Raw genomic sequence first — 288,358 nt, forward strand, 5'->3', positions numbered from 1 at the left:
TATAGGTTCCCAGCCACCTCTGGGATAGGTGTTATTGTCTACACTTACCTACTTACTTATAAGAATTGATTCTTCAATCAAAGCTATCATATAACTATCACTTATCTACCAGTTATCCATCCTACCTATCATTTATTTATCTATCATTTACCTAATCTGTCTATGTTCTAGGCATGGGAAATGTTTTTGTGAAAGCACAGAGGTGGGAAATGAGTCATTTGGGGAAATGGAAAGACATTTAGGTTGACTGGAATGTTGCATTTGTAGTGGAATGAGGGACCCCAAGAACACTTAGAGACCCTAACCACCTCATCCTTAAACTTTAGACATTTAAACCAAAGAATCCAGAAGTGAAAAACAGCTCTGTCTTGCACCTCAGAAATGCTGTGTAGCCAGCCCCTGATACATTCAGAGACAGTTCTGTCTATGGTATAAACACCATTAACCATGCCAAGGTCTGCAAGGAACAGAGATGATATGCAAGTTCCATATGTTTGAGATATGGATTCCTTGCAAGTTAGCAGGATGTGTGCTACATATCTTACTGATAGTCCATTACTCAATTTCCAGGCACCCTCTCCCCAGTAGTTTTACAATCCCCTCATTTGGCACATAGTCTTCTTTTTCTGTAAATATATATAAGATCAACTCTCTTTCCACTCAAAGAGGCAGTCTCCATCTTAACTCTGCCTTCTGGCCATGTATTCCTCTCTCCTAATAAATCTCTTTAGTTTACAAGGTTTTCTGTGAGCCTCCAATTCTTTAAGTGAGTTAGCCCTCCTGAACCAGGTTGGAGCTCCTCGCATAACGTTGTGCTCCTCCTACAACAGCACTCATACAGGGGAGCAGTATGAAATGAGGATATAGCAGAGGCCACACTGTAGATTTAAAGCTAGAAGGAAGTTTAGAGGACAGCCTTTCAATTTTCAGATGAGGAAACTAAGGAGGTTGTGACTTTCCCTGGCTTCCTTCAAGAGTCAACTTGAGGGGCAGCTAGGTGGCACAGTGGATAAAGCACCAGCCCTACATTCAGGAAGACCTGAGTTCAAATCCAGCCTCAGACACTTGACACTTACTAGCTGTGTGACCCTGGGCAAGTCACTTAACCCCCATTGCCCCACAAAAAAAACCAAAAGAAAGTTTCTGAGCAGAGGAATAGAATGACCAGATCTGAGCCTTAGAAGAATGCTGTGGTAGCTTTGTGGTGGGAGCTGGATTACAGAGAAGAAAGGCTAGAATCAGGAAGACTGACTAGACTATCTCTCTAAGCTTAGATTAGAATTAGTTTAATTTAATAAAATTATTTCTGGGGGCAGCTAGGTGGCACAGTGGATAGAACACCAGCCCTGGATTCAGGAGGACCTGAGTTCAAATACAGCCTCAGACATTTGACACTTACTAGCTGTGTGACCCTGGGCAAGTCACTTAACCCCAATTGCCTCAAAAAAATTATATATTTATATATTTCTGACAGGCTTGTATCCTCAGCGCAGAGTACAGTCTCCATTGTCTATAGTTTCTGTCTCCCTTGGCTGATCTGAGCTGGAAAAATGACTCACTATGATTTTTTTCTCCCTTGAATTTCCTGATTTGAACTCTGTATGGTACATTTTCTAGATCTTTGTGGAATAACTCTTCCTGCTGCTCCGCCATTTTGGCTGGTCTTCCCCATTAGTTACCTTGTTAAAAGGGTGAGAGCCAGGGGGCAGCTAGGTGGTGCAGTGGATAAAGCACCGGCCCTGGATTCAGGAGTACCTGAATTCAAATCCGAACTCAGACACTTGACACTTACTAGCTGTGTGACCCTGGGCAAGTCACTTAACCCCCATTGCCCCGCAAAAAAAAAAAAAAAAAGGGTGAGAGCCAATTCCTGATCAGGTCTCAGAGGCTGAGACAGCTGTCCAGTTTGGAGCTGCTTGTCTTCCAGGGGACAGGTTTCAGTGATTGAGGCTGCCTCCAAGATGACTTGTCTTTTTAAGCCTCTTGCCTAAGCAACTCTGGGCTGGCTTATAAAAGTGTGTGAGGTGAAAGACTGCCCTCACTCCTGTTTACCTTTTCCCTGTTCAGAGGCAGATCAGAAAGCAGACCTGGTTTGGGGGGCAGGGAGGAAGCCTGTCCATGAACCAGAAGGACATGGGAATCACATATGCTCACCTACAGGTTTCTCATCTACTTGGCCCAAGAGACAAATTCCTAATAGAGGAGGCTCCCAGCCCAAGAGGCATCAGTGACTGAGGCTTTAGCAGAGTATATTGCAAGGAACGTCATGTCCTTGCCTTTGAGGCCCAAGATGAGGGCTCATGAACAACATACCCTTAGTTGTAGAGGAAAGAAATGTCTTAGGCAGCATGGCACGTAACCCCAGAGCCTGGCACAGTGCTTGGGACACAGTTGGCACTTATTAAATGTCATTGCTTGGCTGAGCTCAAGGCCCATGACTCCAAGTTCAGAGTTTTTCCCACTGTATGGTCACATTAACTTGATGGTACCATTAAGAGAGGAGGAAATATGACAAGAGGAGATCAAGGGGGCAGCTAGGTGGTGCAGTGGATAAAGCACCGGCTCTGGATTCAGGAGGACCTGAGTTCAAATCCGGCCTCAGACTCTTGACTCTTACTAGCTGTGTGATCCTGGGCAAGTCACTTAACCCTCATTGTCCTGCAAAAAAAAAAAAAAAAGAGGAGATCAAGGAGGAAGGAGGGTTTGGTGACAAGTACATGAGGTTTCTGGGGATAGTAATGGAAAGGGAGGGCAGAGAGGTACTGATGAGAGAAGAGTATGAGAAGATGTACTAGGGGAAAGGGCCTTTGGCTTGGAGAAACAGGCACCCTAAATCACTGGAATTAGGGGAGAAGGAAGGAGGTATGTATCTGACAGCCATTGGTACCAGTTGGTTGGGCCCTTTATATTCCAAGGTCCTGTATTGACAGGATAGCATTGGTATAGTGTATCATCTCTGAATATCAGAGACCCAGGGAGGGGTTGATGGCAAGGACTCTGGGCCCCCAGGGACTGGACCAAATTAATACATAATTCTCACCAAGTAGTTATATTATGCTTAGTGCTTTACAATGATTTGATCCTCACAAGAATCCTGGGAAGTATTATTATCCTCATTTTTACAGATGAGGAAACAGGCAAAAAGAGATTAAATAACTTGCCCAGGATCATACAGCTAGTAAGTATTTGAGGCTGGATTTAAAATCAGATCTTTCTGACTCTAGGCCCTGGGCTTTATTCACTGTGCTGCCCAATGAGATATCTTTTCCTATATACTATACATGTCTAGCATCTTCACTATTCAGTTAGTTTGCATACTGAGTAGCCAAGCCATATCAAAGGACTTGTCTCAAAATGGTGATAATTAAGACAACCAGCCCATCTGTAGGTTCCTTCCCTGCCACCTCTGCCCATTGGACAAAAGCCTGGAAAATCTGGCCTTAAAAAAAAAAGGTGGAAGAAATCCCCTTGTCCCACAGAACCACTCAGGGGACTTTGGCATTTTAAATGACTATTTAGCATGGAAACACTCAATTATTATAAAAATGTTTGAATTGTGGCCCTGTTGCCTCCTATGTGGCTGTGGGCAAGTCATGCAATCTCTTGGAATGTCAGTTTCTTTTTTTGTAAAACAAGGAGATTGGGCCCCAAGGTCCTTTCCAACTCTAAATCTTAAACTATGATTATCCTCTGATTTTCCTGAGTTCATCAGCACCCTCCTTCCTACATATATTGGTGCATGTGGTCCAATCACCTGTCTCTCTTCTAGATCATACAACCCTGCTTATTCTTTCTGGAATGATCCAGAATGGCAAACATTGTGTAAAGTGGCCAACCAATAGGGATCCCAAGCTCTTCTTGTGACGCTTTTTAGGGATCCTTTCCTCCATGCTCTAAAAGGGAGGCATGGTGGTCTTGGGCATGGTGGGCACCTAATAAATGCTTAATGAACTGAATGAAGTTGAAGCCATCTTGGCTGGATGGGGCACTCTGGGATGCAGGTGACTGGTAGCGCCCAAAAGCAGAAGTGGGGCCGTAAAGAGTGACCTCTTCTCAGTCCTGTAGTTGCCTGGCGCTTGAACACAGCTAAATGCCAATATGTATGAGCCAGATGGAGAAAAGGACCTCAGAGATTCCTCATTTCAAGTTCCCACTGAAGGATGGAATCCCCAGTATAACCTCCTGATGGGAGGGGGCGGGGCATCATGTAGCTCTACCCTTCTGCCTAAACGCTTGCACTGTCTGGAAGCTCACAGCCTCCTCCTAAGGCAGCTCATTTCATCGAGAAAGTCCTGTTTATTACTGAGCTGGAATCTGCCTTCCCTGACCTCTGGGGTCACACAGACCTGTCCTCATGACAATTCTTTTTTTTTTTTTTGGTGGGGCTATGGGGGTTGAGTGACTTGCCCAGGGTCACACAGCTAGTAAGTGTCAAGTCTCTGAGGCCAGATTTTGAACTCAGGTACTCCTGAATCCAGGGCAGGTGCTTTATCCACTGTGCCACCTAGCTGCCCCATGACAGTTCTTTAGATGGAAATTCACTTTTCTATAATACATTCAGGTTGAAAGTATGAGCTTTATATCCATTTTACAAATGAGAAAACTGAGGTTCAGAGAGCTATGCTCACACAGGGCTAAGTAAGTGTCAGAGGCAGAATTGGAACCTATTACTCCCTGACTCCAAGTCCAGCATTCTAACCAGCAGGTTAGGTTCCTTTCCTACAGAGTTATAGGCTTCCTATACACCTGACCCTGAGCCAGGCCAGGGAGAATGAGGAGGAGGAGGAGGAAGGAGAGGAAGAGGAGGGAAAGGGGAAGAGGGAGGGGAAAGATGAGAGGGGGAAGTAGGGGGGAGGGAAAGGAAGAAGGGGAAGTATGGGGTAGAGGAAGAGGAAGAGGGAAAGAGGGGAGGGGAAGGGGGAAGGGGGAAGGGAGAAGGAGAAAGGAGAGAGAAGATGATATGGGAGGGGGAGGAGAAAGAAGGAGGGGGAGAGGGGGGAGGAGAGGGGAGGAGGGGGAGGGGAGAAGAAGGAGGAGAAAAGTACCAGTAAAGCTAATCTCCTTCATCTCGTGTTTCTTCCTCCATAAAATGAGTGGGTTGTTCTCACAGTCCTTGAGGTCCCTTCTGGCTGGAGGTCTCTGAGCTAATGATCTTATGACTTGGCCCAGATCTCAAGTTGAAAACTCTGGTCCAGGAGATAATGGCAGACTCATAGACATGCGCCCACACCCAGAACACATGGCACATGCCAGGCTCAGTGCTACCACAGAAGAGATAGCACATGATTCTTTCTTTTTTTTTTTCAAAGAATAAGTTTTACTGATGCTCTTTGTTTTTTACATCAGTCATTTCTGGAAATACCTTTCCCTCCCCCTTCCAATCTGAACCCTCCCCTTGTCTTTTTTTTTGGGGGGGGCAGACAATGAGGGTTAAGTGACTTGCCCAGGGTCACACAGCTAGTAAGTGTTAAGTGTCTGAGGCAGGATTTGAACTCAGGTCCTCTTGACTCCAGGGCCGGTGCTCTATCCACTACGCCACCTAGCTGCCCCTGAACCCTCCCCTTGTAACAGAGAAACTCCAATAAAAACACCAAGGTTGTGCCCTAGGAGTCATTGGCCCACGTCTCTGGCCGAGGTTCTAGCCCTCAGATAGCTGTTGAAGAAGAAGGGCACACAGGAAGTAAAGTCTGAGAGAGTTTAGAGAAGAGAGAGTTGGATCCCAAGAGAATCCTGGGCTGCTGGCCTGGCCCCAGGGGTGGAATGTGAGCTGGCCCTGATGGATCAATGAGTGCTCTCACTGTCACCCTGTGCCTGTTCTCCCAGGACCTGGTCCCCAGGGCATGTCAGATGTGGAAGCAGCCAGGGGTCAGAGACCAGGTTCAGCTCTCCCCTTTGATATTCACTACCTGTCTGAACTCAGGCAGGCTTGTTAACCCCCCTCCCTTCCCTCTCCATTTCCTCAGTTTCCATAAGATGATTGGGTTGGACTAAATGCCACCCCTCCTCCCCACCATCTCCCTTAGCTCTAGACCTGAGGTAGGTTTGTGCTATGTAAATGTCAGCTATGATTGTAATATATGCATGTCTTTATGTATTGTATACCTAACTTCGGAACAGACCTAGGAAAAATAATAGATAATATATCCTGCTTCACAAATTGTTTCATATGTTTTATCTCATTTGAGGACTGTTGCAGGCAAAAACCTTGTGAGATGAATAAGATAAGTTATCCTTAAGTTATAGTTATACTATAAGAGTATACTGATTTACTGATGAGTATATTATGATCCATGTATGGTAAATGACCACACAGATATAGAGAATAGGGATACACATACACATATACACATAGATATGCATGTATGCATATATACACACACACACATAGGTATGCTGTTCAGTCATGAAGTCCTGTCCAGCTCTTTGTGACCGCGATTTTCTTGGCAAAGATACTAGAGTGGTTTGCCATTTCCTTCTCCAGTGGATTAAGACAAACAGAAATTAAGTGACTTGTCCAAGCTCACACAGCTAGTGTCTGAGGCCAGATTTGAATTCAGTCCTTCCTGACTCCTGAGCGTTGGTCCTCAGATGACCTGAGCTCAAATGTGGTCTTAGGTATTCACAATCTGTGTGACCCTGGGCAAATCACTTAACCCTGTTTGCCTCAGTTACTCCTCTGTAAAATGAGCTAGAGAAGGATGTGGCAAACTACTCCAGTATCTTTGCCAACAAGATTGAAACAACTCAACAATAACTTCCTGACTCCAGACCTGGCACTGGATCCACTGAGCCTTCTAGTTGCCTGCACATGCATGTATACATATATGTACATGCACACACATATACTCTCAGAGGCAAAATTCAATCCCAGATCTCTCCTCACTCCCACTTCAGGGCTCTTTCCACCATACTTGAGTCCTAGCTCTTTTCTTCTTCCATAACATCCCCTTGTCTCTTCTATCATGCTCCCACTCAGGAAGAATCCCAGGTGCAGCTGGGACTACCCAGGAAGGGGAAGAATGCAGGGTGGGGATCTCTGTTCCACCCAGTGAACATCTGTCCAGAGCTGAGAACACAGCTGGAAACTCCTTCCCAAAGCTTTTCCTCTTCCCCAATTCTGGACTATCAAGGCCCGGCCTGGTCTGCGCACCTACCTACAATCCTTCTGACTGTTTTGAGTTGAGAAAGACTAACATGGCAACAGACATGACCTTGAGGTCCTGATGCTCAGGAATGAGGCCTGATTAGGAACACAGGATCTCAGTAAGTGCCTGCCTTGCTCTTGGCCTCAAGGTGTATCTGGTGTAAGCTGAGGTTGTATTTGTTTGTACAAGCAGGGGCTCCTTTACGAGGCTGTGGAGAGGCAGAGAAGGCTGAGCAGGATTTAAGAACCATTCCCTCCCACTCCCTTTCTCCATCCGCTTCCAGCTGCCTAAAATACCATTGCTTCTGACCTTCACCCTTCCTATGGAGCCAATGGGGAGACCCTGGTCAGGAGCGTTAGAGAAGAAGGAATGAGAAAGAATTAGGCAATGGGAGAGGCTTGTACAAACAAATACAAACACATACGTGGGCGAGCTCCGGCCATTACCAAGCTGCTGCACATGGGCATGACCAGCAGGGGACGCAGGCCACTGACTCTAGACCCACATCAGCACATCCTGCTCAGGGACTCCCTCCCCTCTTCTATCCTGGCTGGTTACTTCTGGCTGAGTTCAGTTTTGTCCTGTTCCCACACCCTGGGAGGTGGGGACATCCAGGATTTGCCCCTTCTGCCCAGTCTAGCCAGGTTTGGCTTCCCGGCAGCCTCCTCCAAGCGGCCAAAGGTCTGGCTATCTGTTACAAAATGCTTGCCCTTTCCTGAATTTCAGGGGGCCGCTGGGAGTCTCCTCCTCCTCTGGGAAGGTCACTGGGAGTGGGAGGGAGTGTGGGTGTAGGAGCTTTTGAAAAGCAGTCTTTGTGTGGCTGTGTGGGAGAAGAGTTCCAAGGTGAATGCCTCCCCTTAAAGTGGGGAATCCTCCTTTGCTCTGCCTCCCCCAAAGCTGGGATTGCATTCCCTGGATGCTCACCGAGGGAGAGAAACCAGTATCCTTTGGACCCAGTCAATCCAAGCCCTGATTGCCAGCTGCCTCCCCTTAGCACCTGTAAAAAGCCCTAAGACACCCACTGCCAAAAAGATCAATACATCAACAAGCATTTTTAGTTATCCACCATAGATATTTGGGATACAGAGACAGAAATTAAACAGTCCCTGCTCTAAAGGAGTTCATATGCTATTGGGGTAGACAACATGTACATATATATACATGTCTTTATGTATGTATGTACTCCACTACCCCTCCAATTGAAAAAAGAAAAAAATTCTTATAACAAGCATCGTGGAGCCAAACAAATTCCCCCATTGGCTGGGTCCAAAAACTCATGCTTCATTCTGCACCCCATTAAGGGGTTTTGAGATAAAGGGAGTTCACATTGAAAGGCTTAAATTTTCTCAGTAAATAAATAAATATTCATGAATGAATGGATGTCTATGCACAATAAATAAAATGTAGTAAAATACAAGGGGAAGGGGGGTGGGGGGAGAATCCGGTAAGGCTTCTTGCAGAAGCTGCTCTATGGAAATGAGTGGGATGGGAAGTACACCCACTGACCCCTGTAATAGAGATTCGAGGAGAAAGGAGGCTAAAGCACTGATTTTATTTCTTTCGAAAGAAAGGTGTACCACACTCACTGGGACAACGAGGAGGTGTGACACACCGAGATTAGGAAACCAAGCAGTTTTTATACTCTTTACAAACATCTAATTTGAACAAAATGCGGTAATTGGGTTAATACTATATGTTCAGCAATAAATCTTTCTCCTGGGATGTTCAGCAATAAGACTCTCTCTCCTGGGTTGTTCAGTGATAAGTCTCTCTCCTGGGTCAGAGTGCCCCATCCTCAGGGGTTCAGCCGTAGGTTATTTTGCAAAATTTCCTGTTTCAGCAACAACCTATCATATCTACATATCTCGGTGCAGACCCTATGAAGCAATTTTTAAGTTGATATGCCTATATTTAGAAAGGGGGATAGTAGCTTCCCGTTATTGCCTCTCTCTAGAGAAAAAAAAACAGAGAGAGAGAGAAATAGGGGGCTCTAAGGGGCTTTAAGACTTTGAGATCAGATCACTAGGCCAAAGGGGGGGCACTTTCCATTTCAGTGGAGGGTCATATCCCTATGTCCCTCTCAGAAGTAAGTGAAGGATTCCACAAAACACAGGTGAAGAACAATTGCCTTCCTGAGGCCAGGATTGCATTCCCAGGAGGCTCACTGAGGGGAAGAAGCCGGTATCCATTGGACCCAGAGAACCCAAGCCCTGATTGCTCCCTGCCTGTTCTGTACCTCACCTCCCACTAGCACCTGTAGAAGACCCTAAGGAATATGGGAATACAATCCCTGAAAAAGCACTGAGATGGAGATGGGAAATGGAATTTCACATACAAGGAATAGCAAGAAAGCTGATTTCGGGCTGGATCCTAGACTCTGTATGAAAGTAGGTAATGGGTGGAGAAGTTAGATAGTTAGGCTAGGATCAGTTTGTGAAGGGCAAACTAGAGGAAACTGGAATCTATTGAGTAGGGGAGTGACATGGTCAGATCTGGGTTTAAGGATAATCACTTTAGCAGCTGTGAGAGAGTGGATTGGAGTTGGGGAGAGGCTTGAGGCCGGGAAACAAATTAGAAGATGGAGACATTGCAGTAGATGAGGCAGAACAAACGAGGATTTGAATTAAGGTGTTAGCTGTGTGAATAGTGAGAAGACAGATTCAAGAGATGTGGAGAAACAGCAACATTTGGCAACTGATTCTAAATTTAGGGTAAGAGAGAATGAGGAGTAAAATAACACTGAGGTTACAAATTTGAGAGACAGGAAGAGTGGTGGTACCCTCGACAGAAACAATGATGTTTGGAAGGGGAGTGGGTTTGGGGGAAAGATATTGTGTTCTGTTTTAGACGTGTTGAGTTTTCGATGTCTATGAAACACAGTTTCAGATGTCCAGTAGGCAGTTTGTGATGCAAGACCACTGCTCAAGAGAGAGACTAGGGCTGGATCTATATAAAATCTGGGAATCATCTGCATGGAGATGATAAATGAACCAATGGGAACAAATGAGATCAGCAAGTGAGGATGTAGGAAGAGAAGAGAGCCCAGTGACATGGGGCCTAGGATAGATGGGAAGAAATTTCTCCACCAGATAACAGGACAGACATATTGAGGAATCAAGGGACTATTAAAGTTTAGATTGACCAACCAGAATTCTATTGCAGAAAAGTCAATTAGGTGTGGCTGTTGGAGGACTTGCAACCTGGATCTGGGGGGGGGGCAGGGCTAGCTCACTCAGAGAACTGGAGACTCATCATGAATCTTGTAAAATAAAGAGTTATTAGGAAAGAGGAATATATGGGTTGGGGGCGGGGTGGGGAAACATCACCCTGGTGACTGTTCCACTGGAGTGAGAGAAGACTTGGTCTTTTGTATCTTTACAAAACAAAGGGGAGGGAAGGGCAAGATAACTGTGAGGGGATCTTTGAATAATGGGGTATCAGTAGGATATGCAGCATCCATCCATATCCTGCCTAAACCCTTGTAGACCTTGGTATTGCTTATCACCTTAGCAGGGTCATGCTCACCTACACCTTATTCCTGAGATGCTTTTCTCTTGGGAAAGTTTTAAGGATTCCTTGGGGGTTGGGATCTTTAGGTTTCTTGGGGTCCCACTGCATTCCCACAACATTGGGTACTACCTGACTGGAGCTAGGAGACAGAGATAACCCTAAAGGTCAGAACCATAATTTCAAAAAGATCCAACTTGACTCTCAGGAATTTAACAAGCATCCGAGCTTTCCCCACCCCATCCCACCCCAAAGGGGTCTCCATCTATCCTCTGTAAGCTTTTGTTTTCCCCCTGTTTGGGAAGGAGAATGTTTCTAAGCCCTCCTCCCCAGGGAAGAAGTCTTTTGACTTCCTACTTGGTCACTTTCCTAGCACCAAATAAAAGGTCACTTTAATTCTATTTGGAGTGTGTTAGAGAGTGTAATTTTTTACTGAGAAATACTTAACTGGGGCAGGTAGGTGGCACAGTGGATAAAGCACCAGCCCTGGATTCAGGAGGACCTGGGTTCAAATCCGGCCTTAGACACTTGACACTTAATAGCTGTGTGACTCTGGACAAATCACTTAACCCTCATTGCCCCGCAGAGAGAGAGAGGAGAGAGAGAGAAATACCTAAGGACCACAACAAAACTCCCAGGATAGAACCTTGGGGGATACTCACAATTAGTGGGTTTGACATGGATGAAGATCCAACAAAGGAGGCAAAGAAGGATCAATAAGAGATAGGAAAAGGAGTGAGAGAGAGAGGAGAAGCAGAGACAGAGAGTTGAGACAGTATCCAGAAAAAGATGGTGAACAGTGTCAAATGTAGCTGAGAAATAAAGAAGGATGAGGACTGAGAAAAGACCATCAAATCTGACAATTAAAAGATTGGTGATAATTTTAGAGAGAGAAGTTTGGAGAGTTGAGTGACAAGGTCAGAAGTCATATTGCAAAGGGTGGAGGGGTGAGTGAAAAGGGAGGAAGGGAGGGCAGAGTAGATAGCTTGTTCTAGATGGTTGGTTGAGTAAAGAGGAGAGACAGGACAATAGCTTGGGATGATAGGCTCTAATGAAGGGTTTTTTTAAGGATGAGGGAGGAATGCTTTTTTTTTTTTTTTTTTTTGGTGAGGCAATTGGGGTTAAGTGACTTGCCCAGGGTCACACAGCTAGTAAGTGTTAAGTGTCTGAGACTGGATTTGAACTCAGGTACTCCTGACTCCAGGGCCTGTGCTGTACCCACTGCGCCACCTAGCTGCCCCTGAGGAATGCATTTTTGATGACTCCAAGGAAGGAATGGGTAGATTGGTAGATTGAAGATTGGAAGAACCAGAGATGATTAAGGGAGCAATTTGCAAGAGAGGAGAGGAAGGAATGGAGTCAAGGGCACAGGTAAAGAGATTGGCCTTGGCAGGAAGGAGGGCCATCCCATTTTTAGAGATTTTAAATAAAGGCACAGAAGTCGAGGGTTTGAAACATTTTTGTTGTTGTTGTTTTACTCTGAACCTTCTAAACACCAAATTAAACGAACATTTCCACATAAAAAGGAATATGGGGGGGGCAGCTAGGTGGCGCAGTGGATAGAGCACCGGCCCTGGATTCAGGAGTACCTGAGTTCAAATCCGGCCTCAGACACTTAACACTTACTAGCTCTGTGACCCTGGGCAAGTCACTTAACCCTCATTGCCCTAAAAAAAAAAAAAAAAAGGAATATAGGGGGAAAAAAGGATCCTACATGAATCTGTGATGTTAAGGGCTAAAATTCTAGCTAAACTGTTTAAAATATCTAATGAGTGGTCGCCAATAAATTATAAGCTTTAGCAAGAGTTAGACTTTTAAGCATTTATTAAGGAGAATAAGAATTTGGTAAAGAGAGAGAGAAAGGCCTAGATTCCTATCTATTAAAGGGAGAGCACATTTCTAGCTCCCTTCTCCGCCAGCGTCCTCAGGAAAGAGCCCCAGAGTCAGCGCCAGTCTCTTCCTTCCTCCTCCCACTAGTCCGCGTCACTTCCTCCCAAAGAAAAGACTCCTGGTCTTGCCCTCAAAGACCTTCGCTTCATGGGCAGAACTCTTCTACAGTAAGTATCCAGCAGGTGCCGTCATTCCAATCGTTACAGTCCCCCCTGTTGTTCCTCAAGAAACAAAATGTTTCCTTGATGGAACAGTAAAAACAATATAATAACTATTGCTAACTAATAATATGTGAACAACAATATAGAAAAGGAAGAGAGGAAAGTTTTGTCCAGAGGGGCGATTTTTTTTTTGTCCTCATGAACCGACGCTTTGACATTAGTCTTGCAAAGGGAGGGCCTCTGCAGAGAATACATGTTACAGATGGTGTATATTATAACAGAAAGAGAAAAAAACAACAAAAACAACAAATCAAAACTGTTCATTTAAAGTCTCTGAAAGTCTTTTCTCAGATGTCCTCTAGGTGTAGTCGTGGAATGGAAGTCTTTTCAGGGGTTGATGTGTGGATGCTGGTAATCAGCCAGGAAATTTCCTACAAAATTGAGCTTAACACAACTTTAAAATAGCTTTGTCAATAATCAAATCAAACAATGAAAGTTTTCAAAAACATGTCTAAGGGAATTCAGAATCTTAGTTGTTACACATGAAACATATAATAAAACAAAAATTGAACCATTCTTTAAAATTATAATATTACTATAGTCCCCCCCTTATGGAGGGTAATTGAGAAGACAATTGCTGCGATATTAATTATTAAAAATAATTTTTTAATCTTTGTTTCATCACTTTTTGCATCATCTGCCTAATTATCCTCATGCCATTATGAGAAATTAAAAAATCTAATATAATTGGTAACAGGTGTCAAGGCCAAATTCAACACTGTATTTATCATGACACCTGAGATAATTATGGGGGTTACCATAAAAGAACAGAGAAATGATGGGATATGAGCATTCCCACACTTGAGCAATATGTACTGCTCATACAGTATGCCAAGCTTAAAATAGGTGGATGGAATATATGTCCAAGCCACCGAACATATTGGAAGAAACTGAGTCAGACTTAATCAGATGCATGGGATTGAGATGTCCATGGCATCAGGCATATAGGAGGGAGCATAGAAGCCAGGTGTAGAAGTGAGATGGGTGGGATGAATACTTCCAGCCATCTGTACAATATTGTGGGGAAAAATAAAATAAAATATTAAACCAAGAGAATCCAACCTCAACATTTGTCAAAAGCCGTTCCCTCGGCCATACCTTAACTTCGTGCATGTCTCCCCTCATGTAACAGTTCAATGTCTGCTCTTTGCATGTATTCCTCTTGTGATTGGATGGCATCTTGGCCAACTGGCATCTGATAACTCAGAATAAAGGCAATTAATGTCTTAAATGATAAGTTCCCATAATCCAAGTCTCATATGGATTTAAAAATTGAGGATAATAAATGATTGCAAAAAATGTGAATACATCTTGACTCAGAACACAATATATAATTATGCAACAATTTCAAATAATATCCCTTTTTTGCACTTAGTATACAATTACTTTTGTGAAAAATCAGAACATATTTAAATACAAGTTAAAGCACAACAGAATATCAAAGAAAACTTTTTTCTGAAAAAAGAAAACTTTTACAAATGTTCCCCTCTTTTTTTTTTTTTTGGAATATGCTTATCAAAAATAATACTTCTAGAATCAATTTACACTTGCCATGGCAAACAATTTGCCAGGGAAATGCTTTAAAGAGTTTGATCAAATAATCAGTTGAGAAAAAATAACAAAAACAAACAACTCAGAATATGGGAGCACAATACTCCTAGAATTAACACTGTATTATGAAATCAAAACCATCTTGCAATTTTTTCAAAATTAGATAAATGAATAGAAGAAAATACACATGGAACAATAAAAGACAGTGAAATTCAAACTAAGGAAATCTAAATGAACATGAACTTAAAGAGTATTATAAAATATAAACTTGATCACATGACTAAAAAGCTTTTACAAATATTCTCCTTGTTTTAAAAACTAAGTATAAGACACAATCTCAAAAGCATGAAAATCTCTATGAAAATAAACCCATACCATTAATTTCAAAATGTATATATAATAGCATAGAAATCCTATGTAACCTCTGAACTGACATTATTACTCTGAGTGAATTCAGAACACTTTTGATTCCGATATCTAAAATCCCCAATACTCATATCAATACCTTGCTGCTTACTTCTACATTTCTGTAAAATATGTACCCTTCCATGGCAAAAGAAGCAGAGTCTTGAACTATGGTGATGATTGTCATTCTTATTCAGCTTAAGTTTTTCTTCTTTAACCCCTCTATATTGTCTGTCAGTCTTTTCACCATACAAATGCTTTATAAGATTACTAATTAAAGACAAAAGCAGGTTAGCAAAATTATGAACAAAACAAGCATATCTGGAATTTAAAGGGCTTTCTAAGGTTGTCTCAGAAGCACAGCCAGGCTGGGAAAGGGCTGAGCCTGAAGCTGCAAATGTAGTTAGAGAAAGTTGAGCATGCGCATCAGTTCTCTGGACTTCCCAGGCCGGGGAAGCAATGGGCTTGGCCATGGGAGGAGTAGAGGGTGGGGTCTGGGGAGGAGGGGAGGGACCAGCACAATTTGAATCCGACTTGATTTTGAACTCAGGCCTGGATTCCTCTTCCCCCACTTTGCCTCCAGGTGCTAGGGGATTAAAAGCTTCTAGAGGGTGGGTCATTGCCTCCAGGCATGCAAAATTAAAGCAACAATTACTGTTAGAACTGGGAAAAGCTGCAGGAATCTCTTCAGGTTTCTCTGAAAAAGCATGGTTGGGAGAGGGAGAGATATTTCCTTGTGTGAGTAAGTTGCTGGCTCTTTTAACAAAAATAAAAAGAATAGAAAATCCACAAAAACAAAGCATTAACATGATCTTATCTCCCATTTGTCTGGTTAAACAGACTAAAATCAAAAATAGGATAATTAGGGAGTTTAAAAGGTCCATTTGAAAAAATTTAAAGGAAAACACAGCCAGTACACCAGTACTTAGCAGTTAAAGGGAGAGGGAGGGGAAATTTCTTACCCAACCAGAAGATCAGAAGAAGACTGAGGTTTAGCTTTCCTCTTCGTGGTCAGCCATCTGTTAAGGGCTAAAATTCTAGCTAAACTGTCTAAAATATCTAATGAGTGGTCGCCAATAAATTATAAGCTTTAGCAAGAGTTAGACTTTTAAGCATTTATTAAGGAGAATAAGAATTTGGTAAAGAGAGAGAGAAAGGCCTAGATTCCTATCTATTAAAGGGAGAGCACATTTCTAGCTCCCTTCTCCGCCAGCGTCCTCAGGAAAGAGCCCCAGAGTCAGCGCCAGTCTCTTCCTTCCTCCTCCCACTAGTCTGCGTCACTTCCTGATGCCTGGTCTTGCCCTCAAAGACCTTCGCTTCATGGGCAGAACTCTTCTACAGTAAGTATCCAGCAGGTGCCGTCATTCCATTCGTTACAGTGAATATCTATTATGTACAACTTGCTTTCCCTCTTAAGGATTATACATTCAACACGTAATCTTCAAAGCTCTACTGCTTCTCTATGGATCCTTCTGGCCTTCCTTCTGTTTTCCTCTGAAAAGATGTTTCCATGATCCTCTTTTCTCATTTTTTTTGGCAACCCTCTCACAAGCATCCTCTCCTAACTGCCCCTCCCCTCCCCTCAGGGGGGAAAAAATAAAACAAGAACTAAATTCTTGTAACAAATATGAACAGTCAGGCAACAGATTCCCATGTTAGTTGAGCTGTACCTCAAAATATATGTCTTACTCTGTTAAGGAGTTTTGAGATGAAGAGAAAGGGAGAATAGTGAGCTCCCACCAAATGGCCTTGATTTTCTCAGTACAGTAAGAGGTGAGGTCTTCAGCTGAAAGGGTGGGAAAAGAGGGAAGTATGGGAAGTTGGAAGAAAGAAGAAAAAGTTTAGAACAATCTCTGTGGGGAATGAGATAGGAAATCAATTAGGAAGGACTGCCTTCCTGCGGGGATGGCCCAGTTGAGTTTATGTATTTATTTATTTATTTTTTGTGCACAGGGCAATGAAGGTTAAGTGACTTGCCCAAGGTTACACAGCTAGTAAGTGTCAAGTGTCTGAGACTGGATTTGAACTCAGTTCTTCCTGAATCCAGGGCCAGTGCTTTATCCACTGCACCACCTAGCTGCCCCTCCCCCCCAGTTGAGTTTAGATAATGTTTGTAGGGAATTCAGTCAGCTCAATTGTCTGATATTCTCTAGTCCTGTCCACCAATGCCTGAGTAGTAGGTGGCAGCAATGCAAGATTGAGGTTTTGGCAAGGCCAAGGGACAGGGGAATAAGGGATTTGAGAAACACTATGCAGTTCAACTAGTTAACTATAGGGTCCAGAGGGGGAAGGGAGGAAAATGAATTCAAAGTAGAAATAACAGCCTGAGAAAGTACTAACGAGTAGAAGGACTAGAGATTAAGATGAGGGTGAGGAATAAATAGGTTTTAGAAGGAGATCAGGCACTGTTCAATGACTCATTCTCCCCAGGCCTTTCTAGTCCATTCCTTTGTTACCATTCCTCTATCATTCCCTACTCCCCACCCCCAGCCTTTCTGCTTTGGCACCAACCAGGACTCTCCCACTTTCCTTAAGACTGTTGCCCTGTTGCCCCCTTCTTTTTTTTAATCTTTTAAAAAAACCAATATTTTATTTTTTCCAATTATATATAAAGACACTTCTTAGCATTCATTTTTACAAAATTTTGAGTTTCAATTTTTTTTCCTCCTTCCCCTTCTTCCTAAAATGGTAAGCAATTTGATATAGGTTATATATGCGCAATCATGTAAAACATATTTCCATATTAGTCACAGTTGTGAAAAAAGAAACAGACCAAAATGAAAAAAAAAATCACTAAAAAAAAAGTGAAAACTGTATGCTTCGATCTGCATTTAGACTCCATCAGTTCTTTCTCTGGATGTGGAGAGCATATACACCAACTTATTCAGCCATTTCCCAATTGATGAGCATCCCTCCATTTCCCATTTTTTTCCACCACAAAAGGAGCTGATATATTTTTGTACATGTAGGCCCTTTCCCCTTTTTTATGATCTCTTTGGGATACAGACATACTCCCTTACTTCTTGAACTCCATTTGCTTCCATCTACTACCACCTTGGAATTCTTCATCATCCCCTTTGAGATCTAAATCTGCCCTCTTTCAGGGTCCTTAACCTCTCCTTTTTTTATTCCATGATTCATTTTCCCTGATGCTCAACCTGAGCCCCTGGGTATAACTGGTACCATTTCTAGCATTTAAGATATTGAAGTCTTCTTATAGTCACTAGTCATCTTTTAATTGCTCTCTTGTTAATCTAAAGTTATGCTTTTTCTGAAACTGAATTCTGGGATTTATAGCCCAATAGTATCATAGGGAGAATATAGGTGTTCAAGATATGAGCCTAGTGCATTGCCCATCTCCAGTGTCTGTACGAGATACATGTACTGATCAAGTAACTTGATTGGTTTCCCATAGACTTACATGACATCATATAGGTAACAGGCATCCTTCATCTACTCTATTTCTCTTGTGTGGACAGCTAAGCCAATTTCTTTGAAAAGGATCTTACTCAAGAGGCCTTCTAGTGTTCTGGGGCTCAATCAGTGCAATGTTATCTGCAAACTGGAAACTTGTCGTCAATACAGAATCCCTCTTCTAATTGACTGTGCAGAATATCCACCATGACAGTGACGAACATATGGTAAGCATATGTCTTTCTGTTTTATGCTTCAATGGATGTTGATAATCAGCAGATTATTGAATAACGTTATCTTCCTGGCTACATCTGTCATGGAATCTTGTCTAGTCTTAAAATATGTATGGAAGATACCTTGTTTATGAGGTTTATTTATTTTCATTTTGTTTTATTTTGCTCCACCAAATCAGATAGCTTTTTGTAAGCAACAAACAAGAGACAGTGTGATCTTATATTCTTTATGCTTCTCAGTTTTGTGATTATGAAGAAGTGATTTTCTGTAGAAAATCATTTGTGAAAGGCAACTAGGTGGCACAATGGATAGAAGCCTGAAGTCAAGAAGGCTCATCTTCCCAAGTTCAAATCTGGCCTCAGATATCTATTTGGCTGTGTAACCCTCAGCAAGTCACTTAACCCTGTTTGCCTCAGTTTCCTCATCTGTAAAATGTGCTGGAGAAGGGAATGGCAAACCACTCAAGTATCTTTGCCAAGAAAACCCCAAATGGGGTCATGAGGACACAACTGAAATGACTGAACAACAACTTGTTCCCTTTTTTGTTTTCATCAACGATATACTCAATGGGAGCATAGACCATTCTCATAAAGATTTTATAGAGATGAGAAAGTAGGAAGATGGAGAGGTGTTTTTTTATATTTTCTTGGTGGTTGGTTAGTTTGTTTTTTTAAATAAAAGTTCTCTCTGATTTTTCTATTCTCTTGGAATCTTCTAGGTCTTGGCATATCTTGAAAATAATTCCTGACTATTTAAAAAATTGTGGCTTTTTCCACTATGTACTTGGTCAGGTCCAGCCAAATTTCCTGACTTCATTGCTATTTCCTCACATAGTCCACTAGGTACAAACGTGCAGGATCTAAATATGGTGGTTTTCCTGTGAGCAGTGATGAGAAAGAATCACTAGACAAATACCAGAAGAGCTGTCCCATTTCAGGTCTACTCAATTTCTTCCTTTCTTTTGGAATGCCTACTCCAATAAACTTGCTTCCATCTTAAATCTCATCCTTTCCCATTCCTTCCATCTTCAGGCTCTCACTGAGAGCTCGCTCCTTCCACATGATACACCTTCTCTGGCCTCCCTTTCAAATACTGGCTGTATGTTCACTCATTCCTCTGAATGGGGGAGTTGGAATATTCCTTGTTCTCCATTCCCACATCCATGTTCTCTCTCTCCCACTATCACTCAATAGGGTCTCCTCCTTTGAGGGTCACTTAATCCAGAGCTACCACCCAATCAAAATTCTAATAGCTGCTGTATACTGATCTCCGTGACACTGCCCTTCTCTCCTCAATGAGTTCAGTGCCTGGCTCAAAGTCTTTCTCTCTTCCTCAACTCCTGCCCTCATCGTAGGGGACTTCAACATGGATGCAGATACTCCCTCAAACACCCTAACATCACCGTTTATTCAAGTTACTCATTTCATATGACATACTGCTCCACCCTACCTCAGTCACACACAAAGATGGTCTCACCCACAAATGTACCACTTCCATGTTCATGAATTCTGAAATCCCCTTAGCTAATCACAGTCTACTGTTATTTCACCTGTCCCTCTGCCTTTCAACCTCAAACCCTGTTCTTCATCTACACTGTTGATGTAGGAAGCAAAAAAGGGGTTAATAGAAAAGCCTAAGATCCAAGCTCTAATTCAAATATTAGCTCTAAAAGGGATTCAGACCCCAGTGAATGCATAATTTCTTCATTAATATAAGTCAGGGCCTAGCTTCTCGAGTACCCACATTAATCAGTACCCATAACAAGATCACAACAAGAACATAAAGAGGTAGGTCAGAGGGGCAGCTAGGTGGTGCAGTGGATAGGGCAGGTAGGTGGTGCAGTGGATAGAGCACCGGCCCTGGAGTCAGGAGTACCTGAGTTCAAATCCGGCCTCAGACACTTGACACTTACTAGCTGTGTGACCTTGGGCAAGTCACTTAACCCTCATTGCCCTGCAAAAAAATTAATAAACAAATAAATTCAAACTAGAAATAAATGAAAAATGAAGATATTTTTAAACTAGTCATGGGAATCAGAAAGATACATGCACAGAAAAGGATGAATTTGTCCCCAGATTCACCTTATGACGTGTAAACCCCAAAAACATACCTCCATGGAAAAAGGTACCTGCCTCGGGGGTTGGCTTAGGACCCCAGAAACTCCAAATTAGGATAAGCCCTCCCCTGTAACTCCCTAAGGTGGAGATTATTATAATGAGACTGATAATCAATTTATCCATATTATAAATATAGCTGTCATTTTTTTCCCTATTCAAGAGATACCTTTCCACTTTTCTGCTTCTCTCTCTGTGTTCACTCACAGCATTGCAATAAAACTTGGGAAACTGAGTCACTGAGTCTTGTAATTCTTTTGGGATGACTCACAATCAATTCGACCCTAATTCCATCCCACATCACTGTGACCTCCAATCCTTCTATTCTGCAGTTCACTCCCAGGCCCTAGCCCCAGTCTCCTTCCCTTCCCCATTTTGATCCCATGGTGAGTCAGTTCAACTCTATTCCTTTCTTATTCTCTTGAGTATTTTAACCCCTTATTCTATCATTGATCTTGCCTTGCTCTCACTAATCTATGCCTTTGCTCCTACACATGTGCTGTTGAACAAAACTGAAGAAAATCATGAAACCATGTAGGCTGGGTGACTAAATTTATATTACAGAATCCCAATTGGGCTCTTACTCTTTTTGTTTGTTTGTTTGTTTTGTTTTGTTTTTGTAGGTCAGTGAGGATTAAAGTGACTTGCCCAGGGTCACACAGCTAGTGTCAAGTGTCTGAGGCTGGATTTGAACTCAGGTCCTCCTGAATCCAAGGCCAGTGCTTTATCCACTGCGCCACCTAGCTGCCCCATGGGCTCTTACTCTTGTAGGGCAATCCTTTTATCACTGTTGCAAGGCAATCCTTTTTACACTTCCCTTATTAATTCACCATCCCACTCTCTACTATGGCACTTCCAATCCTTTGCATCCTTCCTCCAACCTTTCATGTCTCTCCTTCCTCCATCCTCTCAGCTGAGAACCTTGCCTAATATTTTACTGAAAAAATTAAGGCCATTCATTGAGAGCTCTTTTTCTCTCTTCCTCATCTCATATCCTCTGGATGCTTTCTGCCATTAGCATCCTTTTTTACTCCCATCTCACATAAAGAAGTGGCTCTTCTGCTTGCCAAGGCAAATATCTCTACATGCACAAGTGAGCGCAGTCTATCCCATCTTGTCCAGCAAACTCCCTATTCTATAATCCCCACTTTCTCACTTATCTTCAATATCTGTCTTCTGGCTGACTCCTTACTTGCCTACACACATGCCCATGTCTCCAAGTCCTCAAAAAACTCTCACTTGATCCATACATCCTCACTAACTATCATCCTACCTCTCCTGCCTTTCATGGTTCAACTTGAGAAGGCCACTTATAACAGGTGTGCCTACCAACTTTCCTTTCACTTTTTTCTTAACTCTTTACATTCTGGCTTCCAACCTTATCATTCAACTAAAACTTCTTTCTCCAAAATATTATCTCTTACCTGCCAAATCTTACTTGCCTTTTCTTAATCTTCATCCTTCTTGACCTCTCCATAGTCCCCCTTCTCTTTTATACTCTCTTTCTCTAGGTTTTTGTCTATTGGTTCTTGTCTTATCTGACTGTTGTTGGGTCTTCTTTGCTTGTATCTTTATCCAGGCCATGTGCATGAATAGTGGAAGTCCTGGGGGGGGGGGGGTGTTCTTATGTCTTAAGCCCTCTTCTCTTTTCCCTCTATATTATTTCACTTGATGATCAGCTCCAATTGATTTCAGTTATTATTTCCATGTAGATGGCTCTACCTAACCTCTCTCCTGACTTCTAATCTTGAATTTCTAACTTCCTATTGGATGGACATCTTGAACTGGATATACCATAGACCTCTCAAATTCAACATGTCCAAAATTGAAATCTTTCCCTTCAAACCCTCCCCTCTTCCTAACTTCCCTATGTGTTATATATAAATTATTGGGTTATTAACTGTTTCTAGCTAAATTATTGGGGGCCAGACTGTGTTTTCTAAAATACTGCTACTTATAAATTAATGGCTATTGTACCAGTTTAGGCAGTAAGTATTTATTATTAAAGTATATTAAATATCAGAAGAGTATTGACCGTGTGGCAGTTAACACAAGCCTAAAAACCCCCCAGCGCCATATTTCTACATTTACCTATACTGACCTAAGAAGAGAGTGCTCACCACCAGGACAGCATTCCAAATTTAGAGTGTAAACCAAGAATGGTACTGGCCTCTTGGTCCAAGGCTTTTTCCTCTTTCGATAGAGGTGGCTCTTACACACTCATCAAAGCTAATTGGCTAGCATCATTCAATTCCATTGGTTGACATGACTTGAGGGTGGTCCATACTAAAATGAGTTGTATTACTAGCTGTGTGACCCTGGGGAAGTCACTTAACCCTCATTGTCCCAGAAAGAAAACCAAAACAACAAAAAACCAAATAAAATGTACCAGGATGACATCAGGGTCTAATGGGAGATCCCCTGAGGGACAAAGGCAAATTCAGATAGGTGTGGCTTAATCCCCTCAGTTCACTGGCCTTGGACTTGCCCTGAACAGAATTAGGCCCTGACTTTAGCTAAAGTCTCCTGGACTGAACCTTCCAAAGTGGAGGAGGATTGGGGGAAAGGCTAGAACTGGGTCTCTGGGTCCTCCCAAGAAATCCATTACTAATAATTATATTCTCTATCCAGGGAAATAATGAAAAAAAATTCACAGGAAGGTGGGTTAGTGGTACCAAACCTGGAGCTTTACTGTAAAGCGGCAGTCATCAAAACTATCTGGTACTGGCTAAAAAATAGAGTGGTAGATCAATGGAATAGGCTAGGCACAGGAAATGCAGTAGTAAATGACACTAGTAATATAGTGTTTGATAAACCCGAAGACTCCAGCTTCTGGGATAGGAACTCAGTATTTGACAAAAACTGCTGGGAAAACTGGAAGATAGTATGGCAGAAATTAGGCATAGACCAATATCTTACACCTTATACTAAAATAAGGTCAAAATGGATACACGATTTAGACATAAGAAGTGATACCATAGGTAAATTAGAAGAGAAAGGAATAGTCTACCTATTAGATCTTTGGAAAGGAAAACAGTTTATGGCCAAACAAGAGTTAGAGTATATTATAAAATGCAAAATGGATGATTTTGATTACATTAAATTAAAAAAATGTTGTACAAACAGAAGCAATGCATCCAAAATTAGAAGGGAGGCAGAAAGCTGGGAAACAATTTTTGTGGCCAGTACTTCTTTTTTTTTTCTTTTTTTTAGGCAATGGGGGTTAAGTGACTTGCCCAGGGTCACACAGCTAGTAAGTGTCAAGTGTCTGAAGTCACATTTGAACTCAGGTACTCCTGAATCCAGGGCCGGTGCTTTAACCACTGCGCCATCTAGCTGCCCCCCCCAGTACTTCTGATAAAGGCCTCATCTCTAAAATATATAGGGAACTAAATCAAATTTATAAGAATCCAAGTCATTCCCCAATTGAGAAATGGTCAAAGGATATGAAAAGGCAGTTTTCTGATGAAGAAACCAAAGTTATCTATTCCCATATGAAAAAATGCTCTAAATCACTATTGATTAGAGAAATGCAAATTAAAACAACTCTGAGGTACCACCTGACACCTATCAGATTGGCTAAAATGACAAAAAAGGAAAATAATAAATGTTGGAGAAGCTGTGGGAAAATTGGAACACTAATGCATTGTTGGTGGAGCTGTGAACTGATCCAACCATTCTGGAGAGCAATTTGGAATTATGCCGAAAGGGTGATAAAGCTGTCCATACCCTTTGACCCAGCAATACCACTTTTGGGTCTTTTCCCCAAAGAAATCATGGAAAGGGGAAAGGGACCCACATGTACAAAAATATTTATAGCTGCTCTTTATGTGGTGACAAGGAATTGGAAGTTGAGGGGATGCCCATCAATTGGGGAATGGCTGGACAAGTTGTGGTATATGAATACAATGGAATACTATTGTGCTGTAAGAAACGATGAGCAGGAGGAGTTCAGAGAAACCTGGAGGGTCTTGTGTGGGCTAATGATGAGTGAGATGAGCAGAACCAGAAGAACATTGTACACAGTATCATCAACATTGAGTGTTGATCTACTGGGATGGACTATATTCTTCTCACCAATACAATGGTACAGAAGAGTTCCAGGGAACTCATGATAGAAGAGGATCTCTAAATCGAAGGAAAAAAAAAAAAAAAGAACTGTGGAGTAGATGCTGAATGAACCATACTATTTCTTTTGTTTTTGGTGCTGTTGTTTTTCTATTCTGAGGTTTTTCATCATTGCTCTGATTCTTCTCTTATAACATGACTAATGCAGAAATAGGATTAATGTTATTATGTGTATATACATATATATACATATACATATATATATATACACATATATATAACCTATATCAGATTACCTGCTGTCTAGGGGAGGGGGGGAGGGAGGGGAGGGAGGGAGAAAAATCTGAAATTGGAAAGCCTGTATAAACAGAAGTTGAGAACTATCTTTACATGTAATGGGAAAAAATTAAATACTTTATTAATTAAAAAAATAATAATATCCTCACACCTATTACTGTTTTGTTTTGTTTTGTTTTGTTTATGGGGCAATGAGGGTTAAGTGACTTGCCCAGGTTACATAGCTAGTGTCAAATGTCTGAGATTGGATTTGAACTCAGGTCCTCCTGAATCCAGGGCTAGTGTTTTAGTCACTGCACCACCTAACTGCCCCTCACACCTATTACTGTTGAGGAGACTACCATCATTCCAGTTACTTGGTCTTATAACCTAGGTGTCATTCTGGCTACCTCATTATCTCTCACCTTCCTCTTCCTTGTTGTCTCCCCATTAAGTTGTGGGGAACTTAAGAGCAGGGACTGTCTTTTACATTTCTTTGAATCCCCAGGGCTTAGCAGAGTGCCTGGTAGACAGTAGGCACATAACAAATTCTTATTGATTTACTGGCTCCCCATTTCATTGACAGATATTCTCAGGATGATCCAGCTTAGCTGGGTATCCTCCCAGACTCCCTACAGACTCATCTTCCCCTCCATGGCTTCTCACTGGTTTGGGAATCGATTCTTCGATTCTTTACTCATCCCCCTCCATAATATTTTATAAATAAGCTTGTGTTCTTTTGTGTATTTTATGCATTTACAAATGAGTTGGTGCTCCCCTTGGCTTCCACAGTCCTCCGTTTGGTAAAATGTCCAAGCATTAAAAAATAAATAAGTAATGTCCAAGCATTTCATGGTTGAGATGGTTTCTGGGCTCTTTTGGCCTCCTTGTTGTGAATGTTTTATGCCAATTAAACTTGTCATCTTCATCTTTAATGTCACTACTTTTGTTTATGTCCCATTTTTGCCATCAATAGCTTGTTTGCACAGGTCCTGCTGGAGCAGCTGTAATTGCATGCAGAGTCATACTCTCATTTTTATCCCTTCTTCTAAATTGTTATTGATTTTGACCTTTGCTCCAAACATTCGATGATCTAACTGTACAGAGAGACAGCTGATTTAGAAATGACTCAATGTCAGTAAACAGTCATTTCCTGTCTCTTAAGATAGAGTCAATTTATTTTTTATGAAGCCATTTGATGGCTACCATTTCCATACATTCTCTTTTCTTTTTCTAATCCTTTTAAGAATCTTTTGTTTTTATATTACCCTAATTTCATTTTTAAAAAAAGGTTTTCATTACTAAACATTTAAAAAACTAATCTGACCCTCTTATTTCCTTCTCCTCATGTGGAGAACATTTAATAGCTCCCCCCCCCAAAATAAAGCCTTCAACACATAGTTGCATAATTAAGCCCAACAAATTCCCACATACACCATATTTGAAAATATAATCTCTCTCTGAATTGTAGGTTCACCACCTCTTTGTCGGGGGTGGGGGGTGGGGGAAAGGGGGGGTAAATGATGTAATCACTTCATTTCTGAATATATTCTTCTTTCCCTTCCCTCCCCAGCTAGTCATCCTTTATAACAAAGATTAAAAGAAGAAAAAAAAAAGAACTCTAGCCAACCCAACCAACCCATCTGCCATGTGTCACAATATATGAAATATCTACGCTCGTAGTCTCCCGTTGTAGCAAAGAAGGGAGGGAACTGACTATTATTTTTGAAGGAACATTTCCTGATATAAAAAGGAAGTGACTGAGTTGGATTCTTTTGTTTCTTGAGCCAGTATTTATTTTCCAATATATTTCTTTGTTATCCTCTCCTATGCCCAGCTCTGTAACCCTGGGTCACTTTGATGGTCTGATTTCTCAGCTAGGCAGTCCAGCTGGGCTGGGGAAAAAGTTACAAAACCCCACTAGCTGCTTAAGTCTACTACAAATCCATTCCCTCTAAACCCAGCTGAGCCCTGCACACAATTGCTCCAAATCCTTTTATTCATCTCTGGTGTCTCTCTCATTTCCCACAGTTCCTGTACCCAAATATCATGGCCAACCAGCCAGTATTTTACCTGCTCAGTGGGGTTTTTAACACAGGAAAAAACTGGTTGTTTCTTACTAAAGTCTCATGGTATGACCAGGATATTTGTGCTTTATCGTTATTTAATTTTTATTTTACTAACCCTAGTTACAAACCTTTTCCTCTCTCCTTTTAGTAATTTATTCATTCATTAATTCAACAAGGATTTATTAAGTACCTAATATATGCCAGGCACTAGAGACACACACACATACAAAAGGAACAGTCCCTGCCATCAAGCAGTTAGGTATAACATGAATAATGCCTGACTTGTAAACAGGAAGACCTGAGTTCAAATCCTGCCTCAGATACTAGTTGCATGATCCTGAAAAAATCACTTAAACTCTTGTGCCCCAGTTTCCTCATTTGTAGAATGGTAATGATAATAAATAGCTCCTATCTCACAGAGCTGGTATGAGGATCAAATGAGATAGTGTATATAAAGTGCTTTGCACACTTTAAAGTGCTATATATAATAAATGCTGGATGCTATTATTGTTACTATAATTACATGATATATAATAATAATTATTATATTATCGTATAATACTAATTATTTGATGATGGTGGTGATGGTGATGGTGGTGATGACGATGATCTTATGATCTACAAGTACCCAGTTGTTCCACCCAGTTCCACTAGGATCCATCAGATGACCTCACCTCTTCATTTTGACACTTTGAAAGAGTGATGACTTTATCTCCATGGAAATTCTCTCCTTCAGAACAGTCACATTTCCTCCATATCTTAGGAGATAGCTCCCCATGAGTTGCTATGGGAATAAAGGAAATCACCTGTTTGGTTACTTTCAGTTCTGGGCTGCAGCCTCTCCAAATTTATCTAAGCTGATCCTTGAATGACAGACACAGTCTGTGGCTGGCCCTTACTTAAAGCCTGTTCGGCCTGACAGGATCTCCTAGAGTCAGCTGCCACTGACCTTTTAGCCTTCCGGTCATCTTTAAGCTATTGGAGGCATCTGGGAAAGACTTAAGTGGATAGAACAAAAGTAGGCTTACATAAGAGGTCAAAAACCAAGATAAGTAAGGAGATGAGATCACTGACTTAGACCTTGGAGACCCCTTTATTTTACAGATGAGGAAACTGAGTGAGACTCAGGGAGAATAAATGATTTGCCCAAGGGCAGAGGCAGGAACTGAACCCAGTTCCTCTAAACCCAAAGCCATTATTCTTTCCCCTGTTCCACACTCTTTCCTCTACCAAAAGAACACTTGCCTTGGCTCCCTGGGGATGAGTTCAAGTCACTAGGCCTGGATGAATTAACTCCCATGGCATTGCCTGGAATCAGCTGTGACTACTGAGCCAACCTTAATGATGTTTGAAAGATTGTGGAAAATGGGACAGGCATCACAGGATTGGAGAAAGGCAAATGTTTACATTTTCTTTACTATTTAAAAAAAAATTTTGCAGATAAATTTTATTTTGGCAAATCCTACAATTTAATGTATTCAAAATTGAATATCCTATAATGCATAATGCTACCAAACACTAAGTAAACATCAAGTAAAAGTAAAAAAGAGAGATTGCAACTGAGAATACACGACCTTGTACTTTAGCTATTTGCTTGTCAAAAGATAGGACACTATGCTTTATAAGTTAATACCAATCTTGTCCACATTTTTATCTGAATTTTGTGGCCATTTGTTTTTTATATATAGTTGTAATAATCATATTTTTTTGGAGGATCCATTTTTTTTTTGAGGCAATCGGGGTTAAAGAACTTGCCCAGGGTCACACAGCTAGTAAGTGTTTCAGGCCAGACTTGAACTCAGATACTCCTGATTCTAGTTGTCCTGGAGGATCTAATTTTTTGCAAAAAAGGGAAGGAAGCAAGTAAGCAGAATCTGCAAACTACAGGACAGTGACACTGACTCTGATTCCTGTCCTAAATCTAGAATATTCTATAAATGGGATGGCTAGTGAGAAGGGAAGGCAGTGATCACTAAGTGCCAGCACGGTTTCATCAGGAACAGGTCATGCCAGACTAGTTTCATTTCCTTTTCCACAGGGTTAATAGACTGGCAAATCAGAGGATGGTTCTAAATAGCAGTTTGCCTAGATTTCAGCAGGTTGTTCTTGTTTTGTTTGTTTGTCCTTCCTTCTCAAAGAAGACCAATGACTTGCAGTGAACTGGAATTAAATGAGGCAGGGCTGTGCAGTCTGCAGCCTCACTCTCTCCTCCAGAGCCATCTGGGTCCAGTGGCAGGATATAGATCAGACTGGAGATGGCCCTGGATACAGTGGGAGACCTTGGCCTTTTTAAGGTAAGGTCTTTCCCAGGTTTTGGTTTGTCTGAGGCCACACCCATTCATTGATTAAAGTTAGTTAAGAAAGGCCTTTTACCTAGTGGAAAAAAAATCAATCTGGGAGGGGACAAGATATTTGGCAAAGTCTCTTATGTTGGCTTTGTGGACAACATGAAGCGATGCAGGCTAGCTGATAATATAGGTAGGTCATTTGGAAATGGCTGAATGACTAGACCCAAAGAGCAGCCATCAATGGTCTGATGCCAACATGGAGGGAGATCTCTAGTGGAATTCTCCAGAGTTCTGTTCTTGGGCCTATGTTGTTCAGCTTTTTTAGCAGTGACTTGGATGAAGGTATAGGTGAAATTTACCCATGACAAAAGAAACTGGGAAGTATAACTAATACTCCTCTAGAATAAGATATGACCTTCTCTGTTTAGCTTTTAAAATACTCCATTACCTAACCTCAGCATATCTTTCTACTTTAATTACTAGAAGGGGATATAGGGATATGACTCGCCCCATCTCCTAACCCTGCCCCACCCCAATCAAACTGGTCTCTCCCACATGTAACACTTCATTTCCTCTCTCCATGACTTTTCTTTCTTTCTTTTATTTTTTTTGGGGGGGTGGGGCAATAGGGGTTAAGTGACTTGCCCAGGGTCACACAGCTAGTAAGTGCCAAGTATCTGAGACTGGATTTGAACTCAGGTCCTCCTGAATCCAGGGCCAGTGCTTTATCCACTGCACCATCTAGCTGCCCCTCTCCATGACTTTTCATTGACCATCCTCCATTCCTGTTCACCTCAGCCTCATAGAATTCCTCTCTCCTTTAAAGACATAGCTGAAACACCATCCTCTGCATGAAGCCTTTCCAGATCCCTCCCACTGCCGGCACCCTCTCTCCCAAACTAATTGTATTGAACAACTTTGTATATAGTTGTATTTGTTTACTTTATATTTTTAAAATTTCTTTTAAAAAAACTTTTTGTTATAGAGGATGGCTCTCTGGGTGGTGAAGGAGAAGGGATATACTAGGAAATGAGGTGACAAAAACAAATGATAGCAATAATAAATATTAAAAACAATATATGGGGGCAGCTAGGTGGTGCAGTGGATAGAGCACCAGCCCTGGATTCAGGAAGACCTGAGTTCAAATCCAACCTCAAACACTTAACACTTACTAGCTGTGTGACTCTGGGCAAGTCACTTAAACCCAATTGCCTCACCAAAAAAAAGAAAGAAAGAAAGGAAGAAAGAAAGGAAGAAAGAAAGAAAGGAAGGAAGGAAGGAAGGAAGGAAGGAAGGAAGGAAGGAAGGAAGGAAGGAAGGAAGGAAGGAAGGAAGGAAGGAAGGAAGGAAGGAAGGAAGGAAGGAAGGAAGGAAGGAAGGAAGGAAGGAAGGAAGGAAGGAAGGAAGAAAGAAAAAACAATGTATGGCAAAGAATTGGAAACTGAGGGGATGCCCATCAATTGGGGAATGGCTAAACAAGTTGTGGTATACGAATGGAATGGAATACTATTGTATTATAAGAAATGATGAGCAGGCAGATTTCAAAAAACCTGGAAAGACTTCAGTGGACTGATGTTGAGTGAAGCGAGCAGAACTAGGAAAAGATTATAGGCAGTATTCTTTTTATTTTTTTTGGTAAGGCAATTGGGGTTAAGTGACTTGCCCAGGGTCACACAGCTAGTAAGTGTTAAGTGTCTGAGACTGGATTTGAACTCAGGTCCTCCTGAATCCAGGGCCAATGCTTTATCCACTGCACCACCTAGCTGCCCCTGATTATAGGTAGTATTAACAATATTGTGCGATGATCAACTATGATAGACTTAGCTCTTCTCAGCAATAAAATGATCCAAGACAATGCCAAAAGACCTTTAGAAAATGCTATCCCCATCCAGAGAAAGAACTATGGAGTTTGAATGCAGATTGAAGCACATTATTTTCACTTTTATTGTTATTTCTTCTTTCTTGTGTTTTTTTTCCCTTTTGTTCTGATTCTTCTCTTATAACATGACTAATGTGGAAATGTTTAACATGATTGTACTGTATAACCTATGTCAGATTGCTTGCTGTCTAGGGGAGGAGAGATGGAAGAGAGGGAGGGAGAAAAATTCAGAACTCAAAATCTTACAAAAATGAATGTTGAAAACTATCTTTACATGTAATTGGAAAAAAATAAAATACTATTGAAAACAATACATAAAAAAATTTTTAAAGGACAATCTAGGGTAAGAAAACTCTAATGGGCCAAATATGAGAAGATAAGAGATAATAGGGATAAAGGTAAATATTCTATACTTGTATTTTAAAAATCAGCTTTACAAGTACAAGATGGGGAAGGTGTAGACAGACATCATTTTGTTGTGACTAAATCTGGGGTCTTGGTAGACTATAAGTTTGATCTGCACTGAGAATGCTTAATAATGACCAAATGCCTCATTCATTAAGAAGGGCACTGTACAAACTATGAGAAGTGATGGGTCAGCCCACATCTGGTGGATTGTGTTCAGGTCTGGGGACCACATTTCAGGAAGTACAATGACAATCTGGAAAATGTGGATACTAGAGTGTTCCAGATGCCCGGAGACCATACCATAGAAGGAACAATGGAAAGGAATGGGGATATTTAGCATGGAAAAAATAATCTTTGGGGGTTTTGTTTGTTTTAATTATATTATTATTATTATTATTTGCTGAGGACACATTTCCATCATATGACTATTTGAAGTGCTGTCTTGTGATTTTGTTTTTGTTGGAGCCAGAGGGCAGAACTAGGAATCGTGGGTAAAAATTACAGAGAGGCAGATGGGAAAACTTCCTAACAATTACAGCTATTCAAAAGTATAGTGGGCTGCTTTGGAGGGCATGGGATTTTTCTTCACCAGAAGTATTCAAGGGACAGTTGAATAACCACTTGGTGGGCATGGCTTAAATGATTCCTGACCTCCCTTCCCACTTTACAGATAAGATAAATGCCATAGAGAGGGAGATCAATGCCCATCCTTAGAATCTTTCAAGAACAGTTGACCACTTGGGTATTTTACAGTAAGGATTCCTTTTGGGTGTAGATTGAATTAGACAGTTGCTGAGGTCCCTTCCAACTCAAAACATTCTGTGCTTCTGAGATGGCAGGACCTCAGGCAGAGTATTTCCCCTCTTTACTGATAAGAAAAAGCCATAAGATGTGAGTTCCTGCTGCTCCTTCTGACCTTAGGATTTCTCTAGGGTCTTTATTTGTAGTTTCCTTTCTTTCTTGAATCCTCAATCTCTTCTTTTTGCTAGCTCCATCCTCTATGTCTACAAACATGCTGAGGTTTCCCCTCGACTAAAAAAAATATCTTCCCTTGACTCTGCCACCCATTTAAACTATAAGAGTTACTAATGATATAGCATTTTGAGGGGCTTCAAAGAGCTTGATATTTCTACTCCCTTTCACTACTCAACTCCCACTTCCTCACTATCTGTGTACCCTCAACCCAGCTTTCCCTCCACCCAATCAGGCTTCCCTCCTCCTCTTGAATTGATACTAGACTTGTGCTGGCCACCTTTGCAACCACCGTCAAATCACTCACTGTTCCCTGGCCCCAGTTTCTCAAATGTAAAACAAGGTAACCTTTTGAATCAGAGATCCAACTACTAGGTTTATATCACTGAGAGAACAAAGATAAAAGGAAATGATGCCCATATATAATATATACCATATTGTTCATATAGATATATAAAATTGATAACAGCATTTTTTGTGGTAGCAAAGAACTTGAAAATAAGGGGATACTGATGAATGAGAGGAACAGCTGGACAAATTATGGCATATGAATGTAGTGGGATACTTTTATGCTATAAGAGATGACCAAAGGGGTGGATTCAGAGAAATATGGGGAGGCTTATATGAATTGATACAGAAAAAAATTTAACAGAACCAGGAGAACAGTTTATAAAGTGACTATAATAGTGTAAATAAAGAAAAACAACTTTGAAACATTTAGGAACACTGATCAATGCAATAACCAGTCAAGATTCCAGAGGACCAATGAGCAAGTAAATTACCAGCTTCTTGACTGAAATAGATAGATGTGAGTTGCAGAACGAAATAAATATTTCCGACCAATGTGTGGATTTGTTTGGCTTAAATATACAACGGGAGGGGTTTTTGTTCTTGTTTTTTTAAGGGGTAAAAAAGAAGAGGCTATCGGTATTGGTGCTTAGCAAGTAGAGAATAGTGAAAAATTAAAATTATTTTCAACAAATTAAATCATTCTTTTCCTGATTATAAATGTTTGAGAGTTTTTTCTCTCTGAGGCCAGTCGGTCAATCAGTCAACAACATTCATTAAGACCTTATTTTGTGCCAGGCACTATACTAAACACTGGGGAAAAAAGAAAGAAGTATCTGTCCTCAAGGAGCTTATATTCTAATGGGGGACTGACATGTAAATAATGTGGTACATTCAAAATATATGCAAAATAGAGGCAAGGTAATTGGAGGGGAAGGTGTTAGCTGTGGGAATATGTATAGGGGTAGGGAATTGGGAAAGGTCTCCTATAGAAAGTGGGATTTGAGCAAAATCTTGAAGGAATTCATAGGAATAAAGAAAGAGGTGGAGGTGAGAGAAGAACATTCCAGGTATGGGCACCAGACAGTGCAAAGGGAGGGAGTCAAGAGATGGAATTTCTTAATCAAGGAATAGCAAGTAGGCCTCTATAGCCAGATTGTACCATGTGTGGAGGGGAGTAAAGTATAAGAATGGAAAGGTAGGAAAGGCCCAGGTTAAGAAGAGTTTTCAATGTCAAACAGTAATTTATATTTGGTCCTGAAGGTGATAGGAACCACTGGAATTTATTGACTGTCTGTGTGAGAGAAAGAGACATCTTTAGAAAATTTTTTTAGAAATTGAGTATTTTGGGGGGGCAGCTAGGTGGCACAGTGGATAAAACACCAGCCCTGGATTCAGGAGGACCTGAGTTAAAATCTGGCCTCAGACACTTGACACTTACTAGCTGTGTGACCCTGGGCAAGTCACTCAAGTCACTTAACCCTCATTGCCCTGCCAAAAAAAAAAAAGAGTATTTAAAGAAGGTTTTTAACATTGACTTCTTTTTATTTTATTTATTTAATTTTTTGGGTGAGGCAATTGGGGTTGAGTGACTTGCCCAGGGTCACACAGCTAATAAGTGTCAAGGGTCTGAGGCCAGATTTGAACTCAGGTCCTCCTGAATCCAGGGCCGGTACTCTATCCACTGCGCCACCTAGCTGCCCCTACATTGACTTTATTTAGAATTTTATTTTTTTCCCAATTACATGTAAAAACAATTTTTAGCATCCATCTTTTTTTTGTTTTTTTGGTGGGGCAATGAGGGTTAAGTGACTTGCCCAGGGTCACACAGCTAGTAAGTGTCAAGTGTCTGAGGCTGGATTTGAACTCAGGACCTTCTGACTCCAGGGCCGGTGCTTTATCCACTGCACCACCTAGCTGCCCCCAGCATCTATTTTTTTAAGTGAGGCAATTGGGGTTAAGTAACTTGCCCAGGGTCACACAGCTAATAAGTGTTAAGTGTCTGAGGCCGGATTTGAACTCAGGTACTCCTGACTCCAGGGCCGGTGCTCTACTCACTGCGCCACCTAGTTGCCCCTCCCAGCATCTATTTTTAACATTTTAAAAACTGTGTTCCAAATTCTCTCCCTCCCTTCAGCCCTTCTAACACCCATTAAGGAGGCAAGCAATATGATACCAATTATCCACCTGAAATAATGCAAAACCTATTTCCATATTAACAATGTTGCAAAAAAAACCCAAGAAAAAGAAAATTAAAACACATATATTTCAGGGGCAGCTAGGTGATTCAGTGGGTAGAGCACTGGCCCTGGAGTCAAGAGGACCTGAGTTCAAATCCAGCTTCAGACACTTGACACTTACTAGCTGTGTGACCCTGGGCAAGTCACTTAACCCCAATTGCCTCACCACCCCAAATATATATATATATATATATATATATATATATATATATATACACACACACACACACACATACATACTTCAATCTACACTCAAAGGTCATTAGTTCTCTCTCTGGAGGTGGATAGTATTTTTCATCATCAGTCCATTGTGATCTTCGTGGGTAATTGTATTGCTCAGAGTAGCTAAGTTTTTCATAGTTGACTATTGTTACAACATTGCTGCTAACTGCCTTCTATGATCTCCTGGTTCTGCTCACTTCACTTTGCCCCAATTAATATATCACCCTTATAATTTATTATATGTGCTTTAGAAAATTCAACTTGGTGACTGAGTATGGGGTGGATTGGAGTGGGGAGAGACTAGAGGAAGGGAGACTAATTAGGACTCTACCGAAGTAGTCCCGGTGAGACAGGATGAGAAACTGAACTAATATTGTGGCTATGTCACTGGAGAGAAGGAAACATATAGGAGAGCTTGTTGTGAAGGTAGAAATGAGCTAGGATATATGAAGTGAATAAGAGTGAAGAGTCCAGGACGATATTGAGGTTGTGGGATGATAGTGGTGCCCTCAACTGTATCGAGAAAGTTAGGAAGTTATCAAGAAAGTTAGGTAGGGTTCTGGGGGGCAGGGAAAGATAATGAGTTCTATTTTGAACATGTTGAATTTGAGAGGCACATGGGATACACACTTCAAAATGTGCAAAAGGTATACCTCAGAAGCAAGACTTGAGATGGATAGATGGATCTGGGAATCCTCTGCATAAAGAACATGACTGGATTGATGGGAGGTGATGAGAGAGCATGGAGGGAAAAGAGAATTGGGCTCAGCATAGAGCCTGGGGTGATACCTAAAGTTAGTGGGCATGACATGGATGAAGAACCAGTGAAAGAGACCAAGATGTAGCCATTAGGCTAGAGGAGATAAGGACATAGAAGTGTCAAGAAAACCTAAATATAAACCTGGGTACAGGAATACTCCTTAATATTCAGGAGGAAATCAACAGCATCAGATGTTTCACAGGACGAGGACTAAGAAAAGGCCATTATGGCATTTGTCAAATACGAGAGGGCATTGGATGATCAGGTTGGAAGACAAATGTCAGGATGTTCAAAAGGGAGAGGAGAGGAAGTAGGGACATCAGGTCTTGACAATGGAGGTTTTCTCAAGGATCCTCAAGATTGATAGTGACTTTGGAATCGCTTAATCCAATTTGTTTTCTAAATAAATTCTGACCTGTGATTGCATTAATATAGAGAACAGCCTGCTAATGATAATATAGCACTAATAACTATTCTGACAATTACTCTGTAATTTAGGGTGTTAAAAGTGTTACCTGGGGCATTAAGGGGATAAGTGACTTGTCCAGGGTCATGTAGCCAACTTGAACCCAGGTTTTCCTGGCTCTTTTTCCACTCTATTACATGTTGCCTCTCTCCAATAGCTTTTTTTTCTCAGATGACCTCCCTTGGCCTTCCAATAGTATGTACCTTGACCCCCTTAACCTTCTTCCCTTTGTTTTCATTAAACCCTCCTGTCTTCATTCTCCTCCTAACTAGGATAAGATACAACCAGTCAGCTTCTTCTTCTTCTTCTTTTTTTTTTTTTTTGCTGGGCAATGAGGGTTAAGTGACTTGCCCAGGGTCACACAGCTAGCAAGTGTCAAGTGTCCGAGGCCGGATTTGAACTCAGGTACTCCTGAATCCAGGGCTAGTGCTTTATCCACTGTGCCACCTAGCTGCCCCCAGTCAGCTTCTTGATGAGGGTAAAAGAGGAGAGTGTCAAAGGTGGCTTTAAGCTTAGGCATTGAAAAATCCAAGATCTTGGCAACTGGTCCCATCACTTCCTGGCAAATGGAAGAGGGTGTCAGATTTTATATTCTTGGGTTCAAATATCCTTGCAGTCATTCAATTGTAGCCATGAATTCAAAGATGCTTGCTCCTTGGAAGGAAAGCTATGGCACATCTGGACAGCATACTAAAAAGCAGAGACATCGCCTTGCTGACAAAGGTCCATATAGTCAAAGCTATGTTTTTTCCAGTAGCAGTATATGAGTCTTGAACTTTAAGGAAAGCTGAGCACCTTCACAATCGATGCTTTTGAATTGTGGTGTTGGAGAAAATTTTTGAGAGTCCCTTGGACAGCAAGGAAAACAAATCAGTCAATACTTAAAGAAATTAATTCACACTATTCACTGGAAGGTCAAATACTGAAGCTGAAGCTTAAATACTTTGGCAACATAATAAGAAGATGGGACTTGCTGGAAAAGACTCTGATCTTGGAAAAGACTGAAGGCAAAAGGAAAAGGGGACAGCAAGGGATGAGATGGAAAGATGGTGTCATGGAAGCAATGGACATGAACCTGAACAGACTTAGAGAGATAGTGGAGAATATAAGATCCTGAAGTGCTACAATCCAAGGGGTTCTGAAGAGTCAGACTCGACTGAACAACAATGAGCACCTACTCTGTACTGTCTTCAAGAAACTCACAATTGATTAGATTGTGGGGGTCTAGAGCTAAAATGAGCCTTAGTTCATTATGTAGTCCAGTCCTCTCATTTTATAGATGAGGAGAATGAGGTCCAAGGAGGAATTTGTGTTCAGATTTACAGAGTTAGTAAGTGCAGAGCTAAAGCCAAAGTCCTTTCTACTAAACCACAACTTTCTGACTGTTCCTTGGCATACATTATTGGCTCCTGTCCCTTAAATATCAAGGGTTCCAAAGGTTCTGACCAAGGACTGACTCTTATCTGTAAACACTTTCTCTTTTGGTAATCTTATCTATTCTGGGGTGGCTAGGTGGCACAGTGGATAAAGCACCAGCCCTGGATTCAGGAGTACCTGAGTTCAAATCCGGCCTCAGACACTTGACACTTACTAGCTGTGTGACCCTGGGCAAGTCACTTGACCCCCATTGCCCTGCAAAACAAAAATCTTATCTATTCTGACATGACTTAATGGATAAATGAATGAAAAAGCATTGATACAGCAGGTATAGTAATATATTTTTGCCCTGAGGAAAAGTGGGAGGAGAAGGAGATGGGGGCGGGGAAGAGGGGGAAGGAAGGAAGGAAGGGAAGTTTGGGGGAGGGAGCTGTAAAAAAGCAAAACACTTTAGAGGAAGGTGAAGATGTTCAGCATAATACCACATGTATGACATATATTGAATTGCTTGATTTCATAGGGAGAGTTGAGGAGGGAGGGAGGAAGAAAAATTTAGAAAACAGAATTAGCTCAAAGGTCATAACCTCATCAGAGTGGGCTCAAGGAGGGAATAACACACACACACATCCAATAGGGAAGAATAATCTATTCAACCCTTTAGGAAAGTAGGAAGGGAAGAGGATAAGGAGGGAAGGGTGAATGAAGGGAGGGTAGAGCAGGGAGGGGGCAGTCAGTAGCAAAACACTTATGAGGAGGATTTGGGCAAAAAAAGGTAAACAATGGAATAAATATCATTGAAAGGGAATGGAATGGAGGGAAATAGTTACACTGACTACAATGTCAAAATGTATGGTACCTACTCTGCTGTGCTATTATGAAAAAAATTCTCTGTCAAGTTCAAGGTACTATATAGAAATTGTGATGAACAAGATGCTGTCAGAAAAACCTGGAAAGACACAGATGAACTGAAGTAGAGAGAAATGTACTGTATACAAAATAACAGCATGACGGTAAGATGATCTGCTGGGAAGCACGTGGTTATTTTCAGCAAGGCAATGATCCAATATAACTCCGAAGAACCTAGGAAGGTTGCGGTATATCTACAGAGAAAGAACTGATGGTATCTGAAAACAAACTGAAACACATTTTTTTTTGACAATTCCTTAATCTGAAGTTTTGTTTTTATCTGTTTCCACTCTCAACCTAGATAAGGTAGAAATGTTTGCCATGACTACTCATGTATAATTTATGTTGAATTGTTTAAGTTCTTGGGGCAGGGGTGAGAGGGGAGGGAGGAAGAGAAGTTGGAACACAAAGTTTTTTTTAAAAAATGATGTCAAAATTTGCTTTTACATGTAATTTGGAAAATAAAAGAAGAAACAAAATTTTTAAAAAGAAAAGAAAAAGCACTGATGCTCTATAGGCTTAGTATGTGCCAAGCACTGTGCTAAGCCCTATGGGTACAAATTGAAAAGTGAAGGCCGATACTGTCCTCAAGGGGGAGGCAACATACACAGGGCAATGGTGACTAGGGAGAGTACTTTGGTTTGGAAAGTAACGGGGAAGGTGAGTGTAAAGTAGATAGAAACACTTTCTCTGAGCAATGGCAGTATTGATTTGAGTATGGTTCCTGAACCGGAATGGGGGATGGGAGAGAGTGCAAGGGCAACTGGAACAAGGCTTAGGGCACACACCAATCTTTCCTCTCCATTTTCTTTCTTTCCTTCTTTCTTTCTTTCTTTCTTTCTTTCTTTCTTTCTTTCTTTCTTTCTTTCTTTCTTTCTTTCTTTCTTTCTTTCTTTCTTTCTTCACTCATTTATTCATCCATCCATCATCTATCTATCTATCTATAATTTTCCCCAAGTTACATGTATAAACAAATTTTCACATTGATTTTTTTTTTTTTGCAGGGCAATGGGGTTTAAGTGACTTGCCCAGGGTCACACAGCTAGTAAGTGTCTGAGGCTGGGTTTGAACTCAGGTCCTCCTGAATCCAAGGCTAGTGCCTTATCCATTGTGCCACCTAGCTGCCCCCCAAATTTATTTTTAAAACTTTGTGTTCCAAATTCTCTTCCTCCCTCCCTCCCCACCCCCACTTAAGAACTCAAGCAATTCAGTATAAGTTATACATGTGCTGTCATGCAAAACATTTCCACAATAGTCACATTGTAAACAAAAACAGATAAAAAACTTTAGAAAGAGGAACTAACAAAAAAATTATACTTCAATCTATTCAGATACTATCAGTTTTTTCTCTGTAGATGGATTGCATTTTTCATAAGTTCTTCTGATAGCATCCTGCTCATCATTTCTTTTTTATTTGTTTTTTAGTGAGGCAGTTGGGGTTAAGTGACTTGCCCAGGGTCACACAGCTACTAAGTGTTAAGTGTCTGAAGTCAGATTTGAACTCAGGTACTCCTGACTCCAGGGCCAGTGCTCTATCCACTGTGCCACCTAGCTGCCCCTTCATCATTTTTTTTTTTTTGCGGGGCAGTGGGGGTTAAGTGACTTGCCCAGGGTCACACAGCTAGTAAGTGTCAAGTGTCTGAGGCCAGATTTGAACTCAGGTACTCCTGAATCCAGGGCCAGTGCTTTATCCACTGCACCACCTAGCTGCCCCCCCTCATCATTTCTTACAGCACAATAGTTCCTCTCCATTTTCTTAGTCCAATGTGGACATACTTCTTCCCTGCCTTTCCTCCCAAATTCTCTATTTCTGTAGATGGTACAACCATCTTCCAAGTTACCTGGGCTTAAAACTTGATTTGTCTTTCATGCCATTTACTTAACCAGTTGCAAATTCTGTGCATTTTATATATCCACAGCTGATTTCAGCTATGCCCTCCTCCTTGCCATCCACACTGCCACCACCCCCATTCTTGCTCCAATCCCCTCTCATTTGGACAACTGGAACAGCTTCCTAGAGGATCTCCCTGTCTATTCCATCCTTTAGGTCACCCCAGTGCCTGTGTGGTCTTCCTAATGAAGACTAAGTGACATCAAAGATTTCCAGGGAAGGGCCTTGGAACTTGCAAGAGAAATCTGAGTTGAAATTCTGCCTCTGATATTTACTAGTTAGTGTGACCAGGGGCAAGTCTCTTCATCTCTTTGAGCCTCCATTTCCCCATCTATAAAATGAGGATAATAATAATGCTTGCTCTGATCTTTCTTGCTTGAGGCATGTATTATTATTATTATTATTCCCAAATGTGGCTTTGTGTGCTATAAAATGTCAGCTATTGTTATAAATGTTATTCTGGTTCCAATTTTTCCTACACTGAGAAATCTTCAGCAGCTTCCTGTTACCTCTGTTCATTGTGCCTTTGGCCAGGCTGTGGCATCCCCTGTCCTTGGAAGGACCCCTCAGAGGCAGCATTGTTGATGGAATAACCCTGGAACTGGAGTCAAATTTTGACTCCCATGCTTCTGACCTGAGAGCAGTGGGCAAATTCTTTCCCTTCTATGGGTTTCAGTTTCTCATCTGCAAAGAACAAGAAAAAGAAAAGAAGGAAGGAAGGAAAGAAAGGGAGAGAGAAAAGAAAGAATGAAGAAAGAAAAGAAAGAAAAAGAAAAAGGTTAGATTTAGATGACCTTTATGGTACTTCCTCTCTCTAAGTCCATGACTCTTTGATTCTAATGGAAATCTTATATGCCCTTCAAGGCCCAGTTCATGTAGCACTCACTACCTTCTTGAAGCCTCCCTGTTGAAAGCTACTATCTCCCATATTTGAGTACTTTTGGTATATCTCTTAATACACTTCTCATGTTCAGTTCTCTATTATATTTATCTTTGCCTATATCTTATTGTCCCCCACCTTCGAAGCCCATGAGCATTGTAGAGGCAAGGTCTAAATCTTGTCTCCCCCTCAGTGCCTAGCAGAGAGTAGGGGTTAATAATTTATTTTTCATTGCCCTGATTGAAAGCGTTGGCTTGGCCTTGATGTGTGGCTCCCTAGACCTAGCCCGTTCCCACTTCTTAGGTTCGGGATCTCCAGACTTTTCATCATCGAGGATACTGTAACAAGGAGAAGGGGAGGGGTTCTGTCAGTCTCCCAGGTAGATAGACACGTTCTAGATTCTCCAGAGCCCTTGCCCCTCGTTCCCTCTGCCCAGTTCTGAGGCTTGACAGACCCCACCTCCGGGGCGGGGAGCATGGTCCCTTTAAGTGCCTGCCATGCCCACCCCTGGGCCCACCGGCCCGGCCCCAGGTCCCAAGCTCCCGCGCTGGCGTTGGCTCGGCAGGGCCGGAGGCGGCCCCGGCCCCGCGCCCCACTCCCTGTCCCCCTCCCCCTTCCCTCCCTCCCTCCCCAGGCTCCGAGGGAGGCGCGCGCGCGGGCTCGAGCCAGCGGTGCTCCCCCGCCCTCCCCTCCAGCCCCCGCCCCAGCGGCGGCGCCCGGCCCGGGGCCAGCTGCAACCGCCACCCGCCCTCCGCCGCCGCCGCGCGCGCCCCGGGCCCCGGGCCCCGGCCCCGAGAACCGCCGCCTGCCTCGTCCTCCTCCTTCTCCGCTCCGGGCCCGGGACATGCGGCCTCGCCTCCCCCCGCCGCCGCCGCCACCGCCGCCGCCGAGGAGCCCGAGCCGGGGGAGATGAGGCTCCGCCATGGCACCTTCCTGACGCTGCTGCTCGGCTGCCTGTGCGCCTTCCTCTCGCTCTCTTGGTACGCGGCGCTAAGCGGCCAGAAAGGTAAGGGACGAGGCAGGCGCCCACCTGCCGCCCGACCGTGCCCGCCCGCCCGCTGGGCGGCCCTCCCTGCCCGGCACCGCTGCTCCGGCTCTGCCCGAGCACCCCGCCGTGGGGCGCACGGCGCGCGCCCCTGGGGTCCGCAGCCCCTGCCAGGGACAGGGGCTCGGGGGCGAAGCTACGCCGAAGGACCCTCTCCGCCCCTCTGCCCCCTCTTGCCCGCTGGCACCCGGGCGAAGGCAGAAGGGGTCGTGTCTTTCCCGGGGCATGCGAAGATTTGGCCGGGTAGGGGGCCTGGAGCGCCCTCGGGCATGGCCCATCCCCACACTCCGCAGGCCGTAGGGGAGGCGTTCCCTAAAAGGTGCTGCCCAGGTCGGGGGCTACCTGGCCGGGGTCAGGAAGGCCAGCCTTGCCCTCAGCGCCCCTCCGGCCAAAGCTAGCCTCCGCATCTCCGATCTTGGCACGGCCCCGGGTGGCCACAGACTCCCCGATCCTTTTCCTCTGCCCCGGCTCTCTCCTTAAGGCAAACCCTTGTTTCTTTAGGGTCCGTGTGGGGCCCTTGCCAGGGCTGAGGCCAGGGCTGTGGGAGGTGGCTGGGAACAGAGGCTTATCTAGAGCCAATCTGCCTGTAAATGCCCGTAGGCAAGCCTTTCCCGGTTTGTCTCTTCTGATTCCCCTTGGCTTCCTTGGAAGTACTACTCACCTGGATGGGGAAGAGGTGGGGTACCTTGTGATTGATTATACCACTTGTCTCCCCCCTCACCCCAAAGACTAGGATCTGGAAGGTGGGTCATCTGCCCTCAACATTTCCACCCCCCCCCCCCAAAAAAAACCCAAACCAAACCCTTAGGACTCCTCTCCTGTTCTTCCAGGTGATCCCTAGAGCTAGCCTGGCTTCTCCTCTACCTATACCCTGTGTTTCCAACCCTTTCTTCAAGGGTACTTGGAGGGCACCTCTGTCTCTCGGCCCTCCTTCGAGGCCAGCCCCGGAAGACCAGTTCTGGTATTAGACATGTAGAGGGCAAGCACCTGGAAAGTCAGATCTTTGGGACAAGATCACTCTGGACCAGCCCTGACTTAATAGAAAGGCTTCTACCTAGGTGTTCTGTCTGTATTCCTGTTATTCCAGGACAGCCCTGAGGGAGAGGACCTAACCTGAGGCCAGAGTTCCCCCAGCTCTCTGCTTCCACCCCAGCCAACCTCCCTTTGTCCATTCCCCTCTCTCTTTAGGCCAGGACTTTGTGAGGAAGAGTCTGTGGGACAGACAGATTACCCTATTCCCTCCTCCCTCCCCCATGTTTATGTCTTTTTGTCTCACTCCTCCTCTGAGGGGGTGTGGGAAATATCTGCTGGAGTAGGAGTGTGGGGGTCCTTTGGGAATCAACATGGCTGCAGATTCAAGGGTTAAGTTCTTCCATCTGGCCAATTCCTGCTAGGGGCTATTGGGCCATCTATCCTGGGAGGAGCTTCAAAGGGATCCCAGGACCCACTTTCCCTTTTTCTAAACACTGCCTTCCGAGCCTTTTCCTGAGGTTGTTACATCTGGAGGCAGGGACTTTCTGTCTTCCCTTGTCCCGTATCCAATATCCTCATCCTGAAACCTAGAGATATGCTTATTGAGCTGCCTCCTAATCTACCAGACAACCAAGGCATGGCACTCTACTAAGGTCATCACTAGACAAAGATTATCCCTTGGCCAGCCATCTTGGGCATCATTAAAAGGCCCATTATTGACCGCCTTAGCAAGAATCCCGTAGCATTGGGGGCAGCTAGGTGGTGCAGTGGATAAAGCACCAGCCCTGGATTCAGGAGGACCTGAGTTCAAATTTGACCTCAGACACTTGACATTCACTATCTGTGTGACCCTGGGCAAATCACTTAACCCTCATTGCCCCACCAAAAAAAAAAAAAAAAAAAGAATCCCATAGCATTATTGATCCTCTGGTCTTCTTACCTGCCCAGAGCTCTCTTCAGTGCCATCCTTCTCAACTGTCCCTCAACTATGATCATTTCTTTGGGCTATCTTCTGGCCCTGAACCAGATTCTTAGACCTGGAGAGATTGTGTGCTATAGTGGATTGGCCTCTCACCTTAGAATCAGGAAGACCTGGGTTCGCATCCCATCTTAATAGACACTAGCTGTGTGATCCTAGGCAAGTCACTTAACATCTCTGGGCCTCTGTTTTCTTATCTGTAAGATGAGGAGGTATGAACCTCCAAGGTCCCTAAGCCTCTTCCCATGACCTGGTACTCTGGCACTTTATTTGATGATATTTAGAATTGTAGAGAGTCTCTGTGGCATAGGAGACAGAGGGCTCAGCTTGGAGTCAGTCAGACCTGGGCTCAGGTGATGCCTCTGCCCCATGCTGTTGGTATGACCATATGCAAGTTGTTGAACTTCTCTGCATTTTCCTCCCCCACCTCTCTTAAGGTTTTAAAGTTAAAGAGAAGTGTCAGGTCTGCATTGCCAGAGGGAAGGTTCACATTATTTCCCACCATTGATGAAAGCCCATGTTCACACCAAACATTTATAGGAATGTACTTCCAAACCCTAGGGTAAGATGTAGGCCCAGAGATATGCCTCCATCCTCCCCATCCCCCAGTGTACTGAGTGAGTGATCCACATGCTTACCCTTTCCTCTTTGTAGACACGGGCAGCAATTGGAAGAGTGCCTGGCCTGTGGTCTGTAGCCAGGGTTTTTGGAGGGTGGGGGCAGTTAGCATGTGGCTGTTGGGGCTTTGGGGGGGGGTGCTCTTTTTCAGCTTATACGATCTCCCTGGCAGTAACCTGTAGGGCATATTTTCTCATTCCCCTTGAGCCAGGAGGAAGCTCAGAGGGTCATTCTGAGGCCCCAGGTTTTCCCCTCTTGCAGGTCTCCACTTGGTTTGTTGATTTCTACCAGGTCAGAGGAGAAGCCTTATGATGTAGCTTGTTTCCTGCATCTCTGTGCCAGCCCCAAAGAGGCCCTTGTGAGGGACCAAACTTGGGGGTTTCCTCCTTTAAGAGCCCTTCTTTCACTCCTGAGGCCTCCCTGACACCCTACCCGCCCCCCATTGAAATTTCTTTAATGTCTTAAGTGTCTACTGACACTTTGCCTGACCCTCTCCTTTGGGCTTAATATCATCTTTATGTTTACATGCCTCTGTTGTACACTTGACAGCAGGCTCTATCTTAAAACCAGCTTTGTCTCTTGGTGCCTAGCACAGTGCCCATTAAATAATAATAGTCATGGGCTCCTAGGATTTAGGACTAGACTAGAACCTTAGAGAACATCCTCTCCTTCCATTCCAGTTCTGCCCCTGCCCCCTACCCCCATTTTATGGATAAAGAAACTGAAGCCTAGAGAAGGAAAGTGACTTGCCCACAGTCAAAGCAATATTACCTAACTGACTGCAGGTGTGGACCAAAGCTCTCCAGACTCTAAATCTAGTGTTCTTATCATTCCTAGATTTTCCAATCAGTCTAATCTGTTTCCTTGAATTGGGAGGGTCCTGTGTGGCCATGGGGGTCGGGAAGAGATCACTCTGTGACTGAGCCATATCAGGCTCCCCTCCCCTTCCCTACTCCCCAGCTCCGACTATGGAGATTATCTGGTTTTGCCCCTTGGAGGTAGGGGAGAGGTAGCAGTGATTGTCCCAGAGTGTGGAGAATTGCATTTTACCAGCTCAGAGCTCAGTTGCTGTTTGCCCAATGAATGAATTTAGATTTAGAGTTTCCCCTTTATTTCTCTGACCCCGCCCAGAGCTCAGCCTGGCCTGGCCTCACCCCAACTGGGCTCTGCCTGTGTTATGTAAAACAACACTTGATCCCTAATCAGATCTTCCACATACCCCCCCCCCCCCACACCATTCTGCCTTTCAGGGGCTGTCCCAGGAGAGCAAAGGGGGTGGGGTGGGGAGGGGATGGGAAGAGAGACAAACCCAGCTTCTGGGGCAATAGAGGGCAGTTTTCTGCTCCTGGCTCTGGCTGTTCATGGGCTCAAGTGTGCCAGTCATACATGGGCCAGCCAGGGTGTCCAAGAGAAAGGGGCCCCTGCCAGGGAGAGGGGGGAGTTTGGGGCCTTGGGGGTTGGCTCTGGTTTTCAGCCGGGGCCTGAGATTGGGGGGGGGCTGGGAAGGAAAGGCAAGCCAGGGGAAGAGTTTCCTCATCCATCACACTGGTTAGGGGTGAGGCCCCGTGGAATCTGGGGATGAGGGAGAGGCCTGGCACTTAGAAGAGGTAGGTAGGCAAGAGGATCTCCCACACCCTGCCCACCCAACCTTCCATGAGGCTGAAGGGCCTTCCTTTGCTTTCACTTCTGTCACTAACTAGGGAGGGAGGACAGCTGGTGTCGGGGGAAGAGAACTCAGGATTTGGGAGTCAGAAGAACTGGTTTTAGTCCCTGATCTGTCATTGACAAGCCGTGTGACTTAACAAGCATGCTTCCAGAGCACTTAGCGAGCTCACTGTTCTGTGGGAGAACTGGAGTTGGATAACACTTAGTTACTACCCTCTCTTTGACTCAGGAACAACACATTTGCCTGAAATCCCCATTCTACCCTGGGTTACAGGAAATGAAGATGAGGGGATTACTTTGGAAAAGGCAACTCAGTTTCCCAGTGCAGGTTGGCACCTGCTTTTCCATATCTGGTCTTAGAGTGCTGGGAGGAGAGGTATTTTGCCCAGGGGCACATAGCCTGGATTGTTTAAGGCTAGACTTGAACCCAGGGCTTCTAGAATTTGGTGTCAGCTCTCTATCTAGTACTGCCACTATTGTTGTTGTTGTTCATCCTTCATTCTGGAAGAGGACCAATGACACCAGGAGGAGGATGTGGTGACTTGCAAGTAGCACCAGCCTTGGATTCAGGAGGACCTGAATTCAAATCCAGCCTCAGCCACTTGATACTAGCTGTCTGACCCTGGGCAAGTCACTTATCCTCATTGCCCTGTCAACCCCCCAAAACAAAACAAAAACCTAAGCAAGTAAATTGCCAGAATATCTCTCTATTGAAGGACATGCCAAATGTAAATAAATACTTCAGGAACCCAAGATTTCATCAGTGGAGGCATTCCTTCCATTTGAGTAGGTATGTTGACCCCTGCTTATTCCTTGTAAAATAATGTGGCCGGAGGAGTCACTTTTAGTCCACAAATCATTTATTCTTTGACCTCTGATCTCTGGATTAGGACTGTACTGTATCTGGAAGGTTGGGTTTTTTTTTTCTCCAGGGCAATGGGGGTTAAGTGACTTGACCAGGGTCACACAGCTAGTAAAATATCAAGTGTCTGAGGTCAGATTTGAACTCAGGTCCTCCTGAATCCAGGGCCAGTGCTCTATCCATTTCACCACCTAGCTGCCCCCTATTTTGGAGTTCTTTTAGGAGGATTCCCTTAACTTGGATTTTCTTGACACTTTGCCCTAACAAGTATTTATTAAGCACTTACTGTTTACTAGGCATTTTGCTAAGCACTGGGGATACAAAGAAAGGCAAAAGGCAGTCTCTGCCTTCAAGGGGTTCACAGTCTAATGGGGGAGACAAAACACCAGCAACTATGTACACACAGGATATTTGCAGGATAAATTGGAAATCCTCATAGAAGGAAGGCATTAGCGTTAAAGAGGTTTGGGAAAACCTCAGAGAAGCTGGGATTTGAGCTGTCATCGCCTTTCAGCCACCCCTGATGAACATTTCCAAACTTAACAAAGCTAACAGAATAGAAAGCCCTGGAATGAAGGGGTTGTTTCATTTTTGTCTTAGTCTCTCCAGTGGCAAGCCCCGGTACACCATAGGAACTTAATGAGTGCTTGTGAAATGAATGAAAGGGCTTTCAGTCCATTCCAGGGCTCAACTCAAAGCTTTTACCGCTTTGTCCTGGCCCTTCCGGAGCTCGCTTTGTTATGCCATAGCCTGTAGGTCATCTGTATTACAGGAAACCATCAGCCACTGGGGACCCCAGATGAGGAAGGAGCAAACAAGAGTCACAACCCTTCTTTGGGCCTTAGCTTCCTCATGGGTAAAATGAGAGCCCACCCCAGATCTGAGGTCCCTCCACTGACTTATTCAGTGCTCTGCATATACACAGTCTTCCTTAGACCGACACTTTATTAGCTGCAGTCAGAGGTCTCCCTCAGCTTGCCATGGTTGGACATTGCTTTGGAGAACTTCAGCCTGGGGTTGATTCCAGGGTGGGTGAGGAAACCACAAGCCCTGTGTATCCCCCAGACTTGGACTAGGGCCCCTTTCCAACCTCCCTCCCTTCCTTCCTGCAGGAAGTGACATTTTACTGTCTCAGCCAGGGAAGCAAAAATTCAATCTCTTTAGATTCAAAGGGAGAATAAGCTCAGAAAAGCAAATCCTTTCTCCCCCCTTTAGTCACTTGCCCCTACATAATGATCTGGCAAGGAATGAATTTTGAAGTTTTCAGATTCCATTTCCCCCTAAAGCTACTTTATCTTCTTACCTTTAGGCACCCCATAGATTGATTTAGGTAGGCCCTATCCAGAGATGGAACAAGACCAGATAATTTCTCTCCAGCCCCTAAAGCCTAGTAGGTCTCTGAATCCTAGAGTGAAAAACATTGAGTGAAAGCCAGAGGTACTTGGAGCTCTGGAGGATTCTTCAGAGTCAGTCTCCTGCAGTGGTTCCAACCAGTTACAGAGCCCAGGGGGCTGGGAGGTGCCTTATTATCTGTCATTTGCTGGTTGGTTTGGGGCAGGAAAGCATCTGGTTAGAAAACCACACGGAAAGTTTCCCAGACCACTTGCTCAGGCAGGAGAATTTCTCTATTCTAGAACTGCCAGGATTGGGATCTCCAAGCTGGTAGGTGGGAGAATTTATTTTGTTTTTAGCTCCTCCTCATGATTCTCTGTGTCCCAAGGAAAGGGTTTTTTTGGTTTGGTTTGGTTTGGTTTGTTTGTTTTTCAGGGAGGAACCTAGTTGGAGCAGATTATGGAAAGCTGAGCTTTCCTCCTGCCTGATCCACTCAAGGAGGATACCATATGGGATATTCTTTGTCCACCCAGAGATACTCATTTACAGGGGCTATCCTTGACATGGCCCCAAGGCCCTCTGCCATTTGACCGCCCTGTAGCAGGATTCCAGGAGGGAGCTGGAAGGGGCAGTGAGAAGAGTGGACAAAATTTGGGTTCCTTAAGGTAGGGCAAAGACCTGTCCTACCTCAACCCTGCCCAGTGATATAGATATGAAAGCAAGGATGAAACTGATTCAATTCAACCAACATTTATTAAGCTCATGCAGTGTATAAAGGTTGGGCCTAGGTGTTGGCCAAAGGGAAGAAGGATTTCCTGTATCTGTAGTGTTGAGACTTGTCCAGTTTTGATAAACAGTATAATACTTAGCAAATAAGGTTGAAAAGACAGGTCAGATTGCGGGGGTCTTGAATACCAGTCAGAGGAGTTTGAATTTTAGTTGGTGGTCAGTAGGAAGCTATTGAAGATTGTTGAGCAAAGAAGTGACATTTAGTTCTCTCAATAAGCTTGAATAAATCCATGCATGTGGAAGATTGGTGTGATGGTGATGTGAACAATGTAGGACAGAGGGAAAAGAGCAGAGGTAGAAAGCTGCCTTTTTAAGAATCTATTGAAATAATCCATGTAGGTGATAATGAAGGCTAGGAAATATTTTTTTGAAAAAAACAAGATTACAGACCCCACTGTACACAACAAGTTATTGCAATGGGGATATAGAAGACAGTGTGACTGATACTGGAGATGGGGAGAGAGAAAGCTGTCTGTAATGATGGGACCTAGGGGACAGTGGTTTGAGGGTGCTTCATATAGTGGTGTGGATTGGGGTAAGAGTAATGGTCCCTGCAGGGAGAAAGTGTGCCCTCCCTATGACAGCTTCCTGAGACCAAGCTCCAGTTCCTCCAGGCTAGTTAGGGTCAGAAATAGGAAAATCAAGAGGAAGAACGAGTTTGGGGGAAAGATGCTGAGCTCTGCCTTGCTGGGTGGAGTTTGAGGCACCAGTGGGGCATTCAGGCAGTGGGTGGGACTTAGATCTGGGTGAAGCTCCAAAGATAGATTGAGGCTAAAAGAGCAAAGTTTGGGAGATAGCTCCATAGAGGTAGGTGCCTGTAGAAGTTGTGGGAGTGAGTAGAGATTGACCAAGGAGAGAGACTGGCAGGGCTTGGGAAGGTGAGACAGAGGGGACTGTGTAGGAGATAGGAAGAGAACCAAGGGAGGGTGGATCTGAAGACCAGGGAGAAGACAAGCGCCTGGAGGAGGAGGAGGAGGTGGGCAATGTCAGAGATTCAGAAAGGTAAGGAGAGTGAGGGTCTGGCCGTTGGGCAACAATGACCTTAGGGGAAGCCATTTCAGTGAAGTGTGAGAGACAGAAGCCAGACTGTGAAGAGTTCAGTAGCAAGTAAGGATCTAGAATGCCCAAAGGGTGTGGGTAGCTTTTTAAAAAACGTTTTATTGATATATTTTCCTTTTAAAAAATACTGGTATCAATTCCTGAGGTCCCTTCCCTACAACAAAATACAATTAAGCAAAACAACAGTTCCAGCTCTCAAGGGGCTCACAGTCCCCTGGGAGAGACAATATGCAAACAACTTTGTACAGACAAGACATATGCAGGATAAAGTGGGGGTGACCTGAGGGGAAGGTCTTGCCAATAAGGAGGACTTACCAAAGCTTCTTGCAGAAGAGGACACTTTAGCTGGGGACTTGAAGGAAAGCAGGGAAGCTAAGCAGAGGAGGAGATGAGAAGGGAGAGAATTCCAGGCATGGGGGACAGCCGGGGAAAACGATGAGAGTCTGGAGATGGGAGTGACCTGAGTGAGGCCCAGCAAGGAGTCTGGTGTCTGGGTCACAGAGTGTGTGGAGAGAAGTAAGGTTTAAGAAGACTGGAAAGGGGGCAGCTAGGTGGCGCAGTGGATAGAGCACCGGCCCTGGAGTCAGGAGTACCTGAGTTCAAATCCGGCCTCAGACACTTAACACTTACTAGCTGTGTGACCCTGGGCAAGTCACTTAACCCCAATTGTCTCACTAAAAAAAAAAAAAGAAGACTGGAAAGGTAGAGAGGGCAGGTCATAGAGGCCTTTGAAAGCCAAACAGTATTTTGTATTTGTCCCATCGGTGATAGGGAGCCACTGGAATTTATTGAATGGGGGTATGTGATATGATCAGACTTGTTTTGTTTTGTCTTTTTTGAGGCAATGAGGGTTAAGTGACTTGTCCAGGGTCACACAGCTAGTAAGTGTTGAGTGTCTGAGGTCACATTTGAACTCAGGTCCTCCTGAATCCAGGTGCTTTATCCACTGAGTCACCTAGCTGCCCCATAGACTTATTTTTTTTAGTGAGATTGATTTGACAGCTGAGTAGGGAAAGACCTGAGACAGGAAGACTAGCAGCAGGATACTGTAATAGTCCAGGTGTGAGGTGGTGAGGGCCTGCACTGAGGTGGTAGCAGTGTCAGAGGAGAAGAGGGAGCATATGTGAAAGATGTGAAGGTAGAAATTATGGGACTTTGCAACTGATTGGATATAAGGTTCAAGACAGCAAAGAGTTGAGAATGATACCAAGTATTGTCATGTCCTGGTGACTGGGAGGATGCTGGTACCTTCCACAGTATTAGAAAACTTAGGAAGAGCAGAGAATTTAGTGGGAAAAATAATGCGGTCAGTTTTGGACATGTTGTGTTTAAGGTGTCTATGGAACATCGAGTTCAAGATAGTCAATAAGCAGTTGGAGATGCAAGACTAGAGGTGGAAGAGAGGTTAGGCCTGGCCAAGCTGATCTGAGAGCCTTCTGTATAAAGATGATCATTGAACCCAAGGGAGCTGATGAGATCACCAAGTGAAATAATAGAGAGGGAGAAAAGAAGAAGGCCCCGGGCAGAGCCCTGTGGGACACCCAGGGTTATCTGATTGACCTGGATAAAGACCCAGCAAAGAAGACTTGAGAAAGAAGGGGTCAGATGGATGAGAGAAGGACAAGAAGAGAACTATATCACAAAAACTTGGAGGAAATCAAAGATCAAAGAGAAAAGGGTGATTGATAGTGCCAGAGGCTACCAGGAGGTCAAGAAAGATGAGGATGGAGGAAAAGCCATTAGACTGAGATCGATAGCAACTTTGGAGAGAGCAGTTTTAGTTGAATAATGAGGTCAGAGGGCAGACTGCAAGAGTTAAGAAAAAGAGTGAGAGGAAAAGGGAGGCACCCGTTAAAGATGGTGGTCCCAAAGCTTAGCCACAAAAGGCAGGAGGGATGGGGTCCAGTAGCTAGCAGGATAGATAGATCAAATGAGGGTTTTTTGAGGATGTTTGTAGGCAGTAGGGAAGCAGCCAGTAGACTGGAACCAATGAAGATCAATTCTAGAATAGGGATGTTAGAGGGGGGAATGGGCTGGAGAAGATGGGTACCTAATCAGGGCTGCTAGGAATATTATGGGACCTTTCCCTATATCTTTGACCTACTTGGAGTTTATGCCAAGAGTGATATGTGTAGGTCAGTGAATTTGAATAATTTATTCACTTTTCTAGCCTGGTTCCAAATTGTTTTCCAGAACAATTAGAGTATTTTGCAGCCCTACCAATGGAATTTGAGTGTGCTGGTCTTCCCACAGGCTCTCCAACATGAACTACTTTTGTCTTACCAATTAGCTGAAGAAGAAAAACCTTAAGAATTGTCTTAACTTGCACTTCTCTTATTATTGGTGATTTGGAATGTTTTCTCATGGGGTTTTTATTAGTTTACATTTGTTTGTTTTGGGGGGGCAATTGGGGTTAAGTGACTTGCTCAGGGTCACACAGCTAGTAAGTGTTAAGTATCTGAGTCCAGATTTGAACTCAGGTACTCCTGAATCCAGGGCCAGTGTTCTATCCACTGCGCCACCTAGCTGCCCCAGTTTACATTTCTTTTTGAAAACAGTTTGTTCATCATGATAATAGCAACATATATATATAGTTTTCAGGTTTGCAAAGAACTTTTACTTATCTGTATCACCTGAGCCTCACAATAACCCTTTGGAGTAGGTACTACAGGTATTATTATCCCCATTTTACTGATGAGGAAATGGAGGCCCATATAGGATAAGTGATTTGCTCACGGTCACTAAGAGAGAGGTTCGATTTGAACTCTAGTCTTCCTACTATAGGTCTAGCATGGAATCGACTGTTTTATGATGCCTCTAAGGGAAGGGAAGGTAATAATCATTTATGAGGTGCCTACTATGTGTCATGTACAATGCTAAGTACTTTAATTTCATTTGATCCTCACAACACCCCTGTGAAGTAGTTGCTATCATTTATCCCCATTTTATAGTTAAGAAAATTGAGGCAGACAGGTTAAATGATTTGCATTAAATCTAAAAGCATATAAAGGATTATAAATTTAAAACTAGATCATGGAGGTCAGAACAGCTAGGTGATAGCAGTGGATAGGAAGGGCTGAGTTCAAATGTGGCCTTAGATACTTACTAGCTGTGTAACAATGGGCAAGTCACTTAGCCCCACCTGCCTTGGATTCCCTGTCTGTAAGATGAACTGGAGAAGGAAATGGCAAATCACTTCAATATCTTTACCAAGAAAACTCCAAATGGGGTCATGGAGAGTTGGACAGGACTGAAAAATGACCAAACAACAATAACAGCATGGAGTCCAAGTTCCTCATTTCACAGATAAGGAAACTGAGTTCCCAAAGACATTAAGTGCTGGTTCTGGGTCTAACAGGGAGTAGGTAGAAAAGTCTGGTCTTCTGGCTCCGAATCCAGCATGTATTTCCCAGTTCACCATCATCAGACCACTAAACGAGGATGTTTTTGTTGTAGGCACTTTTCCCCAGAATATTGGAGATGAAAGTGAATAGAGAGATAGGGTGGTAGCTAGTTGGGGTAGAAGGGCAAAGTGAAGGCTTTTGGAGACTCAGGTGTGTTTGTAAGCAGGTGAGAATAAGATAGGAGGAAGAAATTGAAGAGAGATGATTGTTGGGACTAGGCACCGAAGAAAGCAGAAGGGAATAGGATCCTCACCAAGGAAGGGTCCTTGGCAAGGAGTAGGATATCCCTTTCCTCTGAATAGAAAGGAAGGAGGAGAGAGTGGGTGAGGTCTATGAGAATATTTGAGGAATGAAGAAGGGAGGATGACAGAGCTCATGTGGGATGGGTTCAAGTATCCTCGACAGCTATGCTTAAATCATCTGCTTCAAGCATGGGGGTGGGAGTGTGGCTAGGGGCCAGGGGGCTAGGGGAGAAGGGGGAAGGTTTACTTAATAAGTGTTGAGCAGCACTGAGGGACCAAACGTCCATAAATAATATACTAAAGGTACTAAAACTTGTGGCAGCCTCAGCAACTCCGGGGTTCCAGGTTCCTCTTCAATTCCCTTGCTGGGGGAGGGTGTTGAAGAGCCAAAGCTGGATGTCAGGAGACATTGCTCAGGAGAAGGAAATACCTCCTTGTTTTCAGAGGAAACTTGGGATCTCATTTCCCTAAGATGTGAAAGAGGCAGAAAATGTAACTAGAATCTCAAGGCACTTTGGGATAGTTGTTCCAGCCATGTAACAGACATTATCTCTAGCATCCGGAGAGATGTTAAGTGGAAGCAGGATTAGATTTGTCATCCTTGCCCCGCAGATGGCATTGTATGGTTGGAATTGGGCAGCACTGTAATCTCTGAAGAATCTAATTTGCTATGTTATATTTGTGGTCATGGCCTTTACAAAAGAAATTGTGTAAAGGACAGGAAATGTCTAATTAGAAAAAGAGGTATTCTCACTACTTCTTTGCAGAGGTAGGCATCTAAAGGGTGTGGGGAACTCTCTCTTTTTGTGCCCTGGACTCCTACAGCCTGATGAAGCCTATGGACCCCTTCTGAATAACATTTTAAAATGCATACAATAAAAATACACAGGATTACAAAGGAAACAGTAAACCATGGTGTTATGTATGTATGTATGTATGTCCATATGTGTCCCTATGTGTGTGTGTGTCTGTTAATATGTATGTATAAAACAAGTTTACAGACACCCCTCAAGAACCTCTAATTTTTATATCAGACTTTTTCTATTTGTTGATGAGTTTTGTTGAATTGTTTCCCTCCTTTTTATTCTTTGTTATAAGGGATAACCCTCTAGGTGGTGAAAGGCTACATTAGGAAAAGTAGGTGATATAAAAAGAAAAGATATCAGCAACATTTTATTTTTTAAAAAAGAAAAGGAGGTAGGCCAGGCAGTCATGTGGCAGGAGTTAAGGAATACAGCCTAGGGCTGCACTGGTATTCTGCAAATGGCCGGAAGAAGAAATCCTTTATCATGTTGGATACCTTCTCTGGGAGAAGATCTATAGGGGAACACGGACAATCCTTAGCCAGGTTCCTTGGGAGGCAGTTGTAGTGCTGTGGAAAGATCATGAGTTTTGAGTTCAAGTGCTACCTCTGATACTCTCTGTGTGGTCTTAACTTCCCTGCACCTCTCTGTCCTCATCTATAAATCGAGAGCGTGGGCCTCCACCAGGGGCTCTTAAACTTTTTTGTGTCCTGCCACTTTGGGCAGCCTAGGGTGTTTTAAATATACCAGATTAAATTATATTGAAATAAGTTATTAAAATATTTTAAAATAATTTTTCCTCAGTAAATAAATACTCCTTTATTTAAAGTTTTGAGCTCCAAATTCTATCCCCCTTTCCTCCCTGAGGCAACAAGCAATCAGATATAGGTTATACATGTGCAATTATAAAATAGTTTTTAAAAAAGTTCATAGCCTCCAGGTTAAAAATCCCTGCCCTATCTCTATGGTCCCTTTCAATTCTAGTTCCATGATCTTAAGATACTCATGAGCAATGATGGCCCCAAAGATGAGAAGCGAAAATGCACCGGAGCATCCTTTTTTTTTTTCCCCAGATTGGGGGGGGGGGACTATTAGTGTGAAAAGTATGCACTGTCAGACTGAGCTGCTAGATTAGTTTTGCTGAACTGCTTTTTTCCCCTTTTAAAAATTCTTTGTTCCTCTTTAATCTTAGTGCCTTCTCTATGAAACTTACTCTCATTTTTTCTGCCTCTTTCTTGTTTGTACATAGCCTGTTTGAATGTTGTGTCTCCCATCAGACTGTGATCTCTTTGAGGGGCTGGGATTTTTTGTCTTTCTTTGTTTTCCCAGTGCCTAGCACAGTGCCTGGAAAGTATATAGTAGGCACTTAATAAATGCTAGTTGGCTGATTGATGGTTATCTGGGAGTGGGAGGGAGAGTGATACTAGTTAGCATGAGGAAGATGATGTAAAAACAAAAGATATTAATGAACTTTTTTTTTTTTAAAGAACCACCCGCTTAGAAGGTGGTGGTGGATGTGATCTGTACTAGGGAAGGAAATGCCTACAACCATCGTCTCACAAAAGTTGAAGTATTTGAAGGGCTGTTTCAAGGAAGAAGGTCTCATCCTGAGGGCAGCCAAGAGCAGGGGGTTGAAGTAGGAAAGAAGCAAATTTAAGCCCATTGTAAGCAAAAACTCAGTAATCTGTAGAGCTAGAGCAGTTGGGGGGGGGGAGTTCTGGAGGAGAGGAACATTCTAGATTAACCTCTTGTTGACGATGTGGTAGAGGGACTCTTGGTCAGGGTCAGGTAGGCCTGAGTGGCCTTTGAGATGCCTTCCACCCTGGAGATTCTGTGAGATTAATCCAGTGTCAAATATCTCCAACACAGGCCCTTGCATGCAATAGGCACTCAGTAAGCTTTGGGTGAATGAATGAATCGCTATGATAAATGGCAGCTCTTAATATTCATGAAGCTTATTAGTGACCGGCCTGTCAGGCCCCCACATCTCCTCCTTCATTTTCCTGTACTTGATGCCCAGAGAATGAATGAAATCAGAGGAAGTCTGTTCTGTAGCCTGAGGTGGTGGTGATTCCTTGGATTGACTATATGCCCTGTGTTTGTGAGGCTCTTTGGGGCATCACTCCTGTAGTCCTAATGGCCTCGAGTTAGCCTTAGAAGTTGGTAAGAGGGAGTCTGGGATGGTCAGGTAGGACTTCATAGAGGAAGTGGGATTGCTGTTTAGTCTTTTCAGTTGTCTCAGACGCACTGTGACCCCATTTGGGGTTTTCTTGGTAAAGATACTGGAGTGGTTTGCCATTTCCTTCTTCCTGTTCTTTTTTTTTTTTTTTTGCGGGGCAATGGGGGTTAAGTGACTCGCCCAGGGTCACACAGCTAGTAAGTGTCAAGTGTCTGAGGCCAGATTTGAACTCAGGTACTCCTGACTCCAGGGCCGGTGCTCTATCCACTGCGCCACCTAGCCGCCCCCTCTTCCTGTTCATTTTTACAGATGAGGAAACAGTGTTAAGTGACTTGCCAGAGCTACTAAATGTCAGAGGCAGGATTTGAACTCATGAAGATGTCTTCCTGACTCCAGGCCCTGTGCTCTATCCACTTTGCTACCTAGCTGCCCTATTGAAGTGTGAGTAGGATTTGGATAGTCAGAGATCTATCGAAGTATTAGAAAGGAAAGAGTCAGTGGGCCTGGCTAAAGCCTGCTTCTGATACTTACCCGTGTGACCTTCATTGAGGCACTTAAGAAAAGGGCTTTGGACTAGGTGGTCTCTCCAGGTCCCTTCCAGCTCCAGGTCTGTGATCCTAAGATCTTTGTTGTGTGAGCAAGAGTGAAAGAAAGATTAGTACAGGCCCAAGTGTGGCACCTGGGGGAAGCCGAGATGTTCAGGGATTACAGGTGAGGGGTGGGATAAGGCTAAAAAGGTAGGACACAGGCTATTCCTCCCTTACCTCACATCCTGGGCTAAGCAGGTTCTGTTATCCTGTGAGTATGTGGAGAGCCCCACCAGGAGCTTTGTTAGTGCTCCTTCCTGCTGATGTCAGGGCGGTGGAAGAAGAGGAGGGAAGGGGCCGGCGGCCCCATACTCCAGTGGCCCAGGAAAAACAGCTGCAGACTGGCCTAGACTGAGATTCTAATGGCTCCCATCTCTTACTTACAGCCACCCGACTAATTTGATTTTTCCCCTGCAGAGTCAAGCTCATTTGCATCCTTATAAAGAACAAGATCACCACCACCAGAATTGCAACTTTGTTTGGAACTAATTGCAAAGTGATTGTTTTGAAAGCAAGTGGGGAGCTGGAGAGGTGATTTTTAATGAGCATGCTGGTGAGCCACTGTGGTCCAGGGAAGGGTTTGGGGGGGTATGCTGTTGTATGGATGCTGAGGTTCCTGGAACATAATCTGTTTCCTTGACTAGCTCTCCTGTCTAGTAGGAGAAAGAATTCTTGTTTTTGAGATTATGGTTATTTTATTTTTTAAATTGTGGGACAGCTAGGTGGCACAGTGGATAGAGCACTGGGTTTGGAATCAGGAACACTGATCTTCATGAGTTCAAATCATGCCTCAGACAATTCCTAGCTGTGTGATCCTGGGCAAGTCACTTAACCCTGTTTGCCTCAGTGTCCTTATCTCTAAAATGGGCTGGAGAAGGAAATGGCAAACCACTTCAGTATCTTTGCCAAAAAATAACCCCAAATGGGGTCATAGAGAATCTGACACAACTGAAACAACAACACACTTTTTGAAGTTGTGTTGATGCCCTTTGTATTTTATGCCACACTCATTTTCCAGTATACACCCTCCCTTCTAATAAGAGTTCCACTAAACCACCTGATGTTGCATGTCCTGTTCCGCTTCTGTGGCACACCCCCCCCCCCTCTTCTGAGAGAAGCCATATATATTTCATGATCTGTTCCCTGGGATCAACTTTAGTTATTTCAGTTGACTAAGTTCAGCTGTGCCTGAATGTTGTTTTCATTTCATTGAAGTCATTTTGTCTCTTGTTCTGCCGGTTCTGCTCACTTCACCATGGCTTTCCATGTCACACAAGGCTTTCCACATTTCTCTGAATTTGGGAGTGAATCCCCCGACTTTCTCTGTGGCCCAACCCAGGCAACCCCAGAAGCTCTAGTTAGAGGTCCCCTCGGAGAGCTAAGCCTAGACAGACAGGTGCTGAGAGCAGACATGGGGGTGTTCCAAGAGATGGATGCTTCAGTCTGCAAACATTCCTCCTCTGAGATGAGTCAGGAAGAGCAGAAAGCCAGGCCCCACCTCCTAGCTCTGACAGAACACATTTGTTTCTAGTTCTTCTCTCTTTCCCTTTGCTCTGTCCGGAGTCAGAGGCTACAGTGCTCAGGCAGACTGTGAAGACAAGCCACGAAGATCTCCCTGCTTCTCAGGTCCAAGGCTCAGAGAGTCTGTCAGTCTGAGACTCTGAACTTGTGTTTTTTTCACAAACAATCTGGGACTAGTCCCAATGGGAGAGCTTGGCCTGTAATCTCTGTGGTTTTGTTTTTTGTTTTTAATTTTTGCAGGGTAGTGAGGGTTAAATGACTTGCCCAGGGTCACACAGCTAGTTAAATGTCAAGTGTCTGAGGCTGCATTTGAACTCAGGTCCTCCTGAATCCAAGGCCAGTGCTTTATCCACTGCGCCCCCTAGCTGCCCCCGGCCTGCAGTCTCTGTAGGCAAGAGACCACATGGGTGAGGCCTTTCTTACAAGATCTGGGGAGAAGTGAGGGTAAGCAGTGATCTTGGCATGGGGAAGCCCTGAGATCTTCTTGGGTTTTCTTGACCTCTTCGGTCTGATGGAGACTAAAAGAAAGGATCAGAATGGATGGATGACTTCTGCAGTTGCTTTCTAATTCTATCTATCATCTATTATCATCAGGTTGCAGAACAGCCTATGATCTAGGATCTCAGGGGATTCCAGACAGGTTCTTCCAGGATCTTCTCTTGGACAAGTCATCTGCATGGCCAACATGCTACCTGCTCTACCCCCCACCCCCATCATTTCCCAGAGTTGAGTGGATGAATACTACCACAGTACACCCCCAGCCTGAGCTGGGTCTGGTTTCATAGCTGTAAAGGATACCACTGGTCACAGGTGGTGTCTGGTATCCCAGAGAAGGGGTGTCCAGTGTCCACTGGGATGCCAGGGAGGTAGGGAGGCCGTGCGGTCTACCGCAAAGCTGAGAACAGGGCCACCCTAGCCTGGTTAGTAGAAGTATTTGCTTCTGCAGACTTGGACATGGAACTATTTGTTTGTCCTTGTGTGACTGTGCATTGTGCCCTCATTCACAAGTCATCATTGGACCCTGAGGCAAAACCTTGCCCAGTTCCCTGCTACACTGTGTGTGGGAGGTGAAGAAAGGGTCCAGGCCAAGAATCCTATGACTAATGCCTAGGGCTTTTTTGATGCTGTAGGAGGCTTATTGAATTGTGAGGACAGGCATTTTGTGCTGAGGACCAACCCTCTCCTCCCTCCCTTCCTCCCTTCCTCCCTCTCTCCTCCCTCCCTCCCTCTGTCCTCCCCTCTCCAAATAAAAAGCACTCTAGCATTCCTTCTTTATTGCTGCCTCAGGCCATATCCAGGGACAGTGACTGACCAGTGTTCACCTTATGAGTGTAGCCCCAAGTCGAGGGCCAGCCCACCACATCCTCCAGATGCTGGCCCAGGCTCATCTCCATTTCCTCCATATTCAATTATGGGAACAGAGTTCATGGCCCAAGATGTGTGATAATTAATCATAGTTCATATTTACATACCAAATTAAGGTTTGAAAAGCTTTTTGAATATGTCCTTTCATTTGATTGTCACAAAAACCTTGTGAGATAGTATTCCCATTCTATAGAGGAGGCAACTAAGGTTTTTCTGTGTTTAAGTGACTTACCTGGGGTTGCACAGGTTGTTTCTGAGGCAGGCTTCCTACCCAAGTCTTCTTTACTCCAAATTTAGCACTCTGCTCACGCTAATTCAGTCGACCCACAAGCATTTATTAAGGCTCTACTATTTCCCCTTTTTAATTAAGGATAGCTAGAAGCTAGCATTTTTTAAAAGTACTTTTCAGTTTTTACAAAATATTTCACAAACTAAATTTTATCCTCACCACAACTGTAGGAGGTAGGTGCTATGATCAACTCCATTTCACAGATGGGGAAACTAAGCCAGCATTATTATTTTTTCTTATTTAGAGTTTTATTTTTTTCCAAATTACATGTAAAAACCAAATTTCCACATCAGTTTTTTTTTGTTTGTTTGTTTGTTTGTTTTTAGGCAATGGGGGTTAAGTGACTTGCCCATGGTCACACAGCTAGTAAGTGTCAAGTGTCTGAGGCCGGATTTGAACTCAGGTCCTCCTGAATCCAGGGCCGGTGCTTTAACCACTGCGCCATCTAGCTGCCCCTCCACATCAGTTTTTAAAACTTTGTGTTCCAAATTCTCTTTCTCTCTCCCTTGTCACCCCCCCTTAAGAACTCAAGCAATTCAATATAAGTTATATATGTGTAGTCATGTAAAACATTTCCACATTAGTCATGTTGTGAAAGAAAACAGACAAAAAAACTTTAGAAAGAGGAACAAAAAAGTTATTCTTCAATCTGTATTCAGACACCATCAGTTCTTTCTCTGTAGATGAACTGCATTTTTCATAAGTCGAGATAGAGCATTATTAAGTGACTTGCCCAGGTTCACACAACTAGTAAGAATCTGAATCTGAATTTGAACTCGGGTCTTTCTAACTTCCAGGTGGAGCTCTGTATCCACTGAACCATTTAGTTCCCTCAACACTATTCAGGGAATTGGAGATACAAAGACATAAAAGAAACAGCCCCTGCCTTCAAGGAATTTATATTCTTTGTTTGTTTTGTTTTTGCAAGGCTGTGAGGGTTAAGTGACTTGCCAGGGTTGCACTGCTAGTAAGTGTCAAGTTTCTGAGGCCGGATTTGAACTCAGGTCCTCCTGAATCTAAGGCTGGTGCTCTATCCACTGCACCACCTAGCTGCCCCCAAGGAGTTTATATTCTTTTTTTTTTTTTTGTCTGGGCATTGAGGGTTAAGTGACTTGCCCAGGGTCACACAGCTAGTAAGTGTCAAGTGTCTGAGGCCAGATTTGAACTCAGGTCCTCCGGAATCCAAGGCTGGTGCTCTATCCACTGCACCACCTAGCTGTCCTGAGTTTATATTCTTTAGGAAGAAACTTCCTGCTAAGTGAGGGCTGGTCTGGGGGAGTGGTATGGAGGTTGGGGTTGGGGAGTTTTCTGTGTAGCCAAAGGAATCATATGGCTTCTACAGGTGCTTTCCTTAATATAGAATGGGGCTTTTTGCTCCTTCCTCACTGTTGGTCCGCTAGGAGCACAGAGTTGTGTTGCGACCTTTTCTGGTAGCTACAGCAGTTTGGGTTCAGACTGTGGCTGCTGTTTCAGTCGTGCTCACCCAGGGTTTAAGGAGGAGACATACATATAGGTAGCTTGGGATGCTACCCCCGTGACAGATCAGGCCGATGGCTGGCCTCCAAAAAAGCCTCTGTTTTCCCATCTTCTTTCCAGGAGCCAGAGGATAAAGATAATTCTGATTGAGATCAAGAGACAGCGAGCAGACAATGCCTGAGCAATCAGCTTAGGGTATCTGGGCCATGAGTGAAACCCACTAATGGGATGGAAAAGGCTCCAGATAATGATCTCAGCAGCTCAGCTGGCCCAAGCCACACACAGGTCTAGCCTAGACATAGCCTTCCTGTGTGGGAAATATTAAAGCTGTCTGACTGTCCCTGGTGAGTTCTTTCTTCTCTGCGCTTTCTTGGCTCTGTCCATCAGGGCTTGTCTGGGGCCCACTTCTCAATGATCTGTCCTGGGGGGTAGGAGGAAGGAGATATATAGGAGAAGAACGATTTTCTGCATCTGTCAAAAGGGAGCATCCACACACAGAAAGAAGCAGCAGAAAAACAAGCTGAGGGTGGGAGCACCTTGGGATCCCGGGCTGGGAAGGGCCTTTTCTGGAGGGCTTGTGTTTCATCTTCCCCAGGCTAGGCTTCTTTATGCCTAATTAGTGGATATTCACCCAAGGAGTGAGGCAAAGTGTGAGTTCAGGGGTGGGGAGAGGAGTATTTCTCTAGCCCAGACTTCTAGCTCTTTTCACACTGGAGCTTCTGTCCTGCCTAGCCCTCCCAGAGTGCAGAACCTCTGGCTAAAGGAACAGACCCTTTGCTAACACCAATCCTCTTACTCACAAAGGAGACTGGCAGCCTCAGATAACAAGTCATAGAATCTCAGAGTTCAAAGAAAGTTGTCCAGAGATTCTGGGGTTCTGGTACCCCACCCAGGACTGGAATCCCGGGTATAGCCTCCCTGAGGGGGGAGAAGCATCTAGCCTCTCAAATCCAGAAGACCTGAGTTTAAATCTGGCCATAGTGAGCACATTCTCTTTGTCAAAATCCTGTGAGGGTGGGCAGTAAGAGGATTATACCCATTTTACCAATAAGAAAGCTCAGGCAGGCAGCTAGGTGGCACAGTGGATAAAGCACTGGCTCTGGATTCAGGAGGACCTGAGTTCAAATCCAGATTCAGACACTTGATACTAGCTGTGTGACCCTGGGCAAGTCACTTAACCCTCCCACAGGGAAAAGAAAGGAAAAAAAAGAAAGTCCAGGCTCTGAGAGGTTAGGTGATTTAGCCGTTAGATCTGAGCCCACTTCTCTAAACTCCAAAAGGATTCTCTTCTTACTTCTCTTTGCTTGTGGCATGGTTGCCACCATCCTCTAACCCTCTAGTTTCTCCTCCCCTATTCCTTTTTTTTTTTTTTTTAGTGAGGCAATTGGGGTTAAGTGACTTGCCCAAGGTCACACAGCTAGTAAGTGTTAAGTGTCTGAGGCTGGATTTGAACTCAGGTACTCCTGACTCCAAGGCCAGTGCTTTATCCACTTCGCCATCTAGCTGCCCCCTCCCCTCTTCTTTAAATGAGCTCTGACCCTCCTGTACTCATGGATTGTTTCTGAATCTGGCACTATCCTGATTTCCCCTCCTTTGTGGTCCAGATCGTCAGGGCTCTTCCTAAAATGGGCTGTCCAGAAACAGATGGTAGCTAACTCTGGAGCTGGAAGGACCTCAGAAGCCATCCAGCCCAATGCTTTCATTTTATGGATGAGGAAATTAAGGTGACCAGTAAGAAGTGACTTGACTTAAGATCACACATGTAGAATTGTCCAAGGTGGTATTTGAACCCCAGCCTCTGGACCATATTTCCATTGTTCTTCTTCTTTTTTTTTTTTTATCAGGGCAGTGAGGGTTAAATGGCTTGCCCAGGGTCACACAGCTAGTAAGTGTTAAGTGTCTGAGGTCAGATTTGAACTCAGGTCCTCCTGACTCCAGGGCCGGTGCTTTATCCACTGCGCCACCTAGCTGCCCCTCTGGTGTCTTTTTTCATGTGATGATAAGATCATAGATTTAGAGCTGGAAGAGACCTCAGAGGCTTAGTCCTGTCTTCTTACTTTACTTGGGGGAAGGTAGGTGACTCAGTGGACAGAGGGCCAGGCCTGGAGTCAGGAAGACTCATCTTCCTGAGTTCAAATATGATCTCAGACAGTAGAGTCAAAGATGACTAAACAACTTATTTTACAGATGAGGAAACTAAGGCTCAGAAAGGTTAATTAGCTTGCCTGAGGGCTCACAGACCAGTCTAGGTAAATGTATCCAGACAGATTTTGAACCCAGACCCTTTGCATTATAGTGCTTTGTTCACTGCCTAATGGAACAGTCCCCTCCATCCCTGAGATCTGAGGCAGCATCACCCTCAGGAAATTGGCTTATGGGACTGACTGGGTCCCCAAGGAAAGCAGCATGACTGTGCAAAGTGGGGAAGCTCATTAACTAGGTCTTAGCCCTAAGCATAGCTTGAGGATCTCTGAGGAGAAAGTCTCTGGAGAGAAGCCCAGGCCAGAAGGGATGGGCAGGGAAAGACTGAAGACCTGCCTCTTAACAGTGGGGGAAAGAAATTTCTCTGAGGATGGATTTCTCCCCCTGCTCTTGCTCATTTCCCTAGCTAGCTTGTGCTCTGAGATGGCCTTAGGCTCTCAGGATGGGGTGGGCTCGCTGACTCCCGTGTTTGTGTGTGTGTGTTGTGTGTGTGTGCACGTGTGTGTGTCCCCATACACATACACACACACGTGAGGCCTGGGAGGGGCCGGATGTTAGGCTGGGGAATGCCCTGGGGCAGGCTTTGCAGCTGCTGTTCAACAGAAACCTCGTGATAAGCAGAGGGCTCCTTGGCCTCTGGCACAGGCTCCTGGCTGGCTTTCTCAGCTGATTTATCACCTCTCTTAAACTACTGACCTCCATCCTCCCTCCCCATCCATGCCTTTGTACTGTCTGTCCCCCTGCCTGGAATGGGCCCCTCCCCCCTTTCTCGGAATCCCTTATTTCCTGAAAAATGATCCTGATGACACCTGAGGATTACTGATCCCCCACCTGCTAATGCTCTCTCCATGATCAAAAAATCCCTGGTGTTTATTCCGGATGTATTTGTATAGCTCAGCATAGCTATTGTTATCATTTTTGCATACTTGTTTTAGGTTTGTGTTGTCTCCCTTGTTAGAATGTAAGCTTTTGGGGCAGCTAGGTGGTGCAGTGGATAGAGCACTGGCCCTGGAGTCAGGAGTACCTGAGTTCAAATCTGGCCTCAGACACTTAATACTTACTAGCTGTGTGACCCTGGACAAGTCACTTAACCCCAATTGCCTCACTAAAAAATAAATAAATAAATAAAAGAATGTAAGCTTTTTCAGGGCAGGGACTGATTAATTTCAATTTTTTTTTTTTTTTGGTGAGGCAGTTGGGGTTAAGTGACTTGCCTAGGGTCACAGAGCTAGTAACTGTTAAGTGTCTGAGGTCAAATTTGAACTGAGGTCCTCCTGAATCCAGGGCTGGTGCTCTATCCACTGTGCCACCTAGCTGCCCCCAACTGATTTATTTTAGACTTTGCACTCCCAGCACCTAGCACAGCACAGTGCTTGACACACGGTAGATACTTAATAACTCCTTAAGGATTGATTGATTGACACTCAGATTGGATCCTGTCCTCTCAGTCTGGGACGGCTTCTCTCTGAGGACAACTGGGCCCTGGGCCTGACCAGTGAGCTCTTCACATGCCTTTCCTTTTCCCTCACCTGTGATCCTAGGTGTTGCTCCTCCCCAAATCCCTCTTTCTAGGGCTAGGAAGGCTAGGAAAGCACTTGTCACAGCCTGGTAGAGTGCAAAGGACACCGGTCTTTTAAGCCCTGGCCTATGTGACTTTTGACATTTCATCTCTCTGAGCCTCAGTTTCCTTGTTTGTAAAGCAAGGATACTACTTGGATACCTTTTCTCACCAGGACTATTGAGGCAAAGAGCTTTCATAAACTGTCCAGCATTCTGGGTGAGAAGGAATATTATTATTAATTGTTATTTCTGACCCCTTTTGTCTTCCTTCTCCTTCCCCAAGTCAAAGAGTCATCACATGCCATAAAAAAGAAAGGGGAGTAGAGGCAGTTCAGCAAAATGAACCCACACAGCAGCCAAGTCTGCCAGTATCGCCACACCCATAGCTCTGCAAAGAAGGGCTGGAGGTGCCTTTGTGATTGACCCATTGTTAATGTAGCTCTTGGGCTAGACAGCATTGAGGGGCTGGGGGTGTGGGGGGGGCGGTGAGAAAGGGAGAGAGAGAGATTGAAGGCTGTGTAGCATCATAATCTAGTTTTTCTCTTGGGGGACAGAAAGGACATCAGAGCCAGTGCCTGGCTTACTCAGTCCTGCATTTACCTTTATGTCTCCTATGTTCAGGGTGGTTCCACAGAATCTAGCAGTGAAGACGCCATCTTTTGTGGGTCATAGGAACCAAGGCCTACCCCTCTAGGGAATCCTCTTCCTCTGTGTGCATTCTCTGGCTCAAAACTTTGGTTCCTCTGTCCTCTTGTTATGTGGCCCACCCACTCACAGATCTTTAACTTCCTAGTGGCCACTACCTAATAGCTGTCATCCTGGCCCAGTATCCATGTTCAATTTAACCCAGATTCTATCTGATTACTTTCTTTGTAGTGTGGAGTGATGGATTTGGAGTCAGGAAAACATGAGGTGCTTAATAACTATGGGATCATGGGCAACTGACTTCACAAGTCAAATCAGCATTTATTAAGTGCCTACTATATGAGTGTCAGGAGTCAGGAAAACCTGAGTTCAAATCAGGTCTCAGACATCTGCTGGTTGTGTGACCCTGGTAAGTAACTTAACCCTGTTTGCCTCAGTTGTTTCATCTGTCAAATGAGCTGGAGAAGGAAATGGCCTTTGCCAAAAAAACCTCCCAAAACCCCAACACCTCCAATCCAAATGGGGTCACCAAGAGTTGGACACGACTGAAACTGCTCAACAACAAAAATGTGCTAAGTACTGGGGCTACAAGGAAAGGCAGACCCAGACCTCAGCCCTGTGGAGCTCTAATGAATCAAGAGAACAGGCAGGCAAGTGTCAGCACAGGGTCTAGAGGGAGGCACAGTTTGGAGGTCATCTCCCAGGGAAGGCAGGATTTCAGCTGAGGCTTGGCAGAAGCCGGTGGCAGAGCCGAGGAGGGAGAACATCCCGGGCCTGGAGGACGGCCAGTGGAAATGCCCAGAGTGGGGAGTGCCCCATGAGATGAATGCTGACCGCCACGCTGACCGGTGGAACACAGCAGAGCAGGGAGCACAGCAGAGCAGGGAGCACAGCAGAGCAGGGAGCGGGGGTGGTAAAAGGTTGTGGAGGCGGTAAACCTGCTGCTGCAGCCTGGTTCCCTCCCTGTAAAAGGAGGTGGGCGGGGCCAGCTGCCGTCAGGCCGCTTCTACCCACGAATCTAGTTTCCTTCTCTTTAAAGCCTTAATAACAGGACTCGCCCCGCTGACCTCCCTGAGTAAGTGCCTGTGGATCGACTAGTTACCTCTTCGTTGGGTTATTGGGAGGGGGAAACGTAGCTACATTTGTAAAAGCCTTTGTGGTTTACAATTCACTTGGCACACTCCGGAGGCAGCTCTGGGGAGGCTTGTGGCCCAGGCTCTGTTTACAGGAGAGGGAAAGGGGCCGGAAAGGAGTAGAAGAAAAACAAGCACTAATTGGAGCAAAGTACTGATTCATCCCTCCTAGAGTGCCTGCCTCCCCTCCCTGCCCCCAAGAGTGAAGCACAGTCCTGGGGCTTGGAGGGATCCAAAATGCCTCGGGAGGATTCTGTGCTTTACTCAGGGTCTGTAACAGCAGCAGCAGCAGCAACAAAGTCTATGAGACACGTTAAGTACTTTATCTCACTTAATCCTCACCACAGTCCTGTGAGATCGGCGCCATAGGTGTTTCAGCCCAATTTTACCGAGGAGGAAACTGAGGCTTATAGAGGTTAAGTGACTTTCCCACTGTCCTTTGGCTAGTGATTATCAGAGGCCGGATTCAAATCCAGATATTCCTCACTCCCAAGTCCAGCACTATCTGCTCCAACAGTCCATGCCATGTTCCCCTTCCCTCAGAAGCAAGCTCACCACCTTATGTCCTTGCCTAGCCCAGTAAGTAGCACGGAATGCCGCCGTCTCTTGGATCCCAGATTTAGAGCTGGGAGGGACCAGGACCTTAGAGGTCATTGAGCACAACTCCCCCTCCCCATTTTACAGCTGAGGAAACTGAAGCCCAGAGAAATGAAGTGATTTATCCAGGGTCACACAGCTAGTGTTTCAGCCCAGGTTCTTTGACTCCTCTAGGGGTCAGTTCCAACAAGCAGTTGGGGTTCCCTGATGAGAGAAGAGACTAAAGATGAAGCCCTGCCTTTGCAGGGGTCTCCTGGTCTCCCTCACCTCAGTCCCAGAAGCTTTGCTGCCATGCTCTGAGCTGGGTCTCAGGCAGTGGACATGGCTGGGTTGAGCTTTATGCACTGTCAGCCCAACCTGTTGACCCATACTATGTGATCATGAAGTAGTGGATAGAAGCCAGGGTCTGCCTGTGGTTGTGTCCCCTTCAGGATGAATCTGTGAAATCACCAAGTACCATCTTGAAGATCCTGTCTTTGATGTATCCCATGTCTGGAGCGGTACAGTACTTGATCTTGGACCCATACACACACACTGGGGAAATACAAATATTATTTAATCAACAAACATATAAGTGCCTACATGGGCAAAGCAATCTGCAAGGCACTGGGGAAGATACAGAGTTTAGATAAAACAAAATCTCTGTCCTCATGGATCTTTCAGTCTACTAGAGGGACAAGGAACATCCATATAGGTAGCAACCTCCTACATGGCATAGTGGGAAAAGCCCTGGATAGAAGACCTAGATCAAATCTTGCCTCTGTTTCTTGTTATTTGTGTGCCATTAGTCAAATCTGTTAGCGTCTCTGAGCCTCAGTTTCCTCCTCTGTAAAATGAAAGACTAGATAATCACTCAGGCCTCCTTCAATCCTGACTGTGTCTGGTATCATAATTACACAGCATAAAGAGGTGCAACAAAGTCGCTGAATTCCTATGATCTCCCATTCCCAGGGAGGGATGCCTGCATTTTCTCATTACCCAAGATTTTCACTAAGGATTCAGCATTTACTGAGAGGCTGTTGTGCTCTAGGCACTGGGGATACAGACGAAGACAAAAGTGAAACCACACCTGTCCTCAAGGAGCTTACATTTCTCTTGACAGGAAACAACATGTAAAGAAATAAGTGCAGACATACAATAAAGTTATTTGGTGTGGACAGAGGAACATTTGCATTGCCCCTGAGCTGGGCCTTAAAAGGGGAGGGGAGAAGAGAGAGCATAAGAGTGAGTCTGGGATGGCTTATTTACATAAGGGCAGAGGTAGAAGATGATAGGCTGGGGTGGCTGGAACAGAATGTGTAGAGGAGGGAGGGAGAGAGACAGAGACACAGAGACAGAGACAGAGACACACAGAGAAAGAATTGCATTATGTGCTCTAGGAATTAGGATAGGGAGTCTTGAGTGATATAATCAGATGTGTACTTTAAGAAGATCATTTTGGCCCTTGTTTGTGGGATGGATGAGAGAGGGGAGAATCTAAAGGCAGGGAAACCAATTAAGGAGACTGTTGTGATAGCCTTGGCAAGAGAAGTGATGAGGGTTTGAACTAGGTTGGTGGCTGAATAAAGGAAGAGAAGGGGACAGATGTGAGAGACACAAAAGTTAATCCAGAAGTTTTCGCAGCTGATTGTGGATAAGGATGGTGAAGGGGAGAGTAAAGAATGAAGAATGAGTCTGAGGCTGTGAATCAGGCTGATAGAAGGATGGTGGGGCCTTTGACCGGTAAGAAACCAAGAGCAATGTGCTTTTGGGGGGACGACAGGGAATTATGTTGTGGACATGTTGAATTTGAGACATCTGTCTGGAGGTGACCAGCTCAGGAGAGAGTGGAGGGCTGGACGCTTAGATCTGGGAGTTGCTTTCATAGAAAGTTAATAGTTGCTTTCATAATAGTTAAATCATTGGGTACTGTTAAAATCAAAGAAACTGAGTATTAAAAGTAGATTGGTACCAACACAGAGCACATGGTGAGGTGGAACACAGATGAGGATCCTACAAAGGTGACTGAGAAGAGAGGAAGAGAGCTGAGAGATAACCATGTCACCAGAAACCTCAGGGAAGAGGAAGGATTGAAAAAGTCAAGAAGGCCATTGGAGAGAGGAAATGACAAAGAGAGACCCCTCAGCAGTCACTGGTTTACCTTAGCCCAGTGTGTGGGGTTTGTGGGGCTATGGTTAGGTTCTCCCCTACATCCTTTGTTAACAGGTCAGAAACTCAGGCCTCATTCTATGATTGGAGAACAGAGGAAATTGACTCTCTGACTTTGGCCTTGTTGGCTTGGATGTTTGAGCCATCCCCTGGTAGCTGCCTCTACAGTAGTTAGAGGGATGGACCCAGGAAACTTGTTCAGAGTTGGGCAGGTCAAGGAGGTTCCGGAGTCACATCCACTGTGAATGGCCAAGATGTGCCACCGACTCTGGTCCTTCTTTCCCTGGGGATACTCACTGGTCTAGGGGAGGCATGAAGCCCCTGCAAATCCATACCCTCACATAAAGGTTTAATCCAAGGGAAAAGGAAGATTGAAGCTCAACCTGGAGTAGGGGGCTCCTCTTGCTGTGTGGCCTTCAGACTCATCCAGTCACTGGACTAATCTTTTCTTGGGTAAGCCTTAGATCTGCTTTCTTTGGGGGTCAGGAACTTCCTGGGGAAAGGGCAGTCATACTTGTAGAAAAAAGTTGTTGAGTCATTTCAGTCATGTCCAACTCTACATGACCCCATTTGAAGTTTTCTTGGCCAAGATACTGGAGTGGTTTGTCATTTACAGATGGGGAAACTGAGGCAAACAAGGTTAAGTGTCTTGTCCAGGGTCATACAGCAAGTACATGTTTGAGGCCAGATTTGAACTGAGGAGGAGGAGTTTTGCTGATTCTAGGTTCGGCACTCTATCCACTGTGCCATATCTAGAAAAAAGATAGGTGGCTAGGTGGTACTGAATTTGGACTAAGGAGGACCTGAATTTGCATGCTACTTTGGGTACTTAGTAGTAGGGAAGGTTATTTAACTTCACTCAGCTTTAATTTTCTCATTTGTACAGTGGGGATTCACAGGAATGGTGTAAAGATCAAATGAATATATCTTTTTCTTTCTTTCTTTCTTTCTTTCTTTCTTTCTTTCTTTCTTTCTTTCTTTCTTTCTTTCTTTCTTTCTTTCTTTCTTTCTTTCTTTCTTTCTTTCTTTCTTTCTTTCTTTCTTTCTTTCTTCCTTCCTTCCTTCCTTCCTTCCTTCCTTCCTTCCTTCCTTCCTTTCTTTCTTTCTTTTTTTTTTTTGTGAGGCAATTGGGGTTAAGTGAATTGCCCAGGGTCACACAGCTAGTAAGTGTCAAGTGTCTGAGGCTAGATTTAAACTCAGGTCCCCCTGACTCCAGGGCTGGTGCTCTATCCACTGCACCACCTAGCTGCCCCTTGAATATATCTTTTTAAGGCTTAAAGTGCTGTATTCATTTTAGTTATTGTTTAAAACTTCCTCCCATCTGCCTGTCCAAGCTCAAGCTAAAAAAAAGGAATTTTTATTGCTTAGTCCCCTAAAACAAGAAATAAAAACATTCAACAGATGCAGCAAAACAGGATGTTCAGAGAGGTTGGCTGGGATCAGCAAATCCTCCCTGAAGACCCTCTGTTAATGTTTCCTGTGACAGTTTGTTTCCTAATTCCCCCCCACTAAAATCTAGGGATCTGCAGCAACTTCTTTCTACCCTCTCTTCTACCTTTTACCACACAGCACATTTTCATATATACACATACATACATACATACATATGTACATACATGTTTTACAGCTATAATTATTTCTGGCCCTATTCTTCCTTCCTGTGCAGCTTCCTTTTTCATAAAGAAAACCAAGTAAAACCAACCGGTACATCATAGGATCATAAATTTAGAGGAGGAAAGGACTCTGATAATCCATCCGGTTCTGTCCCTTAACTTAACGTATGAGAAAACTGAGACCCAAGGTCACACAAGTAAGAAATAAGAGGTAGAGCCAGGATTTGAATCCAGGTTCTTGGACTCAAAATCCAGTGGTCTTTCCATTGCACCTCAACAAAAGAGGGGAGGTGCATTTCACACTAGTTGAAGTCTAAAATATCCTACTTCTCTAGACCTATGCACTTAATTAGAGCAGGCTTTGGGTTCCAGGTACTAAGGATCTCTTAAGGAAGAGGGAAGCAGCGAACTGCCCTTTGGAAAGCTCAATCTTCTGTTTAGCTTCAGTAGCCAGGGTGATAGTTATGGTGATAAAGGGCTAGGGGGTGCAGTGGATAGAACGCTGGGTCTGAAGTCAGGAAGATTTACCTTCCTGAATATAGACACGTACTAGCTGTGTGACCGAGGGCAAGTCACTTAACCCTGTCTGCCTCGGTTTCCCCATCTGTAAAATGAGTTGGAGAAGGAAACGGCAAACCACTCCAGCATCTTTGCCAAGAAAAACCCAGAGTCACAAAGTCAGATATGACTAAAACAACTCAACAATAGAACTTTACACATGTTATTTCATTTGTCCCTTAGAACACCTGTGAAGTTCATAATACTCCACCTGAATGTCTTTCTTCAGCTCCCTTCCCCACCAGCATTTTATAACTTAAAAATGAATTTCTTGATCTGGAATACCCTTGCTCCCCTGCTCCTCATCCTATCTTCCATTATCTAATAACAACAATGGCACATATAAATGCTTTAAAATGTCCCAAAGTGCTTTCCCAGCATTGTTTCATTTGAGCCCCACAATATCAGTGTGAGATGGATACTACAGGTATTGCTTTTTTTTGGTTTTGTTTTGTTTTTAGTGAGGCAGTTGGAGTTAAGTGACTTGCCCAGGGTCACACAGCTAGTAAGTGTTAAGTGTCTGAGGCTGGATTTGAACTCAGGTCCTCCTGACTCCAGGGTCCGTGCTTTATCCACTGCGCCACCTAGCTACCCCAAGTATTGTTTTCTCTAATTTACAGATGAGAAAAGTGAATCTTGGGTTAAGTGACTTACCTGCAGTTACACTGATAATAATTTTAGAGGTGGGATTTGAACCCAGGTCTTTCTTATTTCAAGTCCAGCACTGTTTTCTTTCCCTTTTCTCCATTCTTTAGGACTACGTTTTCTGTGATGCAATGCTTTTTCTCAGTAGATACTCTGATTCCCATTTTATTGGTGAGAAAATTGAGCCTAGGAAAGCTTTGTCATTTGGTTACATGAAGAAATATCACACCCACTGTCACCCTCAGTCACGCTTTTCCTTGCATTTGCCCACTCCCCCCCCTTCTCCTTCTGCCCCCTCCCACTGGCCCCTGCTACTCCTCCTCTTAGGTGGTGGCAACACTGCCTAGTGATTCATCTTGCACTACAGAACACAGTGGAGCTAATAATAATGATGATGATCATTGATTCAACAAGCATTTATTAAGTGTCAAGGGTAAGATGGATGCTGTGCTAGGCACTGAGGATACAGAGACAGAAATGAAAAAGCTTATGTACTACTACTGTGTTGGGGGAGTCCACGGGTGGTTCTTCAGGGCTTACTATTCTGATTACAAAGAAAGGCACAAATATAGCCTGCCTGCAGTGAGCTCACAGTCTGATGGAGAAACACCTTATCCACAGGAAATTAAATACAAAATGTACGCAGAATAGCCTTAGGGGGAATGAGGCCACCTCATGGGGGGGAGGTGGATAAGGCCGGGCTTCTTCCACAATGGAGCACTTGACCCCAACTTTGAAGAAAACTCCAGATTGAGGTGGGAGTGTGTTTCATGCCCTGGGAATCCCTGCCTTAAGTCTCTCCCCACTCTAGCCCATTCTCCACTCAGCTGATTTTCCTAAAGTTCGAGTTCAGCCATATCAGTGCAAACACTGGCCATATCTAGTCAATCAACTCCAGTGGTTCCCATCACCTACAGAATCAAATATAAGATCCTCTGGCCTCCTTGCGCTTCCTTGAACAAGACCCTTATCTCCTGACTCTGGGGAGTTTCTTTGGCTGTACCCCACCCCTCATCTCCAGCTGCTGGCTTCCCTGGCTTCCCTCAAGTCCCAGCTAAAATCCCATCTCCCACTGGAAGCCTTTCCAGATCCCCCTTAATGCCCAGTCATTTAACTCGGTTGATTATTTCCAGTTAATCCTATATAGTGTATAACTTGTTTGTCCATAGCTGTTTGCACATTGTCTCCCCAATTTAGAATGTGCTTCTTGCCTTTCATCGGATCCCCAGTGATCAGCACGATGCCTGGCACATAGTAGGCCTTTCATAAATGTTTATTGAGTCATTGACTGGGGACTGCCTGTGTAAAGTCATGGATTTGGGAGATGGGGAAGAGCTAGCGGGCCAATTTGGCTGCATCCTAGAGTGTATGAAGAGGAATGATGTGAAGTCAGTCTGGAAAGATGGGCTGGAGCCAGGTTGTGAAAGGCTTTAAAAGCCAAATAGGAATAATAAGAAAATTAACATGTTACTGTAAAGTTCATAAAACACTTGAACTACATTATCCTGTTTGGACCTCCCAACAACTCTATGAGATTAGTACTGAAGGTATTAATCCCCCCCACTTTACTGATGAGGAAATTGAGGTTTATAGAGATTGAGGAAATTCGCTTCTACAGCAAGCCAGCTCCCTGGGGCTCTCTCAGCTGGTGTTAGAGGGATGTGTCAGACATCTGATAAATATCAGGGTAGGATTTGAATCCTGGTCCAAGGCTAGCATCTGCCCTGCCTCTTTAGTAGTGCTAAGGAGAAAACTAACAACTGTCATTTCTAATTCAAACGCTGCCTGGTCACAACGTGCCACACACACATTGCCTGTCCTGGGCAGAGGGGAGCCTCAAGCTGGGCAGAACCCAGATCTTTATGCCCCTAGGCCAAGCTACAGCACACTGGAGACCCCAGCAATGGTTTGTAGACTAGAGGAATGCCTTTGGGAAATGTTAGTAAAGCCAGTGATTTCTTTGCAAAATAAAGGAGGAAAATTTTTTTTCCTTTTAGTAGAAATTGCAAAAGGAAAGGACTCTAGAATCACAGATTTTAAAGCTTGGAGGAACTTTGGAGGCCACTGAGTCCAACCCCCTCATTTTATAGATGAGGAAACTGAGGCACAGAGATCCTGAGTAACTTTCTAAGGATGCCACAACTAGTAAGCATCTGAGTCAGGATTTGAACCCAGTTCTTCCTGAATCCAAGTTCAGTGTACTATTCAGCATACCATATTACTTCTCAAAAAAAATTCTACTCAGTGACTCCAGTATCCCAAAGTCCCCAAGCCTATGCTCTGTGGTCTTACAGGGTGCATATATTCAGGTTAATAATACTCTTGTCAGGTGAAACTTTTATTAAATTAGATTACTAGGACATTTCATGGCATGCTTTGGATTTGGTGTTGCTGGTTTTTTTAATGATTACCCATATGAGCCTGGAACTGTTATATAAAATATTTGATTTTATCAAATGGCTTTTAAAATTAATTGGAGGGGGGGCAGCTAGGTGGCACCGTGGATAGAGCACTGGCCCTGAAGTCAGGAGGACCTGAGTTCAAATGCAGCCTCAGACACTTAACACTTACTAGCTGTGTGACCCTGGGCAAGTCACTTAACCCCAATTGCCTACCCAAAAAAAAATTAATTGGAGGGGCAGCTAGGTGGTGCAGTGGATAGAGCACCAGCCCTGGATTCAGGAGGATATGAGTTCAAATCTAGCCCCAGACACTTAACAATTACTAGCTGTGTGACCCTGGGCAAGTAAGTCACTTAACCCCAATTTCCTCACCAAAAAAAAAATTGGAGTAGGGAGGGAGAGAATTTGGAGCTCAAAAAAAATTTTTTTAAACGAATGCTCAAAATAAATAATTAAAAGAAAAAACCCCAAATAGATCAGAGCATGTGGTGCAATGGAAAGGTAAATGGATGTGGAATTGGGGACCTGGCTCTGCCTGAACTTAATGTGTGATCTTTGGGAAGTCAGTTTTCTCTGGCCTCAGCTTCCTCATTTGTAAAATTGTGGTGTTGGACTAGATAACATCCAAGTCTCCATCTGGTTCTATCAATCTGTGTTCTCAGGTCTCTTCCAACCTTGAAATTCTATATTCTTTTTTTTCTTCTTTTTTTTTTTTTTTTGCGGGGCAATGAGGGTTAAGTGACTTGCCCAGGGTCACACAACTAGTAAGTGTCAAGTGTCTGAGACTGGATTTGAACTCAGGTCCTCCTGAATCCAGGGCCGGTGCTCTATCCACTGAACCACCTAGCTGTCCCCAACATTCTCTATTCTAAGGGCCCTTCTTGCTCATACATTCCATGTTCTCCCATACATTCTGTAGCTCTGTCATTCTGTGTCCTAATTTCCCTTCCTTAATATTCTTTGTTCTAAGGCCCTTCCCAGCTTCAAATCAGATGGTCTACATAATAAGCTAATAAACGCTTAGTATATTGAATTAAATCGTTAGTGACTTCTTGATCTTCTCACACATCCTTGGAAAATCAACCAATAGATACTTAGGGAAGATCTATTAACATGTCCAAAGCAGAACTCAGATCAGCTCCTCTTCCAGCCTTCAGCATTTCCACTGAGGGAACCAGTTACCTCACCTAATAACCTTGGAGTCATCCTTGTTTCTCCTTCACTCTCCCATAGCCAGTGGCTTGCCAAGTTATTTTTAGTTCTAACTCCATGCATCTTTCGTCTATAGCCCCTTCTCTTGGCTCATGTGGTCATGTTCCAGTTTGAGCCCTCATCACCTCTCTACTAGACTGTCGCAACAACCTCCCAGCTGCTCTCCTTGCCTTAACTCAGTCCTCGCCATCCGCTCAGGAGCTGAAATAATCTTAAACTTCAGTTCGGCCTTTCATTCCTTTACTCACAAACCTTTGGTGGCTCTGGGAGGAAACCCAGACCTCCTCAGCCTCCCATCAAAGCCGCTTCTCAGTCTGCCTCTATCCTCACCTAACACTGCTCCCTTTTAAACATTCTCCTTTCCAGCCAGATGTGCCTGCAACCGGCTCCCTTCATAAATTTAACCTTCCACCTCTCTGATTTTTGTACAAGCCTAGAATAAGCTCCATCCTTATTTCCCTTGATCTGAATTCTTGTTTTCCAAAAGTCTCTGGCTAAGTACCACTGCTTCCCCAAAGCCTTCCCTGAAGCTCCCCATTGTTCATTCTCTCCCTCCCATCTCAGCTTTCCCTCTCCTGTGCTTATTTGGGTAAAGAGTAGATCCTGCCAGTAGACTGTCAAGCACTTAAGAGTTTTATTCTTATCTTGGTCTGCTCAGCCCATAGAACAGGGTAGTAGGTGCGTCAGATAGTCAATCAGTAAACATTCGTTAAGTACCTACTCTGTGTGGCACAGTGTTCAACATTGGAATCCAAAGAAAAGTAAAGACTTACATCTGGAGCTGGAAGGGCCTCAGAAGCTTCCTAGTCCTTCCCCCTCATTTTACACATGAGAAATTGAGACCCGGTGAGACTGACTTGCTCTAGCATTGTGTAGGTGATAAATGTCAGAGGTGGGATTTGAACCCAGGTTCTCTGACTGCCAAGTAGATGGTGGAAACACTTCTCTGTTTAATACATAAAAGACCATTTTATTCTAATTGGACTTTGTGCAAGACTATAATTCTTTACAGAGGAATACCTAACCCCACCACCTATTTCCACTGTGACAATGGGAATAATGAAAGCACCTGCCTCTGGGTAGGTGGAGGATAACATGAGATAAGATTTGTAAAGTGCTTTGCAAAATGCTCCATATAAATGTAATTACTATGCTGTTACTGTTACTATTACTGTGAAGTGTTGAAGAGGTTGAGAGAAGCCTGAGATCTGTAAGGTTTGCAATGGTCAGGGCTCCTGAAGTAGGTCTGTGCGGACTAGAGGCCTTGAAGGATGGGATAGGACAACTTGGATAAGTGAGAGGAAAGGGCTCTGCCCATATTCCTGGCACAGTAAAGCCAGAGACAGGCCATGCATATGCAGCAGAAGACAAGGAGCCCACTTCTCCTGAAGCTAGATTCCTGAATCCTGAATCCAGATACTAACACCTGCAGCCTGCATCTCTAAAGAGACCATGCACATAACTTACTTTTTTTTTTTTAAGTGAGGCAATTGGGGTTAAGTGACTTGCCCAGGGTCACACAGCCAGTAAGTGTGTATTAAGTGTCTGAGGCCGGATTTGAACTCGGGTACTCCTGACTCCAGGGCCGGTGCTCTATCCACTGCGCCACCTAGCTGCCCCAATAACTTACTTTCTAAATGTTACCTATGGGAGTGGGAAGACTGTGGGACAGATATGTTGGGGCCAGACTCTGGTAGGACTGGAATGCCAGGATAAGGGGCTGTAGGCAGAGAGGAAGCCCCTGCAGGTTCAGAGCAGCCATAGTAAGATTGGGGGGAGGATGGATTGAAAGAGGAGGGTCTTGTGGTTGAGGCACCAAGCAGGGGTGGGAGCAGTGAGGGCCTGGAGCAGGAATGAAGGAGGCAGGAGAAGATGTGAGGAACTTGGTGAAGGAGAGAGGAAAAGGTTTTTTTTCCCCCGAGAAGGTGTGAGACCCGAGGACAAAGACAGATGGGCTACTGTGGGGTTGAGTTGGGGAAGGGAGGTTGATCAGTCAATCAGCAAGCATTTATTAAACACCCTACTCTGGGCTAGGGTAAAAAACAACAGGACCCAGCTTCTGTCTTTTAAGGAGCTTACCCTGGAATTTGATGGGGAGAGGGGAAGGGAAGCAACATGTTGATATATAAGTAATTAGATAGATAAGCATTTATTAAATGTTTGCTGTTGCCAGGCACTGTTAAACACTGGTGAGACAGATACAAACAAATAAGACAGTCCCTGCCCCCAAACAGCTTACATTCCTATGGGGAGGGGGGCAATACATAAAGGGAAGCTGGAAAAGGGTGGGGGGAAGGCAAGGTAGTGTTACTAGATGTGGTCTGGAAATGGCCAAGGGAATGTGGTGGAAGCCCAGATCAGGGGACGGTTCCAGGTATGGGGGTCCAGTTTTCCAGTTGGGAGGGAGTGGAGACATGTAGCATGATGACCCAGTGGGTCTACCTGTCACTGCTTGATGCCCGTTGGCTCCTCTACCCTGCAGGTGACTCGGCAGAGGTGTATCAGCGGGAGTTCTTGGCCCTCCGTGACCGCCTGCACGCTGCAGAACAAGAGAGCCTGAAGCGCTCCAAGGAGTTGAACCTGGTGCTGGATGAGATCAAGCGGGCTGTGTCGGAGAAGCAGGCCCTGCGGGACGTGGACGGCAACCGGACCTGGGGCCACCTGTCTGGTGAGTTGTCGGGGACCAGGGGTTTGGCTCCTGGGAAGAGGTCGAAGGGCCCAGGTGGGACTGGGGACCCTGTATCTGAGCCACCTTCCTTTCCTCCCTCCATCCCAGAGGACACCAGGCTGAAGCTGTGGAATGTCACCCACAAGCATGTGATGCACCTGCCCACCGTCTTCCACCACCTGCCTCACCTGCTGTCCAAGGAAAGCAGCCTCCAGCCAGCCCTACACGTGGGCCAGGGCCGAACTGGAGGTAGCTGGGCAGGGAGGGGCCATCTGAGGGAGACTGGGTAGGGAAGGAGAAAAGGCCTTTTAGGGTTGCTGGTCCAGGGACTGGGTAGGGCCAGGGCGGGAAGGGAAAAGCTCTGGTGGGGGGGTCAGGGGCAAGGGAAGCCCCTAAGCCCTGGTCCCTGGGCTACTGCAGTGTCCATTGTGATGGGCATCCCGAGTGTTCGGCGGGAGGTGCACTCGTACCTGACGGACACACTGCACTCACTCATCTCGGAGCTTAGCGCCCAGGAGAAGGAGGACACGGTCATTGTGGTGCTCATTGCTGAGGTGAGGGGGGCGAGAGACAGCCAAGCCCTTGGGAGAGGGCAGGTTTCTGAGAGTGTGTGGGTCTGTGATCCTGCGTGAGTGTGCATGCATTACCCAGGGTACATAGGCGTGTAACCCTGAGGCCCCAGGACCTGCTGAGCAATAGGCAGAGCCTAGGAGGGTTCATGGCCTTGGCCCTGGTTCCTTTCCAGGAGCTCCTGCTCTGGGAGCCTCAGCCACCCTTCCTAGTCCAGGACAGGTAGACAGGACTTCTCTTCCTGCAGGCCCCAGCACCCAGCTCTGATGACTTCTTTTAGACCAGGGTTAGTAGACACAATCAGTAAACATTCAATAAGGGCCTAATGGATGTTTCAGTGACTCGACAGGGTCACATGGCTAGTCGGTGTGAGAGGCAGCATTTGAACTCACACGTCTCCAGCTCCCAGTGCAGCATTCTGTTTGGGGCATAGGGTGTTGATGGAGGACCAGCACCTCTGGTGTGAGGGCTTGCTCTTCAGGGCTGCTCATCCACTTCGAGTGTCCACTTTTCACCCAACTCTCACCTGTGCCTCCAAGAAGCTATAGCACGCATGGTGGCCACACCCTGGTAAAACCGGCCCAGCAGACGGGCTGAACCAGGTTGAGGGTAACTGACAGGCTTCAGACCCATTGGTAAGTTAGGGGGCAGCCTACCCAAGCATGTGAAGACTCGCCCCAGTGGAGTGGCAGGATTTCTTCCAGGGGCCATGAAGGCAGTTGAAACAAGTGCTGTGTGATGCTTAGAGCTTGGTCAGACAAACAACAACAAGGGCCTACTGTGTTCCAGGTAAGGGTAGTTAGGTGGCACAGTGGATAGTGTGCTGGACCTGGAGTCAGGAAGACTCATGTTTATGAGTTCAAAGCCGGCTTCAGACACTTACTAGCTGTGTGACCCTGGGCAAGTCACTTCACCCTGATTGCCTCTGTAAAAATGAACTGGAGAAGGAAATGACAAATCATCCAGTATCTCTGTCAAGAAAACCCCAAGTGGGGGCATGAAGAGTTGGACACACCTGAAATAACATGTTTATGGCACTGGGGATACAAAGAAAGTCCAAACAAACAAAAAGACTCAAACAAAAAAACTCAAAGACCTCATAACCTAATGAGGGAGACAGCATGCAAGTTCTATACAGGACAGATTGGCAACAACCAGCAGAGGGAGAACAGTAGAATTAAGAAGGATCAAGAAAGGCCGCCCCCACCCCACATAAAAGGTAGGGATTTTTAGCTGGGATTGATAGAAGCCAGGAGGTAGAAATGGACTTCTGTGCATGGGGGGCAGACAGCAAAGATGCTCAGCCGGGAGATGGCAAGTCTTGTTCCAGGCACAGAAAGGAGGCCACTGTCCCTGACCAGGAGGGGCGGGAGGGGAAATGAGGAGGGTGTGAGAAGACTGGAAAGGTAGGAGAGCTCTGAATGCCAAAGAGAGGATTTTCTGTTTAATCTTAGAGGTGACAGGAAGCCACTGGGGATTATTGAAGACCTGACCAGGCTTTTGGGAGGTCACTGGATCACAGAGCAGTGAGGGGTGGGGCTGGGAGAGGGATGTTATGAGTAAGAAGAATGGAAAGGTAGGAAGGGACTGGAGGCATTCTACTTATGGATGGCTCCACACTCATTTATCTTTGGTTTCTTGGACGAATAAGGGACAGCCCTTTTCTAAGTGAAACATTCACGATTAGCTTCAGCCAATCTTTACAGGTCATGGTTTCAAACCCCCTCCCCATCCTCATTTCTCTCTTCTGGACACCCTCCCATTTTGTGATGTCCCTCTTGAAATGCTGTGCCCCAAACTGAACCACAGCACTCAAGCTGTGACCTGATCAGGGCAGAGTCCGGTGAGACTAGCCACCTCTCTTCTTCTCATTACTAGTTTGCTGCTATTAATGAAGGATAAAATTTAATTTGCTTTTTTTTTCTTTTTTTGGTGGGGGCAGGGGGAAGGCTGGTAAATCACAGAGGTTTTTTTGTTTGTTTTTTTGTGGGGCAATGAGGGTTAAGTGACTTGTCTAGCATCACACAACAGCTAGTAAGTGTCAAGTGTCTGAGGCCAGATTTGAACTCAGGTCCTCCTGAATCCAGGGCCTGTGTGCTTTATCCACTGCACCACCTAGCTGCCTCTCCCCCGCCTCCAATCACACTGTTAACTCATATTGAGCTTATAGTTGATAAAATCCCTAGTTCTTTAAATTTTTTTTCATTATTTAAAAAAATATTTTTTGATTATTTTTTTAGGTAATAAATATCTATTTTTTCTCCCTCACACAATACCCACCATTGGAAAAAAAAAGAAAACCAAATATATGTGTGGTCAAGCAAAATAAATCCCCATATTGGCCCTATTTCATTCTGCACCCTGAGTCCTTCTCTATGGGGGGGGGCAGGGAGCATGCTTCATCTTTAGTCCTATGGAATCCTGGTTGGTCACTGTGTTGATTATTGTTCTGGCCTTTCAAAGTTGTCCCCAGGTTCACTGCATATGAACTACCATCTGGCCATGTCCTCCCCATCTTGAACCAGCCAGTTCAGTTAGATTTTTTTTTTAGCCTAAGTGCCCAACTTTTCATTATTCTCTGTGGTTTCCTTTTCTTGGTTTCAAACCATTGTTGTTACCCAGATCTTTTTGCACCCTAGTTCTGTTACAGGCATATTAGTTGTATTTCTTGCCTTCATGTCATCTATACATTTGAAGAGTCTCCAAATTGTCATTAGAAATGTTGAGCCAGGCAGGGTGGAAGCTGCCAGTAGAGACCTCCCCTCAGGATGACCCATTAGTCCAGACCCAAGAACCCAAGGAGGGAGTCAGCTCACATCCTCTTTGGGCCATTTGGTTACCCAGATGCCCGTGGTGTCCTCCAGCCCATCACATCTTCCCATTTTGTCCAGAGGTGTGGCATAAGAGACTTTTGTCACCTGTCTTGCTGAAGTTCTTTACATTGTCTCTGGCATTTCCTTGATCTTCCTGCCTAGTCACTCTACGAAAAGATTAGGAAATGAGGTTGGTCCACCAGGTTTTGTTCGTGACGGTGGCATTTTGGTCGGCAGCTCCTTTCCCATTGCCTTTCCCTTTCTGAGCACTCATGAGTCATCACCTTAGTTATCCATTCTGCCATTTTGCTGGGCCCATAACGTGAAGCTTACAAGGTTGGAATTTCTGGAGTTCACCATCATCTTCCTTTTGAAAATAAGAACAGGAGTTACCCATCTCCAGTTTTGTTCGCCATCATTCCTCAATGAAGTCATCCCAGGGGCTCAGTGATCTCATCCTGGAGTTCTTTCTGGATCCTGGAGTGTCTGTCTGAACTCTGAATCCTGAACTCCCGGAGAGTGGCTAGGGCAGCTAGTTGGTCAGCCAGCAGGGTGGGAGGGAGGGGAAAGGAATAAGCATTTATACAGCCCCGACTCTGTGCCAGGTCCTGTGCTAAGTGCTTTTTATAGTTATTATCTCGTTTGATTCCTCACAACGACACTTTGAGGTAAGTGCTATTATTATCCCCATTTTGTAGCTAAGGGAACTGAGGCAAACAGATTCACCCAGGGTCCCATAAGTAATAAGTTTCTGAGGTATTTATAAGGCACCTGCCATGGACCAGGCATGAGGATACAAAGGTGGCCCTCATCCTCAGTTCCTGCAGGCCACGGTTTCCTCTTTATGGGCTTTGTCCCATCCTTTCGTGTTTGAAGAGCCTTCCTGTTGGCTGAGGAGACCGGAGCAAATCTTCAGCTGAGCAGTGTTTGCTCTCTGGCATCTGTCCACAAGCTTGCAGGTGCTAGACTTTTCCCTTCCTGATCCTCCCTCTTGCTCATGATTCTAGAAGACCTCTCCACCAACTTCCCCCACCCCACACATACCCCAGGTAGACTGGTGTCATGGTCCAATGGGGGGGTGAAGGACTTGGAGTCAGAAAACCCGGGTTCAAATCCTGGCCATGCCACGTATAACTTTGGTGACCTTGGGCAAGTCAGTTAAATTGGGCCTTAGTTTTTATAAAAATGAGGGGTTTGATCCTCTCGGGTCCCTTCCAGCTCTAAATATGTGACCCCATGACACAGCAGTATTGACTGTTCCTGGCTTCTCAGTTCTTTCCCAAATGACATTCAAGAGTTTAAATGTCTTGCAAATGTACTTACGTGTTGGTAGGATGGGGAGTGTGGTGGTGGGGTGTTGAAGGAAGGAGGCCTGTAGTCCTGGGTGGGCTGGTTCCACAGCCTCGGGGAGAAATGTGCGAGACTCAGACTGCTTGGTTTTCATCCACAGACAGATACCCAGTACACGATGGGGGTGACTGAGAACATCAAGGCCTTGTAAGTAGTGACTGCCTCTTGATACTGATGTGGGGGGGGTGGCTACAGGTGCTATGCAGAGATAGTACTGGGACCCTCAGGGTCCCTTTCTCCTTCCCAGGGCTCTGAGAGCTCGGTCCCCACCAGCTACAGCTACAGGACTGCATATAGACCAGGGGCTGGGCTGGAGCCAGGCTTGGGGTCAGAGTCCACAGTGGGGCAGGCATTAAGGACCAAGACAAAGACTAGGTCACAAGAGTTCATAAGAACAGAAGTCTGGCCACTGAAAAACGGAAATTTTCAAAAATACCTTGAAAAAATATCATTAGGGTCAGAGAAGACTTAGCCACATACTGACTGGGAGAAGGCCCCAAATAGAGCTCTCCCTGCCATAGTGGAGGCTGGGCCTGGGCCTCAGGGGAGGCCATTTGGTCACCTTCAGAGCCCTAGGAGAGAGGACCAGAGCCAGCTCAGCTTAGCCTCCCTTTGTCCTTCTCCCCTTCATCTTCATTTCATTTTTTTCAAAGTAGATGTTTATTGATCTCTTCTGTTTTTATATTACCTAAATTTTCCCTGCATTTCTTCCCCTTCCACAGATCCGTTCTATATAACAAATAATAATTTTTTTAAAAAAGAAAGAGTAAGGAAAAAACAATCAACAAAATAACTACATTTTTTTAAAAATCTGACAATTCGTGCAGTGTTCCATACTTGTATATGTGGGTGCACACACACACACACACACACACACACACACACACACACACACACACACGCCCCTCCCCTGACCATTGTGTGTTGTTCAAGATGTGATTACAGCACAGCCTCCTTTCCTTTCCAAAATGCTTTTCACATCAGCTTTCTTGCCTGACCCCAGCAGCCTCTAAAAGATAAACAAGGCTGGGTCCCAGGTTTAAGGTGTTCACAGGGAACCAAGGTCAGGCTCCTTTATGATTCCCTTTTCATGGGAAATATGGTAGAAGTGGGAGCAGGGCCCAGTCTGTCTGCAGGGCTCTCCCTTAGCATCAGGGCCTCCTGTTGCCAGGCCAGAGCCTCGGGGCCTGGTGTGGTGGTGCCCAGTTAGAGGAAACCGTCTAGCCTCACCCAGCAGGCGGCCCACCCCAGGGCCCTGTCGTTTGTTCGCTGCTCAGCTCCTCACGGGACTCTTGGCATCTTCCTGTACCAAGGGCTGGCTGTTGTTTCTGGCTGCCTCTGTCCAAAACAGGCAGCTCACTTCTGCAGTTAGGGATGTTGGAGGAAGGATCCTTCCTCCCTGGTGCCTTAGCTGACACCACCAGGGGGTATCTGCCCACTATCTCCTCCCCTTGGGGTTGGGAACCCCAGGACTTGAGGCTTATGGAGTTTTTCTGAGTGGGAGAGGAGGTGATGGGGTATCTGCCCGGCTCCCCAGCTTCCCGGCTCTCGGGTCGTGCTGCCTTGCTAAAGCTGACTAGTGTCCTTCCAGAAGGTTCCATCTCCTGGATCCTGCTTCTTCTTCCCTTCAGGACCCCCACCTCTGTGGGGCCAGGCTCATAATTAAGATCTGGGGGCAGGGGGAGTACAGAGCAAGAATCCTTCCTGACTGCTGTATCTGCATCCTGCTTTACTCAGCCTCTTTCTCGGTAGAGTACAGTAACTCTGTTAGAGGAACTGGATTCGAATTCTGACATCTCCACTTACTGCCTATGTGACTGAGCAAATCAGCTAACCTCCTTGAGGCTGTTTCCTTATGTGTAAAATGAAGGGGTTGGACGAGCTGGCCTCTGAGGTTCTTTTCAGTTCTTGATCAGTGATCAGCTCCTTCCCTCATTCCCTCCCCAGGTTCCCCACCGAAATCCATTCTGGTCTCCTAGAAGTCATCTCCCCCTCGCCTCACTTTTATCCTGACTTTTCTCGACTCCGAGAGTCCTTTGGAGACCCCAAGGAAAGAGTCAGGTAACCCATGCAAGCCCCCGGCCCCTGCCACCACTCCTCTGTGTGTGCCTTGGCTTTCCCCATCCATAGCATGGGGATGAAGTCCATCCTGGGGATGCTGGCAGGGACCTGAGCTGACCCTGAGCCCAGATCAGACATCCCTCTCCTTCCCAGGACACAGATCCCCCATCATGGGATTACCCAGAACAGGTTTGGCCCCTGCTGGGAGTGAGGGTCCAGGCCCCTGACCTTCTGGCCACGTCCCTCTCCCCCAGGTGGAGAACCAAGCAGAACCTGGACTACTGTTTCTTGATGATGTACGCACAGGCCAAGGGCATGTACTATGTCCAGGTCAGCGCCTGGGAGAGCTGGGTGGAGGGCAGGGGAGGGGATATCCACTTGGGGTTGAGTGTGGTGGGGAGGGGATTTCCAGGAACGGCAGTGTTAGAAAGGGTAGTAAGGGAGCCCAGTATGGTCCCTGGGCAGGGTTGGGGCAGAGCCAGGGGCAGGAAATGAGACACCTGACCCCCCCCTCAACACACATACATACACCCTTATTCTCTCTTGTGAAGGGGATGAGGTGGGGGGAAGTCAGCCTCTGAGTCTCTCTCCCCTCCCCTCTGGCAGTTGGAGGATGACATTGTGGCCAAACCCAACTACCTGAGCACCATGAAGAATTTTGCTCTCCAGCAACCCTCCGAGGAGTGGATGATCCTGGAATTCTCCCAGCTTGGTTTCATTGGTAGTGAGCGAGTGTCCCCCTTCCCCGTTCTACCCCATTCTCCCCTGCCTTATCTTGCCCCAGTGCCATCTACAGCTTCTCTCATTTCCCCATGCCAAGCCTGTTGAGCAGTCAGCACCGAGAGGCCTCCTCTTCCCTCTCCTCATTTCCTTTTTCCCTCCATCTTTCCTCTTCCTCCTCTACATTGCCATAACATGATGAAAAGAGGACTAGATTTGGAGTATGAGGTCCTGAATTCAAATCCTGTTAGCTCTGTCATTTATACTTGTATGACCTTGGACAAGTTATTAAGCTTCCTGGGGCCGCAGTCTCTCTCTCTTTCTCTTTTTTTTTTTTTTTTTTTTTTGGTGAGGCAGTTGGGGTTAAGTGACTTGCCCAGGGTCACATAGCTGGTAAATGTCAATTGTCTGAGGTCTGATTCGAACTCAGGTCCTTCCGAATCCAGGGCCGGTGCTCCATCCACTGTGCCACCTAGCTGCCCCCTGCAGTCTCCTTTTCTATTAAAAGAAGAGGTTGGTTTAACCCCTAGCTACTTAAACTGTATGTTACAATCCCATATGGGGTCATGTAACTGAATGGGATCATGAAAAATGTGGCCACAGTCAAAGGTTATGTATACCTTTTTTATATACCAGATACCCAGGATCAAGTAGAAATTTCTCAGGTGAAAAGGGGTCTCAAGTGGAAAAAGTTTAAGAAGCCCTGAGCTGAATGACTTTTGAGACCTTCCAGCACTAGCTCTATAATCCTTTGCTCTTGGTTTTCTACTGAGCCCCACTACATGTTCCCCATGAAGTCCCTGGACCTGCCCAGAAAGACACTTAAAAGCCATCTCCTCACAGACAGTCCCATGGGCCCACACACAAATCCTTTCTTTGGATACAATACATTCAACACATGTTTATGTGGTATACCTTTGTCCTGGGCCAGCCAGGATCAATAAGCTCATGTCTAGGAGCTCATAGCTTAGTAAGACAATAAAGTGCACAGGGACTGAAGATTGACCCCTAGGTTTTATACTGCTCCCCACAATCAATCAATCTATCATTGTGCATTAAGTAACTGGAGCAGCTAGGTGGCTCAGTGCATAGAGCACCAGACTTGGAGTCAGGAAGACCTAAGTTCAAATCTAGCTTCAGACACTAATTTTGTGGCCCTGGGCAAGTCATTTCACCCTGTTTGCCTCGGTTTCCTCATCAGTAAAATGAGCTGAAGAAGGAAATGGCAAATCAGGCTAAGAACACCCCAAAAGGGGTCACAAAGAGTCAGACATAATTGAAAACGACTCAACAACTAACTTCCTACTATGCACCAGACACTGTACTTACCACCTGCTGGAGCTACAAAGACAAAAAAGAAACCATTCATGTCCTCAGAAAGCTCACATTCTACTAAGAGAGACAACATGTATATGCAATAACGCCAAGGCAGCTGATGGTGTAATGGGCCTTAGACATTTACCAGATGTATGACGCTGGGCAGGTCACTTAACCTCTTTCTGCTGCAGCTTCCTCAACTGTGAGAATAATAAGAGATAAGGAATTATATAATAAAATTAATATAAATTATCCACTGGAGGAAAAAAGGGCAAACCTCTCCAATATCTTTGCCAAGAAAATCTCCTGGACAGCGTTGGTATGCTATGGTCCACAGGGTCACCAAGAGTTGGACACGACTAAACAGCAATATAATGTAAGGGATCATAAGAGCACCTACCTCAAAGGGCTGTGGTGAGGATCAGATGAGATAATATTTGGGATGTGCTCCCCTAAGGCCAGCCCCCTCCACAGAATCATTTCAGGAATGACACTGCCCTTCTTTGCCTGGTCCGGTACCACCCTTGCCCCTTCAGATCACAGAATTACAGGATTGGGAGGAGTTTCAGAGGCCACCCCTCCCGTCCTAAGAATCTCCCAAGCTGTGGTCATCCAACCTTTTCCTAAAGAGGAGGACCCCTTGGCCCCCTGAGGCAGCCTGTTTTGGGAAGTTTTTCCTTCTACAAAGCTTGCTTTGGCCTCTCTGTAAGTCCACCTGTCACCCCTTGCCCTGGTCTGTGGGGTGAGGCAGAGGCACCTTGGCCTCCTTTCTGTGCCCCACCCCACTCGGGCTGTTGGTGGTCTCTTCAGGGAAGATGTTCAAGTCTCTGGACCTGAGCCTCATTGTGGAGTTCATCCTCATGTTCTACCGGGACAAGCCGATCGACTGGCTTCTGGACCACATCCTGTGGGTGAAGGTCTGCAACCCAGAGAAGGATGCGGTAAGAGGGGCTAGAGACTGAGCGCCCTGCCTGTCCCCTCTGCCGGGACGGATCAGGCCTGCTTGGCACCATCCCTCATCCTCTTGTCTGTGGGCATGAGTTCCTAATGACTAGGATTTATAGTGCTTTAAAGTTTACAAATATTATCTCATTTGATTTTCAAAACAGTCCCTGGGAGATGAGTGCTATGATCATCCCCAATTTACAGATAACTTCATGTAGCCCAGGCCCTCCTGCTTATAACAAGGAGCTCAGATCAACTGGTGGAACACAAGGCCTGGGCTAGTTGATCTCTGTAATACAGAGTCCCTGCTGATGCGTGACACATGGACCCTGAGCTGAGCCCTGTTAGCAAAGGGCTTGAGCCATCAGCATCCTCTGGAATTCTTATCTAATCATGGACCAGGGAGCCTCAGCACCCAGACCAATGCCCCACCTTTAGTCACGGGTCACTTTAGTAGGTGAAGAAGGACAGGCTGGGGCAATCACAGGCCTCTTGGCCATCTCAGGAGCAGGGCGTGGGTCAGGTTTTCCCCAAAGCACTGACCTGTGGGAAACACTGAGCCCACTTCTACCTATGGGGACGGCATGTACCAAGGCATCAGGGAGGGGGAAGGGAAGGGAGAGGGGGAGGGGAAGCTAGAGGGTTGCTTTGGCTCTGCTCTAGCTGGCTGTAACCTTGGGTTTCTGTCCACCCACTCCATTGATCTGTTTGCCTGGAGCGTCTGTGTAACTTGCCTTTCTGTTAATCTGTCTCTTCTGTCTGTTGGCCCCATGTGTGTGCCCACCTACTCTGTGTCTGTCTCCTCCCCAGCCCCCTCTTCTTTCCAACTGTCCGTCTCTACCTAATCTGCCCGTCCACTTGTCCATTCATCTGATGTCTAGCTGCTCTGTCTGTCCACGTCCTGTTGTCCTTATCACCCATCTCTTTAACTGCATACTCAACCTACTGCCCACACTTTTCAAGAGGCTGTATGGCTTAATGGCTAGAACTGTGAACTGAGAGTCAGGAAGATGAGGGGCTTTCAAATCCTGCTTCTGATGTTGACAAGCTGTATGAGGCTAAGCAGAGACTTAGTTTCCTCATCTTAAAAATGGGAACAGTAATACCTGTTATACTTACTTCAGAGAGCTGTTGTGAGGGCCAAATGAGATGATATATGTAAGGTGTTTTATAAGCTTTAAATCTTTATAGAAATGTCAGTTACTACTACCACCGCCACTAACATTGGTACCACTGTCACCACCACCGCCACCACCACCACCACCACTACTGTTCATGTCTGTTTTTGTCCAGCCCCCTCCTTCCCTCTCTATCCACCGCTCAGCCTATCTCTGTGTCTGCACCAACCCTCTGACTCCCTCTCCTGGCTGGGATAAACTTTCTCTCTCTGTCTGTCCAGAAGCACTGTGATCGACAGAAGGCCAACCTTCGGATACGCTTCAAACCCTCGCTTTTCCAACATGTGGGCACCCACTCCTCCCTGGCTGGGAAGATCCAGAAACTCAAGGTACATTCATTTTTCTTCTTTGGTGCCTCTTGCTTTCTACCACTTCATTCCATCCATTTGGTCTAGAGGTAGAAAAACCCAATGTAGGCAGGGGCAGAAAGTAGTTCAATTTGACCAGAACATAGAATACTATAATGCTGAAAAGATAGGGTGGTGCTACACTGAATGCCAGGTAAAGGGGAGCCTGAACTTGACTTGGGAAGCAGTGAAGGACCACTGAAGAGGCTTGAATAGCAATGTCACAGCCAGATTTATGTGTTTGAAAGATTCTTCTGGCAGTGGTGTGAGAAGTAAACTAGAGGGAGGGAGGGAGTGGAGGCTATTGCAGGAGCCTGGGCAGGTGGTAACGAAGGCCCAGTTAAGGCTGGTGGCAGGAGAAATGAAAGGCTGGCTGCGTGAACCTTCCAAATTCATAAATTTGAGCGGCACATTTTTCCACAAGACTTTAGGGTCTCCCTGCAGTCATGATCTGAAGGCCAAAGGGCACTTCATTGATTCATTCCTTCAACAGGCCCTTAGCCTGTGTCTTACCTCCTGATGTGGTCTCTTGCCCACTCTGAATGCAGGCTCCAAAGAGGTGGAAGTGGTAGGGAGAGCTGAGTGACCTGGAGACGCAGCCTGGAATCCTGGATAGCTGTGTGACCTTGGGCAATTACTTTCCCTCTCTGGGTTTCAGCACGAGAGGGTTAGACTAGTTGGTCCCTGAGATCTTTCTCGGGATCCAAGAGAGGGTGACAAATAGTGCTGGGTCCTGGGCTAGGGCAGGGCTGAAGTCCGGACCCTTTCCCCTCCATCCTCTGCAGAGTCCCTCTCACATCCCTGCTTTTGGATCCATCACACATAGGACACCCCTTGGCGGGGGCTGTGAGCACCTCCTTCTTGTCTTTACCTTTCCCGATCATCTTCTGGCAAAAGTACTGGGGCCAGGGCCTGGCCTCACCCAAGGTGGTAGGAGAGGAAAGGAATGTGCACACTGAGTACCCAAGAGCACCCAGCTGAGCTGCTAACAAGGTATCATATTCAGGGCAAGGAGCTAAAAAGGAAAAACAGGCTAACGAAGATGGGAAACGTCATTGTGGGAAAGGCTGTGGGGACAGGCAGGCCTGTTCTCTGTTGCTGGAGCTGTAAATGGGCTTTCCTGTTCTTGAAAGCAATTGGGACTTATGCAAGAAAAGTCATACCCTTTAACCTAGAGAGTCCCCTTCCAGGATTGTCCATACACCAAGGGAATTATTATTGACAGCAAGAAAAGGCCCATGTGCATAAGTGTGATCCTGGCTGCACTCTGTGAGAACAAAAAGCCCAAAACAAAATGCATGCTCGGTGATTAGGGAGTGTGGATGAATAAATTCAATAGAAAATTTGTCGTGCCATGAAGAAGGATGAATATGAAGAATTCAGAGAAACTGAAGAAGATTCATGAAGTCGTTGCACACACATGAAGAAAGTAGAACTAAAGGATATGCTTGGTGACAATGCGAATAACATGGACGTGGAGAGGCAGCAAACCCCAGGTCAGCTACTGTGGTTGGCATCAGGACATCTCACTCCTTTGTGTTAATAATTAATTGATAAACTGACTTTTCTGGGCAATGGTCAGGTGTCTGTCGGGAAGTACATGTTGTGTCAACAAATTGTATCAATAATTTTTTTTAAGTAAAGAAAAAGACTGAGGCCTGCTTGCCTAAGTGACAGCCACCCAGACCCTCTGGCTGGGAATTTTTTTAAGAGAAGGTTCATCAATCCCATCCACACCCCTTCCCCCAATTTTTCTCAAGAAGGAAAATAATAGAAACTGAGCATATTTCTGGCATTATGTTGGCTTGCAATGAGGATAGCTACAGCAAGTTTACTGACATATGGGATGGAGGCTCTTAAGAACAGTGGGATTAGGGTTAGCGAGGTGGTGCAGTGGATAGAGCACCGGCCCTGGAGTCAGGAGTACCTGAGTTCAAATTCAGCCTCAGACACTTGACAGTTGCTAGCTGTGTGACCCTGGGCAAGTCACTTAACCCCAATTGCCTCACTAAAAAAAAACAAACAAAAAAAACCCAATGGGATTAAGTGTAGTGGTCTTGGGGTGGAGGGAGTGAAGGGGTTGCATCAAAATCTGGGGGCCCATTCCTCTCACTTCCTGGTTTAATTGCTCACGTGGGTTCCACAATTGGCATGATTGTTTGCCCGTCATCCTTGAAGGTCGTGCAGTCCCAGGGGTGTCAAACTCAAATAGAAATGGTTCCCTGCTGGCCACATGGTGACTTAGAAAACCACAAATTAACATTATTTATATTGTATTATATTTTCATGTCTTTTGTTAAACATTTCCCAATTACAAAAAAAGGAGGCTGGGGCAGCTAGGTGGCGCAGTGGATAAAGCACAGGCCCTGGATTCAGGAGGACCTGAGTTCAAATTTGACCTGAGACACTTGACACTTACTAGCTGTGTGACCCTGGGCAAGTCACTTAACCCTCGTTGCCCCACCCAAAACATTTCGCAATTGCATTTTAATCTGGTTATGGCAGCACTTTGAGGGCTGTAAATCTGATACTTTGAATTCTAATTGAACTCATCCTGATCGAAGACTCCCACTACAACTTCCTGCTAAGTGGCCATCCAGCTTCTATTTGGAGACCACTATTGATGGGGAACTCATTACCTCCTGTGGGAATGGATTCCACTTTGGGACAATACTAGTCACTGGGTCTTTTTTATTCATTCTTGAGCTGGAAACTGCCTTTGCAGCTTCTGCCCAGTGCCACAGGCACAAAAGTGCCTTTTGCAATGAGACAGAGCAAGTCTATGGCAGCCCTTCAGATACTTGAAAACAGCTCTCCTCTCTTCCTGCTAAAGCCTTCTTTTCTCCAGGCTAAAGAGCCTCATTTTCTTTAACTGAGCCTTGTATGGCATGGTCTCTAGTCCACTCAGCATCCTAGTCATCCTCTCTGGATGTCTAAGTCCTGAAGATGTGGCCTCTAGAATTGAACACAATAGGGGCAGCTAGGTGGCGAAGTGTATAGAGCACCAGCCCTGGCGTCAGGAGTACCTGAGTTCAAATCCGGCCTCAGACACTTAACACTTACTAGCCGTGTGGCCCTGGGCAAGTCACTTAACCCCAATTGCCTCACTTAAAAAAAAAAAAAGAATTGAACACAATAAAAGGTCTGACCACAGTCGAGAACAGGACTATTCCCTTCCCTCATCCTGGACATTCAGAGTGTACCTGGGACCATCAGAAGCTCTCGGCAATTGTTGGTAGCTTTTGTAAATCATGTGGTGGTGTCACCACTGAGCTGAACTCAAGGTAAGGCATAAGGGACAGGATGCAGACACCCAGGGGCCTGGCCAGGTCTCACCGTGCATCTCGGGGCCATACAGAGCCTGTTGTGGTTGGGTGATAGCATAGCCAGTAGGAGAGTATGGGCACTGTGTTCTGGCTTTTCAGCTCTGGGGACTGGGGTCTGGTGTCAATGAAAGTCAAATAAAACCAAGAAAAGAGCCCCAGATTTGTTCCCTATCTAGGTTTTTTGCACTTTGCAATGGGTTCTGTTTCTGGTCACTCAAAAGATGGCCCTTTAGCTGGTAGTTCCAGGCTTCAAGGCCACTTGGATGGGAAGCAGCTCTGTTCCCCAGGAGAGGTGGAGGACTCAGCAATTGGCTTACATTCTCAGCTGAGACCTGAGGCCCTTTGTTGACCTCTCTTTTTTTGGGGGGGGGAGCAGGGCAATGAGGGTTAAGTGACTTGCCCAGGGTCACACAGCTAGTTAAGTGTCAAGTGTCTGAGGCTGGATTTGAACTCAGGTCCTCCTGAATCCAAGGCCAGTGCTTTATCCACTGTGCCACCTAGCTGCCCCCTGTTGACCTTCTCTTACCAAGGCTACGCATCTATAGCACTTGGTCATTTGGGCTCCAGGCAGCCCTGGGTTTTGGCAGTCACAGATCAGACGCTGCCAGAGGTCTGTTGGACTTGCAGTATTCAGTGGGAAGAGCCACTCTCCAGAGCCAGAAATGGACATGGGAGATAGAGGTGTCATGACCGAGGAGCTACATTAGGCCTGCATTGCTAGATCACAGAATGCCAGGAGAGGGGATAGGAGACTATACTTAGTGGGGATGGTCATTCTAATTGAGGGTGTTTATAGATGGAAGAGCCAAGGACATGTTTGCAGGGAGCATAGAAAGAACCAATAGACAGGGAGAGGTTGAAGATGAGAGAGAGAGCAGGGTTGCTCAAATAAGCAGACCAACTACTGGGAGTCAGGAGGCAGTGGGATTGAGGGTGTGTGTGGAGAGCTTGGGCCTTGGTAAAGAAGACAGGAGGCATCTCTTTATCTGAGACCAGAGTGAAGAAGGAGATCGTGGGAGAAGATATCCCAGTGGCATCAGATGCAGCTCTGACCCTTGTGGCTCCATCCATCTGGTGCCCATGGGAGGAAGGGACACTACCCAACAACTACACTCCTGGGAAAGCTAAGGTCCATTGTTCCACTTGAGATGGAACTGGTGCTCATGATCGGTCCTGAGTGTACAAGCTAGCTCTGCAGTCTCTGGGGGTGTGTCATTGAGGCCATAGGGTCCCAGGCTCATAGAGATTGAGAGCTGGAAAGTCAGCTAGTCTCACCTCCTCAGAAAACTGAGTCCCTAAGAAGTGAATGAATTGTCTGTGGTCCCATTGTAGGTGAGGGACAGAGGAAGGATGCCGGCATTAACACTTTCCACAGTGCCATGCTGGGAACGGTCAGAATGGTTACAAAAGGGCCCCTCCTCTCCTTTGACCCCTAGATGAGTACTGGGCTGTAAGCCCTTCAGAAATCTGGTGTTTTCTTTCTTTTTTTTTCTTTCCTTCCTTTCTTCCTTTCTTCCCTCCCTCTCTCCCTCTCTCTTTTTTTTCTTTTGTGGGGATTTTTTTTTTTTTGGTCAGGGCAATGAGGGTTAAGTGATTTGCCCAGGGTCATATAGCTAGTGAATGTCACGTGTCTAAGGCCAGATTTGAACTCGGGCTCCTGAATGCAGGGCTGGTGCTTTATCCACTGCACCACCTAGCTGCTCCCTCTCTTTCTTTCTAAAGGGCAATCAGGGTTATGTGGCTTGCCCAGGGTCACACAGCTAGTAAGTGCCAAGTGTCTGAGGTCATATTTGAACTCAGGTCCTCCTGAATTCAGGACCGGTGCTTTATCCACTGTGCAACCTAGTTCCCCTAGCCCTTCAGAAATCTAACACCTGAATGTGCAATGGGCGAATCTGGATTCAAATCTTGACTCAGCCACTTACTACATTGGGTAAGTCATTCATTCTTCTGTACCTTTGTTTCCCCAACAGTAAAATGAGAGGGTTGGACTAGATAACTTTTTTTTTTTGGACTAGATAACTTCTAAGATTCCTTCTACTACTTCTTTTTTTTTTTTAAGTGGGGCAATTGGGGTTAAGTGACTTGCCCAGGGTCACACAGCTAGTAAGTGTTAAGTGTCTGAGGCCGGATTTGAACTCAGGTACTCCTGACTCCAGGGCCAGTGCTCTATCCACTGCGCCACCTAGCTGCCCCTACTTCTTAACTATGACCCTGTCATATAATAATAACAATCGCACTTATATAGACCTTTAAACACTTTACCAGAACCTCATTTCATCCTCACAACCACCTTGGGAGGGAGGTGCTGTTATCCCCATTTTACAAATGAGGAAACTGACACAAACAAGCAAAATGACTTGTCCAGAGTCACTCATCTGATAAGTATCTGAGGCAGGATTTGAATTCATGTTGTCCGGATTCCATGTCCAGTACTCTATCCAGTACACCCCAGAGTCACTCATCTGATAAGTATCTGAGGCAGGATTTGAATTCATGTTGTCCGGATTCCATGTCCAGTACTCTATCCAGTATACCATCTAGCTGCATGTAGATCAGTGATACATTCTATGTTTTTGAGAACATCAGTACTCAGTTATGGGTGTAAAGCAGTGGTCCACAGTCCAGGGCCAAGAGAGATGACTAAAGCCTGATTTTGGGGGTCTTTTGCATGAATTCTTGGGCTCTTCATACTTGGATGTTGATCCTCGGCCCAGCAGCAGCCTGGGACTGAGCATACTGTTGACTGATCAGAATGGCAGCGTGGTATCTGTTTTTTGTTTGTTTGTTTTAGTGAGGCAATTGGGGTTAAGTGACTTGCCCAGGGTCACACAGCTAGTAAGTGTTAAGTGTCTGAGGCCAGATTTGAACTCAGGTATTCCTGACTCCAGGGCCGGTGCTCTATCCACTGCGCCACCTAGCTGCCCCTGTGTGGTATCTGTTAATCTGCAGTGAATTGCAAGTCCTAGTATTTCCCTAGTAGGAGCAGGACCTGTGCTCTACTAGCCAGGCTAGGTAGATGGGATGATCTCCATCTCAGACCCGCTACTACTAGTCCAGGAATGCGTACATAGTTTCAAATGAGAACAGTCACCTGGATAGGGCCGGATCACAGCCAGGAAAGCTGTGGTGTGAGGCAGTGCCTGAGGGGAAGTGCCCATGCTCCTGAGATCGGCTCTTGCCAGAAGGATATGGCCCCGACTTCTCTCCATCGATTCTCTCCTTCAATCCGCCCTCCCCATGGTTGCCTAAAGCCCAAATCTGAGCCTGTCACTTCTTGTTCAGGAAGTGTCTTCCTCTTCATTACTGCTAGAATACTTTTTTTTTTCATCATTAAAGTATTTTATCATTTTCTAGTTACATGGAAAGATTTCTTTCTTTCTTTCTTTCTTTTTTAGTGAGGCAGTTGGGGTTAAGTGACTTGCCCAGGGTCACACAGCTAGTAAGTGTTAAGTGTCTGAGGCCAGATTTGAACTCAAGTCCTCCTGAATCCAGGGCCGGTGCTCTATCCATTGTGCCACCTAGCTGCCCCATTTTTTTTTTTTTTTTGTGGGGCAATAAGGGTTAAGTGACTTGCCCAGGGTCCCATAGCTAGTAAGTGTCAAGTGTCTGAGACTGGATTTGAACTCAGGTTCTCCTGAATCCAGGGCTGGTGCTCTATCCACTGTGCCACCTAGCTATCCCCAGAAAGATAGTTTTCAACTTTTGTTTTTATAAGATTTTGAGTTCCAATTTTTTCTCCCTCCCCCCAAGACAGAAAGCAATCTGATATAGGTTTTTTATATATATGTTGTTTTCTCATCTGTAAATGTGACGGTAAGCTCCTCGAGGGCAAGAGGAATGCCTTACTTTTGTCTCTGTCTCCCCAGAACCTAGTGTAGTGCCTAGCACAGAGTAGATGATGAACCAATGCTTGTTGACTGTTTAAGCTAAAGGGACTCTTTGAGGTCATCCCTGAGCCTTTAGGACCTGCCTCTGAGGTAGGAGGGAGAAGGGGGCAGCAGTTCCAGAGGGATGTCCATCAAGGGAGTCCCTGACCTCTCCCGACAGTTCAGGGCCCCTCTTAGGCCAGAATGGTGGAGATGGCCAGAGGTGGCTGGAAAGATAAGCCCTAACCCCCTTCCACCCCTGCCCCAGGAAGGTCCTTCTGTGCTGAGCCTTCTTGGTAGTTGTGAGTCTAGCATAACTCACCTTCCCCCTCATGCTTGTGCTTGTGTCCAGGACAAGGATTTTGGTAAACACGCCCTGAGAAAGGAGCACATGAACCCCCCTGCTGAGGTCAGCACTAGCCTCAAGACATACCAGCATTTCACCCTGGAGAAGGCCTATCTGCGGGAAGACTTCTTCTGGGCCTTCACCCCCATAGCTGGAGACTTCATCCGCTTCAGATTCTTCCAGCCCCTGCGCCTCGAGCGGTCAGTGCCCCTCCCCCCCATGGACTCCCCCAGGACTCCTCCATCACCATCCCTGGTAACATTTACTGAGCCTCTGTCCCCACCATGGCCCTACCCTGGACTTTGTCATATGCAGTTGGCCTGGGAGCTGGGAGACTGAGGCTCTCTCCTCTGTCTCTGCCTCTCTGTCTCCCTTTCTCTGTCTCTCTGTGTGTGCTTCTGGCTTTACAAACAACATGAGTCTCTGTCAAACAGGTTTTTCTTCCGAAGTGGAAACATTGAGCACCCAGAGGACAAGCTGTTCAACACTACGGTGGAGGTGCTGCCCTTTGACGTGAGTGGTGTGGCCTGCGGGCAGACGGGCGGGAGGGACCTTGGTGGGCAGCTCCATAGGAGAGGCCCGGGGCCTGCTACGGAGATTGCCCTGGGACCCAAAGTGGATTCACATCCTTTTGCTCTCCAGAACCCACAGTCGGACAAGGAGGCCCTGCAGGAGGGCCGAGGGGCCGCGCTCAGGTATCCCAGGACCCCAGATGGCTACCTCCAGATCGGTGAGTAGGCCAGAGCCGGGAAGATAGCATGGGGGGGCAAATCTCAAGGATAGGGAGTTTCACTTAGACAACAGCGGATGGAATACTGGACTTGCAATAAGGAAGACCTAAATTCAAATCCAGCTTCAGATATTTACTAGCTGTGTGACCCTGGGCAAGTCACTTCATTGCTGTCTGCCTCAGTTTCGTCATCTGCAAAACAGGGATAATTATACAACCCCCACCCCACCCCCACCCAATGAGATACTTGTAAAGTGCTTTGCAGACCTTATAGTGCTATCTGCATGCTTGCTATTATGATCCATTTGATTGTGGGGAAGGACTAGATGGGGCTGGCTTCTTTTTTTGCTCATTGCCCTCGGCTGGGCCCTTTTTGAGGTGGCCGGGTAGGGTTAGGGGGTCTCTGTGAGGTATCTCTCCACTCCTCCAGGTTCCTTCTCCAAGGGTGTGGCTGAGGGTGAGGTGGACCCAGCCTTCGGGCCCCTGGAAGCTGTCCGGTTGTCAATCCAGACCGACTCCCCCGTGTGGGTCATTCTGAGTGAGGTAAGAAGCCCACAAAGGTGCTCCCTCCCTCTCATTCTGTCCCAAAGGGCTGTGGGAGGGGCCGGTCCCGTTTTGTCCCTGCCAGCACTGAGCCTGAAGAACCTGTTAGCCTGCAGGACCATCCCTGACCCTGACCTGCTCTCTTTCAGATTTTCCTGAAAAAGGCTGACTAAGCATTGGATGGAGGAGGGAGCGGAGCTTTCAGGCTGCAAAGCCCCAACCCGCCTCAGTGTCTCCCCCGTCACCCTGTGGGGAGCCTGTGCCCTTGCTCCAGAGCCTAGCAGGGTACAAGATCTGGAGGTGACAGGACCAAAGACAGCCCTTGGGGCAAAGGGGAGCGCTGGGGAGGTCTCCAGGGGGCCTCCCTTCTACAGTAAAATGGAACTAAGGGCCCCGAAGCACATACAGGGCTGGTGAGAGTAAAGGGTCCTGGAGGGGGGACGAGCCCCACGGCCCTGAGGCCATCCTTGGCCTTCACTCTGCTCCACCTTCCCCACTGCCCACCAGCCTGATGTGGGCAGGCCCCACGGGGGTCTCCAGGCCTAGGGAGCTGGTGCTATCTCCTCGGGCTGGGCTGGGCCTGGCTGGGCCGGATGGACGGGTGGGGTCCTGGGATAGTTCATCCCTTCCTCATGATGGGGCCAAGGAGCTGGGGGTCAGGGTGCCTGGGTCCCCTGGCCGGATGTGATAAAGGGCAGGGACCCCGGGGGACAGGCCTTGCCTAAGGGGCTGCCCAGCCCTGGCCCTGGCTGTGCGCCGGCAAGATCGGGGGCCTCTCCGGGCTTAGGCGGCCGTACACTGGAATGCATCATACTACTCTAATGTGCTGTGTTTTTTATTATTGGATACATTTGATTTTTTTCACGTATGTCGATATATAATTATATAAAACGTGAATTGTAATAAAAGTTTAATTCCGTTTCAAACGTTGGGGGGGGAGTCTGCATCACACCCCCCTCCCAAGGGATCATGGGGCCACTGTCACCAGAAGCCCCCGATCCCTGGTGGGATAGGCATATCCCAAGCCAGCATTCTTCATCCATGCCCTCTGTCCTCTCATGGGCCCCACCCCACTTCCTACCCCATCACAGCCAGCCACTGCAGACTCCTCAGGACAGGGGTCTTCAGGGAGGCTGGAAGAAAGTGGAAGGCCAGGCCAAGTACAGACAGAGCCACCAGCAGCCAGAGGACACGAGCGCTGAAGTACAGGGGGCCCAGTCTGTGGAGGTTGAGTGGGGGAGATCAACAAGAGGATATAGCCCTCCAGCCCTGCCTTCTCCCCAAACCCCCAAGTCCTTGCTCACCTCCCCTGGGCTGACACAGCGTAGCCATGGAAGTATCTGTACCGGGCACCTAGGTAGAGGAGGCCACAGACAGCTGCTAGACCTTTTCCAGAGAGAGAGTAACAGCTTTTGAGGCCCCTGGAAGAGACCCTGTTCATGAGCCCTCGGGCGTAAAGCAGGGGGGTAGCTGTGGCAGCATCCTCATGGGAGTGCATGGACAAGGAAGAGCACTGGGGGGGCAGGGGGCAGAATATGGGGCTTGGCTCTCCATCTACACCCGGTGCACCAGGGGGGGTCTGCACGATAGCCCTGATACCTTGATGGAAGAAGATTCCAGCGACCCAGACGACTGCCAAGAAGAGGGGAAAGTACTCTGTGCAGTTGGCCCTATAGTGGGAGAAGGGAAGAATGGGGAAGAGACGCAGAGCTGAGCTCCTTTCACCTCCCACCCAAGACCCCCTCTCTCCACCCTAGGTCTCTACTGGGGAAGTAAAGGGGGGAAGCTGGGAAGACAGGCACCGGGATGAGAGCCATGGGGGCTTCTGCCACTTTAGACCCTCGGTGGTCGTCTTCCTCTTGGAGGTGTGGAAAGGGTCAATTCTAAGGCTTCTTCCCACATCCTCAGCAGTGACAAGTGTGTCAGGGTAGGGTGGGGTCCTAAACGTCTAGACATCGAGAGGGTGCGGCTGGGAATAGTGGCATAGCTCTTTGACATCCCTTCCCTCCGACCCTGGAGACCAGGCGCACAGAAATCCCAGGGCAGGCCAGACCTGCTCTGACAGGCCTTGAGCCTAACACCTTTGAGCCCAGTGAAAGACATCCTCCCCACTCCTGTCACAGGCCCTGGGCACACATCGTGGGACCTTACTGAGCTCGGAAGACTCTCTCAAACTCGGGGGGGCCTGTGGTGGCGGGAGGTGACACCCTGAATCTCCTCCTTGCTGTGATCACCTGCCAGGAGAAGTAGGCTGAGGAGGAGAGGAAGAGAATGGATCCATTATCCAACTGTCTGCCCAGACCTGCCAGGCCTCTTGGCAGTGGGGAGGGGATCTAGCAGTCTGGTCAGTCTGGTCCTTCTACCAGAGCTGTCATTTAACTTCTCTCATTTGTAAAATAGTACTTCTTCCTCAAGAAAAGCTTACACAGTGATCCAGAAACGGGAGCTATTCTTACTGAATTCAATCAAGCTCACTTGGACTAAAGTCACCTCTCCCATTCTCCCGCCTCCCAGCTGTCAGGGAATGGCCTATGATGGAGAATGAACCGTGAGCACTCTCCTGATAACACATAGATGTGCAAGCACACACCCACACCCACCCATACACATGCACACACACACACATACACAAACATCCTACAGGTGAGTCTTTGGACTTTGTCCTTCATTTGGTTTGCAAAATTTAGTCAAATCATGGAGAACTTGCTGAGGCAGGGGCACCTGGAACATGCTACTTCTGGACACGTATCTACAATCTGGATTTCCATCCAGGGCTGTAGAGGGGATTCCTGATTCTCTACAGTGTAAAGTAGTCCCACTAGAGGCCATCTGAGGTCACTTCCTGCTCTGGAGTTCCATGGAAAACAGATTCCTCTTCTTTGGGTGCATTTAAGAACATCCTCTTTCCTAGGGTAATTTTGGCTTCTACATTTGTCCATGTGACATCACATAGCAAAGGGGATAGAAGTCTGGACTGAGTCAGGAAGACCTGGGTTCAAATCCTGTCTGTGACACTGGGAAGCCACCTAGGGTCCGAAAAGAACTGCAGAAGAGTGGCCCATCTGAGTTGGTGGTTTCCTTACCAGGAATTCTCTACCAATGAAATCATAAGTCTGGGGACCAGCCACCAAAGAAAACAAGCAATAAAGCCAGCCCAAACCCCCAGGGAGGGAAGGAGGGGTGTGGTCCTGCCCCGTGTTATTCTGGGATTCTCCCCCTCCCATGCCCCACTAAGGCAGCAGATCTTGAAGGCTCCAAATGGGCTTCATGGCTAAAAGGGGAACTGAGTCAGACCGGGGTCCGTGTGTCTTTGTTCAGACAGCTCCCTAACACCACCCCAGGTCACCTGGCAGTAGTGTTATCCCCTACCCTTCCCCAAGATTTGCAGCCTCCTCTCCTGCTGGGCTTCCAGGGGCTCCCCTCCCCACTATGGCCATGAATTCTGGGGGTGTCAGCTTGCTCCTGCAGAATCCTCCCAGGGAGGTGAGCTAGACCTAAAAGTAGGGCCTGGGACTGAGCCTTACCTTGTAGCAGGACTCCTAAGAGGGTGACTGTGGCTAGCAGGGCCACCTCCTCACGTGCCCCATGCATGATGCCTGTAGACAGGAGGGGTGGGGGGTCCAGTGCTCTGCTGTCCCCTCGGCAGCTGGCTCTTAAGGGCCAGCAGGGCTCCACCCAGCCCGCCTCTGCTCTCCACCCCCAGCATTCATTTCATCATGGAACTAACCGCTCTGGTCCCTCCCCCTCCCCTCTCCCTCAGAGGAACCCCCAGCTTCCCTGCTAGGAAGCCCATCCTGGTGGAGAAATCTGAGGGAGAACAGATGTTGGGACCCAGTCCCAGCTCTGCTCCCTCCCACTCACGGCCAGGCTCTTGATCAGAGCAGAGAGCTCTTACAGAGTAAATAAACCCTTTGCAGGCGGTTTATTGGATTGAGCCCCCTGTCTCATGAGGCTGATTCCCTCAAGCTCACCCCTGGGGTTATTCCTCTCCCCCGACCCCACCCCATCCCCCAGCCTCCTGACCCTCCACCTTTTACCTCTGCCAGGGCACTGCTTCCAGGCAAAAGACTCCAAAGACAGACAAGGACCTTCAGGTCCAACACATTTGAAGAAGCAGCCTGAAAGCAAGCAAACAACATCCAAGTCCCCACCAGAGAGATGGGGAATCCTTCACTACAGATAAGGACAGCCGCTAAACCAGAGAGGACAGTACCAGGCATCAGCCTTTTCCCTCATCCCACACTCAGCTCTGGAAGACGTGTCTCCTAGAGTCAAAGTCCTGGGGGGTGGGGTGGGGTGGAGAGCTGTCAATTAATCTAGCAACAAACAATTATTTGAACTTAATAAGTGCCAGGCACTGCTACACACTAGAGCTAGGTACACAGTGAACAAATACCAAATGTGCTCAATTATTACTTATCTTTTTTTTTTTTGGTGAGGTAATTGGGGTTAAGTGACTTGCCCAGAGTCACATAGACTAATAAGCATCTAAGGTCAGATTTGAACTCAGGTCCTCCCGATTCCAGGGCTAGTGCTTTATCCACTGTACCACCTAGCTGCCCCCAATTATTCCTTATCTGTTAAAAAATGATGAAATTAATTTTATTTTTTGCACTTAATAGTATTTTATTTTTTTCCAATAACACGTAAAGATAGTTTTCAATATTTGTTTATGTTAGATTTTTGAGTTCCAAACTTCTCTCCCTCCCTAATACAGCAAGCAATCTGATATTGGTTATACATATACAATCCTGTTAAATATATTTCCACATTAGTCATGTTGTTTGACATCAATTTTTCAAAAAAAACTGTGTTCCAACTTCTTCCCCCACACACACAAGAATTAAAGCAATTCAATATAAGTTATACATGAGTAATCATGCAAAACATCTCCATATTAGCCAGGTTGTGAAAGAAAACAGATTAAAAACAAAATTTAAGATTAAGGAACTAACAAAAAAAATATGCTTCAATCTGTTTTCAGATACCATCAGTTCTTTCTCTATAGATGGATTGCAATTTTCATAAGTCCTTCAGAGTTATCTTGGATCATTGCATTGCTGAAAATAACCAAGTCATTCACAGCAGATCATCTTACAATATTGCTGTTATTTTGTATACAGTACACTTCACTCTGCATCAGGTCTTTCCAGGTTTTTCTGATAGTATCCCACATTAGTCATATTGTGAGAGAAGAATCTTGACAAAAGGGAAGAGCCATGAGAAAAAAAAAAGTGAAAATAGTATGCTCCGATCTGCATTCAGAACCTATAGTTCTTTCTCTGGATATGGATAGTATTTTCCATCCTGAGTCTTTTGGAATTGGATGAACTTAATTTTAAACACCCCGCCCAGCAAGGACACCCCTTCCATTATTATTTTATCTGCTACCCATGATTAGGTTTATGGCTAACAAGTTCCCACCACCTAGTTCTCTTCTTCCCTCTGTATTTTGTTTTTGTTTTTGTTTTTGTTTTTTAGTGAGGCAATTGGGGTTAAGTGACTTTCCCAGGGTCACACAGCTAGTAAGTGTTAAGTGTCTGAGGCCAGATTTGAACTCAGGTACTCCTGACTCCAGGGCCGGTGCTCTATCCACTGTGCCATCTAGCTGCCCCCTTCCCTCTGTATTAATCACTAGTCGCTGTGCCCTCTGTGTGTGTATAAACTTCCCTTCATTCCTTTGTCCTGGGCCTCTGTCTCACCTCCCCCTCCCACCCTTCCCCCCCCAACACTCCTCTCTCCCACAATACTTCCTCTACTAACAGTGACATCTGGCTTCCCCAGATAACTGGTACACCTGGCCATCTCCTCCAGCACTGGCCGTACCTTCTCTTCTTCTCCCTGTACCTTTCATGGTCCTGGATAGGGAGTCAGAACACACTTTGCTCTCCATGGTCACTTTCATTTACTTATTTATTTTTCGGGGCAATGAAGGTTACGTGACTTGCCCAGGGTCACACAGCTAGTAAGTGTCAAGTGTCTGAGGTCATATTTGAACTCAGGTCCTCCTGAATTCAGGGCTGGTGCTTTATCCACTGCGCCACCTAGCTGCCCCCTCCATGGCCACTTTCAGATTGGCCCTTTACTACCATTATTCAGTGGTCTGTCCTCCTTTGAAGTACAAAAAGTTAATGTTTTCCACTCAATCCATATCATGGTGGCTGTTACACACTGGCCCCCTTCTCCCCTTTTCCCCAAGGGGTTCAGTACCTGGCTTACAGTCTCCCTCTTCTACCCAATTTCTTTTTTTTTTGGTGAGGCAATTGGGGTTAAGTGACTTGCCCAGGGTCACACAGCTAGTAAGTGTTAAGTGTCTGAGGCCGGATTTGAACTCAGGTACTCCTGACTCCAGGGCTGGTGCTCTATCCACTGTGCCACCTAGCTGCCCCCTCTTCTACCCAATTTCAACCCATATACTAGGAGACTTCAGCATTACATTGATGCTATTTCAAGCTCCCCAACCTTCCAATTCCTAGGCTTCCTTAGATCCCCTGACCTCCCCCTTCACTTGACCACAGTCACACGTGGGTGCACACTAGCCTTCAGCATTACCCACACATGTTCCATTTCTGTTCACAAATTCTGACATTCCTCTACTTGACCCTAACCTTCCATCAGTCCACTTCTCCCTGTGCCAAAACCTTTTCCCTCAGTACTTTCTCAGGCCATCACCCTTGTTCTGACTATACTTTCCTCCTTGCCAATTCAGTCTCAAATCCCTGACTTGTCTAATCATTGCTCATCCCTTGTCAAACCTTAGCCTTAAATCACTCCCACTATCTGACTCCTCTGCTTCTGACTCATGCGCTGCTGAACCATGCTGGAAGAAGTCACATGACTGGGTCAATTGAGAACACTATAAATTTGTTACCCAACTTCAACTGGGCTCTCCTTGAAGCAAGCAACCCTTTTATTTCTCGCTCATTGGTTCCCTAATTCATCCCCTTCAGAAGCTATTTCAGACATTCTCTACCCTCCTTAAGCCTCTCCCAAACCACCCCCTTTGGTCTTTCTCTCCTCCTCTCTTCTCCTTTCTCTTTCTCTCTCTTTCCTGTTTCCCTCTCTCCTCTTTTTCTTTCTCTCCTGTGTCTGTCTCTCTCCTCTCCTCTCCTCTCCTCTCCTCTCCTCTCCTCTCTTCTCCTCTCCTCTCCTCTCCTCTCCTCTCCTCTCCTCTCCTCTCCTCTCCTCTCCTCTCCTCTCCTCTCCTCTCCTCTCCCTTCCCTTCCTCTCCTCTCCTCTCTCTTCTGTTCTGTTCTGTTCTCTTCTCCCTCCCTCTCCTCTCTCTTTCTCTATCTCTCCCTGTGTCTGTTTGTCTCTGTCTCTGTCTCCTCCTCCCCCTCTCCCTTCCCCTCCCCCTCCTCCTCCTCTTCTCCAGTCTCTGACAATGAAGAGGCCCTTCTCTTTTCCTTGGCCAACCTCTGAGCATGTGCTCTTCCTGCTAATCCCTTCCACTTCTCTTTTTAAAAACATTTATTTTTATTCTGAACTTAACAACCAATAAATAAAATGGGTATCTCCATATACATAGTAGAACAGAAAAAAAGAGGATCCCCTATGGAGCTGCAGATTTCTGCACAGCTTGCTTGTCTTTTTATTTTCTGTAGGGCAAGGAGGGTTGAGTGACTTGCCCAGGGTCACACAGCTAGTAAGTGTCAAGTGTTTGAGGTCAGTTTTGAACTCAGGTCCTCCTGAATCCAGGACTGGTGCTTTATCCACTGCACCACCTAGCTGCCCCCTCCTTTCCTTTTTTTAAATGGTTACTCTATCCTATCCCTCCTTTCCCTCCCCCCAGTCCCCCCACCCCACATACATTGGAAAAAGAAAAAAGAGTCCTTGAAGCAAACATGCATGGTCAAACAAAACAAATTCCCAACGTTGTTTCCCCAAAATGTCTTCTGCATCTTGAGTCCATTATCTCTGTCAAGAGGTGGGTAGCATGTTTCATCACGAGTCCTTTAGGATCATAGCTGACCATAGCATTGATTAGACTTCTTAATTATTTCCAAGTTGTTTTTCTTTATGTATCCAGAGGTTCGAGTCTATTTGCATTAGGCTCTCCTCATTGGTGGAGATTGATTACTTGATGTTCTGGGCAGGGTTAGTGAGAACTCAGGAGAGAAGAAACCTTAGACTTCTGGCTTCCAACTTTGAGGGAAAAGATAACTTGGTTCCAGATTCTTTTCAAGGAGAAGTTCATAAAGGGAGAGAAAGAATGGGAAGAAGCCCAGTCAGGAGCTGCTTTTCTAAGCTCAATTTACCACACTAAAGACTTTGGGGGAATTTCTCCTTGGCTGAGATCTGGGACTTTCCCTCTTAGCTCAACTATCTTCTTCCCAGTGGGACAGCTCATCCCCACTATGTGTTTTCTGGTATATTCTCATCTATGTAACTTCTCTGACTTCTATTTGTTATTGGCTTGGATAAATGGGTTTGTTTGCTATTTCATATATGAGGAAGGGAGACAAACCTTATAGTTTGGGGCATTCCTCCATTAAGGGATAGTGAACAAGAGTGAAGTTTGAACCTAAAAATGGTTTCCCTACGTTAACAATATTTAGGGAGGTGAAGAAAGGTAATTTAGCCTGGTACCTTTTCTCCGAAGATAGCAGAATGGCCAGCCTCAGGCTCCTGACTCCCTCCATGGCAGGAATCAAAATTTACCTTGGAGATGGGTGGCCAGAGAAGACTCTTGTCTATTCATGTCCCCCTGCAGTTCACATCTAGGTAGACCCATATGGACACATAGAATCTACATGAACAACTTGTTGTTTGTCCTTCGTTCCTGAAGAGGACCATGGCATCAGGGTGATGTCATGACTTGCACTGAATTGGATTTAAGTGAGGGAAGGCTATGCAAGGTCACCAACCTAACTCTCTCCTCCAGAACCATCTGGGTGCAGTGGTAAGATATACATCAGGACAACTGGAGATGGCCCTGGATACTTGAAGGAAATTAGGGTTAAGTGACTTTCCCAGGGTCACACAGCTAGTAAATATCTGAAGTGAGATTTGAATTCAGATCTTCCCAACTTCAGGGCCAGTGCGCTATCTACTGTGCCACCTAGCTGCCTCCATATGAACAACATCCCTCCCACCCCACCCCCGAAACTACACTTATAATACTATTGTTTCTGTATAAATAATTCATTAGTTCTGCTCAGTTCATTCTGCATCAGTCACACAGATCTTCTCAGTTTCTCTGAAACTATCCATTTAATAATTTTTTATGATGTAATAATATTCCTTTACATTCATATAACAATTTGTTTAGCCATTGTCTAGTAGCTGGGCACCACTTAATTTCCAGGTCTTTGCCACTACAAAAAGAGTTACTATAAATCTTTTTGTACATATAAATCTTTTTCCTCTTTCTTTAATCTTTTTGGGGTATAGGCCTAGTAGCAACTGCATCAAAAGTGACTTTCTGGGAGACTTCTGGGGCAGAGCCAAGATGGCGGAGGAAAGGCAGTGAGCTCCGGAACTCATGACACCGACAGCTCCAAAAAACATCCAAATAACGCCATAGGAAAATGCCCGGAGCAGCAAAAGTGACTTTCTGGGCCTCATTCCAAATTGCTTTCCAGAATGTCTGGACCAATTTACAGCTAGCTCTACCAATAGTGGATTAATGTATGTGAAACCCTTCCAACAATTGTCATTTTTATCTTTTTGTCAATCTGGTGGCTGTGAAGAGAAAGCTCAGTGTTTTTTAATTTGAACTTCCCTAATTATTAGTGATTTCAAGTACTTTTAAATATTTCTATGGATAGCTTGGATTTTTTTCCTTTGAAAAATGCCTGTTCATAACCTTCAATTATTTATCTATTGGGAAACAACTTTCATTAATATACATTTGAAACAGCTCTTTATATGTCTTGGATATGAGATTTGATTGAGAGAAATTTTCTACAATTTTCCCCTATTTTCCTTCTCATTTTAAATCCATTTTGCTTGTTTAATGCAAAAACTTTAAGAATTTTATATAATCAATATTATCCTCTCTATCCCTTGTTTGGTCATGAACTTTTCCTCTATCTGAAAGGTAATTTCTTCCTTGCTCCACTAATTTGTTTAGTGATAATTTTTGTATTCATTTGAAGCTTATTTTAATACATTACATGAGATATTGGTCTATAACCAAACTTCTACCAAACTGCTTTCGTTTTCCCATAAGTCTTTGTTGTCACTTAACCCCCATTGCCCTGCCCCCCCAAAATTAAAAAAGTAAAAAAATTAAAAAACCCATTTTAGGGAAAAGTCCATTTATTCCTATGCTTTCTAGGTTTTTTTTTTTTTTAGTTTTTTTTTTTTTGGTTGGGCAGTGAGGGTTAAGTGACTTGCCCAGGGTCACACAGCTAGTAAGTGTCAAGTGTCTGAGGCCAGATTTGAACTCAGATTCTCCTGAATCCAGGGCCAGTGCTTTATCCACTGCACTACCTAGCTGCCCCCTGTTTTCTAGTGTTTTAACAGAAAAGGGTGTTGGATTTTACCAAATTTTTCAAGCATCAATTGACATAATATTGTTACATTTATATTCTTTATTCTATTGAACCAACTTTACATCCTTGGTATAAATCCAACTTGTCCATAGTTGACAAACTTTTAAATATTCTGTTGACACCTATTTGCTAATATTTTGTTTGATATTTTTGCATTGATGTTCATTGGGGATATTGGTCTACAGTATCCTTTCTCTGCTTTCTTTCTCCCTAGTTGAAGTATCAAAATCTTATTTTTACCACAGAGATGGAAAGGATTCTTTCTTTTACACATGTTGTTAACAGTATATACATACATATATAATATACACACATGTATATATATAAATAAAATGCTAGAATTAATTATTCCTTGAATAGTTTATAGAATTCACTTATAAATCCTTCTGGTTCTGGAGGGTTTTTTTTTTCTTGTGGGAGTTTATTTATTCCTTGCTCATTTTTTTCCCCAGATTTTGTGTTCTTTAAATAATGTATTTCTTCTTCTGTTAATCTGGGTATTTTATAGTTTTGTAATTACTCGTCTATTTATAGATGTTATTCAATTTTTTGCCATATAATTGGCATAATAATTTCCAGTAGTTTCTTTTATTTCCTCTTCAAATATTATAAAGTCTTTTTGATTTTTGATAGGAACCCTTTGGTTTTTTTTGTTTGTTTGTTTTTGTGAGGCAATTGGGGTTAAGTGACTTGCCCAGGGTCACACAGCTAGTAAGTGTCAAGTGTCTGAGACTGGATCTGAACTCAGGTACTCCTGACTCCAGGGCTGGTGCTCTATCCACTGCACCACCTAGCTGCCCCTGGTTTTGTTTTTAAAAATTTGATTAGCTAACTTTATTTTTTATTTTAAATAAGTGCTAGTTTTATTTATCAATAGGGTTTTTTGCTTTCTATTTTTTGTTTATTTTCAGAATTTCTACTTTAGAGTTTAATTTATGAATTTTGATTTGTTGCTTTTCTAGGTTTTGTTTTTTTTTTTTTTTTTTTTTTTTGCGGGGCAGTGGGGGTTAAGTGACTTGCCCAGGGTCACACAGCTAGTAAGTGTTAAGTGTCTGAGGCTGGATTTGAACTCAGGTACTCCTGACTCCAGGGCCAGTGCTCTATCCACTGCGCCACCTAGCCGCCTCCTTTTCTAGGTATTTTTAAAGTTACATACCCAGATCATTGATTTGTTCTTTTTCTCTCCCCCCCCCCCCGGGCAATGAGGGTTAAAGTGACTTGCCCAGGGTCACACAGCTAGTAAGTGTCAAGTGTCTGACACTGGATCTGAACTCAGGTCCTCCTGAATCCTGGGCCAGTGCTCTATCTACTGCGCCACCTACCTGTTCCCTTGTCTCTTTTGTCAATGAAAGCACATATAGATATACCTTTTCCCCTTTTCCCCTAAGAATTGCTTTAGTCATATCTTATAAGTTTTGGCATGTTGTCTCATTTGACGAAATTACCTGTGATTTGTTCCTTGATGTACCAATTCTTTAGGATTTCCTTTAGGAGTTTTGGCTATGATGTTGTGGAGAGTTTTCATATGGGACTTTCAGGAGAGTTTTTTCTATTTTCACTTTGTCCTCTGATTCTGAGATATCTGGTCAGTTTTCATTTATGATTATACCCAAGCATTTTTTGGTTATGGTTTTCAAGGAGTACAATAACTCTTAATTTCAACTTTTTTTCAAGTCAGTTGTTTTTAATACTGTAGACATTACATTTTCCTCTGTTTGGGGAGGAGTGGTGGTGGTGCAGATCTTTTTGTTGTCATATTTCTTTTTCTTTTCTTTTCTTTTTGAGGGGCAATAAGGGTTAAGTGACTTGTCCAGGGTCACACAGCTAGTAAGTGTCAAGTGTTTGAGGCCAGATTTGAACTCAGGTCCTCCTGAATCCAGGGCCGGTGCTTTATCCACTGTACCACCTAGCTGCCCCCTGTTTTCATATTTCTTGTCTCGTGGAATTGTTTTCTGTTTGGCTCATTCTAAATTTCTGAGAGTTCAGTTTTTGGGTAAAGTTTACTAAGTTTGAGTACCATTCTATATGATATTCTGTTGTCCTTGCCATTTTCTCCTCCCTAACTATTCTGTTTTATGTACCTTTTTTCATTTCTTCTAGATAGTCTTATAGCTTTTGTAGCCAGGATATCCTTTTCTGAGAGGCTCTTACATGGACTTATGGAGTTAATATTTTCTTCTGGGTTTACCCCTTGGGCTTCTCTCAGTCCAAGGTATTTCTTTGTTGTGTTTGGTGTTAACTTGGTTTACTCCTATCACCAGCCTCAGTTTCCAGTTTGAGGGCTTATGCTTGGGTCAAATTCCACTTCAGTACTCTAGAATGGTATGTGTAAGCCTTGCTTGATCCTGTGTTTAATAATAGGCCCAGCCTTTTTTTCTTTTTCTTTCTTTTTTTTTTTGGTGGGGCAATGAGGGTTAAGTGACTTGCCCAGGGTCACACAGCTATTAAGTGTCAAGTGTCTGAGGTCGGATTTGAACTCAGGTCCTCTTGGATCCAGGCTGGTGCTTTATCCACTGTGCCACCTAGGTGCCCCACATAGGCCCAGCCTTTTGAGAATTATGTGGCTTTGTCTCCTCCTGTGGTGTAAGCCTGAACTACTTGAATACTATGTTTTGTTAGGGCTGCTTGGATTTTGGATTGGGCAGCTGCTGCCTGAAAGCTCATCTGGCCTTGTTTCCTGCAGTGTATTGGACCCTTGAGATACTCCAAACCAGGCTCTGCTCTGGTCTTGTCTCCTGCCATGGATGAGGCTCCTGTTGGGCAGATGAAGCTTTTCCACTTTGTGTGCCATCGCTTGTTTCCACTCTACACATCCTGAGTTGGAATCCTAGCTGATTCTCTTTGGTTTTCTTTCTCATTGTACCTTCTGGTGCATTTTTAGAACTTCCCTGTTTTTTTGTTTTGTTTTGTTTGGAAAGGAGGAAAGTATCTGGGCTTCTCTAAATCCTACCATGCCACCATCTTCTCTAGCAGATGGTCACCTCAATCATTCCCCCTCCCTCAAATTTTCAACCTCTTCTTATTAACTTTCCTACAGCTTTCAAGCATGCCTGATTCTCCCCTAGCTTGAAAAAAAAAAACAACTCCACAACCCTTTACTGGACGCTGTAATCTGCTCAAAATATTGCCCTACATTTCCCTTCATTTTCTCAGTCTAAATCCTTGAAAAAGCTGGCTACACTTATCGTCCCCTTTTCCTCTCCTCCCACTCATTTATCAATCCTTTGCAATCTGGCTTCTGATCTCACCCCTCAACTGAAACTGCTTTCTCCAAAGTTATCAGTGATTCCTTAATTAACAAACTTGATGATCTTTTCTCAGCCCCCATCCTTCTTGACCTATCTGTTCTATTTGACACTGTTGACCACCTCTCCTCCTGGATTCCCTCTTCTCTGGATTTTCATGACTCCTTCTCTCCTCCTGCCTGCCCTACTGCTCCTTGTCTATCTTCTTTTCTGGCTCATTGTTTATATTACATTCCCTAATAGTGTTTCCCAAGACTATGTCCTGGGATCCCTTCTTTCTTTCTCTCTGTCTCTGTCATCTTCTCTCTCCTTATTCTCCTCCTCCTCTTCTTTCTTCTCTCTCCATTTCTTCTCTCTTACACACACACACACACACACACACACACACTTTAATTCTCATGGGTTTGTTTATCATCTCTATGCAGATAACTCAGAGAATTTACATATCCAACCCCAATCTCTCCTCCAAGCTTCAGTCCCATATCTAACTACCTATTATTTCAGAGCCATCTCAAATTTCACATGTCCAAAACAAAACTCATTCTCTTTCTCCCCCAATCCACATACTCCTCTTTCAAACTTCCCTGTTTTTGTTGAAGGTACCATTGCTGTCTCCCAGGTTTGTAAACTCAGCAGTATCATTAACTCTTTCCTGTGTTTCACATCTCCATTCAGTTGCCAAATCTTGCCATTTATACTTTCACAACATCTCTTACATTTAGCCCTTTCTCTTCACCATCTTAGTTCAAGTCCTCCTCACCTCTAGTTTAGATCATTGCCTCAGCCTCCTAATTGAAGAAAGTGTTAATATGAATGTATGGATCACCTGGATTTGATGATTGCGACTTATTGCCCAAAAGCATTTTTTATTAAATCCTAGGTTAATAGGATTTAACCAAACTCCAAACTTTAGGAACCAGGTAGCTAACTGATAAAAGTCCCTACCTGGTGATTTCTTTCCTCAGGATAGTAAGTCCCTATCTTATGGGGACATCTGGGAATCCTCATCCTTGCCAAACCCTCTTATCATGATGCTTCTGTATTTCCTTCATAGTTGTTATAACTGAAATTGTTAAACTGCTTTTGCTTCTGAGTTGATTTTGTATCACACTATTGAAACTGATAACACTCTGTAAAACCCCTTATATACCCTCAGAAAGAGGGGGTCTCTGAGCTCCCTTCTTAGGAGGGGGTCTCCAGCATGATCATATTATATTTCTTCTTTTTTTTGGTGAGGCAATTGGGGTTAAGTGACTTGCCCAGGGTCACACAGCTAGTAAGTGTCAAGTGTCTGAGACTGGATTTGAACTCAGGTCCTCCCGAATCCAGGGCTGATGCTCTATCCACTGTGCCACCTCGCTGCCCCTATATTTCTTCTTGGGACAAAATAAATTGGTATTATGTTTTTTTCTGTCTGTCTCTGATCTGGTTTATTCTGTAGGAGACATTATGTTCTCTGATCTGATTTTGTTCTGTGGAAGATAATGTGTCTGTTTATTATTATTATTATTATTAATTTTTGTAGGAGATAGTATAAAATTAACTTCTCTAATCTGTTCCCTATTTTTATAGGAGACAGGCAGGTAAAAACTGTATTTAATTTTCTTTTTCTTTTTTTTTTTTTTAGTGAGGCAATTTGGGTTAAGTGACTTGCCCAGGGTCACACAGCTAAGTGTCTGAGGCCAGATTTGAACTCAGGTACTTCTGAATCCAGGGCCGGTGCTCTATCCACTGCGCCACCTAGCCGCCCCATGTATTTAATTTTCAACAAAAGTCTCCTTCATTCAAGTCCCTTCCCACCCCACCCCAGTCTGTCCTCAGCACTTTGTCAAACTGATTTTCCTTACACACTTTTTTGATCGAGTCACAACTTAATAAATTCCAGTGGGTCCTTATTGTCTCTGGAATAAAATGTAAACTCTTCTGTTTAGCTTCTAAAGCTCTTCACAACCTGACCCTGGCCTACCTTTTCAGGCTCATTGGGCATTACTCTTCCCCTTACCCAATATGCCTCTTTCCAGCAAAGCTGGGCTTCTCTGCTCCCCTCCCATACAATGCCCCATCACTTGTCTCCATGCTATCCTCTGTCTTCACCTCAGCCTCATAGATCCTTCTCTTCTGAGAAGCAGCTCAAGAATCATCTTGCAGGAAGCCTTCTCTAATAATGCCTGCCCTCCCTAAATTCTCTTGTCTTTGACTATACCTTATAACCAAGGATAAATGTAAGAGTGGCATAAAAATGCAAGAACACCACGAATAATGTTAAAGGCCAGATTTAACTGACATCCACAAAAAATGTTAAGAACAATAAAAACGACTCTTGGTTATGCGATGAGGAAGAATAAGGAAGGGAGAGGCCAGATCTTGGTGTAATTTTAAACAAGTGACAGAGGAAGCAGAACTACTTAAGTCTTTTTTTTTTCTTTCTAATCTTTGTCAAGATTTTGATAGCCGTTATCTACCAATTCTTTTTCCTTCCTCAACGAATTCTGTCTGCCCAGTTTTTTTCCCCTCTCCAATGATTCCCCTCATACCAAGGTCCCTTAATATACATCTTGATACTCCATCAAACACCCTAACTTTTCAGTTCTTTGACATTCATTTCCTATGACCTCCTTTTCCTCTCCACCCCAGCTATATTTAGCTACGGTCATAACTTTGATCCTTTGCCTTCTTCGCCCATGTATTCAATGACCACGTTCAGGAACATTCCTCAATCTGAGCATGATTCTATTTTTCCCTCTGCCTTATTACCCTCAATTATTGTCACCATGACTTCCAATTCCTTTATCCCTGCACTGGCTATGCTTTCCATCCTTCCCTACCTTGACCCCTTGGTGAACCAGTTCAACTCTACACCAGCCTATCTCCTCTCTTTTCTCCATTTCCCTCTTATCCTATCATTGATCTTGCCCTAACAAGCCTCAGCCTTGGATTACTCAACTCCCACTATCTCTTACTTTCCCTCCTATTCATGTGTTGTTGAACAAAACTGGAAAAAAATAATTTATGCTCTGTAATCTCAATTGGGCCTTTATTGCAGCAAAGCAATCCATTTACGCTTCCCTAATTAATTCACTATCCCATTCTTCACAGTGGCTCTTCCAAACCTTTTCATCCCCCCATAAACTTCTCATGGCGCTCCCTCCAGCCATGCTCTTAGCTGAGAACCACGGCTCATAATGAGCAAATGGAAAAATCGAGGCCATTCACTGAGCTTCCTCTTCTCCCCAGCCTTCCCTCTCCTCCTATCACTTAGATGCCTTCCCCCACTAGATCCTGCTTTACTCGTCTCCCATGAAGAGGTGGCCCTTCTCCTTGCCATGGCAAATCCGTCTACATTAATGCATACACGATCCCTTTCCATCCCATCTCCTCCAGCAGATCACCCCTCTATTATTCCCACTGTCTCATTAATCTTGTCTCTCCCTGTCTCCCTCCGAGCTTCCTTCCTACTGCCTAGTAATACACCTGTGTCTCCCTTATGCTCAAAAAAACCCCCCTCACTTGATCCAACCATTCTTTTTCTTTTTTTTTTTCCTTTTTTTCTTTTTTGGTGAGGCAATTAGGGTTAAGTGACTTGCCCAGGGTCACACAGCTAGTAAGTGTTAAGTGTCTGAGGCTGGATTTGAACTCAGGTCCTCCTGAATCCAGGGCTGGTGCTCTATCCACTGCACCACCTAGCTGCCCCCAACCATTATTTTTCAAATAGTATTTTCTTTTTTTCCCAATTACATGTAAAGATATCTCCTCTTCAACATTCATTTTTGTAAGATTTTGAGTTCCAGATTTTTCTCCCTCCCTCCCTTCCCAAGACAGCAAGTAATCTGATATAGGTTATATATGTACAATCATGTTAAACATATTTCCACATTAGTTATGTTGTAAAAAAAAATCAGAAAAGGGAAAAACCACAAGAAAGAAAAAAACAAAAAAACAAACAAACCCCCCCAAAGTGAAAATAGTCTGCTTTGATCTGCATTCAGACTCCACAGTTCTTTTTCTGGATGTGGAGACTATTTTCCATCATGAGTCTTTTGGCTTTGTCTTGATCCACCCATTCTTTCTTTTTTTTCCTTTTTAGTGAGGCAATTGGGGTTAAGTGAGTTGCCCAGGGTCATACGGCTAGTGTTAAGTGTCTGAGGCTGGATTTGAACTCAGGTCCTCCTGAATCCAGGGCTGGTGCTCTATCCACTACGCCACCTAGCTGCTCGATCCACCCATTCTTAATTTTTTTTTTTTTAGTGAGGCAATTGGGGTTAAGTGACTTGCCCAAGGTCACACAGCTAGTAAGTGTCAAGTGTTTGAGGCCGGATTTGAACTCAGGTACTCCTGACTCCAGGGCCGGTGCTCTATCCACTCCACCATCTAGCTGCCCCCTCCACCCATTCTTGATAGCGACTGTCCTGTGTCTCATCTCCTTTTTGTAGCTAAACTCTCTGAGGAGGCTATTTAAAACCATTTGACCTTGTTTTCTGCTCAATTCTCCAGTCTGGCTTCTGACTCCATGATTCAACTGGAAATGTTCTCTCCAGTTACCATTGTTCTCTTCCTTGCTTTTCTTTTCTTTCTTTTTTTTTTTTTAGGGCAATGAGGGTTAAGTGACTTGCCCAGGGTCACACAGCTAGTTAAGTGTCAAGTATTTGAGGCTGGATTTGAACTCAGGTCCTCCTGAATCCAAGGCCAGTGCTTTATGCACTGCGCCACCTAGCTGCCCCCCTCTTCCTTGCTTTTCAATCTTAATCCTCTGAAGCTGTTGACACTGTTGATCATCCTCTCCCTGATGCTGTCTTCTCTCTAGATTTTCATGATCACTGCTCTGAGCTGCTGTTTCTCCTCCCTGTACGTCTGCTTCTTCATCACCTTTTTTGGATCTTCATCCAGGTCACATACACTAGAAGTGGCTCTGCCCTGGCCCCTCTTTTCCTCCCCCTCTATACAACCTGGTGATCATTAGCTCCCATATCCAATGATCATCTCTAAGCAGATGATTCTCAGATCTATTTATCCAGCTCTAACTCCTTTCCTGATATTCAGTCTTGCCTCTTGCCTATTGCACATTTCAAACTGGACATCCCATAGACATCTTTTTTTGTTTTGTTTTGGTTTTTTTTGGTTTTGTTTTGCGGGGCAATGGGGGTTAAGTGACTTGCCCAGGGTCACACAGCTAGTAAGTGTCAAGTGTCTGAAGCTGGATTTGAACTCAGGTCCTCCTGAATCCAGGGCTGGTGCTCTATCTACTGTGCTATCTAGCCGCCCCCATCCCATAGACATCTTAAACCCAGCATGTCTAAACCTGAACTCATTGTCATCCATCCTGTTCCTAGCTTCCCTATTATTGTTGGGGTACCACCGTATTCAAGTTATGAAGGCTTGCAACCTAGATATCATCTAACTCCTGTTGTGCCTCCCCACCCCCATGCAACCTGTTGCCAAATCCTCTTGATTCTACCTTTATACCATCTCTTGAATATGCCTTCTTCCCTCCTGACACTGCCACCATCCTGGTATAGATCCTCTTTATCTCACACCTTGCAATATTGCAATAGCTTGCTGTTAGATCTCTCTGCTTCAAGACTCTCCATTTTAATTCATCCTCCAATAAGCTCATTTGTTTGGATTTTAAAGCCCTTCTTAACCTGTCCCATTCCTTATCTTTCTAGTCTTTTTAGTTTTTTTTTTTTGGGGGGGGGGGAGTGAGGCAATTGGGGTTAAGTGACTTGCCCAGGATCACACAGCTAGTGTTAAGTGTCTGAGGCTGGATTTGAACTCAGGTACTCCTGACTCCAGGGCCAGTGCTTTATCCACTGTACCATCTAGCTGCCCCCTTTCTAGTCTTTTTAAACATTTATTTCCATGGACTTGGATCCAGGGACACTGGCTTCCATGGTGTTCCATAAACAGGACACCGTTCTCTGAATTCCATGCATTTTCTTTCTTTTCTTTTTTTTTGGCGGGGCAGTTGGGGTTAAGTGACTTGCCCAGGGTCACACAGCCAGTAAGTGTTAAGTGTCTGAGTCCAGATTTGAACTCAGGTCCTCCTGAGTGCAGGGCCGATGCTCTATCCACTGTGCCACCTAGCTGCCCCCTCCATGCATTTTCATTAGCTATCCCCTCTGGAATTCTTTCCTGGTTTCCTCCTAGTCTCAACTAAAATTCTACCTTCTATAAGAAGCCTTTCCTGGTTCCCCTTAACCTTAGTGACTCTTTTAAATGAATTCACATCTTGTACATATATAACCTATATCAGATTACTTGCTCTCTTGGGGAGGGGGAGAGGGAGAAAAATTTGAAACAAGAAATCTTATGAAAGATGTCGAAAACTATCTCTACATGTAACAGGAAAATCATAAAATATTTATATGGAAAAAATAATAAATGAATTCACATCTCTAGAGCCAGAATAATTTCATCCCAGGGTCCAAAAAAACCTTAGAAGTGATTGAATAGTTAACATGATCTTTGAGGAATCACGGACAGGAGTGACGACAAAAGACTGAATATGGAAATATTTGTTCCCATTTCCAAAAAAGAGGAGAGTGGAAGGGGTTTGAAAATAATACAAAATTCAGAACTCTAAACAAGTTCCTGACCTCAGCAGTATCTTATGATATCTTTATGGCTATGATGGAAGAAATGTGGGCTGGATAACAGTACAATTGTGTGGATCCAGAGTGGCTTGAAACACATGACAGAGAATGATTAATGGTGCTTTATCCACTGTGCCACCCAGCTGCCCCCTAAATGGGCAAGTCAATTTAACCCTGTTTTCCTCATCTGTAAAATGAGCTGGAGAAGGAAATGGTAAACCACTCCAGTATCCATGCTAAGGAAACCCCAAATGGGGTCATGAATAGTCGGACACAACTGAACAACAAATGGCTAGTAAGCAACGGAGGCAGGACTAGAAGTCCAGGTCTGGTCTGTGTTCCTTTCATTTTACCACATTGCCTAAATTCCTATATTTGGGTGTCCCCCCCCCCAAAATCAGTTGTAAAAATATATGATGGGGTAGGTGACGTAGCTTTATATCAGTTCACATAAAAGATATCTGTGAGACCATATTGAATTGCAAGCGTAACATGTCAATAGCATGTGATTGCCCAAGAAACTAAAGTGATCTTGGGTGCATAAGGAAGGCATAGTGTCTAGGACAAAGGAGCAGACGATCCCACTGTTCTCTGCTCTGGGGAGACCACACCGGAGGACAATGTGCAGTTCTGAGTACATTTTAGGAGGGAAATTATGGTGGAGGTTGGTGGTGGTGGAGGTGGAGGAGGACTGCCTCACTGTGCCCTTTCCTTGAGGATTAGGGTGAAAGAACTTGGAAAAGACATAGGGACCACAGCAGTCCTCAAATTTTTGCAAGGCTGGCATGGAAGAATTAAACAACTTTTGCTTAGCTCAGAGAACCAAACAAGAAGCGACTGTAGCAGTTGTACAGGGAGAGATTTCATATCCATAGAAAGAAAAATTAAAAGGCCTATAAGAATTTTCCTTCACTATAGATACCAAACCAGAAGTGGCTGCAGAGATTTGTGTACTAGCGGATGATTGGAGCACTGCCTTCTAAAGACTCCTAGAATTCCAGAGTCAGAAGGGAGAAACCACAGCATCAGACCTGAAGGGAATCTTTACTTTAGCATACCTAAGTGGCCCTTCAGCCTCTGCTGGAAGATCTTCATCACGGAGGAGCTTGCGATGCCCTGAGGCAGTGCATCTCATTTTGCAATGGCTTTCTAGGGCAGTTGTTCCTGGCATCGAGCCTGGGCGTCTGCCTTCCCCCATGGCATCTGCTTTTGCCCTCTGGGACCCAATAGACCAAGTTTAATCCCTCTTCTACCCGACTGCCCTTCAAGCGCTCGAAGTCCATTATCTTGTCTCTCTCAACCTGCCAAGAGTCTTCCAACTTGGATTCTGTAAAAAATGACTCCCTATCCAGAGACAAATAAAGCTTGAATTCTTTTCTATAACATCGACTTCAATTGTGAACTTAGCATGAGGGGAGTAAACGAAATGGTTAGCAGACACTCTGAGAATAGGAAATGCTTTGTAGACCCTAACTTTGATCTGAAACCTTCCAGTAGAGACAGACTCTGAAGCATAACGGAAAACCCCGACTTGGTGTAGACTTAGTCACAGTAGGACAGACACTGGGAGCCAGGCCACTGCTGACATCAGGAGTGAGGGTGCACGTTCAGGCAAACAGCAGCACAGCCAGTTTTCATACTAGTAAAATACTTTTATTATTTCATATAATGATAAAACAGGAAAGTGAAGGTTCTCTTTTTGGTGTGTGCCAGAGTTAAGTGAAGTGGAAGAATCAGGGGGTTAACAGGCTCTTTATACAAAAACAGGGCATCAAAGGTTAGCATTTGATTCTGACTGTTCTCCATTTACAGGCATAAAACTTACCATACTCCCCCACCTCCCTCCCCCCACATATATAAAGAATTATACAGTTTTAAAATCTATAAAAAGTAAAAAATATACAGTCAAAAGATCTAACTCTTATTCCATCTTCAATATAAAACTGTAAACATTTATTTACACAAAGGAAATGTGTATAACAAAAGTCTAAGCACCGTTTGATTTGAGTCTTGGTTTCTGGCAGGTAAGGATGTTACCTCTTCCTACCTGCTCCTGACAAGAGTTCATAAATAAAGCCATGGGCAGTTCCCTGGGAGTCCCAGGAGTTGCATCTTATTGCTATGAAGCTGCAGCAAACGGGAAGCCCGACTGCATATTTAGACAGCCACATGTCTAAGAACTGAGGGCAAAGAGCTGTCCGGACAGCAGCGGAAGGAGAGAGGCCACAGGCTGTTCAGCTTTGCTCAATGGCAGCTACAGTCACAGACACGGACTGATCTATTTTTGGTAATAAGGGGACCAGCCACTTGGCTGTTCTGGCTGATTTGGCATTTTGAGAAGCCAAAATATACTTTCTGAAGAATTCGGGGGGGGGGGGGGAGGGGCACGACGACTGAAAAGCAGGAAGGATCTGGACCTTTCAACTCCTTCCCCACTTAGGGCATTTCAAAGGGAAAATGGTGAATATTACCCTACGAAGGGTCATGGCTATTGCTGAATTTCTGAGGTCCCAAGCATCCCTAATGACAAAGGCACTGCTGGTATGAAACCATTTCCGCCACATTTACATGCTACAATCTTTTCTTCTAAACCCTGGCCCGGAAAGTGACAGATTTTTTTTTACATGAAAGTTTTCCTTTGAATGTGACCTTCAACCACAATCTGTTGGAGTTAACAAAAAAAGGAATAATAATAATGTGAAGAGAGCCCAGAGAAACAAGATCAGGCATCAATCTAGGATGACCTTTATGGATGCCACCTTCCCTGGCTTCTTATTTTATAACCACCACTCCACTGCTGTTCTCTAAGCCAACGAATGGGGGGCACATGAGTTTGTAAGGTCTGCTGTTAACACCTGGATGTGGTGGGAGGTGAACATTCACCTTCATTTTGCAAGTATAGCCCCATCAGGCAACAGTCAAAAATCTGTCCAATGGGACCGGACACCACAGAAATCTACCCAATGCATGTTTGTGGGACTTAAAAAAAATTCATATGCATATATAGAAAGGGTTAAAGAAAATCTTAGTGTTAAAAAGCAGGTTTGTTTTTTTTAAAGTGCAAGTTGTCTGATAAAAGGAACTGTAGATACAGCAATAAAATACAATTGTATTATCACGTCTGTGCCATTCCTTCCCCATACACAGCTCCCAAACCAGCCTTTCTTTGTATTCTCCTCTGGCCCCACATCTTTGGGGGGTATCCTTCCTCTACTTAAGAGTTGTGTAGTTGGGCCAGGACATTTCCAGGAGGTTTTTATTCCAATTTGAATACTTTCTCCAAAAGAGCTTTCGCTTTTAGGGGGTGAAAGTTTGTCTTGGGAAATCTAAAATGATCATAGGCTTAATTAAAATCATTTTCAAGGGGATTAAAAGAGGGAGGTTGTGATGGCGCATGAGAACTCAGGCATCCCAAACACCCAACACTATCACTGTTTCTTTGACCCTGAATGAACCCAACCCTCACGGATCACTTTGGTGATTCCTGCTATGCTCACGCTGTTATGCAGGCAGCATTTGTTGCAAAGGAATTTCGATTTTCTTGGGGACAGGTAGGTACTCAGTCACTCCAGCCAAGAAGTGTTTAAAGGGAGACTTTGAAAGACAGGAGAAGAACAAATGACAAACCAAAAATCTATTTCCGTAGCACAAGCTGCTGTTATTTGGACTTTGCTTTCGTCACACTAGGTCAAGAGTTTTCTGCCTCCCTCTTCTTGGGCCCAAAGTTTCCTTTCTGGGCTTGGACACACAGTCAGTCAAAGGAACCTGACCTAACCACAGCCCAAGAGCTCCCTATCAGGAGGGTGGAGCAATGGACTGGGGCAGGGCAAGCCTTAAGAAACAAGAACACTTACGAAAAACCAAACCAAAACAAAAAACCTTTTTTCTCTCTTAAAAGAAAGTCTCTCTTTAAACAAGTGAGAGAAGGGCTCAATGTCCTTCAAAAGAGTGGTTACTGGCAACAACATCTAACTACTGAAGTTGGCAGCCACAAGGAAGTCCAACAGCAGCCCATGCCCGGGTTGATGTTAACTCTTCCTTTTCATCTCAGCAATGAGCAGAAACTTCCTACCATCAGATACTCCAAGGCACCGCTCTTAGCCAGAAATGAGGTGGATTTGGGGATGTTGGTGGACTAAGGTAAAATACCGGTTTTCTCTTACATGCATCTCATCCCACTCCCTTCTAAAAATGAAAATAAAGGTCTGCCATTAACGACAGGATGGCAAGTCTCCAGATTTGCTAATATCACAACCGACTTAACCTAGAATTTGACAAAATGTGTTTTATCACCTTTATGAAACAAATTGCATAAAATCTGGCTACAAAACCATTAAAAAAACCCAAAGCATCTAAAAATATGGAAAATGGAGGAGGGGGGGGAACTGGGTTTAGTCAATAAAATGGCACTGATTTTTTTCCCTCCAGTCCGACACTACATTTTTGGTCTTTTCAATATAAATGTACATTTAAAAGCCTTCTGTTGTTCTCCCCACCATGGCATATTCCTGACAGAAAGCGCCCACTGCAATGGGCCCCACCCATCTAAATGTGCAACCCTGCCCCACATGCAGAGCGTCCCCAGGAGATGTGGGCGGCAGGTGCGATCAGAACAGGACATTTGAGCTCAGTGGGAAGTGACAGGGGTCCATCTCCTGGCCATTTCCAATATATTTTCAAGGCTCCTCAATGCCACAGGTTTTTGGTCCAATAGTTCTCGATGATAAGAACCAAAATGTAGGTTGTAGCAGAACCAGGATACCCTGAACTCCATGTTAATGTGTTCCTAACAACTCATCCAAGTCATTTATCCACTCTTCTGAAGTCCTATTTTTCAGCAGGGAGTCTATCAGATCTGTGTCACCGGTTATATTTTGGAGCCCACTGTTGCCTGGTGGGGCGCTATAGGTAAAAGGGAGCTCCTGGTTTGCTGTCCTCACCTGGTAGCTCTGACCACAGTGCAGAGCGGCTCGATTTGCCAGCTGCTGGCCTGGATTTTGGCTGAATGCAGTCAGGTCTGGGACAGCCGGGCTCATGCCAGGCAGGACTTGCTGAGAGGGCACCTGCTGTGGGGCGGATGCAGCCGTCCTCTGCTGTGTGTTCATGGATGACATCATCTGTCCTGACACGGCAGAGCTGATGGATGTCATTGGCCGGCTGGTGCCGAGGTTCACCTGAGGCCCTCCCTGAGGGAACTGCTGGCTGGTCATCTTAAGGTGGGGCTGCTGCATGTGGAAAGTGGAAGTGGCAGGAAAAGGGCTCCCACTGCTGCTCCCCTGTGGCTGACTGTTCATGCTTGGCACGCCTTGGTGCTGCCATGATGGATTTGGGGCTCCCACGGCTGCGGGCACTCTGGGCAAGGAGGGCTTAGACAAAGTGGGGTTCAGGGCCCCCTTACTGTGCTGTGGAGGAAGCCCAGCGCTTCCCAGGGCATTCTGACCATAGCTAGCTGGAACAGCACTGCTTTGGCCAACGCCAGGTTGCCGTGGCATGTGGGCATGACCATTGGAGGCCTGAGGTGTGTGCTGGGGGACCATCTGAGTCATGCCAGATGCCATGCTGTACAGGTTTCCTCTCTGAAGGCTCTGTGTACCAGTATACTGAGCCACACTTCGATCCTGTTGGCCTGGATTGGAAGGAATGGAGGAAACGGAGCCATGTCCAGGTCCAATTTGAATCTGAGGAAACATGCGGGGACTACCAGAGTTGGATGGACCCAAGCTATTCACTCCAGCCATTGCAGCTGATGACCCTGAAAGACAAAATTGATAATTTTCTTCATAACTTGATTGAAAAATCAGGTAACCAATCATTTACTGAGTGTCTAATATATGGTCTCTGCGCTTCAAGAGCTTACCCTTCATTTAGTTGGCGAAAGAAGATAAAACACCACAAGGCAGCCTGTAAGGGTCAAACAACCTGTGCAAAGGGCAGGAAGAGAATGGTCCCAGGAGGGGGCAATCGGGAGGGCTTCCTTCCTAGAGCAAAGCTGCTTAAACTCTGGGTTGAGACCCCATGTGGGGGGCAGGGCAACGGGATCTGGGGCCTCTCTCTAAGGAGAAGGCTCAACACAATCTTTTCCCCACTCTCCAGTGGCCACATTGTATTTGGACTTTTCTGAACTTCTCTACCACATGAAGCTTTGAGCTTCTTTTTGTGTGTTGTCTTTCCCATCAGACTGTTTTTGGGTTTTTTTTGGGCGGGGCAATGGGGGTTAAGTGACTTGCCGAGAGTCACACAGCTAGTAAATGTCAAGTGTCTGAGGCCGGATTTGAACTCAGGTCCTCCTGAATCCAGGGCCGGTGCTTTATCCACTGCGCCACCTAGCTGAGCCCCCCCCCCCAATTAGATTGTAAGTTCCTATTGGGCAATGAATAAATAGCTAGCCAGACAAAATAAACAAACAAGTGTGTGAGTGAGAGAGAGAAAGAAATTTCCTGAGGGAAGGGACTGTATGTATTTGGATTTGTATTCTCAGAGCTTAGCATAACATCTGGCACATAGTAGGCACTTAATAAACCTTTGACTGATTGCCAGAGAGAAGATAAAACTAAACTGACTGTTATTTAGCATCTATGAGAAAAGTTTTAATAAAATTTTACCATTGGTATCAATTAATAAGAATTGACCACACAAATTCCCTCAAAAGAGCTTTGTAATAAGTAAACAGAGAAGGCCAATTTCTCGGGGACATTTTTTTTTTCCGGGTAATGAGAGTTAAGTAAATGTTGGCAGTTGCTCATGGTCACACAGCTAGTAAGTGTCAAGTGTCTGAGGCCATATTTGAACTCAGGTCCTCCTGAATCCATAGCCAGTGCTTTATCCACTAGACCACCTAGCTGCCCCTCCCCCTGGGACATTTTATAATGATGGCTACCCAATGAAAAAAACAGACAGGTTAGTGGATCAAAGTTATGAAAAAGCACCCACAGGGACATGGGGAAAAACACTACGAATATCAATATAAACTGCAATCCTTACTTACTGTAAAGTTGAACAAGTACAGTATTGGAAATTTAAGTCACACCTTGGTTGAGATGAGAAGCTATCATTCAACAAATATTTACCAGCTCTACCAGGTACCAGACATTGTTAGGTACTGGGTCTACATCCTTGCCTTCAAGGAGCCGACACTCCACGGGGGGAGACATCATATTCTACACATATACAAAGAGCACATCCAAATTACATTTAAGGTAATTTTCAGGGAGTGGCATTAGTAGCTGGAAGAGATCAGGAAAGGCTCTGTACTGGAGATGGAGTGTGAGTTGAACTTTAAAGGAAACTCTTTTTGTTTTGTTTTGTTTTTTGGGGGTGAGGCAACTGGGGTTAAGTGACTTGCCCAGGGTCACACAGCTAGTAAGTGTTAAGTGACTGAGGCCGGATTTGAACTCAGGTCCTCCTGATTCCAGGGCTGGTACTCTATCCACTGTGCCACCTAGATGCCCCTAAAGGAAACTTTTATTCTAAGGGGCCAAAGTAAGAAGGAAGGACAAAACCAGCATGGGAACGGCCTGTGTCAAGCCTGCCTTTTCAATATTGGCTAAATAGAGAAAAAGGATGTGAAGCAAAATTGACTGGGGAACATACTTTCCTAAGTCTTGTCTTATCTCGGCAACAGAAACAGAACCAGCTATTCGCTGTAGCTGTAGAAGCAAAGTAATTTCTTTAGGCCCAGGAAACTATAATTCTGGTTACCAGGAAGGCATGATACTCTAGCAAGAAATTATTTTGCTTCAAACGTATGGATTTTTAACAGGAGATTAAGGGCTCATAGAGAGGCCCCAGGTATTTATTTATGTTGATTTTTGTTTTTGCGGGGCAATGGGGGTTAATTGACTTGTCCAGGGTCACACAGCTAGTGTCAAGTGTCTGAGGCTGGATTTGAACTCAGGTCCTCCTGAATCCAGGGCCGGTGCTTTATCCACTGTGCCACCTAGCTGTCCCCCCCCAGCTGTTTTTTTTGAGGCCCCAGGTATTTAAAAAAAAGTCTATGTGTATATATCTACATCTATCTAAATATGTATATATCACCCCACCCCACTCCTTATTATAATAGCCTCCTCAAAATACTAGTTACATTGAAAGCAAAACTTCTGAAATTACAAACTTTATATGGGCAATATTGGTTAGGGATCAGGAATTCAATAATAATCTGTTTGTTTTTTGCAGGGCAATGAGGGTTAAGTGATTTGCCCAGGGTCACACAGCTAAGTGTCAAGCGTCTGAGGCCGGCTTTGAACAAAGGTCCTCCTGAATCCAGGGCTGGTGCTTTATCCACTGCACCACCTAGCTGCCCCCAAATTCAATAATAATGAACATTTATTAAGTAACTACTAGGTGGGGCAGCTAGGTGGTGCAGTGGATAAAGCACCAGCCCTGGATTCAGGAGGACCTGAGTTCAAAGCCGGCCTCAGACACTTGACACTTACTAGCTGTGTGACCCTGGGCAAGTCACTTAACCCCAACTGCCTCACCAAAAAAACCCCAAAAAACAAAAAGTAACTACTAGGTACAAGGTAGTAGAGGTAGAAAGATACAACAGAGGCTCTTCCCTCAAGGCGATTATAATTTAATAAAGACAAACACTGCAATGACTCAGATAGGGAAAATGAGAGGGCAAGAAAAGCAGAATGAAGAATATGAGATGGGGCCATGAGGTTCATTGGGTGTATTAATCAGGGAAGGCTTTACAGAGACGGGATATGGACAGAGCCTTCGAAGGGAGGGGAAGGGACTTTAGAAGATGGAAAGTGAGGGTGTGGGAAGGATGGAGACAATCTCTTTCCAGGCGTATGAAAGGCAGGAGAATGGAGAATGTTGGCAAGGCTATGCTGTTTGTACTCCTGAGTAAGTGCGAAGGAATAGCATAAAACAAGCTTGGGAAGAAAGATGGGCCAACGCCTCATTGTGGATATCCCTGAATGCCAAGTCTGTACTGTATCCAGGCAGCACAGGGGAGCCACTGAAAGTTTTTATGTAAAGAAGAGAAATGGTCACAGTGGTGTCCTAGGAGATCCACAAAAGGTCTCAACAGAAGGAAAAGCACGGGCTCTGGGGTCAGAGAACCCTAAGATTATGGGTCTAGAGCCAGAAAGGACCTCAGGTCATCCAGTTCAACTGTCTCATTTTACAGATGAGGAAACTGAGGCACACAGCTTAAGGGTCACATGAGTAGTAAGTATCCAGGGTGAGATTGGGACCTAGGAGCTCTGACTCCAGAGTCAGTGCCCTTTCCACTGTACCATGACACTATCAGGAGTTTGGGTTCAAACTCCACATCTGATGCTTACTATCCACATGATTTTGGGCAAGTCACTTAACATCCATGGGCCTCAATTCCCTCATTTGTAAATAGTTTAAATATATAGCCTCTTGAGGTTTCTGCCAACTCTAGATTTATGATCTTATGAAGAAATGAACATATCCAACACACAACTTGTTTTTATTAACAATATGAAGTCTCTTTTTACCTGTATATTGTCCAACCTGCTGGTAAGTGGTCTGGTTTTGCTCTTGGTATTGAGGTGGTGGTCGGGTCAGGTGTCTTTGAAACTGTTGTTCCTGACGTTGCTTCTCCTAGGAAAGAAGAAAAACGACAACAAACAGAATCAGGCAGGGGAAAAACAAGAAAAAACTGAACATTCCCTGGGTTCTTTCAGACTAGAAGCTCTGGGCTACTTTGGTCATAGAACAAAGATCTACTCCCTTCACTTTTATGTCAGCTGTAGGCAGCAGCTTCCTTTTCTTTTTTTTTTTGTCTTTTGCGGGGCAATGAGGGTTAAGTGACTTGCCCAGGGTCACACAGCTAGTAAGTGTCAAGTGTCTGAGTGAGGCTGAATTTGAACTCAGGTCCTCCTGAATCCAGGGCCAGTGCTCTAATTCACTGCACCACCTAGCTGCCCCCAGCAGCTTCCTTTTAAAAGTAGAAAGGAAGGTGTATTTGGGGAGCAGCAAGTCAAAGACCAGGCAGACAGAACTTTAAAAAGAAAAGTCAACGGTAGTAGTGTGAGTACCACTTAACACCTTGGAAAACCCAAGTCTGGAATTGCTGCAGCAAGTGAAGGCTGCTAAAGCCTGGCTATTTAATCACAACCATAGACTCCCCATCGCTCCTAGATTAAAACACAAACTCCTTTGCTTAGCTTTCCCAGTTCTCTACAACCTGATCCGACCTAACTTTCTTGTCTCATTAGATATTATTATCAACCACTTAGGAGTCTTTGATTCGGCCCAACTGGCATTCTCTCTGTTCCTTACACTCCGCCCCCCATCTCTTGTCCCCAAGCCTTTGCAATGGCTCTCCCTCATACTTGGGATCCACTCTTTCTGCTTCCTCCTCATAAGATCCCCTTCTTCCTTTAAGACACAGTTTAAATGCCATCTTCTTTCTACCTAACACCTTTCCTGATCCTACCCAACTTCTGGTGTCTTCCCTTTCAAACTACCTAGCATTTGACTACTCTGCATATATTTGCATTTATTCACTTTATATTTGTGCTATGTACCTGTGGCTCCCCACCTTAGCATTGTTTCATTCTTTGTACTTTCCCCTTCTAACACAGTCCTAATGATAAACGCTTTTTGATTGAATGACTGAATAATCAGAAAAGTTGAATTCTTCTTAAAAAAAAGGACATTTAGTTCCACTTAAATGTCTTAAGTGTTATATTCAAGATCCTTGGGAAAAAAAAAAAGCCCACTTACACAGCCCAAGTATAGTGGATGACCATAGGGACTATCAAGATGTGTGTGTGTGTGGGGGGGGGGCAGGTGGGTGGCACAGAGGATAAAGCATCGGGCCTGGAGTCAGGAGAACCCAAGTTTAAATCTGGCCTCAGACACTTGACACTTACTAGCTGTGTGACCCTGGGTAAGTCACTTAACCCCAATTGCCTCATTTGGCTGGGGGGGTGGGGGGAAGAGATGTGGGAGTGGGAGAATGGGAGGACACCAACTGTCTGGTTCAGGCGGCCTAGTTTTACTCCATTCAGAGTGTCTGGGACTTACAAAAGGCCTACAGGAAAACAAGGACAAGGTGGTTGATTATATATAGTATGACACAAGCTACCACTTCCATAGAGTCCATGTGTTGGCTTAGAGAGTAAGAGCAGGAAATTCAGTTAAGGAAATGACAGATTTGACCATGGCAGCTTTAAATCCAAGACACAATGATCTCTGACGTACAAAGCTGCCCAAGACCACCACCAAACACACTTGGAACGGTCACTATTTGGCCCTGACTTTGAAGGTAAATCTGGGGGGCCTAAGTCAGAGAGTTCTAGTATTGTCCCTCTTATTTATTTACCTGCTCAGCCAGAAGCTGCTGCTGTCTCTGCCCTATCAGGAAATGCTGCTGCTGCTGTTGCTGCAACTGCTTCTGTTGCTGTTCCCTCTGCTTCTGCTGGTCTAGCAACAGCTGGTGCTGCTTCATTGCTGCTGCTTGCTGCTGGGTGTTGAGATAGGCAGCAGTGCCATGGGTACTTGCCATGGATACAGCTGGTGGCTGGGTGCCAACGCTCGATGCTGGCACAGATACTGGGACACGAGGAACATTAGAAGGGGTCTGGTCCTGCCAAACAGATGTAGCTTACAAGTTAGTCAGGGATACTGCAGAATCTAGAAATTCTGTTCAAAACAGATGACCTTCAATCAAATACAAGCACCCTTGGTATTGGGAAGGAAGAAGACTTGGTTCCCAAGTTACTGAATGAGTGATTGTAAAGGCTGCTTTTTAAAAACCAAGTGGTTAAAAGCATTTGCATTATTGGACGCTTCTATTATCAGGTACTACAGAGCAAGTTTTCAATAGCTGACCATAAATATGTCAATAAAAGTGTCATGTTGGTAGTGGATTTGCACTGAGTATTCTTTAATGGGAATTTTCTGTAACATCTTGGACTGCAAACAAAATGAATGTTGAAGGTGAGCAGGAAAATGGGAGTTTTTAAGCTACTGCTTAAAATAAGTTTTGTAGGGCAGCTAGATGGTGCAGTGGATAAAGCACCGGCCTTGGATTCAGGAGGACCTGAGTTCAAATCCGGCCTCAGACACTTGACCCTTACTAGCTGTGTGACCCCGGGCAAGTCACTTAACCCTCATTGCCCTTTGGCCCCCCCCTCCCCAATCCTAGTCTATTTGCTTTTTAAGGTCTTTCAACCATCTCAGGAGATGGGGAAAGGACAAACATTTATATAGTGCCTGTTATGTGTTAGGCACTGTACTAAATGCTTTTTACAAATATTATCTCATTTGATCCTCAGTTCTCACAATGCTGCTATTATACTCATGTTATAGTTAGGGAAAATGAATCAAAGAGAGCTTAAGTGACTTGTCCAGAGTAGTATCTCAGGCTAGATTTTTAAAAAATTATTTTATAGATATCTATCCATCTATCTATATCTTCCTTTCTTTCTTGCAGGGCAATGAGGGTTAAGTGACTTGACCAGGGTCACACAGCTAGTAAGTGTCAAGTATCTGAGGCCGGATTTGAACTCAGGTTCTCCTGACTCCAGGGCCAGTGCTCTCTCCATTGTGCCTCAATTGTCCAATTGAGTCTTGACTTAATTTTATCAATATATTAATTTTATTTTCATACAAAATGCTCTATGAAGAGTGTGTCTATATGTTGGGTAATATTACATTCTCTGTTTCTTAGAATCTAACACTTAGGCTAGGGCAAACCAGAAAAAGAGAATTTAAAAATTTAAAACTAGCAAATAATTAAGTAAATAATACATGTCAAGTTAAAAATGAACGTGATGATTCCATGACACTTGTTTCTCTCTTTCCTAGGTCCTGCTAAATCAGGACAGGCAGGGATGGTACAAAATAAACCCATTTCACATGTGCCACAGGAAAAGCTCTTCAGGTAGGGAAAACCTGAAAATGTTTGTGTTTACTAAAAAATCAGGGATGGTGTGCCCAGAGATGCAGAAACGCTAGGATAAAATGAAGCAATTAAGAAGGCAAGTTAGCATTGACCAATTTCACTAAAGAGCCACAAGGACTGAAGTCAAAACCACAGAACATGTGAAACACCAATGAGGTGACACAACAGTTACGTTTTTGAAATGGGTACGGCCAACTTGTGCAAGCTGAATCCTATTTTAAATATACTAGGAAGCTTGCTCCTGAAAGGAGCTGTATTTCTAAAAGCTAAGGCATCACTCTCTAATTGATCTGTTTTTTGGAAAGTTGGGATTTTCATATTTTGGATTTTCTTTAACTCAGACATGTTTTCAGGATGTAATAAATAGCACTTGCCCCTTCCTTTTATTCTGACAGCTTCCTTAGAAGCCCCCACTTTCCCACTATTTCCTTTAATAGTTTATCCTACTACACAGGAACAGAAATCCAAATGTGTTTACCTGGCTCTGAGGAACCAGTGGTCTGTAGGGAATATTTCCAGGCTTCGCTTTCAACATAAACAATGCATTTTGTTCTTCGTTCATATGAGGCAGCTGCTGTGGCAGATAGGCCAACATGGGTGCCTTATTTTGGCCAGAAACTTGTCCACAATCGGCTTTGTAATGGGAAAGAGGTTTGGTGTTGCCATAGTCAAGCATAGCCCCTTGGCCAGCCACAGAGTTCTGGTTCAAGGTGCTGGGCTGGTGAGACAGCAGGCCCACGTGGCTCGGAGGGAGGTAATTAGCTCCAGTTCTAGGAGAACTCTTATTGGCCATGCTGGACATCATGAGTTTCTGGTTACTGAAATCTTGCTGGTAAACTGAAGGGCTAGTTGGGTTCTCCACAGAGTAGGGGACAGCTAGTGGACTATGAGAAGGAGCAGACTGTGGCCAGTTGGTCATTTGCCCAGGCTGGTGAACCTGCTGAGTTTGCTGTTGGTTTTGAAGCATCTGATCTCTCTTCTGCTTGGCAGCTATCTGCTGAAGCTGGTGGGCAGAGGACATTTCTTTGCTCCCTCCAGAGCTCTGACCGGATAACAAGACATTGGCTAGAGGCCTCTGTACATTCTGAGGCTGGTTTGATGCCTGCATCATGGTTGGGTTGGGAGTTTCAGCCCCAGGCTGACTAGAAGCCTGGAACCCAGTCTGAGAGCCGCCTACAACTGGAGAGGCTGTACTCACAGCCACAGAGGATGACCCGATAAAGGTCTGCCCTGAAGATGTGGATCTTACTTGTGGAGATCCTAACTGTTCCTGCTCAAAGGTTGCTGGCGAAAATTCAGTCTTAATATTGATGTCTTGTGGCAATGGGGTTTGTGTAGCTGAACTTGAGGTGTCTGTGTCCTTTTTCTCCTCAAAATCTTCATTAAATAGATCCTTCATGTCTTCATCAGGCACTGATCTATTGAGTTCATCAATGAGCTCCTTCCACTCCTGCTCATTAAGGTTCAGGTCAGGCATTAAGTTGTTCTGAGACATAGAACCACCTGCTCCAGAGATCATACAAGGAAGATCATCTACAGGCTCTTGTTTCAGTTCTTTATTCAAACTCATTTGAAACGAATCAGTTGCATTACTGCTGCCATTTGAATGTAGGTTAGAATCTGGGAGACATTTTTTGTTGATGGCATCTAGTCCCAGTGAATGTTTTCCATTGGGCTGTAAGGCATCTCCTCCAGATGACTTGTCAAGCTGATGCAGTGGGGACAACGGAGGCATTCCATTTGAAGACACATTAACCCCCAGAGTATCGTCATGGCGGGGTTTCTTGTGTACGGAAAACATTTCTCCATACCCATTCTGTTGATCTCCATTCTGAGGGGAGCCAGCACTATCCCTATTCCTCTTCACCGATTCATGGAGTTGCTGAAAGAGATTTTAAATAAGTGAGTTACATATTTATTAACACCTTGTGCTGTTAAAAAAACCTCCTGTTTTTGCTAATAATTCAGCAAAGCAGCTACATTTTTTCTCCCATTAATGAACATCAGTATTAATATGAATGATTATATTGCTAGGTGCTGATCCTAAGTGTCAAACTAACAAAATTTACATTTCTGAACTATCCTAATCCCATTTCTTCCCTTCCAGTTGGGCCCTTTGTACTCCATCTAGGCTAGTCTGCTCACTATTCCTCTTCCCCCAAGCCACATTTACCCCTCTTCTTCAAAACCTATCCCCATCTTTCATGGCCTAGTTCAAGTCTTATATCTCCTCCTTTAAATCATACCCCAGGGGCAGCTAGGTGGTGCAGTGGATAGAGCACCGGCCCTGGATTCAGGAGGACCCGAGTTCAAATATGACCTCAGACACTTAATACTTACTAGCTGTGTGACCCTAGGCAAGTCACTCAACCCCAATTGCCTCACCAAAACTAAAAAGCAAAACAAAACAACATAAATCACGCCCCCACCAGACCCTAGTCCATTAGGATCTTTCTTTCCTTTGAAACACCATGTCTGGGGGGCAGCTAGGTGGTGCAGTGGATAAAGCACTGGCCCTGGATTCAGGAGGACCTGAGTTGAAATCCAGTCTCAGACACTTGACACTTACTAGCTGTGTGACCCTGGGCAAGTCACTTAACCCTGGGGAGGGGGGGGGAGAAGCAAAAAACCCAAACCAAATAAAAACATGTCTGCCCCAAGAATTTAACATTTAGTCACATTGCCTTGTAGTGTTACTCAACTGCTTCCTGAGCAGATGGGCTGTTTCCCCAATTAGTTGTTCTCTAACATTCACAATAATTATTTATGAAGCTCCTTTTGTCTAGGTGGAGGGAGAGCTATCCCACCCAAGTTGGGGCAATTCCCACTTGAAGGAAGAGTGGAGTAGAGAGGTCTGAATAAGGGTTCAAGTGAACACAGACCAGTAGACACCCCAGGGTGAAGTCCAATGTCCCCTGGGTCTAAGATTTATAAGGAAGCAGGAAGCCAGATGTAGAAACAAATTCAAGGGTGAAGTCACTATCGGATCAAGAGGCAAGATACAGTGAGTATAGTTTAAATATTTGTCTGACTCAAACAACCTCCTTGAAGCTTCAGCCTTTTATGGAAGTAGGACATATTTCTTCCTCTGTGATGAAGTACCTACATGGTTATGGGCCAGATCTGCTGGTAACACCTCCTGACTCAGCTAGGCCACAGGAAGCTTTGGGCTTCATTTAACAAGTTTAGCTTAAATGCCACATGAGTGAGTACTAGTATAAGCTAAGTACTAACTGGGATGGAGTCTTGAAGAGTGACAGATCCATGTAGGTTGGGGTGACTGGGGAAGGGCTCATGAAGAAGGTAGGATATAAGCTCAACCTTGAAGGTGGATTTCTATAGGGAGAGATAGCTGGGAAAGGCATTCTAGTCAGATGTAGGGGCTGCTAGGTAGCACAATGGATAGAACACTGGCCCTGAAGTTGGAAGGACCTATGTTCAAATCATACTTCAGACACTTACTACCTATGTGACCCTGGGCAAGTCACTTAACATCGACTGCCTTAAGCATGCAGGGTCATCTTCGGCTATCTTGATGTCTATCTTGCCACTGGACCCAGATGACTCTGGAGAAGAGAGTGAGGTTGGTGACCTTGCACAGCCCTCCCTTAGTTAAATCCAATTCAGTGCAAGTCATGACATTACCTTGATGTCACAGTCCTCTTCAAAAACAAAAGACAAACAACAACAACAATATAGTTAGAGGTGCTGACCGTAACAACATGTGTTCAGGAACCCAGAAAAAGGAATGAGAGAAAAAACTGGTAAAGATATATATATGAACAAAATGGAACCTTGTCTTAATAATCAACCTGTCTTTACAAGATTGCTATGAAGATAATGAACAGATATAAAGGACCTTGAAAAAGTGCTATAGGATATGAATGTACAACTCTAATGAAAATCCCTGTTAAAATGTGAGACAGAATTGCAAATATAGAGAAAACTAGAAAAAAATGACTACTTTGGGGGCAGCTAGGTGGCGCAGTGGATGAAGAGCCTGCTCTGGACTCAGGAGGTCCTAAATTCTAATCCGGCCTCAGACACTTGACACTTACTGGCTGTGTGACCCTGTGCAAGTCAGTTAACCCTCACTGCCCTGCCCCGCCCCAAAACAAAACAAAAACAAATGACTACTTCAATATTCCCCCATAACCTTGACTCAACTTCTGGTTTGGGAAAATAAGGAGTGTACCATGAGTAAAGAGAACAAATAAGGTTCAAGCTGCCATTTCAAATAATGCCAGAGGCATAAAATTAAGGCATCTCATGATAAAAACTGCAATCTTTCACAAAAGACCCAGAAGATAGAAGTTAAATTTCCACACTAGGCATTCCTGAAATTCAACTGATCTTCCACAGTTTATGTTGATCCACACACAAATTCTTGCCCATCACACTGCTAGCACTTTCAGGATTGATGCCTGGAATTAAAAGTCAAGGCTGTTTGGGGGATGCAGTGAAACCCAGTAGTTTATACATGGATTTGCTCGATAATCTAACTATTTAAGCTAACTGGCCCAGCCTAGAGGCAGTTAGGTGGCGCAGCAGATAGAGCACCGGCTCTGGATTCAGGAGTACCTGAGTTCAAATCCGGATTCAGACACTTAACACTTACTAGCTGTGTGACCCTAGGCAAGTCACTGAACCCTAATTGCACCAAAAAAAAAAAAAAAAAAGATATTCTAAACAATGGGGGCAAAGCCAAGATGGAAGGAGAAAGGCAGGGACTTGCTGAAACTCTCCCTTCAAATAACTTTAAAATAATGCCTCAAAAACAAATTTTGGAGCAGCAGAAGCCACAAAATGTAATAAACAATTTTCCAACCCCAAACAACCTAGGTCATCAGGAAAGGTGTGTAGCATTAGGGTGAGAGTGGAGTGTAGTCCAGTGCAGGCTGTAGCAGCAAGCAAACAACAGGCCTCAGAGGTGACTGAATGGGTGGTGGTAGCTTTTGGAGCTCTCAGTCCACAGATGGTAAGGAGGGGACCCTTTGTTGGCACTGGGTACAAAACTCTGTTGCACTGCTCATATGTGGATCTGGGTTACAGTCCAAGGGCAAGGAAGAACACTAGCACATGAGAGCTTGGGGCTGCAGGGAAGGGGTGGGGGGTGGGGAAGGTGCTGGTCATAGTTCCAGGGAGGAAAAGAGTGCTTGTGGTTACTCATAGAAAACAATGAAAAAAGCCAACAGCTTGATAAAGAAGGCACAAAAATTAATGAAGAAAACAGCACCTTAAAAACCAGAATAGGCCAAATGGTAAAAGAGGCACAAAAATTCACTGAAGAAAAGAACTCCTAGAATTGGCTAAATGGAAAATGAGATACAAAAGCTCACAGAAGAAAATAATTCCTTAAAAACCACAATTGGATAAGTAAAAGCTAATGACTCCACAAGGCAATCAAACAAAATCAAAAGAAGAAAAAGTGAACTATCTCATTGGAAAAACAAATGACCTGGAAAACATAGAGAGAGATACTTTAAGAATTATCGAACTAGGGGGCAGCTAGGTGGCGAATTGGATAAAGCACTGGCCCTGGATTCAGGAGGACGTGAGTTCAAATCCGGCCTCAGACACTTGACATGTACTAGCTGTGTGACCCTGGGCAAGTCACTTAACCCTCATTGCCTTGCAAAAGAGTAGGATAAACAAACACGAAGAAAAATAGGATGGAGGGAAATCACAATAATCATAACTGTGAAAATGCTTTACAGCAAGTGTCTCTGATAAAGGCCTCATTTCTCAAACATATAGAAGACTGTCAAGTTTATAAGAATGCAAACCATTCCCCAACTGAGAAATGGTCAAAGGATATGGACAAGTAGTTTTTAGACAAAGATATTAAAGTTATCTATAGTCATATTAAAAATGCTTCACTACCAGAGAAATACAAATTAAGATAACTGAGGTACCGCCTCACACCTATCAAATTGACTAATGTGACAGAAAAGGAAAATGGAAAATGTTGCAGGGGATATGTAAAAACAGAGACACTAATACACTGTTGGTAGAGTTGTGAACTAATCCAATCATTCTGGGAAAGCAATTTGGAACTATGCCCAAAGGGCTATCAAACTATATGTACCCTCTAACCTAGCAATACCACTACTGGGTCTGTATCCCAAAGAGATCAAAGGAAAAGGAAAATGACATATGTACACAAATATTTATAGCAGCTCTTTTCTGGTGGCAAAGAATTGGAAATTGAGGGGATGGCCATCAATAGGGGAATGACTGAATAAGTTGTGGGATATGATTATGATAGAATAATATTATACTATAAGAAATGAGGAGCAGTATTCCTCTTTCCGCTGAACCACGGTGTTCACGTTCGCTGCCTTCTGCTACATGCTGGCACTGCTGCTCACCGCCGCGCTCATCTTCTTTGCCATCTGGCACATTACAGCATTTGATGAACTGAAGACAGATTATAAGAATCCTATAAACCAATGTAATACACTCAATCCTCTTGTATTTTGAGAATATCTCATCCCCGCTTTCTTCTATGCCATGTTTCTCTGTGCAGCAAAGTGGCTTACACAGGGTCTCAATATGCCACTCTTGGCATATCATATTTGGAGGTATATGAGTAGATGAGTGGACCAGGACTCTATGATCCTACAACCATCATGAATGTAGATATTTTAGCATACTGTCAGAAAGAAGGGTGGTGCAAATTAGCTTTTTACCCGCTGTCATTTTTTTTTACTATCTGTATGGCATGATTTATGTTTTGGTGAGCTCTTAAGATGATATACAACAGACTCAGTCCAGTTAAGTGCATGCAAAAGCCACAAAGTGAAAGGATTCTATCCAGCAAGAACCTGTTTCCAAGATTAGCTTATGGAATATGATCAGTTACTTAAAAAAAAAAAAAAGACTCCTTATTTAAAAAATGTTTCCGTGTTTTTGATTTGTGGAAAGACTGTCTTTATATATTATGTTTAGACAAAGAAATTAAATGAATTACGTATAAATGAATCTAAAAAGATGACCTCTGGTATTGACAGGTTTGAACTTGTACTCCCTAGGAACAGCCATAATTTTCTGAATAATTGTATTAATTACTGACTCTGCTAAGTCTGTTGGAAAGTTTTTGTTTACAAGACTTTGTAGAAGCTTATTTTGGTTTTATTGAAATACTGAGTGATTTTAAATTTGCTATAGAGATCAAGTGCTTTTGAAGGACTGAAAATTTTGTATATGTGACCTTGTGGGAAGCCTCACAGGTTTCTTCCTATATCATGTAGAAGATTACATGGATGGATTTGCAGAAGTAAGGATGGTGGGATTTTTTTCTTAACATTTGGATATTAGCCCTATATATTGTATGACCTAGGAATTTCCCATAATAGTTCCATAAAATTAATATAAGCATAAGGGAACCTATTAAGAATATATTCTAAATTATCTTGGAATGCATTTAAAGTTATTTTAAATGTTTTAATTTGTAGCACTTAGTAAGAAATTCAATATTCTAATTATTGTTACAATCTAGTGATAAAAGATATTCATAAGGACTTGCAAGTTATACCTTAGATGCTCAGAACAGAAACTGAGAGAGAACATTGTGTAACTACCCTGCTGTTCCTTAGTGCAATACAATAAAAGTCTAAAGTGGGGGGCGGCTAGGTGGCGCAGTGGATAAAGCACCGGCCCTGGATTCAGGAGTACCTGAGTTCAAATCCGGCCTCAGACACTTAACACTTACTAGCTGTGTGACCCTGGGCAAGTCACTTAACCCCAATTGCCTCACTAAAAAAAAAAAAAAAAGTCTAAAGTGAAAAAAAAAATGAGCAGAATGCTTTCAGAAAACCTGAAAAGACTTACACGAACTGATTCAAAGTGAAATGAGCAGAACCAGAAGAACACTGTATATAGTAACATCAACACTGCATGATTATCAACTGTGATTGACTTTGCTCTTCTCAGCAATACCACAATCCAAGACAATTCCAAAGGATTTATGATGGAAAATGCTATCCCTTTCCAGAGAGAGAACTGATAGGAGTGTGAATGCAGATCAATGCATACTATTTTTCACTGTGTGTGTGTGTGTGTGTGTGTGTGTGTGTGTGTGTGTGTGTGTGTGTGTGTGTGTAGTTTGGTCTGTGGTTTTTTTCATAACATGACTAATATGGAAATGTGTTTTGCATGATTGCACATTTATAACATATCAAATTATTTGCCTTCTCAAGGAGGGAATAGGAAAGGCAGGGAGGAAGAGAATTTTTTTTATTTTACATGTAATTGGGAAAAAATAAAATATCTTTTAAAAGATATTATAAACAAGTAAAAAATGATAGCAGGTTCTCCAACTTTCAAAAGTCAATTTTTGTTTCAGTTTCTTTACTTCAATCTCTCCAAGACTCTATGTTACAAAATAGCAACCAATCTGTACCAGTAGAGGGATTTTTTTGCCCTTATGAAATCACATATCTGGACTAAGAAATAAAATACCAAGTAAAGTTCAAACTTGTTTGTCTGGTATAATCTAGCACCTTATCTCATATTCTCCTCTGCAGAGGCTACTGTCAAACTGGATTTCTCAAAATTCTGGTAACTATTGTCTACAGACTTCCAGGACACTCCCCATTCTCTGCTCAATGAATTCAATGCTTGGCTTACTCAGTCTTTCTTCCACAACTCCTGTCCTCATACTAGGGGACTTCAACATACATACTGATACTCCTGCAAACACTGTAATGTCACAGTTCCTCAACTTACTCATTTCCTATCGCCTACTCCTCCACTCCACCTCAGCCACAAAGACATCATACCCTTGAATGTATTATCACATACAAAGACACTTCATTTCCATGTTTATGAACTCTGAAATTCTGATCACAACCTCTTGTCATTCTACTTTTCCCTCTGCCTTGCAACTCCAAACTCTGTTCTTTGTCCATACCATGCATATCACCCCTGAACTGGCTACGCTCTTTTCCCTTTCTCTCTCATAGGGTTGTTATGAGGATCAAATGAGGTAATATTTTTTAAGTGCTTAGAACAGTACCTCCTATAGTAGTGTTTGTTTTTGTTTTCAGGGGGCAACGGGGGTTAAATGACTTGCCCTGGGTCACACAGCTAGTAAGTGTCAAGTGTCTGAGGCTGCATTTGAACTCAGGTCCTCTCAAATCCAGGGTTGGTGTTTTATCCACTGCACCACCTAGTTGCCCCCAAGTAGGTGTTTAATAAAGGCTGATTCCTCCTCATTCTTTTCCCCATTTTGTCTCTTGCCCTCTCTCTTATAATGCACTTGCCTTGAAAAAAGGCCTCAGTCTTGAATCACTCCCACAGAAGTGGTCTACTACAAATTTATGTTTTAGTCATCTCAAGTGGGCCCTCAGTGCTAATTAGCTCACCATCCCACTCACTGCAGCAGCTCTTCTAAATCTTTTCTTCTCTCCTTAAACTTCCCACGGCTTTCCTTGCCCCCAACTTTAGCTGAGAACTTTCTCTGCCTTACATTTTATTGAAAAACCTGAGGCCATTCACTGAGAACTCCCTCTTTTTGTCTCCTCATTTCACATCATCTAGGTTTTCTCCTTCACCCCATCTCACATAATGAAGTGGCCCTTCTCTTTGCCAAGGCAAATACCTCTTGATTCTATTCTAACCTGTCTTCTTCAGTAGACTGCCCCACTCTCTCTGTTCCTCCTCTACTCAATAAATTCTAGTGGCTCCCTGTCATCTCCAGGGTCAAACTATTTGGTGGCCAAAGCCCTTCCCGCTCCTGGCACAAGACACTTCCCCTTTTGGTATTTCCACTGGCTACTGTTCACACCAGGGTCTCTTTCCCTATGATCTCCACCTCCTGGTTTCCTTTAAGTCTTAGCTAAAATTCCACCTTCTGGAGGAAGGCTTTCTTTCTTTCTTTTTTTTTTTTTGGGGGGGGTGTGTGTGAGGCAATTCGGGGTTAAGTGACTTGCCCAGGGTCACACAGCTAGTAAGTGTTAAGTGTCTGAGGTCTGATTTGAACTCAGGTCCTCCTGACTCCAGGGCCAGTGCTTTATCCAACTGTGCCACCCAGCTGCCCTCAGGCTTTCTTAATCTACCTTAGTTTTAGTGTCCTCATTGTTGATTATTTCAAATATGTCACTTAGGTTAAAACCCAAAACCAAAAACAAAAAACCTAAGACAAGGGAAGCATGGCTAGAGAGTAATTCAGCTCAAAAAGATATATCAATTTTAGCTGGATTCACATTTAGCCAAAAGCTCAACATGAATCAACAGTGTGACGTGGCTGCCAAAAATACCTAAATCTCAGGCCGAATAGAGAGATAGGATGTATGGCTGCTTAAATCACAGAGTGAAAGTCTCCTAATACTCTGGGGTCAAATCACATTTAGGATTACTGCGTTCAATTCTGGGTGCCACAGTTTTATAATAATGTTGATATATTTATGAATATCCTGAGGAAGGCAACTGTTCATTTATTCATTCAATAAACATTTATTAAGTATCTACTGTGTGCAAGGGGCAACTAGGTGGCTCAGTGGATAGAGTGCTAGGCCTGGATTCAGGAAGACCTGAGTTCAAATATATCCTCAGACACTTACCTGCTGTATGACCCTGCTCAAGTCACTTAATGTTACTGTTTGCCTTAATCCACTGTAGATGAACAGGGCAAACCATTCCAGTTGCTCCCTGCCAAGAAAACCCCATGGATAGTACTGGTGTGCTAGGATCCATGGAGTCATGAAGAGTTGGACATGAATGAACAACAACAATGTGCCAGGCATATTTTTTTGGGGGCGGGGCAATGAGCGTTAAGTGACTTGCCTAATAAGGCCACACAGCTAGTAAGTGCCAAGTGTCTGAGGTCATATTTGAACTCAGGTCCTCCTGAATCCGGGGCTGATACTTCATCCACTGCCCCCTGGGGGAGACAATAGACAAACAAATATATACAAAGCAAACTATCTACAGGATAAATAGGAAATGATTAAAGAGGGAAAGCACTGGAATTAAGAGGGATTGGGGAAAGCTTCCTGTAGAAGGTGGGATTTTAGTTGGGACTTTAAGGGACAGCCAGAGAATGCCCAGAACTGAGAGATGGGAGTTTTTAAGGAACTAGGATGGTAAGCTGCCCTAAGATCATGTCAGGAGGATCTATTGGCTGAAGGAAGTAGAGATGTATAACCTATTGAACACTTAGAAGAACTGCCTCCTGGAAGAGGGATAAGATTTGCTCTGCTACATGCCTCCTACCCAATGGTTAGAAGTTGCAAAGAGGCAAATTTAATTTTAGGTTTGAAGTAAGTAAAAACCTCCTAGGCATTAGAGCTATTTGTGGTTCAGTTGTTTTTCAGTTGTTCCTGACTCTTTGTGAAGCCATTTGGGGTTTTCTTGGCAAAGATTCTTGGATGGTTTGGCATTTCCTTTTCTGACCCATTTTACAGATGAGTAAACTGAGGCAAACAGTGTTAGTTACTTGCCTAGGGTCACATAATTAGAGCTATCCAAAAATGTAAATATTTTCTGTTAGCAAAGGCCAGGTGAGCATTGATTTTTGTTCAGGTATAGGTTGGACCTATTTGTCTGTGATTTTGAAATCCAATTCCAGAAGACTTAAGGTATATTCTACTCCTGAACACGGAGAGAAAGTTGCCTAATTTCAATTTTTGGTTCTCCTGTTTGCTACTGCCACCTAGTGGGGAGGAGACAGAAGGGCTAGACTTTTGAATACAGCCTCCTTTCCAAGGTCTCCAAAACCAGGAGCTTCTTTTTTCAACTCATTGTCTAAGAATTCTAGGGGCAGGCAAAACTCCACCAAACTGATTGCTTACAGAGAAATACAAGAACATATCTTTCTACGTCTAGACCTTTCTTATTTTGCAAATTCTTTCTCTTGCCCTTCTTTTTAAAGTAAAAAATTTGCTGAAGAAAACCTGGCTTAATAAACCTTGCTGATTGTCAGCAAGTCTGTAGCTGTGTATTCCATTTTCCAAGAGATGACTGAAACCTAAGGAACTTGCCTGAAGTAACATAATGAGTCAGCCGCTAGGCCAGGATTAGAAACAGAATCCTCCTTTGCCCTTACCATTATAAGACACCACTCCCTCAACAACCACATGCAAACAGAGTTAGATAGGCTTTGGAAGGTTCCAGAGCAACAACTACTTCCTAATAGGAATGCTCATCCACTCCGTTCACCCATACCACAGAAATCTCTAGAATAGAAATGTAAATGGGGATTTATAGAACCTTAAGTACCGTCTTTCAAACAACAAATATTTATGGAGTGTCTATTGTAGACAAGGTAGTTTGGGGCAGTACAAACTTCATCCAAATTGGGGGTGATGGTGGAGAGGATGAAGGGTGGTGAGCCATAAGGGCCAAGACCCCCATGTCACAATACCAGAAAGACTATAGTTAAGACAATAGGAGACTAACTGCTGTGCACAAATAAGGAAGGTATTGGGCAGTCCGGTTATATATGCTATTTGTTGCCAAAAGCAAAGCTTCTTAAACTGAGAGTCACGAATAGCAATGTTGGGGGCTAGACTGTTACTTTGAGGGCCTCTGAAGTCCTTCCAACTGGGAGGGAGACTCCAAGGGAATTCCAGGGTTTGAAGCCTGGGTGATGTGGTAGTACATAGTGAAAACACTGCCAAAGACAGGGAAGCTAAAAGAACTGTTTGGCATAACTTGTATTTGAGGCAACAACCAAAAGGAAATGTCCAGCTGGTAGCTGGCAATAGGAAAAGGGCAGCTAGGTGGTACAGTGGATAGAGCACTGGCCCTGAAGATGGGAGGACCCATCTTCAGGGTTCAAATCTCACCTCAGACACTTACTAGCTATGTGACCCTGGGCAAATCACTTAATCCCAACTGCCTTAAACATCTGGGGCCATCTCCAGTCATCCTGATATTTCCAGATGGCTCTGGAGGAGAGAGTGAGGTTGGTGACTTTGCACAGCCTCACTTAAATCCAATTCACTGCAAGTCATGACATCACCCCACTGTCACAGTCTTCCTTGAGAATGAAGGACAAATAACAAGATCAAGTGTTACTGGAAAAACAAGATTAAAAAACAACAACAAAGCCCCAGACCATAAAATAGTCTTCAAAGAGCCATTAACGCTGTATGTGGTTTAAAAAATTTTGTTCCAAAGGTAGACATCTAGCCTATTCTGATCTAACATCATTTCCTGAATAGCTGTAAAACTTAAGAAGGGAAAAGCTATTTTTTTGACCTGTTAGAAAAAAAAAGGGGGGGATTTTTGGCTTTACTAAACTCAAAAGGGCTCATTATAATTACCAATAACATAAAAATCGTCACACAATGGACAAATGGATAATTTAGATTTTTAGTGTGCTGAAATGTGAGGTCTTAAAAGTAATCACAGTGGGGCAGCTAAGTGGCGTAATGGATAGAGCACCGGCCCTGCAGTCAGGAGGACCTGAGTTCAAATTCGGCCTCAGACACTTAACACTTACTAGCTATGTGATCCTGAGTAAGTCACTTAACTTTCATTCCCCCCCCCCCCCACGACCCCCAAGAGTCTGGTGAAACAGGTTGGCTTCTGGATTGGGCCAAGATAAGAGAAGTGCACTTAGGTCACCCACAAGTAGGAAAGAGCACCCCCTCCCCAGCTGCCCTGTAAGGGAGTGTTCTCAAGAGGTCATGCAGTTCAGTCTTTGGTCTTTCATATTCCAAAATTAACTTGTTCTTCTCAAGTATGAAGCTAAAAGAAAAGCTCATTCATGAAATCTGTGTAGCTGAAAGTCATGAGTCAGAGCTTCAAATTCTGAGAAGAGGTAGACCCTCAGCCAAGCACAGACACCCCACCAAAGTGGCAGCACATGATGGATCTCAGAACGTGTTCACATTGGGCAGAGACAATTATTAAAAGATCTAAATAACCCATACCTTAAAGTGTTTTCTTTCTCTTTCCCTCCCTCCCTCCCCCACTACTAACATCTCTAATCTTTAGATATTTCCTAAAATAGACACTAAAAAAAAAAACCCTAGACACGCTGAGTGGACAATTACACTTACTGGAAAACCTTCTGGAGCTTGAGTTAAGCACTATTTGTTATAATATCTTGTTTATTCATGTACCTGGGATTTGAGGAAGGAAAGAAGGGCCTGAAAGAAATTATTTTTCCAAATAACTGAAACTTACTCAAGTGCCAAAAACTTGTTTTACTTTAACCAGTATGGACATAAATTTTTTTATAAAACATTACACACTACACTGCCACTTAAAGAGAGGACAATGGACATAATTTAACCTCTGTCATGTTTGTTTCCTATCATGAGTTAGTTATTAGTTCTCATTGTTGCTGAGTGTCTACCTCCCAGGTGGGTGTTCCTAATTGGCTATGGGATGAGAAGTCTAATAACCATTGTATTAGTGAGGTCCTTGGGACACTCATCTATGAGTAAAGTGCATGAGGTTTAGTACGTGGACTATGTGCTACCAAACTTCCTAGCTCCCAGCAAGGCTTCAGATGGGGGGAGAAGAGTGGTCAGATAAGTGAGGTCTTAACCATACATTAATTTCTTTAGTACTGTAAGAATAAAGAAAACAAGTTGCTCTATCTAACAGAGGGGTTCTTAACCTTTTTGTTGTCACAGAGCCCTTTGGTAAGTCTAGTGAAACTTATTAATCTCTTCTCAGAGTAATGTTTTTAAATGAATAAAATAATGCATAGGATTACAAATGAAACTAATTTCATTGAAATAGTTATCAAATCTTCTCACTGTGTTCTAGAAATTGAGAATAATCTGAACAACTTTTTGTGTACCTTGATCAGTTTCCTTCAGAGAGACAGGTAGGCAGCACAGTGAAGCTGGGAAGACCTGAATTCAAATGCAGTCTAACTTATTAGCCATATTACACTGGGCAAGTCATTAACCCCTACTTATCTCAGTTTCCTCAACCGTAAAATGGAGATCATGAATTGCACTTTTCTTAGAGGGTTATTGTAAGAATCAAATGGAATGTTGGAGAAGCTGGGGAAAAATTGGAACACTAATGCATTGTTGGTGGAGTTGTGAACAGATCCAACCATTCTGGAGAGCAATTTGGAACTATGCCCAAAGAGCTATAAAGCTGTGCATACCCGTTGACCCAGCAATACCACTATTAGGTCTTTTTCCCAAAGAGTTCATAAAAAAGGGAAAAGGACCCACATGTACAAAAATATTTATTGCTGCTCATTCTGCGGTGGCAAAGAATTGGAAATTGAGGGGATGCCCATCAATTGGAGAATGGCTGAACAAGTTGTGGTATATGAATGTAATGGAATACTATTGTGCTGTAAGAAACGATGAGCAGGCAGATTTCAGAGAAACCTAGAAGGATTTACATGAACTGATGCTGAATGAGATGAGCAGAACCAGGAGAACATTGTACACAGTATCAATAACATTGTGTGTTGAGCAACTGTGATAGACTTGACTCTTCTCAGCAATACAATGGTCCAAGATAGTTCCAAAAGGACTCATGATGGAAAATCCTCTCCAAATCCAGAAAAAAAGAACTATGGAATCTAGATGCAGATGGAAACATACTATTTCTATTTTTTTTGAGGTTTTCCCTTTTTGCTCTGATTCTTCTTTCATGGCATGACTAATGCAGAAATATGTTTAATGTGATTGTCCATATATGACCTATATCAGATTGCTTGCTGTCTTGGGGAGGGGGGAGGGAGAAAAATTTGAAACTAAAAATCTTATAAAAACAAATGTTGAACACTATCTCTACATTTAACTGGAAAATAATAAATACTTCTTTTTTATTTTATTATTTTTTTGCAGGGCAATGGGAGTTAAATGACTTGCCCGGGGTCACACAGCTAGTAAGTGTCAAGTGTCTGAGGCTGGATTTGAACTCAGGTCCTCCTGAATCCAGGGCCGGTGCTTTATCCACTGTGTCACCTAGCTGCCCCAATACTTTTATTTTTTAAAAAAGAATCAAATGTAATATTTGCAAATCACTTAGCAAAATGCCTGGCACATAGTAGGCATTTAATAAATATTTGTTTCCTTCCTTAAAAAAAACCTTAACCCGGGGCAGCTAGGTGGCGCAGTGGATAGTGCAACGGCCCTGGAATCAGGAGTACCTGAGTTCAAATCCGGCCTCAGACACTTAATACTTACTAGCTGTGTGACCCCGGGCAAGTCACTTAACCCCAATTGCCTCACTAAAAAAAACCAAATGAACAACTTAACCCCCCTTCACTTGACCCTGCCATTCCTTAAAATGAGCAGTCCCCTCTGTCTTCTCTTTACTTTCACTGCTAAGATCTCAGGGTGATTTTTCACTTCTTTAGTGCTCATTTCTTACAACTTACAACTACTATTGACAGGCTTGTCTCTAAGGTTAGCCATGGTTTTAATTGTTAGATCGAATTTCCTTCTTCAGTTTTCATACTCCTTGACTTTCCAGTAAATGAGATAATTAACATATAGTAGGTATTTAATAAATGAAGCTTTTGCTACTATTGACCATTCATTTCATCCTCCTGGATATGCTGTCATGGGCCTCCTACCTTTGAGACTCTTTTCTTGGTACCCAATCTATTTTTTGCTCCCTAGTGTGTGGTTCTTTCCTTAAGGTGCTATCCTGGGGCCTCTTCTGGCTTTACATTCTTTGGCTTCGTGACCCCACCAGCAGTAGGAGCATCTGGATTAAATGATCATCTCTACACAGATGACTCCCAAATCTATATTTCCTTTCTCTCTTCCGAATTAATCCCAACAGTGCCAACTGCTTCCATACATTTCCACCTGCTGCTTCCACTGGCATCTCAAACTCATTATGTCCAAAACTGGGTTTCATGTTGCTACCTACACCTGCCCTTCCTCTAAACATCACTATTTTTGTTCTAGGTACTTTCCTTATGCCAGACACCCCAGGTACACAACCTCTTCAGTTACCCATGACTCAACCTTTCTCTCACTCATCACATTTAGCTGCCATGTCTTGTTAACTCAATAACAGCTTTCACCTATGTTCCTTTTTCTGCACCCACACAGCCAGAACTCTGTTTCAGGGCTTCATCACTTCTCCCTGGACTATTAAAAAAAACCCCAAACGTAAAAAAAAAAATTTAAATTTTATTTTATTATTTTTTGTGGGGGGGGGGGGGGCGATAAGGGTTAAGTGACTTGCCCAGGGTCACACAGCTAGTAAGTGTCAAGTGTCTGAGGCCGGATTTGAACTCAGGTCCTTCTGAATCCAGGGCTAGTGCTTTATCCACTGCGCCACCTAGCTGCCCCCCCAACCATCTCTTTCAATGCTCAGTTCAGGTGTCACTTCCTCCATGAAGCCTTTCCTGGTCTACACTCTAGTCCCTCTCAGGTTACCTTTTATTTTTCATTTGAGTACATCCTCCCGTCTCCCACTCCCCCAGCCACAATGCAAGTACTGTTTTGGTTTTGGCCTAGCAGAGCACCTCTTACATTTGAGGAACTTAATACAATGTTTGAACTGACAACAATGAATAAATTTGAATTCCTGTGGAATGGGATGGTGAGTAGCCTTTGAGAGGCACTGGCAACACCTAAGCTGTAAACTATCATGTCATTACATTCTTCTGGTTTTATTGGATATCTAAAATAAAAGTTAAAGAGTAAAACAAGGTTGTTAAAAGTAAAAATCAAAGGCAAAATCATCATCGCCACCACCATACACAACTATAAAATGAAATTGATTTTCTTGTGTAAGCAGAACTAAGGAAGAGTAATCAAAGTAGAAACACGTTTGAACTTGTGGCAACAGTATTTTCAGGGTTAGCGAGACAGTCTTATGCTAGCTGCTGTTGTGAACAGAAGAGTCTATTTCATTATGTTATTTAGAGCAAAAGATATCAAATTTTGTGTGATATTACCTCTATGAGATACTCAACATAGAAAAAGAAATTTATGGAGATGAAATAAGAAGACCAAGTGTTTGTGAATGGCACAAAAGTTTAAAAATGGTAGGAAAATTGTCTACAAAACAGTGGGCCAATAAAACATCAACCGGATCCTAGAGTCACAAGTGAAGATATTGATTTATTTCTGACATCAATGGTATGATCGATGGCCATTCAGATTCATTATTTAGATATTTTGAAGCATCTAAGATTCTGTGGGATGAACACGAATGTTCAATAAGTGACTTATTCACAATAGAAATGCTCTGGTTTACACAGCCAAAGGATGTTCCAAATAAAATGATTAGTTTGATAACTATAGTGACATAAGACCAACTAACCTACCTTTAAGAATAGATTTATCAACAGCAATACATTTTAACTTTAGTATATGTGCTCTTCTGCTGTAAAGCCACACCTTCCATTTCCTTTAATTTGTTAAATGGAAATACAAACCACTTAGATTTATATAGCACTTTCTTCCTAATAGTCCTATTAGGTGGGTAATGAAAATATTACCATCTTCTTCCTCCTGGTTACTTTCTCTTTTCTGAGTATTCCTGAAACTGCTTTCTCTTGAGTCACTTCTACCTATCTGGGAGGTCCTTAATTTACCTTGCTTGATCATCTCCTGTGGGTGTACTCCAACATACTGCCTGAATTCTCTCTCTCTCTCTCTCTCTCTGTCTTCTCTTTCAGTGATCTCGTCAACTGCCATGTGTTCAATTATCATCTCTTCCCAGAGATCTATATATTCAGCCCTGACTCACTTTACCAATGCCTCTACTCGACATCTCCCACTGGGTTTTCAGTCAATATACAGAAAAAAGCATTTATAAAGAACTTACTATGTAGTAAGAACCGTGCACCTCAAACATGTCTAAAACAGAATTCATAATCTTTCCTGTCAAAACCCACTCCTTTTCTTAACTAATCAATTTCTATTGGGGCTGTCGCCATCCCCTCAGTCACCTTGGTCTACAACCCACCAGATATCCTTAACTTTTCACTCTCCCTCAAACAACCTGTGGAGGATCCATTATACAATCAATGGCTGGGTCCTGAAGTTTCTAATTTCACAACACCTCCTTTATTCTTCCTTTTCTATTTAGAGGGTCACCATTCTAGGTCAGGTCATCTATCATTTTTTACCTGAGCTACTACACAGCTTCCTAATTGGTCTTCCTCCTTTCTGTTTCCTCCCTCTCCAATGCATCTTCTACAGCTGCCAAAGTGATATTCCTAAAACATAGGTTTAATTATGTCACTTCCCTGATCAAAAAACTCCAGTTGCTCCCTATTGCTTCTAGAGTCAAACTTTTTTTGGGTATTCAAACTCCTTCATGATTTGGCTATCCCTATCCCTAAAGAGTTTATAGTCTAGTAGAGGAACTGAAACAGATCAATAAGCATTTAAGTGTCTAAGTGCCAAGCACTCTGAAAAATCCTGGGGATGGCAAAGCCAAAAATCAAACAGTCTCCGTCCTCAGGGAACTTATTAGTGGAGACAACAAGTACATAAATAAGCATATAGGGAATATATACAAATTAACCACAAGGTAATTTTGGGATGTATAGAACTAGAAGTGGGAGAGGGAGGGAGAGAGGATCACGGAAGACTTCATGTAGGTGGTGCGTAAGCTAAATCTTGAAGGAGACTACCAATTCCAAAAGGTAGAGTTGAATTGGAAGTATATTTTACAGACATGGGGAATAGCCAGTGCAACACTGTATATGAAAAAGAGCAAGACCACCATTTGGACAACATTATGGCATGTGGGAAGGGAAATAATGTATATAAAGATTGGAAAGATGGGCTGAGATCAGGTTGTGATGGCTCTGAATGTCAGACTGAGTTTATATTTTAGTGTAGATGCCAAAAGAAGTTATTAAGAGTCTATTGAGGGGCAGCTAGGTGGCGCAGTGGATAGAGCACCAGCCCTGGAGTCAGGAGTACCTGAGTTCAAATCCGGCCTCAGACACTTAACACTTACTAGCTGTGTGACCCTGGGTAAGTCACTTAACCCCAATTGCCTCACTAAAAAAAAAATTTTTTTTTAAATTTCTAAAAAAAAAAAAAAAAAAAGAGTCTATTGAGGGGGCAGCTAGATGGCACAGTGGATAAAGCACCAGCCCTGGATTCAGGAGGACCAGAGTTCAAATCTGACCTCATTGCCCCGCGTGCCCCCCAAAAAAGGGTCTATTGAACAGGGGAGTAAAAATGGTCAGATATGTGTTTTAGGAAAATCACTTTGGAAATTGCATTTCTCTAGAGAATAGAATGGAGAGGTGAGAGACTTGAGGCAGACATCAATTATTCCAATAGACCAGGTGAGAGGTGATCAGAGCCTAAACTAGGGAGGTGGCTGCATGAGTAGAGAAAAAGGGTTGGGTATAAGAGATATTGTAGATGTATAAATAATAAATATGTAGCAAATGAATGGACAAATGGAGTGAGGGAGTCCTGGATAACTCCAGGCTGTGAACCTGGAAGCCTGAAAGAACACTGGTTGGTATCAACTGAAATACAGAAGTTCAGAAGAGGGGTAGTCATGAGATTCTGTTTGGGTTTGAGATTCTATGACAGAACACATTTAAAAAAATTTTTTTAAATTAAGTTTTTTAAAATTTTTTGTTTCTTACACCATCATAGTATCTATGTATCTCTTCCCCACACAGAGAGCTATCCCATATGACAAATACTATTTTTTGTAGAAGAAAAAGAAAGTCATCGCAACTGACCAATATATTGAAAAACTCCAAAAATGTGTAATGTGCTACACTTGTGGACCTCCCACCTCCACCAAGGTTTAAGTTGGAGGTGTCTTTTCATACCTCTTCATTTGAGTGCTACTTGATCTTTATAATTTTATTACATTTACTATTGATTTTTTGGTATGTTATTCTTTCCATTTACAATGTTATATATTGCTTTCTTGGCTCTGTTTACTCCACTCTTCATTTATTTATTTATTTAGAATTTTCCCCAAGTTACATTTAAAAAACACATTTTTTCACATTGATTTTTTAAAACTTTGTGTTCTAAATTTTCTTCCTCCGTCCCCACACTCTTTTTTTTATCTTGAAAGTATTTTATTAGGGCAGCTATATGGCACAGTGGATAAAGCACTGGCCTTGGATTCGGGAGGACCTGAGTTCAAATCTAGCCTAAGACATGTGACACTTAACTAGCTGTGTGACCCTGGGCAAGTCACTTAACCCTCATTGCCCGGGGGGGGGGGGGGGGGGTGGGAGGGAGAAAAGTATTTTATGATTTTTCAGTTAAATGTAAAGACAGTTTAACATCTGTGGGTTTGTTTGGGGTTTTTTTTGGTGATGCAATTGGGGTTAAGTGACTTGCCCAGGGTTACACAGCTAGTTAAGTGTCAAGTGTCAAATGTCTGAGGCTAGATTTGAACTCAGGTCGTCCTGACTCCAGGGCCGGTGCTCTATCTACTGCGCCACCTAGCTGCCCCATAACATTTGTTTTTATAAGATTTTGAATTCCAAATTTTTCTCCTTCCCCCTCCCTAAGACAGAAAACAATCTAATATAGGTTATATATGTATACATTAAAAATATTTCTGCATTAGTCATATTGTAAAAGTAGAATAAGCACAAAAGGGAAAAACCTCAAAATAGAAAAAAAAAAAACAAAAGTAGAAACTATGGTTCAATCTGCATTCAGATTCCACAGTTCATTTTTCTGGATGTGGAGAGCATTTTCCATCATTAGTCCTTTGAAACTGTCTTGGATCATTGTATTGCTAAGATGCTTAGTTCACTCTGCATCAGTTCATATAGATCTTTCCATGCTTCTCTGTATTTCATCATAAACATAATTTCTTACAGCACCGTAGTATTCCACCATATTTGTGTACCACAATTTGTTTAGCCATTCCCTAACTGATGGGCATCTACTTGTTTCCAATTATTAGCTATTACAAAAAGAGCTTCTGTATTTTGGAGTACCAGGGGACTTATTTCTTATCTCTGCTCCAGGCATTTTCCTATGGCATTATTTGGATGTGGACTTATTTCTTATCAATAGTTTATTTATATAAGTTCACTAATGGAGTCTCTGGTTCAAATGGTATGGTCATTTTAGTCACTTTATTTTCATAATCCCAAATAGCACCATTTCACAGTTCTACCAGTAACATATTAGTGTGCCTATCTTTCTACAGCCCTATCAAAATTGTTGCCATTTTGCAGGATGTGAGGTGATACCTGAGAATTGTTTTGATTTGCATTTCTCTCTCTCTCTTTTTTTTTGCGGGGAAATGGGGGTTAAGTGACTTGCCCAGGGTCACACAGCCAGTAAGTGTCAAGTGTCTGAGGCCGGATTTGAACTCAGAACTCCTGAATCCAGGGCTGGTGCTTTATCCACTGTGCCACCTAGATGTCCCTTGCATTTCTCTTATTATTGCTGTTTTGGGGCATTTTCCCCCAAGTGGCTGTGAATAATTTGCAGTTCTTTTTGAGAAAGAACTGTTTGTTTGCATCCTCTATTAGGGGAATGGCTATTAGTTTCATATGTATTTATTAACTGTTTATATATCTTTGATACCAAACCCTTATTAGAGAAATCTGATACAAAGATTTTTCCCTCATTCAACTACTTCCCTTCTTATCCTAGAGACATTAATGCCATCTGTGCATTAATGTGTCAGTTTCAAGTTCTGTCTTCTGGGGTAAACATAGTATTATATTCCTTCAGTTAATTTAATCTTTTTTTTTTTAAAGGTGGCCCTTTTCCCTTACTCCTGATCCCTTCTCATTGGATAGTCCCATTTCCTTTTCTCCCCTTCAGCTAGTCCTCTTCTTAGTTTTTAAAATTTCATGTTGTGTTCCCCTTTCCAAGAAGAATTTCTCCCACTCTCTTTCATTATCCATCTTTCCTTTCTGTTTACTCTAGACCCTCATTCTCTGATTCATGACCCCTATAATTATCTGGCCTCTCTCTTTTCTCTCATGCAATCAAAGCTTCTAAGACATTCATTCTAGGCCCTTTTTGCCACTGCTGTGTAAGGCTTGCCCCTTGGATTCCCCTCACTTGCAGAACCATGTCAATTATTACAACTGTCAGAGCGGCACCCATGGTAGGGCCTCTCCCCCACCACGTTTCTGATTATGCAGCTCACCACTGAGATCTATACCATCTCCTGTTGCCTCCCCCCCATTTGCCTGGAAATCTCATTACCATGCTCTCCCACTCCTCCAGGTGCCAGTTGCCTACAAGGGTCTCAACTTCCCTTCCCCTCTATTCTCTCCCAGCTCTGAAAAGTAGATTTTCTAAGTACCAAACCCCCCAGGCCTTACCCAGTGTAAGGTCCTCAACTCCCTCCATAGACTTTCTCTTTACCCATAGGAGCATTGCCTTCCCACCTCCATTAAGTCCTCCTTCCTTTCCTCTCCTTTTTCAATCATTCCGCCATCCTCCTGACCCACCTCCATATAGGCTCTTATCTTTTTTTCTTTAAATTAAAAACATTTTTTTTTTTTTTTGCAGGGCAATGCGTGTTAAGTGACTTGCTCAGGGTCATATCATACAGCTAGTAAGAGTCAAGTGTCTGAGGCCACATTTGAACTCAGGTCCTCCTGAATCCAGGGCTGGTGCTTTATTACTGCGCCACCTAGCTGCCCCCCTCTTATCTTTCTGAGAACACAGAGGGCACCTTCCTCTCATTGCTAGCCCTTGATTTTACTTTAGCACATAACTCACTCCTCTCCCCTCCTTGACTTTATGTACACTCCCTTGTTGTGATATAGTCCCACAAAAAAACATTGATTCTCCTCAATTGAGAAATGGTCAAAGGATATGAAGAGGTAGTTTTCAGATGATGGAATTAAAACTATCTACAGCCATATGAAAAAATGTTCTCTATCACTACTGATTAGAGAAATGCAAATTAAACTCTGAAGTACCACCTCATACCTATCCAATTGACTAATATGACAAAAAAGAATGATAAATGTCAGAGAAGATGTGGGAAAACTGGAACACTAATGCACTGTGGAGCTGTGAACTGATCTAACCATTCTGGAGAGCAATTTGGAACCATGCCCAAAAGGCTTTAATTCTGTGTGTACCCTTTGACCCAGCAATACCACTACTAGGTCTATATCCCAAAGAGATCATGGAAATGGGAAAAGGACTCACGTATAAAACTATTTATAGCTGCTCTTTTTGTGGTAGCAAGGAATTGGAAATTGAGGGGATGCCCATCAATTGGGGAATGGCTGAACAACTTGTGGTATATGAATGTAATGGAAAACTATTGCGTTGTAAGAAATGATAAGCAGATGAATTTCAGAAAAACCTGCAAAGACTTACATGAATTGATGCTGAGTGAAATGAGAAGAACCAAGAGAAAGAACACTGTACACAGTATCAACAACATTTTGTGATGATCAACTGTGATGGACTTGACTCTTCTCAGCAATGCAACGATCCAAGACAATGCCAAAAGACTTATGGTGGAAAATGCTCTCCACATTCAGAAAAAGAACTATGGAGTCTGAATGCAGACAGAAAGCATACTACTTTCACTTTTGTTGTTGCTTTTTTGTTATTGTTCTTGTTTATTTTTTCTTTTGTTCTGATTAATGTGGAAATGTGTTTAACATAATTGTAATATATAACCCATATCAAATTGCTTACTGGCTTTGGGAGGGGGGAGAAAAGGGAGGGTGAGAGAAAAATTTGGAACTCAAAAAAATCTTTACACATAATTGAAAAAAGTAAAAATAAATAAAATTTTTTAAAAGCCATGGGGGGGGGGGGAGAAAGCCATCGGGGGCAGCTAGGTGGCACAGTGGATAAAGCACCAGCTCTGGAGTCAGGAGTACCTGAGTTCAAATCCAGCCTCAGTCACTTGACATTTTCTTTCTTTCTTTTTCTGGAGGTGATCCTTGAATTCTTTCAATTGGAATTTCATTTTATATGTTTGGAAGTTCTGGGCAGTTCTCTTCTATTATGTCCTTCATTATGGTATTGAGGTTTTTATCCTGTTGCATTCTTCTGGGAGAACCAGCATCCCTAGGTTGTCTCTGCATCCTGTCTTCAAGTTTAGTATGTTTTACTTGCATAGTAAGCAAACTTTCTTTTAAGATTACTGGGTTTTCTGGAAGGACTTGCAAGAACTAATGATGAGTGAGATGAGCAGAACCAGAAGGACACTGTACACAGTATCATCAACATTGTGTGTTGATCAACTGTGATGGACTAGATTCTTCTCACCAATGCAATGGTACAGGAGAGTTCCAGGGGACTCATGATGGAAGGGGATCTCAAATCCAGAAAAAAAAGAAAGAACTGTGGAGTATGGATGCTGATTGAACCATAATATTTCTTTTGTTTATGGTGCTGTTGTTTTTCTTTTTTGAGATTTTTCCTTTTTGCTGATTCTTCTCTTATATGACTAATGCAGAAATATGTTTGATGTTTTATATATATATATATAAAACCTATATCAGATTACCTGCTCTCTAGTGGAAGGAGAAAAATTTGAAATTGGAAATCTTATAAAAACAAATGTTGAAAACTATCTCTACATGTAACTAGAAAATAATAAAATACTTTTATTAAAAAAAAAGATTACTGGGTTTTTAAATTCTCTTCTTCTGGAGTGTCTTATACTTTTGTGTATGTGTATTCCCAATCTATTGTTCTCTTTTGTTTCTTTGGTGAAGCATTATTTTGTTGTACAGGACATAAATTCTGCTCTTGTAATTTTCATTTCTCTTTTAAACCACTTGGGATTAATGTGCTGTGGTTCCATGTAATCAAATTCCACAAGGTTTTCTGTCTCATCAAGTGTTAGATCATTTTCCTTTATTTTACAGTATTTATTCATGGATGCCTTAACTTGTTTACTAGCTCTGGAGGTGATGTTTCCTTCTATTGTTGCTGTCTTTCCTGTTGATTTATCTGTGTTCAAAGTATTTGAGTTTTCTTTTTCCTGAAATCTTTGGTACTTTCAGTCCCCCCCTCCCACCCTCTTAGTTTCATATCACTCACTTCCTGACTCTTTCCCCTCTAACTGTGGTTTCCTTTGGGGCTGGATCTCAAGGAGTCTCAGTCTTCTCTCACATTGGGCAATTCACAGTTCACTAGCTTAGGTCTCTGTGTCAACTGACTTTTGGGTGGTCAGAACTGTTCTCAGCTGGATGCCAAACTATTCCCCTCAGTCGTTTTTTTGTTTTGTTTTGTTTGTTTTTTGGTGAGGCAATTGGGGTTAAGTGACTTGCCCAGGGTCACACAGCTAGTAAGTGTTAAGTGTCTGAGGCCGGATTTGAACTCAGGTCCTCCTGACTCCAGGGCCGGTGCTCTATCCATCCCCTCAGTCTTAGTGGAGTGCTACACAGTCTCCTACATTCAGTGTCCTATCCTGGTGACCTGTCCAACTTCTTCTGTTCCTCAGTTCTCTGGCTCCGCATCAGCAGTTCACCCAAGCAAACTTCTGCAGCCTGGACTCCAGGGGTCCAATGCCCTAAAATGAGGGAGGGAGGACCAGGGTACATCCTGATGTAAGCCTGTGTCAAACCTTTGGGGTCTGTTAGTAAAGCCTCATTGCTGGTAGTATGGGAGGTGGGAGAAGGGTGCTGAGTGAGCTCAGGGTCAGTGACTGTTATGATGTTCCTGCTGGGTTTGGGTTTTTTAACCTTTTTTTGAATTTTGGTATCCCAGACCATGGAGATAGCTAAAGTTGTTTTATCTTTGGCATGTAATTTCTGTTAGCTCTATCTCAAGATGAAAGCAAAAAGAACCGAAGGAAATGGCTTCTGATGAAAGTACAAATGAAAAATTTATTAGCTTAACATCTAAATCTCTAGCCAGATCAATTTGGATGACACTAAAGGTTTAAAATTAAGAAGGGATAGATGAATCCTTTCTCCTCACCTTTTACTTAGGGCCGTCACACTTATGTTTTTTGTTTTTCTGTATCTGTAACAAACTACTTTTCCAAAAATCTATGTTGGGAGCCAGAAGAGCAAAGAAAAACTGGGACCATTATTTGGATGAATGACTAAAAGATTACAGAACGACAACTTCCATTTTGCTTGTTTTCTCACCAAGGAGACTGATTTTCAGGCTGGGAACTACAGAAGAGTTATGATTAACAGACATCTGAAACCCAAGATAAGTGAAGGCAGGGGGACAACCCATCTACCTGTCCTCAGTGAACCCAAAGTCCCCAAACAACTACATCTCAGGGTACTGAAAGAACTGGCATATATGATTGTTTGGCCTTTGGTCTTTGGAAAATCATGGAGGGGAAAAGTGTTACAGAATTGGAAGTGGGCAAATACCATACTAATTTTCCAAAGAGGAGAAAAAAGGTAAGAGTCTTCAAACTAGGGTGGTGAACTCAACTTCAAAACTTTTTGCCAACACAACAAAGAACAGGCAAAGAAAGGACAAAAAGCAAACGTCTAAAGCTAAAAGTGAGCATTACTCTTCTTACTCCTCTGCCACATACGCACATGGTTTCATCTCTTGGCTTCAGGCATTTTCTCTGGCTGTTCCCATGCATAAAATGCTCTCCCTTGTCTCCAGATCCTGGCTTCCTTTAAGTCTCAACCAACATTCCATCTTCTACAAGAAGCCTCTTCCAATCCTTCTTAATTCTAGTGCCTACTCTTTCTTAACTGTTTCCTATTTATCCGGTATATAGTCTGTTCATCTATGTTTGTTATCTCCCCTTTAGACTGTGCACTCCTTGAGGGCAGGTACAGTGGACAAGAATGTGGGGTTTGGAGACATGAGACTTGAGTTAAAATCCTGCCTCAGATACATAACTAGCTGTGTGAGCTTGAGCAAGTCCCTCAATCTCACTGTCTTGGTGTCTCCATCAATAAAATAGGGATAATGGCAAGTATTCTCCCAGGGTTATTGTGAAGATCAAATGAGTTAACATATGTAAAATTCTTTGCAAAACAAAGAGCTATATAAATGCTTGTTATTATATTAGTAACAGAATCATAGCTCTAGAAACTAACTAGTCCTCAAAAGGCCATTCTGTTCAGCTCTCTTATTTCTGACAGTGAAGCCTTGGGAGGTCAAGGCTTGAGTGAAATGAAATGCCTGAAGTCACAATAGGTAGTGAGCTAACAGAGAAAGGATTTGTGAGGATGTTGACGGCTGGGCTGTATCAAGGAGTTTCTGTTCAGGTCTGGGTGCTGTATTTTTAGGAAGGAGATTAAAAGGCTGCAGTGGGGCCAGAGAAGGGCAATCAGGATAGTAATGGACCCCAGCATTATGTCATACATGGCTTCAATGAAGAAACTGCATATTTAGCTTGGAAAACAGAAATCTGAGTGGAGACATGAAAACTGTCTTTGAATATCTGAGGACCTGTCTTATAGAAAAAGCCTCAGACTTGTTTTGTTTGGCTGAAGAAGCTGAACTCAGCCCTGGGTAGAAGTGTGAGAGGCAGATTTCAGATAAGCATAAGAAAAAACTTCCAAACAATCAAACTGTCCAGTGGAGTGGGCCATGATGACAGGTAGGCACGGATGTTCGCTCCTTAATTGCTTCCTGTCATGTCATGAGAGGTTTCAGGCTGAGGCTGGACAGCTGCCTTCCAGTGATGGTGGAAAGAAAGTCTGGGAATAGTTTGGACTAGATGGACTGTCAACTCTCCTCTAGCTCTAAGTCTGTGCTATTACTTTGTTATTAACTAAAATCATCTTTTGATCACTGGAAGTGATTGAAATATTTTAAACATGCCATTTTCCACACTGTCCTCAAATGGTAATAGACTTTCCTGTACTCATCCGTTTACCTAACATCCCTTTAATTCTGGGGTTCTTAACCCTTTTGTGGTATAAAGAAATGTTATTTGAGGTTTTTATGACCCCATCTTTTGGCTAGAATTAAAAAAAAAACACCTTGGCGTGCACTGGCCTGGGGCTCCACAAACCGCACGGTGCTCCACCCACTGGTTGTAGCCATTGCCATGCAACTGGCACATCACATTATCACCACTTGCCAATGCCTACATGAGCCTGGCAAAATTATGGTAATTGGAAGCCTAGTAAGGGCAGTCATGTGACTGTCAGAGTGGCCAGCCAATTGGCTGGGGGCTGTGTGGGGTGTGCTAGGAAGAAGGGAGCTTTTCCAGCATTCTAGGTGGAAGCTGGAAGGTGACAGGAGTGCTGCTGTGTATTCTCAGCTGATTCCTGGGTGGTGGTGTATTTCAGGTTGTATAATTTCCCTTTCCCCTGATCCTACTGATCCTGTTTGTTTGTTTTTGTTGTTGTTGTTTTTTTAGTGAGGCAATTGGGGTTAAGTGACTTGCCCAGGGTCACACAGCTAGTAAGTGTTAAATGTCTGAGGCCGGATTTGAACTCAGGTATTCCTGACTCCAGGGCTGGTGCTCTATCCACTGCGTCACCTAGCCCCGCCCCGTTTGTTTTTTTTGGTTTTTGCAGGCAATGGGGGTTAAGTGACTTGCCCAGGGTCACACAGCTAATAAGTGTCAAGTGTCTGAGGCCGGATTTGAACTCAGGTACTCCTGAATCCAGGGCCGCTGCTTTAACCACTGCGCCATCTAGTTGCCCCCTGTTTTTTTTTAAAGTTCGTTCTTGTTAAAATAAATCCTGCTCTGTTTTGAGGAAGGCTGCCAGTCTCCTTCCTTGCCCCAATATTGCGGGGAGCCACTTAGCTAACACTACCCAATTAAAAGTTGGTCCCCACAGTGGGTCATGAATTCCTTTGGCAGCATAGTGAACCCCAAGGAGTCCTTTTTGGATCCATGCCTATAAGTACATAAATACACAGGATTACAAAGGAAACCAATCATACACAGAAATAAATATGTAATTTTTTTCCCCCATCCAAGTTGGGTAGATTGAGAGGGGGCTGCTACAGGGGCTGTGTATGGAAAAAGAAGGAAGTTCAGAAGCCTGCAGCAATTGCGGTGGGCCTCAGGACCTACACTTGAAGCACAGTCTCACTTCCAACATCTAGACCAGTCTTTTTTTTGGGGGGGGGGCAATGAAGGTTAAGTGACTTGCCCAGGGTCACACAGCTAGTCAAGTGTCAATTGAATGAAGCAGGATTTGAACTCAGGTCCTCCTGAATCCAGGGCTGTCACTTTATCCACTGAGCTACCTAGCTGCCCCTAGACCAGTCTTTGGAGGAATAACCAGGGCAGGAATTCCAGACCAAAGAGAAGCCTACAATTTTGTCACTGAATCAACAGAACTTTTCAGCTAGTTAACAGGGACAAAGTCCCAGAATCAAACAGCAGTTTACCTTTTGCAAAGACTTAAACCCAAATCAGAAATTTACAGAGCTCAGACTGGGATTCAGCAAACAGACTTTGCCCCGGTTCAGACCACTTTGGCAGCACTGAAAGCTTTCAGGTCTCCAGTTTGTCTCTAAAATTCTGAAATAACACAGTACACTACTCAATACCCCAAGAAAGCAAAAACCAACCTTCTGACCAGAAATGTGGCAGAGCCCTGCTCTAACATCAAGTCTAAAGTCAGAAAGTAGCCTGGAAGAATGAGCAAATAAAAAAAAGAATCCCACCATGGCGACCTATAATGGTGGCAAGGAGGCTCAGGAAACATAAGTATTGGAAGAGAATAACTCCAAAACATCTACAAGGAATGCTTCAGAGAAAAACATAGGTGGGACACAAACTCAACTTGAATTCTTGGAAGACATGAAGCAAGAGTTAAAAAAAGAATTAAAAGACATTTTTTAAATAAATAAAACGACAGCATCTGAGGAAAAATAATTGGACAAGAAATCCAAGTTTTGGAAGAAAGAAATGGAAAGAGAATGAACAGCTTGGCACAAGGGTTACAATACCTTTTGCCCAAACCACAAATTCCCTGAAAATTTGAATGGATCAATTAGAAATCAATGATTTCACGAGGCAATAAGAAATACTAAAACAAAGTCAAAAGGCTAAAAAGAAAGAAAGTACAAGGTATTTCAACACAAACAACTAATCTGGAAAACAGATCAATGAGGAAAAAAATAGATCATTGAACTATCTGAATGTCATGACAAAAAAAAAGCCTAGACATCCTATTTCTTTTTTATTATTATTATTATTATTTTGGGGGGGGTGAGGCAATTGGGGTTAAGTGACTTGCCTAGGGTCACACAGTGTTAAGTGTCTGTGGTCGGATTTGAACTCAGGTCCTCCTGACTCCAGGGCCGATGCTCTATCCACTGCACCACCTAGCTGCCCCAAAGACATCCTATTTTAAAAAATCTTAAAAGAAAACTGCCCAGCTTTCTTAGAACCTGAAGGCAAAGAAGAAACAGAAAGAATCCACCTTCTGAAAGAAACTCCAAAATGAAAACTTCCAGGAACACCACAGCCCAAATCTAGAGCTTCTAGATAAAAGGGGGAAAAAAATACTGCAAGCAACCAGAAAGAAAGAATTCAGGCTGTTAGGGGCCATAGTCAGGATCACCCACAATTTAGCAGCCAATGCTATATAGAAGGAGAGAACCTGGAATATGATATTCCAGAAGGCAAAGTATATGGGCTATGGACTTACAGAGAAAAATAGCTTTACCCAGCAAAACTGAGTACAATGACTACAGGGGGAAAATGAACCTCTAATGAAATAAAGGACTTCCAAGCATTCCTGACAAAAAGACCAGAGCTGTGGAGAAACTGTGAGACGACACAGGTGTTCCTCTGAATCCTGTATCATCAAGAGTTCATAATGGGAGTCCAAGTAGACAAGGTCTTGGAGTTCTTATGTTAAGTCTTGATCTAAAAAAAAAAAATGGGGGGGGGGAATACACTAGGGGCAGGGAGAAGGAAGAGGAAGGTTAGGGAAAATAATCTCATATAATCAGGTTGCCAAGTAGATGTCTATATACAAACAAGGAAGGGGAGCAGCTAACACTCCAACCTCACTCTCATCTGAACTGGTCAAAAGAAGGAATACACACACACACACACACACACACACACACACACACACACACACACACACACACACACACAGAGTACAGAAACACATTTCACTCAAACAGGAAAATAAGAGGAGGAGAGCAAAACAAACTCTAAAATATTTACAACTCTTATTGAGGTAGCAATGAATCTGAGGATGTGCCCATGAATTGGGGAATGGATGAACAAATTATGGTCTATAAATGTGATGAAATACCATTGTGCTGAACTCTTATCAGCAAATAACCAATCAGGATTTCAGGGGACTAAGAAGGAAACGTGTTACCCACCTCCTGATAGAGATGAAGGAATGAGAATGTATAATGAGACAAATTTGGGGGTGGGGGAGAACATGGCCAATGTGGAAATTTGTTTTCATCAACTAATGTTTATAATAGGTTTTGTTTTTCTTGTGTTCTCAATTCAGAGGGTGGTGGTGGGAGGGTGAGAAGGCGGATCTTGTCTGATAATGACAAATTTAAAATTAAAAAAAAAAAAAGAAAAAAGAAATGGGGCTCTGCCCTATTTTAGTGATATATACCAGCAAGCACTACAGGACTTCCACAATCAACAAATCACTATACTTTCTCAAAAATAAAGGACTGATCTGTATTTAATCAAGTGAGTTCTCAGACTAGCATGATGTGTTTATCAGTCATCAGTTCTTTCTAAAAGTATTCCACATATATTCTCTCATTTTTATCTTCAACAACACTGAGAGTTGAGAGGTGTCCCATTCAAAAGACAGGTTAACCATTTAATGCAAAGGTTCCAAATGAACCCATGACTAAATTCCACTAAATCACAGACAGGATCAGACCTGCAACACTGGCCATATGATAACAGTGCATAATTGATGTGAGCTGACTAGCTGATTTTTCTTTTCTTTTTCTTTGGGGGGGAGGCGGTGGCAATGAGGGTTAAGTGACTTGCCCAGGGTCACACAGCTAGTAAGTGTCAAGTGTCTGAGGCCAGATTTGAACTCAGGTCCTCCTGAATCCAGAGCTGGTGCTTTATCCACTGCGCCACCTAGCTGCCCCCGACTAGCTGATTTCTAAATGCTGGATTGTATAATCTCTCCAGGAAGGAAACACTTTGTCTAACCCAATCAATGCAGATGTCATCCCAAAATGTCCAGAATAGGTACTAGCTAAATCCATAGAAACTGGATATGGAAAATAATTTGCTTCTTAAATGAATATATTACTTCTCCCAATAAAGTAAATGGTTAAACAGTGAATAAAGCATAGAATCCTCCATTGTGATGCCTTGTTCTCAAAGTTTATGCCAGAGTACAAGCTGTGGTAGGTCTGTCATCTGAATACTAGCCTTAAATATTCATATACTTGTTCCCACAGTTGGCCACAAAGTGATGCTTTTAAAAAAATTTTGTTATAGTAACTTGTGAAGATCCATCAGTGGTCCTGATCTACACTGGTGCAGGAAGTATCCAATGAAACCATAGATCTTTGGAATAAGATATGGAATAGATGCCTTTTGTTGGTTCTAATTATTACTAAAACACCATGCAAACAAGCTATCAGTATGGAACAAAGCAGCTGGACAAAGTCAGATGTAGCAATAGGTAACCTAGCAAATAACTGCCTAGTAATTCAAATGGCTGTAAAAATTCTCATAGAAAAAAATTCAAAAAACTGGGCTTAAAAATCTATAGGTTTCAGGGGCAGCTAGGTGACACAGTGGATAAAGCACTGGCCCTGGATTCAGGAGGACCTGAGTTCAAATGTGGCCTCAGACACTTGACACTTACTTAGCTGTGTGACCCTGGGCAAGTCACTTAACCCTCATTGCCCTGCAAAGAATTAAAAAAAAAAATCTATAGGTTTGCTCTCAGTCAAAGACCAGTACTGACGAGGAAAAAATGAAGGATTAGGATAAAGTATATTGAGTATGAGTTAAGAGAAGAGAGCCATAGGTTCCATAGTAAGTTGGAAGGGACCTCAAGTATGTAAATGAGGGAACTGAGGCCCAGGGAAGTTAAAAGTCATGCCCAGGGTCCCATGGACAGCAAAGAGCAGAGCTGGGATTTGGATTGGGGTTCTTAGAGTCCAATTCATGTGCTCTTTCCACTTCAATAAGATGTATCCATCATCATTAAAAGAGAAAAGGCTGAGAACTCATAATGATTCCAGTAGTAAAAATAACAACAACAAAAAAAACCCAGCTTATGGTAGAAAAGAGAAATGGAATATAAATCACTGATTGGTCTTTACTGCTGGATATCAGATTCAAAAGAGAATTAACAGGGAGTCTAAAAATCTTTATCTAATATAAAATTTTAAATTAGTGTTTTATACTGCCATGTATTAGGGTTTTTTTTGGGGGGGGGCAATGAGGGTTAAGTGACTTGCCCAGGGTCACACAATGTCAAGTGTCTGAGGCCAAATTTTAACTCAGGTCCTCCTGAATCCAGGGCTGGTGCTTTATCCACTGCACCACCTAGCTGCCCCCACCACATATATTTATCTCCTCTAAGCTCCTAGAGGCCAGGAAGCAGACCATGTGCATCTTCATATCCAGCTCAACAGCTGGTGAGTGCCTTACACACAATAGGTACTTGATAAACATGTATATATTTGATGACTAATTCCTACCACTTACATCCTTCACCTGAAATACTGTAAAGCATCTATTTACTTCTCACAATGTCTTGAATAGCACAGATCCGCTGGTATTCTTCATTTGAATTTAACTAGTAAGCAATCTTTCAGTCTTTTGAATCTACTGGATTTCTGCTCTTTCTAGGAACAGTTCTCCAGTCTGTCTAGGAATATACTTTTATAATTAGCTTCCTTCTTTATATCAAATACAGGTCATCCTGTGATACCTTCAAAAGGAAAATTAAGTATAAACTAAATTATTCATTTTTACTCAGGTTTTATAGACGACAGATTTTGGGGGGGAAGTCCAGTTTTTATTTAGACCAATATAGCATCCAGGATTTTTGGTTACATATTTTTCTCTGAAGGTAGCTGGAAATGAATTCTAACTAATGGTGATTTGGCTATTTTGGAGTTCCTTAGACCTTTCCATTTTCACTTAATTCCTGGGCTATCACATCTTCAAGATTATGCAAAAGTATCAGGAATATTATACAAAGCAGTTCATTTCAGGGTGTTATATAGTTGAAAAAACCTTGGGCTTAAGAGTCAGAAGACTTGGGGGCAGCTAGGTGGTGTAGTGGATAAAGCACTCCACCGGGATTCAGGAGAACCAGAGTTCAAATCCAGACTCCTTGAAATTTACTAGCTGTTTGACCCTGGGCAAGTCACTTAACTCTCACTGCTTCACAAAAACAAAGAGTCAGAAGACTTTCACTCTAATTCTGGTTGTCACTCAGTGTGAGGCACGGATCAAATGACCATAAGCTTCAATTTGTAAAACGATCACCAGGTACTTAATTTTGGAACACTCCAAGCTCTAAGTTCTATGACCTGTCCCAAGTTTTAACAGGAAACGAGTTAGAAACACTTCCATCTACCCTACCCTAGTTCATTCATAAAGAGGAGCTAAATACTGAGCATTCATATTCATTGTGTCTCATCAAGATGATCATGGATTTTTCATTTAAATTCCTTCTGTTTAACTTTAGGATTTCTTTTTTCCAGCTAACAGTTTCATCTTTGAAAAAGTAATCTTTCCCCTACCTCCTGCCCTATCTTCCTTTTCCTTTTGATGTTTTCACCAGAAGGGATGCATGTGGTTATCCAAGTTGATTTATATGTTTTTTTTAAAGATCAAAGTCAAATCAATGAAAGTATGTTGTCACTGTGCAAAGGTAAATATTCTGTGGCTTCGGAAGGCCTGAACTATTAATACTATTCCTTTTAAAGAAGGAGGTCATAACACAACCTAAACCATGTAACTTTATGGAAAAGAAAACCGAATACTGTTTCTGTCTTGTATTTTTTTTAAATACAGAACAATGAAAGTCAGTTTTCTCTTGACATAAAACTCTTTTCAAAATATATTTCAAAGCTATTATAGTAAAAAAAAAAAAAGATTTTCCTCAACCACCACCCCCAGCACCACCAAATCAAGGACAACATTATCCACTGTGGCCCTTCTTGTTAAACTCCAGTTTCAAGAAAGAAATAACGAAAGACCTTGACATTCAACTCAACAGTTCATGATACATTCCATACTTCCTTAGTAGATGGTTTCATTAATTGCTGTCAACTAGCGGTCAAAATTTGTGATGGGTCCCCCAACACTTTTCTTTAAATGACTGCGATCCTACAAGCCCCTTCTTTTACTATTTTACATACAGAAGACTGAGTAGATGTCAGTTTAGAAAGTTCTCTCCATTGGAGAAACCTGGGGAGTTTATTTGCATATTGTTTATTTAAAATGTTTCTTCCTATAATGGATTTGAGGTGGAAAGAGCCACGTATATTTTTGTATGTGGCTGATGCTGGAATTCATTTTCCTTTACTATGCATATTTATTAGAAGGGGTTTGTTTCTTTTCTTTTTTTTTAATGGGGAAGAGGAGGTAGAATGGAGGGAGAAAATGAAATTTTTGTTGGTTGAAAAAATTAAATTAAAATAATAAAATATTTCCTCTCCAGAGAATCAGTATCAAAGTTTTGTGAACTGAAAACTAAGAAATGACAACTCTATCTTCCTATGGAAATTTATGTTCAGTCTCTGCCCATCCAGTAAATTCCACAGATCCAGAATTGCAATAAGAGTTGTTCAAGAGACCATTTCAAGACTTTTGTAACACTTTACTAAAAGGAAGTGCTTAAGATATTTTGAATTATTATTTTTTGTTTACAGAGTGAAGGTTGGTGAACATTCCAGGGCAAAATTCCACAATCTACTAGACCCACTATAAACAACTCAACCGTAATTCTCAGTGAGTTACTTCTGGCTTTAAAAAAAAGGGAACAGGCTTTTAAAAAATGGAATACAACCCAAACACTTCAAAAGAAAAAAACAAACAAAACACTGAAATCTGTTACTGACTCAGGACTAGCTAGTAAATTAAGCAAACAGTAGTCTCTACCTCATTTTAGTGGTAGAAGGAAGTAAAGAATCTACAGGAAAGAGTTTTACATAAATTAAGCCCCCTTTCGGTTGTGAAAACAGTTTGCTTGTTAGGGCTAGTACTGACGTAATAGGTTAAAAAAAAAAAACCAACACAGTGAGGTCTCATTAAAATGCAAAGTAATGTCAAATTCACACATGAAATTGTTTAAAAAAAAATACATGACAGCAATAAAAAGATACCTTCAGGGGGCAGCTAGGTGGCACAGTGGATAAAGTACTGGCCCTGAATTTAGGAGGACCTGAATTCAAATTCGACCTTAGACACTTGACACTAGTTGTGTGACCCTGGGCAAGTCACTAAACCCTCATTGCCTCGCCAAAAAAAAAAAATACCTTCAGTTTTCAGTATCAGGGAGAGAAATAGGTTCTAAGCTATAACTACACTTAAAGGAATGCCTGAAAATCAGAAAACATCTCTGTGAAACAATGAAGCACTATATGACTCACAACAGCTCACAATAAAGAACTTTGGTTTTGTTTATAACACTCCACTGAGGTGTGTAGAAATATTAGTATTTCCATTTTTGTATAAGGAAAAGGAAGATTAAAGGAAGTTAAGTGACTTCCCAATTCCAGTGTTCTTTAATGAGATCCTATAATCCTATTCTGGATTTGAAAAGCAAGGAATTTTAGGACTTCAGAACCTAAAACCTAATTCATCTTTTTATTACTGATATATTTAGGGGCTCATCAGAAATATTCTTACCCATGATCCATGGCTCTGGATCCACGGGAATGAAACAGTCAGAATAACATAGCATAGACTTTCATAGGGGATGACATCTAAATTCAAAACTAAATGACAAGATATACTTAATAAAGTCCTACACATCCATAATTCAACTGAATTCAATCCAACACTTCCCCCAAAAAGCCATATCCAACCACAGATCATCTATTGCATTTAACGATCATCTCTGTGCAGATAACTCAGACCCACACATCTCACCTGGTACCTCCCTGAATTTTAGCCGCCAGTTGCCTACTGGACATTTCAAAGTGGACATCCTGATATCTCAAACTAAACATGTCTAAAATGGAGGTCATTATCTTTCCTTTCAAATTTTCCTTTTTGTGGAAGGCACTGCTTTAGTATTAATCTTACCTGCTCATTCTTTTCTCAGCCCATCTATCCAATTAGTTGAAAGACCTTGCTGTTTCTACCTATCAGACCTCTTCTCTCTTTTCACACAGCCAATATCTTAGTTTAGGCCCTCATCACCTTTCACCTAGATTATTGCAACCACCTCCTAAGAGATCTCCCAGTCTCTTGAGTCCTTCCCCATTCCAGTCCACCCTACACCCTTCAGCCAAAATAATCTTTCGTAAGCACAGAACAGATCATAACCTCCTCCACTCAATAAACCCCAGTGTCTCCCTATTACCTCTAGAATAAAAATATAAATTATTTTGTTTAGGGTTTTTTTTTTTTTGCGGGGCAATGGGGGTTAAGTGACTTGCCCAGGGTCACACAGCTAGTAAGTGTCAAGTGTCTGAGGCCGGATTTGAACTCAGGTCCTCCTGAATCCAGGGCCAGCACTTTATCCACTGCGCCACCTAGCCGCCCTTGTTTAGTTTTTAAAGCCCTTTGCCACCTGGCACCTACCTATCTTTCCTGTCTACCTGAACATTATTCTTTGGATCCAGTCAAACACAGACCTTCTCCATGTTCTTCACTCATGACACTCTATGTCTCTTTTCTTAGTGCCTTTTACTGCATGAAATAAACTTAACTCCAACTCCTCCTCTAAGATGCAGTCTTCAACCTGAAACCTTTCCTGACTCCAACAGCCAGTGCCCTCCCTCACACATTATTTTGTATTTAACTACTTTGTATATATTTTTATTTATTCATTTTATATTACACACACACTTCTTGTGCCTGTCACAACAGTTAGAGCTTAATAAATTTTTGTCTTAAAAAAATCTCATCAATTTCTGAGGCAACTTCAGACTAAAAATTTTGTAGTCTATGAATTCAGACAATAACTTTAACAAAGAATGCTTTGTTAAAGAATCTACTAAATGTGACTGCTTATAAATAAATTGCCTAAAAGGTGTTAAAGGCCATAACCATCTGCTTATAATTAACTAAAGATAAATGTTAATTGGTTTTTAATAATAGCAATTTAGGTTTGCAAAAGGTCCTTCCTAATAACATTGTGAGGTGGAAGGTATTGGTATTATCTCTATTTTGAGGTTAAATAACTTACCCAAAGTCACATTGCTAGTACTTACTTATATGTCAGAATTTCTATGCAAGTTTCCTGCCCAGCTTCTCTATGCCCTGGTTTTTGTTTGTTTGTTTGCTGGGCAATTGGGGTTAGGTGACTTGCCCGGGGTCACACAGCTAGTAAGTATTAAGTGTCTGAGGTCTAATTTGAATTCGGGTCCTCCTGAATCCAGGGCCTGAACTGGAGGACCTGAGTTCAAATTAGACCTCAGACATTTAACACTTACTAGCTGTGTGACGCCGGGCAAGTCACTTAACCTTCATCCCTCACCCCACAAAGTTTTTGTGTACAGAGTATACCATTATAAAGGAACACACAACATAATAAATATTATGATCTGTTCTTAAAGCAAGTGCTACTTATTGAGAAAAATCATTTTCAGAAGGTGGTAGAGAGCATTTATTCACTGAGTACAGTTCTTGGATAAAAGTCCTTAACAGCAATAGTTATGAGATGGTGGCTCAATACAAGGTTTACAAAGGGGTACAAATGGCTTCTGCTCTCAAAATGCTTACAATCCACCTAGGAAGCCAAAGACGTAAACTGTTAAGACAACGCAGTTATAGGGGCAGCTAGGTGGTACAGTGGATAAAGCACTGGCCCTGGATTCAGGAGGACCTGAGTTCAAATCCGGCCACAGACACTTGCCACTTACTAGCTGTGTGACCCTGGGCAAGTCACTTAACCCTCATTGCCCAGCCAAAAAAAAAAAAAAAAAAGAACGCAGTTACAAGATTGGCATCAATGATTAGAATGGGCCAGATGACAGCTACAGAAATAGAAAGGAGGGAGGGAAAGATCAGTGTGGGTTGGATAAGTGAGGGAAAGCTTCAGAGGGGGTAGGAAGCAAGCTGCGCTTTGTAGGAGAGTAGGGTTGAGAGAGGAGGAAATGAGGAAAGGGAATATAGGCAAAGATTGATGTGGGGAATAGGAAAGACATAATGGGGAGGAGCAGAGTATTTCAGGATAGCTGGAGGTGGACTGATAGAGACAAGTGGTGGAAACCAAGATGGGAAAGATAAGATTGTGGCCAGATTAAATTTAAGTATCGCAGGCTAAAAGTTTTGAACATTATCATGTCAGCAAATTTTCTGATGAAATAGGTGCTTTAAGATTATTCTGGCTTCAGTGTACAACTGGAATGTAAGGGAGAAATACCAGGTAAAAGAGTGATTGAGCAATTCATCAATCAACTTACTAAGTGCCTCCTCATATGTGCCAGGCACTGTGCTATATTTTGGTCCTGGTTGTATGGTGATAAGAACTTGAATGAGGGTGAACAAATGCTAAATTTGGTCAATAATTCCTCATTTTATAAATTCTGAACTTAATTTTAAGCATTAACAAAACAAATTAAACTTATATGACAACTGACACAACTCGACATTATCAAATTCTACACAAAGTTTAAAATTGATATCCATTCTAAAAAGAGCAATTATGCTATTAGGAACTTTCCTTGACAACTGCTACAGAACAAAGTCATACATTAATATGTTCGAACGGTAGAAAATCTACTCAAGGAAAAGATCATAGTGGTGTTTACCTATGTTGTACATTGTCATCCTAAATCTCTACAACCATATGGAGAATGTCCTAACGGCCTTCATTAGGACTGCCCTTTAACTTCTCAGCAGTCTCAAAACTGTGACAAACGTGTCAAATCCCACCAAGATTCAAAAGCCAAGCTTCCTAGTGAGTTTTCTGTGGTGCTGCAATAAGATTACACTTACCTAACTTACTTTAAAAATATTTCATACCGTCCGTCCTATTCCTGACAATCCTTTTAGCCTCAGCATCAAGTCTACTAGCATTGTTAAGTTCTGAAATTGTTCTACAATTCATAGGATACAGAAATCACTTTATGCTGTGGGCAATCTCTAAGTACACTGAAGTATTTAAAAGAAAACTGGTCACAGAACCGCTCAATGACACTAAGCCGGCTTCCATGTCTGTTTGTCGGAAAACATTCTCAAATATAGATTTCGTTTGGAGGCAAAAACAGTTCTCGGTCAAAACACTTATCCCCACTTCCAAGTTGTCTGACCTTGGGCAAGAACATCATTTCTGGTCCTTAGTTTCTTCATCTGTAAAACGGGGATAACATTTGCAGCATCCCCATGGGAATTGTTGTAAAGAAAGCAGTTTTACAGCCCTTTAAGGAGTTTATATCAACGTGAGCCATTACCTCATTAAAAAAAAAAAGGCAAGGAATAAACACATTAACCAATACCGTTTCCCTGTCCTGGGGAATGAAAAAGCTAAGACCACCTTCCACGAAATATGAGGTTGGTTACAAAATAGCGATCTAAGCTGTGGGAACTGCCAGGAGAGTCACACTCTCGTACAGTGCATTTAGGGGAACGCTTGCAAACGCGTCGGACCCAAGCCACGGCGCCTCTCTCCCCCTCGGGGGTCCGCCTTCCTCCAGCCCCGAAAGATTTCACACCCTTAGACTTAAGCAGGGGCAGCCTCCCACTTCTCAAATCAGCATCGGTTTCGTCACTTTCCCTGAGCCCCGGCGGCTCACCCCGGTCCCCAGGACGCACAAAGCGGCAGCGCCTTTCGCGAATCAGGAGCAAAAGGAGGGAAGGGTTGGCCGAAAAGTGCCCAGGGAGGTGCTGCGGCCGCGGCAGCCAGCTGCGCCCCCGAGTGAAGCCGGGTCTTACCTCCCCCCGCGCCCCATGGGCTCGCCCACTCACCGCGATAAGGGCGCTGCTGGTGCGGCTCTGCTCCGCGGCGCTGCTGTCCGAACCCTCTACGGCTGCGGCGGGGGCCGGGGCCGGGGCGGGCGGCGGGGCGGCCGGGGCCGGGGCAGGCGGCGCGGGCTGCCGGTGCTTGCCGGCGCGTTTGGCCTTGGCCTGCAGGCAGCGCTGGTGCAGGGCGAACGTGTGCTGCCGCTCCAACTCCAGGCGCTCGGGCGACACGGCCTCGTAGCGGGCCTCGCAGGTGCTGTGGTGCCGCCGGCACAGCTCGATACGGCGGCGGAGGCGCTCCATGACCGCGCTGTGCCGCGGTATCGCGAACTCCGCCATGGGGCAGGGGGGCGGCAGCAGCACCATGGGCCGCCGCGGGCGCCGGGCCGCGCCGCCTCCTCCGGTGTTGCTCCCGAGTGGCCCGAGCCGGGCCCGGGCCCCTGTGGTTGCTTCCTTCCCCTTCCCTTTCCCGGCGGCGGCGGCGGCGGCGGCTTTCCCTATAGTAGAGCCATAATCCCGAGGCCGGCGCCGCGCACTAAGGACCAAGCGGCGGCCCAGCAGGCCAGGGCACCGAGCGTCTTCCCGGCGGAGGCCGCGATCCCCCGCCTCAGGGCCTGGCCGACCCCCGCGGCCCTATTTCCATTGTTTTCCGCGCCGCCTCCGCCACCGCCATCTTGAAATTGTTCGGGACGCTTTCGGGAGGGGGCGGGCCCTCCGCCGGCGGCGATGGGTTCTACGTTCGACGTCCTGATTTGATAGACAGGTCTTTGACCAACCCGAGAGGAGCAGGACAACTACGCACCTGCAACTGCGTATAGAGGGCGGGACTTCGGCTCGGAAAAATAGCGTTTAAAAGGAACTGGAAGGAAAGAAAAAGAAGGCAACCAATGAGAAGACGAAAGTTTGGGACGGAAATAGCGTTTAAAAGGAACTGAAAAGAAGGGAAAGGAAGGCAACCAATGAGAAGATGAAGGATTGGGACGGAAATAGTGTTTAAAAGGAACTGAAAAGAGAAGGAAAAGCAAGGCAACCAATGAGAAGACGAGGGTCTGGGACAGGGTAAGGGTTGAGACGGAATGGGGCTGGGTGAATTAGAGAATGATTGACATAGCTAGCAGCCATCCAGGGCAATCTCTTTTCTTAGCTGAAAGTGTGCAAAGGAGTCCCTGAGTTTGCCTCCTCTCGGGCCCTTCTTTACTTACAGTCGGTTTGGCTAGCCTTTTGTGGCCTCCTACCGTAGCGTAAGGTTATGCCAATTTGCCAGGATTCTCTAGGCCTAGGTTAGCTGTTTGAACCCGGTGTACGGCCCACCTCCAGGCAGGACGTTTTCTTCTTTCCGCACTTTTCCTGGGACTGGAGAACACTAGAGCTAACACCCAAGAAAGGATGACTATATCAAAAGTATGTCTAGTATTGCTGAGGGCAAAATCTTGGCGGGGGGCGGAGGGGGGGGGTGTCGGGGGAGAAAGCCCGTTTGACGCCTCTGGAAATCTTTTATTACTTTTTATCAAGTGACAATATACTATGCCTATAGTAATTGTTACAGATGCTAAGTTTGCATTATTCCTTACTAGATGAATAGGCATTGGAGACTTTTCTGCCTTTCAAAACCCCAAACCAGGTACTGAAAGGGGTGATTGTGAAGAGGCATCGACCCTTCACCTATAGGAGCAGACAAGAGATACAGAATTTTGCTGCTTCTGTACAGAAACAAAAGGAATGCCAAATTATTGTAGCTTAGGGGTATTAACTTTCTCAAAACGTAACGTGAGGTAATTAATTTTATTCCAATAAAACTAAAAACTTGTTTTTCTGCCTCCAAGGACGGTGCCTCTTTTGGGTCATTAGGCACACCCCCCATTGCTCAGGTCTGGTGCCGATTCGCAATAAAAAGGGAAAAGCTGAATAGATTTTAATTTTCTTTATTAGAGTAAACTGTTACATTATAACTTATCCAATATATTTATATATGCATATTGCATCTATAATTATCCTTCCACAACAGACACAGGAGTGGTTGCTGAGAGAACAGTTCCTGTTTAGCAATACAAGGAAACTGCTCAAGGACTTATGGAGGCAATACTGGCTTGAGAAACTGTATGGGCCCAAATTAAATTAAAAAAAAAAAGTCACTGGCTAAGAGCACCCTATTTACTGCCCTAAGTGGAGGCATAATAAAGAACATATGTTGCATAACCATCTTTATCCAGAACACCATCCCTCTTCATCAACCTTTCTTCCTAATGTAAAAGGTCACCATACATCTCAGGGCAGATTTCCTATTTATTGGAAATGTTCTCCATTTCCTTCATTTAAAGATACAACCAAACAAGAGCCAGTAATGAGAATCAATTTTGCTGCATTTATATGCACCCCCTTTAGTACAGCAACATAAAAAAACCAAAAAACACCCCCTCCATTTATAGAAAAGCTTTCTTTTGGCATAGTTTTCAAAGTCCTCCTAGTATTAGAAACTACAACTGGAGTCTAATATCTGGTTTGGAGTAACAGTGGTTACTTTTTGAAAAAATAAATCACTGTGGCAACCCCCCCATCCTTACCACCTAGAAACAAATTAACAACTGAAAATACTTTGAATTCTATGATCTATCTAACCAACAAGACTAAACAAGCATGTTTTCTGTTTTGCTGTTCAGGCTCCCAGCTTCCTTTCCTGAACACAAATTCCAATTTTATATATAGTTCCTAATATTTTGTTGAGTCAAGATCTGTATTAATTTTCCCACAATGTGTTGGAAACTAAGGGGAAGATTGATTTTTGAGGGGAAAAGGTTGTTTAAAATCAAAGTAGTGCACACCAAAGGAGGAAACATGCACAAATGAAGGTAAAGAAGCTTAGTCAAAAGCAGAAGAGATTAACACGTAGCTTTAATGCAACACCGTTTTAGTAGCTTGACAAATGGAAAAGAATAGCACTTTTTCTGTGAATGGGAGAAACTGAGGAGCACATCTGTTGGAGGACAGGAATTTGCACATTAATGAACCAGACAACTGGAGTGTAAAATAACTAAACATTGTTGCCTCTTGTTGAGGTGCTGTGCAAAGTGTGGCTGGTCATCCATGACAAAGCTGTCAGATACTGAAGTAGGAGGCCTCACCTTACACTGGCAAAGTAGAGAGAGAACCAGGAAGAGCCACTTGTAAAACTATTTTGTGTTAAATAATATGGAATCTATGGGACAAGTTCTGAAAAGTTCCTGGTCTTGTAGGGTGCACAAAGATGCCTATTTTAAGGAATCAAAATAATGCAAGGTCAGCTTAAGTTTCCATTGCCCAGGTGGGAAGAAAATCATCAAAACGAGAGGCACATAATAGTTCTGAAGGTACAGTTGGAAGTGCAATGGTCCCATACTTTTGCTTCAAGTAGATACCTGTAAACATGCTTTCAGGCCCTTACTAAATAAAGGTTTATTTGCATTGGACTTCATTGCTACATTTATGGCCACTTTGACCTAGCAAGATAACATGAAAGAAGATAGCATTGAACAGGCAGAAAAAATATCCTCTAGTCTTCCACCTGTTGCCTCTCAACTTTTAAAGAGAGGTGCCAGTCATGGAGTAGAATAGTCCACAAAATAAACTGACAATTCTTTTTGAGAATTCTCTCTAATATCACCTCCTGCTGTTCCCAATAAGAACACTGTGGAGTGTTTATATATTCAGTGCAAGGACAGTGAATCAGTACATTTCAAGCTATTCTAAACAAACAGCGAAAATAGCAACATCCAGCTCCCAATGTATTTCAGTAGAGTGTGATGTCATTACAAAGCACTAATAACTCTTTGGAGTAAATGCTCAGATAACCCTCATCTGCATTTGAATCCCCCCTCCCCCCAATTAAAGACCTAAGACCAGCAATACACTAAGCCACCTAGCAAACTGTTTGAATTGGAACCCCCTACTTTCAGTGTACTTTAAGATGCAATTGTTACATGGAGACTTAAAAAAAATTCAACAGTTATGTATACCAGGTAGCTCATGCTACAAAACCCAGACAACCCCATTGTCCAACCAAATACTTTGTGAACAATTGCATTGTTTGAAATCAAATCTGAATCAGTTTGTCTGATCTGACCACTATAATCTCTAAACACATAAATGGGAAAAATGAGGGATTGACTATGTTCTAGTCTGTATCTGGACACTGAAGACATTTGAGTCTTTTAAATTATTTTTTAAAAACCGTGTGTGTGTGTGTGTGTGTGTGTAACCACTCAAGTTTAACACTGTGCTGAGCATATAATCATTTCCAGCAATGGAGGGCAAGCTGCACTCTGAAGAAACTGCATAGCAGCAGGGAAAAAGCCTGGGATGGGGGAAACAATAACAGAGTGGAAGGAGAAACTGTAACAACCCCCCCCCCCCACCACACACACACACACACACACACAGTCGCACACCCCCTGACAGCCCCAATGAGTAGTGCTCAAAGTCTAGAGAAACCACATAAGGTTAGAGCCCAGACAACCAGCCTGGGAAGCCTGAATGCCTAAGTACCAATGGTAAGTCTACCCACCTATTTATTCTTGGTGCCAACTATGGAATACTGGAACTTTAGCAGTAACCAAAGGCAACACATATTGTGGCCTAATCATGCTCCTTCCAACACAGAGTGGAAAAAGAAGGGCCTTTTTTGTAGCTCTATTTTTAATAAAGCTTAATCAAACAGTATCTATTATGGTTTGGAATTCTCCCCCAATCTCAAATCTCCTGAAGAGGTAGAATGAAAGAGTGGGAGAGAGTAATCAATGTTATCCACACAAATGACTTCACTTTAAACATGATTATCAATTTTAAGGGACATAGACACTTCAATGTTTTGGAATATCGAAGTTTATAAAAAAAAAAACTACGTTATAAAAACTGCAATTCATCACCTAGCATTTTCTAAACTTTGCTGTTATTTTTCCATGGATAGATTAATACATTAAATTAAGCCAAAGTTCTTGAAGATTGGCAATATTCTAACATTCTATTTTTTAAAAGTGTTTTAAAACCAAAAAACAAAACAGCCCCCCCCCCCCCCAAACCAAACCCTAACAGGTTAGTTGCTTCATGTTACATCCAGAATTCATTGCCCATACATTAAATGCTTTCTTTCTACAGGAATGGTGTTCTTTTTATCACAATTGCAATTAATTACTGCTAGATGCTCAAAATTTCATTGGATAGTGTTTGACTGGAATCTGTTGATAGTGAAGTCTTGAGGTTTTTCTGGGTTTCAACATATAAGGTTTATCCCAGGTCCTCTCCTAGGATCACATCCAGGGTAGGGGGAAAAGGGAATCACAGATCAAGTTCTTAAATTCTTTCAATCTCTTCGTGGCTTTCTGTTTCTGGGTGATCTGTTCAAAACTTCATCTTCCTGTTGGTTGAAAAGAATTTAGTAAGAAATCCATCATTACCATCAACAAATACTTACTGAGTTGCTTGCTGGTGCTTATGTGGCTAAGACATAGTTCCTACCCATAAGGGTCATACAATCTAGTGAAGGAGACAGGTCAAGATGATGTATTAATCTGAACGCAAGACATGCTTTCCTCCAAAGTCTGACTTTAACAAAACCTGACAGGTGAATAATTGTCTCTGTTTATGGCAAATTCTTATGATGAATACTTGTATTTCTGGGTGGGTTACTCTGGGACTAATACCAGAAGGAGTCCATTGGGTCCATACTCGAACAAAACCTTTCCAGATTGCTAGGTCCTGTGCCAGATTGCACTCTCCATCATGTAGGACATTAGTGAACATCTGGGACCAGTGAAGCATAAAAAGAAATAATACAAGGGCTTCACATGCCAAATGTCACATGCATAAGACACAAATAAGACACAACAAAAAACCAGAAGTTTAGAGGGAAAAAAATCACTGTTGACTAGGTGATCAATAGGGATTTCATGGAAAAGATAAGAGGGTTTAGCTGGGCTTTCACATTAAAGGTAAGATTTAGACAAGTTCATGGAGAAGTATTAATATAAACAAAGGTGTAAGGCTAGAGTGCTTATGAGACACTTGGGACGATGAAGGATTTGTAGGACTGGATTTATCTGTGAGACAGTAGTAAAAGTAGTGAAAGGATGTAGTGATAATGACAATGGCTAGAATTTCAGACTAAGGAGTTTAGATAGAAAGGAATATAGTGGAAGGAACTAATAAACTTTTAATTTAGATTAAGGCTGGGGCAGCTAGGTGGTGCAGTGGATAAAGAAGCACTGGCCTTAGATTCAGGAGGACCTGAGTTCAAATCCAGCCTCAGACACCTGACACTAGCTGTGTTACCCTGGGCAAGTCACTTAACCCCAATTGCCTCTCACCCCCCCCCCAATTAGATTAAGGCCAATTTTTAAACCTTGGGAAAACAAGATTTTATCTTTCATATCATTTATTGTGAAAATTGATTTTTGGCACTGTACAATCTCAAATCAAGTAAAACTTGTTCCCTTCCATGATTAGTCTAGTATACCTATCACTGGGCTGGCTCTAAGTGCAACTTACAATACAACTGTAATTCTTTTCATATGAATTTAAAGAAATGAAAACTGCAGTTGCCTCTAAACTCCTTTCCTTACCTCTGCTTTAGGTTTTCTCTCTTCATCCTCTTGACTAATAGTACCTGCATCCTCTTCAGCATCACTTTTCTGCTTCTCTTCTATGAGTGAGAAGTTAAAGAAATTAAGAAAACTTTCTAAATAAAACCAATTCAGTAAACATTAAGCCAATGCTCTTCTATGACTGCACTGTGCCAGGTGCTTGGAAAGATATAAGCAATTAAAATCAGACACAGCACCCATCTTCATGGAGCTTACAGTTCAGTAGAAGGACGAGATAAAAAATATACAATGACATTATATGGCAAAGAACAGAAGTCAGGGAGGGATGGTGGCAGTTGAGTCTTACAAGAAGGATGAAGCATGGAAGTGAACAATGAGACGAGGACAAAAAGAGAGAGATATACCAGATTGTGCAAGACCAAAAAACTCTTTGGTTGACAACAGGCAACTATGGAAGACTTTTGAGCAGGAGGGAGATTCATGCAAAAATATAATCTAGCAGCAGTTTTGAGAACAGAAAGAAAGCCTAAGGAGTTTACTGCAATAGTTCAGGAAGGTGATAATGAATGCCTGTAGCTACATTTGTAATAGAGGGTAGAGCTGAGAGATATTTTGGATGAGGTTAAGAGATAAAAGTCAAAAGGTCTGATGTCAAGGATGAGCAGGATGTTTCCAAAAAAAACGTGGGAAACCTTGTATGGAACAGATACAAAATGAAATGAGCAGAACCAAGAGAACATTGTACACAGTATCAGCAATACTGTACAATGATAAACTGAATGACAACACTTGTGATCAATACAACAATCCATGACAATTTCAAAGGACTTGATAAAATGATGATGAACTTGAGTGAAGACCGAAGCAAACTTTTTTTTGGGGGGGTGAGGCAATTGAGGTTAAGTGACTTGCCCAGGGTCACACAGCTAGTAAGTCTTAAGTGTCTGAGGCAGGATTTGAACTCAGGTCCTCCTGAGTCCAGGGCCGGTGCTCTATCCACTGCGCCACCTAGCTGCCCTTGAAGCATACTTTTAAAAACTTTTTTCTTGTGGAGGTTTGTGTGTTTTCTTTTGCATCATGGCTAATAGGGAAATGTTTTGCATAACTTCACATGTATAACCAATATATTGCTTACCTTTTCAAAGGGAGGGAAGAGAAGAGAATCTGGGACTCAAATTTTGTTAAAACGAATATTATGGGGCAGCTAGGTGGCACAGTGGATAAAACACTGGCCCTGGATTCAGGAGGACCTGAGTTCAAATCTGGCCTCAGACACTTGACACTTACTAGCTGTGTGACCCTGGGCAAGTCACAACCCCCATTGCCCCGCAAAAACAAAAAACAAAAAATGAATATTAAGATACAGAAAAATGTATCTCAAAAAATTTTAAAGGCTTGATTAATGCCACAGACTAGTAGTAAAAGCAAGAACAGGTTAAGAGGTAAGTTTGATTTTAGACATGCTGAAGGGAAATCCACATGGAGTTATGACCAAAATCTTCTGGCAAAAATTGACTAATTTGGTATTTATTAGCCTTTATACTATTCAGTGCAACAGATTGGAAATACTTAATGTGTCCTCACCAATTTTCTCTTCAGTTTCTTCTTCTTCATCTCTCTTCTCCTTTTCCTCCTCTTTTTCCTCCTCCTCTTCCTTCACATCTGGTTGAGGAGCATCAGTCTTCTTATACTCTGCAGCATTGGGCTGTTTCTGAAACAATAAAATCCTCACAAAATTGATTGAAGGTGTACACATTTCCAGTGCACTACTAGGACTAAATCATTTAAATTAGGAAGGTACTTGTGAATTGGTGAGCCAGACTAAGAAAGACACTATAGAGCCCTTTTAGCTTTGTTATTTCTCCTAAGTTGTCCAGGAGAACCCTGCTTTTATCTTTAGATAAGTCACCAAATTTAATGTCTTCCCAAATAATTTCCTCCAAAGAAATCCATACCTTTCCAGAACAGCAGAAGAGTATCACAAGGAACAATGGCAAGGCCACAGTGAGGATATAGACCACCCAAAGCCATGGACGTTCCTCAGCTGCTTCAAGCATTTGCCCCATGACACCAGGCTGAAATATAAGCAGAAGGCGTTTGATTTAAATTTTGGCTATACCCACACCCTACAATCTAGCTAATGGGGTTTTCATTAGCTTTCCCCCCCTTCTTGAATTAAACTGTCCTCATCTCTATCTCATAGCACTCACTGGGTCCTTCAAGACTCAGCCTTTTCAGATTTCCAACTGCATGTGCCATCTACCCGTCCCTGTTTGCCTTTTATATATTCTGGTGTGTGTTTTTTAAAGTGCTTGTTTCTCAACAGAATTTCCTTGAGGGCAGGGCCCTGTATCCTAGGCACTAAGCATAGTGCACTAACAAATACTTATTGATTGAGAAATTCACTCAATTTTGCTGCTCTAATCCTACAATGTCTATGCTCTTAAAGGACAATCAAAAAGCAAACTTATAAATTTAGGTAATGGAAATTCTACAATTGAGGCTTAAGTTCTAGAATACTGAGTTCAATTTGCTTTCATTTCCCCTCTTCTCTTCAGGAACCTGCTTTTCTGCATGGGACAGTGAGGCTCAAATTTTCTAGTCTCTGAAAATTTTGGTGAGTGAACCAACATTTCTGTGAAGTCTGTATCTTCTCAACAGCATAACCAACCTCTGCAGCCCCATCCGCCGCTTTCTTCAGACCCCACCCATCACTGGCCCAATCATCTGCAACAACTCGGTCTGCACAAATAATAAAGTTGTCAAAAAAGATGTCTGAGGTCATGGACCACAGTTCCAGACCCACAGCACTGAAAGGAGTCATTTTGAAAGGCTCTAGATCTTCAAAGAAATCTGGATTTGGAATCTTCCTGGGTTTCCAGATTCCCTATAAAGAAAATAACAAGGGAATTAAAACATAAGCAAGATCCTTTCTTTACACTGCTTGTAAAAGTAATCAAGGAAGATACACACATCTCTGCAAACCATCTCTCATCGTGAAAACAAAGTTTTTAACATTTCTAAAAAAGGAACAAGCAGGCATCTAAAAAGATGATTTCTGAAGGGAAATTACATTTAAGATCACTAGATTAGGAGGTAGTGGATTTAATGTACTCAATTTGATTCAAATCACTTGGAATATACTATAGAAAAAGTTAAAGAACATACAAACGCTTGATATACAACATCTATATAATCACCCATCTCTCAAAGGAAAATACCTTTATTATGTGGTTTGCAAGATCAAAAATTATATTATATAAGTCTATGCCCTAAAGTAGAAGTAAATGCTATCCATTAAACCAAATGTCCCTTCAAAGTGTTGAGATTGTTATTTTCCTTACTCAAAGATTCCTGTCTTCTCAAACATTCCTCTCATCCCTCCAAAATTATTGTCTTTCTCTTCATATATTCCAATGAAACTTTTATTCAAGACAATCTCTTCTGCATAAGGAACATGCGTGTTTTTAGGATTCTGAAAAATTCTTTTAGGACAATTGACCAAAGGTTTTTTAAGTTAACAAAACATTACTATATAAGAATAAACTGGAATAGATTTGATTTGCCTAAAAGCTGCTCAAAATGTATGTATCTCTTCAATATATTATTGATAATGTTGTTTAATTTTTGTAAAAGAAGTAATTTTAAAATAATTTAAAGCTCTTTCATTTGATATGGGGTTGACTGGGGTAGATATCTTCCTGATTTTTTAAGTAGAAAAGGGAAACAAAGGCTAGGAGAAGTCACATGACTTGCCCACAAAAGACCAGAGCCCAACTCCTAGTCCAGAGCTTAGTCACAGGACTGAGGCACCACCGCCACCTGGTGGTAGCATTCCTAAATCAGATGTTCTAGTTTCAAAGGGAGAAGGGGACAAATCTGTAAACTGTAAATTGTTAAAGTGACATCTTACAGTCTCCATATCTAAGTTGAAAACATTTAAAACCACTCAACTATCTCTGCATTAACATGAAATTCTGTTTCCATTTGAACTTTGAATACTCAATCAATGAAAGACATCAAGCAGTTACTTTCTCAACAAAACAACCATCCTCAAAGTTCGCAAAGAGTTGAGATCAAACCAACATCAGACACCGACCTGGTAGTTAGGATTGTCAATCATAGGTGCCTTCCATTTGCCCTTGTAATTGGGATTGTCGATGGTAGGTCTTTGCCAGACACCACAACCAGGGGCTGACTCACATTTTGGGTTTGCAATTTGGGGAGCTTCCCACTCTCCATCCATATCTTCATCCCTAGAGATAAAAACTTAGGATTTTAAATACAGTCTGCTACATGTGAAATATTCATTGCTTTTACCTAAGATACTGTTTAAAAACAACAGATTTATAGTGCTTAATTGTTTCAATAGTTTTATCTGGTGACAGATCCTTAATCTCATTTAAATCTAAGAATTCCTTTAAAAAAGGGAAGGAGTTGGGGATGGGGTGAGAAGTTTAGACATACCAATCCTCTGGCTTCTCTGCATCTGGGTCAGATACATATTCCGGCTCATCATCCAACCAGCCTTCAGGTTTTGTAGCATCCTCATCTGGAATCTTAGCAGGAGCAGACTCATCCCTTAAGGGCCAGGGGAAACATATAATGTTACTTGATAAAGAATTATTAGTGCCATGCTCCACCAATCCTACTAATACTATTTATATGAGATTTGCAAAGCAAACCCCGATAAAAAAGGTAGTACAAGTAGTATTATTCTTTTTCGAAAGATGAGGAAACTGACTAAGGCACTGAGAAGTTAAATGACTGACCCACAATTATATTATCAAAGGCAGGATTTGAACTCACCTTTCCTGATTCCAAATTGAATGTTCCCTCTAGGACACCAAATAGCTTTTTAGCTCTACTCAAGCTCATGGAAGAAGTATGTAAGCTATTCTGCCCTGACCCCTCCCAGATCACTCAGAGCGTTCCTTCCTGATTGACCCACACACAATACATTTGTTTTTAGGCTTTTATCTCATACTGTCTGGTCTATTTCAATAGCTTCCTTATTGGTCTCCATGACTCAAGTCTCTTTTTAATGCAGTCTTTCACATAGCTTCCCATGTGTCTTTCCTAAAGCATGCATATGACCACGTCACTAATGCAACAATTCCACTAATTTCCTATTGCTTTTGTTTGGCCTTTTAAAGCCCTTCACAATCTAGCCCCAATTTATATCTTTTCAGCCTCACTATATATGTTACGACTCAATGCAACACACTTTTAGGTCTAACCAAACTGCCTTTCTATCTGTTCTTCATACACTACTGATCATCCCCCTCACAGAATACCTAACTTCCTTCAAAATTTAACCCAAACATTTACCTCCTATGTAGAACCTTTCCTAATTCTGCCAAATTCAAGTGCCTTCCATATTCCTTAACAGCCTGGTCTTTATGTGGGCTATACTTAATATGTGTACACATGTTGGCACATAGAAATCACTTAATATAAATGTTTATAATTCAATTATCATATTGCCCTTCTCCTAAATTTATACTCTTTTAGAGAAGTAATAACTTCTTTTTTATATCTTTGTATCCCCAGGAATCTAGAAGAGTACCCTGAACATCACAAATATTTGTTTTAAGTGTGTACACACATACATACACATTCATTATAAAGTTAATCAGAACAGATAAAAAAGCTTTATTGCTGTACTCTAGCTTTGCTTAGTTTCTCCAAAATACAGTTCCTAAATGATTGTGGCCACTTGCCAAGAGCTACAAACTTAGGGAAAAAAAGAGTAATTAAATAAACATTAAAAGCAGTAGGTGGTTTACAATTATTCCTATACTGCTTTATACTTGAATTATTTAATATAAACATCAATCAATCCTGGTACATCAGAAACAACATTAGATTAAGAGACCTGAGGCCTGGGATCTATTTCTACTTTGCTACTAAACTAGCAAAGTAACTTTTGTTAACTCACTTCATCTTTCCCAATGTGCAAAAATGGAGGTGTTGAAAGAGTTCTTGAAAATAAATTCCAACCATAGAATTATTTTTTCAAAAACCTGAATTTATGTAACAACAGCTCCCATTGTATATTCAAGCATTTACTATATTCAAGACTGACTACCCCAGGAGTAAAAAAAGCTCTTCAAGTCACTCAGCCCTTACTCACCAGTCATCTGGTTTGACAGCATCAGGATCTGGTATCTTGGGTCTCTCATCCCAGTCTTCAGGTTTTTGGTCATTTGGGTCCTCAATTTCCCGGGGAGGATTCACAGGAGGAGTCATATCATTCAGCAGGTTCCCACTATTCACAACTGTCTGATCAACTAATATCTCAAAACTATTATCTGGATTCAAGACTACGAAGAAAAAATTACAGGGAAATACTATGGAGTAAGAGAAATTTTTCCTTTTCTAATAACACTGTTCCTTCCACTCACTGACCAAAATATAATAATCCTTCTTGCTACTGGTTCCTTTATAAAACAAAAGGGCCTTATCACCCAAGCATTTATTAAACATATATATTTGGTGCAAGATCTTATCAATAGAACACTCATTCAAAAGTGTCTACCCAACATAAGATCCAAAGGGAGAATGGAGGAAGGCTCATATTCTACCTCATACCACTGACATGGCACAAACTGTTGCTCCCCATGAAAAGACAAGAGAACTTTTTTTTTTGGCAAGGCAGTGAGGGTTAAGTGACTTGCCCAGGGTCACACAGTAAGTGTCAAGTGTCTGAGGCTAGATTTGAACTCAGGTTCTCCTGAATCCAAGGTTGATGCTTAATCCACCTCACCATCTAGCTGCCCCTGACATGGGAACTTTTAAATCAATTTATCTCTAGAGGGAAAAGGTATCTAAGTTTCAACTGTATCACTCATTTTCTTAATTTTAAACTAAGTAATTAAAAAAAACCCTATTTCAAAATAGTGGGAAAATTATATAGTCTACTCTTGCATACTTCTATTACTTTCATAAATGAACTACGGGAGCTCTGCATTCTGTCTTTTTAGAGTCAAACGAAGACTAGAATCACTGATTTAAGGCAATTAGATGATCTCAGATGCTTCATTAAATTACTAACAAATGAATTTAGAAGTCAAGAGTTACTGCAAATAATGTTCTGTTAAAAACCCATCACAAGAAACATCGTATATACAGGTAAACATATTAAATTTGCCAAAACTTTTGAGCAACAAAGAAAACAAAACCTAAGAGAAATTAAGATGAGTCTGAGGAATTAAGCGAAATTAAGAATTAATCAATTGATTTTGATGTAATCAACTGATTAAGAATTAAGATGCAAAAAAAGCAAACAAAAAGAATTAAGATGAGGAAGCAACTAGGTGGTGCAGTGGATAAAGCACAGGTCCTGGATTCAGGAGGACCTGAGTTCAAATCCAACCTGACACGTGACACTAGTTGTGTGACCCTGAGCAAGTCACTCATTGTCCTGCCTCCCCCCTCCCCCCGCAAGGAAAAGAATTAAGATGGTAGGGAAGCTAGGTGACAAAGTAGATAGAGTGCCAGGCCTATAGTCAGGAAGATTCTCAACTCTGGCCTCAGACACTTACTGTGAAACCCTGTGCAAGTCACTTAATCCTGTTTCCCTCAGTTTCCTCATCTGTAAAATGAGCTGGAGAAGGAAATGGCAAACCACTTCAGTATCTTTGCCAATAAAACCCCAAATGGGGTTAGAAAAGAGTTGGATACAATTGAGGGGAAAAAAAAGGAAACAGGTCAATGAGTTCTGTCTTTGCTAGAAACATTCCTCTACAAAATATTTATTTTGGGACAAGAAGTATGCTCTTAAAAATTCAAGCTTCAATCTCGTCTGAACTTGCTATTTTGAACTTTCAGTGCTAAAAAAACGACAACTACCGTTCTCTCTCTAAAAAAAACAAAAAACCAAAAAACGTGTCAATATAGATTTCTTTTACTAAACTTAAATTCCCTTTGTTTGGCAGCTCCCATCCAAATAAGAGAATTCCTGATATTCCCACCCAACTCAGCCTCACGGTTGTTACCTAATGTATATAGATGTGTTTTCTTATCAGTAAAGTAGGTCTTCAGATCTGTGTCTGGTCTTTTAGCATGCTTCTCCTCATAGATGCCTGTCTTTGGGTTTTTATGCCGGAAGATGAAATGCAGTTTATAGTCCTCTCCACATTTATCTGGACCAAACATAATCGTGTAAGGGGTCTTGTCGTGGAACTGATCCTTTAGAGACAAAAGCAAATTAATTAAAAAGGACTACATTAGGATTCAGGTGCCCATTCTATCTTTCTCCTTCCACAATTTCCCCTAAATTATTTAATTATTTAAATCTCAATTTCTATTGAGTCAAAGATGTAAAGTAAACTGAGCACAAGCCCAAAGGGCCATGGGGTTTACACACATTTTCAAAGTCGCCTTCGACCTAAAGATGCAAAGTAATAAGCAATCAGTAATTATGCAAGGAACTATGTGTGCAGCAAAATGTTATCTAGCTGGGGGCAGCTAGGTGGTGCAGTGGATAGAGCACGGGCCCTGGAGTCAGGAGGACCCGAGTTCAAATTCGGCCTCAGACACTTGACACTTACTAGCTGTGTGACCCTGGCTGGGCAAGTCACTTAACCCCAACTGCCTCAAAAAAAAAAAAAAAAAAAGAAAAGAAAAGAAAAGAAAAGGTTATAAAGCTAGCAGAGGGCTACCATTTCTTTACTTCTTGTTTGTTTTTGTTTTTTCAGGGCAATGGGGGTTAAGTGACTTGCCCAGGGTCACACAGCTAGCAAGTGTCAAAGTGTCTGAGGCTGGATTTGAACTCAGATATTCCTGAATCCAGGGCCAGTGCTCTATCCACTGTGCCACCTAGCTGCCCCATTTCTTTACTTCTAATTCTTAGAACACTAGTTTCACTCAAAGAGGGCAGTCCTCTAAAAAATTTTTTTTGAAATATTTGTGAAGGAAGTATTCTCATATGACAAAATATTTCCTATCCCTAGAGATTTTGGAAGGGAAAAAGCCAAGAAAAAACATCTTTTCATCTGGTTACAGGAAATGAAAAATACCTACCAGATTCAATTCTGGGGTTCTTGAAAGCAATTTCACATAGGCACCACCACATTCTATTCCATTTTGGAAATTCACCTCGTACCTGATTTTAAACAGAAAGCCGGGAAGCTATATTAGCATTCACTTTTTTTGGATAGGGATAGGGGGAAAGAGATAACTTTTAAAATGTACTGTTTTCTGACTAATGTTAACCTTCTAAAAAAACTGTCACTCCTCTTGCTGGCAGAAAGGGAATCAAAAATCAATCATCTCACAAATATATGCTGCTGCTGGTTACAGGGTATGTGTTTAATAGCACAATCCCAGCCCCACACTTGGAGGGGAAAGTCTCAAAGTTCACGAGTTCAGCTGTCCCACAGGGAAAAGTTTTAAACAGACAGAACCCCAAATCAGAAAAGCCACTCTAAAATTAGTACTAATAAAAGTTTTGGAGAGGCATTGTGGCACAGAGGCTAGAGGGTTGGCTGTGGTCTAATCAAGTCCAGCCTCTGATCTCTCTAGTTGCTTACCCGCTCAATGTCCCACCCAGGAAGCTAAAATTAAGTCAGAGACTTAATGCAGTAAACTAAAAGTACCTCATCAACAGTAAAAAGCAATCCTTTACTACTCCATGTAGTAATCTTATTTTTATACCCCTCAAGCACTTACTTTAGTGTTTTATATCAGACAATGAAATGACCAAAAAAGCTCACATATTCACTCATTATTTAGGGATAGACCCATTTATATTTTATAGGAAAGGCCAAGAGTTGAAACATGAAAATTCAGAAGAATAAAATGAGCATTTCTAGAAATGGTCTTTTAGTTCAAAACTTTTAAAGTACCTCCCTCCCCATCCTGCACCTGCAACTTCAATCAAGCTAGTTTTCACTTACTGAACGATGAGGGGCTTAGTGTCAAATATAAACGGCTTGTTCAACCGTGCAGAGATGGCATGATGTTTGGCTCGTGACAGCAACACAAGCCCTTTATCTCCTGGAAGTTTAGACTCCTTCATTTCTTCCACTTCCCATTTACCTGCACAACAACACATGTACTTCCTTGAATTTCAAAGCTCCCTAGTCATGTTATTTGTTCTGAATAACAGGATCTAAAGTGCAAGGAAATTTTAGAGATCACAGCCCAATCTAGTTTAGGAGACAGGCATGATGCAGTGTGCAAAGAGGACTGGCTTTTGTTTTTTAGGGGAACGGGGGAAGAGTTGGGTTCTGGGTTCAAATGTCTCCAGCTACTTGTATGCCATAAGCAAGCCACATAACCTGGGCCTCAGTTTACTCATCTGTAAAATAGAGGACTGGACTAGATATCTTCTAAGATGCCTTTCCAACTTTAAATCCTTTGAACCTTTTCAAATGATCAGGAATCTGAGTCATAGAAAATTAAATGACTTGTCTAAGGTCATACAGGTAATAAGTAGCACAGGCCAGAATCCAAATCTTCTGGATGCCCAATCCAGTACTTTTCCCACAATATCTTACTGCTGCTCAAATCAAAGTTCTGGTATGAAACTAACTAATCCATCAATATAAAACTAAAGTCAATTATCCAGATCAAATTTATCCAAATTGGTTTACCATTGCTGACTCTGTCACATGTTCACTAGTTCTCTATTGGGAGATCACAGATGTCCAATAAATCCTCTATGCTGACACTACATGTTACAAACAAGCTTTGAGTTTTATGCTCTTAAACTAGCAAAAAGGCTCATACAACTGCAGCATATGGAAGACAGGAATACAGTAAGGATTAAACTACTGCCTAAGAGATCAACTTCTTTGCCCACACAACTTGCCCTGCTAACAATAGTAAATTGAAGTTAGAAATTTCCAATCTGCTAAATTAGATGGAAGTCTTACCATCATATTTGGCAATCTCGTCATCAGTATCATCTTTCTTGGCTTTGGATAAAACCCATCTGCAGTAAAAACAAACCCAACTGAATATTAAGACATTGAAGAGAATTTTTATTACATATGCCAACAATGCTACTGGTAAAGCAAAGTGAAAATTCACATTTTTGCTATTCCCATTCTTAGAAATATTTTATGACTCAGTAATCTCACTACTAGGAATGTATTAAAAGGAATTTAAAGGTCCCTCATTAACCAAAATAATTTAAAGCAGCAATTTTTCATGGTAGCAAAGATGTAGAACAAACAATACAATGGAAAGACTGAACCACCTAATCCTAGCTTCAAAGATTCCAGTAAAGGCATTGCCCTTCCTTTACTGAAGAGGTGAGGGGCTAAGTGTGTGGAATATTGCATATATTACTGTCAAATTCAGTTGAAAGAAATCTATCATATACATCCACTTACACACTATATAAATAAATACCTATATTTTCTCAATCACACAATCTTAATAAAAAAGGCATAAAATAATCCTCCCATATCCTTATTAGCAGAGTTCACTACTATCTGTGTACTAAAGACGTAGGATAAACAGTCAGTTTAAAATCAAAACAAGGGAATCTTAGTTTCAGGTTATTTTGCAAAATTCTAGATATGGTCCAAACTTCATATCACACCATCCTAACTTCAATATATAGAAAATTTGTTCTTCAAAACATTCCCCCCCAATTATGCTTACCCAACCAGCATTCCCTTGTCGAAGGCATCAACAAAGTAAACCTCCCCTGTTGGAACTGGGGCTTTGTAGGTAACCTGGGTTTAACAATAACAAAATAAAAATCAATACCAAATTCTCAGTGATCTATTTGGGTGGCCAGTAGCATTTTCTTTGCCTGTTTCCAACCAACTCAAAATACTTAAAAAAAAAAAAATACAAGTCTCTAGTAGACTTTCTTAAAACTGACCAGATTGGGGTAGCTAGGTGGTGCAGTGGATAAAGCACCGACCCTGGATTCAGGAGTGCCTGAGTTCAAATCCAGCCTCAGACACTTGACACTAGCTGTGTGACCCTGGGCAAGTCACTTAACCTCCATTGCCCCACAAAAAATAAACAAACCAAAAAAACCTGACCAGATTTTCCTTTTGAAAGGACAAAGAGTTTGGTTTTTTTTAAATCTAAGCTTTCTTTCTTGAAGAATTGTTTATAAATACTCAATACATCTTGACTTTGAAATACAAAGATTCTAGTCTTATTTTTTTAAATTATTTTAATTTGGGGCAGCTAGGTGGCGCAGTGGATAGAGCACCGGCCCTGGATTCAGGAGGACCAGAGTTCAAATCCGGCCTCAGACACTTGACACTTACTAGCTGTGTGACCCTAGGCAAGTCACTTAACCCCAATTGCCTCACCAAAAAAAAAAAAAAAATTTATACCACCTAGCTGCCCCTTTCTAGTCTATTTTTAATGCAGTAATTACAACAAAAGAAAAGTGTGTAAATTTAAAGATGTTCTAACCTTTGGTGATGGAGGTGGAAGAGTGGCACCATCTCCAGGCTTTGAGTCTTCTATTTCCTCAATGCCATCTTCCAGGTCTTCTTCTACATCAATCACATCATCATCATCATCATCTTCATCATCATCATGTCCATCATGTGCCTGAACCACTGTTCCAAGGAGCAGCACAACCATAAACAACCACCACTTTGGTTCCATGGTCTGTAGAGGCAAATGAGAAAGTTCAGTTCATAACTTTAAATTTCTCTTCCAATTTATTTTCATGCAGAACCTTAGGGATCATCTAGATCAACCCCCCTTTTGATACAGGAGAAAGCAGAGGCTCAAGAAAAAATGATTTGCCTAAAGTCACAGTCACACAATGCAATAATCAAACACACAGAACAATTTTGCATACACACCACACAAATACATATGATCAAAATAAAGGAGCCTATTTCTGAAAGAGTAGCCTTTTACAAGATCTCCATCATAATGTGTAAATCAGATTTAACCCATAATTAGTCATTTTCTAAGAGAGCCAACTGCCACAGTATATCACTTGGTTTTCCTAACCAGCAAACTTAGTCACACCAGATTTTTGCTAAGTCTGCAGTTCACTAAAATCTCCTGGTCTTTTGGAAACAAGTTTTGGCTAGCTTATTCTCTGCTTTAGTGCAGAAAAATTTTAAGAGGCTTCTGGCTTTTAAAAAACCTAAATAAATGATTTTATATTTATTTTTATTAAACTGTATCTTGAATCTAGCATAATGATGTATTAAATAACATTATTTTCCTAACTTCCTGTTACTTAAAATATGATAATCCTAATCCTATCCCTTCTTTTAATAGCATTTTGAAATTTTATTTTTTTGTTACATTTGAGTTCTAAGCTGTTTCCCTTCCTTTCCAACTTCATACTAGAGAAGGGCCAACACTTAGCACAGGGTGTGTGTGTGTGTGTGTGTGTGTGTGTGTGTGTGTGTGTGTTAAAGAGAGAGAGAGAGAGAGAAAGTATACAAAGTCCCATATATAATTTCTTTCTCTGGAGATGGATAGTATCTTTCTTCAAAGGTCCTTTGTAGTTTTGAAAAGTCACATAACTGAGGAAAGCTTAGTCATTCACATTTACTCTTCAAACAATATTAGTTACCAGTTTACAATATTCTCTTGGGGGCAGCTAGGCGGCGCAGTGGATAAAGTACTGGCTGTGGATTCAGGAGGACCTGAGTTCAAAGCCGAGCTCAGACACTTGTGTGACCCTGGGCAAGTCACTTAACCCCCATTGCCTCTCAAAAAAAAGAAAAAAGCCAAAAAAAAATTCTCTTGGTTCTGCTCATTTCCCTGCTTCATTATTTCATGCATATTTTCCTATGTTTTCCTAAAACCAACCTGCTCATCATTTCTTATAGCACAGTAGCATTCCATCACAATCATATACCACAACTAGTTCAGCCATTCCCCAATTGATGGACATCCCCTCAATTTTAGCTCCCTGCCACCCCACAAAAAGAGCTGCTATAAGTATTTTAAAATATATAGGTTCTTTTCCTTTTTCAAGTTGGGAAACAGACCTAATAGTAGTATTGCTAGGTCAAAAGGTATATAAAGTTTTAGAACTCTTTGGACTTAATTCCAGATTGATCGGTTCATAGTTGTAACCAGAGTATTAGTGTCCCAATTTTTCCATATCTCCAACATGTCATTTTCCCTTTCTATCATTTCTGCAACCTGATGGATGTGAGATGGTATCTCAAAATTATCAATAATGATTTAGTTCATTTTTTCATATATAACTACATGTAGCTTTGACTTCTTCCTCCTAAAGTTGCCTGTTCATATCCTTCAACCACTTATCAACTGGGAAATAACTGGTATTCTTATAAATTTGACAAAGGTCTCAGTATACTTAAGACCTGTGGCCTTTATCTGAGAATCTATAAAATCCCCCCAACCCCCCCAATTTTCTGCTTTCTAACCTTGAATGCACTGGTTCTATGTGTACTACCTTTTAATTTAATGCAATCAAAACTATTCATTTTATGCCTCACAATGCTATCTTTTGTTTATTAAAAAATTCTCCTATCCATAAATCTGACAGGCAATATACTCCATGTTCTTCTAATTTACTTTATGATCTCTCCCTTTATGTATAGGTCATGTATCTATTTTGACCTTATCTTTTGTTTTTGTTTTTTTGCAGGGCAATTTGGGTTAAGTGACTTGCCCAGGGTCACACAGCTAGTAAGTGTTAAGTGTCAGGCTGGATTTGAACTCAGGTACTCCTGAATCCAAGGCTGGTGCTCTATCCACTGAGCCATCTAGCTGCCCTTGACCTTATCTTGGTAAATGGTGTAGATATTAGTCTATACCTAGTTTCTGCCAGATGGCTTTCTAGTTTTCCCTTTTTTTTGTGAGGCAATTGGGGTCAAGTGACTTGCCTAGGGTCACACAGCTAGTAAGTGTTAAGTGTCTGAGGCCAGATTTGTATTCCTGACTCCAGGGCTGGTGCTCTATCCACTGCACCACCTAGCTGCCCCTCATCATTTTGTTTTAACCAAACAGTGAATTCTTATCCTAAAAGCTTAAATCTTTGCACTGATCAAACACAATTATAATCATTTATTACTCCTTAGCCAGTACCAGACAGATTTAATAATTACTGCCTTATAATACAGTTTAAGATTTCACCCTGCTAAATAGCCTTCCTTTACTTTTTTTTTCATTACCTGTGTTCACTCCCTCTTACCAACCTCCCATATTTTGTACTGGCATCACTGCCCCCTTAACTCATAAACTTCTAGTAGGATAGAAAGTGTTTGCTTCAGAACTCTATGTGTGCTTTCCCTTTAGTGTAGGTACTCAAATGTTTGTTGAAAGAACAAGTAATAAACAATAAGCCTTTTTCTTAAAACTGAAGGCTTCAAGGTTTAAAACCTAAACAAATAGCAAGGAGGCCTTATGTAGGCCAAACTGGTTAGCAACAAAGGGCTTGATTCCATTTTACTCCACATTACCCCAAGGCTAAATAAAAAGGGAAAGGCTGCTTAAGAGCAAGCTAAAGAGCCAAATATAAATTCTTCAAAGTGCTGAGAGGGTCCCACCCAGAACTAGTTGGTTCCCTTATCAGGTAAGAATTAAGAGCTGCGCGCGCACACACACATTATTGCTGTTTTTCTTTAAGTCATCCAAGAAATTAATGTCTAATTTCCAGTGGACAGGTAATTAAAAAAAAAATTTGTGTGGGGGGAGGACTGGAATAAAGTTTCAGTACAGCAAAGCATTTCTGTCAGTTGGAGTTACTTTTATATTACAAATCTCCTAGGGTATACCAATATAGTTCCCATTACAAACACACGAATTGTTTTAAAAGACAATCTGAGTGAAAATGCAGATTTCCTAGCTCTGTAAGGTATAGTTGAAATCACTAGCCTCATGTCCAATGTCTTGTTAAAAGTGCCTTTACCCAAAACCCATTTCTATATTAGCTTCCAAAGAATTTATAAAAAAGTTTATATTGATGCAGTCATAAATAATGGTCAAACTTTTTAATCTCAAGAGAACAGAAGAGTTGTTGTTTTTTCAGGATATGTTTCATCTTTTTTTAGTAAAAATAGACCAACTTGTCTATAACAGTGGAAACATGCATTTTATCAGGCACAATGCCCTAGTGACTTTATAATTTGAGTGTGGTCTTGACCAATCAATCTGAAAGCATGAGAGCCCTTGTTGCTTTCTAGTCCCACTGACCAGAAGCCAGATTCAAAAATAAGGCTTAGATTGAAGTCCACAAAGGCAGTAGCTAGCTGGCCATCATTTCTCATGTTCATCTAGATTTAAAGACTAATCCACTGGTGCTGTGGAACAATTTCTGAACTTTGGCTTAAAATGCCTCTTTCAATAGCTACAATATTAAAAAGCACTCAAGTCAATTAACCTCGGTCAAAATATGCCATTTAATTTTGGTTTCCATGGCTAAACACATTTTTCTAAAACCAGTTTTCCAGATAGTCCTCAATTCTAACTGCTAATGGTATAAATGCAAGGAAAGGGGGGCAGCTAGGTGGCACAGTGGATAGAGCACTGACCCTGGAGTCAGGAGTACCTGAGTTCAAATCCGGCCTCAGACACTTAACACTTACTAGCTGTGTGACCCTGGGCAGGTCACTTAACCCCAATTGCCTCACTAAAAAAATAAAATAAAATAAATGCAAGGAAAGGGAATATAAAAATGTGAAAAAATATTGAACTAGCACAGAACAGTCTCCAGTTTATAAACCTAAGTTTTAGCATGACTTAAGGTTTGCCTCTACTACTTTAGCTACTTTAAATTTAGCCATTACTACTTTATCACTCTAAGGTGACCCTGGATTCTTGTAGGGTCGGCCAAAATAGAATTAAATTATGACAGGTACTATAACAAGTTGGCAGAGTTAACCTCATTACCAGGTTGGCTGAAATATAATAAATTTTTTGGCATGGCAAATCTTAAAAGACCACCTAAACACATTCTCAAGGAGGGTACGATCACAGGTAGAAGAAATACTTCTACAGATCTTTATCTAGAACAAAGCTTCTTAAAACTGTGGGTAACAATGTGGGGGCTGTGAAAAATTTGGTAGTAAATGTTTGGTTTGTATAACTATTTTATTTGTATTCCTTGGGTCGTGTAAAAAAATTTCAGGCTAAAAGGGGTCGTGAGTGGAAAAAGTTTAAGAAGCCCTGATCTAGAAGAGAACTAAAGGTTATTATTCTTTCACGAAGACAAGGTCCTGATTCACCCACAGTGTACAAAATGCACAAACTCCCTGTTTTACACAACAAATGGGTTAAGAAGTTTGTGCAAATTTTGGATAATTCAAAATACCTATGATTTAAAAGGGTTTGGGCACTCTCTCTCCAACTACTCATACTACTGCTTCCCTATAACCAAATAGAAAGGTTCCATGTGTTACTATGGCTTAACCCTCTGGTGATAAGCCTTTGTACTTAGTTAGGCTAGTCCCTGGATAGCATACTGTCTGTCCACTGTTAGGCCCATATTTGACTTGCTGAATCTTGTGGTCACTCTACTGACACAGCCCTCCAACATTCCTTTGTTACTCACACAGCACAAGGAAGCACTGGGACTATAGTCAAGGTTGTATAAATCAAATCATTCCATACATATATTACAGAAAGTTGCTGAATCCAAAAGATTTCCCCAAACAATGAGGAATTTTCTATAAAGTGAATAAGTAAGCTTCCCAAGAGTTTGCTTCCTAACTAAACATTTACAGAAAGCTGGTTTAAAGTTGGATGCACTTTTACTCGGTTACCTTGGTTCCCTAGGCCTTATCATCATGGATAAGCTAGGAGTAATTGATTTTAAGTTATCTTCTAACCATGCCTCCAAATCTAAAGTTGTACCCCTCAATTATAAACCCATTATGTTAACAGTTCATATCTCTATGTATAAAAAAAATTTCTTATACAAATCATACCCCTTTTTCAAAAGACAGCCTAAAAGTAAGTATAAAAACAGTCAACCACTTAATCCTCACAACAGTTCTATCCTATAGTATTATACCCCATTTTACAGTTAAGGAAAACACCACTGAGAGGAGAAGCTCTGTAGTCCACAATCACACTGTATCAGAGGTAGAATTTGAACTTAGGTCTCATCTGATTCCAAACCCAACATTCCTTCTTTAACACTTTACGGGGCAGCTAGGTGGTGCAATGGATAGAGCACTGGCCCTGGATTCAGGAGGACCTGAGTTCAAATCTAGCCTCAGACACTTGACACTTACTAGCTGTGTGACCTTGGGCAAGTCACTTAACCCCAATTGCCTCACCAAAAAAAAAAAAAAATTCCAAAAACAAAAAAACAAAAAAACAAAAAACACTTTACACTATGTTTACATACACGTTTCAGACTACAATGAACTATTAATTATTGAAGTCTACATTTATTCACCAGGAATATTCTGCCATTGTCTACATGGTCAAAAGAATCATCGTCTTGTCAGATCTGCTTTGTGTAGGCATTTGAAGTCAGTTCAATTATATCCGTTCAAAACAAAACAAACTAAAAAACAGGGGCAGCTAGGTGTTGGTAGCACAGTGGATAGAGCACTGGCCCTGGATTCAGGAGGACCCGAGTTCAAATCTGTCCTCAGACGCTTAACACTTACTAGCTGTGTGACCCTGGGCAAGTCACTTAACCCCAATTGCCTCTCAAAACAAAACAAAACAAAAACAACCCCAAGCCCCCCCCCCCCCCCCCCCCCGCAACAAACAAACAAACAAACAAAACTCTGAGTTGTTTTTGTAACCCAGTATATATTTTCAAAAAAGAAAATATATTGGATGATTAAGTTTCTCAAGTCAGTGCACAAAAACCTATTTAGCTCATAATGAAAATTAAAGAAAATAATAATGCTATATCAGCACTTAAGCAAAACAGAAAAAAACAGTAAAAGTAATTTAGTTAAAATGAATACTGATTTGTCAATGACTTCAAAACATTCTTAAACTCATCCTGAAGTACCCAGCCCAAGGAAGTAATTCTAATCGATAATCTAAGACAACAAATTTCTAAGTATCTAGAAAACCTTCGATAAAGGGCTGCCTGTTATTATTTTTTTTTGTGGGGCAATGAGGGTTAAGTGACTTGCCCAGGGTCACACAGATAATAAGTGTCAAGCATCCGAGGCCACATTTGAACTCAGATCCTCTTGAATCCATGGCTGCTGCTTTATCCATTGTGACACCTAGCAGCCCTGCCCATTAATTTTACAGCAGCATTTTTTTCTTTTTCTTTTTTTTTGTGAGGCAAAGAGGGTTAAGTGACTTGCCCAGGGTCACACAGCTAGTAAAGTGTCAAGTATCTGAGGCTGGATTTGAACTCAGGTCCTCCGGAATCCAAGGCCAGTGCTTTATCCACTGCGGCACCTAGCTGCCCCCGCCCGTTATTTTTGACTGAACTTCTCATCAACCATTTTTGATTAAACAAAATTTTTTTGCTAAACACACACATAAGGTAAGAGAGAAAAGGGATCCGAAAAGGCAGGAGACAAAAAAGATAAAACATTACTACCCTGTTCTCAAGGCATTAAGAAGAGAAACAAGACATTTTTGCTCTTAGTGGGATAATTCAGGAAAAAATTTAAGCAATACTGAAGGCTTGTAGACTACAGAAGCTTCAGGCTTCTATATGATATCATCTTCAAGAAGATAATTGGTAGGCACTGGACATAGTGAGCACCAAATAATACCACAAAGAACAAAATAGATTATATATTAACGGATAGGAAAAAGACTTGATAATTATGTGGGAGTTATCCCTGAGGCAACTATGTAGTTAGTCCACTGGCTCAGTCAGAGCTAAAATCAGAATCAAAAACAAACAAGACAAAAAGGGAGGGCATGCAAATAAGTCAACTTAACCTTGAACTATTTTAAAAGTAAATGAAAATCTAAAGTTAAAAAAGGACAACAAAAATGACATTGAAGCTGACTGTAATGCTTTTATCGAGAGATTTAACTGCCACAAGGACACCAAAATAGCCCAGAAAGTGTGTTAGTCAGCAAACATCTGATGATGTGCCAAACAGAAAGATGGCTGATAAAGTTAGGAAAAATAAAAAGTGCATTATGTATGTGTATGGAGGACAATTAGTGCAAAGAAATAGAGTTGTTTGAGGGAGTGCCTTGGAAACAGCAAAGCAGCCAGTGCAGCTAGACTACACGGGCATGGAGTGAAGAGGTTCTATAACACTGTAAAGGTGGGTTTAAGGCCACATTTTGAAGGACTTTCAATACCTAATAGGATTTTATGTTTGGTCCTTGAGATTAAAGAAGAGGCACTAAACTTTACTTAATAGGGAGATACTTACTTTGTAAAATTTTATAATGATAGAATATTATGAGTGGGGGTTGTCTTCATAAAGCTGAGAAGCAGTTGAGGGTTTGTTTTTGTTTTTTTTTTTGGTGAGGCAATTGGGGTTAAGTAACTTGCCCAGGGTCACACAGCTAGTAAGTGTTAAGTGTCTGAGGCCAGATTTGAACTCCGGTATTCCTGACTCCAGGGCCAGTGCTCTCTCTATCCACTGCACCACCTAGCTGCCCCTAGTTGAGGGTTTTAAAGAAAGTTTGGCAAGATACTCCAATTAACATCCCCAAAACATCTAGGGATGAAAACAGAAGAAAAATTGCAAAAAACCCCACAAATTGTTTCATTTACCAAGGACAGAGGAACCACCACACATTACCCCTAACATAACTATTCTAGGCTAGAGGAGATGGAAATGGTACTTTAAAATAGTAGTATAAAAGTATAAAAATAACAAAACTGGGAAAAAGCAGTCAGACTAAACCAAGTGTACATAAAATGGTTCTGTGTTGGAGACACCTAAACTAAGAAACCAATATATTAGGTATCCGAATGAGGGGAAAATATCAAAATCTGGAAAAAAACAACCATGGCTTATATATCAAGGCCATCTCAAACCACCACATAAAAATTTTAGACAGAGCTATGGTAAGGAGAATATGGCAATGTGGATGTAGGAGGGAGGGACATGGGCTAGAAATTACTTTATCTTATACAAGCCTTCTTCCTTCCACTTCTTATTCAGGAAATCGTCAAACTAGATTAGATGAGCAATTTGCTTGATGTGATATCCTTGCAAGGAAACGTTGAAACCTAGAAAATAATGCCAAAAGCATTTCGAATAGCACTGATGACACACCAATCTCTTCTCCCTAGAGAAAAAAAAAGTCTTGGTCTCACAGACACGAATGTTAATTAATGCTACTAAAGAGTACCCCCCTCCAATATTCCAAAAAGTTACTTTGGAAGCTCAGAAATGACTTACTGACCTAGTGAAGGTGACTTTTAAAAACTGGTAAGCTACTGACAAACTGATTTTTAAAAATCTTGGTCCTCAAACTTTCCCCCCTAGTAACTCCCTTTTCACTGAGAAATTTTTACACAACCCCGGGGTATATAGGTATATAAAATAGGTATACAAATAAAATGCCAAATTTTTCACAACCCACACATTCAGTTACATGACCCCATATGGGGTCTCAACCACAGTTTAAGAAGCTTTGCTCTATGGGGCAGCTAGGTGGTGCAGTGGATAGAGCACCGGCCCTGGAGTAAGGAGGACCTGACTTCAAATCCGACCTTAGACACTTAACAATTACTAGCTGTGTGACCCTAGGCAAGTCACTTAACCCCAATTGCCTCACTAAAAAAAAAAAAAAAATTTGCCATAAATGAAAGTGAGTGATGAAGAATAAAATAACTTCATCTATAAGAAGCTTTGCTCTAAACCAGGTGTCAAACACCAGGCCCTCAACATTTCAGAGTGCACTTGGAACCATATCAAAAAGCAATTGGGGGAGGGGGCCGCTAGGTGGCTCAGTGGATAGAGCCCTGGCCCTGGAGTCAGGAGGACCTGAGTTCAAATCCAATCTCAGACACTTACTAGCTGTGTGACCCTGGGCAAGTCACTTAACCCCAATTGCCTCACCAAAAAGAAAAAAAAGAAGAGAGAGAAAAAAAAAGTAATTGGGGGGCAGTTAGGTGGCTCAGTGGATAGAGTACCAGCCCTGGATTCAGGAGGACCTGAGTTCAAATCTGGCCTCAGACACTTAACACTTACTAGCTGTGTGACCCTGGGCAAGTCATTTAACCCCAATTGCCTTACCCCCCCCCCAAAAGGAATTGGGAAATAGTTAACAAAATTAAGTAAAACCACAACAGAACATAGAAAATGTAAATGTGTTTTTTCTAAGTCAATCTGTGGCCCACAGAAATCTTTACAAATGGTTTAGGGGCCTGCTTCTATTAGAGCTTGACACCACTGCTTTAAACAGTGAGAAATCTGAGCTAAATTAGATACAACAAAGTCTTTTCTCCACCAGAAGCATGATTTTTTCCCACCACTGACTAATCAGACATAATTAAGTACTCAATCAGAAGAGGATCACTGTCCTCTGGAAGCTTAAAGTATAAAATAATAGAGATATAGAAATTTATTTGCAGGAATGATAACTATAGTTCACTATATATTGCTTGTTTACTGCTTGCAGGAGAGTTCAGTACCTGCCTCTTAAGAAACATCACTGTTTAGTAAATAGAAGGCAGTTCTGTTACTAGCCTTGTGATCATGGGCAAGTTCACTTAATGTGGAACCTCAATTTCCTCATCTATAAAATGAGGATAATATTACTATTACCTATCTCATAGAATTTTTGTGAGGGTCAAATAACATATAAGCACTTTGCAAATTATGAAACATTGCACAAATGCCAGTAATTATTATTAAATGTCAGTTTCCCTATTTTATAAGGATTTGATTTTCACCAAAAGGAAAATGTATTCTTGAGCAGTTTTTACATTTAATTCTGGTCCTCAAATAATTCAAGAGAATACAGAATTAAAAAACTTTTTTAAAAAAGACAATACAGAATTAAATCTTATAACTAGAAGTCTTACCCACTCATTTTAAAAATGAAGAAATTGAAGCACACAAAACAGCAATGACCTGTTCTCAAGGTTACAGTCAAAGTAACTAGCTAGCTCTAGAAACTCCGGTTTTTTGTCTCCAAGTCTGGTTGTCTTTCCACTGCACCAGAACTTCCTCATAGGACCAAAATTTTTCTAAGGTTCTTAGTCTATATCATCTTTTGATCACCATTGAAAGAATAAATAGGTTAATGGTAAACATAACTTTCTGTGTAATTATAAGTAAGTTAAGAATTGGGGGCAGCTAAGTGTTGAAGTGGATAAAGCACCAGCCCTGGATTCAGGAGGACCCGAGTTCAAATCCGGCCTCAAAACACTTGACACTAGCAGTATGACCCTAGGCAAGTCACTTAACCCTCATTGCCCAAAGCAGGGGTGGGGGGAAAGAGAAGAACTGGGCCTAAAGTGAAAATATTTCTGAAAAGCTTAATATAATCTTTCTTCAGGGCTCCAATAGAAAGCAAACATTTAATGAAGGAAAAAAACAAAAGGTTAAGAAGTATTCCATATACACTGTTATAGCAGCATTTTTTGTGATGGCACAAAAAGTTGCTAACAAAGTAGATGACCATCAACCGGGGAATGGCTAAATTGAAATACAGGAATGTAATGGAATATTACTGTCCTGTGAGAAATGATGACTATAATGATGCAGAAACAAGAACAGCCAAGAAAACAGTGACAAAAAATAAATGAAAACCCCCCTTCCCCCAAAACAACCCAAAAGTGAATGTTGCAAAATTATAAAGAACAAGTTCCTAAGTAAAGATATTTTTAAAAAGGTAAAAAATGATTGAGATTTAGAGTCAGAAGATACAGGCTTGAATCTCTGCTCTGCCACTTAGCAGAACACCTTGAGCAAGTCACTCCCCTTCTCTGGGCCCGTTCCCTCTGGAAAACAAGAGGGTTGAAGGCTGTGTTCACTTGGGTTCTTTCTACTTCTCAAATTCTGTGACACCTTCCCAGTCTTTCCTAACACACATCAGTTACAACAATAATTTTCACTACTGCTTTCCCTTTCATTGGCCTTTGTTAATAACAAGACATGGTTGTTCATTCTTTACTAGGGTATTTGTGAAATAGTAATGCTAAATATCCAACTCCTTGATTTCTTTAAAAAACAAGCAACTATTCACAAATATAAAACTTAACCTTACTTTAAGAATTATCTGAATTGTCATTCAAGACATTATTTCAATTCAGTATTAACATTCAGTTTTCAATACAGTATACTGGATCATATACATGTTCATGCATTTTTATTCTTTTCTAGGGATACTGCCATATTTTACAGTGATTTTAGTTTATATTTGAGTAGCATTTAATGCTTTTCAAACTATTTTTGGAGCTGTCATCTGGTTTGAATTCTGCATTATCTCTCCACAAACTGCAGAAGAAACTGAGGCCTGGATAAATTGCAATAGGGGAGAATAGTAAGTTAGTGACATAAAACCTGAAATTTGAAACCTTGCACATATAAGCACCATTCACTACTCACTCAGCCCTTGTGTTATTGTTTACTAACTAAAACTGCCTCATTTTTAGGGGCAAATGCACTACCTAAAGTTATTTTTTTTGTTTTTGTTTTTTGCAGGGCAATGGGGGTTAAGTGAATTGCCCAGGGTCACACAGCTAGTGTCAAGCGTCTGAGGTTGGATTTGAACTCAGGTCCTCCTGAATCCAGGGCCAATGCTTTACCCACTGCACCACCTAGCTGCCCCCTTAAAGTTATTTTAACAAAGTCACAGACAAGATTTTTTTCCCCAGAACCACTTAACCCAGTGGGCCTTGTAAGATTATGTATCACTCAGCAGTTTATAGCTAGTTATCAAAAACAAAAGTCTGGTCTACTATTCTGACACCAAGGATCTGTTTACTGTGATAAAGGCACTTAAGACAGATACAACTTGTATATTAATAAAGTCAGAAAAGAATACTCAGATCTCCCAACATCTTTAAAAGAAAAAAGCCCTGACCACAAGTCTCAAATTTAACTTATTACATGAACTTGTAAGTGCCAATGAGTCACACAACTCACTTTAATTCTACTTTTAAGATTTTTTTTTGTTAAAGCTTCTTTATAATTCATTCACCTACTAAACTGGATTGTGCAAAGTGAGAAGTGCCATGCAATTTACAATTACTCTTATGCCCTGACTAAAACCAAAAAATAAAAAGATTAAAAAAAATTTTTTTAAATGCCTCCATCCATGCATGGCTCAAGAACCACTTTATATTTGCTAACAGATCATCACAATAGTCCCCATTAAAAAAACAAACAAACAAAAAAAACCCCACCCCTTGACTCCAAAGCACTATTCAAAACCACATAAAAATCTAATTCAAAATCCAAAGAAATTTGGAGTTTCTCTTTCAGCATAGTTCTTTCTTCTCCCATACTGCAGATACAAGCCAAAGTGCTTCCTTCTAATTGTCCCTTAGTGAGGTCTACACCAATTCCAAGTTTATTTCTCTTTCATCAGCATAAATGCCTTGCTTATACTGAACAGCTGAATTTCCATCCATTCTCCCCAAAATCTCAAATGAAATATTTGTAAAATGCTTAGTACAGTGCTTGACACATAGCAGATGCTAGGTCCCCTTCCCCAAACATTTATTAAATACCTACTAATACAGAACAGTGGTGTGCACTAAGTTATAAAATATATAGGTGAAGTAGTGCCTATTCTCTAAAAATCCATTAGAGAAATACATCATCAACACAGCTCTAATATAACATAACACAGTATCATATAAGTACCTTGAAGAATTAGAAAGCAAAATGCCACATGAGGTCTAAGGAAAATGTGATTATCAAGGAAGGCTTTCAGGAGGAGGTAACATTTAAATTTGTTTTTTAATTGGGTTTTAAAAGATGGATAGGTGGAGGGGCAGCTAGGTGGTGCAGTGATAAAGCACTGACCCTGGACTCAGGAGTACCTGAGTTCAAATCCAGCCTCAGACACTTGACACTTACTAGCTGTGTGACCCTGGGCAAGTCACTTAAACCCCATTGCCCCGCAAAAAAAAAAAAAAGAAAAAGAAAAAGAAAAAAAGAAAGAAAAGATAGGTAGGTGGGGGCAGTGGATAAAGCACAGGCCCTGGATTCAGGAGGACCTGAGTTCAAATTCGACATCAGATACTTGACACTTACTAGTTGTGTGACCCTGGACAAGTCACTTAACCCTCATTGCTGGGGGAAGATGGGCAGGATTTCAAAAGGGGCCTGGGAAGATAGAGGCACAACTTAAACAAAAGCACATGCAAGCTCGGGAACACAAAAGTGTCCAGTTTGGCTGGATCAGAACTTTTAGAGAATAATATAAATTTGGGAAGGCAGATGGGGGTGACTCCTGGTTGAGTTGTGAATACCAAGATTTGCTGCTATTGCATACTCAGTAGGCAATAGGAAGCCACTTAAAAGATCTTTTGGTTACAAGTGTGGCATGGCCAGATCCATTTTCAAATATCCTTTTGGCAGTGGAATGAAAAGACTGAAGAGGGCTAAGAGTTCAAGAATGGATTCCAGAGAACCCTAGTCACTTACTGGCTCCAAAAATTTGAATCAATTCAACATTTATTCGACACCTGTCAGTGCAAAAGGGCTGCTGCCCTCAAGGGACTTTTAGAGTTACAAACCTGGCAGACTTAGTAACCGGTGGTGATACAAACCATTAGTCAGGACGTTGTTTTGATAAAAAGATAATTAATCAATGTGTTTTTGGACATGTTGAGTTCTCTGCACAATATTCAGGTGAAGATATTCCTTAGGCATTCGGAGATGTATCTGGAGCTATAAATTTAGGAATTATCTGCTTGGAGTGGTATTGCGATGGGAGAGCTTATAGACATGAAGTCTAAGGCCGGAAAATCCCTTAGGGAGCACCCACATCATGACAGAAATTGTAAGGATGAGAAATGTAATGTCTGAAACAAGAATATTACTTCTAGTACTTTGTCAGAGCTTGAGTCCTAGAGAATGGTGTGGGCTTAAAGAGCACTGAATAAAGAGTTAGAAGAATGAGGTTCTATTTCCAGCTTTGCCAATTACCTGGCTGTGTGACCTTGGGCTAGTTGCTTCCCTCCTCTGGGCCCCTAAAACAAGGGGACTGGACGTAGAAAGGTGTCCTTCCAGGGGTAAGATTCCAAAAAACTCTCTGGAATACTTAAGATTCTCTAAAGATTTACTAATTATTATATATAGACAAATATATGTATGTGTGTATATACATATTCATAACCCTACGAACAAGTTTTTCGGCCTGTCTTCCAGCAATTTCTTTCCCAACAGGTTACTTAAACCCACGATCGAGGCCCTCCTTCCCACCCCCTCCCATTTCGAGATCGTTGGTTTCCCAATACCCCAGCCACCTCTGGCCCGAGAGGAATTGGCTTCTTCGTCCGGTACGCTCCCAGGCTCCTGCCCAGACGGGGGAAGATGGCTTCTCTCTCCCCCGCGCCGCCCCAGGCCTGTGTCTCTCCCCAGAGGCCTTCACACTCAGGCTGGACCAGGCCGCGCACAGCCCAACGGGGGAATGAGCGGACAGGCAGGGGGCACGCGGCCTCCCAGACGCCAGGGCCACCGCCCGCTGCGACGAGCCGGGCCGGGAGGTCACGCCCCCCTACGGGCTCCGGCCCCACTGACCTCCCGCCTGGCCTCCCTCCGCAGGCCGCTCAGCTCCCATGAATCTCCGCACGAGCCCGGCTCCCTCATCCCGCTCCTCAGTTAGGGAGTCCCGGTCGCCGGCCCCCAGGCCGCGCAACTCCCACCCGTACTCTGGCCCCCAGGGCCTCAGGCCTCTTCCCTCACCGCTCAACCTGACCAGCCTAGGTCAGCCCTCTTTCGCCCCTGACGTGAAGTCGACCTCCCAGGCCCCGGCTGTCCCAGTCTCCAGGACTAAGACAGTTGCGTCCGCCTCACCTCGTGCTTCACGGCCGGCGCCGGCGCCACTTCCCACCCCCTCGCCCCACGCCCAGCACCTCGGATGCTGCAGCGGATCGGTCCGATGCGAACGTCACGTGCCCCAAGGCTAGGAGGACGCCGAGCTAGCCCCACCGCGCGCGGCGCCCTGCCTAGGCTCTACCACTAGATGCTGATTGGTCACTACTGGGTCTCAACCCCGCCTCTCTCTCCTCGTGCTATCACTCCGTTGGTCGGTATGACCATCGCTCCAGATGCCTTCCCACACGCCCCCTAGGGCTACTCTTCGTGGAGGATGCGGATTGGCTAGAAGGGAAGACAGGAAGTGCCTACTGATTGGACCGAATACAGCTGGTGGGGGAGGGGAGTCAAGCGCAAAGAGAGAGACCCTCCCGATTGACTGTTGGCTAGCAATAGACTAGACTGGGCGGTGACGGCCTTTGGATTGTAGGACTGGACTCCACCCGTCAGCCTCCTGTGGAGGCGTGGGATTGGGAGATTAGTAGGGGGTCGGTTGCCCTGGCCTCCTCGTGGCGCGAGTGCAAATTCCCCAGGATTTTAGGTTCCCCTCCCCCACTCTTCCCCTACCCCTCCCTTCCAGTTTCCCGCGCGCGCGCCTGCGTCCGCGCTCATGATTGGCTTGGGGCCGAGAGAGGCCGACTTGTGCTGTTTCCTGGGTCGGGAACTGGGTGGCCTGGGTGGGAGTAAGAAATAAACACCCCTTGCCACCTCCACCCCCCCCCCCCCCGAGGTCCAGCCTGTTTTACTCAGCCTACCCCAGGGCATTCATGTCTTTCCAGTGAGAGGGCTTTGTAGCCCAACACTTTCTCCCCAGTCTCCCCCCGCCCCTATTATTAACCCATTTCATAAATTAGAAAACAGGCGTGGAGAAGCACTGGCCTAGTAACACCTGGCACTAGTGGTACCTGTGTTAGTATCGCTTTTGAGGTTTCAGAATTCACCTCCTTGTAATATAAGTGGCACAAATAATAAAAGGGGTTAACATCCCCATTTTGCAAATGAGCAAACAAACAGGCCCAGGGAGGCCAAAGATTTGATAAGACATTTGATTTGCATCCAATAAGGTTGTTTTCAAAGTTAGCATATTAGGCAGAGCCTTCCACCTCCTGCCTCCATGCCTTTGGACAGGTGGTTTCTGATGTGGGATGGATTTAGGGTCAAATGGATCGTGAGTAGTCCCAAAAGAATTGTGAGACTCAGTGACTCAGTTTCCCAAGTTTTATTGCAATACTGTGAAATGAACACAGGGAGCGAACCAGAAAAGTGGAAAGGTGTCTCTCAGAATAAGGAAAGAAGACAGTTATATTTATAATATGGATAAATTGATTATCAGTTTCATAATAATCTCCTCCTTAGGGAGGTACAGGGGAGGGCTAATCCTAATTTGGAGTTCCTGGGGCCTTAAGCCAACCCCCAAGGCGGGTACCTTTTTCCATGGAGATGTGTTTTGTGGGTTTACACAACATAAGGTGAATCTGGGGACAAATTTTGCCTTTTCTGCACATGTCACCTTTTGATTCCTGTGTCTAGTTTCAAAATATTTTCATTTATCAGATTGAATTTCTATACCTTGTCAGTGTATCATTGTTATAGTTAAGGTCCCTATGACCTGCCTCTTTATGTTCTTGTTATGGGTGCTGATTAATGTGGTTAATGAGAAACTAGACCCTGACTTGTATTAAAGAAGACTCAAGTCTTAAGTTATCCATTAACTGGGGTCTGAATCCCTCTTAGAGCTCAGATCTAAATTAGAGCTTGGAGGGCAGCTAGGTGGCAGTGGATAGAGCACCAGCCCTGGAGTCAGGAGTACCTGAGTTCAAATGCGACCTCAGACACTTAACACTTACTAGCTGTGTGACCCTGGGCAAGTCACTTAACCCCAATTGCCTCACTTAAATAAATAAATAAATTAGAGCTTGGGTCTTAGGTTTTTCTGTTAACCCCCTTTTTGCCTCATACATCAGTTTCTATGCCATGTCTGTAATGCAACACCTTCCTCACCATCCTCTTGATTCTTACTTTCCTTCAGAGCAGGTGCTACCTTCTATGTGAAACCTTGCTGGCATTATAAGTATTTGATAAACAATAAATTGTGTTTGTTTAGGTCCAAAACTCTTGGGTCAGTTTGCTCATCACATTTCTTTTGTTCCTGAGGTACCTAATGTCTCCCATAGCATTTTGGGGTTGAGACTAGATTTAGGAGATATTCCTCTTCCCCACAACTCAGTTTCATTGTGGCTTTTGGCATTTTTTAGGGATCAAAGGGTTGTAGAGATTTACAATTTGACAAATCCTTTATTGAGATAGAGCTTAAATATAGAACTTTTTTTTTTAATCCCAGGGTCAGTATTCTCAGTTCAGGTTGAGATAGCAGCTTAAACATTTAAGGCTGAGATATTTTTACCTTGAAATCTGTTCCTTTATTGCACTATTTTGTAATAAGCAGCAACACTATTACAGTAGTTCTCCCCTGCTTCTCTGGCTTAAGCTAAAACACTGGGTTACCCAAGATGCCTCTCTGCTTTGGGAAAAAAACTACAATTGTTGTTTGAGGACTATTGTTGGTGGAGCTGGAAAAGGGTAGAACCATTCTTCAGGAATGGTTACCACTTTCACTTTCATTTGTTGCACTTTTATTAAATGCGGGCACTTCCAAATGCCTACAGGATGCCTCCATTTAAATGTCCTACAGTACTCCAAATTTAACATGTCTAAATTGGAACTTGTCACCTTTTCCCCCAAACTAAGCCTTTTGGCATTTTGGTTTATGTCAATGGCAGGGCATTTCACTCCATTACTCAGGATTAAAATCATTGTGTTACCTTTGACCCCTCTCTCCCCCCACCTCCATTTAGTCAAATATTTCTCATCTGTTAATCCTTCATTTCTGCCACCTCCCCATTTTAGGCCCTTAATTTTTGGCTATTTCAATAGCCTTCTAATTGCTCTTCATGTCTCAAATTTCTCACCAATCCATTCTGCACACTTGTGTACTCTTGTAAAGCAATTTCCCTAATGCACAGCTCTGATCATGGGGCTAAATCAACAGTATGACATAGCAGCCAAAACAGTTAGTGCAAACTTGGACTGCATTAATAGAAGTCTAGTGTCTGGAATGAGGGAGTTGGCAGTACATAACACTGGTCAGATCACATCTTAAGTATTGTGTCCAATTCTGGGTACTATATTTTAGGAACCCCATTAACAAGCTGAAACACATAAACTCTGGCAACTAGGATGGTAAAGGGAGTAGAAAATGATCAGTTGAAAGAAATGTATATGTTTAACCTACAAAAGAGAAAACGGGAGGTTTGGTTGGTTTTTTTGGTTTTGTTTTTTTTTTTTACCTGTGGTTTCATCAGTGTGGAAAACTTTCCTGTGAAAACTACCTCCTCAGGGGGCGGCTAGGTGGTGCAGTGGATAAAGCACCGGCCCTGGATTCAGGAGTACCTGAGTTCAAATCCGACCTCAGACACTTGACACTTACTAGCTGTGTGACCCTGGGCAAGTCACTTAACCCCCATTGCCCTGCAAAACAAAAAACAAACAAAAAAACAAACAAAAAAAAAAACTACCTCCTCTGTGGCAACTCATTTGTAACTTCTTGTTTTATAGTTATCAGAGACATTGAGAGGTAGAATAACTTGTCTGTGGTCACATAACCAGAATGTGTTAAAGGCAGATCTCCATATTAAGCCCACTAAACTAGCTGTGTGACCCTGGGCAAGTCACTTAACCCCAATTGCCTCACACACAAACACAAAAAAATTGGATGGACAGCCTATAGAACTTGCCCATCAGTATGTATATCAGGAAAAGATAGTACAGATAGACAGTGATTTGGGCCTCCCATTGAACAGGCAGAGAACAGACTGGTTTGCCTTCTGAAAATTTCAAAGCTTTTTGAACAACCCAAGCTTACTATGAAAACAAAGGCCCATCTTTTTTTTTTTTTTTTGTGAGGCTATTGGGGTTAAGTGACTTGCCCAGGGTCACACAGCTAGTAAGTGTCAAGTGTCTGAGGCCAGATTTGAACTCAGGTCCTTCTGAATCCAGGGCTGGTGCTCTATCCACTGTGCCACCTAGCTGCCCCCCATCTTTTTAATATCATCATTCTATATGTGTTACTATAAGGTAGCAAGATGTGGAATACAGTAGTCTTTTAAGAATTCAAAATGCTCATCAAAAAAATTTAAAATTGGGGCAGCTAGGTGGCACAGTGGATAGGGCACCAGCCCTGGATTCAGGAGGACCTGAGTTCAAATCTCACCTCAGACACTTTACACTTACTAGCTGTGTGACCCTGGGCAAGTGACTTAACCCCAACTGCCTTATCAAAAAAAGAAGAAGAAGAAGAAGAAGAATTCGAAATGACAATTGCTATTAGCATAATATTCAATAAACCCAAAGATTTCAGTTACTCAGGAAAGGGCTAGCTATCTGACAGAAACTGCTAGGAAAATTGTACAACCATCTGACAAAAGGTAGTTTTAGATTGACTTCTCTTTGTCCAATGACCTTTTTTTTTGGTAAGGCAATTAGGGTTAAGTGAGTTGCCCAGGGTCACACAGCTAGTAAGTGTCAAGTGTCTGAGGCCAGATTTGAACTGAGGTCCTCCTGACTCCGGGGTCGGTGCTCTATCCACTGCACCACCTAGCTGCCCTAGATTAACTTCTCGGTATATATCAATTTAGTTCCAAATATATAAATGACCTAGATGTAAAAGGCCATATCATAAACAGATTAGAGGGACAAGAAGGAATTTACTTTTTTTCAACTATGCATAGAAGAGTTAATCACCAACAAGATAAAAAGGATCATAGAAAAAAATGGACAATTTTGATTACATAAAAATGAAAAGGTTTTGCTCAAATTCATTGCCATTAATTTTAGAAGGGAAAAAGTTAACTGAGAAAAAAAAATCTGTAGCAAGTTTCTCTGGAAAAGGTCTCATTTCCAAGATGAATAAAGAACTGATTCAAATTTATAAGAATAAGAGACATTGTTCAAATCTGGCCTCAGACACTTGACACTTACTAGCTGTGTGACCCTGGGCAAGTCACTTAACCCCCATTGCTCCACAAAAAAAGAAGAAGAAGAAGAAGAAGAAGAAGAAGAAGAAGAAGAAGAAGAAGAAGAAGAAGAAGAAGAAGAAGAAGAGACATTCCCTAGTTGATAAAATGTCAAAGGATTTGAACAGGTAATTTTCTTTTCTTTTTTTCGGGGCAATGAGGGTTACGTGACTTACCCAGGGTCACACAGCTAGTAAGTGTCAAGAGTCTGAGGTTGGATTTGAACTCAGGTCATCCTGAATCTAGGGCCAGTGCTTTATCTAGTAGTGCCACCTACTCCCCCCTGAACAAGTGATTTTCAAGGGAATAAATTGTCAACTGGATGGAGCTGGCCTCTTACGTGTGAATGGCTGGAGCAGAACAGAGCAGGTCAGAGACAAGTGAGTCAGGAATTAAAGAGAAATTTTATTTTCAAAGTGAGGAAAAAGGCTTGCAAGCAAGGAGGAGCTATAGACATATGTGATGGGGCCCCACCCTTAGTAGCAGTGTGGGGAGATCTCAATACTTATGCCAGTGGCTTCCCAGCGAGCTGTAGCCCTAAAAATGAAGGATCAGCAAGCATGTGACAAGTTTGATTCATGGCACGACTTTCTGAGTTTGTCCAGTGCTTGTCTTTGATCAGAGACACCTGGTAAATTATGTGACTAACCCAAGGGTGAGATCATCCAGAGGGTGATGGAAAAGGATCATTGTCCTGCCAACCTCAGGGCACAGCTTGCTTACTGGGCCTTATCTCTGGAAAACAGGGGGGAAGTTTTCTAAATTTTATTTTGTCAAAATTGAAGCTTACTACTGCCACATTAAAAAATATGAAAACTAAGCTATTGATAGTCACATGAAAAAATTACTGAGATGTGAAAATTAAAGAGAATGTGAAGTTTCATTTCATACCTATCAGATTTGCAAAGTTGACAAAAAGGGAAAATGACAAATGTTGTGAAAAACAGGCACACTAGAGCAGTATTGGTGGAGTTGTGAATTGGTACAGCCCTTTTGCAAGACAATTTGGAACTATGCCCCTCCAAAAGATACTAAACTGTGCTTATCCTTTGACTCAATGAGGTTCTCTTAAAAAAAAAATTCTTATAGCAGTTCTCTTTGTAGTAGTAAAGAACTGTGTGAGAAAATAATTATTAATAATGGATTTCTAGGAGAAATACAGACATTAGTTTTAGCTGCTCTCTCCCCCTCATCAGAAATTAGTTTGGGGATGAGCCTTCAGTTTAACAAAAAGGAATGCAGATTGATTCTTTTGATTAGCTAAATTGTTGGAATTTGATCTCTAGACCATTCCCCAAGTCAAGTCAATTAATGGGGCTGAATGATGGTAACTAATTAGCTTAGATCAATGTATGGTGACCTGCCCCTACCAAAAGAAGGATAAAAAGGCTGGGCCAAGATGGGATTGCTCTCTTCTTCCCTGGACTCTCCTTGCCCTCATGGCTCAATACAATAGGTATGTAATTGTTTAGGCCTGAAAGCCTGTGACTGCTGGGGAAGTCAGGGAGACACTTGGTTAATATTTTAATAATATATGATATTAATTAATTATAAATTCTTACTGCCAAAACTGGTGCAATAGCCATTAATAAATAATTTAGCAATATTTTAGAAAACCTAGCCTAGACCCCAATAATTTAAATGAACACAACTGGAAACTAAGGAGGTGCTTATCAAGTGGAGAATAGCTGAATGAATTATGATGTATGAATGTAACAAAATACCATTGTGCTATAAGAAATGAAGAAAGAGAATTTTGGAGAAAGATTTCTTTGACCTGATGCAGATGAAGTAAAAAGCAGAAAAACGAACAGTTTTCAGACAAAGAAATCAAAGCTATGTATAGTCATATGAAAAAATGTTTTAAATCACTATTAACTAGAGAAATACAAATTAATACAACTCTGAGGTACCACCTCACACTTATCATAACTGCCAATATGACAGAAGAGGAGAATGACAAATGTTAGAAGGGATATGGGAAAATTGGGACACTAATGCATTGTTGGTGGAGTTGTGAACTCATCCAAACATTCTGGAGAGCAATTTGGAGTAATGCCTAAAGAGCTATAAAACTGTGCATACCCTTTGACCCAGCAATACCCACTACTGGGTCTGTATCCCAAAGAAATCAAAGAAAAAGGAAAAGGACCCATATATACTGTTATGATTGAAATCAAGGTAAACTGAGAGACAAATTTCTGAGCATGATCAATTTATCAGTTAGACTAGCAGTAACCAATAAATTGGCCTCTCTCAATGACCAAAGACCCTGAGTGAGGACTGACAGGGTCTTTTATAACTGACAACATGTGACAGAGCAAAATTTCCAGTACTATAAGTGTGTCTTCTTCTGACTGACCTGACATTATATCATGACAATCCTAATTGGTAGACATTTTAAGAGGAGGTGCCTGCTTTCAGCTGCCTTCATGGCTGTTGGAACAAATTGTTCTCATCTGCTTATTCCACTGCAGAAGTCTTTACATGCTTAGGGTAGACATCCCTCTAACTCAACTGTGGGTTTGAGGTCCATTGATTACCTACAACCTGGTTTAGCCCATTTATTCAGACAGTTTAACTGGTGTGTGGCCCTTCTGCATTCTACATACAACTTTTTGGAATCACAGATGACACCAAAGGTGGATGAGCAGCCCTGAAAAGGACTCAGCAAGCTCTCATGCCATTGGTGCTGGTCCTACTAAAACACCCCATACACTCCTGAATTTAAGCTAGGTGGGTAATGGATGAGGTTACAAAGGTAGACCATACAAGGGTGGAAATTCAATTCCCAACAGAATTGGGTCCTGGGTAATTCCAGGACAAAAGCTTGGCCTAAGGCAAGTTTTTCTGAATGTAGGTAAAGAGTAAAGATACAAAGGTAAGGAGTTTGGACTTATAAGGCATGGGAGAGTAGTAAATACATGCCATTTTGATTAACTTTTTTTTATTGACAATTCTTTATTCTGTCTTCTTCCCGTGTCCCCCAATCAATAGTTTAAACAAATAAATGATGAATAAATACATAAATAAACTCATAAATATATCCTTATTTGATTAAGTTTAAAAGAGATTTAAATTCAATTTTTAATTTTATAGTACAAAAATATTTATAGCAGCTCTTTTTTCTGGTGGCAAAGAATTGGAAATTGAGGGAATGCCTATCAATTGGGGATTAGCTGAAGTGGTGGTATATAATTGTGATGGAATACTATTACACTATAAAAAATGATGAGCAGGATGTTTTCAGAAAAACCTGGAAAGACTTATATGAACTGATGCAAAGCAAAGTGAGCAGAATTAGGAGAACATTGTACACAGTATCAGCAAATTTGTATGATGATCAATTGTGAATGACTTGATTATTCTGGTCAATGCAAAAATCCAAGGCAATTTCAAAGAACTTATGATAAAAAATGCTATCCACCTCCAGGGAGAGCACTGATGGAATCTGAATGTAGATCAAAGCATACTTTTAAACTTTATTTTTCTTGGACTTTTTTTTTGTTTGCAACATAGCTAAGATGAAAATATGTTTTTCATGATTTCACATGTATAATGTATATCAAATTGCTTGCCTTCTCAAAGAGGAAAGAAAGGAATTTGGAACTAAATTAAAAAAAATAAATTTATTTGCATGCAGTTGAGAAATATTTAACAAGATAAAAATATTGGACGGGAAGGAATGGGATATTTGCTAGAAGTAAGAAGGCAAAGGTGCCTTTGTAAATGCCTTGGCCTTAGTCAACAGGAAATTCTCTTTCATGTTTTGGAGTTTATAAGCAAAACTGATTTTCCATTTCTTCCTCCCTCTTTCAGTATCCCACCTAACTGTGCATAGGCATAGAAGGTCAAGGAAGGCAACAGAGGAACCTGCTATTATTTCTAACTAGATCTAAGTTTTAAGGTCATATATTTGGAGCATGGAGCACATCTGTCAAAGTTCACTAAAGATGTCATGCTGTATAATAAAGGAAATACAAAGGTTTGGTTTTATTGATCCAAGAGACTAGGTTCCCACTCTCTTTTCTCCCTGTGGACACATAAGTAACTTGTCTAATATGAATACGAGCTTTTATTTTTTAATCAATCATCCAATAAGCAGACATTGTGCTGGGCTCAGGGGTAACATTCAAAGAATGAAACTTCCTGCTCTCCAGAAGTTTTTGTTAAGACATGAGTTCTCTAAGAAGGAGAGACAGTGTTTTTGCCTTTCTTTGTCTCCCTTTCAGCATAGTGCCTGGCACATTTTAAGTGCTTAATACATACCAGTTGACTGCCTTGCACCCTGACATTCTAGAAATGTGGCATAATAGAGAGCCTTGCCTCAGAGTCAGGAAGCCCTGATTTCAGGTCAATCCACTGATATATATATCCTGGGTGTGTGACATTGAGTAAATCATTTAACTACTTCTCAGGGTCCTCGGGTTATAATGCTTACAGTTTGCACCATAGTTGCTGCATCTACACTGGTAGAGAGAGGTTCCTATGCCAAAGAAAGCATAAATCCAGACCAAAAAAAACAAACCAAACCATTCAAGTCATCTTTATTGAATGTGGACAAAGGAGCAGCAATTCAAGCTCCTTAGTCCTTCTGGCCAGTTGGTTTAACAGCTCGACAACTCTTTTAATCATTTCCTATTTAGCCTTTATATAGCTTGTTTGTACATATTTGTTTGCTAGCTGTTCTGTCTTCCCACCCCTCCCCTACCTTCCCATTAGATTTGGAGCTCCTTGGGGCAGCTAGGTGGCTTGGTGGATAAAACACTGGGCCTGGATTCAGGAGGACCTGAGTTCAAAGTCAACCACAGACACTTGACACTTACTAGCTGTGTGACCCTGGGCAAGTCACTTCATCCTCATTGCCCTGCCCCCCCCCAAAAAAAAAAAAGATTGTTAAGCTCCTTGAGGACAGGGACTGTCTTTTGCCTCTTTTTGTATCCCTAGCACTCAGCACAGTACCTGGAACTTCATACATTTTTATTCACTGACTGACCACAGATGCATGGAGAAAGAATAATGATGCTACCGAATTGGAAGGTTTTCTGCTGCAAATTTGTTTTTGTAAAGGATTTCTTTTCAGTGTAGGAGGACCTAACTAGGACAGTCCTGCTCAGAAGGGAGATAGTAGAGCTGCTTACAGTGGATAGAGCCCCGGCCCTGGAGTCAGGAGGACCTGAGTTCAAATCCAGTCTCAGACACCTAACACTAGCTGTGTGACCCTGGGCAAGTCACTTCACCCCAATTGCCTCACCAAAAAAAGAGAGAGAGAGGGAGAGAAGGAGAGGGAGATAGCCTGTCAAAGGTTATATGTGGTTTGGGATCATCTGTCTGGTAGGACCAGATTCCCTAGTTTAGGTTTAATCTCTTTGGAGACTTTATAGAAACAATTTTGTCATATGTTGACTTAATTTTTGTGTGTAAGATTTATGAACTACAAATTGGCATAATTCTCAAAGTAGAAATAATCTATTGTTCTGCAGTTTGTTTTCTTTTAGCAATAGAAATTATGTCTAGTGAATCTGGTCACTGGTGGGGTATTTGATCTCTTGAGTTGACAGAGAATGGTGAATGCCTGAAACCTGTTATTATTGACCATGATAGTTTATGGGAGCATATATTAAGATACATCCATCAAGGGGCAGCTAGGTGGCGCAGTGGATAGAGCACCGGCCCTGGAGTCAGGAGGACCCGAGTTCAAATCCGGCCTCAGACACTTAACACTTACTAGCTGTGTGACCCTGGGCAAGTCACTTAACTCCAATTGCCTCACTTAAAAAAAAAAATTAAAAAAAAAAAGATACATACATCAAGCCTACTGGGTCTTCCCTGAACTTGTCATTCCATTTCCTGGAATGTGATCCAAAACACCTGGTTCCTACTAACTTTCTTCCCTTGAACACACAAATATTTGTCCGATTTGAATATGTATGAGCTTTTACTTTTTAATCAATCAGCCCATAAGCATTTATAGGTATTTGCTACATACTAGACATTGTTCTAGGCTTTGAGGTTACATATGTGAAGAATAGAACTTTCTCCCGGGATCTCCAGGTGTGGTTCTCTGTGCCTGGAAGGCACTCCCTCTTCCCTTCTGGCCCTTAGAATCCCTATCTTTTCTCAAGGCTCAGTTCAGGTGGCCCTTCCTACAGGAAGCCTTTCTTCCTAATTGTAAGTATTTGTTTCTTCCTCAAATTATAAACACTTACATATTTAAATATTGTCTTCCCCTCCATAGAATGTAAGCTTCTTGAAGGTAGGGACTATTTTCTATTTTGTCTTTGTGGCCCCAGTGCCTATCAAGGTACTTTTCATATAATAATCATGTAGTAATACATATTTATTGGATCAGGTCGTAAGGGTCAAATTTAATATGGGAAGAACTGCCCCCTCCTCAACTGCTCCTCCCAGACTGATAAGAAATGAGGTTAAAAACCCTCTTTTCAAATAAACACACGCAAAAAAACCCCCAGGGTTTATTGATGAGAACAAATTTAGAAATAAGGACAAAGAAAAGTGGGACATACAACCTGTAAACTGACTCAGCTGCTTTGCTTTTAACTCTATCCCCCCAGCATGTCTGCATTTAACTCTCTCTCCTGCCACTGTGAACTCCTCTCTCTCCTCCCATCTCCTCCTCCCTTTCCTCTACCCCCCAGAATAAAAAACCCTTCTCTCACAGGAAACCCGGGCTGACCACCCACATACCCCCAGCCAATTTGCTGGCACCCCTAGGGGCAGGGCCCAAGGCTAACTGGGGCACGGGGTTTCCTTGCATACACCCTCTTGGCGGAGGGAGCCAGGACTTGAGTTTTTTGTGCACATCCCACTGAGCAGAGGGAGCCAGGGCACACCTGAGGCTTTCCAATTTTAGCCATAGATGGGGTGCCCCAAATCATAATCAATTCTTTTCTTTCTTTCCTTTTTATTTTATTTTTTTGGTGAGGCACTTGGGGTTAAGTGACTTGCCCAGGGTCACACAGCTAGTGTCAAGTGTCTGAGGCCAGATTTGAACTCAGGTACTCCTGAATTCAGGGCCAGTGCTCTATCCACTGAGCCACCTAGCTGCCCCACAATCAATTCTTACAAGATCAAATTAGAAACACAGAAATGTGGTATTTAATCCATTTCAATAATAAGAGGCATCATGAGGTGTTAGCCTCAGGATCAGGAAGACTTGGACTCTAGTCCCACTGGCTTTGTGACTATGGGAAATCAATTAATCTCTTGGTATTCTTATTTTTATTTATTTATTTATTTATTTTTTTGGTGAGGCAGTTGGGGTTAACTGACTTGCCCAGGGTCACACAGCTAGTAAGTGTTAAGTGTCTGAGGCCGGATTTGAACTCAGGTACTCCTGAATCCAGGGCCGGTGCCTTATCCACTGCGCCATCTAGCTGCCCCTCTTGGTATTCTTATAAATTTCAAAACTGATCTGCATTGACAGCAGGAGTTTTCTCATTTGGAGTTGTTATGGGCTTATCATACCCCAGAAGTTTTCTGGGGTAAATCAAAAGATCCTTCTACCTGAGAAACTAAACCAAAGGACAGACACAACTAACCAGTCTCCCCCACCCCTCGGGGAGATAAGATGAGTTGTGGCTTCTGCTTTTGTGGCATGAGGGGGAGAGAGATGGCTTGAGAGATCCAGAGCCACCCTCACCCAACTTCCCCCAGCCACCACCAGTGGGGAATGGTCCTTCCCCAATAAGGGAACTTTCCACAGTCAGACAATCACCTCATTGGACCACTATAGGATCACCTCATCAGACCACCATCAGTCCTCCATAAAAATTTCTGCCTGTCTACTGCTCATAGAGATAGGTATCTCAGAGAGCCATGCCTCTGTGCCATACCTTGTCCCCATGACAAGGTTTCCTTTCCCTACACCTAAATAAACTATTATTTTACTCTAATTGGATTTGTGTGCAAGAGGGTGTAATTCTTTTTTTTTTTTTTTGGTGAGGCAATTGGGGTTAAGTGACTTGCCCAGGGTCACACAGCTAGTGTCAAGTGACTGAGGCCAGATTTGAACTCAACGTCCTTCTGACTCCAGGGCCACTGCTCTATCCACTGCACCACCTAGCTGCCCCAGGTGTAATTCTTTAAAAAGGAATTCCTAAGAACACCAACCCTAAACCCTAATTATACTGATGAAATCCCAAGTGTCTACCCAAAAAATCATAATTTGAAGCCTTGCACAGAAAAGATGACAGTGCCTACTCAGGAAAAAGGAAAGACTTTCTTTTTCTTATTTTTAATTTTTCTCAATTACATGTAAAGTTTTTTTTGAGTTCCAAATTTTTCTCCCCCAGCCCCCTTCCCTCTCTCCTCCCAAGGCCAGCAAGCAATTTGATATAGGTTATACATTACTATCACGTTAAACATATTTCCGCATTAATCAGAACAAAAGGAAAAAAACACAAGAAGGAATAAACAAGAACAATAACAAAAAAGCAACAACAAAAGTGAAGATAGTATGCTTCAGTATGCATTCAGACTCCACAGTTCTTTTTTCTGAATGTGGAGAGCATTTTCCAGCATAAGTCTTTGGGCATTGGAAAGACTAACCTATCCAGGGGCAACTAGGTAGTACAATGGATAAAATGCTGAGTCTGGAGTCAGGAATACCTCTCTTCCTGAGTTCAAATCTGGCCTCAGACACTGTTTGCTAAATTATTTGTGGTTAGACTGTACTTTCTAAAATTATTTGATACATATATGCATACACACACACACACACACACATTGTTATGATTGAAATCAAGGTAACCTAAGAGACAAATTTCTTTTTACATATATACTTTTTTTTTTTTTGGTGGGGCAATGGGGGTTAAGTGACTTGCCCAGGGTCACACAGCTAGTAAGTGTCAAGTGTCTGAGGTCAGATTTGAACTGAGGTACTCCTGAATCCAGGGCTGGTGCTCTATCCATTTCACCACCTAGCTGCCCCCCAGCTACTTATATATTAATGGCTATTGCACCAGTTTGGGAATTAAGTATGTATTATTTTTTTCCTTTTTAGCGGGGCAATAAGGTTTAAGTGATTTTGCCCAGGATCACACAGCTAGTGTAAATATTTATTATTAACTGATATTACATATCAGTAAAATATTGACCTCACATCTCCCTGACTTCCCCACTAGCCATAGGCTTACAATTTCTAACAGTCTAGGTGTGCTTTTTCTCCTAGCTAAACAAAAGAATCAATCTGCGTTCCTTTTGTTCACCTGGGTTCATCCCAGGCAGTATTTAAAACTTCTTCCTAAGAATTCAACTTTCTGGGGTGAGGGGGAGAGAGCAGCTAAATTAATGTCTGGGTTCCTCTTAGAAATCCATTATTAATAATTATGAAAAAATTATTTTCTCACAACACTGTGTGACTCTGGGCAAGTCATTTTACCTTGTTTGCCTCAGTTTCCTCACCTGTAAAATGAACTGCTGAAGGAAATGGCAAACCACTCCAGTTTCTTTGCCAAGAAAACTCCAAATAGCCTCATGAAGAGTTAGATACAACTGGAAAAATGATTGAACAAACTTTCTATAAAATTTAATAGAGGGTGTGTGATGTGGCCTCACCGGCCTATGCCTTTTCTACAGAAGAAGGAGGAGGCACAGATAGAGAGGAAAAAACCAGAATGACTGTTGAATCCCCAAAGGAAGCATGTGACAAGAAAGTAGGGCTCATAGGATCCTAATCCCCAGCCAGAAGGGAACTGCCATGACACATACAGGGCTACACTTCAGTTAGTAGGCAGATTGTTCAGTTTTTTAGGGAGATGGGAGAAATCTCAAAGATGCACTTGGCCATACTCTCAGGGTGCACAGACGTGAAAATTGAGCAGAGAGGTTTGGGATGATATTTTAATACAATACAGCTGCCATGGGGCAGCTAGGTGGTGCAGTGGATAAAGCACCGGCCAGGATTCAGGAGAACCAGAGTTCAAATTTGACCTCAGACACCTGACAACTTACTAGCTGTGTGACCCTGGGCAAGTCACTTAACCCTCATTGCCCCCCCCCCAAAAAAAAACCCCAAACCACAATATAGCTGCCTAATTGAGATAAGGACATCTGTGAGCTTGAGAGATAAAGTGGGTCCCATCTTTTGGAAAGTAATGTTTATGGAAACCCATAGCCAATAGCCAGTGTTGGTTATCTGAGGAAACCATAGATTCCATGTTCTTCAGTATAAAATGGGCCTTTTCTCGTTTTAAACACAAGAAACATTTTTTGTGCATTGAGTCAGACTACAATCAGCAGACAGGACATAAAAAAATAAATGGGGAGGTAGGCAAGGCAGCTTTTAGGTATAGATGAGGAATTATTTTTCCACTACAGACATCAGAATCCACTCCCCTTATTTTATAGATAACTACTCAGAAAGAAGGATTACCAGGCTAGAATTTTGTCCATCTGCTCTCTAAAAATTATTAGTCTAGGGGATATGATTTTCAGGCCCTAGCTAAACTTCTGATCACTATTAATTTTTTCCCAATCTTTAAAAAAATTTTTTTCATACTATAAATATAACTGTCTTTTCTTTCTTTCTTTCTTTCTTTCTTTCTTTCTTTCTTTCTTTCTTTCTTTCTTTCTTTCTTTCTTTCTTTCTTTCTTTCTTTCTTTCTTTCTTTCTTTCTTTCTTTCTTTCTTTCTTTTTTTCAGCAACAAACATTTATTTTATTTTCCAGTTACATGTAAAGGTACTTTTCAACATTCATTTTCATAAGATTTAGCATTCCAAATTTTTCTCCCTCCCTCCCTCCCTTTCCTTCCCCTTCCACAAGATTGCAACCAGGTTATATATGTACAATCCACAAGTGTTCTTTTTTATCAGTTCTTTCTATAGTTTTGTTTTGGTTTGGTTTTTTTTGGTGGGGCAATAAGGGTTAAGTGACTTGCCCAGGGTCACACAGCTAGTCAGTGTTAAGTGTCTGAGGTCGGATTTGAACTCAAGTACTCCTGACTCCAGGGGTAGTGCGCTATCCACAGCGCCACCTAGCTGCCCCGGTCACATGGCTAGTAAGTGTCAAGTGTCTGAGGCTGGATTTGAATTCAGGTCCTCCTGAATCCAGGGCCAGTGCTTTATCCATTGCGCCACCTAGCTGCCCCCTTCCCAATCTTAATAGTATTTTTTCCTAGTTACATGTAAATATAGTTTTCAACATTTGTTTTTATAAGATTTTGAGTTCTAAATTTTTCTCCCTCTCTCTCTTCCCTCCACCTTCCACAAGACAGCAATCAATCTGATATAGGTTATCTATGTACAGTCATGTTAAACATATTTCCACATTAGTCATGTTATGAAAGAAGAATCAGAAGAAAAGGGAAAAACCTTAAGAAAGAAAAAAAACAACCAAAAAAAAGGTGAAAATAGTATGGTTCAATCTGCATTCAGATTCCACAGTTCTTTTTCTGGATGTGGATAGCTTTTCCATCAGGAGTCCTTTGGAATTGTCTTGGATCATTGTATTGCTGAGAAGAGCCAAGTACATTACAGCTGCTGATCACTAATTTTTTTTTTTTTTTTGGTGAGGCAATTGGGGTTAAGTGACTTGCCTAGGGTCACACAGCTAGTAAGTGTTAAGTGTCTGAAGCCGGATTTGAACTCAGGTCTTCCTGACTCCAGGGCCAGTACTCTATCCACTGCGCCACCTAGCTGCCCTCTGCTGATCACTATTAATGAAGAATGAGCAGGACCCCAAGCTCTATATCTACAATGACCTCTTTTTCACCAGATACCAGTTCCACAATGAACACACATATAGCAAATAGCAAAGAAACCCATTTGCCCAAGTTGGCAGCAAAGCAGGAATCAGAGTCAATACTGGAGGATATATACCAGACAATATGGAGCTCTCCCATTAGGATCGAGGTAATTCGGCTCAACCAAGAGAGAGAGAGGGAGTTCCAGGTTTCACTCAAGGGAAAGTTTCCTGAATTCTCTAGTGTAGCAAGTTGGGGATAGGAGCATGATGGAGACTACCAGTTAATTGGAAGTGGGGTTGACCATGTCGATATTTCTTGAAGCTGGAGGCCAGAAAAACCCAAAGAGACTGCAGAACTCAAAAGGACTCTTCCTGAGTTCTCACCAACCCTACCCTGCCCCTCACACAGGTGCCAGGCATTGATCTCTTCAGATGAGGAGAGAGTCCTATATCAATGAGCTTTGAACTTGGGTTACATTCCAATGAACAAATTGAAGCCCTAGAGGTGATATGATTTGTCCAAGGTTACAAAGGTAGTGAGCAGCAATTCTGAGAATTCTGGTGGTCTGTGATTGACTTAGTAAAGATTAGCGCATTTGAAATATATTATACCTTCCTATATATCCTCCTAATATAAAACTGTGGCTGACTCTAATTGTTGGAACCACTCAGTCTGTTATTCTGGGGAGTGCCAAATACCCTGCAACTAACAACTGTGTTACTTCCTTTCTAAGTGGCCAGAACTGGCTTCATCAGCACACCTATCCTTTTTGTCCCTGGTTTTGTATATCATTGGTATTGCCCCAGTATAGATTAAGGTAGAAAGGGTACAGATCAAATGATTAAACTTATTTTTAATGGCTAAAAGAGTAGCAGCACACTGATCTTACCAACCTCAGTAGCCTTAAATACTCTGCTGATATGACCAACTTCATAGGTCTTGCTGCCCTTGTTTTTTATTTTGACTGTACTGATTCCATTAACTGAAGTGACCATATCCTCTCATCAAGTAACCATAGACCCCACTAACTTCACCAGCCCCATAAATGACCTGACTCTGTGAGTATGAAACACAGAACATAATAGGAAGGCTAAAACCAGTGGGATCTCTGTGCTAGGCCTGAGACTCTTGTCCCAGGGATCTGATAGGCTATGTCTCATTGATGAACATCCTCTGTGATTCACACCCCTTCCCAGTTGTCACGGCAGCAGCCTGTATAGTCCCAGAGAACTCAGGGTTAGTGGCTGTCTTCAGGGCTATCCCCACCCCAAAGATACCAGTCAGATCCCTGTGTTAACAGATCAATAAGGAGAGCAAGTGAAGAATAGGAAGAACAGAAAATGAAGGTCAAAACTTTGAAAATGGGTTTCTTCATTTGAGGAGCATAGTACATGGAGGAACAAACTTCAAAGTGGTTTTGTGATTTTATTTCTATATTGGAAATGACTTTTACCAGTCTCAACCTCCTTGTTGACCACAAAGGAAGGGATTTGGGGATACAACTTAACTGCCCCTTTCCAACTGTCAACTGAAGATCTGCTAAAGCAAGTGGATGGTATTCTGGGATGCCTGAGTAAACAGGTATTTAATGAGTATTTTCAAGCCCATAAACTTTCAGGAAAATCTCTAGTTTCAGCAAACAAGCAATTCTATTTAAAGGGACTTCTACAGGGTGGGCCAAAAGTCACAAAGGGGTCTAATGTTTTAATAGCTTTTTTTTTTTTAGTGAGGCAATTGGGGTTAAGTGACTTGCCCAGGGTCACACAGCTAATAAGTGTTAAGTGTCTGAGGCCGGATTTGAACTCAGGTACTCCTGACTCCAGGGCTGGTGCTCTATCCACTGCGCCATCTAGCTGCCCCTTAATAGCTTTTTGAAAATTATTTTTTCTTTATTTTTTGCTATTTATGAAATTTGCTTTTTCACATGTAATGTGAATTCATTTCATATATATTGTATATGATGCTATGATACTGTAAATTAAAAACAAAAAATAAAGGAGCTATTAAGTATTCATGACTTTTAGCCCACCCTGTAAGAATTAAGCAGTAAACCCTAAAGACAGGCATTTTTTTTTTCTTTTTTTTTTAAGTCAGGCATTTCCTACAAATAATACTATCACTTTGTCGTTGTCCAGTCCTGTCCAACTCTTCAAAAATTTTGGGGTTTTCTTGGCAGAGATATTACAGTGGTTTGCTATTTCCTTCTCCAGTTCTTTTTACTGATGAGGAAATTGAGGCAAACAGAGTGAAGTAACCTAGCCCAGGGTCACACAGCTAGTAAGAGTCTGAGGTCAGATTTGAACTCAGGAAGACAAGACTACAGGCTTAGAGCTCTATCCACTGCACCACCTAGCTGCTCAGTACTACCCTAAGACCATGCAAGTCTTCCAGCTCTCAAGCGGAGAAAGAGAAGAGCTATATTTGTGTCCTTTTCTGTCTCATGTGGCCACCAGAGAGAAAGCAAAGAGCTAAGCAGAAATATTGTGCACCCAGGTGGTCAGGTCATTTTGTGTAATTAATTATTCACTTTCCTTTTTACTACAAAGCTATTCTAACCAACTACTTAGCATCCCCTAAATGCTGCTGGCCACACTTGTACCTTTTTCATTCATAGGCTCTAGATTTGGAAAGGATTTTGGAAATCATCCATTAGAATGAGTCCAGGGATTCTGAACCTGGAGTGTCCTTGAACTTGGTTTTAAAAAATATTTTGATAACTGTATTTCTTTTTAAAATTAAAAAAAAATTTTTGGATAACTGTATTTCAATAGAATTGATCTTTGTAATCCTCTGCTATTTTATTTTATGCATTTAAAAACATCATGTTAAGAAGGGTTAGGCTTCACTCGACTGCTGGAGGGGTACACGACACAAAAAGGATGAAGAGCCCTTGATCTAGTCTAAACTCTTCATTTTATAGATAACAAAACTGATGCCTGGAGAGGTTAAGTGATTTACCTAGGGTTACACAGTTAATGAATAACAGGGCTGAGATCCGAACCCAGATTGTCAAAGACCCAGTGCAGTACTCATTCTACTCTACTAGGGATGCTAGGTCATTCTGGGTATGGTACCTCTTTTTAAGGGGCGAGTCAGGGTTGAATCAAAGTCCAACCATGTTTTAACAAAAGTAGCAAGCTATCTTGGCTTCAATCTAGTCACGGGAGCTATTTATTATTACTACCCTCAGGCTGTGGGGGAAGGGACACATACAATGTTTGAACAGTCAGGAATATCAACGATATTGCTAAAGGTAGCTAAGGGGTACCAGATTCCCTTTTCCCTCTTCAGTGTTCCTGATCTGTCCTGCCAACAGGTGACTGGAGTTTTATCAGTTAAAAAGAAAAGTGGTTTTCTGTTTCTCTGTCCTCTCTTGCTCATTTTCCAGACCCAGAGTATTGGCTGCCCTGCTGTTAGACAGTGGGGCGTAGATACAACTATACAACTTTCTCTGGCACAGTGTCTAAGGATGGACTGAGAGTGGGATGAGAGCAGGGGTATACTGGGAAACACTTAACAACTGGACTCTTTGCGGGGGTGTGTGTGTGTGCACGGATATACTTTTAAGGTTAATCTGCATTATTAACACCTCCTTACGTCTATATAATCTACAAAATAATTAAACAAGACCAGATACACACTGCCAGTTTTTGAGGTGTAAATGCTCATGTTGAAAATTTAACAATGGGCTCTCAGCAGCTGGTTAGAGCTGGCACTAGGATATTCCTGGATGAGGAGCTCACCCTGACTTTAGACTTTAGGTCATCAGTTTAGATTCTTAGTCAGGGGCAGCTAGGTGGTGCAGTGGATAGAGCACTGGCCCTGGATTCAGGAGGACCTGAGGTCAAATCCAGCTTCAGACACTTGACACTCACTAGCTGACCCTGGGCAAGTCACTGAACCCCATTGCCTCACCAAAAAAAAAAGAAAAGAAAAGAAAAGAAAAATTCAGCTTAAGCATAGATTCTTAGTCAACTATTTGCTGCTCCCCTACAAACACTCTGGGAAATGGGCGGCATGGTGTAGGAGAGAGACCAGGACACCAGGAATCAGGATACCTGGGTTCTGTTACTAACTTGGTGTGTGTTCTTGGACAAGTCTCTTCCCATCTCTGGGCCCCAGTTTCTGGGTTGGGGATGTTGAACTAAAGGATGTCTAAGGTTCCAAGATTCCAGTTCCTAATCTTTGATTCCAATACCATTACACACGGACTGGGAGAAACCACAAGTGCTATAGGTAGATGAAAGAATGTGTGGGTTGAAGTAATTGGAAAGGCTTCCTAAAGGATGTTTTTTACATCATGTGTGTTAGTCTTCCTTTTCCAACTCCAGTGATGTTCCAAAACAATGTCTTGTCTTATGGTCCCCCTTCTCCAACCCCATCCCACAATTTTCAATATATGTTAAGGGCCTTGAGCAGAGGGTCTCAGGATGGAAGGAAGCGTGCTTTGGAAAAATTAGTCCAGGGCCATAGTTAGAAGGAGCAAAGAGCTCTGATGTTACCCCCTGGGATGTAAAGAAGGAGAGAGGCTTGGGCTTTCCAGTGTGACTGGCCCTCAGCTACCTTGCAGCTGGAGTGGACTCCACAAAACCAGGTGAGTGGTCAGTCATTGTGAGTCGTATGAGATAGTCAGGAGCTGAGCTGCCCTGGGAGCTGAGGGTGTGGGGCCCATGAAAGAAACTGAAGGTGAGTACTATAGATGAACGAGCTATAAGGGGGGATGAGAGGATCTAGGGAGGGATCAGAACTCAGCATTCCCTTCTGGAGGGATGGCTCAGACTCCAGAGTATCCTTGGTCCTGTCCTGCCTGTTGACTCATGGATAAAGATGTCACATGTCAGCAGAACCAATGTCTCTGTGGACTGCAGTACAAGAAGGGTTCACTTTAATGAATGTGGCTCAGTAGGATTTATTCCTAGAAGTGGTAGTAATCAAGTGAGACCAGCATCATTTACCAAGAGTCCAGTCCTAGCCTAGCTCTTCCCAATCATATCTTAGTGAGAACAGGGATTAAAAAAATCTGTGTCTCCCTGGTGACATGGCAGCATCAATAACATGAGGTTCTCCGTGGAGTGGTCTGTCCCCCAAATTGAAGGTCTGCATGATTCCTGAGTTTTAGACAGTCTGAAAGTAGACACTTCCTGAGGGCAGGAATGACAGTCTATACAGTGTAAATCCCAGCATCATGCTGTATAGCCTGCCTGTGCCTAAACTAGTGAGAATGCATAGGAATGATCAAGAGGATGATGATGGTGCTTCTGGTAGAAGGAGCCAAAGGGATGGGCACTAAGCGGGCCAGTCCACAGTCCAGCCTTGTTTGAAGAGTCGGGAAGGAATCTAAAGCAGCCTTAGCCCCCAGGGCTAAGCTGTGCTCCAGGTCCTAGATTTAGGATAGTCAGGGATCTAGGATCATTCAGATTTAGAACTGGGAGGGACCTTAGAGGCCTTGAGTCCTGTCCTATCATTTTAGTTTTTGTTTGTTTGTTTATTTGTGTTTTTGTGGCGGAGCAATGAGGGTTAAGTGACTTGCCCAGGGTCACACAGCTAATAAGTGTTAAGTGTCTGAGACCGGATTTGAACACAGGTCCTCCTGAATCCAGGGCAGGTGCTTTATCTGCTGCGCCACCTAGCTGCCCCTGTCCTATCATTTTATAGATGAAGAAACCCCGATACAAAAGGTTAGGTGACCTTTTTAAGGTCACACAGATATTAAGTGTCTGCAGTGGGATTCGAACCTAGGTTTTCCTGATTTCTTAGTCCAGTTCTCTATCCATGAGGAAGATATAGGAAAGGAAGAAAGAGGTAAAGGGAGCAGAAGAGACAGGCTGTGGTGGGCAGGCAATGCAAAAGGGGCCTACCATTAGTGCTCACAGGAAACTTCCCATCTCTGGGAACAGCAGGGTATGGGAAATTATTCATCTGATCCTATCTCCCCACAGAAATCTTTGCTACTTATCCGGGACCCAGCTGCTTGGCTATTCCAGTGACCTCCATCCTGGAGTTCCCCTCTAGACAGCCTTCCACTGAGCAGCCAAGGCCAGTGTGTGGGGCCTCCAATCTTTCCTCCTTCCTTTCTTCAATCGGTCCATCAGTCCCTAGCAGCCTGGATTCCTCTCCCCGAACTCCTAGCATGAATTCACTCTCTATCCTGATGGATCAGCTACGGCAGTTTTGGGCTGACCACATCTCCCGACGTTTCACACCCAGGCGGCCCCCACTGCGCCGCATCTCCTCCATGTCTACCTTCTACCTGTTGGACCACCACACCCGCCAGGCTGAGCTGGGTCTCAATTATGGTCCTCCTCGAACTCATCTCAGCAACCAGGCCTTTGTCTTCCAGGCTGGGAAGTGGGTGATGGAAGGAGGGTGCACAGGTAACTTACGACCCTTGAACCTCACTGCCTACTGGGAGCATCCTGTCCACCAAGGCAAGAACAAGGTATTGCTGGAAGAAAACAACTATCTGAAGCTCCAGCAAGAACTACTCATGGATATGCTGACGGACACCACAGCCCGGCTGCAACTGCTGGAAAAGAAGCTTCATGTGGATACAAGCCCTTTGGCTACTGCCTATGTCTGGCAGAAGAAGATGGGAAAGAGGAATGGAATGCAGCTGATAGACCCCATGACCCTTTTCCCCAGGTGATGGGGAGGGGCACCCCCTACTCCCCACTCTCAGACACCTGAATAAATGGAATGTCCCAGGGGACCACTCCAGCCACCTCCACCTCTCCTTTCCTCCCCACCTTTGGTCCCACCCCTGGATCCCTTCCTGGACATTCCTCCCTGACCTGCCTTCTCCCCACCTTCACTCTTCTCCTTATCCAGCCTGTCTTCCAGAGGGATTGGATCTGTGGAGCTCCCCGATCCTCTTTTCAAATGCTCCAGGGTCTGGGCAAAAGCAAAGCAGGTGGAGTTTGTCTCTGGCCTTCTTCCATTCCCCCTAATATGCCTCTCTCTTCCCTTGTATGCTCTCTGCTCCCATGCTACCTCCATCCCCCAGGTGTTTAAGATGGGGTCTTTTTTTGTGTGTGTGTGAGGCAATTGGGGTTAAGTGACTTGCCTAGGGTCACACAGCTAGTAAGTGTAAAATGTCTGAGGCCGGATTTGAACTCAGGTCCTCCTGACTCCAGGGCTGGTGCTCTATCCACGGTGCCACCTAGCTGCCCCAAGATGGGGTCTTAAAGGGAGATCTTCCTGGCAATTGCTTCAGTGTAAAGAAATTACATTTGAAGTCTAGTTCTCATTCCTCACTATTGTTCTAACAGTGGTTTGGGGAAGGAGGAAAGGAGAAGATGGAAATAGACTAAAAGGAGGAGGAAGAACTGGTAAAGCTGAGACACATTTTTCTGCTAGGGCTGTCCCAGCTACTTGTTTTGTAACTCTTCTATTGTTGTTTTGTTTGTGTCTGACTCTGTGACCCAACCCCATTTGGGGTTTTTTGGGCAAAGATCCTGGAGTGGTTTGCCATTTCCTTCTCCAGCTCGTTTTACAGATGAGGAAACTGAGGCAAACAGGGCTAAGTAACTTGCCCAGGGTCACACAGTTAGTGTCTGAGGTTGGATTTGAACTCAGGAAACTCAGGTCTTCCTGATCCAAAGCCTGGGACTCTGTCTATCTTCTGTGCCATTTAATTGGCTTTACCACCACATCTTTGTACCTAGTGTGGCATTTGCCCATGTGACATTTGTCCCCCTTCATGGGGACCTTCGGTTGTATGGTTCAGGTATTGACTTCCTAAAGCCCACAGAAAGACAATGTGTCAATGTTTTCCTTTGATGGAATGCAATGTTTGAATTGCCCACTAGATGCTCTATTTGGTACACAGACCTCAACCTTCTAAGCTGCTGGTTTTGGCTCTTGGGTTAGACCAGGACTTCTTTAACTTTTTCCACTCACAACCCCTTTTTGCCCAAGAAATTTTTACCCTGGGTATATAGGTACGCAAAATAGGTACAAATAACCTTTTTGCTGTTGCCTGATTTTTTTTTTTTAATTTTTTTTTTTTTTTAGTGAGGCAAATGGGGTTAAGTGACTTGCCCAGGGTCACACAGCTAGTAAGTGTTAAGTGTCTGAGGCCGGATTTGAACTCAGGTACTCCTGACTCCAGGGCCGGTGCTCTATCCACTGCGCCATCTAGCTGCCCCTGTTGCCTGATTTTTCAACACCTCCACAATCAGTTATGCAACCCCATATGGGATTGTAACCCACAGTTTAAGAAGTTTTGGGTTAGACAACCCTTTCCTAAGAGGATGCAATATCACTGCTCTGCAGCCAGAGGCTGCTCAACTTGTACATGCCTCTATTTCTCCCAGAGGTCTCACTAAGCAATGTTGATTAACCCCACACTGGTTGGGTCTGAAATTAAACAAGGGGACTTAATCTAGTATTCAAACAATAAAAATGTGAAATCTGTTGTCTGTACCTGGCTCAGAGCCCCTACCTCATCTGGGTTTCAGGGTCTCAGTTCACTTCCTATTGTATGGACAGATTCAGAGGGTTAGCAAGCTGTGCTAAATTGTACATGGAAAGGGGTAAAAAAGACACTAAGCAAACATACTCTGTGTAGAAAGTCACTTCTAAACATCTCCTAGCCCTTTTCCTCCTTGCCCTCCTAGATCTCTTCACTCATAGAAAAGGAATAGGAAAGAAGGAGTGTTTTCTTCCTATCTCAGACTCATGGACTGAAATAAGAAAGGCAGAAAGATATTTTTCTCTCTATCTCACATTTCTCAGATAGATGGGGGTCATGCTTGTTGCCAGAGCACAGCTGTATCTGAATGGTTCTAATCCTGGCTTTTGGATGATGTGAGATGAGGAAAGAGGGAGCTTTCGGTGAATGGCCTCAATTTTCTTCATAAAATAGAAAGCAAAGTTATCAACCCTCAACGGAGAGGGTTCATGGAAGAAAAGCCATGGGGAGTGATTTATCCTTACCTGCCCTAGAGAAAGCTACTATTAGACACAAATACATACATATATATTTATGGATGTATGGATATGTAAATACACACACATTTTACATGTTTTACATATATATGTATATGTATATGTAAAACTACACTATACCTACTTCTGTTTACCAGTTCTTTCTCTGGATGTGGATAGCATATTCCTTTATAGGTCCTTTATAGTTGATTTGGAATTAGTTGATCTTTAAATCTTTGATAAAATTGACTTGTAAATCCATCTGATGCTGATACTTTTTCTTTAAAAGCTCCTTTATGGCCTGTTCAATTTCTTTTTCTAAAATAGGTTTGTTTAGATATTCTATTTCCTCTTCTGTTAGTCTAGGCAGCCTCACTCTCTCCTCTGGATCCATCTGGGTCCAGTGGCAAAATATACATCAGGACAACTGGAGATGGCTCTGGATATTTGAGGCAATTGGGGTTAAGTGACTTGCCCAATGTTACACAACTACTAAGTGAAATTTGAACTCAGGTCCTCCAAACTATGGCAAGTAAAACTATATGTGGTCACCTTATTTCTGTCCCAAGTGTAGGGAAAATTAGCTGGGGTTTCTAATATATTGCTTCTTATAAATTAGAAGCTTCTGCACCAATTTTGGGGCATTAAGCATTTATTAAAGTATATTAAATAGGGGCAGTTAGGTGGCGCAGTGAATAGAGCACCAGCCCTGGAGTCAGGAGTACCTGAGTTCAAATCTGTCCTCAGACGTTTAACGCTTACTAGCTGTGTGACCCTGGGCAAGTCACTTAACCCCAATTGCTTCACTAAAAAAAAAAGTATATTAAATATTAGTAAAGAGAGCGCACATGTCTCTGAAAGTTCAGAAGGTCTATCTAGCCTAGAGGAAAAATAGAGCTCAGTCTACCCTGCTTCTTCCTCTAAGTCCGCTGCCACCTAGAGCGCCTCAGAGAGAGTAACTGAGTGAGGAAACTCCCTCTGGGTCTGGAGGAGAGGAGTTCCTTACACACTGCTTCAAGCTAATTGGTGAGCATCACCCAAATCTATTGGTTCATTGGACTTGAGGGTGGTCCATGAGCAGAACACTGAGGTCAGACTTTAGAGAACACACCTCCTGGGGGTCAGGCCTTCAGGTAGGTATGGTTCCAATTAAGTTAACTCCAAGTGAGTCAATCAGCAAAGTCAATCCAATCAATCCCAATATTATCCTCTTGAGCAGGGGCATCTCAAAACTCATTATTTTCTCACACTTCAGGACCAGTGCTTTATCCACTGAGCCACCTAGCTGCCCCTTGTGAGAATATAATGAGATATTTGTAAAGTACTTTGTAAACCTTAAAGCATTATATAAATGTTGACTATTATAATTTTTATTATTAAAACTATAGAAACTATAAGGGGATTGGGGTAGAGAAAAGGCTTATTAATAGATGTTTTGAATACAGGGAAATAAATTTAATTTCAGGCATCACTGAAATTTAGTGGGGATGATGTCAATGGCTCTAATAAACCCCTGCAAGGGAATAACCCCAAAATAATAGAATACATAAAGGTGGTTTTGGGGTAGCATCGTATTTTTTGTTGTTGTTGTTGGGCAATGAGGTTTAAACGACTCGCCCAGGGTCACATAGCTAGTAAGTGTCAAGTGTCTGAGGTTGGATTTGAACTCAGGACCTCCTGAATCCAGGGCTGGTGCTTTATCCACCCTGCCACCTAACTGCCCCTGGTAGCACTGTTTTTTAAGAAGGTAATACTCCTCATGGTTGTGCTATGACAACATAATAAAAACGTGACTGCTACTAAATTAATTTATAGATTTAGTGCCATGCTAATTAAACTAACAGGATTATTTTGTGGGACTAGAAAATGTAATAACAATTCATCTAATAAAAAGTCAAGAATCTCAAGGAATTGAGTGAAAAAGAATGGGAAGAAAGGGTACTGTGAGGGCCAAAATTTGATATACGGAGCGTTATTTGGGTGATTCGCCTTAATATTGGGGTCCCGGAAATAATGAGGGAACTTTTAGGTTCACCCTCCCCTCTGAACTGCCCTTTTTAGATATTTCTCCCAGGCCAATAAGAAAGGAGCCTTTAAGCTTTAATTCACAAAAGGATCAGATTTTATTACTTGGGAATTAATTAAACAATAAAGATAAAACTAATAAAAACCAAAGATAAGGAAATAGGAAAAAAAGAAATACAGAGAAATACTCTTAACTCTAAACTTAACCTATGCAATCCCCAGGTTGTTTCCAATTAAGATAGTTCAAAGGAATTTAGGGTTTTCCATAATTAACTCACCAAAACCTGGACAGTATTTAAGCAGGACCAGATCTCAAACTATGCTATTATGGGAACATATTAAAAACGTCATTTTTAATTTTCCTAAAAATGTTAAGAAATTCTATTTCTCCAACTGTAGACCTTTTTTAAAAAACTTTTTCCTTTTCCCTTTAGGAAAGTGGATAGAACAAAAGCTAAGATCTTTTTTTAGAGAAATACATTAACTAGATAAGATCCTGTAAAGACACAGATCCTGCCAACTATGTCAACTGTAAAGACTCAAGATCTGTTCTACCCTAATTATGCCAATTGTAGCATGTCAGAACCTCTAAGAGAATAATACCAAGATACCAAATAAAGAACAATCCATGCCAGTGTGGGGACATATGTGTAGACTTATTACAGTTTATTGGGTTAATTGGGACATTTTAGGGAGTTTACTCATAAGACTGGTCCTTGGTAGTAGGAGGACAGATGAATGGATCCCCACGATCCCTTTAAGTCATGTCAGATATTTTATAGAAACAAAACATAGAAGGCATAGTGTTAGGAATGGCCCATGCAAGTTTTCCCATGGGATAATTAGAGCTTCTTTTGCTCTTTATATTCATTAAGGTAACTTATATTGACTCTAGAGTTATAGGTCACATTCCCATAGTCTGGCTCTCATCCTACACTCCACCTACTATTATGTACATTCTTTTTGATAGTATCTTCTGCAAAGTTCTCTGAGTGTTAAACAAGTGGCTTCATTAACATGAAGCAGAAGAGCCTACCAACGAACCACGCTGGAGGAAGAATTCACAACAGCAATATAAGCACAAGTTAGGCAAATAATATAACAAACTAGAGAATTACCATAGCTATTACAATTTTCTTCTACCCTATCTCTAGGAGGTGAGGAAAGAGTCAATGACATTTGGTGATTAGTAGGAAACGTGGAATTCTGAACTTAACTCATTACAGGGCAGCTGAATTTCTGAACTAAGTTCAGAGACCAAAAAACAAAAACAAAACAACAACAACAACAAAACCAACATGGCTTGGGCAATTTTACAACACATTGGGAGTAATACAGAATATAGTATTGGAATCATTTGATTTTCCCTGTTTTCCCCTTTTTGTCAATGGGAGACTTGTCATAATTTCCCCTGACTAGTTAATGTAAGGATAACAAGATTGATGAGTCAAAATACAAGAATATCTAAACTATGGACTAGATTTTAGAAGGAAAATTTACATGACACCAAGATAGCTCAGAGAACTCTGTATAGATATAGTGAAACAAAAAGCAAAACTCATACAATAATGACCATCAACCCATTCCCAATGTCCATTTAATCAACACATTTTATCTTGGGTCTCTGACATCCCATGTAGTCATCTGGTCTCTGGAAACATCTACTCCGGCACTCTGGAGTAGATCTGCAGTGGTCTCCTCTTTAGTGGATTTGCTTCTCTGGTTCTAAGTTACTCATAGAGAATCCTTAGATGTTCCTGCCAAAATCTTTTCTAAAGGGGCAGCTAGGTAGTGCAGTGGATAAAGCACTGACCCTGGATTCAGGAGGACCTGAGTTCAAATCTGACCTCAGACACTTGCTGCTTACTAGCTGTGTGACCTTGGGCAAGTCACTTAACCCTCAGTGCCCTACCGAAAAACAAACAAATAAAATCTTCTGCAAAATAGATTTCAATACAAGTTGGTATATTCTCTCGAATTAATAATTAGTTCACGTGGAGAAACTAGCTCAAACCTGTTGGTTCTGATCTTATTAGCAATAAAACTACAAGAAGAATATCAAACTTCAGAAAAGTTAAGTTTTTACATGCCCCATTAGAATTATTACATTGGGGCAGCTAGGTGGCACAGTGGATAGAGCACCGGCCCTGGAGTCAGGAGTACCTGAGTTCAGGTCCAGCCTCAGACACTTAACACTTACTAGCTGTGTGACCCTGGGCAAGTCATTTAACCCCAATTGCCTCACTAAAAAAAAACAAAAAAAGAATTATTACATTGACATATGAACATTTGATTTTGTTGCTTTCTCAAAATTTTCTCCAATCCAATTCCTTTAGGAGGATCAGATGCTATTAAGGACCTAATCCTATACATGAAAACATAGGTAACATCACTTTTTGCAAGTAGAGGTTTTCTACCCCTAGGTTCAATAGTTATACAAATGAATTTACTTACAAGAGGCTGACTTTATTCTTTCTTTTTTTCGGGGCAATGAGGGTTAAGTGACTTGCCCAGGGTCACACAGCTAGTAAGTGTCAAGTGTTTGAGGTCAGAGTTAAACTCAGGTACTCCTGAATCCAGGGCCGGTGCTCTATCCACTGCGCCACCTAGCTGCCCCGACTTTATTCTAATTGTAAGAAAATACCTGAAATGGGATGAGATGTGTAGATACACTTAAGTAATTAATTCCGAATTGTAGACTGAAAACAGAATATATCAAGTGAATTGCCTGTAATAAAATATGTTCAGTTGTTAACCATATTCAAATGGAATAGATATTACAAAAACATTACTCTCCACTAAGGTAACTGTAATGAAAGTCTATTCCTTAAAGAAGAAGAAGGTTCTCACAAATTAATGAATTCACACCTTTGTTTTACTGACTATTTTATCTTTGTCCAATTATCCCCAAAACATTCTGTAAGAAGGAGGTACTTCAGAAACTTAATTTTATACATGACTATGTAAGTATTAGCAGGCAGATGATAAGCCCAAGTACTAATTTACTTAGTTTTTTGGGAAATGGAGTGGTTACACATTTAGGTTGAAAACAATAAGATATAAGCACAATTGCATTGTGCTCATATTTTCTACTGACCACTTGCCTTGATTATAGAAATGTGCTGTAAAAGGGAAAAGCAGGTACATGATTATAACAGTATCAAAACTGGTCCCCTAGACTTAAGCCTAAGGGCACATAATGATTAAACACATGTATAACAGGATAAAGCATCCTTAGCTCTGTTTGATTTCTGGTAAGAGTCACAGTTGATAGTCAATCATGTAGTAACAATTATACTCCATAGCTAGACTCAGGAATAACCAAATAGAAAACATTCCTGTTCACAACATCAGATAACAGTCCAGGAGATTTTACCTCAAATAGCAAGTTTCACCAATCACAGTTTAGGGGTAGTTATAGTTATTTTTATTCTCATGTTTACAATAAGCAATGACATTTTACCAGAACTCAAATTCTCTCTCTCTCTCTCTCTCTCTGTATCTCTCTGTGTGTGTCTCTCTCTCTCTCTCTCTCTCTCTCTCACACACACACACACACACACACACACACACACACACACACAAGATTTCATTTGACGTCATTCACTTGTTTTTCTTTTCTTTTTCTTAAATTTAAATTCATCCTGGTATAAAGATCAATAATTACAAACTTTTTTTTCCACAGGACTGATGACCTTGACTATACAGGTGGTTTCAAGAAACCTGTCAAGAGGGGCAGCTAGGTGGCGCAGTGGATAGAGCACCAGCCCTATAGTCAGGAGGACCTGAGTTCAGGTCCGGCCTCGGACACTTAACGCTTACTAGGTGTGTGACCCTGGGCAAGTCACTTGGCCCCAATTGCCTCACTTAAAAAAAAAAAAAGAAACCTGTCAAGTTTACAAAGAAGGGGAATTTACAAGGTCTTTTCTTTGGACCTTTTCCACACAGAAATTGCCAATTTCTTCTTTTTTCTACAATTTTTCCAGTCCTTACTGACTCTCATCACTTGGTAATGGACCTATTTGGAAGGCTTTTCTCCAAGTTATTGCAGCTTATCTATCTGGGAGTTCTCAAGAGGGCTCAGGCTCACCCCTCCTGTTCCCTTAAATAAGTTTCTTTTTTTGTAGGGTGGAAGCAAAGCAGTTCTTAAAAATCAAATCCATTACATAAATGGATAGGAGTCAAATAATTTGGAGCAAAGTTTCTTATTTCAAGACACACACCAATTTAAAAAGTTATTTTAAAAATTGATTAGTACCAGACTGTAGCAGACCACAGCAGGAGCCTGCTGTCTGGGACAACACATCACCTACCCTCCTTACTAATATGAGGCACCCTCAATTCTTCCATCAAGGGGCACAATTCAATCATAATTTTTCCAGGTGTCCCTGAACTCATGCAGCCAGTTGTAACTGGGATTACCCCCAGCTGACTTGCCATCATCCCATCAGATATGGACATGGGTGACCAACTTGGGGATTTCCCCCATGGAAGCCTGTCTCCTGTGACATTTATATTGCAATAAAGTCAATTTGACAACTAACATTGTTTGAATTACAAGTAACATCACTGTTTTATTATTTCTTATGCTGCCAAAAGTTAAAAGAAGTCAGATCTCCATTTCCACACAAATTTGCAACCAATATATTTTCCTGATCTCAAACTAGAGTCTCAGCAGCATTCTTTGGGCCTCAATGCAATTGCAAAAGAAAGGGGTGGGGTCAGGGGCCGCTAGGTGGCGCAGTGGGTAAAGTACTGGCCCTGAATTCAGGAGAACCTGAGTTCAAATCTGGCCTCAGACACTTGACACTTACTAGCTGTGTGACCCTGGGCAAGTCACTTAACCCTCATTGCTCTGTAAAGAAATAAATAAATAAATTATATCCCTCTTTTTCTTCCCTCCCCACTCCCTGAGGAAGTAAACAATCAGATATAGATTATATATGTGCAGTTATGTAAAATATTACCATATTAGTAATTTTGCATAAAAAACTTGAATAAAAGAAAAATGAAAGTGAAAAATAGCATGTTTCATTCTGTGTTCAATCAATATTAGTTCTTTCTTTGGAGGTAGATAGTATGCTTTATCATTAGTCTTTTGGGATTGTTGAGATACTTTCCTGATTTACAATTATTTCACTGCAATTTCTAGTGTGCCTAGTAGCAATTTGGAGCAAGGAGAACAGGAATGCAACATTTATGAATGGTCTATATCACAGCTCCTCAACTCTGTGTTTGTAGCATGAAAGAAGCCAAGGATAATTTATGAGCAAATAAATGTGACTATCCTAATAAAGTTTTATTTATGGACACTGATATTTGAACTTCTGATAATTTTCATTTATCACATAATATTATTATTCTTTTAAAAATTTTTTACCATCTAAAAATGTAAAAACCACTCTTAGGTTGCAGGCTGTGCAAAAATGTTGTTCAGTCATTTCCAACTCTGTGTGTGCATTTAGGGTTTCCTTGGCAAAGATACTGGAGCGGTTTGTCATTTCCTTCTCCAACTCATTTTACATATGAGGAACTGAGACAAATTGGGTTAAGTTACTTGCCCATGATCATGCAGCTAGTAAGTGTCTGGGCCCAGACTTGAACTCAGGATAATGTCTTGCTGACTCCAGGCCTGGCACTCTATCCACTGTACCACCTAGCTTTTCTTGTATAAAAACAGGCAGGTTATAATTTCTGATCCCTGACCTAGATAGAAAAGGTTATATATTGCAAACAAATTTGGGGAGAAGGCAAAGGGAAATCTTTCACAACTGTGAATTATGAAAGAGCTATAGATTAAATAAGAAGTCAGGAGGTTCACAGGAGGGAAAACTGACAATTTTTGATTACATAACATTGAAAATTTTTTGCACAAACAAGATCAATACAGAAGGAATTAGAAGGAAAACAACTAACTGGGAAAAAAATTTGGAGCAAATTTCCCTGATAAAAGTCTAATATCCAAGATATGGAAGAAATTTATTTAAATACATAAAAACATGACCAATTCCTGAAAGATAAATGAGCAAAGAACACAAAGAAGCAGTTCTCGAAAGAAGAAGGGGAAGCTACCAATAATCATTTTTAAATGCTCCAAATCATTAATAAAAAGATAAATGCAATCCAGAGCTTCCATAATATATCCAAGAGGAAAATAAGGGGCTGTGGGAGAACACAACCATTAACAGACTGCTAATAGAATTATGAATTGATCCAACCATTCTGGGAAGCAATTTGCAATTTTTCCTCAAAATTCACTAACCTAACCCTAAAACCTGTAAAAAGTTTTAGAAAGAATTTTATTTGGTCATTTGGCAGAGAAGAGAGCCAGAAACAGGTATGGCTCCCTTGAACCTCTGTGAGTTTTACATTATATAGAGTTCAATTAAGAATGACAGTACAGGGGGGCAGCTAGGTGGCACAGTGGATAGAGCATCGGCCTTGGATTCAGGAGGACCTGAGTTCAAATCTGGCTTCAGACCCTTGACACTTATTAGCTGTGTGACTCTGGGCAAGTCACTTAACCCCAATTGCCTTACAAAAAAAAAAAAAAAGAATGACAGCACAGGAACTGCAAGAAGGCAGTTTCCAGAAAAGCATAGTTCTCAAGTAAGATTGCTTAAGATGTATATCAGTAGGTAAGTTATTATTTTCTCACAACATTCGATCTAATTTAACACTAAACACAAGCTTTTAGTGGACCCAAAACATGACCTGGATGGGATCTAAGTATTCTCTGCAACCATCTGGCTTCCCTGGAGTGTCTGTGAGGTCAGTCTGACCTCTGCTGTAAACTTTGGGTTAGACAATTTTCTAGCCACATAAAACTAGACTCAGACAATATTAATATTAATATCATTAATGAATAATAAAATATTTTCCACAACATACCTAAATACTGGGTTAAAAACCCAGCAATATCACTACTGGATACAGGTAAAATGGAATGGATTAGGAGAAAACTGGGAAGACTTGTAAGAACTGATGCACAGTGAAATGAGCAGAACCAGGAGAGCAATTTATAGAATGTTGTAAAAAGGAGGCTATTTTAAAAGATTTAAGATTTATGATCTGCTAACAACTAATTCAGACACAAAGGGATTGGAAATGAATCATACTTCTCACCTCTTGGAAAAGAAGTGATCGTTTGGAGGTGTGCAGTGAGACATACATTTTCAGATGTGGCCAATATGTGATTTGTTTTGCCTGACTATATTAATTTGCTATAGGGGAGGACATTTATGGAGGAAGGTATTGGGAGAGAGTAGTAAGTAGTTATAGTGATATGCTCCCCCCCTCAAAAAAGAAAAGAAAGGTGCATCAATGAAACATAAAAAAAAATATATAGAAGAGAGTAGAAGAAAGTTCAGAAGGGGACAATTGGGGCAGTGTTGAAATCACTGTGAGAAAATTAAGATATGATTTTAAAAATTGCTAGGCATAATAGAGAGTCATAGTGTATTTGGCCTCTTTTTTTCCTGCTCTCTTTTGTGTGGGGAAATGCTATGACTGTTATTATCACATTCCTAATAACAAAAAAGAAAAAAAATTAAAAAGAAGGTCTACTCATATGAGAAAAATCCAGGAATCAAACAGGAGAAATATGATGGAGGGCATTTGGATGAAGATCAATAAAAATAAATGCTTTTATCATCTGAGTACACTGTAGACCACCTGGACAGACAGAGGAAATAGATAAGGAGTCTATGGTACAGATCACAAGCTTGGAACAAAGGTATGATATAATAATGCTCAATTATCCAAACATCTATTGGATTATCTCTCTGACAAAAACAGAGGAACAGATAATTTCTTAACTTGACAATAATCATTTCATCTTTCAGAAAAGGTTAAAGAAGGGAGAAATCTGTTCTTACTAACAAGGAAGAACTGGAGTTTCTAGGGGTAGAAATGATGGGAACTAGGGCAGCTAGGTGGTGCAGTGGATAGAGCACCGGCCTTGGAATCAGGAGTACCTGAGTTCAAATCTGGCCTCAGACACCTAACACTTACTAGCTGTGTGACTCTGGGCAAGTCACTTAACCCTAATTGCCTCACTAAAAAAAAAAAAAAAGAAAGAAATGATGGGAAGCTTGAAGGGAAGTAATTACTCCTTTCTAGAATTTGTGAATGATAAGACAGCCAGGGAAAGTCTGACATTCTCCCACTGGTGTATTGGTTAATGACTGGCTCTCTGGGGGAAAAAATGTATATAGATATACATAATTTTATTATAAATTTTACTGATATAAATGATGTATAGCACACAATTTAAAAATGGTTATAAATATTATTTTATTCTTTATTTTAAATTCTATAGGAATAAGCAAGTCTTTTCTTTTTTTCTGTAAATTTTTTATTCATTTTAAACTTAAATACAAAGTAAGAAAAGAAAAAGATTTCCGTTTACACAGCAAAACATGAGATGATTCAATATAAAACAATAAATTTCCATTTCAAGAAAACTGTGGTAAAAAAAATATGAAAATTTTTTAACAGTCGGTTAGGATAACTGAAAGACGCCAGGTTTTGAAGGACCACCCTTTCGGGGAGGAGACCAATGGCATGAGCTACGCACGCCAGTCCGCCTGCTGCGCACGTCAGACTGCCTGCTAGCACTCCACTTCCAGGGTGCGAACTTAAAAGGCAAGGAGAGAACGGAAGTGGGGACTTTTTTCCTGCTCTGCTGGTCTCCTGATTGCGCTGCACAGGCTGATGCTGACGAGAGTTCGACTGGGCCCGGCTCGCGGTTAGCAGCAGCACGTGCTTGACACAGTCTCTCTCTCTCTTTCTCCCCAAAGGTGGCCTTCGGCTTTTGGTGAGTTTTATATGGAATATAGACTAAGCTTAGACTTAAGACGATTTGTATTGTGTTTCTACTTTCCTATCCTTCTAATCAACATCACCTTGTGACTACTGTACAATAAAAGCTCTAACTAGAAAACCAGAAGCTTCTTCCATTTACTAGTCTGGGAGATAAATTAAGGGAAAGGTTAAAGAGGGGAGATTTATGATCTAATATCCAATTTTAAATCTCACAAAACCTATATGCTAAATGTTATAAGGGCCAAATTTAATAATGGGAAAAGTTAATTGGATGGCTCGCCGTAATATTGGTGTAAGAAAGGAAACAGCCTCTTTCAAAAACAAAACAGGTTTATTAATGGGAACAAGTTTAAAACACTATCTGAATCACACAAGTGAGGATAATAGAACTAGAAACAATGTATAAATCTCTGGGGTAAAAAGGCCCCAAGCGGGGCAGCTAGGTGGCGCAGTGGATAGAGCACTGGCCCTGGATTCAGGAGGACCTGAGTTCAAATCCGGCCTCAGACACTTGACACTTACTAGCTGTGTGACCATGGGCAAGTCACTTAACCCCCATTGCCTAAAAAAAAAAAAAAAGTGAGGCATTGGGGGGCAGCTAGGTGGTGCAGTGGATAAAGCATGGGCCCTGGATTCAGGAGTACCTGAGTTCAAATCCGGCCTCAGACACTTGACACTTACTAGCTGTGTGACCCTGGGCAAGTCACTTAACCCCCATTGCCCCACAAAAAAACCCCAAACAAACAAACAAACGAACAAAAACAAAAAACAAACAAAAAAAAAGTGAGGCATTTGGGGTTAAGTGACTTGCCCAGGGTCACACAGCTAGTAAGTGTTAAGTGTCTGAGGCCAGATTTGAACTCAGGTACTCCTGATTCCAAGGCTGGTGCTCTATCCACCGCACCACCTAGTTGCCCCTGAAAATTCTTAAAGAACATCAATCATTAAAAGAAAGACATAGAATAAATGAATGGTAGCTAATCTCTGCCAAATCAGAATAAGAACAGGAAAAAATCCACGCATATTATGTCCATTATACAGCATAAACAGCTCATAAAATACATCACCCATCTTTCTCCTAATACTTGACCAGTTTTAATAATTTCATTTTCAAATTCTGTAGCTACAATTTCCAGCTCAGTTTGATTTTTGTTATTCTGAAATATTTTTAAATTATTAACTTATTTTATATTGAATATTGATTCAACAAATGATAATTGCAATTGATAATTTAAAAAGTACCAAGTGATGATTTTAGAAAACTTTTCTAATAACTTTCTAACTGCCCCAGATTTTCTTCCCAGTACTGTATTAGCACCATGAGAACAGAACGCAGTTAAGGTTGCTTTCAAACAGAGGTTGACTGGAACTAGCTGGCTTATACCAGAATTTCCAATGTAAGCATTACCCCTCAGGAATCAACAAACTCTACAAATCTGTGCTTGATTTATTGTTTTTTTTCTTTTTTCCCCAGATAAATATTTTATTATTTTCCAGTTACATTTAGAGATAATTTTCAACATTTTTTTTTGGTGAGGCAACTGGGGTTAAGTGACTTGCCCAGGGTCACACAGCTAGTGTCAAGTGTGTGAGGTCAGATTTGAACTCAGGTACTCCTGAATCCACTGTGCCACCTAGCTGCCCAACATTTGTTTTTATAAGATTTCTAGTTTCAAATTTTTCTCCCTCCCTCCCCTCCCTTCCCCCCTCCCCAAGACAGCAAGTAATCTGATATAGGTTATATATGTACAATCACATTAAACATATTTCTGCATTAGTCATGTAACGAGAGAAGAATCAGAGCAAAAAGGAAAAACCTCAAAAAAGAAAAACAACAACAATAGAAATAGTATGGTTCAATCTGCATCCAGGTTCAACAGTTGGGTTGTTTTTTTTCTGGATCTGGAGAGCATTTTCCATCATGAGTTTTTTGGAACTATCTTGGACCATTGTATTGCTGAGAAGAATCAAGTCTATCACAGTTAATCAACACACAATGTTGTCGATACTGTGTACAATGTTCTCCTGGTTCTGCTCATCTCACTCAGCATCAGTTCATATGAGTCCTTCCAGGTTTCTCTGAAATCCACCTGCTCATCATTTCTTACACCACAATAGTATTCCATTACATTCATATACCACAACTTGTTCAGCCATTCCCCCAATTGATGGGCAACCCCTGAATTTCCAATTCCTTTCCACCACAAAAAGAGCAGCTATAAATATTTTTGTACACGTGGATCCTTTTCCCTTTTTTATGATCTCTTTGGGGAAAAGACCTAATAGTGGTATTGCTGGGTCAAAGGGTAAGCACAGCTTTATAGCCCTTTGGGCATGGTTCCAAACTGTTCTCCAGAATGGTTGCATCAGTTCACAGCTCCACCAACAATGCATTAGTGTTCCAATTTTTCCACAGTTTCTCTAACATTTATTATTTTCCTTTTTTTTCATATTAACTAACCTCAGAGTTGTTTTAATTTGTATCTTTCTAATCAATAGTGATTTAGAGCATAGTGATTTAAATAGAGATTTAGTGATTTTGTGACCCTGGGCAAGTCATTTAACCCCAATTGCCTCACCAAAAAAAAAAAGCGCAGCTTTAAATATTGGGCTTGATTTATTGTTTTGTTGACTGTCTAGGCTTAAGAAAGTGATGGAAAAAATGGTACTAATGCAGGTTAAAATTTAAAGTGTGTCCTCTATACATTTCTTCCTCCCAGAAAGCATGTTAACATTTACCAGCACACCCTTATTTCCAAATATTCATTATTAAAACCACAATCATTTAAAGTAGACAACGATGTATTGAAAATACACTCTGCTGTGATTGATGCCAATTCTTTTAAAGCAACAAATAATATGACCAATTCAGGAGCTGGCAGAATTTGATGGTGGAGTTTAACAACTGGCTTACAAAATTCCTCAAAATTTAATAATGGGCTCTTGTGAGCCAGTATGAGCTGATTCCAGCACCCCACTGTAACCACCCTTCATTTTAGGAGGGCACATTTCAAGGGATTCAGAAGAAATTTTATAGGGAAAGTCAGATAAGTATAGATGGAAATTCAATAATGAAATTTCAAATTGACATCTAGCAAAAATGCTAATGGCTCTACTTGGCTGATGCTCATGAAGCAGACAACCAATGCCATTCTCTGTCCTATATTGGCTACTGGAATTTGTGCCCAGGGTTTATTGCACTAGCATTGCCTGCCTTCACAATAGGGGAAGTAGACTCTGAAACTGGCCCTATTCATTGACTCTTCACTTCCACTTTGGTGACTCTAGGGACAGATGCTTGGACCTCTTGTCTTCTTGAATGCTGCCTTCAAGAGAACTGCCCGTCAGAAGCTGCTGCTGCTTCTAGAGGCTTTTATGTCTCAGAGTCCAATGAGGGAGGAGGGGAAGAATGGGAACTCAAAAGAACAATGAGTCATACATACATAGCTGGAAGCAGGCAAAGGATAGCTGGGTATGCTCCAAGATGGGGGCAAGGCTGGGAATCAGTGACACTGGGGAAAATTCTAATAAGGAAGAGAAATGGGAATTCTTTGAAGAGATTGATGTCGATAGGTAGAGAATTCACACACACACACACACACACACACACATCAATTTTTAAAAGGTATGGATAGAAAAGGGAGGCAAGGGTAGAAAACAGAGGCTGAATACAAACCATGGTCCAATCTTGTAAGAATAGTTTTAGGAGTTTTGTAGCTTAGAAGGATGAGCTGAAGCTAGTGAGAAAATCTAAGGACAATAAAAAGGAGTGCTTTTGTGTTTTGAAAAAGTTATATTGGGGGAGAGAGGAGGATTAAGGAAATGGCTAAGATTTCTGCTCAGAGTGGATGGGGATGACGTTATGTGACCACAAAGAGCTGACCAAGATGCTCATTTCTAATTTTACTTTTTAATTTTCCTCTGTCAAGGAGAATAATATTTGGAATAGGAAGAAAAAAATGAAAAGCTAATAAGGAGGCGATACCCCAAATAAGTAAAGAGATAAGAACACTTAGCTGCCCTTGATGAATTCAAGCCACCTGGCACAGGTGAACTCTAAGGCAGCTAGATGGTACAGAAGGTGAAGGGCTACACCTAGAGTCAGGAAGACCTGAATTCAAATCCAGTATCAGATATTTACTAGTTGGGTCATCCTGAGCTGCCTGATTCAGTCTCCTTATCTGTGATGTGGGAATAATAATACCTACCTCAGAGGATTGTCATGAGGATAAAATTATATAATATTTGTAAAGCCCTTTGCAAATGTTAAAAGTGCTATTTCAATATTAGCTGTTATTATTACAATCTGGAGTACCAAAAATTGAGAGAAGGGAATACTGAAGTAAGGGTTAGTGGCATTTGACAGAGTATGGAAAGGACAATCACTCCAATCTTCAAAAAAGAGAACACTTTTAATAACCAATGACTTGGATAAAGACATTGATGGACTGCCTGACAAATGTTCCAAGGATACAAAGGCAGAAGAGATAGCTAACACATCAGTAAGTGGATTCAGGATCCCAAAAGATCTTGACAAGCTAAAACATTGGGTCAAATGGAATAAGATATAATTTAATAAGGATAAATCTAAAGTTTTATACTTTTTAATGGGGCCCTGCTGTGCAAGCTCAGATTACCTAAAACTGAGGCCTCCAAAGAGGGAATCAGCAGGAATCTGCATCTGGGAAAAGACATCCTGCTGTTTCCCTACCATCTGGATCAGAGCAGCCTTTTGGATGCAGCTGGAACAGGCTATGTCTTTAAAACTACCAGACTGGGGCAATCTCTCTCTGTCTCCATCTGTGTCTCTGTCTCTCTCTCTTTTTCCAGCAGTGCATGGCACTATGAACTAAGCTGGGGCCAGGGGTGGGGGGAAGGCTATCTTCCCTCTCCTCTGGGGCCCTGTGAACCTAAGAATTGGTCATGGGATGTTGGTCCATTTCATTTATTCTTTTTCACTTCTAGGTAGAGGTATTAGGGTCCCTAGACCCTAAGCGTGAGTCGTGGAGACCTTGGTGTCTGCATTGTGAGCTGGATGTTGCTGCCAACCTATCAGCATGGTACCAGGACACAAGCTCAGGGAAGCTTTGAACTTGGAACTTAGTGTTGTTGTTGCATCATATCCAAATCTTTATGACCCCATGTGGAGTTTTCTTGATAAAGATACTGAAGAGGTTTGCCATTTTCATCTCTAGTTCATTTTTACAGATGGGGAAACTGAGGCAAACAAGGTTAAGTGACTTGCCCAGGGTAACATGGCTAGGAAGTATTTGAGGCCACATTTGAACACAAAGATGAGTCTTCCTGACTTCAAGCCTGGTACTCTATCCACCTTGCCAACCTAATTGTCCTTGGAACTTTGTGGGTCTTAGGAACTGAGTTAAATTGTGAACTTAATTCCTCACCCCTCCCCAAGAACTGAGGTGGTAAGAGAGAGAGAGATTGTGCCTCCCCCCACCCAGGTGCTGCAGAGGGGGTGGGGCAGGAAATAAGCATCCTAAATATATGCCTATTATAACTTTGAAGCAAATATTCCTTTGAATTCCAATTTGACTATAAGTGGTTAAATGGAACTAGTGTGCAAGGGACTCCTATAATTATTGGGGCCTCCCCTATAATTGGGGGAATACAAGTAGTGGGAGCTTGAGCCAATGGCAAAGAGACTCGACACCTCAAACATTCTTTTTTTTTTTTTTTTAGTGAGGCAATTGGGGTTAAGTGACTTGCCCAGGGTCACACAGCTAGTAAGTGTTAAGTGTCTGAGGCCAGATTTGAACTCAGGTACTCCTGACTCCAGGGCCGGTGCTCTATCCACTGCGCCACCTAGCTTCTCCCACCCCAAACATTCTTAAGGGTACTGGAGAACCTTGGGGGAGGCAGGAAACACAACATACCTGACCTTCAGGCAGTAGAGACTAGGGTGATCCCTATTACACTAAAACGTCTTTATAGAGTAGACATAGTGGAGACATCTTTAGCAGTTTGTCTGAAAGAGATATAGGGATTCTACTGGATGGTGTGATATAGCAACCAACGATGCTAATACAGTCTTGGGGCAACATTAAGACATGCATAGCTTCCAGGAATAAGGAGGCAATAGATTCTGTCCTCTGCCCTGATCAGACCTACTAGAGAAGCTTTTAGGCATTTTAAAATCTGTCTTTTGAATTCAGTTAGACTTGTGCTTCATAGTTGCATGAGTTTGATCTCACTGGGGGCTAGAAAATTCCTTTCAACCCCAGCCATATCCCCATCAGTTTGTACCTCTATAAAACAATCTAGGGACTCCACTTAGCAAAACTACAAAGGGACTGTGTGGAGCTGGGATGATGAGGTTCTTTTCAGTCTCCATAATGTCCCTGGTTGCCATGTGATTGGACTTGGAACTAGTGACCTCCACCATAGTTCTTTTATTCTACATTCCTACCTTTGTTATGCATTCCTGGCAACAACATTTCTGGTATCCTTACAAAAATGATGAAAAAATAAAACAAAAAACACCATAAATTCTGCAATGCAAAAAAAGCCAAGCCAAAAAAAAAAAAGGAAAGGAAAGGAAAGAACATAATTCTCTGTTGAAATTGAAGTAGAAGAAAAGTAAGGAATATTAAAAGATAAAATAATTTGGTGACTGATATTTATAGAAGGTGGGGGCAGCTAGGTGGTACAGTGGATAGAGCAATAGATTTGGAATCAGGAAGACTCATCTTCCTCATTTCAGATCTGGCCTCAGACACTTCCTGGGCAAGTCACTTCACCCTGTTTGCCTCAGTGTCCTCATCTCTAAAATGGGCTGGAGAAGGAAATGGCAAACCATTCCAGTAACTTTGCCAGGAAAACCCCAAATGTTGTCATGAAGAGCCCACATGACTGAACAATGACAAAATTTATAGAAAGTAGCAAAGGCCTCCTGTGAGACTCCTTTGACAAGGTTAACATTACATTGCCTTTTTTTATTTTATTAATGGCATTTCTATAAGATATGTGAACTTATCTTGCCCTGGTTGCTTTTTTATTCTTTTCAGGTACATTTAAGGTTAATTGGTTTGTGGCCAGTTTGTATACTTTATTTGATCATTGACCTTTGCCTTTATTTATTTATTAAATTATTTTTAAAAAGATTTTTATTTTCAGTTCCAAATTCTCTCCCTCCCTCTGACACCCATTGAAAAGGCAAAGCATACAGTACCTATTATACAAGTGAAGTTGGTCTTGGCCTTTAAAAGGAGGCCCAGAGAACCCCTAAGACCCACTTTGTAGAAATCAAGAGCTTCGCTTTTGGCCCACAGGTTATACATTAGGAAAATGAAAACGGAATTGAAATTTAACAAAAAAAAGCAAGGGCGGGGTAGCTAGATGGCACAAGCGAATAGAGCCCCGGCCCTGGAGTCAGGAGTACCTGAGTTCAAATCCGGCCTCAGACACTTAACACTTACTAGTTGTGTGACTCTGGGCAAGTCACTCAACCCCAATTGCTTTGCTAAAAAAAAAAATTAAATAAATAAAAAATAAAAAAAAGCAAGGGGAAAAAGGAAATAATTTATAAAAATGCAGAACATAGAAGGGTTAAAAAAACTCAATGGAAGAAGCTAAAAGCAGAATAAATATAGTTGAGCAAAGACTGATGGTCAATGAGAATTAAATCAAATAGCAGATCTAGATTGCCATAGAAATTTTAAAAAATGTAATAACAATGTAAGATAAAGTAGTAGATTTAGATAAGAGATTGAGAGTTCAAACATCAGACTAAGTGGGATTCCAGAGTATAAAGAGAAAGAGACGGAAAACCCCACACAAACTTCACAACAGAAGAAATGATTGGAAGAATTTTCCTAGAATTGAAATAGGAATCACTTCACATGTGGAAAAAATTAATAGAACCCCAGCATGAAGAAATCACAAACTCATATCTCCAAGAGACATAATTGTTAAATTTCAAAATGGTAAAGAAAAATGATTTTTAGAAGAGTAAAAATGGAAACAATTGGATATAATATAGTCTTGATCAGAATTCCCCCAGGTTTTTTTTAGTGTTCCTACAAGAAAGGCAAAGTTGGCGCCAACAATTTTACAAAGATCTTAAAATAGGGGCAGTGGATAAAGCACCAGCCCTGGATTCAGGAGGACCTGAGTTCAAATTTGGCCTCAGACACTTGACACTTACTAGCTGTGTGACCCTGGGCAAGTCACTTAATCCCAATTGCTTCACCAAAAACCAACCAAATAAACAAACAAAAAAACCCAAACAAACAAAGATCTTAAAATACATAGAATTGGTTTGGATAATTAAATATGCTGCAGATTTGAACAAATAAGGCAAAAGGACTTAAAAAAGAACAAGGACTGGGGTGGCTAGGTATTGCAGTGGATAAAGCACCAGCCCTGGATTCAGGAGTTCCTGAGTTCAAATCCGGCCTCAGACACTTAACACTTACTAGCTGTGTGACCCTGGGCAAGTCACTTAACCCCCATTGCCCTGTAAAAAAAAAAAAGAAAGAACAAGGACTCAAAGAATATCTTTTTAAAACTGCACAGTAAATGTATACCTTCAGACAGTTGGTGGGACAAGATAAGACCAACCCAAAGAGTAGGATAAAGTAAGTTTGTCACTATCTTGAGGGTTTTTATGTTGCCCTGACCTGTGAAGTAAATACAAGAGAAAATGCAGACTTAGCCTTTGCTGTTCTATCTTTTTGCTCTTAGAGTAGAAGAGACTGATGAGTTAATGGGGTCACATAGGATTCTTGAATGTGATGGCCAGGGAACCCTCACACTCTAAGCAGGAGACTTCTCGTGGGAGAAATAGACCTTACTGAATCCTCCTTCCTTCCTAGGGAGTTGGGGAGGAATCTAGTAAGGCAGAGGTTCTCAATGTGTGGTCCAAGGGGTCTTTGAGACTCAGGATCTGGAAGGTCAAAACCATTTTCATAATAATACTAAGACATTATTTGCTTAGAAATAACACCCCTCCCTTTCACAGTGTTAACATGTACTAGGTTAATTATTATTTAAGTGAATTTGTAAATTCAAATTTTATCAGTTCTAATTTTGAATACAGTAAATATCAATAGCTATAACCCATATAAACAAAAGCTCTTTGGGGTTTTCAATAATTTTTAGGAGTTTGAAGATTTCCCCAAGACCAAAAAGTCTGGGAACTGCAGCATTAAGGGGATGCAGGCAGGATTGAATCCAAGGGATACTGAACAGACCTCACTCTGTCATCGTCCCCATCCACCTAGGTAAATTCAGTTGCAGTGAACACCAATGCATTAATTTAAAAAAATATATATTTATCATGTAGAAGACCCAGAGTCAGGCTGTGGGAATTAGAGAAATTAAAGAAACTCTAGAAATCCCCAAAGGGCATAGAAGGGGAGAAGTGACTGTGAAAAGTTTGTGGGCTGGTCCTATCGCCTTTCAGAGAGGAGCCTAACAGCCTAACACAAAATAAAAGGGAAAAGGATACAATAGGTTCTCTAGGCCATTCCCTAAATTTAAAATTGGTTCTTTGGTTGTGTATTCATGAATCTACAAGAGTAATCTGCTGTAGATAGGACAGAAGTACCCCCATTGAGAAGAGGGTCTGCTTATAGACAGAAACACAGAAATTAACATTGAAACACTGAAATGTAAAGAGAAGGGCTTTCAGATGCAAAATAGATATTTTCTACCCTAGGAAGAATTTGAGGCTTGAATAACTCAACTGCATAAATAGAGGCCATCTAGACAATGAATCAGGGTACACACTGCATTCCTGTCTTTGTAGGAAGCTTCTCATCTACATAGGGCAGCTGGGTGGTGCAGTTGATAGAGTGCTGGGCCTGGAGCCAGGAAGTTCATCTTTCTGAGTTCAAATCTGGCCTTATACATTTGCTAGCTATGTGACCCCTGGGCAAGCCACTTAACCCTGGTTGCCTCAGTTTCTTCCTTTGTAAAATGAGCTGGAGAAGGAAATGGCAAACCACTCCAGCATCTTTGCCAAGGTAACCCCAAATGGGGTCTCAAAGAGTCAGACAGGATTGAACAACTCATCTACATAAAACTCCCAAAGGAATGTGAGAAGTGGAACTGACTGAATTGAACATGATCACCCTAAGGCAATAAAGCAATGGACCGGTTTCCGGGGAGTAGGAAGGGAGGGGAAAATTAATCTTGGAAAGACTGTAGAAAGGCTCCATTTTTGCCCCTCTACTGCCTACAAGTGACAAAATACATCAGAGTTGAGGCTCTGAGAGAGTCAAAGGCCTCAGCTAATCCTAGGCTCATTTCCTAGATAAAAGAGCTCTGTAGCATTTTAGCCAAAAGAGAATAATAACACCCCAGTTGAAGAAAGTACAGTACCACCCATCCAAACCAGTGACTGAAGGTGGAAAAGACTATAGATGTCCATAGAAAAACACAGGGAGTCTAGTGAATTGATTGATTCAGAAATCAATCAATCAACCAATCAAAATGTATTAAGTGCTGTCAGTCACTATATTAAGAACTGGGGACACAAAAAACAGACCCTGATTTCAAGGAGTTTACAGTCTAATTCAGCAGACACCTGCTCTGAGAAGAGCCCAGGAGTCAAACAATCTGCCTCACCCAGCCTATTAAAAAGGTGAAATTTGGCATCAGGGAGAAGCTTGCATGGAGAAAGAACTTAATGTATGTTTATGGACTCTCTTGGAGAGGACATAGCTACAAGGACGATTCTCCACAGCTTGCTGGCATGGGACTTACTGCGTCTGATGTTAAGATCTGTAAATAGCAGCAGTCTCTGTCCATTAGGTGACCAGAGTCTGTTCTGAGTCTCTTACCATTTAATTCTAGGACTCTGAACAAAGAGAGAAAGTGGAAAAGCTTCTGGCTAAGGATGATGTGAAGAATAAAATTTGGGTTATTGGTTTAATAAATGCTTGTGGATTGATTATTAATTGCTGTAAAGCCGTCTAGGTGTATTAACCTACCCCATGTAGGTTAATGTTGAGAGGACAATCCTCAGGGCTTGGTGTTCCAACGCTTGGGGGCTTTGCATTTCTGATATTGCTTGCTATAAGGAGAGAATCAATTTGCAGCTGTCCTTTTTTTTAGTCCTGACCAGGGGAGATTCAATTTTTAAAGCAAGAAGACCAGGATCTTTGCATTCCTGGTACTCTTAGACTAAAGACCAATCCTATGAACCTTGAAAATGGGAGCCAGGCAGTTTGCAGTTGTCCTTTGGGTAGGGCTCAGTCTTGGTATCTGAGTTATTTCATGGTCCAAGGTTATATGTAGCACAGACCAGGCACTGTCACTTCACAGTCTTTATAAAGCGGCTGATTATTTGAGGAAGAGAGAACAATTGGGGAAGGAAGCCCATTGCCTACCTGGCTTTGGAGACCCCAGAAACCTATTTACTGTTGATGGTCAAGGAGTTGGGAGGGGCTTCTCAAATAAGGAATAAAGTTACCTTCTTATCTGACCTTCCACAGGCCCAAGTGCAGGGGCATTATACCTGGCTATTTTTTTTTTTTGGCAGGACAATGAGGGTTAAGTGACTTGCCCAGAGTCACATAGCTAGTGAGTGTCAAATGTCTGAGACCAGATTTGAACTCAGGTCCTCCTGAATCCAGGGCCGGTGCTTTATCCGCTGCACCAACTAGCTCCCCCTTGGCTGTGTATTTTTAATGTACTATCAGAGGGGCCAGCTAGGTGGCAGGTAGGTGGCGCACTGGCCCAGGATTCAGGAGGACCTGAGTTCAAATCCCACTTCAGACACTTGACACTAATGGTGTGACCCTGGACAAGTCACTCAACCCTCATTACCCTGGGGGGCGGGGAATGTATGTATTATCAGAGTTGGCTGTGCCTCTCTGTGGTAGGAGCAACATCTACTTCAATTAATCTAGACTAAATTTTTTGCTTTTTTTTTTTTTCTGAAAAGGAGAAGGAAATAATCCTGGAGCTATAATTAGTCCAGGGGACTAAGACTGATTATTGAGGTAGATTTCCAGTTGGTTAAGGCAACATAATTTCTGTAGGGTTTCTTTGGCAGGGCTCTCCATTAAGATATATTTGGGGACAAAGGATCCCCAGAAAAGAATTAAGCATGAATTAATAGTTTATCATATATCTAGAACAAAAGTTCTTAATCTGAAGCCTGTGAACTTAAAAAAAATATTGCTATAAATGTATTTGAATATAATTTTGTGGTCCTATGTATTTTATTTTCTGCATCTAAAAACATTATCCTGGGAAGGATCCATGTAATTCACTGGAATGCCAAAGGGATTTATGACATCCAAAAAGTTAAGAACTCCTAATCTAGAGCAGAGGTTCTTAAACTGTGGGTTGTGACTCCATATGGAGTCACACAGCTGAATGTGGGAGTCGTGAAAAACTTGGCAGTAAATGTTTGATTCGTATACCTATTTTATATACATATATACTGGGGTCGTGTAAAAATTTCTTGGACAAAAAGGGGTCACAAGTGGAAAAAATTTAAGAAGCCCTGATCTGGAACAGAAACTGGCAAATTAGCCCACAGGCTAAATTTAACCCATCACTTCCCCCCCCCCCCCCGCCCCCCGCCCCTTGCTCTGGGCAACGGGGGTTAAGTGATTTGCCCAGCATCACACAGCTAGTAAGTGTCAAGTGTCTGAGGTCTGATTTGAACTCAGGTCCTCCTGAATCCAAGGCTGGTGCTTTATCCACTGTGCCACCTAGCTGCACCCCCCATCACCTGCTTTTGTATGGCCTCCACACTGAATGACTTTTACATGTTTAAATTAAGTTTTATTGCATGTTTTACAATACATCTTTTATATTTTAAAATAAAACTTTATTTTAAAATGTAAAAACCATTCTTAGCCATTGGGCTATACAAAAGTAGAAGGCAGACTGGATTTGGCAGGGGCCATAGTTTGTTAATCCTTGAACTAGAGAAATAGAAACCTAGATAGATGAATGGATGGATGGATGGATAGATAGATAGATAGATAGATAGATAGATAGATAGATAGATAGATAGATAGATAGATAGATAGATGATAGACAGATAAAAAGAAACATATATGTAGTAGAAATAGATATTTGTAACCCATAAAGGAATTCAACTTATTCTCTCAAGCCCAATATCAATTATATTGGCTGTTCAGATCCCAAGAGGTCACTACATTTCCTCCTTAAGATTCTAGGCATACTCTTGAGAAGGTATGGGGCTCCTCTAATACTGTCTGCTTGAGACTCCATTCTAATGTGTTCTCCCCAGTAGCAATCACCACTAATTAGCATCCAAAAATTATCAAAAGAATTAATATCAATTAGTTTTTATGAATAGATATTGATTGAAAAGATATAACAAGAACTAAAGCATAGGCCCTGAATCAGGGCATACTCCTCTCTCTACTACCTTGGTCCCCAGGGAGTAGGGTAGGTTCGGTCTTAAATTGGCTGCCAGGAATATTTCCTCCCACCATGTTCACTTCTGTGTGGGCATAGCCAATGGATAAGTTCTTGTTGCTTTTGGTGACCTGGTTAATCCACTGCTGGGCTGCAATGCAGAGGATGCTCTTTGGGACTATAGTTCTCACTGGTCATGGCTACTAGCAGAACCTGGTATGGACTCCAGTTCTTGGATTTCTAGTCTTTCTTATGACTTTTTGAAGTTCATAGGATTGTAGCCTAATTTGTTTCATTTCCAATACTCATTCACCTAAAGGCAGAAAGAATAAACAAAGGCACACCGTGTGTTCACAGCCCATGTGATGGCACTGGGTAAGCAGAGGTAAGGTCCCATGGTCTTGGTCTTTCCTAGAAGCTTACTGCCTGTCTTCCCTCAATGCCACCAAGAGAAGATTTGGCTTGTTTGTGTCTTTATGCTCTCTCAAGGGGAATCAGGGCCTCTCTCTCCTTCCACCTTAGTTTTAGCTGAAGGTGAGCAATGCTTCCCATTTCTTTAAGGTCAAAGCCTTTCTTTCCTCCAATATAGTCCCAAATCACTGCCATTAACTATACCAGCAGCAATTTTGGTGGCTATTAGCTTTTGTTTTGTATCAGAAAAAACACATTTATTGATCTTTTGGTTCTGAATTTAACAAACCCTAAATATTAGGGGCATTTTAACAAACATACTGTGGTAGAAGAGGATTGTACATGAAACTGTGGATCTGTATTATGGTCAGCTTGTTTTTCTTTGAAATATATAATTATAATAATATGCAATAATTATGATAATGTATATAATATAATTATATATTATAAAGCACAATATAATATGATATAATAATACAATGATGCATTATTATATTATGAAATAATAATAATAAAAATAAAAAACTCAACCTGTAACTTTCATTTATTTATTTGTTTGTTTTGCAGGGCAATGAGGGTTAAGTGACTTGCCAGGGTCAGACTGTTAGTAAGTGTCAAGTGTCTGAGGTCATATTTGAACTCAGGTTCTCCTGAATCCAGGGCCAGTGCTTTATCCACTGTGCCACCTAGCTGCCCCCCTCAACCTATAACTTTCAAAGCTGTCCTAGTTGTCTAGGATTCTTTCTGACTTTCCTTTTGTTCTCCTCTGTGCATTAATGGGAATAAATTTACAAGCAATAAATAACAGTAAATAATTGGGAAACAGTTTATTTTGAATGATGGCTACGTGGAACTGAAGCTAGTAGAGAACAGAATAACCTTCTCCTTCATTTCTCCCTTGTTCAGGAGGGAGGGGAACCAGGAAGTGAAGAATTAGGTAGTTTACTCAGCCAGAGACAAAGGGAGAGGAAAGGAAGATGGCAGGGGTTCGTGGCTCACCAGCCTTCTGTGACCTGCCCCTTCCAATGGTGACATTTGCAGCTCCATCACCACATTGCACTTTGGGCTCTCCTTGCATCTGTCAGGGAGACTTGCTTCCCTGTTCTCTGCCCCAGAAACCATCCCATCTCCTGGCCACACTCCCAGCATGGTGGCTGCACCTCTCTGCTCTCTCACTGCCCCACATGGCTTGGCCAAGATGGATTCTCCACATGCCCCTTCTCTAAATGTCATGGGTCCTGTTTACCCTGGCGAAAGTCTGCTCAGTTGCCATAGTTACCTCCAGCACCCCGAGTCTCCCTGGCAATGATTACCAAACTGGAAAGCCTGGAGCGAGAGGTTATGCAGGGAATTTCTCATTCCAAATGAGATAGTTGTCTGTTGATATAGCAGAGTCAAAGACAAATTAACTGCCTTCAGGATCCACTTAACTGGCTGGCTGCCGTGGGTTCCGAAAGAGTTTGCTCTCTGGAAATGAAGATTGTTCTTCTGGAGAAAAAAGATACCCATAGCTAAGACTTGGTAACTGACAAAATTCTCTCTTGATTCAAGGAGAAAAGGAAGGAAACAAGTGTTTATAAGCACCTATTACACGGCAAGCTAAGCTCTTTACAAAAATCTTGTTTTCTCCTTATGGCAACCCTGGGAGGTAGGTACTATTATTACTCCCATTTTACAGTTGAGAAAATTGAGGAATATAGAGGTTAAAGGAGGCCGCATTTGAACTTGGATCTTTCTGACTCTAAGCCCAACAATCTATCCAACTGAGTTAACTAACTTGACAGGAGATTTGTGCCTCCTTAAAAAAGATAAAGTAAGGGGCAGCTAGATGGCGAAGTGGATAGAGCACCAGCCCTGGAGTCAGGAGTACCTGAGTTCAAATCCGGCTTCAGACACTTAACACTTACTAGCTGTGTGACCCTGGGCAAGTCACTTAACCCCAACTGCCTCACCAAAAAAAACCAAACACACACACACACAAAAAGATAAAGTATAAGGGCAGCTAGGTGGTGCAGTGGATAAAGCACTGGCCCTGGATACAGGACTACCTGAGTTCAAATCCTGCCTCAGACACTTGACACTTACTAGCTGTGTGACCCTGGGCGAGTCACTTAACCCTCATTGCCCTGCCAAAAAAAAAAGAAAAAAGATAAAGTATAAGCCTCCATTTTTCCAGCTGATGCTATAAGCTGGAAGGAAAGAAAAGTTCCCTAACCATGTGCCCAGTGGAGCCTGGCCTAGTATCAACCTTGAGATCAGCCAAACAAAATTGTTTTTACTGCTGTTGCTGTTGTTGATTCATGTCTGGCTCTTTGTAACTCCATTTGGGGTTTTCTTGGCAAAGGAACTGAAGTGGTTTGCCATTTCCTTCTCCAGCTCATTTTACAGATGAGGAAATTGAGGCAAACAGGGTTAAGTGATTTGCCTGGAGTCACACAGCTAGTCTGAGGCTGGATTTGAATTCAGGAAGATGAAACTTCTGGACTCCAGGCCTGGCACTCTCTCCACTTTGACACCTAGTTGCCCCACAATAAAATTAGCCATACAAATAGCCTTCATGAAAATAATTTTAAAACTTCACACTGACTGAAACCAAAACAACTAATTCTATTGCATCTGTCCAAAGAGGCAATAAAATTCAATGTATAGATATGACAAATAAATACAGTCAATAAAAACAACAAATAAAATGACCAGCTTCTGCCCAAAAATAAAGCAGAGATCATAACCAGTAATAAACACAATTGCTTCTCAGGTAAAATATAAAAATAAGTGTGCTGAGGGAGTCCAGAGGGCAGAAGGTCCAGCAGTCTGAGGACATTAGTGGCCTCCCACAGTCAGTGCCTTGGTAACATGTGCCTTCTAAGCATGTGCTCATCTATGCCCTGGAGACATGTCCTCTGTGTTTATATCTTTCCACTTGTGTAGCCTTCCACCCCTCTTCCCTGGGTGTGTCCATTCCTCTCCTTAATATGTATGTATCTGTGGGGGACTGTGCTCAAGGTTTATGGAGGAAATGTTCTATTGTTATTTTTCTTATTATACTATTTCATGAAATGACTTGGACTCAAACCAATGATGTTTTCTGACTTCCTACGCCAAAGAGAATACATAGGAGAGGGCTTATGAACCGTGGTTCTTGAGTGGATGAGAGTTATGACTGTCTACATGTCACTGGGCAAGACTATTGGTAGAAGTTGTGCTACTAGGTGAGGAGCCCTGATACCTTTTTTTTTTTTTTTTTTTAGTGAGGCAATTGGGGTTAAGTGACTTGCCCAGGGTCACACAGCTAGTAAGTGTTAAGTGTCTGAGGCCGGATTTGAACTCAGGTACTCCTGACTCCAAGGCCGGTGCTCTATCCACTGCGCCATCTAGCTGCCCCTTGCCCTGATACCTTTTTATTCCTAAGCAGCACATATTTCTGAGTACCATTTCTTTTGAGCCTAACTATCCTGAACTCTCATGTCTATAGATGTTTATATCTGGCAACTAAGATCAAACTGTTTGGCTGGACATCTTAGTAAAATTGAGGGCAGTCCTTGCAAGACACACTAGAAATAAATATCTCCTAAGGTCCATGGTACAAACCAAATGAGGAGAGAAGATCTACTTCCTTTTGGAAAGCCTTAAATTTTCTCCATCACATCTCCTGCAACAGTGAAGGGTAAAATCTGAAATAACTGAGGAAACAAAGGCTTGAGCTTCTGAGAATATTGATTTATTAAGCAATAGAGGCAGCTAGGTAGCTCAATTTATAGAGTGTTGGGCCTGGAGTGAGGAAGACCTAAATTCAAATCTGGCCTCAGACACTCAATAGCTGTGTGACCCTGAGCAAGTCCCTTAACCTCTGTCTTAATCCACTGGGGAAGGAAGGAAATGGCAAACCACTCTAGTATCTTTGCCAAGAAAACCCCAAATGGGGTCATAAAGATTCAGACATGACTGAATGACTGAACAAGAACAAAAACCACTCTAATTACATAACAAATTGGGACTAGGCCTCCTGAGCTTGGCACTGGACCCTGAATACAGAGGGAGACAGATTTTTATGCATTAAAAGAAAATAATTGACAAGATAGATACAAGATTAGGTAATCTGATTTCTAATTACAGGAAAGATTAAGGTTTTTCTAAATTGGGAGGGTGGGGAACAAACAGGTAGAATATCCTGAAATCAGAAAGAGATGTTCCCCTCCTCCTTAGATGTCTGTTTTCATTCAAAGGAACATGGAAACAATTATTGATTGAGTACAACAGGGCCAGTTTTCAGATAAGACATATGGGTTACATAGGATGTATAATTTGTGAGAAAACTCCTTATACCAATCTTCAGATCTGACTGAGTTTCTGGTCAGCATAATTTAGGTCTGTGGGAATTTATTTTGATTTGGGGACCCTGCCTTTGGGCTGAGATTAAAAAGCCTTAGGCCCTCAGGGGTTTTTTCTGTGTAAGAGGGGCTGGTGCCCCTCCCCCTCTACTTCAGCTGAGCCAAAAAGCCCCGTGGGCTTTACGGGACACCAGGTCAGATGGCTGAGGGAGAAAGCCCCAGCTCCCTCTGCCCTGGGGGGATCTACCCCAGAGATCCCGGGCTCGTGCAGGCTGGCCTCTAGCTCAGCTCGCGTGGTGGTCCCAGGCGCATGTCGGGGGCACAGGTCCCTTGAGCCCCTGCCCAGCCGCAGCGCTAGCTTGGCCGGTGGATTAACTTGATGTGTGTAGGGGCGCAGGGAGCCTGAGGTTTATGGGGAGAGAAGGAACAAATATACTGGGGAGAAGACAGTGAAAGAGGAGGCTGGAAGACTGAGAGAACAGAAGGGACACCAGAGGATAGAGAAAGGGAGAGAAGGCAAGAGACACTGAGAGGTCTGGGAGAGGGAGAAAAAGCTAACAGCAAGGAAGAAGGATGCCAGAGGACTAGGAGAACACAAGGAGGTCTGTGAGAGAGAGATGCAGGGGTTCAGCGAGGCAGTACAGAGAGGAAAGTTAGACAGTAAGGTGGGTCGACAAAGTGAAAGGGGCTTGGAGTTAGAAGAAATGAGCTGAGAAGTGAAAGCAAAGTAGGGGAACTGGAGTGAAGGAGAAAAAGAGTGAAAGTTGGAGAAAGCTGGAGCATACCCTGAGGCAAGAGGTGGCAACAGCCCTTATTATATTAAAAGCAGACAGGTGGTATAATTTGCATTTCTTTACCCTTATCATTTACATTGATTTTTATAAATAAGTTCTGCTTTGGTTATTAAATTAAGAGGCTTCTTAATCATTTGCTTATCAATTTGGGAGCAGTGTGGAGAAATTTTTAAACGGCCCATATTAAATTAATAGCAGTCAGATAGCCAGCCAGTCAAAAGTCCCCAGATTAGTCCTCCAGTCAGATTAGGCCCCCCAGCCAAATTAGGACCCAGTCAGTTAAGATATTGTGACCACAGCAGGACTTTTGGCCCAATTATAATTATAATTATAATTTTTCTAAACTTATAATTTTTCATATAAGTACAATTCTATAATTCTTCAGACTAGATTAAGATTAGCTAGTTAATAATTTTTTTTACAGGTCCTTAGTTAAGGGTCGCTTTGCAACACATAGAGGTGGTCCAGTTTCTCAGCCATGCAGGGTTATGTTCAAACAATGAAATAAAGCTTTCTTACAATTTCCATTACTGAATAAAGTTTTTTCACAAGACAGAGATTGGACTAGACCCCATAATTGAATAGAAAGGAAACTGAGCTAGCTCTAGAATTGAGTCACAGGATGGAGTCAGTGTGGTTCACTCAATTCCCACCTGACCTAATCAAGAACTTTTAGGATGCTATATTGGTTCCTACAGGTGGGCAAAGGTATCTTCCTTTCTTTTTTTTAATTTTTTTTTTTTTTTAGTGGGGCAATTGCGGTTAAGTGACTTGCCCAGGGCCACACAGCTAGTAAGTGTTAAGTGTCTGAGGCCGGATTTGAACTCAGGTACTCCTGACTCCAGGGCCGGTGCTTTATCCACTGCGCCACCTAGCCGCCCCAAAGGTATCTTCCTTTATTGCACCTGTCTCTTTCTTAATTCTCTCCTCATACTTAGCCTGCTCTGTTTCTACTGCTAGGATGGGCAATTCTATATCCTCAGGATAGTCATGACTAAGCTTTTACACCAGTAGGCTTCACTTTCAGCATTCTTTGTTTTCAGAGAGGACCATGGCATCAGGGTCATGTCATGACTTGCAGTGAATTAGATTTAAGTGAAGGAGGGCTGTGCAAGGTCACCAACCTCACTTTCTCCTCTAGAAACATCTGTGTCCAGTGGCAAGACATATATCAGGATGACTGGAGATGGTTCCAGATGTTTTAAGGCAATTGGGGTTAAATGACTTGCCCAGGGTCAAACAACTAATAAGTGTCAGAGGTCAGATTTGAACTCAGGTCCTGCTGACTCCAGGGCCAGTGGTCTATCCACTGTACCACCAAGGAGGTGGGGTTTTAGTTAGGACTTTATAGAAGTCATGGAAGCCAAGAGTCAGGGAGGAGAAGGGAGAGAATTCCAGGCATGGGCGACAGCCAGTGATAATGCATAGTCAGGAAGTGAAGAGTCTTGTGTGAGAAACAGTAAGGATATCAGTGTCACTGGGTCTCCTTTGAGGAAGGGTCACTCCCTCAGAGGGGAGTCAAGTGTAAGATGGCTGGAATGGCAGAAGGGGATCAGATTCTGAAGGATTTTTGATCATCTGAGCCACCTTGTTGCCCCTCATTCAGAGCATCATTGCATGACTAACTCACAAATGGGAGGCAGTTTAGTGGCATAGCTAGATGGGCCTGGAGTCAGGAAAACCTGAATCCAAATCCAGCTTCAGCCACTTACTAGCTATGTGACCGTGGGCAAGTCATTTAACCTGCCTGTCTCAGTTTCCTCATCTATAAAAAAGGAATAATAATATTTCTTACCCCCTAGGATTGTTGTAAGGATAAAAGGAGATAATATTTGTAAAGTACTTTGTACACCATAAAACATCAAATAAATGCTTATTATGATTAAGGATCTGTCAGTGGAAAAATCATTAGATATGGAATTGAAGGGGGCAGCTAGGTGGTACAGTGGATAAAGCACCAGCTCTGGTATCACTTGACACTTGCTAGCTGTGTGACCCTGGACAAGTCACTTAACCCTCATTGCCCTGCAAAAAAAATATGGAATCGATGGACCTGAGTTCGACATAAGCTGTTATTTAATACTTGTGTGACTTTAGACAAGTCCCTTTCCTTTCCTGTGCCTCAGTTTTCCATCTGTAAAATGAAGAGATTGGACTAGATGACTTCTTAAGGTCCCTTCCAGGTCAGACACTTTTTGATCTCAAATCAGGATGAATAATTTATTTTTAGATATAAAATCCAACAAGTCCAAATAAACAGTGGCTGAAGTTGGAGCTATTATGTTTAGCAGAAAAGCTAACTACTTCCTCTTGGATCTCTTTTCTCACCCCTACCCCCTTACCCACCCCCCTACACCCTCTTGGGTGTTTAGAGCCAATCTTTTTCAACTCCACCCTTCAGTTGCCCCACTGGAAATGACTTTTGTTTGAATCAACACTCTCATTCTTCTTCTAATTGGGGGATGGGGTATGTTTCTTTGAACTTCCTTTGGAAGAAAACAGTGATGGGAAAGGAGTTTGTCAGAGAATAACTAACAATAACTGCCTCAAAGAGGCTTAAGTAAAGAATTTCTTCTTATTGATTTCTTCTTACTTTCTTCGTAACCTCTTTTCCTTAAATGCTACTGCTTCATTCATTCTCTGTCCAAGGGAATTGAACAATGGTCCAAACTGATTTCTGGGGAATTTAATAATATGCTTTCTTTAAATATTTGATTTTTTTCCAACTACAGGTAAAAACAATTTATAACATTTGGGTTTTTTTTTCTTCTTACTTTCATTTCCAAATTCTCTCCCTCCCTCCTGTCCCCCTTTATTGAGAAGGAAAGCAATCTAATATAGGTTATATAGGTGCAGTCATGCAAAACATTTCTATATTACATGTCCCTGGGGAAATGGTGTGTGTGTTTGGGCCCTTAGGTATTCCTCATAAAGAATTACACTCTCAAAGAGAGTACAATTAGGATTAAAATTGTCATGGGGCGCAGAGCACCCCAGAATTTCTTTGGGGCACACCGAGGAATCTTCTCCTTGAGAAACTAAACCAGAGGACAGATAACGCCTAGAGGAACCAAATCGGACTGAGCTAGCTTGGGATTCCTACCCTTCATTCTGGTCTCCCTTATCCTGGGGAGATAAATTTGGGTGTGGCTTCGGCCTTTGTGTTCTGAAGAGGGATCTGTAGCCACCCCTCACCCAATTCCTCTAGTCACTACCAGTGGGGGATGGTCCTCCACTCCTCACCCAATTCCCCCAGCTACCACCAGTGGGGGATGGTCCTCTCTCACTAAAGGAACTTTTCACGGGCAGATGGGCCACCCCCATCAGTCCCCTATAAAAGTACCTTCCGGTCTCCTGTTCGAGGAGATTTGGTACCTCTGAGCCATGTGCTTTATGCCAAATCTCCCCATGAAAAGTCTAAGGATTTCTTTCATGGTTTCCCTCCCCCCACCCTTCCCTTCCCTTGGCCCTAAATAAACTATCACCTTGTTCTAACTACGTTTTGTGTGCAAGAGGGTGTAATTCTTTAAAGAGGAATTCCCAAGAACCCCAACCCCAACCCGTACCCCATTTTCCCACTATATCAAAATGTTCTTTTATTTGGCGCTAGAGAAAGTGACTGGGTCGGTGGGTGGGGAGGAATCAAAGACTTCACCCCCAGGGAGAAGGTGGCTTAGAAATATCCTCCTCCCAGAACAGAAGGAAGGCAAAAGCTTTTATAGAGGACAGATGAGGTGTCCACCTGAAAATGGAAAGTTTCTTTTGGGGGTGGGGTGGGGAAAGCCTTGATGTTTGTCATATTCCTGAGAGTCAAGGTGAGGGGGATTTTAAAAAAATGATGGTCCTGATCTTTGGGGTTATCTCTGTCTCCTAGCTCCAGTCAGGCAGTATCCATGCCTAATTGATTTTCCTGCTATAGAATTTTATCTCCCCTTATTCTTAGGTGTGCCCTGATATCTAGTTGCTCAATTTAAACTTTAATAGTCTCTTCATTCCTATATGTCTATCCTGTTATCTGGTCATCTTTGGCTTTACTTCTCGTAGGAGAAACTTCTGATTTATCCTAAGCCCCATATCAGCATGAAAAAATGTGCTTAATCACTATTGATAAGAAAAATGTAAATTAAAATAACTCTGAGTCACCACTTCATAAGTATCAGACTGGCTAATATGACAGAAAAGGAAAATGATAAATGTTGGAGGGGATGTGGGAAAATTGGGACAGTAATGCACTCTCAGTGGAGTTGTGAACTGATCCAACCATTCTGGAGAGCAGTTTTGAACTATGCCTAAAGAGCTATCAAACTGTATGTACCCTTTGACCCAGCAATACCACTACTAGGTCCATATCCCGGAAGAGCTTTTTAAAAAAAGAAAAGGGGGAAAATGGGGTATGGGTTTGGGGTTAGGGGTTGGGGTTCTTAGGAATTCCTCTTTAAAGAATTACACCCTCTTGCACACAAAAGCAGTTAGAATAAGATGGTAGTTTATTTAGGGGCAAGGGAAGGGGGCGGGGAGGGAAACCATGAAAGAAATCCTTGGACTTCTCATGGGGAGAGAGGTATGGAACAAAGCACATGGCTCTGAGGTACCAATCTCCTACTTGAGCAGGAGACTGGCAGGTACTTTTATAGAGGACTGATGGGGGAAGGGGGGGTGACCATTTGACTGTGGAAAGTTCCTTTAATGAGGGAGGACCATCCCCCACTGGTGGTGCCTGGAGGAGTTGGGTGAGGGGTGGCTGTAGATCTCTCAAGCTATCTCCTCCAGATGCAAAGGAAGCAGGCACAGCCAAAGTTATCTCCCCAGGGGTAAGGGAGACTAGAATGAAGGGTGGAGATCCCTTTCAAGGAGTTAGCTCAGTCAGATCTGGTTCTGCTTATCTCTCTAGGCATTTCTGTCCTCTGGTTTAGTTTCTCAAGAAGATTCCTTAATGTGCCCCAGAGAACTTCTGGGGTACTTTGGGCCCCATGACAAAAAGGACCTAAATATTTATAGGAAAAATATTTATTTGCCACTTTTAGTAGTGGAAAAGAATTCAAAATCAAGAGGATACCCATCAATTAGGGAATGGCTGAACAAATGGTAGTATATGATTGTGATGCAATACTATTATGCATTAAGAAATGATGAGCAGGATGGTTGCTTAAAAACCCGGGAAGACTTATATGAACTGATACAAAGTGAAGTGAGCAGAACCAGGAAAACACTATACATAGTAATAGCAATATTGTATGGTGATCAATTGTGAATGACTTAGCTATTTTCATCAATTCAATGATCCAAGACAATTCTGAAGGATTTATGAGGAAAAATACTCTCCACCTGCAGAGAAAGAATTAATGGAGTCTGAATTTAGATGGAAGCATATTTTTTTTAACTTTATTTTTCTTTTTTTGTTGTTCTGTGTTTTCTTTCATGACATGACTAATGACATGGGGCTTAGGATAATTCAGAAGTTTCTCCTGTGAGAAGCAAAACCAAAGATAACCAGATAATAGGACCGACATATTTAGGAATCAAGGAACTATTAAAGTTTAGATTGACCAACTAGATATCAGGACACACCTAAGATAAGGGGAAGACCATCATTTTGAAAAAATCCCCCTTGACTTTCAGGAATACAACAAGCATCCAGCCTTTCCTCACCTGTGAGGAAAAGTGGACCCCCCCCCCCCCCTCAAAGTTGATTGGAGTTGTCTGGGGGAACAATTATAGGAGATTTAATGTCTGGGAAACAGACTCAGTTTCAGCTGGGGAATTGATCAAACTAGAAGCGGGTACTCAAAATGCTAATATCCACAAATGGGGGTTGGGCCTCCTAGTCTGGGAAAGGTCTGCCTCTCTTCCCCCCAGCAGACACCTCCCCCCCCCCCCCCCCCCCCCCCCCCCCCCCCCCCCCCCCCCCCCCCCCCGCCAGTGAACAAAATCACATGATTAGGGAAACCCTAGGCTGGTCATGTGGGGGAGGAGTTTGAAAAAGATTATTCTTATAAATTTGACTCAATTCTCTACATATTTGAGAAATGAATCCTTTGTTAGAGAAACTTACTGTAAAAATTTCCCACCTCCCCTCAGTTTTTTGCTTTCCATCTAATTTTGGCTGCATTGATTTTATTTGTGTAACCTCTTTTTAGTTTAATGTAATCGAGGGCAGCTAGGTGGCGCAGTGGATAGAGCACTGGCCCTGGATTCAGGAGGACAGGAGTTCAAAACCAATTTCAGACACTTGACACTTACTAGCTGTGTGACCCAGGGCAAGTCACTTAACCCTCATTGTCCCACAAAAAAAAAAAAGGAAGAAAAAGAAAATTTAATGTAATCAAAATTACCCATTTTATATCCTGTAATGCCCACACTATTGCAATAGTCTCTCAACCCGTCCCCCTCTCCAGCTCTCCCTCTCTAATCCATCCTGCACACACCTGCCAAAGTGATATTCCTAAATCATAGTTCTGGCCATGTCACTCCTCTTGACTCAAGAAACTTTAGTGGTTCCTTCTGCCTCTGGAATAAAATACCAGTTTTTCTTCTGGGCATTCGAACCCTTTTGCAAAATGACCTGTACAATATTAACCTGTCTTTCCAGGCTGATTATCCATTCTTCTCCTTAACACAGTCTGTGTTTCAGCCAAATTGACTCACTTGCTATCCCTTGTACATAACATTTCATTTTCTGAGCCTCCACGCTTAGAATGTACTCCCTAACCTTCACTCCTTGCACATTCTAGCTCCTGCAAAGGGCCTTTCCTGATTCTTCTAGTTGTTAGGCTTCCCCCTCTACACCTCCACACCCCACATTACTTTGTATTTGGAAGGGGCATGTAGTGAGGCTGCATTGTTTTGCCCATGTAGGCTACATGTATCCACACAGGTCTTTCTAGATGTGGCTGGCAGGGAGGCAAAAGTAGATGTCACTTGAATATCCTCGCCCCATCTTACTCCAAGTAAGACTAATTCCTGCCAAGAGGAAAAGCAGGAGATTGGGGGCAGAGGTTGGGTACTTTGCTCTCCTCAGAGAGTAGAGGTACCAGGCTAGAATTATATCTTTCTACCACTCCTAAATATTGTTAGTCTAGGGGAAATAATATTTAGATTCAAACTGACCTCCTGATCGCTATCCCTTAACAAGGAAGGAGTGTCCTAAGCTGTATACCCAAAGCTTGACTCCCCTTCTTATCCACAAAGACCACATGTAGCAAATAGCAAGTTAACCTGTTATCCAAGCCAATAGCAAAGAGAAATTAGAGAAGGTACATGGGTGAGAATATGCTGGAAAATACAGAGTGAATGAGCTCCCCCACTGGAAGTGAGATATCTCGGCTCAATTAAGAGAGATAAAGTTCTGGATCTCATCCAAGAAATTGCCTGAAGTCTCTAGTGTTGGGAGCTGAGGAGAGTGATATGCCAGCTCCTCTACACATCGTTTGCTGCTCAGAGTCTTTCTTTTCCTTCAAGGACCTCTCCCTGAAGGAAATCTGGAACTGTGTATCTTCTCTCTCAAATCTGAAATCCAGAAGACTAAAGATTACTCTTCTCCAACGCACTCACCAACTCTGGGCAGAGCATTGAGTAATCGGTTTCCACCAATAGAAGATTCTTGTGCAAATGGACTTTGAACATACACTATTATGAAACATGAGGGCCTCCATCTTTTCAAGTACAGTTCCCAGGGGTCTGGTAAGGGAGATACCAGAATCCTCTCCTCACCAGCAGACACTGTCTCCAGTGTCCAAGCCCTCTCCAACTCACCATTGTTTCTACTAAATCCACCCCTCTTTTAAGCTTCCTCATTTTTTTCAAGTGCATGATCATCCTTTCTATTCACCTATGTATGCAAATTCCATGTTATCCTTCACGCCTCATCCTCACTTAGTTTATACATCCATTAAGTTGCCAAACTTCATCATAATGATCTCTATATCATCACTCATATATGTTCCATATCTCTAATCACATAGCCACCACTCTAGTTTTATCTTCATCATTTCTCAAGTAGACTATTGTGATAGCTTATGTGACTTCCTTTCTTCAAACCTTTTAATCCATCCTGTAGTCAATCAACAACAAGTATCTATCTATCTATCTATCTCTATCAATCTTCTATTTATTTATTTGTTTTTGTGGGGAAATGAAAGTTAAGTGACTTGCCCAAGGTCACACAGCTAGTAAGTGTCAAGTGACTGAAGCCTGTTTTTAACTCAGGTCCTCCTGAATCCAGGACTGGTGCTTTATCCAACGTGCCACCTAGCTGCCCCCCTTCAACAAGTATTTATTAAGTGCTCCCCATGGGCCAGGTATTGTGTTAATAGCTGGGAAAACAAAGAAAGGTAGCTATCAAAGTGATTTTCTTTCTTTCTTTTTTGTTTTTAAATTAAACTAAATTTATTTATTTTTATTACATTTTAAGTTCTAAACTGTCTCCCTCCCTCCCCACCTTGTACTAGAGAAGGTTACCATTTGTCACAGATTTATAAATACATGTAAAACAAACTATGCATACTTCTATTTATCAGCTCTTTCTTTGGAGGTAAATCATCTTCCTTCATAGGTTGTTATTATTATTGTTATTATTATTATTATTATTATTATTATTTTGCGGGGCAATGGGGGTTAAGTGACTTACTTGCCCAGGGTCACACAGCTAGTAAGTGTCATGGGTCAGAGGCCGGATTTGAACTCAAGTCTTCCTGAATCCAGGGCCAGTGCTTTATCTACTGCACCACCTAGCTGCCCTTCATAGGTTCTTTATAGTTGATTTGAGTATTTATGGTACTCAGAATAATTTGGTTGTTCACAATTATTCTTCAACCAATATTGCTCTTACTGTATACAATGTTCTCTTGGTTCTGATCACTTCACTTTTCATTATTTCATGCAAGTCTTTTTTTTTTTAACCAAACAGTGTATTCTTATTCCCAAAGCTTAAATCTTTACATTTGTCAAACATGAAGTTACTATAACCATTTACTACTGTAACATGTCTACTCTGTTCCACTGATCCACCTTCCTACTTCTCAGCTAGTACCAGATAGTTTGGATACTTACTGCCTGCCTTATAATATAGTTTAAGATCTGGTACTGCTAAGCCTCCTTCCTTATCCCCCCCCCCACTAATTTCTTTGATTTTTTGTTCTTCCAAATGAATTTTATTATATTTTTTCTATCTCAAATATTTTATAAATATAATAAATATAAAACATAACATTTATATAAACATTAAAAGAATAAAGAAAAAGAATAAATAATTGAATAAGTAGACTAGTTTAGGTAGAATTGTCATTTTATTATATTGGCTCTGCTCACCCATGAACAATTAATATTTCTTCAATTATTTAAATCTGACTTTATTTATATAAAAAGGTTTTTGTAATTAAGTTCATATAGTTCCTGGGTTTCTCTTGGCAGGTATACTCCCAGCTATTTTATATTTAATGAGGTATCTCTTCTTTCAGGGTTTTTTTTTTTTTGTGTGTGTGTGTGTGTGTGTGTGTGTGTGTGTGTGTGTGTGTGTGTGTGTGAGGCAATTGGGGTTAAGTGACTTGCCCAGGGTCACGCAGCTAGTAAGTGTCAAGTGTCTGAGGTAGAATTTGAACTCAGGTCCTTTTGAATCCAGGGCCTGTGCTCTATCCACTGCGCCACCTAGCTGCCCCAAGATTTTATTGATAATATATAGAAATCCTGATGATTTATGCGGGTTCCAAAGTGATATTGTTAAAGTACAGGTCTGGTCATGATACTTAGCTGGTCAATATTCTCCATTGGGTCCTGATTTCCTCTAGTAAGAAATATTAACTTATCTAAGGTAAATTTTAAGTAAATAAAATAAATTATTAGTGAGAATATAAATATGTTAGCATATTTAAAAATGAAAAAAAGTCTGTGTACCAAAAAAGTACTCAAGACAAAAATAAAAGATTGGAAAAATATTTATGTCAAATATGACACAGAAAACTCTGACATTTAAAATTATAAGGTATCAAAGGATGACACTGAGTCCCCTGTCAATTAGTCAGTCAACAAGCATTTAAGCTACCTATTATGTACCAGGCATTGTGCTAAACTCTGGGAATGTGATGAAAGGCAAAGGACAGTTCTGAACCAAAGATAGCACTTTGGGGGTAACCCCCTAAGTTGTTCCCAATAGATAAAAGATCAAAGAATATTGAACAGACAACTTATAAAGAAAGAAAACAAATTGTAAGTAATCATTTTAAAATGCTTAACCTCACTAACAGTCAAATAAATACATATTAAAACAACTTTCAGGTACTACCTCATACACACAAAGTTGACAAAAAATAATTAAAAGACAAAAAACTTAATGCTGGTTGGCCAGTGGAGCAAGTGTTATCTCTATTCTTGGTGGAATTGTGACACCATAGAATCTTTTTGGAGAGCAATCTGGAACTACTCTGCAAGTAACAAAAATAATTATACCCTTGTATTAATCATGCCCAAGGAATGTACCCTGGGAATGTTCTGAAAAAGAATAAAAGAACTATCTGTTCAAAGATATCTCTAGCAGTATTATTTGTAATTAAAAAAACCCTCAAAGGAACCTAATGTTCAACAACAGAGGAATTGGCTAAATGAATTTTTGCATATTAATGTAATGGAATACTAGAATTCACTTAAGAAGGATAAGTAAAGAAATCATAGATATATGAAAAGACCTTTATGAAACAATGCAAAGTGTGTGTGTGTGGGGGGGGGGGAAGCAGAATCAGAAGAACAGAAAGCAAAAAGAAAAGTGCGCAGGAAGGAATGGACAAAAGAAGGTGATGAAGACTTAGAGGGAATGACCAAGTTGTTAGGAACATTTGGTTCATTGAAATTAATTTATTCAAATGTAAGTATTTCTAGAGCAAGAACAGAAACTGAGTTGAAAGAGATCTCAGAGGCCAGCTAGTTCAATGGTATTGCTACAGGAATCCCTTCTGTGACATCCCCAATAAAGCATCCAGCCTCTGCTTAGTTAGCTATCCCCCCAAAATGCAAGCTAGATATTTTGGTATAAATGGGGATTTTCTTCTTATATTGATGACTTCCTTAGGATATAAGCCCCTTAGCAGAATCTCTGGTTTAAAGGGTATGAACATTTTATTCATTTTATTTGCATCATTTTAAATTGCTTTCTAAAAATGGTTGTACCATTTTATGATGGTTTCACCAACAATGTTGATTCCACCACAATTGAATTCTACAAACCATTAGTTCCACCAACAAGGAACTAGTGTTCTTTTCACATATCCAAAATTGAACTTGTTATCTTTCATCCTACATCCTTCCTTGTCCCCGCCCTGCAAACTCCCCCAAACCTGTCCCTAACACTATAGGGGACAACACCATCCCCTCAGTCCCCCAGGGTCACAATTTAGGTGTTATCTTTGATTCCTCACTATCTTTTACCCCACCACATCCAATCTATGGCTAAAGCCTGTGAAGTTTACCTTTGAAATTTTTCTCAAATATGCCCCCTTCTCTCCTCTGACACTATCCCCATTCTAGTGCAGGCCCTTATCATTTCACCCCTGGACTGTTATAAAAGCCTGCTGGTGGTTCTGTCTGCCTCAGCTATCTCTCCTCATTCTGATCCAACCTCTATTCTGCCAATAAAGTGATTTTTCTAAAGCACAGGTTCAGTCATGTCACTCTACTCTTCTCTACCCCCTTCAATAAACTTCAGTGGCTCCTTATCACCTCTAGGATTCAATTGAAATCCTCTGTTTGATAACCTAGACCCAGGACAGCTAGGTGGTGCAGTGGATAAAGCACCAGCCCTGGATTCAGGAAGACCTGAGTCCAAATCCAGCCTCAAACACTTGACACTTACTAGCTGTGTGACCCTGGGCAAGTCACTTAACACCTGTTGCCCCACAAAAATAAATTAAATTAAAAATTAAAAAATTGATAACCTAGACCTTCCTACCTTTCCAGTCTTTTTATACCTTCTTCTTCACTTTGTACCCTTCAATCCAGTAACAGAGGCCTACTTGTTGTTCCATGAACAAGACATTCCACCTCTGGACTTGGGACATTTCCTCTGGCTGCCCCATATGGCTGGGATTGCCACCTCCACATTCCTACTTCCTGGCTTCCCTGGCTACCTTTAAGTACCAACTAAAATCCCATCTTCCACAAGAAATCTTTTCTAATACCTCTTAGTTCTAATATCTTCTCTTTTTTAAAATTATTTCCTATTTTATAGGAAAGGTAGCTTATGTGTATGTGTGTTTATATGTATATATGTATACATGTGCATATACACACATTACTCATATACGTATTCCCGTCCATCCATCCAGTCTCCCTCATTAGATTATGAGTTCCTTGAACACAGGCACTCTTATTTATTCATTCATTCATTTATTCATCCATCCATCCATCCATTTATCTATCTATCTATCTATTTATTTTTACAGGGCAATGAGGGTTAAGTGACTTGCCCAGGGTCACACAGCTAGTAAATGTCAAGTATCGGAGGCCAGATTTGAACTCAGGTCCTCCTGAATCCAGGGGCAGTGCTTTATCCACTGTGCCACCTAGCTGCCCCCGAGTGCAGGCACTCTTAGAACAGTACTTGGTACATGGTAGGCACTTAAATGTTTATTGACTGACTAATAGGTGGATGCCCTTGCCAGGTACTCCCTGAGATTAATGGTGAGGATGTAGGCAGGGAAAACAACTGTTGGTGGTCTTTTTTCAAGAACCTGCATGGCTGTGGAAGGATACTTAAGACATCATTGGTTTCCATTAAGACCCAAATAAATCTGTTCATCTTGCCCTGGGTGGTTACAAGTGTTTTGAGTCTTGTGAACTTGTTTGCTTGTAAGGGAAGTGCATAATCACACTTCTGGAAGTAGGGAAGGGTCAAATACTAAAGTTCTCTGGCATGTGGTTGAGGGCAATGAGACACAGAAGTGAAAGATACCCTCAGATGCACCTAGGAAGGAGTCTCTGACACAAATGTTACATTGTCTAATTTCTAAAAATCTCTCCAGGGAAAATAGCAGTGTTCTTTCATGTTCAATCATTGCTAATGATATCAATTAACATAACATAAAATTGGCAGACTGCACTCTGATGCTAACGGTTCCCAGGCTTCTGGGCAGAGCACACAACATTACCAGCACATAATGTTACTGGCACTCCCTGGATACCCTGCTAACTGGAATAGGCAGTGATAGTCCCTAAAGGAAATCCTGATGGGTACTGAAGGAGGGTGACTGGTTTCAGCTAGCAAAGAAGTTCTGAAAATTTTTCGTCCAGAATTTTTGGGTGGATTATAGGGATGGGAGAAGAAGCATTTCTCTTCTTTCACCCATCATGCTTTGCCTTAGTTCTGAGATTTTCTTTGCACCCAGAGGACCAGAGAACTCTGACTAGGTCACTTCATTGACAGCAGTGACCTGGCAGCTGTAAGCCTAATTGAAACTGAACAGATCTAGCACAAGTATTTGTTGTAATTGGAATGGTAAGCTCCTTCTATGAAAGGACTGGTTTTTCTTCCTTTTTTGTCTTCTAAACCCAGCAGAAGGATCTTGACCACAGTCGACTGAATAAATATTGGTTGAATTGAAATGAATGAAGCTTTCATGTCAGAGTTAGACTCTTTGCTCAGCCTTCCAAAGTTCAAAATTCTATTTCCTTTATCATATAATAACCCCTGCGGTGCTGTTAATAGAATAATGAGAAACAAAAACCCCTCATCCTCCTTTTTTTTTTTTTTTTTGGCGGGCAATGAGGTTTAAGTGACTTGCCCAGGGTCACACAGCTAGTAAGTGTTAAATGTCTGAGGCCGGATTTGAACTCAGGTCCTCCTGAATCCAGGGCCAGTGCTTTATCCACTGTACCACCTAGCTGCCCTCCATCCTCTTTTTACCCTCCAGAGGAAGAACAAATGAGTGAGCCACTCTCTTTTCAGAATCCACCTTGGAAGGCTTGTTGATCTAAGGCTATATAATTCTTTCTTAGGCTATAAGGGGTCCCTAGTTCAAACCCTAAAAGAGCCCATGTTAAATCTCGTTCCTCTTATTTTTCTTCCCAACAGAATTGAGACAAATATTGAAATCACTTTTCTCTTTCCCCCTTTCTACTGGAGTCTTTAAACCTTTCCTGTACCATGAGGCTTGACTTATAAAATAATACCTACCTGTCATTAGAGGCCAATAGGCGGCTCAGTGGATAGCGTGCCTAGAGTCAGGAAAACCTGTTTTGATATCTGCCCTCAAATACTCACTGGGCTTGAGCAAGTCATTTAACCTCTGTTTGCCTTAATTCACTGGAGAGGAAATGGCAAACCATTCTAGTATCTTTGCCAAAAAAACCCCATATAGGGTCATGAAGAATCAGACAAGACTGAACCACTGAACAATATCAACAATGTTATTGGAGAGTGAGGTTTTCTGGCGTTAAAAATATGTCTATTTATACCTCTTTCCATTATTTGCAAAAGTGGAGGTCTCCTGGTGCAGAATAGTACATATACTACCAGGCTGACATAACTGCTATTATCTCTGTGATGTGGGGAAATTGGTGCTGAGAACTGAAGTTCTGTAGGTCAGAACAGAATCCCTTGGCTTGCTAATTGCACCCTTGACACTGAGGGAGTAGAGGATGAGCATCATCAAGGAAGTTCCGACTGAGCTCCAGCATGAGATGCAAGTGATTTGGGTTGGATTTTTGTTTTTACTTTTGTCCTGGAAAGAAATGAAGAAAACACTAGCTGCCTCAGTGCTTGCTGCTGCTATCAAAATGGTGGGGTGGGGGTGAGGTGAGGAGAACTACACCATGGAGAGACCATCAAGGGCTAAGATAAGAGGCACTGTGTCTACTTGATTCTGCTGAGAATCCCCCTTCTCATCCTCTTCCTCCCTCACAGAGAGTGTTCTTATTCCAAAGGATTTCTGTTTTTTAAAGTTACTTTTATATCTTATATTTTAATGAATATCAATGTCAGCTGAGTACATTGTTTCTGGTTGTGTGCTTAATTATTTATGAAGGGGAAGCCGGAAAGAAAAAGGGCAGTGAATGAATTGTTGTCAATAAAGATAAAGGGACAGAAGTTTGGACCAGAAAGGCCTAAGCTAGTCAGACTCTATCCTGGCTGGGGGCTTGAACCAACGAGGAAGAAAATTATTGATACTGATTTTAAAAAAACTAATTAAAACAAAAAAGACTAATTTTTTAAGTTCCCAAGGGGGAGCAATAACCCACATGAATCTGGATCTTATAATTCCCCTGGGGCAAAAACATATTAGAGAAAGAAGTCTGGTGATCAAGAGGACACTTTAGCCAAGTTCACTTTCCCCATTGTTCTGATGGTCTAGTCTGCTCCTGAATGCAGCCTGCCAGAGTGCAAACATTGATAAAAGGTTAATATGGCTTCTAGGACAGGTTGAACTGAGGAGCTGGGAAAGGGTAGCTCTGTCTGCATGAAGGTGGTGGGATCATTCAAGAGGAGAGGCTTGATTTCTGCTAATCTAAACTCCCTCTAATCCTAGACCCTGTTTACAGCAGGTTGATGTAAAGATTAAAAAAACCTTTTTTTTTGGTCTGGGATCCTTTTATTCTGTATTTGAGCATATTGAAGTTTGTCTACGGGGAAAGAGGAAAACCCTTTAGTACCACTGTCCTTTTTTTTTTTTTTTTTGGTTTTGTTTATTTGTTTGTTTTTTTGCGGGGCAATGGGGGTTAAGTGACTTGCCCAGGGTCACACAGACAGTAAGTGTCAAGTGTCTAAGGCCAGATTTGAACTCAGGAGCTCCTAAATTCAGGGCCGGTGCTTTATCCACTGCGCCACCTAGCTGCCCCCGTCCTTTCTTTTTGTCTGTCATTTTAATGTTTCCCCATTTCTTTTAGCCTCAAGTATGTTGAGTATAATTTTCCATGTTTCTCCCCAAATTCTCCATGTCCCAATTCTGACTTTATCTTCTTTTTTTAATCATAAAAGTATTTTATTATTTTCTAGTTACATGTAGAGATAATTTTCAACATTTTTTTTTTTTTGCGGGGCAATGGGGGTTAAGTGACTTGCCCAGGGTCACACAGCTAGTAAGTGTCAAGTGTCTGAGGCTGGATTTAAACTCAGGTACTCCTGAATCCAAGGCCAGTGCTTTATCCACTGTGCCACCTAGCTGCCCCTCAACATTTGTTTTTATAAGATTTCTAGTTCCAAATTCTTCTTCCTTCCTCCCCCCTCTACAAGACAGCAAGCAATCTGATATAGGTTATATATGTACAATCACATTAAACATTTCTGCATTAGTCATGTTGTGAAAGAAAAATCAGAACAAAAGGGAAAAACTTCAAAAAAGAAAAACAAAAAAGTAGAAATAGAATAGTTCAATCTGCATCTAGATTCCACAGTACTTTTTTCTGGATTTGGAGAGCATTTTCCAACATGAGTCCTTTGGAACTCTCTTGGACTATTGTATTGTATTGTATTGTATTGTATTGTATTGTATTGTATTGTATTGTATTGTATTGACTCTTCTCAGAGTCAAGTCCATTACAGTTGATCAAAGCACAATGTTATTGATACTGTGTACAATGTTCTCCTGGTTCTGCTCATCTCACTCAGCATCAGTTCATGTACTGACTTTATCTTCTAAATAGAGAGCTTGTGTAAAGATCTCTCCTTGATGAAAATTATTATCTCTTAAGTATGTGGAATCATCTTTGGTTAATTTTCCTTTTGAGTTCTCTTCAGGAGACCTGGGATCATGTCCCTGCTCTCTGTGCCACATTGTGGCTTTGAACAAGTGACCTTAGCCTTTCTGGGCCTTTATTTGCATGAAATCAAGGGATGGAGCTGGATCAGGAGTTCTTAACCTGAGCTCCATAGATCCTCTACGGAGTTTGTATACAAACTCCAGGGGGAGTCTGTGAACTTGGATGAGAAAAAAAATTACATATTATTCCTTTTCACCACCTCTAACCAAAATTGAACATTTCTTCAATTAGAAATATAGGCAACTGGGCCAGCTAGGTGGTGCAGTGGATAAAGCACCAGCCCTGGATTCAGGAGGACCTGAGTTCAAATCCAGCCTCAGAACACTTCCCACTTACTAGCTGTGTGACCTTAGGCAAGCCACTTAATCCTCATTGCCCAGCAAAAAAAAAAAAAAAAAGAAAGAAAGAAAAAAGAAATACAGGCAACCATCATGACTTTGTGAAGGGGTCCATATGCTCCCCTAAACTTCCAAAGGGAGTATACACCACAAAAAATCCTAGGCTATATGTCTAAAGTCTCTTCCATCTCTAAATCCTATCCTAAGTCCATACACCTGCAGGAGTATGTAGGCCTGAAGCATATTTCCAATGATGACTTGAGTGCAAGATGTTATATAAAACACTACCTGTCCTATGCAGCTCAGGAAGCACAGGTATCTGGTTTGCACAAATGATTGTCCTGACAGGAGTAAGTGGACTATAAAATAATAGGTTTACTTGGCTAAAAAGGCTACAGGTGCTAAATATGGAAAAGGATACCTCCCCTTCACTAGAAATCCAAGGGAGAGAATGTACTGTAAAGAGTTTTAAAGTTGAAGGTATTTCCACAACTCACTTTTCTTTTCTTTCTTTCTTTCTTTCTTTTGTGTGTGTGAGGCAATTGGGGTTAAGTGACTTGCCCAGGGTCTCACAGCTAGTAAGTGTCAAATGTCTGAGGTCGGATTTGAACTCAGGTCCTCCTTAATCCAGGGCTGGTGCTCTATCCACTGCACCATCTAGCTGCCCCCACCACAACTCACTCTTATAGACTAAGGGATTGGGGTGTGGGGGGGTGAAGAGCAAAAGTGTTCTTCCTACGAGAATTTGTCCTATTGGGTTGTTTTTTTCTTTTGATTTTGGGGGTTTTTTTTGCAGGGCAATGAGGGTTAAGTGATTTGCCCAGGGTCACACAGTTAGTAAGAGTTAAGTGTCTGAGGTTGGGTTTGAACTCAGGTCCTCCTGAATCCAGGGCCAGTGCTTTAACCACTGCCCGACCTAGCTGCTCCCAAGATGAATTTTTAAAAACCACTTTCCCTCCCTTTCTTTTCTTCTCCTTTTTTTGTTGTTGTTACCACCCCTGGTACCTCTTCCATCTGCACACTGTTATAAGAGCCCTGGAAAAACTGTACCCTGAGGCTAACCTGAGGATTGGCAAGTCTGCCCATGACTCCATATCATAACAAGGCCCAATGTCTCTGCTCACACTTTTCACTACCGAGTCTTACCTTTTGGCCTGCTCTGCCTCCAACATCAGTTGCTTGGTTTCTTAGGAACAATGAAAAATCACCTGCCTGAATTCATTCCTCAATGATTAACATACTCCTGGAATGCCATCTTACCCTTTTTATTCCAGTGACTCTGAATTCCTTGCCTATCATCATACAAATCTTGTCCCCCTTTCCACACTGCTTGGTCTCCTTTCCCCATCCCCTTCAACCTGACCTTGACCTACAATGAGACACTCAAAATCAATCCACCCTTTCCTCTCTATGCTCCCCATAATGCCTGTTCCACAAGTAACAAACTTGTTTTCAACTTAACCCTTTCCCTTTTTCCTTGCATCTCCTGGCATTCACTAAGAACTGACTCCCTTCTGATGACCCAGCATCACTGGGCACCTGTTTAACACTGGTCACTCTTTCACTGATTGCCCCAACTCATGTGGGTCAAGATGGGGGAGTTGGAATACTCCTTGCTCCCCACTGACATTGCCAGACTCTCCCTCTAACACTATAATTCAGGAACCTCTTTTCTGAGGTTCATTCAAACCCTATCTATCACTCAATTAAGATTCTGGTAGCTGTTATCTACTGAAATTCAGGACATTCTCTTTCCTTCCTCAATGAGTTTAGCGTCTGGCTCACAGTCTTTCTCTCCTCACCAACTCCTCCTACTAGGGGACTTCGACATAGATATCAATTGATACTTCCTCAAACATTCTAACTTCCCAGGTTGTCAACTAACTCATTTTCCATTTACTCCTCTACCCTACCTAAGCTACTCATAGAGATGGTTATACCTTTGATCTGGTCATCATGTGGGAATGTTCTACTTTCATGTTTGTGAATTCTGAAGTTTGTTTATTTGATTATAATCTTTTGCTATTCCATACTTCTATTTACTTTTCAATTCCAACCCTATTCTATATTCTTACCTTGATGTCCACCCTCTCTACTCCTCAGTTCTTTCCCAGTTATCTCCTCTGCAGTGGTTACACTCATTTCTTCCCCAACTTGACTTTTTTGGTGAACCAACTCAACTCTACTTTATCTCTCTCCTTATCCTATTGCAGATCTTGACATGGCCTCTGCCTTTGATCACTTCTTCTATCCACTGACTTTATTTCTATTCATGTGGGGATGAACTAACCTGGAGAAAATCTTGAAACTTTGCTGATTGGGTCTGCTATAAATATATGTTTCATAATCTCAACTGAGCCCTCACTGTGACAAGGCAATTCTTTTGCACCTCCCTAATTGGTTTACTATCCCACTCATCACAGCAGCTTTTCCAAACTTTTTTATCCATCCTCAAATCTTCCATGTCTCCTCTCTCCTCATTCTTCTCAGGCAAGAACCTTGGATCATATTTCATTTTTTGTTTGTTTTGTTTTGTTTTAGTGAGGCAATTGGGGTTAAGTGACTTACCCAGGGTCACCCAGCTAGTAAGTGTTAAGTGTCTGAGGCCGGATTTGAACTCAGGTACTCCTGACTCCAGGGCTGGTGCTCTATCCACTGCGCCACCTAGCTGCCCCGATCATATTTCACTGAAAAAAAATTAGGTCATTCCAATGAACTTCTTTCCCCCTCTTCCTAATCTCACACGACTCAAAGGTCTTCTGCTGCTGTATCTTCCTGTGCCCTACCTCACATGAAGAGGTGATCTTGACAAGGTGGTCTCTTTGCCAAGACAAACCCCTCTACATGCACATGTGGTCCCATTTCATTCTATCTCCTCAAGCAGATTGCCCCCACTATCATCCTTACTCTCTCAATAATCTTCAGTCTCTCCTAGTCTACTGATTGCTTTCCTTCTGCTTATAATCACATCTATCTCTCCTATGCTCAAAAACCCTTACATTCATCCTTCTTGGGGATTGTCCTATACCTTTTTTTCTTTGCTCTAAACTCTTCGGGAAGGTTGTCTACAATCATTGCCTGCCTCTACTTCCTTTCTTTCACTCTCTTCTTAACTCTCTGGTGTCTGGTTTCTGACCTCATCATTCAACTGAATCTGACTGGAACTCTATTTTTTCTGCAGCAAACTCCACTCATATCTGATCCATCATCATACTGATGATAGTATCACGATAGCAAATAATTATAACTAACTTTAAAGTTTAAAGTGTTTTAAAATTTACAATGCTCTTTACATATATTATCTCATTTGAGTTTCATGATAATTCTATAAAATAGGTATTATGGGTTATTTACCCATTTTACAAAGTAAGAAACAGGTTCAGAGAGGTTAAGTGGCTTCCTCATGATCATACAGATAATATTAAGGAATTCTCAATCTAGGGTTTGTGGGAGCCCCCCAGGAGAATCTTGTCCACCAGTTGGGTCCACAGGAAATTAATAATTTCAGAGATTGATTGAAAAGGGAACAGTAAGTTTATTCAAAGCTATCTAAGGGTCACTGAAAAGTGACTCTTTGAACAAAGGTTTAGTTTAGCTTTTTGTAGATCTTATGCTGTATGCAAGGTCAACACTTTAGCCAAGTTCACTTTTCCCTTTGTTCTGATGGTCTAGTCTGCTCCTGAATGCAGCCTGCCAGAGTGCAAGCTTTGATAAAAGGTCAATATGGCTTCTAGGGCAGATTGAAAGAAGGAGCTAGGAAACGGTAGCTCTGCCTACATGGGTCGCCCAAGAGGGAGAGGCTTGATTTCTGCTAATCTAAACTGCTAATCCTAGACCCTGTTTACTGCAGGTTGTTGTAAAGATTATTATTAATTTTTTTTGGTCTGGGATCTTTTTATTCTGCTTTTGAGAATATTCAAGTTTGTCTACAGGGAAAGAGGAAAACCCTTTAGTACCACTGTCCGTTCTTTTTGTTTCTCATTTTAATGTTTCCCTAACTCTTCTCCTCCAGAGCCATCTGGGTCCAGTGGCAAGATATATACCAGGACGACTGGAGAAGACCCGGGTATTTAATGCAATTGAGGGTAAGTGACTTGTCCGGGGCGGGGGCAAGGGGGTGGGGGGAGGTGGGAGTGTCACAGTTAATAAATTGAGATTCTGAGTTGACATTCGAACTCAGGTCCTCTTGACTCCAGGGCCAGTGCTCCATCCATTGCGCCACCTAGCTGCCCCTGCTAATTAGGTAATCAGTCAGTCTCTGGGTCTTGGGGACATAGATGGTGTGTCCAGACTCTCTCCCTTCCTCATTTATTACATTTAGCCAGAATCCTATCCTCCTGGGGAAGCAGGGATGATGCATGAAAGCTCAAGCTATCATATTGGCGATACGGAGTCCTGAAAGGTAACGTGGGAGGGGGAGTCAGTAAGGAAATAGTTTCCCAAGGTTTGGGGACTCCTCTCTATTTACAACGGTTATCTTTTCGCCGGGGGGAGGGGAAGAGGGGATTCTTTAATTTCCGGAGGAGATGCGACGTCTCTATGGTTCCCTCTTCCTATCCCTGTCCTATCTATCTCAGTCCTCTCTAGCCATTTCTCCTCTCTGGTTTTCTCGTCCTTGTGGCTCCTCTATGGTCTGTTTCCCCGCCTAGGTGGAGGAGCATTTTTTTTTTTTTATCATTTTGAAGGGATGATAAAATTCTCTTAATTTGTTTGATGCTAGGAAAATTGCTTTTCCATAGACCTCCATAGTGAGGGGCGGGTGCATGGAAAGGGGTGAGGTGGGGTCACTGAAGGGGGCAGGAAAGAGGGAGGGCAGAGAGGAAAAAGCAACATAAAATGGGGGAGGGGAGTCCCTAGGAAGGGGCGAGGCCACGAGGAGTGACTATGCACTCCAGGTGCCGGGCAAGTTTGATGGCGTAGAGAGAGCTGTTTATGGAAGGGTTACCGGGGGTTATAACAAGCGGCGAAAGGCATAGAGAGGCGGGGTCACCGGAAGGGGCGGTGAAGAGAGAGGCGGGCATAGAGGGAAGATCATAAAAGGAGAGGCCAAAGGGGAAAGGCAAGGCCACCGGAAGAGGCCGGTAGAGAGGGAGGGATCATATAAGGAAAAAGTGCTCATAGGGAAGGGCGGGGTGACACGAAGGGGCGTGCTCATAGCGAGGGGCGGGGCCCACGCCCGGAGGAGGCCCTCAGAGAGTGGCTCGGTCCTCGGGGATGGGCGGGGCCGGAGCTCTGCGCGTGTCTTCTCTCTGGTGCCGCCTCTTTTCCAGGCGGAGTGCTGTGGTTGGGTACCTTCTACCTCGTGCTGAGTGACTTTGGGTTGGTCCCTCCCTCCCCTGCCTATTTTATTTATGTAGAAGAACATCAGTCTTTGCGTATTGAGATCAAGAACACCAGCCACTTTAATAAAAAAGGTAGAAAAATTACAGTGACCTTATTTTTTTTATAAGAAAGAAGAGATTGGAGGGAACCCCCAAATCTTTTTTTTTTTTTTTTTTTGCGGGGCAATGGGGGTTAAGTGACTTGCCCAGGGTCACACAGCTAGTAAGTGTCAAGTGTCTGAGGCCGGATTTGAACTCAGGTACTCCTGAATCCAGGGCCGGTGCTTTATCCACTGCGCCACCTAGCCGCCCCCAAGAACCCCCAAATCTTAAGACAGCTGCTAGCGGGCTGGGAGAGGGAGCAGGAGAATAATTATAAAAACAAAGTATTCTGAGATCCCAGGATGGATCGCCTATCTCTCTCAACGTAATGACGCCAATAGATAGCATTTCTAGAGTGCTTTAAGGTTTGCAAAGCGCTGTAAAAATTATCCTCTAAGACACTTAATACTTACTAGCTGTGTGACCCTGGGCAAGTCACTTAACCCCAACTGCCTCACTAAAAAAAAAAAAATTATCCTCTAAACAAATACTGTAAGGTAGGTGCTATTATTCTCTCCATTTTACAGATGAGGAAACTGAGACTTGTTCCAAGGTCACCGGGCTAGCAAAGTCACAACTTGAACTCGGTTTTTCCTGACTCCCAAGTCCAGGACTTTTATCCACTGTACTACCTAACCCTAAACTCCCTAACCTGTGCCCTGGGGCCTGATTATTTCCCAACTTCCTCAACTCTCTAATGTCCATTTCTTAAACAAATTAAAGTTCTCACCTCTAATTTCAATGTTAAAAAATTGTTGATAACTTTTGTTTTGATATCACTCC

The 288,358-nt window shown here is 42.4% G+C and overlaps 5 protein-coding genes and 1 pseudogene across 11 annotated transcripts; 3 read left to right on the forward strand and 3 right to left on the reverse strand.

The window, feature by feature from the left end:
* Positions 1 to 42,231: 42,231 nt before the first annotated feature.
* On the forward strand, positions 42,232 to 101,082 carry MGAT4B (alpha-1,3-mannosyl-glycoprotein 4-beta-N-acetylglucosaminyltransferase B). 3 transcript variants are annotated; one of them, XM_043984672.1, is made up of 15 exons: positions 42,232 to 42,477; positions 79,856 to 80,041; positions 80,150 to 80,290; positions 80,462 to 80,595; positions 84,875 to 84,921; positions 86,722 to 86,835; positions 87,090 to 87,165; positions 87,442 to 87,559; positions 89,683 to 89,813; positions 91,217 to 91,324; positions 98,890 to 99,083; positions 99,318 to 99,396; positions 99,526 to 99,613; positions 100,044 to 100,156; positions 100,306 to 101,082. In XM_043984672.1, exons 1-15 carry the CDS (start codon positions 42,381 to 42,383, stop codon positions 100,327 to 100,329), a joined length of 1,650 nt encoding a protein of 549 aa, XP_043840607.1. In that variant the 5' UTR covers positions 42,232 to 42,380; the 3' UTR covers positions 100,330 to 101,082. The 3 variants fall into 3 exon arrangements, with proteins under 3 accessions (XP_043840607.1, XP_043840609.1, XP_043840608.1); XM_043984674.1 differs by having other exon boundaries at positions 91,220 to 91,324; XM_043984673.1 differs by having other exon boundaries at positions 87,442 to 87,556.
* LTC4S (leukotriene C4 synthase) lies at positions 101,050 to 104,398 on the reverse strand. 2 transcript variants are annotated; one of them, XM_043984677.1, is made up of 6 exons: positions 104,194 to 104,398; positions 103,681 to 103,752; positions 102,308 to 102,407; positions 101,756 to 101,826; positions 101,461 to 101,542; positions 101,050 to 101,375 (listed from the first exon to the last, which is right to left on the reverse strand). In XM_043984677.1, exons 2-6 carry the CDS (start codon positions 103,745 to 103,747, stop codon positions 101,234 to 101,236), a joined length of 462 nt encoding a protein of 153 aa, XP_043840612.1. In that variant the 5' UTR covers positions 103,748 to 103,752; positions 104,194 to 104,398; the 3' UTR covers positions 101,050 to 101,233. The 2 variants fall into 2 exon arrangements, with proteins under 2 accessions (XP_043840612.1, XP_043840610.1); XM_043984675.1 differs by lacking the exon at positions 104,194 to 104,398 and having other exon boundaries at positions 103,681 to 103,831.
* Positions 104,399 to 122,121: 17,723 nt separating this feature from the next.
* On the reverse strand, positions 122,122 to 176,259 carry MAML1 (mastermind like transcriptional coactivator 1). Its single transcript, XM_043984232.1, has 5 exons — positions 175,212 to 176,259; positions 133,861 to 135,264; positions 131,799 to 132,062; positions 129,964 to 130,069; positions 122,122 to 126,242 (listed from the first exon to the last, which is right to left on the reverse strand). The coding sequence occupies exons 1-5, from the start codon at positions 175,569 to 175,571 to the stop codon at positions 125,266 to 125,268; spliced, it is 3,111 nt and encodes a 1,036-aa protein (XP_043840167.1). The 5' UTR covers positions 175,572 to 176,259; the 3' UTR covers positions 122,122 to 125,265.
* LOC122741121 lies at positions 139,712 to 140,256 on the forward strand (annotated as a pseudogene).
* Positions 176,260 to 177,111: 852 nt separating the features above from the next.
* Positions 177,112 to 209,802, reverse strand: CANX (calnexin). 4 transcript variants are annotated; one of them, XM_043984234.1, is made up of 15 exons: positions 209,655 to 209,802; positions 194,174 to 194,374; positions 193,397 to 193,470; positions 192,661 to 192,719; positions 191,680 to 191,821; positions 190,805 to 190,886; positions 189,778 to 189,970; positions 187,914 to 188,103; positions 186,245 to 186,358; positions 185,877 to 186,033; positions 184,449 to 184,664; positions 183,733 to 183,852; positions 183,362 to 183,488; positions 181,796 to 181,875; positions 177,112 to 180,591 (listed from the first exon to the last, which is right to left on the reverse strand). In XM_043984234.1, exons 2-15 carry the CDS (start codon positions 194,369 to 194,371, stop codon positions 180,538 to 180,540), a joined length of 1,806 nt encoding a protein of 601 aa, XP_043840169.1. In that variant the 5' UTR covers positions 194,372 to 194,374; positions 209,655 to 209,802; the 3' UTR covers positions 177,112 to 180,537. The 4 variants fall into 4 exon arrangements, with proteins under 4 accessions (XP_043840169.1, XP_043840168.1, XP_043840170.1 ...); XM_043984233.1 differs by having other exon boundaries at positions 209,596 to 209,752; XM_043984235.1 differs by lacking the exon at positions 209,655 to 209,802 and adding an exon at positions 209,485 to 209,598.
* Positions 209,803 to 231,067: 21,265 nt separating this feature from the next.
* Positions 231,068 to 233,043, forward strand: CBY3 (chibby family member 3). Its single transcript, XM_043981822.1, has 2 exons — positions 231,068 to 231,083; positions 232,337 to 233,043. Exons 1-2 carry the CDS (start codon positions 231,068 to 231,070, stop codon positions 233,041 to 233,043), a joined length of 723 nt encoding a protein of 240 aa, XP_043837757.1.
* Positions 233,044 to 288,358: the final 55,315 nt, after the last annotated feature.

Source organism: Dromiciops gliroides, chromosome 2, assembly GCF_019393635.1.
Source record: "Dromiciops gliroides isolate mDroGli1 chromosome 2, mDroGli1.pri, whole genome shotgun sequence".
NCBI classification, from domain to species: domain Eukaryota; kingdom Metazoa; phylum Chordata; class Mammalia; order Microbiotheria; family Microbiotheriidae; genus Dromiciops; species Dromiciops gliroides.

Excerpts from the sequence above, each read along its gene's own strand:
- MGAT4B (XM_043984672.1), top strand. The coding sequence starts at position 42,381 with ATGAGGCTCCGCCATGGCACCTTCCTGACGCTGCTGCTCGGCTGCCTG. Across the intron at positions 80,291-80,461 it reads GGGCCAGGGCCGAACTGGAG|TGTCCATTGTGATGGGCATC; the intron begins GTAGCTGGGCAG and ends GGGCTACTGCAG. Across the intron at positions 91,325-98,889 it reads GGAAGATCCAGAAACTCAAG|GACAAGGATTTTGGTAAACA; the intron begins GTACATTCATTT and ends GCTTGTGTCCAG.
- LTC4S (XM_043984677.1), bottom strand. The coding sequence starts at position 103,747 with ATGCATGGGGCACGTGAGGAGGTGGCCCTGCTAGCCACAGTCACCCTC. Across the intron at positions 101,543-101,755 it reads TGGAATCTTCTTCCATCAAG|GTCTAGCAGCTGTCTGTGGC; the intron begins GTATCAGGGCTA and ends TCTCTGGAAAAG. Across the intron at positions 101,376-101,460 it reads GCTGTGTCAGCCCAGGGGAG|ACTGGGCCCCCTGTACTTCA; the intron begins GTGAGCAAGGAC and ends CAACCTCCACAG.
- CANX (XM_043984234.1), bottom strand. The coding sequence starts at position 194,371 with ATGGAACCAAAGTGGTGGTTGTTTATGGTTGTGCTGCTCCTTGGAACA. Across the intron at positions 190,887-191,679 it reads ACTAAGCCCCTCATCGTTCA|GTACGAGGTGAATTTCCAAA; the intron begins GTAAGTGAAAAC and ends GTTTAAAATCAG. Across the intron at positions 183,489-183,732 it reads TCTTCTGCTGTTCTGGAAAG|AAACAGCCCAATGCTGCAGA; the intron begins GTATGGATTTCT and ends TTATTGTTTCAG.
- MAML1 (XM_043984232.1), bottom strand. The coding sequence starts at position 175,571 with ATGGTGCTGCTGCCGCCCCCCTGCCCCATGGCGGAGTTCGCGATACCG. Across the intron at positions 135,265-175,211 it reads CCAGCAGCGCCCTTATCGCG|CAACTCCATGAATCGGTGAA; the intron begins GTGAGTGGGCGA and ends AATCTCTTTCAG. Across the intron at positions 126,243-129,963 it reads GCAGGTTGGACAATATACAG|GGTCATCAGCTGCAATGGCT; the intron begins GTAAAAAGAGAC and ends TTTGTCTTTCAG.